This window comes from Salmo salar, chromosome 09 (assembly GCF_965601325.2).
Source record: "Salmo salar chromosome 09, fSalSal1, whole genome shotgun sequence".
Classification (NCBI taxonomy): domain Eukaryota; kingdom Metazoa; phylum Chordata; class Actinopteri; order Salmoniformes; family Salmonidae; genus Salmo; species Salmo salar.
In genome coordinates, this window is record NC_138299.1 from 94648210 (window position 1) to 94936567 (window position 288358).

General features: G+C 44.6%; 5 protein-coding genes, 2 long non-coding RNA genes and 1 pseudogene across 13 annotated transcripts in view; all 8 read left to right on the forward strand.

The window, feature by feature from the left end:
• The window catches only part of LOC145857978 (uncharacterized), a 242235-nt gene extending 166745 nt beyond the window's left edge, over positions 1-75490 (forward strand). Inside the window, exon 4 of the long non-coding RNA XR_014378683.1 lies at positions 75384-75490. This is a non-coding gene — a long non-coding RNA (uncharacterized LOC145857978). The remainder of the gene's footprint in view (positions 1-75383) is intronic.
• A 2437-nt stretch (positions 75491-77927) lies between these two features.
• On the forward strand, positions 77928-113725 carry frmpd3 (FERM and PDZ domain containing 3). The gene is made up of 12 exons (XM_014213170.3): positions 77928-77973; positions 83892-83996; positions 89550-89657; positions 92297-92428; positions 92714-92833; positions 93273-93409; positions 95661-95787; positions 100324-100413; positions 100742-100921; positions 105269-105404; positions 106235-107203; positions 108343-113725. The coding sequence occupies exons 3-12, from the start codon at positions 89553-89555 to the stop codon at positions 111210-111212; spliced, it is 4866 nt and encodes a 1621-aa protein (XP_014068645.2). The 5' UTR covers positions 77928-77973; positions 83892-83996; positions 89550-89552; the 3' UTR covers positions 111213-113725.
• Positions 113726-122434: 8709 nt separating this feature from the next.
• On the forward strand, positions 122435-130255 carry LOC106612209 (ribose-phosphate pyrophosphokinase 1). 4 transcript variants are annotated; one of them, XM_082956079.1, is made up of 7 exons: positions 122435-122766; positions 123344-123533; positions 124498-124596; positions 125125-125249; positions 125602-125775; positions 126047-126239; positions 126683-130255. In XM_082956079.1, exons 1-7 carry the CDS (start codon positions 122645-122647, stop codon positions 126773-126775), a joined length of 996 nt encoding a protein of 331 aa, XP_082812205.1. In that variant the 5' UTR covers positions 122435-122644; the 3' UTR covers positions 126776-130255. The 4 variants fall into 4 exon arrangements, with proteins under 4 accessions (XP_082812205.1, XP_082812206.1, XP_014068650.1 ...); XM_082956080.1 differs by having other exon boundaries at positions 122436-122766; positions 123344-123527; XM_014213175.3 differs by having other exon boundaries at positions 122443-122766; positions 126080-126239.
• A 4893-nt stretch (positions 130256-135148) lies between these two features.
• On the forward strand, positions 135149-136426 carry LOC106612205 (solute carrier family 25 member 53-like; annotated as a pseudogene).
• Positions 136427-137477: 1051 nt separating this feature from the next.
• Positions 137478-143027, forward strand: tmsb1 (thymosin beta 1). Its single transcript, NM_001140583.1, is given in 3 exon segments — positions 137478-137531; positions 139217-139331; positions 142980-143027. Coding segments are annotated over 2 exon segments (144 nt in total). The 5' UTR covers positions 137478-137531; positions 139217-139228; the 3' UTR covers positions 143021-143027.
• Positions 143028-165587: 22560 nt separating this feature from the next.
• On the forward strand, positions 165588-192302 carry LOC106612211 (SLAIN motif-containing protein-like). 3 transcript variants are annotated; one of them, XM_082956085.1, is made up of 9 exons: positions 165588-165860; positions 166578-167257; positions 175786-175925; positions 181485-181610; positions 182788-182928; positions 186170-186499; positions 186894-187034; positions 190287-190551; positions 190862-192302. In XM_082956085.1, the coding sequence occupies exons 2-9, from the start codon at positions 166998-167000 to the stop codon at positions 190926-190928; spliced, it is 1470 nt and encodes a 489-aa protein (XP_082812211.1). In that variant the 5' UTR covers positions 165588-165860; positions 166578-166997; the 3' UTR covers positions 190929-192302. The 3 variants fall into 3 exon arrangements, with proteins under 3 accessions (XP_082812211.1, XP_082812212.1, XP_082812210.1); XM_082956086.1 differs by having other exon boundaries at positions 165605-165860; positions 166575-167257; positions 186897-187034; XM_082956084.1 differs by having other exon boundaries at positions 165606-165860; positions 166575-167257.
• Positions 192303-192502: 200 nt separating this feature from the next.
• LOC106612210 (zinc finger protein 711) lies at positions 192503-214166 on the forward strand. Of its 2 annotated transcripts, XM_082956083.1 has the most exons (10): positions 192503-192763; positions 199784-199863; positions 200086-200173; positions 200428-200732; positions 200835-201048; positions 203094-203243; positions 204939-205076; positions 207275-207412; positions 208657-208823; positions 211354-214166. In XM_082956083.1, the coding sequence occupies exons 3-10, from the start codon at positions 200095-200097 to the stop codon at positions 212494-212496; spliced, it is 2334 nt and encodes a 777-aa protein (XP_082812209.1). In that variant the 5' UTR covers positions 192503-192763; positions 199784-199863; positions 200086-200094; the 3' UTR covers positions 212497-214166. The 2 variants fall into 2 exon arrangements, with proteins under 2 accessions (XP_082812209.1, XP_082812208.1); XM_082956082.1 differs by having other exon boundaries at positions 200428-201048.
• Positions 214167-225359: 11193 nt separating this feature from the next.
• On the forward strand, positions 225360-232366 carry LOC106612213 (BTB/POZ domain-containing protein KCTD12). The gene has a single exon (XR_014378838.1). It is a non-coding gene; the product is annotated as a BTB/POZ domain-containing protein KCTD12 (long non-coding RNA).
• Positions 232367-288358: the final 55992 nt, after the last annotated feature.

Sequence of the window (288358 nt, forward strand, 5' to 3'; positions counted from 1 at the left end):
TTAAAAGGGAAGTTCACCCCAAAAAAGTTCTGGGGCCTTTCTAACACTTGACTGATTGTTTCTCAGTACACCAGACAGTTATGGCCATTGCTTTGACTATTTAGATTAGGTAATAATCAGATTTTACCCGTGCCTTTCACATAGAAACCCCATGTAACGTCAAAGTCCATTATACCGCTCTGGTCTCCCATGACTACAATAATCCTTGTAATGAATTTTTCGGCACAATTTTTCAGCTACCTTATTTTTGTAGGCACATTTTTACTAATGCATTTTGTTATTTTTATATTGAAATCCAGGAAGTAGATTCATGCGCGTCGCGAGTCAGGACATAGGTCGGGACTTCCGAGGTGGGCGTGGTTGAAGGATGTATTTGCTGCCCTCATCAAATTTAATTAGAGTAAAGAATGTCAGAGAACTAAGAGGAAATTGTAGACCTGCCTTATTTTCAGAATGGTACTCTTGTGCCATATCGGTTTGAGACAGATTATACTGAGTTGTTCCATTTGTGGGCTGACCAAAAAGCATGTTGTTTACGAAGCACCTGACAAATACAATTACATTTGATGACAACACTAGGCAGACATTGCAAGTGTACCCGTTACTTGACCGGTCAAATTTCAAGGCTAAGAGGTTCCAATCCTGTTCTATTCATTCTGATTTCTATGCCGATGAGTTTACCGGAATGAATACACCCCTGAGGTAGAGAATGGTGCTTTTCCAGGTGGTCTACATAGCAGTCACACTAAAACACAGACACCAATGATTGCATGGCATGTTATTGTTGGAATTGGCTAGCTAAAGTTAGCTCCTCCTCCTTGGTTGGTTTTTCCACCGGGGTGATGTTGGGAGGTAGATCTGGTGTCCACCAGGGTGATGTTGGGAGGTAGATCTGGTGTTCACCAGGGTGATGTTGGGAGGTAGATCTGGTGTTCACCAGGGTAATGTTGGGAGGTAGATCTGGTGTTCACCGGTGTGATGTTGGGAGGTAGATCTGGTGTCACCAGGGTGATGTTGGGAGGTATATCTGGTGTTCACCAGGGTGATGTTGGGAGGTAGGTCTGGTGTTCACCAGGGTGATGTCGGGAGGTAGATCTGGTGTTCACCAGGGTGATGTTGGGAGGTAGATCTGGTGTTCACCAGGGTGATGTTGGGAGGTAGATCTGTTGTTCACCAGGGTGATGTTGGGAGGTAGATCTGGTGTTCACCAGTGTGATGTTGGGAGGTAGATCTGTTGTTCACCAGGGTGATGTTGGGAGGTAGATCTGGTGTTCACCAGGGTGATGTTGGGAGGTAGATCTGGTGTTCACCAGGGTGATGTTGGGAGGTAGGTCTGGTGTTCACCAGGGTGATGTTGGGAGGTAGGTCTGGTGTTCACCAGGGTGATGTTGGGATGTAGATCTGGTGTCCACCAGGGTGATGTTGGGAGGTAGGTCTGGTGTTCACCAGGGTGATGTTGGGAGGTAGATCTATTGTTCTCCAGGGTGATGTTGGGAGGTAGGTCTGGTGTCCACCAGGGTGATGTTGTGAGGTAGGTCTGGTGTCCACCAGGGTGATGTTGTGAGGTAGGTCTGGTGTCCACCAGGGTGATGTTGGGAGGTAGATCTGGTGTCCACCAGGGTGATGTTGTTAGGTAGATCTAGTGTTCTCCAGGGTGATGTTGGGAGGTAGATCTAGTGTTCTCCAGGGTGATGTTGGGAGGTAGGTCTGGTGTCCACCAGGGTGATGTTGTGAGGTAGGTCTGGTGTCCACCAGGGTGATGTTGGGAGGTAGATCTGGTGTCCACCAGGGTGATGTTGTGAGGTAGGTCTGGTGTCCACCAGGGTGATGTTGTGAGGTAGGTCTGGTGTTCACCAGGGTGATGTTGGGAGGTAGATCTGGTGTCCACCAGGGTGATGTTGGGAGGTAGGTCTGGTGTGTCAACTTTAAAGTCTGGGTCTTTGTATATGACCTGTTTGTCTTCCCACCTCTTGACAGCCTGCTGAACCAATCAGGTTCTAGACAGCCTGCTGGAACAATGGGGTTCTAAATGAGAATGTCTTCTGTTCAGACACTCTTATCTACCCAGTCCTTGACCTGTTTGGAATACTCCACACGGCTTCTTGGATCTCCTGAAAGATGTGTAACAGAATAACAAATTAGTCCTACTTAGTGTTTCCTTGAATCCTACTGAAAAATTACTGGAGGAGGCATGAGTGAAGGAACATGGGGTCCCCTCTTTGAAAAGGCTGTGAAAAGATACACAAAAATTGAACAAAGATAAAAATCCGAGTTCATAGTCATATCGTCATGTCTGTTGCCTCACCCCTCTCATCCTTCCATTCCCTCCCAGGCAGGTAGAAACAGAAAGAATGATTGGTGATGTTGGCTAGTATAAAACAGAGTAAGTCATTACATGTCAATTCAGGGCATGAGCTGATATTCTAAATGTTTTAATGTAAATAATGTAAAGGTTGGACTAGTTGTTGTCATTACAACTCATGCACCAGCTAGAACCAGAGACATATTTCTCTTTATGTTTTGGGGGGAACTTCACCTTTAACACAATCGAGAGACAACATAAATTATCAATCTTTTCAAACGGCCTGGGAAGAACAGAGCATGGGTTCAGGAGGATACATATCACCCTAGACATTACTAAACTGTCTGCCAAAGAGGATACATACCACCCTAGACATTACTAAACTGTCTGCCAAAGAGGATACATACCACCCTAGACAATACTAAACTGACTGCCAAAGAGGATACATACCACCCTAGACATTACTAAACTGTCTGCCAAAGAGGATACATACCACCCTAGACATTACTAAACTGACTGCCAAAGAGGACACATACCACCCTAGACATTACTAAACTGTCTGCCAAAGAGGATACATACCACCCTAGACATTACTAAACTGTCTGCCAAAGAGGATACATACCACCCTAGACATTACTAAACTGTCTGCCAAAGAGGATACATACCACCCTAGACATTACTAAACTGACTGCCAGAGAGGATACATACCACCCTAGACATTACTAAACTGTCTGCCAAAGAAGATACATACCACCCTAGACGTTACTAAACTGACTGCCAAAGAGGATACATACCACCCTAGACATTACTAAACTGTCTGCCAGAGAGGATACATACCACCCTAGACATTACTAAACTGTCTGCCAAAGAGGATTCATACCACCCTAGACATTACTAAACTGTCTGCCAAAGAGGATACATACCACCCTAGACATTACTAAACTGTCTGCCAGAGAGGATACATACCACCCTAGACATTACTAAACTGTCTGCCAAAGAGGATACATACCACCCTAGACATTACTAAACTGTCTGCCAGAGAGGATTCATACCACCCTAGACATTACTAAACTGTCTGCCAAAGAGGATACATACCACCCTAGAAATTACTAAACTGTCTGCCAGAGAGGATACATACCACCCTAGACATTACTAAACTGTCTGCCAGAGAGGATACATACCACCCTAGACATTACTAAACTGTCTGCCAAAGAGGATACATACCACCCTAGACATTACTAAACTGTCTGCCAAAGAGGATACATACCACCCTAGACATTACTAAACTGTCTGCCAGAGAGGATTCATACCACCCTAGACATTACTAAACTGTCTGCCAAAGAGGATACATACCACCCTAGACATTACTAAACTGTCTGCCAAAGAGGATACATACCACCCTAGACGTTACTAAACTGTCTGCCAAAGAGGATACATACCACCCTAGACATTACTAAACCGTCTGCCAAAGAGGATACATACCACCCTAGACATTACTAAACTGTCTGCCAAAGAGGATACATACCACCCTAGACATTACGAAACTGTCTGCCAAAGAGGATACATACCACCCTAGACTTTACTAAACTGTCTGCCAGAGAGGATACATACCACCCTAGACATGATGTACACTCTGTCTGATGATCTTTATATTATCTTTCATTATCATGTGGTTCTCTCTCTCCATACCATGTTATCACTCTGGTTTCTGATGGAGACACACACACACACACACACACACACACACACACACACACACACACACACACACACACACACACACCTCTTAAACTGTATCCTGATTCATCAGCTGTATAGGGTGGTTGTTTGTCAGTTACTTGGCCAGCCACAACCTGCTCCTGGGCATAGACACTTAGAAACGTATGCAAGACGTGATTCATTATTGGGTTGTTATTTTGTATGGGTACTTTGTACACCTGGCGACTGTGTCAGCGTGCACTGTGCCCGGCCCGCCACAGGACTCGCTAGTGCGCAATGGGACAAGGACATCCCTGCTGGCCAAACCCTCCCCTAACCCAGACGACACTGGGCCAATTGTGCGCTGCCAGATGGGTCTCCCGGTCGTGGCCGGCTGCGAAAGAGCCTGGATTCAAACCCAGAATGTCTAGTGGCACAGCTAGCACTGTGATGCAGTGCCTTAGACCACTGAGCCACCCGGGAGGCCGTGACTGGGTATTTCATCTCAATTAACTCCTCAGCATGCATTGTATATGCTTCCTATGTGTCTGGTCAAATGTCAACAAACATTTGTCAAACACTGAATAAATATAACAAACAATTGCAAATAACCAGGCTACCAGCAACAACAAAACCCCCCAACAGCATCTAACACAGGACTCATAGCAACAACAAAACACCCCAACAGCATCTAACACAGGACTCATAGCAACAACAAAACACCCCAACAGGATCCAACACAGGACTCATTGCAACAACAAAACCCCCAACAGCATGAACACAGGACTCATAGCAACAACAAAACCCCCCAACAGCATCTAACACAGGACTCATAGCAACAACAAAACCCCCAACAGCCTCTAACACAGGACTCATAGCAACAACAAAACCCCCAACAGCCTCTAACACAGGACTCATAGCAACAACAAAACCCCCAACAGCCTCTAACACAGGACTCATAGCAACAACAAAACCCCCAACAGCATCTAACACAGGACTCATAGCAACAACAAAACACCCCAACAGCATCCAACACAGGACTCATAGCAACAACAAAACACCCCAACAGCATCTAACACAGGACTCATAGCAACAACAAAACACCCCAACAGGATCCAACACAGGACTCATAGCAACAACAAAACCCCCAACAGCATCCAACACAGGACTCATAGCAACAACAAAACCCCCCAACAGCATCTAACACAGGACTCATAGCAACAACAAAACCCCCAACAGCCTCTAACACAGGACTCATAGCAACAACAAAACCCCCAACAGCCTCTAACACAGGACTCATAGCAACAACAAAACCCCCAACAGCCTCTAACACAGGACTCATAGCAACAACAAAACCACCAACAGCATCTAACACAGGACTCATAGCAACAACAAAACACCCCAACAGCATCCAACACAGGACTCATAGCAACAACAAAACACCCCAACAGCATCTAACACAGGACTCATAGCAACAACAAAACCCCCCAACAGCATCTAACACAGGACTAAAAAGCAACAACAAAACCCCCCAACAGCATCTAACACAGGACTCATAGCAACAACAAAACACCCCAACAGCATCTAACACAGGACTCATAGCAACAACAAAACCCCCAACAGCATCTAACACAGGACTCATAGCAACAACAAAACACCCCAACAGGATCCAACACAGGACTCATAGCAACAACAAAACCCCCAACAGCATCCAACACAGGACTCATAGCAACAACAAAACCCCCCAACAGCATCTAACACAGGACTCATAGCAACAACAAAACCCCCCAACAGCGTCTAACACAGGACTCATAGCAACAACAAAACCCCAACAGCCTCTAACACAGGACTCATAGCAACAACAAAACCCCCAACAGCCTCTAACACAGGACTCATAGCAACAACAAAACACCCCAACAGCATCTAACACAGGACTCATAGCAACAACAAAACCCCCAACAGCCTCTAACACAGGACTCATAGCAACAACAAAACCCCCAACAGCCTCTAACACAGGACTCATAGCAACAACAAAACCCCCCAACAGCATCTAACACAGGACTCATAGCAACAACAAAACACCCCAACAGCATCTAACACAGGACTCATAGCAACAACAAAACACCCCAACAGCCTCTAACACAGGACTCATAGCAACAACAAAACACCCCAACAGCCTCTAACACAGGACTCATAGCAACAACAAAACACCCCAACAGCATCTAACACAGGACTCATAGCAACAACAAAACACCCCAACAGCATCCAACACAGGACTCATAGCAACAACAAAACCCCCAACAGCATCTAACACAGGACTCATAGCAACAACAAAACCCCCAACAGCATCCAACACAGGACTCATAGCAACAACAAAACCCCCAACAGGATTCAACACAGGACTCATAGCAACAACAAAACCCCCAATAGGATCCAACACAGGACTCATAGCAACAACAAAACCCCCAACAGCCTCTAACACAGGACTCATAGCAACAACAAAACCCCCAACAGCCTCTAACACAGGACTCATAGCAACAACAAAACCCCCAACAGCATCTAACTCAGGACTCATAGCAACAACAAAACCCCCAACAGCCTCTAACACAGGACTCATAGCAACAACAAAACCCCCAACAGCCTCTAACACAGGACTCATAGCAACAACAAAACACCCCAACAGCATCTAACACAGGACTCATAGCAACAACAAAACCCCCAACAGCCTCTAACACAGGACTCATAGCAACAACAAAACCCCCAACAGCCTCTAACACAGGACTCATAGCAACAACAAAACCCCCCAACAGCATCTAACACAGGACTCATAGCAACAACAAAACCCCCAACAGCAACTAACACAGGACTCATAGCAACAACAAAACCCCCAACAGCATCTAACACAGGACTCATAGCAACAACAAAACCCCCAACAGCCTCTAACACAGGACTCATAGCAACAACAAAACCCCCAACAGCCTCTAACACAGGACTCATAGCAACAACAAAACCCCCAACAGGATCCAACACAGGACTCATAGCAACAACAAAACCCCCAACAGCATCTAACACAGGACTCATAGCAACAACAAAACCCCCAACAGCCTCTAACACAGGACTCATAGCAACAACAAAACACCCCAACAGCATCTAACACAGGACTCATAGCAACAACAAAACCCCCAACAGCCTCTAACACAGGACTCATAGCAACAACAAAACCCCCAACAGCCTCTAACACAGGACTCATAGCAACAACAAAACCAACCAACAGCATCTAACACAGGACTCATAGCAACAACAAAACCCCCAACAGCCTCTAACACAGGACTCATAGCAACAACAAAACACCCCAACAGCCTCTAACACAGGACTCATAGCAACAACAAAACCCCCCAACAGCCTCTAACACAGGACTCATAGCAACAACAAAACCCCCAACAGGATCCAACACAGGACTCATAGCAACAACAAAACCCCCAACAGCCTCTAACACAGGACTCATAGCAACAACAAAACCCCCAACAGCCTCTAACACAGGACTCATAGCAACAACAAAACACCCCAACAGCATCTAACACAGGACTCATAGCAACAACAAAACCCCCAACAGCCTCTAACACAGGACTCATAGCAACAACAAAACCCCCAACAGCATCTAACACAGGACTCATAGCAACAACAAAACCCCCAACAGCATCTAACACAGGACTCATAGCAACAACAAAACCCCCAACAGCCTCTAACACAGGACTCATAGCAACAACAAAACCCCCAACAGCCTCTAACACAGGACTCATAGCAACAACAAAACACCCCAACAGCCTCTAACACAGGACTCATAGCAACAACAAAACCCCCAACAGCATCTAACACAGGACTCATAGCAACAACAAAACCCCCAACAGCATCCAACACAGGACTCATAGCAACAACAAAACCCCCAACAGCATCTAACACAGGACTCATAGCAACAACAAAACCCCCAACAGCATCTAACACAGGACTCATAGCAACAACAAAACCCACAACAGCATCTAACACAGGACTCATAGCAACAACAAAACCCCCAACAGCATCTAACACAGGACTCATAGCAACAACAAAACCCCCCAACAGCATCTAACACAGGACTCATAGCAACAACAAAACCCCCAACAGCATCTAACACAGGACTCATAGCAACAGCAAAACCCCCAACAGCCTCTAACACAGGACTCATAGCAACAACAAAACACCCCAACAGCATCTAACACAGGACTCATAGCAACAACAAAACCCCCAACAGCATCCAACACAGGACTCATAGCAACAACAAAACCCCCAACAGGATTCAACACAGGACTCATAGCAACAACAAAACACCCCAACAGCATCTAACACAGGACTCATAGCAACAACAAAACCCCCAACAGGATCCAACACAGGACTCATAGCAACAACAAAACCCCCAACAGCCTCTAACACAGGACTCATAGCAACAACAAAACCCCCAACAGCCTCTAACACAGGACTCATAGCAACAACAAAACACCCCAACAGCCTCTAACACAGGACTCATAGCAACAACAAAACCCCCAACAGGATCCAACACAGGACTCATAGCAACAACAAAACACCCCAACAGCCTCTAACACAGGACTCATAGCAACAACAAAACCCCCAACAGCCTCTTACACAGGACTCATAGCAACAACAAAACCCCCAACAGCATCCAACACAGGACTCATAGCAACAACAAAACACCCCAACAGCATCTAACACAGGACTCATAGCAACAACAAAACACCCCAACAGCCTCTAACACAGGACTCATAGCAACAACAAAACCCCCAACAGGATCTAACACAGGACTCATAGCAACAACAAAACCCCCAACAGGATCCAACACAGGACTCATAGCAACAACAAAACCCCCAACAGCATCTAACACAGGACTCATAGCAACAACAAAACCGCCCCAACAGCATCTAACACAGGACTCATAGCAACAACAAAACCCCCAACAGCATCCAACACAGGACTCATAGCAACAACAAAACCCCCAACAGCATCTAACACAGGACTCATAGCAACAACAAAACCCCCAACAGCCTCTAACACAGGACTCATAGCAACAACAAAACCCCCAACAGCATCTAACACAGGACTCATAGCAACAACAAAACCCCCAACAGCATCTAACACAGGACTCATAGCAACAACAAAACCCCCAACAGCCTCTAACACAGGACTCATAGCAACAACAAAACCCCCAACAGCCTCTAACACAGGACTCATAGCAACAACAAAACACCCCAACAGCCTCTAACACAGGACTCATAGCAACAACAAAACCCCCAACAGCATCTAACACAGGACTCATAGCAACAACAAAACCCCCAACAGCATCCAACACAGGACTCATAGCAACAACAAAACCCCCAACAGCATCTAACACAGGACTCATAGCAACAACAAAACCCCCAACAGCATCTAACACAGGACTCATAGCAACAACAAAACCCACAACAGCATCTAACACAGGACTCATAGCAACAACAAAACCCCCAACAGCATCTAACACAGGACTCATAGCAACAACAAAACCCCCCAACAGCATCTAACACAGGACTCATAGCAACAACAAAACACCCCAACAGCCTCTAACACAGGACTCATAGCAACAACAAAACCCCCAACAGGATCCAACACAGGACTCATAGCAACAACAAAACACCCCAACAGCCTCTAACACAGGACTCATAGCAACAACAAAACCCCCAACAGCCTCTTACACAGGACTCATAGCAACAACAAAACCCCCAACAGCATCCAACACAGGACTCATAGCAACAACAAAACACCCCAACAGCATCTAACACAGGACTCATAGCAACAACAAAACACCCCAACAGCATCTAACACAGGACTCATAGCAACAACAAAACCCCCAACAGGATCCAACACAGGACTCATAGCAACAACAAAACCCCCAACAGCATCTAACACAGGACTCATAGCAACAACAAAACCGCCCCAACAGCATCTAACACAGGACTCATAGCAACAACAAAACCCCCAACAGGATTCAACACAGGACTCATAGCAACAACAAACCCCCAACAGCATCTAACACAGGACTCATAGCAACAACAAAACCCCCAACAGCCTCTAACACAGGACTCATAGCAACAACAAAACCCCCAACAGCATCTAACACAGGACTCATAGCAACAACAAAACACCCCAACAGCATCCAACACAGGACTCATAGCAACAACAAAACACCCCAACAGCATCTAACACAGGACTCATAGCAACAACAAAACCCTCCAACAGCATCTAACACAGGACTAATAGCAACAACAAAACCCCCCAACAGCATCTAACACAGGACTCATAGCAACAACAAAACACCCCAACAGCATCTAACACAGGACTCATAGCAACAACAAAACCCCCAACAGCATCTAACACAGGACTCATAGCAACAACAAAACATCCCAACAGGATCCAACACAGGACTCATAGCAACAACAAAACCCCCAACAGCATCCAACACAGGACTCATAGCAACAACAAAAGCCCCCAACAGCATCTAACACAGGACTCATAGCAACAACAAAACCCCAACAGCCTCTAACACAGGACTCATAGCAACAACAAAACACCCCAACAGACTCTAACACAGGACTCATAGCAACAACAAAACCCCCAACAGGATCCAACACAGGACTCATAGCAACAACAAAACCCCCAACAGCCTCTAACACAGGACTCATAGCAACAACAAAACCCCCAACAGCCTCTAACACAGGACTCATAGCAACAACAAAACACCCCAACAGCCTCTAACACAGGACTCATAGCAACAACAAAACCCCCAACAGCATCTAACACAGGACTCATAGCAACAACAAAACCCCCAACAGCCTCTAACACAGGACTCATAGCAACAACAAAACCCCCAACAGCATCTAACACAGGACTCATAGCAACAACAAAACCCCCAACAGGATCCAACACAGGACTCATAGCAACAACAAAACCCCCAACAGCATCTAACACAGGACTCATAGCAACAACAAAACCCCCAACAGCCTCTAACACAGGACTCATAGCAACAACAAAACCCCCCAACAGCATCTAACACAGGACTCATAGAAACAACAAAACACCCCAACAGCATCTAACACAGGACTCATAGCAACAACAAAACACCCCAACAGCCTCTAACACAGGACTCATAGCAACAACAAAACACCCCAACAGCCTCTAACACAGGACTCATAGCAACAACAAAACACCCCAACAGCATCTAACACAGGACTCATAGCAACAACAAAACACCCCAACAGCATCCAACACAGGACTCATAGCAACAACAAAACCCCCAACAGCAACTAACACAGGACTCATAGCAACAACAAAACCCCCCAACAGCCTCTAACACAGGACTCATAGCAACAACAAAACCCCCAACAGCCTCTAACACAGGACTCATAGCAACAACAAAACCCCCAACAGCCTCTAACACAGGACTCATAGCAACAACAAAACACCCCAACAGCATCTAACACAGGACTCATAGCAACAACAAAACCCCCAACAGCCTCTAACACAGGACTCATAGCAACAACAAAACACCCATACAGCATCTAACACTGGACTCATAGCAACAACAAAACCCCCAACAGCCTCTAACACAGGACTCATAGCAACAACAAAACCCCCAACAGCATCTAACACAGGACTCATAGCAACAACAAAACCCCCAACAGCATCTAACACAGGACTCATAGCAACAACAAAACCCCCAACAGCCTCTAACAGAGGACTCATAGCAACAACAAAACCCCAACAGCCTCTAACACAGGACTCATAGCAACAACAAAACACCCCAACAGCCTCTAACACAGGACTCATAGCAACAACAAAACCCCCCAACAGCATCTAACACAGGACTCATAGCAACAACAAAACCCCCAACAGCATCTAACACAGGACTCATAGCAACAACAAAACCCCCAACAGCATCCAACACAGGACTCATAGCAACAACAAAACCCCCAACAGCATCTAACACAGGACTCATAGCAACAACAAAACCCCCAACAGCATCTAACACAGGACTCATAGCAACAACAAAACCCCCAACAGCATCCAACACAGGACTCATAGCAACAACAAAACCCCCAACAGGATTCAACACAGGACTCATAGCAACAACAAAACCCCCAACAGGATCCAACACAGGACTCATAGCAACAACAAAACCCCCAACAGCCTCTAACACAGGACTCATAGCAACAACAAAACCCCCAACAGCCTCTAACACAGGACTCATAGCAACAACAAAACACCCCAACAGCCTCTAACACAGGACTCATAGCAACAACAAAACCCCAACAGCCTCTAACACAGGACTCATAGCAACAACAAAACCCCCAACAGCCTCTAACACAGGACTCATAGCAACAACAAAACCCCCAACAGCCTCTAACACAGGACTCATAGCAACAACAAAACACCCCAACAGCCTCTAACACAGGACTCATAGCAACAACAAAACACCCCAACAGCATCTAACACAGGACTCATAGCAACAACAAAACACCCCAACAGCATCTAACACAGGACTCATAGCAACAACAAAACCCCCAACAGGATCCAACACAGGACTCATAGCAACAACAAAACCCCCAACAGCATCTAACACAGGACTCATAGCAACAACAAAACCGCCCCAACAGCATCTAACACAGGACTCATAGCAACAACAAAACCCCCAACAGGATTCAACACAGGACTCATAGCAACAACAAACCCCCAACAGCATCTAACACAGGACTCATAGCAACAACAAAACCCCCAACAGCCTCTAACACAGGACTCATAGCAACAACAAAACCCCCAACAGCATCTAACACAGGACTCATAGCAACAACAAAACACCCCAACAGCATCCAACACAGGACTCATAGCAACAACAAAACACCCCAACAGCATCTAACACAGGACTCATAGCAACAACAAAACCCCCCAACAGCATCTAACACAGGACTAATAGCAACAACAAAACCCCCCAACAGCATCTAACACAGGACTCATAGCAACAACAAAACACCCCAACAGCATCTAACACAGGACTCATAGCAACAACAAAACACCCCAACAGCATCTAACACAGGACTCATAGCAACAACAAAACACCCCAACAGCCTCTAACACAGGACTCATAGCAACAACAAAACCCCCAACAGCCTCTAACACAGGACTCATAGCAACAACAAAACACCCCAACAGCATCTAACACAGGACTCATAGCAACAACAAAACCCCCAACAGCCTCTAACACAGGACTCATAGCAACAACAAAACCCCCAACAGCATCTAACACAGGACTCATAGCAACAACAAAACCCCCAACAGCATCTAACACAGGACTCATAGCAACAACAAAATCCCCAACAGCCTCTAACACAGGACTCATAGCAACAACAAAACCCCCAACAGCCTCTAACACAGGACTCATAGCAACAACAAAACACCCCAACAGACTCTAACACAGGACTCATAGCAACAACAAAACCCCCAACAGGATCCAACACAGGACTCATAGCAACAACAAAACCCCCAACAGCCTCTAACACAGGACTCATAGCAACAACAAAACCCCCAACAGCCTCTAACACAGGACTCATAGCAACAACAAAACACCCCAACAGCCTCTAACACAGGACTCATAGCAACAACAAAACCCCCAACAGCATCTAACACAGGACTCATAGCAACAACAAAACCCCCAACAGCCTCTAACACAGGACTCATAGCAACAACAAAACCCCCAACAGCATCTAACACAGGACTCATAGCAACAACAAAACCCCCAACAGGATCCAACACAGGACTCATAGCAACAACAAAACCCCCAACAGCATCTAACACAGGACTCATAGCAACAACAAAACCCCCAACAGCCTCTAACACAGGACTCATAGCAACAACAAAACCCCCCAACAGCATCTAACACAGGACTCATAGCAACAACAAAACACCCCAACAGCATCTAACACAGGACTCATAGCAACAACAAAACACCCCAACAGCCTCTAACACAGGACTCATAGCAACAACAAAACACCCCAACAGCCTCTAACACAGGACTCATAGCAACAACAAAACACCCCAACAGCATATAACACAGGACTCATAGCAACAACAAAACACCCCAACAGCATCCAACACAGGACTCATAGCAACAACAAAACCCCCAACAGCAACTAACACAGGACTCATAGCAACAACAAAACCCCCCAACAGCCTCTAACACAGGACTCATAGCAACAACAAAACCCCCAACAGCATCTAACACAGGACTCATAGCAACAACAAAACCCCCAACAGCATCTAACACAGGACTCATAGCAACAACAAAACCCCCAACAGCCTCTAACACAGGACTCATAGCAACAACAAAACCCCCAACAGCCTCTAACACAGGACTCATAGCAACAACAAAACACCCCAACAGCCTCTAACACAGGACTCATAGCAACAACAAAACCCCCCAACAGCATCTAACACAGGACTCATAGCAACAACAAAACCCCCAACAGCATCTAACACAGGACTCATAGCAACAACAAAACCCCCAACAGCATCCAACACAGGACTCATAGCAACAACAAAACCCCCAACAGCATCTAACACAGGACTCATAGCAACAACAAAACCCCCAACAGCATCTAACACAGGACTCATAGCAACAACAAAACCCCCAACAGCATCTAACACAGGACTCATAGCAACAACAAAACCCCCAACAGCATCTAACACAGGACTCATAGCAACAACAAAACCCCCAACAGCATCTAACACAGGACTCATAGCAACAACAAAACCCCCCAACAGCATCTAACACAGGACTCATAGCAACAACAAAACCCCCAACAGGATCCAACACAGGACTCATAGCAACAACAAAACCCCCAACAGCCTCTAACACAGGACTCATAGCAACAACAAAACACCCCAACAGCATCTAACACAGGACTCATAGCAACAACAAAAACCCCAACAGCATCTAACACAGGACTCATAGCAACAACAAAACCCACAACAGCCTCTAACACAGGACTCATAGCAACAACAAAACACCCCAACAGCCTCTAACACAGGACTCATAGCAACAACAAAACCCCCAACAGCCTCTAACACAGGACTCATAGCAACAACAAAACCCCCAACAGCATCTAACACAGGACTCATAGCAACAACAAAACCCCCAACAGCATCTAACACAGGACTCATAGCAACAACAAAACCCCCAACAGCATCTAACACAGGACTCATAGCAACAAAAAAAAAAACAACAGCATCCAACACAGGACTCATAGCAACAACAAAACCCCCAACAGCATCTAACACAGGACTCATAGCAACAACAAAACCCCCAACAGCATCCAACACAGGACTCATAGCAACAACAAAACCCCCAACAGGATCCAACACAGGACTCATAGCAACAACAAAACCCCCAACAGCCTCTAACACAGGACTCATAGCAACAACAAAACCCCCAACAGCCTCTAACACAGGACTCATAGCAACAACAAAACACCCCAACAGCCTCTAACACAGGACTCATAGCAACAACAAAACCCCCAACAGCATCTAACACAGGACTCATAGCAACAACAAAACCCCCAACAGCCTCTAACACAGGACTCATAGCAACAACAAAACCCCCAACAGCATCTAACACAGGACTCATAGCAACAACAAAACCCCCAACAGGATCCAACACAGGACTCATAGCAACAACAAAACCCCCAACAGGATCCAACACAGGACTCATAGCAACAACAAAACACCCCAACAGCCTCTAACACAGGACTCATAGCAACAACAAAACCCCCAACAGCCTCTTACACAGGACTCATAGCAACAACAAAACCCCCAACAGCATCCAACACAGGACTCATAGCAACAACAAAACACCCCAACAGCATCTAACACAGGACTCATAGCAACAACAAAACACCCCAACAGCATCTAACACAGGACTCATAGCAACAACAAAACCCCCAACAGGATCCAACACAGGACTCATAGCAACAACAAAACCCCCAACAGCATCTAACACAGGACTCATAGCAACAACAAAACCGCCCCAACAGCATCTAACACAGGACTCATAGCAACAACAAAACCCCCAACAGCGATCTCAACACAGGACTCATAGCAACAACAAAACCCCCAACAGCATCTAACACAGGACTCATAGCAACAACAAAACCCCCCAACAGCATCTAACACAGGACTACATAGCAACAACAAAACCCCCCAACAGCATCTAACACAGGACTCATAGCAACAACAAAACACCCCAACAGCATCTAACACAGGACTCATAGCAACAACAAAACCCCCAACAGCATCTAACACAGGACTCATAGCAACAACAAAACATCCCAACAGGATCCAACACAGGACTCATAGCAACAACAAAACCCCCAACAGCATCCAACACAGGACTCATAGCAACAACAAAAGCCCCCAACAGCATCTAACACAGGACTCATAGCAACAACAAAACCCCAACAGCCTCTAACACAGGACTCATAGCAACAACAAAACACCCCAACAGACTCTAACACAGGACTCATAGCAACAACAAAACCCCCAACAGGATCCAACACAGGACTCATAGCAACAACAAAACCCCCAACAGCCTCTAACACAGGACTCATAGCAACAACAAAACCCCCAACAGCCTCTAACACAGGACTCATAGCAACAACAAAACACCCCAACAGCCTCTAACACAGGACTCATAGCAACAACAAAACCCCCAACAGCATCTAACACAGGACTCATAGCAACAACAAAACCCCCAACAGCCTCTAACACAGGACTCATAGCAACAACAAAACCCCCAACAGCATCTAACACAGGACTCATAGCAACAACAAAACCCCCAACAGGATCCAACACAGGACTCATAGCAACAACAAAACCCCCAACAGCATCTAACACAGGACTCATAGCAACAACAAAACCCCCAACAGCCTCTAACACAGGACTCATAGCAACAACAAAACCCCCCAACAGCATCTAACACAGGACTCATAGCAACAACAAAACACCCCAACAGCATCTAACACAGGACTCATAGCAACAACAAAACACCCCAACAGCCTCTAACACAGGACTCATAGCAACAACAAAACACCCCAACAGCCTCTAACACAGGACTCATAGCAACAACAAAACACCCCAACAGCATCTAACACAGGACTCATAGCAACAACAAAACACCCCAACAGCATCCAACACAGGACTCATAGCAACAACAAAACCCCCAACAGCAACTAACACAGGACTCATAGCAACAACAAAACCCCCCAACAGCCTCTAACACAGGACTCATAGCAACAACAAAACCCCCAACAGCCTCTAACACAGGACTCATAGCAACAACAAAACCCCCAACAGCCTCTAACACAGGACTCATAGCAACAACAAAACACCCCAACAGCATCTAACACAGGACTCATAGCAACAACAAAACCCCCAACAGCCTCTAACACAGGACTCATAGCAACAACAAAACACCCATACAGCATCTAACACTGGACTCATAGCAACAACAAAACCCCCAACAGCCTCTAACACAGGACTCATAGCAACAACAAAACCCCCAACAGCATCTAACACAGGACTCATAGCAACAACAAAACCCCCAACAGCATCTAACACAGGACTCATAGCAACAACAAAACCCCCAACAGCCTCTAACACAGGACTCATAGCAACAACAAAACCCCCAACAGCCTCTAACACAGGACTCATAGCAACAACAAAACACCCCAACAGCCTCTAACACAGGACTCATAGCAACAACAAAACCCCCCAACAGCATCTAACACAGGACTCATAGCAACAACAAAAACCCCAACAGCATCTAACACAGGACTCATAGCAACAACAAAACCCCCAACAGCATCCAACACAGGACTCATAGCAACAACAAAACCCCCAACAGCATCTAACACAGGACTCATAGCAACAACAAAACCCCCAACAGCATCTAACACAGGACTCATAGCAACAACAAAACCCCCAACAGCATCCAACACAGGACTCATAGCAACAACAAAACCCCCAACAGGATTCAACACAGGACTCATAGCAACAACAAAACCCCCAACAGGATCCAACACAGGACTCATAGCAACAACAAAACCCCCAACAGCCTCTAACACAGGACTCATAGCAACAACAAAACCCCCAACAGCCTCTAACACAGGACTCATAGCAACAACAAAACACCCCAACAGCCTCTAACACAGGACTCATAGCAACAACAAAACCCCAACAGCCTCTAACACAGGACTCATAGCAACAACAAAACCCCCAACAGCCTCTAACACAGGACTCATAGCAACAACAAAACCCCCAACAGCATCTAACACAGGACTCATAGCAACAACAAAACCCCCAACAGCATCTAACACAGGACTCATAGCAACAACAAAACCCCCAACAGCATCTAACACAGGACTCATAGCAACAAAAAAAAAAACAACAGCATCCAACACAGGACTCATAGCAACAACAAAACCCCCAACAGCATCTAACACAGGACTCATAGCAACAACAAAACCCCCAACAGCATCCAACACAGGACTCATAGCAACAACAAAACCCCCAACAGGATCCAACACAGGACTCATAGCAACAACAAAACCCCCAACAGCCTCTAACACAGGACTCATAGCAACAACAAAACCCCCAACAGCATCTAACACAGGACTCATAGCAACAACAAAACACCCCAACAGCCTCTAACACAGGACTCATAGCAACAACAAAACCCCCAACAGCATCTAACACAGGACTCATAGCAACAACAAAACCCCCAACAGCCTCTAACACAGGACTCATAGCAACAACAAAACCCCCAACAGCATCTAACACAGGACTCATAGCAACAACAAAACCCCCAACAGGATCCAACACAGGACTCATAGCAACAACAAAACACCCCAACAGCCTCTAACACAGGACTCATAGCAACAACAAAACCCCCAACAGCCTCTTACACAGGACTCATAGCAACAACAAAACACCCCAACAGCCTCTAACACAGGACTCATAGCAACAACAAAACCCCCAACAGCCTCTTACACAGGACTCATAGCAACAACAAAACCCCCAACAGCATCCAACACAGGACTCATAGCAACAACAAAACACCCCAACAGCATCTAACACAGGACTCATAGCAACAACAAAACACCCCAACAGCATCTAACACAGGACTCATAGCAACAACAAAACCGCCCCAACAGCATCTAACACAGGACTCATAGCAACAACAAAACCCCCAACAGGATTCAACACAGGACTCATAGCAACAACAAACCCCCAACAGCATCTAACACAGGACTCATAGCAACAACAAAACCCCCAACAGCCTCTAACACAGGACTCATAGCAACAACAAAACCCCCAACAGCATCTAACACAGGACTCATAGCAACAACAAAACACCCCAACAGCATCCAACACAGGACTCATAGCAACAACAAAACACCCCAACAGCATCTAACACAGGACTCATAGCAACAACAAAACCCCCCAACAGCATCTAACACAGGACTAATAGCAACAACAAAACCCCCCAACAGCATCTAACACAGGACTCATAGCAACAACAAAACACCCCAACAGCATCTAACACAGGACTCATAGCAACAACAAAACCCCCAACAGCATCTAACACAGGACTCATAGCAACAACAAAACATCCCAACAGGATCCAACACAGGACTCATAGCAACAACAAAACCCCCAACAGCATCCAACACAGGACTCATAGCAACAACAAAAGCCCCCAACAGCATCTAACACAGGACTCATAGCAACAACAAAACCCCAACAGCCTCTAACACAGGACTCATAGCAACAACAAAACACCCCAACAGACTCTAACACAGGACTCATAGCAACAACAAAACCCCCAACAGGATCCAACACAGGACTCATAGCAACAACAAAACCCCCAACAGCCTCTAACACAGGACTCATAGCAACAACAAAACCCCCAACAGCCTCTAACACAGGACTCATAGCAACAACAAAACACCCCAACAGCCTCTAACACAGGACTCATAGCAACAACAAAACCCCCAACAGCATCTAACACAGGACTCATAGCAACAACAAAACCCCCAACAGCCTCTAACACAGGACTCATAGCAACAACAAAACCCCCAACAGCATCTAACACAGGACTCATAGCAACAACAAAACCCCCAACAGGATCCAACACAGGACTCATAGCAACAACAAAACCCCCAACAGCATCTAACACAGGACTCATAGCAACAACAAAACCCCCAACAGCCTCTAACACAGGACTCATAGCAACAACAAAACCCCCCAACAGCATCTAACACAGGACTCATAGCAACAACAAAACACCCCAACAGCATCTAACACAGGACTCATAGCAACAACAAAACACCCCAACAGCCTCTAACACAGGACTCATAGCAACAACAAAACACCCCAACAGCCTCTAACACAGGACTCATAGCAACAACAAAACACCCCAACAGCATCTAACACAGGACTCATAGCAACAACAAAACACCCCAACAGCATCCAACACAGGACTCATAGCAACAACAAAACCCCCAACAGCAACTAACACAGGACTCATAGCAACAACAAAACCCCCCAACAGCCTCTAACACAGGACTCATAGCAACAACAAAACCCCCAACAGCCTCTAACACAGGACTCATAGCAACAACAAAACCCCCAACAGCCTCTAACACAGGACTCATAGCAACAACAAAACACCCCAACAGCATCTAACACAGGACTCATAGCAACAACAAAACCCCCAACAGCCTCTAACACAGGACTCATAGCAACAACAAAACACCCATACAGCATCTAACACTGGACTCATAGCAACAACAAAACCCCCAACAGCCTCTAACACAGGACTCATAGCAACAACAAAACCCCCAACAGCATCTAACACAGGACTCATAGCAACAACAAAACCCCCAACAGCATCTAACACAGGACTCATAGCAACAACAAAACCCCCAACAGCCTCTAACACAGGACTCATAGCAACAACAAAACCCCCAACAGCCTCTAACACAGGACTCATAGCAACAACAAAACACCCCAACAGCCTCTAACACAGGACTCATAGCAACAACAAAACCCCCCAACAGCATCTAACACAGGACTCATAGCAACAACAAAACCCCCAACAGCATCTAACACAGGACTCATAGCAACAACAAAACCCCCAACAGCATCCAACACAGGACTCATAGCAACAACAAAACCCCCAACAGCATCTAACACAGGACTCATAGCAACAACAAAACCCCCAACAGCATCTAACACAGGACTCATAGCAACAACAAAACCCCCAACAGCATCCAACACAGGACTCATAGCAACAACAAAACCCCCAACAGGATTCAACACAGGACTCATAGCAACAACAAAACCCCCAACAGGATCCAACACAGGACTCATAGCAACAACAAAACCCCCAACAGCCTCTAACACAGGACTCATAGCAACAACAAAACCCCCAACAGCCTCTAACACAGGACTCATAGCAACAACAAAACACCCCAACAGCCTCTAACACAGGACTCATAGCAACAACAAAACCCCAACAGCCTCTAACACAGGACTCATAGCAACAACAAAACCCCCAACAGCCTCTAACACAGGACTCATAGCAACAACAAAACCCCCAACAGCCTCTAACACAGGACTCATAGCAACAACAAAACACCCCAACAGCCTCTAACACAGGACTCATAGCAACAACAAAACACCCCAACAGCATCTAACACAGGACTCATAGCAACAACAAAACACCCCAACAGCATCTAACACAGGACTCATAGCAACAACAAAACCCCCAACAGGATCCAACACAGGACTCATAGCAACAACAAAACCCCCAACAGCATCTAACACAGGACTCATAGCAACAACAAAACCGCCCCAACAGCATCTAACACAGGACTCATAGCAACAACAAAACCCCCAACAGGATTCAACACAGGACTCATAGCAACAACAAACCCCCAACAGCATCTAACACAGGACTCATAGCAACAACAAAACCCCCAACAGCCTCTAACACAGGACTCATAGCAACAACAAAACCCCCAACAGCATCTAACACAGGACTCATAGCAACAACAAAACACCCCAACAGCATCCAACACAGGACTCATAGCAACAACAAAACACCCCAACAGCATCTAACACAGGACTCATAGCAACAACAAAACCCCCCAACAGCATCTAACACAGGACTAATAGCAACAACAAAACCCCCCAACAGCATCTAACACAGGACTCATAGCAACAACAAAACACCCCAACAGCATCTAACACAGGACTCATAGCAACAACAAAACACCCCAACAGCATCTAACACAGGACTCATAGCAACAACAAAACACCCCAACAGCCTCTAACACAGGACTCATAGCAACAACAAAACCCCCAACAGCCTCTAACACAGGACTCATAGCAACAACAAAACACCCCAACAGCATCTAACACAGGACTCATAGCAACAACAAAACCCCCAACAGCCTCTAACACAGGACTCATAGCAACAACAAAACCCCCAACAGCATCTAACACAGGACTCATAGCAACAACAAAACCCCCAACAGCATCTAACACAGGACTCATAGCAACAACAAAATCCCCAACAGCCTCTAACACAGGACTCATAGCAACAACAAAACCCCCAACAGCCTCTAACACAGGACTCATAGCAACAACAAAACCCCCAACAGGATCCAACACAGGACTCATAGCAACAACAAAACCCCCAACAGCCTCTAACACAGGACTCATAGCAACAACAAAACCCCCAACAGCCTCTAACACAGGACTCATAGCAACAACAAAACACCCCAACAGCCTCTAACACAGGACTCATAGCAACAACAAAACCCCCAACAGCATCTAACACAGGACTCATAGCAACAACAAAACCCCCAACAGCCTCTAACACAGGACTCATAGCAACAACAAAACCCCCAACAGCATCTAACACAGGACTCATAGCAACAACAAAACCCCCAACAGGATCCAACACAGGACTCATAGCAACAACAAAACCCCCAACAGCATCTAACACAGGACTCATAGCAACAACAAAACCCCCAACAGCCTCTAACACAGGACTCATAGCAACAACAAAACCCCCCAACAGCATCTAACACAGGACTCATAGCAACAACAAAACACCCCAACAGCATCTAACACAGGACTCATAGCAACAACAAAACACCCCAACAGCCTCTAACACAGGACTCATAGCAACAACAAAACACCCCAACAGCCTCTAACACAGGACTCATAGCAACAACAAAACACCCCAACAGCATATAACACAGGACTCATAGCAACAACAAAACACCCCAACAGCATCCAACACAGGACTCATAGCAACAACAAAACCCCCAACAGCAACTAACACAGGACTCATAGCAACAACAAAACCCCCCAACACCCTCTAACACAGGACTCATAGCAACAACAAAACCCCCAACAGCATCTAACACAGGACTCATAGCAACAACAAAACCCCCAACAACATCTAACACAGGACTCATAGCAACAACAAAACCCCCAACAGCCTCTAACACAGGACTCATAGCAACAACAAAACCCCCAACAGCCTCTAACACAGGACTCATAGCAACAACAAAACACCCCAACAGCCTCTAACACAGGACTCATAGCAACAACAAAACCCCCCAACAGCATCTAACACAGGACTCATAGCAACAACAAAACCCCCAACAGCATCTAACACAGGACTCATAGCAACAACAAAACCCCCAACAGCATCCAACACAGGACTCATAGCAACAACAAAACCCCCAACAGCATCTAACACAGGACTCATAGCAACAACAAAACCCCCAACAGCATCTAACACAGGACTCATAGCAACAACAAAACCCCCAACAGCATCTAACACAGGACTCATAGCAACAACAAAACCCCCAACAGCATCTAACACAGGACTCATAGCAACAACAAAACCCCCAACAGCATCTAACACAGGACTCATAGCAACAACAAAACCCCCCAACAGCATCTAACACAGGACTCATAGCAACAACAAAACCCCCAACAGGATCCAACACAGGACTCATAGCAACAACAAAACCCCCAACAGCCTCTAACACAGGACTCATAGCAACAACAAAACACCCCAACAGCATCTAACACAGGACTCATAGCAACAACAAAAACCCCAACAGCATCTAACACAGGACTCATAGCAACAACAAAACCCACAACAGCCTCTAACACAGGACTCATAGCAACAACAAAACACCCCAACAGCCTCTAACACAGGACTCATAGCAACAACAAAACCCCCAACAGCATCTAACACAGGACTCATAGCAACAACAAAACCCCCAACAGCATCTAACACAGGACTCATAGCAACAAAAAAAAAAACAACAGCATCCAACACAGGACTCATAGCAACAACAAAACCCCCAACAGCATCTAACACAGGACTCATAGCAACAACAAAACCCCCAACAGCATCCAACACAGGACTCATAGCAACAACAAAACCCCCAACAGGATCCAACACAGGACTCATAGCAACAACAAAACCCCCAACAGCCTCTAACACAGGACTCATAGCAACAACAAAACCCCCAACAGCCTCTAACACAGGACTCATAGCAACAACAAAACACCCCAACAGCCTCTAACACAGGACTCATAGCAACAACAAAACCCCCAACAGCATCTAACACAGGACTCATAGCAACAACAAAACCCCCAACAGCCTCTAACACAGGACTCATAGCAACAACAAAACCCCCAACAGCATCTAACACAGGACTCATAGCAACAACAAAACCCCCAACAGGATCCAACACAGGACTCATAGCAACAACAAAACCCCCAACAGCATCTAACACAGGACTCATAGCAACAACAAAACCCCCAACAGCCTCTAACACAGGACTCATAGCAACAACAAAACCCCCCAACAGCATCTAACACAGGACTCATAGCAACAACAAAACACCCCAACAGCATCTAACACAGGACTCATAGCAACAACAAAACACCCCAACAGCCTCTAACACAGGACTCATAGCAACAACAAAACACCCCAACAGCCTCTAACACAGGACTCATAGCAACAACAAAACCCCCAACAGCATCTAACACAGGACTCATAGCAACAACAAAACCCCCAACAGCATCTAACACAGGACTCATAGCAACAACAAAACCCCCAACAGCCTCTAACACAGGACTCATAGCAACAACAAAACCCCCAACAGCCTCTAACACAGGACTCATAGCAACAACAAAACACCCCAACAGCCTCTAACACAGGACTCATAGCAACAACAAAACCCCCCAACAGCATCTAACACAGGACTCATAGCAACAACAAAACCCCCAACAGCATCTAACACAGGACTCATAGCAACAACAAAACCCCCAACAGCATCCAACACAGGACTCATAGCAACAACAAAACCCCCAACAGCATCTAACACAGGACTCATAGCAACAACAAAACCCCCAACAGCATCTAACACAGGACTCATAGCAACAACAAAACCCCCAACAGCATCTAACACAGGACTCATAGCAACAACAAAACCCCCAACAGCATCTAACACAGGACTCATAGCAACAACAAAACCCCCAACAGCATCTAACACAGGACTCATAGCAACAACAAAACCCCCCAACAGCATCTAACACAGGACTCATAGCAACAACAAAACCCCCAACAGGATCCAACACAGGACTCATAGCAACAACAAAACCCCCAACAGCCTCTAACACAGGACTCATAGCAACAACAAAACACCCCAACAGCATCTAACACAGGACTCATAGCAACAACAAAAACCCCAACAGCATCTAACACAGGACTCATAGCAACAACAAAACCCACAACAGCCTCTAACACAGGACTCATAGCAACAACAAAACACCCCAACAGCCTCTAACACAGGACTCATAGCAACAACAAAACCCCCAACAGCCTCTAACACAGGACTCATAGCAACAACAAAACCCCCAACAGCATCTAACACAGGACTCATAGCAACAACAAAACCCCCAACAGCATCTAACACAGGACTCATAGCAACAACAAAACCCCCAACAGCATCTAACACAGGACTCATAGCAACAACAAAAAAAACCAACAGCATCCAACACAGGACTCATAGCAACAACAAAACCCCCAACAGCATCTAACACAGGAATCATAGCAACAACAAAACCCCCAACAGCATCCAACACAGGACTCATAGCAACAACAAAACCCCCAACAGGATTCAACACAGGACTCATAGCAACAACAAAACCCCCAACAGGATCCAACACAGGACTCATAGCAACAACAAAACCCCCAACAGCCTCTAACACAAGACTCATAGCAACAACAAAACCCCCAACAGCCTCTAACACAGGACTCATAGCAACAACAAAACACCCCAACAGCCTCTAACACAGGACTCATAGCAACAACAAAACCCCCAACAGCATCCAACACAGGACTCATAGCAACAACAAAACCCCCAACAGGATTCAACACAGGACTCATAGCAACAACAAAACCCCCAACAGGATCCAACACAGGACTCATAGCAACAACAAAACCCCCAACAGCCTCTAACACAAGACTCATAGCAACAACAAAACCCCCAACAGCCTCTAACACAGGACTCATAGCAACAACAAAACACCCCAACAGCCTCTAACACAGGACTCATAGCAACAACAAAACCCCCAACATCATCTAACACAGGACTCATAGCAACAACAAAACACCCCAACAGCATCTAACACAGGACTCATAGCAACAACAAAACCCCCAACAGCATCCAACACAGGACTCATAGCAACAACAAAACCCCCAACAGGATCCAACACAGGACTCATAGCAACAACAAAACCCCCAACAGCATCTAACACAGGACTCATAGCAACAACAAAACCCCCAACAGCCTCTAACACAGGACTCATAGCAACAACAAAACCCCCAACAGCCTCTAACACAGGACTCATAGCAACAACAAAACATTCCAACAGCATCTAACACAGGACTCATAGCAACAACAAAACCCCCAACAGCATCTAACACAGGACTCATAGCAACAACAAAACCCCCAACAGCATCCAACACAGGACTCATAGCAACAACAAAACCCCCAACAGGATCCAACACAGGACTCATAGCAACAACAAAACCCCCAACAGCATCTAACACAGGACTCATAGCAACAACAAAACCCCCAACAGCCTCTAACACAGGACTCATAGCAACAACAAAACACCCCAACAGCCTCTAACACAGGACTCATAGCAACAACAAAACACCCCAACAGCCTCTAACACAGGACTCATAGCAACAACAAAACCCCCAACAGCATCTAACACAGGACTCATAGCAACAACAAAACCCCCAACAGGATCCAACACAGGACTCATAGCAACAACAAAACACCCCAACAGCATCCAACACAGGACTCATAGCAACAACAAAACCCCCAACAGCATCTAACACAGGACTCATAGCAACAACAAAACACCCCAACAGCATCCAACACAGGACTCATAGCAACAACAAAACCCCCAACAGCATCTAACACAGGACTCATAGCAACAACAAAACACCCCAACAGCATCTAACACAGGACTCATAGCAACAACAAAACCCCCAACAGGATCTAACACAGGACTCATAGCAACAACAAAACCCCCAACAGCCTCTAACACAGGACTCATAGCAACAACAAAACCCCCAACAGCCTCTAACACAGGACTCATAGCAACAACAAAACACCCCAACAGCCTCTAACACAGGACTCATAGCAACAACAAAACACCCCAACAGCCTCTAACACAGGACTCATAGCAAAAACAAAACGCCCAACAGCATCTAACACAGGACTCATAGCAACAACAAAACACCCCAACAGGATCTAACACAGGACTCATAGCAACAACAAAACCCCCAACAGCCTCTAACACAGGACTCATAGCAACAACAAAACCCCCAACAGCCTCTAACACAGGACTCATAGCAACAACACAACACCCCAACAGCATCTAACACAGGACTCATAGCAACAACAAAGCCCCCAACAGCATCTAATACAGGACTCATAGCAACAACAAAACCCCCAACAGCATCCAACACAGGACTCATAGCAACAACAAAACACCCCAACAGCATCCAACACAGGACTCATAGCAACAACAAAACACCCCAACAGGATCTAACACAGGACTCATAGCAACAACAAAACAACCCAACAGCCTCTAACACAGGACTCATAGCAACAACACAACACCCCAACAGCATCTAACACAGGACTCATAGCAACAACAAAGCCCCCAACAGCATCTAATACAGGACTCATAGCAACAACAAAACCCCCAACAGCATCCAACACAGGACTCATAGCAACAACAAAACACCCCAACAGCATCCAACACAGGACTCATAGCAACAACAAAACACCCCAACAGGATCTAACACAGGACTCATAGCAACAACAAAACCCCCAACAGCCTCTAACACAGGACTCATAGCAACAACAAAACACCCCAACAGGATCTAACACAGGACTCATAGCAACAACAAAACCCCCAACAGCCTCTAACACAGGACTCATAGCAACAACAAAACCCCCAACAGCCTCTAACACAGGACTCATAGCAACAACAAAACCCCCAACAGCATCTAACACAGGACTCATAGCAACAACAAAACCCCCAACAGCATCTAACACAGGACTCATAGCAACAACAAAACACCCCAACAGCATCTAACACAGGACTCATAGCAACAACAAAACCCCCAACAGCATCTAACACAGGACTCATAGCAACAACAAAACCCCCAACAGGATCCAACACAGGACTCATAGCAACAACAAAACCCCCAACAGCCTCTAACACAGGACTCATAGCAACAACAAAACCCCCAACAGCATCTAACACAGGACTCATAGCAACAACAAAGCCCCCAACAGCATCTAATACAGGACTCATAGCAACAACAAAACACCCCAACAGCCTCCAACACAGGACTCACAGCAACAACAAAACCCCCCAACAGGATCTAACACAGGACTCATAGCAACAACAAAACCCCCAACAGCATCTAACACAGGACTCATAGCAACAACAAAACCCCCAACAGCATCTAACACAGGACTCATAGCAACAACAAAACACCCCAACAGCATCTAACACAGGACTCATAGCAACAACAAAACCCCCAACAGCATCTAACACAGGACTCATAGCAACAACAAAACCCCCAACAGGATCCAACACAGGACTCATAGCAACAACAAAACCCCCAACAGGATCCAACACAGGACTCATAGCAACAACAAAACCCCCAACAGCATCCAACACAGGACTCATAGCAACAACAAAAACCCCAACAGCCTCTAACACAGGACTCATAGCAACAACAAAACCCCCAACAGCATCTAACACAGGACTCATAGCAACAACAAAGCCCCCAACAGCATCTAATACAGGACTCATAGCAACAACAAAACACCCCAACAGCCTCCAACACAGGACTCACAGCAACAACAAAACCCCCCAACAGGATCTAACACAGGACTCATAGCAACAACAAAACACCCCAACAGCATCTAACACAGGACTCATAGCAACAACAAAACCCCCAACAGGATCTAACACAGGACTCATAGCAACAACAAAACCCCCAACAGCCTCTAACACAGGACTCATAGCAACAACAAATCCCCCAACAGCATCTAACACAGGACTCATAGCAACAACAAAACACCCCAACAGCATCCAACACAGGACTCATAGCAACAACAAAACACCCCAACAGCCTCTAACACAGGACTCATAGCAACAACAAAACACCCCAACAGCCTCTAACACAGGACTCATAGCAACAACAAAACACCCCAACAGCCTCTAACACAGGACTCATAGCAACAACAAAACCCCCAACAGCCTCTAACACAGGACTTATAGCAACAACAAAACACCCCAACAGCCTCTAACACAGGACTCATAGCAACAACAAAACACCCCAACAGGATCCAACACAGGACTCATAGCAACAACAAAACCCCCAACAGCATCCAACACAGGACTCATAGCAACAACAAAACACCCCAACAGCATCCAACACAGGACTCATAGCAACAACAAAACACCCCAACAGGATCTAACACAGGACTCATAGCAACAACAAAACCCCCAACAGCCTCTAACACAGGACTCATAGCAACAACAAAACACCCCAACAGGATCTAACACAGGACTCATAGCAACAACAAAACCCCCAACAGCCTCTAACACAGGACTCATAGCAACAACAAAACCCCCAACAGCCTCTAACACAGGACTCATAGCAACAACAAAACCCCCAACAGCATCTAACACAGGACTCATAGCAACAACAAAACCCCCAACAGCATCTAACACAGGACTCATAGCAACAACAAAACACCCCAACAGCATCTAACACAGGACTCATAGCAACAACAAAACCCCCAACAGCATCTAACACAGGACTCATAGCAACAACAAAACCCCCAACAGGATCCAACACAGGACTCATAGCAACAACAAAACCCCCAACAGCCTCTAACACAGGACTCATAGCAACAACAAAACCCCCAACAGCATCTAACACAGGACTCATAGCAACAACAAAACAATCCAGCAGCCTCTAACACAGGACTCATAGCAACAACAAAACACCCCAACAGGATCTAACACAGGACTCATAGCAACAACAAAACCCCCAACAGCCTCTAACACAGGACTCATAGTAACAACAAAACCCCCAACAGCCTCTAACACAGGACTCATAGCAACAACAAAACCCCCAAAAGGATCCAACACAGGACTCATTGCAACAACAAAACACCCCAACAGCCTCTAACACAGGACTCATAGCAACAACACAACACCCCAACAGCATCTAACACAGGACTCATAGCAACAACAAAGCCCCCAACAGCATCTAATACAGGACTCACAGCAACAACAAAACACCCCAACAGCCTCCAACACAGGACTCACAGCAACAACAAAACACCCCAACAGGATCTAACACAGGACTCATAGCAACAACAAAACCCCCAACAGCATCTAACACAGGACTCATAGCAACAACAAAACCCCCAACAGGATCTAACACAGGACTCATAGCAACAACAAAACCCCCAACAGCCTCTAACACAGGACTCATAGCAACAACAAAACCCCCAACAGCATCTAACACAGGACTCATAGCAACAACAAAACACCCCAACAGCATCCAACACAGGACTCATAGCAACAACAAAACACCCCAACAGCCTCTAACACAGGACTCATAGCAACAACAAAACACCCCAACATCCTCTAACACAGGACTCATAGCAACAACAAAACACCCCAACAGCCTCTAACACAGGACTCATAGCAACAACAAAACCCCCAACAGGATCTAACACAGGACTCATAGCAACAACAAAACCCCCAACAGCCTCTAACACAGGACTCATAGCAACAACAAATCCCCCAACAGCATCTAACACAGGACTCATAGCAACAACAAAACACCCCAACAGCATCCAACACAGGACTCATAGCAACAACAAAACACCCCAACAGCCTCTAACACAGGACTCATAGCAACAACAAAACACCCCAACAGCCTCTAACACAGGACTCATAGCAACAACAAAACACCCCAACAGCCTCTAACACAGGACTCATAGCAACAACAAAACCCCCAACAGCCTCTAACACAGGACTTATAGCAACAACAAAACACCCCAACAGCCTCTAACACAGGACTCATAGCAACAACAAAACACCCCAACAGGATCCAACACAGGACTCATAGCAACAACAAAACCCCCAACAGCATCCAACACAGGACTCATAGCAACAACAAAACACCCCAACAGCATCCAACACAGGACTCATAGCAACAACAAAACACCCCAACAGGATCTAACACAGGACTCATAGCAACAACAAAACCCCCAACAGCCTCTAACACAGGACTCATAGCAACAACAAAACACCCCAACAGGATCTAACACAGGACTCATAGCAACAACAAAACCCCCAACAGCCTCTAACACAGGACTCATAGCAACAACAAAACCCCCAACAGCCTCTAACACAGGACTCATAGCAACAACAAAACCCCCAACAGCATCTAACACAGGACTCATAGCAACAACAAAACCCCCAACAGCATCTAACACAGGACTCATAGCAACAACAAAACACCCCAACAGCATCTAACACAGGACTCATAGCAACAACAAAACCCCCAACAGCATCTAACACAGGACTCATAGCAACAACAAAACCCCCAACAGGATCCAACACAGGACTCATAGCAACAACAAAACCCCCAACAGCCTCTAACACAGGACTCATAGCAACAACAAAACCCCCAACAGCATCTAACACAGGACTCATAGCAACAACAAAACAATCCAGCAGCCTCTAACACAGGACTCATAGCAACAACAAAACACCCCAACAGGATCTAACACAGGACTCATAGCAACAACAAAACCCCCAACAGCCTCTAACACAGGACTCATAGCAACAACAAAACCCCCAACAGCCTCTAACACAGGACTCATAGCAACAACAAAACCCCCAAAAGGATCCAACACAGGACTCATAGCAACAACAAAACAATCCAGCAGCCTCTAACACAGGACTCATAGCAACAACAAAACCCCCAACAGCCTCTAACACAGGACTCATAGCAACAACAAAACCCCCAACAGCATCTAACACAGGACTCATAGCAACAACAAAACCCCCAACAGCATCTAACACAGGACTCATAGCAACAACAAAACACCCCAACAGCATCTAACACAGGACTCATAGCAACAACAAAACCCCCAACAGCATCTAACACAGGACTCATAGCAACAACAAAACCCCCAACAGGATCCAACACAGGACTCATAGCAACAACAAAACCCCCAACAGCCTCTAACACAGGACTCATAGCAACAACAAAACCCCCAACAGCATCTAACACAGGACTCATAGCAACAACAAAACAATCCAGCAGCCTCTAACACAGGACTCATAGCAACAACAAAACACCCCAACAGGATCTAACACAGGACTCATAGCAACAACAAAACCCCCAACAGCCTCTAACACAGGACTCATAGCAACAACAAAACCCCCAACAGCCTCTAACACAGGACTCATAGCAACAACAAAACACCCCAACAGCCTCTAACACAGGACTCATAGCAACAACACAACACCCCAACAGCATCTAACACAGGACTCATAGCAACAACAAAGCCCCCAACAGCATCTAATACAGGACTCACAGCAACAACAAAACACCCCAACAGCCTCCAACACAGGACTCACAGCAACAACAAAACACCCCAACAGGATCTAACACAGGACTCATAGCAACAACAAAACCCCCAACAGCATCTAACACAGGACTCATAGCAACAACAAAACCCCCAACAGGATCTAACACAGGACTCATAGCAACAACAAAACCCCCAACAGCCTCTAACACAGGACTCATAGCAACAACAAAACCCCCAACAGCATCTAACACAGGACTCATAGCAACAACAAAACACCCCAACAGCATCCAACACAGGACTCATAGCAACAACAAAACACCCCAACAGCCTCTAACACAGGACTCATAGCAACAACAAAACACCCCAACATCCTCTAACACAGGACTCATAGCAACAACAAAACACCCCAACAGCCTCTAACACAGGACTCATAGCAACAACAAAACCCCCAACAGCCTCTAACATAGGACTCATAGCAACAACAAAACACCCCAACAGCATCTAACACAGGACTCATAGCAACAACAAAACCCCCAACAGCATCTAACACAGGACTCATAGCAACAACAAAACCCCCAACAGCCTCTAACACAGGACTCATAGCAACAACAAAACCCCCAACAGCATCTAACACAGGACTCATAGCAACAACAAAACCCCCAACAGGATCCAACACAGGACTCATAGCAACAACAAAACGCCCAACAGCATCTAACACAGGACTCATAGCAACAACAAAACCCCCAACAGCCTCTAACACAGGACTCATAGCAACAACAAAACACCCCAACAGCCTCTAACACAGGACTCATAGCAACAACAAAACCCCCAACAGCCTCTAACACAGGACTCATAGCAACAACAAAACACCCCAACAGCCTCTAACACAGGACTCATAGCAACAACAAAACACCCCAACAGGATCCAACACAGGACTCATAGCAACAACAAAACCCCCAACAGCCTCTAACACAGGACTCATAGCAACAACAAAACACCCCAACAGGATCCAACACAGGACTCATAGCAACAACAAAACCCCCAACAGCATCCAACACAGGACTCATAGCAACAACAAAACACCCCAACAGCATCCAACACAGGACTCATAGCAACAACACAGGAGTCTACTCATAAATGCTCTATTCAGATAGGAGCACCAGGACTATATATCTCCTCTCCCTTTGCCGAGGATTGCTGCATTAAATGGATTAAAGCGTTGAGGAGGGCAGCCAAGCGTTCATTAATTTCCTCCTGACTGAGGAGAGCAGAGAAATAACTTGTTCGGCAGAGAGTGCTGTAGAATATGTCATCGTCCCAAATGGCACCCTATTCCCTATATTGTGTACAACCTACCTTATGAGCCCTGGTCAACAGTAATAAACTACATAAGGAATACAGTGCGATTTGGAAGGCACACCATGTAATTCACATTGAGCTAGAATGGGGTAGAGCTTGTGTACGTCAGGTGCATTTTGGGACGGTGATTTTGAGGCTGGGCGGTGAGGGCTGTGGATGTTTGCACAGGGTGAGTTCATTTGTGAGCAGAACGGGTGAGTGGAGGTGCAGTACTACAGTGTATTGGTGGAGGTGCAGTACTACAGTGTATTGGTGGAGGTGCAGTACTACAGTGTATTGGTGGAAGTGCAGTACTACAATGCATTGGTGATTAGTTTATTACCTTCATAGTACAGCAGTGTACGTAGCTGTGGTAGAGGAATGGCTAGAGTTAGGGCAGTGGTGGAAAAAGTACCCAATTTTCATTATTCTGCCCTCGCAAGAGTCCCTTCTTAAGCTTAGCAGATAGATAAACTCGGTACAGCTACTGTAGTGCAGAAGAATGATTTACTGCCACTGCTTCGTAGGTACAGTAATAGTGACTGAAATGAGTTAAACTGAACTATAGAAAGAAAATAACAATGAGTATGACTTATTGTATGCTAGCTGAATACTTGGTTTAATTCTCAGTATGAACATGTTCTTGTATACATGTTCATAAACATAGATATATGCCGCAATATGTTACAATTATTTTTACTTTACTTACAGACAATGCTTCTACAAAATGATAGCAAGAAGGATGGAGTTTGATAACATCTGCAGCTCTACAGTGTGACTTTCACCATTCTGGAATGTAAACAATTCTGCTTCTACAGGGTTTAGCATATTAAACGAACAACACACATCAGCACAGGACAGAGGCCCCAAGAGGTCAACAATGGAATTACACAATAGCCTAAAAGAACACAAACCCAACTTCAGGGGCCAGAACATTCATACTTGAGTAAAAGTCTAAAAGTATTTGGTTTTAAATGTACTTAAGCATCAAAAGTATAAATCATTTAAAATGTCTTATATTAAGCAAACCAGACGAAGCGATGTTCTTGTTTAAATTTTACAGACATTCAGGGGCACAGTTCAACACGCAGACATAATTTACAAACGAAGCATTTGTGTTTAGTGAATCCACCAGATCAGAGACAGTTGGGATGACCAGATTTGTTCTCTTGATAAGTGCAGGAATTAGACCATCTTCCTGTCCTGCTAAGCATTCAAAATGTAATGAGTACTTCTGGGTGTCAGGGAAAATGTATGGAGTAGAAAGTACATTATTTTCTTTTGAATGAAGTGGAGTAAAAGTAAAAGTTGTCAACAATATAAATAGTACTACTTTACACCACTGAGTTAGGTTAAGGGGTACAGCGGTGTATACAGCTGTGGTAGAGGAATGGGTAGAGTTAGGGTAAGGGGTACAGCGGTGTATATAGCTGTGGTAGAGGAATGGGTAGAGTTAGGGTAAGGGGTACAGCGGTGTATATAGCTGTGGTAGAGGAATGGGTAGAGTTAGGGTAAGGGGTACAGTGGTGTATATAGCTGTGGTAGAGGAATGGGTAGAGTTAGGGTAAGGGGTACAGCGGTGTATATAGCTGTGGTAGAGGAATGGGTAGAGTTAGGGTAAGGGGTACAGCGGTGTATATAGCTGTGGTAGAGGAATGGGTAGAGTTAGGGTAAGGGGTACAGTGGTGTATATAGCTGTGGTAGAGGAATGGGTAGAGTTAGGGTAAGGGGTACAGTGGTGTATATAGCTGTGGTAGAGGAATGGGTAGAGTTACGGTAAGGGGTACATCACTTTGCATTAGGCTGAGGTTGAGAGGAACATTGGCTCTGCCTCTGGCTTTAATACCTGTGTGTGTGTGTGTGTGTGTGTGTGTGTGTGTGTGTGTGTGTGTGTGTGTGTGTGTGTGTGTGTGTGTGTGTGTGTGTGTGTGTGTGTGTGTGTGTGTGTACATGCCTGTGTGTGTGCACGCTCAGTGTGTGTGTGTAGGGCTGGGCCAGAGTGGCTCAGTCTGCCAGATAATTACACACCCTGGTGGAGGAGGCTACTTGGTATTCTACACACACCCAGATGAGAGAGAGAGAGAAGGGGTGGATAGATTGAGAGAGAAGGGAGAAAGGGAGAGAAGGAATTAAGTGAGAGAGGGAAAGATGGAGGGGAGAGAAATGTAGAGAGAAAGATACAAAGAGAAAGGGATAGCGAGAGAGATGGACAGATTTGAGAGAAAAGGGAGAAAGAGAAAGTTGGGAGAGAGGGCGGGGGAGAGAGAAAGAAGGGAGAGGGGGAAGGGATAAGGGTGAGAGAGGGAAAGAGAGAGAGAACAGAGAAAGGCCATCTATCTCATTTAGTGCTGCAGTAGCAGTAGGTCGTCCCTCCCTCCAGACAGTAGCAGTAGGTCCTCCTTCCCTCCAGACAGTAGCAGTAGGTCGTCCCTCCCTCCAGACAGTAGCAGTAGGTCCTCCTTCCCTCCAGACAGTAGCAGTAGGTCGTCCCTCCCTCCAGACAGTAGCAGTAGGTCGTCCCTCCCTCCAGACAGTAGCAGTAGGTCGTCCGTCCCTCCAGACAGTAGCAGTAGGTCGTCCCTCCCTCCAGACAGTAGCAGTAGGTCCTCCTTCCCTCCAGACAGTAGCAGTAGGTCCTCCTTCCCTCCAGAAAGTAGCAGTAGGTCCTCCTTCCCTCCAGACAGTAGCAGTAGGTCGTCCCTCCCTCCAGACAGTAGCAGTAGGTCCTCCTTCCCTCCAGACAGTAGCAGTAGGTCCTCCTTCCCTCCAGACAGTAGCAGTAGGTCGTCCCTCCCTCCAGACAGTAGCAGTAGGTCCTCCTTCCCTCCAGACAGTAGCAGTAGGTCCTCCTTCCCTCCAGACAGTAGCAGTAGGTCCTCCTTCCCTCCAGAAAGTAGCAGTAGGTCCTCCTTCCCTCCAGACAGTAGCAGTAGGTCCTCCCTCCCTCCAAAAAGTAGCAGTAGGTCCTCCCTCCCTCCAAAAAGTAGCAGTAGGTCCTCCCTCCCTCCAGACAGTAGCAGTAGGTCCTCCTTCCCTCCAGACTTTAGCAGCAGATCCTCCCTCCAGACAGTAGCAGTAGATCCTCCCTCCACAGTAGCAGTAGGTCCTGCCTCCAGAAAGTAGCAGTAGGTCCTCCCTCCAGACAGTAGCAGTAGGTCCTCCCTCCAGACAGTAGCAGTAGGTCCTCCCTCCAGACAGTAGCAGTAGGTCCTCCCTCCAGACAGTAGCAGTAGGTCCTCCCTCCACACAGTAGCAGCAGGTCCTCCCTCCAGACAGCAGCATTAGATCCTCCTTCCCTCCAGACAATAACAGTAGGTCCTCCTTCCCTCCAGACTGTAGCAGTAGGTCCTCCATCCTTCCCTCCAGACAGTAGCAGTAGGTCCTCCTTCCCTCCAGACAATAACAGTAGGTCCTCCTTCCCTCCAGACTGTAGCAGTAGGTCCTCCTTCCCTCCAGACAGTAGCAGTAGGTCCTCCTTCCCTCCAGACAGTAGCAGTAGGTCCTCCTTCCCTCCAGACAGTAGCAGTAGGTCCTCCTTCCCTCCAGACAGTAGCAGTAGGTCCTCCTTCCCTCCAGACAGTAGCAGAAGGTCCTCCTTCCCTCCAGAAAGTAGCAGTAGGTCCTCCTTCCCTCCAGACAGTAGCAGTAGGTCCTCCCTCCCTCCAAAAAGTAGCAGTAGGTCCTCCCTCCCTCCAGACAGTAGCAGTAGGTCCTCCCTCCCTCCAGACAGTAGCAGTAGGTCCTCCTTCCCTCCAGACAGTAGCAGTAGATCCTCCCTCCACAGTAGCAGTAGGTCCTCCCTCCAGAAAGTAGCAGTAGGTCCTCCCTCCAGAAAGTAGCAGTAGGTCCTCCCTCCAGACAGTAGCAGTAGGTCCTCCCTCCAGACAGTAGCAGTAGGTCCTCCCTCCAGACAGTAGCAGTAGGTCCTCCCTCCAGACAGTAGCAGTAGGTCCTCCCTCCAGACAGTAGCAGTAGGTCCTCCCTCCAGACAGCAGCAGTAGATCCTCCCCCCAGACAGTAGTAGTAGGTCCTCCCTCCCTCCAGACAGTAGCAGTAGGTCCTGCTTCCAGAAAGTAGCAGTAGGTCCTCCCTCCAGAAAGTAGCAGTAGGTCCTCCCTCCAGACAGTAGCAGTAGGTCCTCCCTCCAGACAGTAGCAGTAGGTCCTCCCTCCAGACAGTAGCAGTAGGTCCTCCCTCCAGACAGTATAGTAGATCCTCCCTCCCTCCAGACAGTAGCAGTAGGTCCTCCTTCCCTCCAGACAGTAGCAGTAGGTCCTCCTTCCTTCCAGACAGTAGCAGTAGGTCCTCCTTCCCTCCAGACAGTAGCAGTAGGTCCTCCTTCCCTCCAGACAGTAGCAGTAGGTCCTCCTTCCCTCCAGACAGTAGCAGTAGGTCCTCCCTCCCTCCAAAAAGTAGCAGTAGGTCCTCCTTCCCTCCAGACAGTAGCAGTAGGTCCTCCTTCCCTCCAGACAGTAGCAGTAGGTCCTCCTTCCCTCCAGACAGTAGCAGTAGGTCCTCCTTCCCTCCAGACTTTAGCAGTAGATCCTCCCTCCAGACAGTAGCAGTAGATCCTCCCTCCACAGTAGCAGTAGGTCCTCCCTCCAGAAAGTAGCAGTAGGTCCTCCCTCCAGACAGTAGCAGTAGGTCCTCCCTCCAGACAGTAGCAGTAGGTCCTCCCTCCAGACAGTAGCAGTAGGTCCTCCCTCCAGACAGTAGCAGTAGGTCCTCCCTCCAGACAGTAGCAGTAGATCCTCCCTCCCCCAGACAGTAGTAGTAGGTCCTCCCTCCCTCCAGACAGTAGCAGTAGGTCCTGCTTCCAGAAAGTAGCAGTAGGTCCTCCCTCCAGAAAGTAGCAGTAGGTCCTCCCTCCAGACAGTAGCAGTAGGTCCTCCCTCCAGACAGTAGCAGTAGGTCCTCCCTCCAGACAGTAGCAGTAGGTCCTCCCTCCAGACAGTAGCAGTAGGTCCTCTCTCCAGACAGTATAGTAGATCCTCCCTCCCTCCAGACAGTAGCAGTAGGTCCTCCTTCCCTCCAGACAGTAGCAGTAGGTCCTCCTTCCTTCCAGACAGTAGCAGTAGGTCCTCCTTCCCTCCAGACAGTAGCAGTAGGTCCTCCTTCCCTCCAGACCGTAGCAGTAGGTCCTCCTTCCCTCCAGACAGTAGCAGTGGGTCCTCCCTCCCTCCTGACAGTAGCAGTAGGTCCTTCTTCCCTCCAGACAGTAGCAGTAGTTCCTCCCTCCAGACAGTAGCAGTAGGTCCTCCCTCCCTCCAGACAGTAGCAGTAGGTCCTCCCTCCCTCCAGACAGTAGCAGTAGGTCCTCCCTCCCTCCAGACAGTAGCAGTAGATCCTCCCTCCAGAAAGTAGCAGTAGGTCCTCCCTCCAGAAAGTAGCAGTAGGTCCTCCCTCCAGACAGTAGCAGTAGGTCCTCCCTCCAGACAGTAGCAGTAGGTCCTCCCTCCAGACAGTAGCAGTAGGTCCTCCCTCCAGACAGTAGCAGTAGGTCCTCCCTCCAGACAGTAGCAGTAGGTCCTCCCTCCAGACAGTAGCAGTAGGTCCTCCCTCCAGACAGTAGCAGTAGGTCCTCCCTCCAGACAGCAGCAGTAGATCCTCCCTCCCCCAGACAGTAGTAGTAGGTCCTCCCTCCCTCCAGACAGTAGCAGTAGGTCCTCCCTCCCTCCCTCCAGACAGTAGCAGTAGGTCCTCCCTCCCTCCCTCCAGACAGTAGCAGTAGGTCCTCCCTCCCTCCCTCCAGACAGTAGCAGTAGGTCCTCCCTCCCTCCCTCCAGACAGTAGCAGTAGGTCCTCCCTCCAGACAGTAGCAGTAGGTCCTCCCTCCAGACAGTAGCAGTAGGTCCTCCTTCCCTCCAGACAGTAGCAGTAGGTCCTCCTTCCCTCCAGACAGTAGCAGTAGGTCCTCCTTCCCTCCAGACAGTAGCAGTAGGTCCTCCTTCCCTCCAGACAGTAGCAGTAGGTCCTCCCTCCAGACAGTAGCAGTAGGTCCTCCCTCCAGACAGTAGCAGTAGGTCCTCCTTCCCTCCAGACAGTAGCAGTAGTTCCTCCCTCCCTTCAGACAGTAGCAGTAGGTCCTCCCTCCCTTCAGACAGTAGCAGTAGGTCCTCCCTCCAGACAGTAGCAGTAGGTCCTCACTCCCTTCAGACAGTAGCAGTAGGTCCTCCTTCCTTCCAGACAGTAGTAGTAGGTCCTCCCTCCCGCCAGACAGTAGCAGTAGGTCCTCCCTCCAGACAGTAGCAGTAGGTCCTCCCTCCCTTCAGACAGTAGCAGTAGGTCCTCCCTCCCGCCAGACAGTAGCAGTAGGTCCTCCCTCCCTTCAGACAGTAGCAGTAGGTCCTCCTTCCTTCCAGACAGTAGTAGTAGTAGGTCCTCCCTCCCGCCAGACAGTAGCAGTAGGTCCTCCCTCCAGACAGTAGCAGTAGGTCCTCCCTCCAGACAGTAGCAGTAGGTCCTCCCTCCCTTCAGACAGTAGCAGTAGGTCCTCCCTCCCGCCAGACAGTAGCAGTAGGTCCTCCCTCCCGCCAGACAGTAGCAGTAGGTCCTCCCTCCAGCCAGACAGTAGCAGTAGGTCCTCCCTCCCTTCAGACAGTAGCAGTAGGTCCTCCTTCCCTCCAGACAGTAGTAGTAGGTCCTCCCTCCTTCCCTCCAGACAGTAGCAGTAGGTCCTCCCTCCTTCCCTCCAGACAGTAGCAGTAGGTCCTCCCTCCTTCCCTCCAGACAGTAGCAGTAGGTCCTCCATCCTTCCCTCCAGACAGTAGCAGTAGGTCCTCCTTCCCTCCAGACAATAACAGTAGGTCCTCCTTCCCTCCAGACTGTAGCAGTAGGTCCTCCTTCCCTCCAGACAGTAGCAGTAGGTCCTCCTTCCCTCCAGACAGTAGCAGTAGGTCCTCCCTCCCTCCAGACAGTAGCAGTAGGTCCTCCCTCCCTCCAGACAGTAGCAGTAGGTCCTCCTTCCCTCCAGAAAGTAGCAGTAGGTCCTCCCTCCCTCCAGACAGTAGCAGTAGGTCCTCCCTCCCTCCAGACAGTAGCAGTTGGTCCTCCCTCCCTCCAGACAGTAGCAGTACGTCTTACCTCCAGACAGTAGCAGTAGGTCCTCCCTCCAGACAGTAGCAGTAGGTCCTCCCTCCTTCCCTCCAGACAGACAGGCATTACAGCCAGGGCTATAGACTAAGGAGAGGAATCCCTACAGCAGAGAGGTGAAGGAGGATAGGTATGTGTTTGTACAGGAAATTACATACTTCTTAGTTCGACAGATCACCGGTCATATGTCAACATATGCTTTGATTAATAAGGTGGTCTGGCAGTGTATTGACTTACTGTATACCATGTAATAACACAAACACACACGAACACATACAGCATATTGACATGCCTGTATACCATCCATGTAATTAATATTATGAGACATAGGCAGTGTATTGACATGAAGTTCTACCTTGTAATTAATGTATGAACAACATAGGCAGAACTGGTATCCTCGTCAGGTTATAAGTCAAGGTTTTCCCTCTGCTCAGCCCGGTCTGTTTTATGTGGGTCTGTTGAGATAGAAGAAACATTGATGATAGTGAAAGACTGATCGAGAGTAAGGCTTTCTGTGATTTAGGAATGCCTCTCACACATACTGTACATATGAAAGCACATCGGTCTCTGAGAAAATAATAGTGAATTATATGCAAGAACAATTCAGTCAATGCACAAATACACTGTATATACAGCCTTGGTTGAATGACCACTATCTGTCTGCTCAAAAGTGAATTACAGGGTAATTAATACTCACAACGTATTCAAACTGTCACGTTCGTCGTATACATAATGAGCGGACCAAGGCGCAGCGTGAGTTGAGTTCCACAAATTTATTAAAGTGAACCTTCAAAAAACAACAAAGAATAAACTAACGTGAAGTTCGTAGCGCACATAGCACTAAACCAAAACGAAACAATATCCCACAAACGTAGGTGGGAAAAGGACCACACTAAGTATGATCCTCAATTAGAGGCAACGATCATCAGCTGCCTCCAATTGGGAACCATACTCACACCAACATAGAAATACAAGACTAGAACACCCCCTAGTCACGCTCTGACCTATAGCACCATAGAGAACCCCAAGGGCTCTCCATGGTCAGGGCGTGACACAAACATGAATAAAACCATTTCCTACTGCCTTTTTTTCTGTTAAACAGTTCTAAAGCTCTGCTTGGCTAGAATAATTGTAAGACCTGAATCATCGTCTATTCATGTTAAACAGCCTCCCCCCATCACCCTATGTATTTCTTTCTTGGTTATGGCTGTAGCTCTGTCTTGGTTATGGCTGTATCTCTGTCTTGGTTAAGGCTGTATCTCTGTCTTGGTTATGGCTGTATCTCTGTCTTGGTTATGGCTGTAGCTCTGTCTTGGTTATGGCCTATGCAGTTTGCAGAAGGAAGCAAAACACCTTTTTGGTAGTCAGAGCAGGATGTTGAGATAGGGAAGCGGATGGAGAGTGTAGGGAGGTGAGGGAGGGATGACAGGAGGGAGGAGGGTGGCATCTGGGGGGGTGATGGGGAGGAGGAGGAGGAAGGATCAGGAGGGGAGAGGAGCAGGGGGGGGGGGGGGGAGGAGGGGAAGGAGGGATGAAGGAGGGAGAAAGAGGAGGGAGGAGGGAGAAAGAGGAGGGAGGAGGGGACTCTGCAGCATAGCATAGAGATTGAGTGTCACTCTGTCCTCGAACCTCTTTCAGGAGAGGTTTGTGTGTGTGTGTGTGTGTGTGTGTGTGTGTGTGTGTGTGTGTGTGTGTGTGTGTGTGTGTGTGTGTGTGTGTGTGTGTGTGTGTGTGTGTGTGTGTGTGTGTGTGTGTGTGTGTGTGTGGTGTGTGTTTATGTGGTGAGCTTCACTGAGGGGTGACAGCAAAGAGGCAGGATCTGTTCCTGTCAGACTCATTCTCTGTCTCAGTCCCCAACACTGGGATACGAGCTATGAGGCTACAGACTCATTCTCTGTCTCAGTCCCCAACACTGGGATACGAGCTATGAGGCTACAGACTCATTCTCTGTCTCAGTCCCCAACACTGGGATACGAGCTATGAGGCTACAGACTCATTCTCTGTCTCAGTCCCCAACACTGGGATACGAGCTATGAGGCTACATGCTCACTGGCCTGCATGCTAAAAGGCTAACTGTGGTGTATTCACTTTAAATGAGGGCTATGCAAACTAAGGCTAACAGTCTCTTGGTGTCTTTTGGACCAATCAGATTATTTTTAGCCATATAGTTCTCCAAGAAGTTCATGAGAGGAGCAAAGGGTTGATTTGGGTCTCTGGCACAGGAGATTGGTGGCACCTTAAAATTGAGGAGATCGGGCTCATGGTAATGGCTGGAGTGGAATCGGTGGAATGGTATCAAATACATCACACACGTGGTTTCTGTGTGTTTGATAGCATTCCATTCCCTCAGTTGTTATGAACTGTCTTCCCCTCAGCAGCCTCCTGTTGTCTCTGGACATGTGTGTACACTCACATCTAAAGCCAACAGCTAGTAGCTAGAGGCTGTAGGTTAAAGCTAAGCAGGTGTAGTGCATTAAGGCTCTAGTATCAGCTCCAGCCAGATACCTCATCATGTAATCAACTGGAACCGTCTCAGTCCAAAAAATAAAGAAATGGCAGCTCAGGGAGCAGAGGTGCTAGACGGAATCCCCAAAATGGCAGCTCAGGGAGCAGAGGTGCTAGACGGAATCCCCAAAATGGCAGCTCAGAGAGCAGAGGTGCTAGACGGAATCCCCAAAATGGCAGCTCAGAGAGCAGAGGTGCTAGACGGAATCCCCAAAATGGCAGCTCAGGGAGCAGAGGTGCTAGACGGAATCCCCAAAATGGCAGCTCAGAGAGCATAGGTGCTAGACGGAATCCCCAAAATGGCAGCTCAGGGAGCAGAGGTGCTACATGGAATCCCCAAGGTACCTACAGCTAACTGAGAGAGAGAGTGACTCGCAATGTTTTTTTTCCCTACTCCTTTTCCCTTGCTTCCCATTTCTGTTTGGTTTTAGTCTACACTCAACACTTTATTTCCCTCTTCTGCTTACAGGCACTCTTTCTCTCTGGCAGTATCTCTGTGATGTATCTCAGTGCAGTATCTCTGTGATGTGTCTCTTCTGCCATCTCTCTCCTTTCTCATTTCACCCTCAGTTCACCCACACGACTGCAGATATTCTCCTGGACTAAGTGTTCTCTCTCTTTCGCCATCTTCTCTTTCTCTCTTCTGCTCCCTCTCTCTCTTTTTCTCCTTCACACACACACACACACACGCCACACACACACACACACACACACACACACACACACACACACACACACACACACACACACACACACACACACACACACACACACACACACACACACACACACACACACACACACCACACACACACAGATTGTCATGTGCAGCCACAAAACATGTCTTAATTATTTGACTGCATATATGCCATACAGATCATAAGGCAGGAGTATTGTAGAGACGGTGCATTTCATTTGCTGTTTCATCAGTTCAACATGATTCCGCAGCTTGCATTTTCATTACTGCCGAGCCCCACAGAGGAGGCCCTTGGTGCTAGACTAACAAGCAGCATCTGACTTCATCCACCCCCAGAGTAATTGGGTATTAACTTTCTGTGTCTATCTCTCGAATATCTGTAATTTACCCTCACCATGGCACACTTAAACCAATAAGCATACTGCTTGCTGACTGGGTAAAGGATGCATCCCAAATGGCACCCTATTCCCTATATAGTGCACACATTTTTGACCAGAGCCCGGGGGGGCTTAATAAGATTGGATCCTTGGTCTCTCGGGGCTCTCTGCTATGTGATTCGGCAGCTCTCTGCTATGTGATTCGGCAGCTCTCTGCTATGTGATTCAGCAGCTCTCTGCTATGTGATTCGGCAGCTCTCTGCTATGTGATTCAGCAGCTCTCTGCTATGTGATTCGGCAGCTCTCTGCTATGTGATTCGGCAGCTCACTGCTATGTGATTCGGCTGCTCTCTGCTATGTGATTCAGCAGCTCTCTGCTATGTGATTCGGCAGCTCTCTGCTATGTGATTCAGCAGCTCTCTGCTGTGTGTGTGTGTGTGTGTGTGTGTGTGTGTGTGTGTGTGTGTGTGTGTGTGTGTGTGTGTGTGTGTGTGTGTGTGTGTGTGTGTGTGTGTGTGTGTGTGTGTGTGTGTGTGTGTGTGTGAGCGATACTGGAGATGGTTAATGTGATAATGTATGATACTGGAGATGGTTAATGTGATAATGTATGATACTGGAGATGGTTAATGTGATAATGTATGATACTAGAGATGGTTAATGTGATAATGTATGATACTGGAGATGGTTAATGTGATAATGTATGATACTAGAGATGGTTAATGTGATAATGTGTGATACTGGAGATGGTTAATGTGATAATGTATGATACTGGAGATAGTTCATGTGATACTGGAGACGGTTAATGTGATAATGTATGATACTGGAGATGATTAATGTGATAATGTATGATACTGGAGATGGTTAATGTGATAATGTATGATACTGGATATGGTTAATGTGATAATGTATGATACTGGAGATGGTTAATGTGATAATGTATGATACTAGAGATGGTTAATGTGATAATGTGTGATACTGGAGATGGTTAATGTGATAATGTATGATACTGGAGATGGTTAATGTGATATAATAATGTGTGACGCAGCATAATATGCTCCTGGAGCCCCTAGACCTAGACTGTGTCAGGATCAACTGGGATTGGTTCTATGAGAAATGGGCATCGTAACTGAATTTGGGTTAAGAGTGCTGTATTCTGGTAGTCAGTTGGCCACTCTATGTAAGGAGCTATGTGTTACCTTTCAGAATATATGTCATTTCATATCCTTTGAGCTGTCCTTGCCGATAAAATTATGAGACACACAGGCCAAAGGGTTAATTAGAAATTAGTCGAATGTACTTTACAAACTAAAAGATTTGTTCTCTGTAGAACGATAAGATGGTCAGAACAAGGGTATCCAGGGGACGCCATTCAAGCTGATGAGTGCTTACCACTGTATCTGTCTAGTTGCTAGAGGCAATAGAACATGTGACAAATATGGTTACAAAGACCAGTAAAGAAATTCTAACAGGATCCATGGTTCAAAATGTCAATGTTTTTTTCACCCAACTTTTAACCTAAATGTAATCACATGGTGAAATGTTTTGTTGATTTCCCATTGAAGTCACGTTAGTTAACAACTCAACCAAATGGAAATCAAAACTAGACATTGAAATGATGTCTGTGCCCAGTGGGCTTACAGCAGGAAGTGTTGGGGAGAGGAGTCAGGTTATTACATGCAAGAGCAGATCTTCTTAACCTTGTGTCCTGTATCATGTAAGTCCTGCAACGATGCATTGACCTGTTGAGAGATGATGCTGAACATCTGTTTGTCTAGCCACTAAGCTAACCGCTAACTCAAATCATGCTACTTCCATGTATGACAGACAGTATTTGGGTTAGCTAGCTGCTAAATGCTAACCCACGCTATACTTCCATGTATGAAAGATGGGCTCTGGTTTAGTAAGATGCTTATCACTCTCTTGCTCTTATGTTTTTCTCTCTCTCTCTCTCTCTCTCTCTCAGGCAGGACTATGCCATTGATCTCAGTGGAGCTGAGCTTAGCTTAGCGTCGTCATGGCATTGCACCCCACCGCTAGCTCATAACTGACTCTAATTAAAGGAGAATGTCATTATCAGACAGTGTCTGTCTTCCAATATCCAACGTTCCAAACTAGTTCGAACGAAGCGATGTATCAGCCATGCACTGTAAATAGTAGGGTGGATACCGGCATTATGTTGTTGAATTCCCATAAATACATTAGAATGATATCATACATACATTAGAATGGCATCACACATATATTAGAATGACATCACAGATAAAAAACAAAAGGAGGGATGGTTTGCAGATGGAGAGAAAGAGAGAAAGAAAGAGAGCTCATTGGGCACAGACGTCAATTAATTGAAATGACGCGGAAACCACGTTGATTCAACCAGTGTGTGCCCAATGGGAACGATGAGATGAAGACAGAAAAACAAGGGAGTTACAGTAGCTACAGACGGCCAGAAAAACAAGGGAGTTACAGTAGCTACAGACAGACAGAAAAACAAGGGAGTTACAGTAGCTACAGACAGCCAGAAAAACAAGGGAGTTACAGTAGCTACAGACAGACAGAAAAACAAGGGAGTTACAGTAGCTACAGACAGACAGAAAAACAAGGGAGTTACAGTAGCTACAGACAGACAGAAAAACAAGGGAGTTACAGTAGCTACAGAAAGCCAGAAAAACAAGGGAGATACAGTAGCTACAGACAGACAGAAAAACAAGGGAGTTACAGTAGCTACAGACAGACAGAAAAACAAGGGAGTTACAGTAGCTACAGAAAGCCAGAAAAACAAGGGAGATACAGTAGCTACAGACAGACAGAAAAACAAGGGAGTTACAGTAGCTACAGACAGCCAGAAAAACAAGGGAGTTACAGTAGCTACAGACAGACAGAAAAACAAGGGAGATACAGTAGCTACAGACAGACAGAAAAACAAGGGAGTTACAGTAGCTACAGACAGCCAGAAAAACAAGGGAGTTACAGTAGCTACAGACAGCCAGAAAAACAAGGGAGTTACAGTAGCTACAGACAGACAGAAAAACAAGGGAGTTACAGTAGCTACAGCCAGGCAGAAAAACAAGGGAGTTACAGTAGCTACAGACAGACAGAAAAACAAGGGAGTTACAGTAGCTACAGACAGACAGAAAAACAAGGGAGTTACAGTAGCTACAGACAGCCAGAAAAACAAGGGAGTTACAGTAGCTACAGACAGACAGAAAAACAAGGGAGTTACAGTAGCTACAGACAGACAGAAAAACAAGGGAGTTACAGTAGCTACAGACAGCCAGAAAAACAAGGGAGTTACAGTAGCTACAGACAGGCAGAAAAACAAGGGAGTTACAGTAGCTACAGCCAGGCAGAAAAACAAGGGAGTTACAGTAGCTACAGACAGCCAGAAAAACAAGGGAGTTAGAGTAGCTACAGACAGACAGAAAAACAAGGGAGTTACAGTAGCTACAGACAGACAGAAAAACAAGGGAGTTACAGTAGCTACAGACAGCCAGAAAAACAAGGGAGTTACAGTAGCTACAGACAGACAAACAAGGGAGTTATAGTAGGTACAGACAGCCGGAAAAACAAGGAAGTTACAGTAGCTACAGACAGACAGAAAAACAAGGGAGTTACAGTAGCTACAGACAGACAGAAAAACAAGGGAGTTACAGTAGCTACAGACAGACTAGCGGCATTTTACGAGGCACAAGCATTTCAAGCATCTCCAGCACAGAGCAGCAATTTTAACTGCATAGGCCGCAGAGGGATGGTCCGTCACAGAGGACTGTGCTCTCCTCTCAGGGTGGTGTATGGGGTATTATTTCCCATGCACTGGTGAAGGTCACAGCGGGGTGTGATGATGATATTAATAGTGAAAGCGTGAAGGGTCAAGCCAGGCCAGCGAAGATCAGATCAGACCAGCCAAGAGGAAGAAAGTGCCTTTAGTAAGAGGCCCTTGGACTGGTGACCCACAGGCTGTGGGTAGACCCTGAAGAACACATTTCTTCTCCATGAGGGTGAATATGACTTGTAGGGCCAAGCATAGCCCATATGTTTGTAGGTGTAGAATTTTAGAACATGGACTAGAATGTCTGGACCATTATCTGTAGTGTATCTGGACCATTGTTCTGTAGAATGTTGTCGTGACTTGACTTTAACTTTAACATTAATCTGATGACTATTATTTATTTAATTAACTAACTATTTTTAATTGTCACCCGATTAAATGAATCATGTAATAATTAACTCATTAGGATCTGAGGCACCACGAGAGTGGTTGTTTAAAGAGTTACAATCTCCCTAATTAAGCTCTAAAAGGTATTTTCCTATCACATCTACAAACATTCAACTAATTAATCATAATCTCGTATCATATCATCATTCTGAACAGTCGTAACCTTCTTGCATCTGCAAAAATCCCAGCCTTACTTATGATTCAGTACCACACAAATTGGTTTAATAATTTATTTACTAGCTAATTAAATGGTAACACAGGATAAACATAGACACTTAATACATTAAAAACAGTTCCCTAGCGGAATGACACAACATGGCTGCTTGTTACTAAAGAGATGGAGGGGGGTGCAGAAAGGGACAGAGACACTTAACAGTGGAACATTTAGAAACTACTCTCACTTAGAGTAATCATATTGTTACGCGGAGTGGCACAGGGGAACCCAAGAGCAGACTCAGACCAAGAAACAGAGATGAATGAACCAAGGTATTTATTGTAAAACAGGGAGATATAGAGTGCAGATCCGGGGAAGCTTGGATGAGTTGTAGAAAACCAGATGTGTAGGCTGAGGTTGGAGTGTAATAGGTTGGGACAGGGTAAACAGGTCCGGAGGGGAATCCAAGGGAGTGGTGGTGTGGTGAGTCCAGAATAGGGTAGCAGGGTGGTGAGATGTGGAACAGGTAAACAGGAGCCAGAGTCAGGGCGGCAAAATGAGCAGAGATTATGATCTGGCAGAGTGGAAGTGGAAGAACTGAGTATTTGTAGAGGGCTTGATATGGAATGAAATGGCGGGTTTGTCCCACGGTGGACAGGCCTTTTTGTGGCACACTGGTTAGGCTCTGATTGTCCAAAAGGGTTCCAATAAGTCTTCTACTGTTGTTCTCCTCTGCAGTTGTCTGGTATCCAGTGACTTGTCGTGTAGTCCTGAACAGAACTACAGAGTTTATTCTCCTTCCATTCCCTCTGGAAGATGCTTCTTTGAAGATAGGCTTGCCAGCCATGTCAATGGTTCCCAGTGGGGTGATGAGAGTAGAGTAATACGATGGTTTGAGCACAGTAGTAAAATAGTCCCACTTAAATTCACTTTTGAAGATACTTTACTCAGGACAGCTGTACCGGTGATTGTCCGGGAGGTGGGTTTATCATCTCTACCTCATTTTGAGATTCAAAGTTCAGACCACTTTAAGGGTGCAGCTGCAGCTTTACGTCTCTCTGGTCTGACATGTTCATTTCTTTACCCATAATTTATTCAGTTTGTTCGAAAGGGGCGGTTCCGTCAGGCTGACACGCTCTCTGACCTCACTCGGAGGCGTGACTTGTCACTTGCAAAGTTTATGTAAAACAAATATCTCTTATAGCTCCTCAAATCACATCCCTCTCTTAACAAAAACACTTTCATTATTTTTCATATTAAATGTACAACGCATAGGATGGACACTTCATACATGTAGTGGGTATACTTTCCAAGTAAGTTACATTTTTTTTAGAAAGGAAATACTGTATGACATCACAAAATAACAAACAAAATGGCATTAGTGTTCTATAGATTGCCTTTGACCATTCCCCACGTTCGATGTTAGAAATATTGTTCCAGTATTCGCTTTTGAATGTGTTGTAGTTTCGGCGGGCAAAGTCTCTTGAAACAAAGTACATTCCTTTGGTGAATATTGGAGAGGGAGACCTGAATCTTCTCCCCTTGATTTACAACAGGACATGAGTTGTTAATCCCAACCGGTTTCTCCTCTGCAGACGAGAGGGTGTCTGATTGAAGTTATTCACTTCAAACCTGATCTGATCTATTTGGATTCTCATGGACAGTCATGACAATTTAGAATGTCTGGACCAGTGTTTGGTAGGATGTAGAATGTCTGGACCAGTGTTATGTCTGGACTAGTGTTCTGTAAAATGTAGAATGCCTGGACCAGTGTTTGGTAGAATGTAGAATGTCTGGACCAGTGTTATGTCTGGACTAGTGTTCTGTAAAATGTAGAATGCCTGGACCAGTGTTCTGTAGAATGTAGAATGTCTGGACCAGTGTTCTGTATAATGTAGAATGTTTGGACCAGTGTTCTGTAAAATGTAGAATGTCTGGACCAGTGTTCTGTAGAATGTAGAATGTCTGGACCATTGTTCTGTAGAATGTAAGGGCCAGTCTTCTGTAGAATGTCTGGACCATTGTTCTGTAGAATGTATGGACCAGTGTTCTGTAGAATGTCTGGACCATTGTTATGTAGAATGTATAATGTCTGTACCATTGTTCTGTATAATGTCTGGACCTTTGTTCTGTAGAATGTAGAATGTCTGGACCAGTGTTATGTAGAATGTCTGGACCAGTGTTATGTAGAATGTCTGGACCATTGTTCTGTAGAATGTAAAATGTCTGGACAATTGTTCTGTAGAATGTATAATGTCTGGACCGATGTTCTGTAGAATGTAGAATGTCTGGACAATTGTTCTGTAGAATGTAGAATGTCTGGACAATTGTTCTGTAGAATGTAGAATGTCTGGACCAGTGTTCTGTAGAATGTAGAATGTCTGGACAATTGTTCTGTAGAATGTAGAATGTCTGGACCAGTGTTCTCTAGAATGTAGAATGTCTGGACCAGTGTTTTGAAGAATGTAGAATGTGTGGTGGCTAATTTCTGCATTGCCAAATGAGGAGAGTTACAAACTTCACACACCAGTCAGAGTTATACTTAAACTACATCTTTAATAATTAAGAGCTTTGTATTAGCAATGACTTTCAATGAAGCGCTATCTCTAATGAACCATTGAAAAGTGACAACACAAAAGTACAAAGATCTTTTATAGCCAAGATACACCCCTCTCAACGTACATGACGAACCACAGATCTTAGAAACAGTTCACAAAGAAAGACTTTTACTTGAGAGAGGAGTATCCCATAGCCAGATAGCATTCGCTATAAATTATCGTTCAGTGTGGTCCCTAAGACGAGGTTCTAATCTCGTTCCTGGAACGGTATAGAACAGAACCATTAGCTCATGTTCTCTGGAATGCTCTTTAGGTTTTATCACCCAAAGACATCGTAAATCTCCTCTGTCAGTGCTATCTCATAGAGGCCCTCCTCAGTAAAACACACACACAATAGTTAACAGAATACTCTATTCTGTCGAATAAAACAACCATTATAATGCAATACAAGATTATAATATAATCTTGACATTTCCACGACAAATGTCTGGACAAGTGTTCTGTAGAATGTAGAATGTCTGGACAATTGTTCTGTAGAATGTAGAATGTCCGGACCAGTGTTCTGTGGAATGTAGAATGTCTGGACCAGTGTTCTGTAGAATGTAAAATGTCTGGACAATTGTTCTGTAGACTGTAGAATGTCTGGACAAGTGTTCTAAATAATGTAGAATGTCTGGACAATTGTTCTGTAGAATGTAGAACGTCTGGACTAGTGTTCTGTAAAATGTAGAATGTTTGGACCAGTGTTCTGTAAAATGTAGAATGTCTGGACCAGTGTTCTGTAGAATGTAGAATGTCTGGACCATTGTTCTGTAGAATGTAGAATGTCTGGACCAGTGTTCTGTAAAATGTAGAATGTCTGGACCAGTGTTCTGTAGAATGTCTGGACAATTGTTCTGTAGAATGTAGAATGTCTGGACAATTGTTCTGTAGAATGTAGAATGTCTGGACCAGTGTTCTGTAGAATGTAGAATGTCTGGACCAGTGTTCTGTAGAATGTAGAATGTCTGGACAATTTTTCTGTAGAATGTAGAATGTCTGGACAATTTTTCTGTAGAATGTAGAATGTCTGGACCAGTGTTCTCTAGAATGTAGAATGTCTGGACCAGTGTTTTGAAGAATGTAGAATGTGTGGTGGCTAATTTTTGCATTACCAAATGAGGAGAGTTACAAACTTCACACACCAGTCAGAGTTATAATATAATCTTGAAATGTCCATGACAAATGTCTGGACAAGTGTTCTGTAGAATGTAGAATGTCTGGATAATTGTTCTGTAGAATGTAGAATGTCCGGACCAGTGTTCTGTGGAATGTAGAATGTCTGGACCAGTGTTCTGTAGAATGTAGAATGTCTGGACCAATGTTCTGTAGAATGTCTGGACCAATGTTCTGTAGAATGTTGAATTTCTGGACCAGTGTTCTGTAGAATGTAGAATGTCTGGACCATTGTTCTGTAGAATGTAGAATGTCTGGACCAGTGTTCTGTAGAATGTAGAATGTCTGGACCATTGTCCTGTAGAATGTCTGGACCAGTGTTCTGTAGAATGTAGAATGTCTGGACCAGTGTTCTGTAGAATGTAAAATGGCTGGACAATTGTTATGTAGAATGTAGAATGTCTGGACCAGTGTCCTGTAGAATGTAGAATGTCTGGACAATTGTTCTGTAGAATGTAGAATGTCTGGACAAGAGTTCTAAAGAATGTAAAATGTCTGGACAATTGTTCTATAGAATGTAGAATGTCTGGACTAGTGTTCTGTAAAATGTAGAATGTCTGGACCATAGTCCTGTAGAATGTCTGGACCAGTGTTCTGTAGAATGTCTGGACAATTGTTCTGTAGAATGTAGAATATCCGGACCAGTGTTATGTAGAATGTCTGGACCAGTGTTCTGTAGAATGTAGAATGTCTGGACCAGTGTTCTGTAGAATGTAGAATGTCTGGACCATTGTTCTGTAGAATGTAGACTGTCTGGATCATCGATGCAGTAAAGAGGTCAATCGAACTCGACCAAACAATGGAATTGCCATGGAAACACACGGGGAAAGGGCCATGGGGGAAAGATCTCGAGTCTCCTCATTGCCCCCCAGCAAAATGATTCTACATTTAGGCTGTCGTTTATGTGTATTTCACACTACATTGAGGTAAAAATCTGAGTATAATGCTTGTATGGACGTCAACCCCAACACATGTTCATGTCATCGTTACCAATCAACTGCATTACAGCTAAAAAACGACTTTGACTACCACTGCCGATTTCTGTTTGTTAGCTATATTTCTGTATGCTAGCTATGCTACCAGCTTATAAGAATGGGAGTTAGCATTTAGCAGTCACTTTTTCTAAACCTGAGAAGCTACAAGTTCTACATGTTATGCAGCGAAAACAGCCAAATATATCCAAATGGAACTTAAGAAACCACGTTGTGGTCCTGTTACAATACATACAGTAAGTCCTGACGGATTTGAAGATATTCAATTTGCTAGACAAGACTTGGTGAATGTGCACCAATCTGGTCAATGAAACGTCTGCGTTCCATCGACTCCTTAACCGCATGTACTATCTGTAGAGTGTAGAATGTCTGGACCAACGTTCTTTCCAACATGGGGATTTGACATGTAAATGAATCTGTTTATCCTACTCAGATATCCCTGTAGGAAAGGTTGTCCTCTGTCATCTGACTTCATTTATCTCTGTCTAGTGTTAATGAAAATCAGGGGAGGGAGAGAGAGGGGGGGGGGGGCATACCCTATGTGAGAGAGAGAAGGGAATGAAAGAGAGAGAGCGAGACAGAGGGAGGGGGCATACCCTATGTGAGAGAGAGAAGGGAATGAAAGAGAGAGAGGGAGGGAGGGAGGGGGCATACCCTATGTGAGAGAGAGAAGGGAATGAAAGAGAGAGAGACAGAGAGGGATGGGGCATACCGTATGTGAGAGAGATCTGAGATCTTCTTTGTCCCAGGTTTTAGCTGTAGAATATTTATGAACACAGGAGGTTGGTGGCACCTTAATTGAGGAGGACGGGCTCATGGTGATGGCTGGAGCGGAATCAGTGTAATGGTATCAAACACATCACACACGTTGGTTTCCATGTGTTTGATGCCCTTCCATTTACTCTCATCCGGCCATTATTATGAGCCGTCCTCCTCCCAGCAGCCTGCACTGTTGATGAAGTATTAACTGTAATATGTTTGACTCTCAGATCGTTGCGGTCTCTCTCTCTCTCTCTCTCTCTCTCTCTCGACTTGTTTTTGATGTTGGAGGTTTGCTTTTATGCACAGCACTCAATTTGAAGAGGCTGGGATAATGGGGCGATGTATCTCCCTCAATGTTCTGAACTTCATTACAAAGGAGGTCGTGTTCAGCTCGGAATGCAATTCCACAAACCATGTCTTTCTTTTAACATATTCACCCTTAACCCGCCCTGCAATTTGTGAGAAAACAAAACTTCTGGGAGAAATAGGCAGACAGCGAGCCCTCAGTTCATCCCTGTGTCAACAGTCAATACTCAATACCGCTCAGTGTTGAACCCTGGTCATTTGTGGTCAACGTAACCATGGTAACGTAGCGCGCTAAAGCCTGTAGACGTTTTCCCTTCCCAGGAACCTTGCTCTGCTGCCTCCAGGTGTCAGGGAAGGTTACGCCTTACATCGACGTAGTTCACCTGAAGCATCTCTACTAAAAACACATTCACTCCTTCTGGGCCCAGATGGGTGGGGGAAAGACGGTGTGTGTGTGTGTTGGTTTTCTCTGAGCAAAGCAGAACAGCAGAGTGTTGATGTGTGGGGGCATGGGGACAGGGGGGCATGGGGACATGGGGGCATGGGGACAGGGTGTGGACTAGAGCCTGGCATGGTTGGTGATTCTGTATCAGCACACAGGTCACACTGTTGACATCATCAGTACCCTTCTATTCAACCAATCACCATCCATGACACACAGATAGCCACCTCCCAGCCCTCCAGCCTCAGCTAACAACCAGCTGCACACACATACATAGACGTGTAGTCGTTTCGCCACCGTTTCTGGGAACTATATTTTAGTCACTCTGAGAGACAGGATAATGACTTTTTGTCTGATCGTTCCCATAATTGAACTGTAACAGGTGTGTGCACGTCACATCCAGAACTAGCCGGATCTCAGTGGGGTCTAGGCCCGGCTCCCTCGCCATTACTTATCGAGCCATAAGGTAATTAGCACAGCCAACGTGTTTATTCTCAGCAGCTTGAGATTGCACAGAGCAAATGAGGACACAGTGGGTGCATCTGAAATGGAACCCTATACCCTATATAGTACACCACTTCTGACCAGTGCCCTGTGTATTATATAGGGAATAGGGTGCCATTTTGGACACAGACGTGTAATAATTGTTCTGGGAGGCGAAACAGAAGGAAAAGGAAGTGCGAACAAAACGTCTCTGCCACCACCTCTCACTCTCTAAACATTCACTGGCATTTTCCAAACTCAATTTAAAACCAGAAAGGTCTTACTCGTTCACTGCTATATCAATCACACGCTGTGAGCCTGTCGCCTCTGCCCGCTGGCATGATCCATTTTCAGGCCGCCAGTCAGGCTGAGGCAGAGAACAGGTAGAGCAACATGTTCAGAAAGCAAAAGTCAGGAACCACTCAGCGGTACTTCCTGAATGGATGCCATCTGGACCTGGTGGGGGAGCCACTTGTGTGGAGAGAAGAATGAGGTCTAACTGGGTAGAGTAGACCTGGACGGCAGGCAGGCCTGGGATAGAGAAGCTCGAGCAGAAAGAGAGCCAAAGAGAGAGAGAGCCAAAGAGCGAGAGACAGAGAGAGAGAGAGAGAGAGGAGACAGAGAGAGAGGGACAGAGAGAGAGAGAGAGAGAGAGGTCTTTAGTTCTGTGTCTTTACCCCATTAGACAGTATGAACAAATACAGCTCTCTGTGTCTTTACCCCATTAGACAGTATGGACAAATACAGCACTCTGTGTCTTTATCCCATTAGACAATATGGACAAATACACAATATGGACAAATACAGCTCTCTGTGTCTTTACCACATTAGACAATATGGACAAATACAGCACTCTGTGTCTTTATCCCATTAGACAATATGGACAAATACACAATATGGACAAATACAGCTCTCTGTGTCTTTACCACATTAGACAATATGGACAAATACAGCTCTCTGTGTCTTTACCCCATTAGACAGTATGGACAAATACAGCTCTCTGTGTCTTTACCCCATTAGACAGTATGGACAAATACAGCTCTCTGTGTCTTTACCCCATTAGACATTATGGACAAATACAGCACTCTGTGTCTTTATCCCATTAGACAATATGGACAAATACACAATATGGACAAATACAGCTCTCTGTGTCTTTACCACATTAGACAGTATGAACAAATACAGCTCTCTGTGTCTTTACCCCATTAGACAGTATGGACAAATACAGCACTCTGTGTCTTTATCCCATTAGACAATATGGACAAATACACAGTATGGACAAATACAGCTCTCTGTGTCTTTACCACATTAGACAGTATGAACAAATACAGCTCTCTGTGTCTTTACCCCATTAGACAGTATGGACAAATACAGCTCTCTGTGTCTTTACCCCATTAGACAGTATGGACAAATACAGCTCTCTGTGTCTTTACCCCATTAGACAGTATGGACAAATACAGCTCTCTGTGTCTTTACCCCATTAGACAGTATGGACAAATACAGCTCTCTGTGTCTATACCACATTAGACAGTATGGACAAATACAGCTCTCTGTGTCTTTACCACATTAGACAGTATGGACAAATACAGCTCTCTGTGTCTTTACCCCATTAGACAGTATGGACAAATACAGCTCTCTGTGTCTTTACCCCATTAGACAGTATGGACAAATACAGCTCTCTGTGTCTTTACCCCATTAGACAGTATGAACAAATACAGCTCTCTGTGTCTTTACCCCATTAGACAGTATGAACAAATACAGCTCCCTGTGTCTTGACTCCGTTAGACAGTATGAACAAATACAGCTCTCTGTGTCTTTACTCCATTAGACAGTATGAACAAATACAGCTCTCTGTGTATTTACCACATTAGACAGTATGAACAAATACAGCTCTCTGTGTCTTTACCCCATTAGACAGTATGGACAAATACAGCACTCTGTGTCTTTACCCCATTAGACAGTATGGACAAATACAGCTCTCTGTGTCTTTACTCCATTAGACAGTATGAACAAATACAGCTCTCTGTGTATTTACCACATTAGACAGTATGAACAAATACAGCTCTCTGTGTCTTTACCCCATTAGACAGTATGGACAAATACAGCTCTCTGTGTCTTTACTCCATTAGACAGTATGAACAAATACAGCTCTCTGTGTCTTTATCCCATTAGACAATATGGACAAATACAGCTCTCTGTGTCTTTACCACATTAGACAGTATGAACAAATACAGCTCTCTGTGTATTTACCACATTAGACATTATGAACAAATACAGCTCTCTGTGTCTTTACTCCATTAGACATTATGAACAAATACAGCTCTCTGTGTCTTTACTCCATTAGACAGTATGAACAAATACAGCTCTCTGTGTCTTTACCCCATTAGACAATATGGACAAATACACAATATGGACAAACACAGCTCTCTGTCTTTATCCCATTAGACAATATGGACAAATACACAATATGGACAAATACAGCTCTCTGTGTCTTTACCCCATTAGACTGTATGTAAAAAACCCAGCTTTTTTGTGTCTTTACCCCATTAGACAGTATGAACAAATACAGCTCTCTATATCTGTCCATCTTTGTCTTTCTGTCTCTGCCTATATCTCTCTCTTCATCTCGCACTCTCTCTCCACCCAACTCTCTCCTCTTCCCCCCTCTCTCTCTTTTTCTCCCTCTCTCTCTGAGGATGTCAAGTGCGCCTCCCGAGATGGATTCTGAGTCTAGATCGTTAAAGTGCTGTCGATCACAGCTCAAGGAATGGTGGGATAGAGAAAAAGTGTGAGAGAGAGAGAGACTGGTAAAGTGATGGAAATGCAGGCAAAGAGATGGGGAGAGAGGGGTGAAAAAGAGAAAGAGATAAAGAAATGGAAGTCGAGAAGGAAAACGAGAGATTTCATGAATACAGAGTTGGAAAGCCCACTGTCTGAGCAAAGCCAATTCCATTTATAGTGAAATGTTTGCATCAATATTGAACAGATAAGCCCTGGTGGATTAGAAACACACAATATAACATTTATCATCAGTGCCGTTCCAATCGGAATTATATGAATGGTGCTTGAATCCTGCAGGCTTTCAATGGGCCAACCTCAACCAGCCCTTTGGAATAGGCAACAAGTATTAGGTAAGTCAGGCCCCAGTAGATAGGATCACTTGATTCTCTCTCTCTCTAAGTCTATCTATCACAGCAGTTCACAAAGCTCTCTAGCCTTCTCCAGGCAGATAAACAGTATTCATATTTAGTGCACAGTTTATCGTCTCTTACAATTGAAAATAAATGAAGGACAGGAGGTGGCTACAATACACTGCATACTCTGTGTGTGTGTGTGTGTGTGTGTGTGTGTGGTGTGTGTGTGTGTGTGTGTGTGTGTGTGTGTGAGAGAGAGTGGAGTCGGACGTCTGACAGGGGATATCTGTCTGTTTGTCTGGGAAGTCTCATCTCACAGGAGATTACTGGGTCTTCTTTCATGAAGCTAACAGGATTTATGCAGATTTAAGGATTTACTCAGATTGAGGCTAAATGTTGGCAGCCTTTTGACCAGAATCCTGTGGACCATGGTCAAACGTAGTGAACTAAATATGGAATTTGGTGCCATTTGGGACACAGGCATAGCCTTAACTCCATACTTTTGCTGGATTTATCTCTGTTTAGAATGTTACCAAGACACTAGTTGAAATTGAATAAACTCCTATATCACAGATAACCCAATTATAATACATCATCTGTCCTGTACTGGTTAACATTATTAATCAAGCCGTTTATATTTATTTTGTTTATTTTTCATTTATATACTCTATATTGCACTTCCTTACAGCAAAATAGTCAGTCATTCTATATGTGTTATGGACGATGGTACAGCTATACAGATATCGGATCTTAATTTGATCACTCTTTAGTCGCAACATTTTATCCTGTGCATCAGGAAATTAAAATGAGCCTTGTGATTTCGATATGTTCACTGAAAACCTGCAGTTCTCTTTCTCTCCATGCGGGGGCAGTCATGTCATTCGGACCAATAGCTGCTGTAAAAATCCCTCTCTCGCTCGCTCAAATGCTAAAAGCACCAGAATGAATATTAATAACTGCCCTACTGCTACTATAGGTCCTATTACTGCAGTCCTATGTCAGAAGCATACCACCCTGCATCACACTGCTCGCTTGTCACTGAAGCTAAGCAGGGTCGTCCCTGGATGGGGGACCAGATGCTGCTGGAAGTGGTGTTGGAGAACCAGTAGGATGCACTCTTTTCGCTAGTTTTTTAAAAAACATCCCAGGGCAGTGATTGGGGACATTGCCCTGTGTAGGGTGCTGTCTTTTGGATGGGACGTTAAACGGGTGTCCTGACTCTGTGGTCACTAATCGTTAGAGTAGGGGCGTTAACCCCGGTGTCCTGACTCTCTGGGGTCACTAATCGTTAGAGTAGGGGCGTTAACCCCGGTGTCCTGACTCTCTGTGGTCACTAATCGTTAGAGTAGTGGCGTTAACCCCGGTGTCCTGACTCTCTGTGGTCACTAATCGTTAGAGTAGGGGCGTTAACCCCGGTGTCCTTGCTAAATTCCAAATATGACCACCATTCTTTTCTGAAACCTTTATTTTATCAGAGAGTCAAACTGAGACCAAGGTCTCTGACAGATGAGCCCTGAATTACATAAACTACAGAAAATACCCACATCATTATGAATACAAAATACACACATCAATATGAATACAAAATACACTCATCAATATGAATACAAAATACACACATCAATATGAATACAAAATACACACATCAATATGAATACAAAATACTCACATCAATATGAATACAAAATACTCACATCAATATGAATACAAAATACACACATCAATATGAATACAAAATACACACATCAATATGAATACAAAATACACACATCAATATGAATACAAAATACACTCATCAATATGAATACAAAATACACACATCAATATGAATACAAAATACACACATCAATATGAATACAAAATACACACATCAATATGAATACAAAATACACACATCAATATGAATACAAAATACACACATCAATATGAATACAAAATGCAAGCAGATAGAAAAACAGTCATAAAAAACAAACACATTCATCAGTAATGAAGTCCTCTATCAGCTTTCTGAACTGCCATTAAACATCAATTTTAAGAACATTTTGAAGATTCTTCCACAAATAAGGTGGAAGAAAACTAAAAGCTGATTTACCTAATCATCCCCAGCTTCCAATTGGCTCATTCATCCCCCCTCCTCTCCACTGTAACTATTCCCCAGGTCATTGCTATAAATGAGAACGTGTTCTCAGTCAACTTACCTGGTAAAATAAGGGTAAAAATTTACCAATGTACAAGAATGTATTTGAAATGCATCAATACACATCAACAACTGTTGTGTTATATAGCATAATAAGACAAGATAGACATACACTATGGCATGCAAGTATTCAGACCCCTTCCCTTTTTCCACATTTTGTTACATTACAGCCTTATGTTCAAATGGGTTGAATACGTTTTTTAATCACCAATCTACACACAATACCCCATAATGACAAAGTGAAAACAGGTTTATATAAATTTGTGGGAATGTATAAAAAATGTAAAAATGAAATATCACATTTACATAAATATTCAGACCCTATGCTATGAGACTCGAACTTGAGCTCAGGTGCATCCTGTTTCCATTGATCATCCTTGAGATGTTTCTACAACTTGATTGGAGTCCACCTGTGGTAAATTCAATTGATTGGACATGATTTGGAAAGGCACACACCTGTCTAATCTATATAAGGTCCCACAATTGACAGTGCATGTCAGAGCAAAAACCAAGCCATGAGGTTGAAGGAATTGTCTGTAGAGCTCCGAGACAGGATTGCACAGATCTGGGGAAGGGTACCAAAAAAAAAATGCACCATTGAAGGTCCCCAAGAACACAGTGGCCTCCATCATTCTTAAATGGAAGAAGATTAAAATCATCAAGACTCTTCCTAGAGCTGGCCGCCCGGCCAAACTGAGCAATCAGGGGAGAAGGGGCTTGGTCAGGGACGTGACCAAGAACCCGATGGTCACTCTGACAGAGCTCTAGAGTTCCTCTGTGGAGATGGGAGAATCTTCCAGAAGTACAACTATCTCTGCAGCACTCCACCAATCAGGCCTTTATGGTAGAGTGGCCAGACGGAAGCCACTGCTCAGTAAAAGGCACATGACAGCCCGCTTGGAGTTTGCCAAAAGGCACCTAAAGGACACCCAGACCATGAGAAACAAGATTCTCTGGTCTGATGAAACCAAGACTCTATTGCCTGAATGCCAAGCGTCCCGTCTGGAGGAAACCTAACACCATCCCTATGGTGAAGCAGGGTGGTGGCAGCATGATGCTGTGGCAATGTTTTTCAGCGGCAGGGACTGGGAGACTAGTAAGGATCAAGGGAAAGATAAACAGAGCAAAGTACCGAGAGATCCTTGATGAAAACCTGTTCCAGAGCACTCAGGACCTCAGACTGGGGCAGGTTCACCTTCCAACAGGACAACGACCCTAAGCACACAGCCAAGACAATGCAGGAGTGGCTTTGGGATAAGTAAAGGGTCTGAATACTTATGTAAATGTGATTATTTCAGGGGGGGGGGGGTTTTATACATGTGCAAAAAATTCAAAACACCTGTTTTTGCTTTGTCATTATGGGGTATTGTGTGTAGATTGATGAGGGAAACAATTTTTTTATCAATTTCAGACTAAGGCTGTAACGTAACAAATCTGGAAAAAGTCAAGGGGTCTGAATACTTTCCGAATGCACTTTATATACATACAGTACCAGTCAAAAGTTTGGACACACCTTTTCTTTATTTTTACTATTTTCTACATTGTAGAATAATAGTGAAGATATCAAAACTATGAAATAACACACATGGAATCATGTAGTAACCAAAAAAGTGTTAAACAAATCAAAATATATTTTAGATTCTTCAAAGTAGCCACCCTTTGCCTTGATGACAGCTTTGCACACTCTTGGCATTCTCTCAACCAGCTTCTTGTAGAATGCTTTTCCAACAGTCTTGAAGGAGTTCCTACATATCCTGAGAACTTGTTGGTTGCTTTTCCTTCACTCTGCGGTCCAACTCATCCCAAACCATCTCAATTGGGTTGAGGTCGGGTAATTGCGGAGGCCAGATCATCTGATAAAGCGCTCCATCACTCTCCTTTTTGAGTAAATAGCCCTTACACAGCCTGAAGGTGTGTTGGATCATTGTCCTTTTGAAAAATAAATGATAATCCCACTAAGCACACCAGATGGGATGGCGTATCGCTACAGAGTACTGTGGTAGCCATGCTGGTTAGGTATGCCTTGAATTCTAAATAAATCACAGACAGTGTCACCAGCAAAGCCCCCCCACACCATCACACCTCCTCCTCCATGCTTCACGGTGGGAACCACGCATGCGGAAATCATCCGTTCACCTACTCTGCGTCTCACAAAGACACAGCGGTTGGAACCAAAAATCTCAAATTTGGACTCGTCAGATCAAAGGACAGATTTCTACTGGTCTCATGTGCTTTGCTCATGTTTCTTGGCCCAAGCAAGTCTCTTCTTGTTATTGGTGTCCTTTAGTAGTGTTTTCTTTGCAGCAATTTGACCATTAAGGCCTGATTCATGCAGTCTCCTCTGAACAGTTGATGTTGAGATGTGTCTGTTACTTGAACTCAGTGAATCATTTATTTGGGCTGCAATTTCTGAGGCTGGTAACTCTAATGAACTTATCCTCTGCAGCAGAGGTAACTCTGGGTCTTCCTTTCCTGTGGCCGTCCTCATGAGAGCCAGTTTCATCATAGCGCTTGATGGTTTTTGCGACTGCACTTGAACAAATGTACAAAGTTCTTGAAATGTTCCAGATTGACTGACCTTCATGTCTTAAAGTAATGATGGACTGTCATTTCTCTTCTTGCCATAATATGGACTTGGGTCTTTCACCAAATAGGGTTATATTCTGTATTCAACCCCTACCTTATCACAACACAACTGATTGATAGTTTGACAAGACATCAGCTAGAGATAATCTAGTGCCATCGATGGTCGCAATAGGCCCTATGTTATTTCATTATATCCAATAGATTTTGTAGGCTACCTGTCAGCCTATCTATTGTCACGTAATAATAAGGCTGATGGAACAGATCAGAATGTTTAGCTGACAATGTTGATAAACTATTATTTCTTCACATTTTACGCGCAGCAATGGGCACATGGTGGTAGGTCTAACTGCAAATGTTCTCTAATGCAATTTGCTGGAAAACACTTCTAAAACGTGTATTGCACATGCGAGCAGTTTCATGGATACAGATGGAAATATCCGTAAACATTTTTGAAATAGGGGTTGATCTATAAATGCAACAACTATCATAGTGTCTAATATCACTAGGATAATGCCTTTGGCTGCTAGACAATGAAATAAAGTTGAAAGAAAAACGAATAGAACAGGAAAACACACTTGAGGAAGTCTTTATTAAATAATTGCCTCAAAATTTCTATGGTGGGATTTTGGCTATCGGCTACTTTGAATCAAAGTAAGACATGCCTCATAATATGAAGTAAAATGTCCAGTTTCAAACAGTTAAAGGACAGGAGAAATATTGCGATGCTAATGGTAGGCCTAACCATCGTCTGGTAGATGGATGGAAAGGTTTTCCCAAAAACATTCTCAATTAAATGTTAACTAGCTACAAAGTAGCCTGTTTACCTGGCAGAATGATATAATTATTTGCATCAATCCAATGGCCGTTTGTTTTGCGAACTCCATCTCATTTGTTACAGAAACACCACTAAACAAACAAGAGTTATACATGCCTGCACTTGAATTGAAGTATAACTACACTCAAATGTTTTCTCAGACCTCAAAAGTGGTCTCCTGGTGCCCTCCCGAGTGATGTAGCGGTCTAAGCCACTACATCGCAGTGCTGAAGTGTCTCAACCTTCAATAGTAAGCCCACTATTAGCCTACTTGCACAGTACAGCTTGGGCTAATGTGGGATTCATCATTTTAGGTCATGCAGAATTTATGTCACTGTTTTTCACACAGGGAGCTTTTCCTTTGGCAGGCGGGCCGTTTGGTATACCCACTTCTCCAGGCACCACTACACCATAGGCTATCTAAATTAATTGAAAAATTAACGATCTGATGGTGGAACTCCTCCACTCATTCACTGCGTTAATCAAAAGTGAAATGGCAAACTTGGAAAGTATTCAAGGCTTAAAAGTCCTCTGAAGTTTAATTTCCACCTCAAAATGCCAGACCTGAATCTCAGCATATGGAGTTTATTTTCTATTTCTATGTTTGTTTTCTCTTTCAATGGTGAAATCAGTTAGCATAGCATCTATTGTTTCTTTATATATCAGTTAGCATAGCATCTATTGTTCCTTTATGTATCAGTTAGCATGGCATCTAGTGTTGCTTTATATATATCAGTTAGCATAGCATCTATTGTTACTTTATATATCAGTTAGCATAGCATCTATTGTTCCTTTATATACCAGTTAGCATAGCATCTATTGTTCCTTTATATGTCAGTTAGCATAGCATCTATTGTTCCTTTATATATCAGTTAGCATAGCATCTATTGTTCCTTTATATATCAGTTAGCATAGCATCTATTGTTCCTTTATATATCAGTTAGCATAGCATCTATTGTTTTTTTATTTCTCAGTTAGCATTGCATCTATTGACGCTTTACATTTCATTTAGCAAAGCATCTATTGTTGCTTGGTAGGTCTGTGCATGTTCTATGAATCAATTTATCCTACCTTGTATTATTTATAATCACGTTTTATGTTGGGCATGGGGTCACAATGAAAATGTATTTTGTCCAATGATTTATTGAAGGTATTTTTGAAGGAATGGGGCAGTCCCTTTCCTAATTTTTTGGAGCTTTTATTGAAGAGATAGAAGAGGGTTGGAGAGACAGGGGGAGATGGGGGAGACAGGGGGAGATAGGGGGAGATGAGGGAGACTTGGGGACAAGGGGAGATGGGGGAGACAGGGGGAGATGGGGGAGACTTGGGGACAAGGGGAGATGGGGGAGACTTGGGGACAAGGGGAGATGGGGGAGACTTGGGGACAAGGGGAGATGGGGGAGACTTGGGGACAAGGGGAGATGGGGGAGACTTGGGGACAAGGGGTGATGAGGGAGACAGGGGGAGATTGGGGAGACTTGGGAACAAGGGGAGATGAGGGAGACAGGGGGAGATTGGGGAGACTTGGGGACAAGGGGAGATGAGGGAGACTGGGGGAGACTTGGGGACAAGGGGAGATGAGGGAGACGGGGAGATGGGGGAGACTTGGGGACAAGGGGAGATGAGGGAGACAGGGGGAGACTTGGGGGAGACTTGGGGACAAGGGGAGGTGGGGGAGACAGGGGGACAAGGGAGATGGGGGAGACAGGGGGAGATGGGGGAGACTTGGGGACAAGGGGAGATGGGGGAGACAGAGGGAGATGGGGGAGACAGGGGGAGATGGGGGAGACCCTGGGACAAGGGGAGATGGGGGAGACTTGGGGACAAGGGGAGATGGGGGAGACAGGGGGAGATGGGGGAGACAAGGGAGATGGAGGAGACAGGGGGACAAGGGGAGATGGTGGAGATGGAGGAGACAGGGGGACAAGGGGAGATGGGGGAGACAGGGGGACAAGGGGAGATGGGGGAGACAGGAGAACAAGGGGAGATGGGGGGACAAGGGGAGATGGGGGAGATGGAGGAGACAGGGGGACAAGGGGAGATGGGGGAGACAGGGGGACAAGGGGAGATGGGGGAGACAGGAGGACAAGGGGAGATGAGGGAGACAGGGGGAGACTTGGGGGAGACTTGGGGACAAGGGGAGATGGGGGAGACAGAGGGAGATGGGGGAGACTTTGGGACAAGGGGAGATCAGGGAGACTTGGGGACAAGGGGAGATGGGGGAGACAGGGGGAGATGAGGGAGACAGGGGGAGATGGGGGAGACTTGGGGAGATGATGGAGATGGAGGAGACAGGGGGACAAGGGGAGATGGGGGAGACAGGGGGACAAGGGGAGATGGGGGAGATGGAGGAGACAGGGGGACAAGGGGAGACGGGGGAGACAGGGGGACAAGGGGAGATGGGGGAGATGGAGGAGATAGGGGGACAAGGGGAGATGGGGAGACAGGGGGACAAGGCTAGATGGGGGAGACAGGGGGACAAGGGGAGATGGGGAGATGGAGGAGACAGGGGGACAAGGGGAGATGGGGAGATGGAGGAGACAGGGGGACAAGGGGAGATGGGGAGATGGGGGAGACAGGGGGACAAGGGGAGATGGGGGAGACAGGAGGACAAGGGGAGATGAGGGAGACAGGGGGAGACTTGGGGGAGACTTGGGGACAAGGGGAGATGGGGGAGACTTTGGGACAAGGGGAGATCAGGGAGACTTGGGGACAAGGGGAGATGGGGAGACAGGGGGAGACAGGGGGAGATGAGGGAGACAGGGGGAGATGGGGGAGACTTGGGGACAAGGGGAGATGATGGAGATGGAGGAGACAGGGGGACAAGGGGAGATGGGGGAGACAGGGGGACAAGGGGAGATGGGGGAGATGGAGGAGACAGGGGGACAGGGGGAGATGGAGGAGACAGGGGGACAAGGGGAGATGGGGGAGATGGAGGAGACAGGGGGACAAGGGGAGATGGGGAGACAGGGGGACAAGGCTAGATGGGGGAGACAGGGGGACAAGGGGAGATGGGGAGATGGAGGAGACAGGGGGACATGGGGAGATGGAGGAGACAGGGGGACAAGGGGAGATGGGGAGATGGGGGAGGGTGAGTCAAAGGGCAGTGGGTCAGATTCCAACAAATGTGTGCCAGGGTCAACGGCTGTAACTGTTGGACCACACAGGCACAGAGGTCACCAATAATTGATGCCTGTTGCTTGTATATAATACATTTAATAAATAAAAAATGTATTTATAAAAAAAAAGATTTTCCCTTACGAAAATAAATCTACCTTATACAAATATGTCAATTTATTATCATACACATAAGAATTCACACGAGACACGTTGTAGCCTGCACATAGCCTAAATAGGCTACTTGAACTGGCGCCCAGTGGACCTGCAGTCCAAGGTACAATGTAGGTACGGTATTGCATTGTATATAAACATTGCTTCCAGCTGCCCCCTAGTGGCGAATATAAATCTTTCTTCAGCTATTCAAATCCTCCTGCTGCAGGATTTTTTTCCTCCTGTAACAAAACAGGTCAAATTAAGATCCGACATCTGTAGTTGTACCATTGCCAAGTGTACAGATGTTATATTCCAGAGTGTATTAAATGTAAAAGGTCAGAGATGGTCAATTTCTCCTCCATTTCCCAGTCTCCCAGCCTCCCCACAGAAGGGCTAGCCACCCCCTGAAGCACCACCACAGGGCAAAGCCTGCCTGGGTGAGGGGCAGAATGGATTGGTTCGGTCTGTGCCTGGTGCTCGGGAATGTTTGAGCATCTGGCCACACTGGCTGTAGGGGGACTCTCTGTGAAGCAGCCAAGTGAAGCCAGTCGTCTGAAACCTAACCAAGCTGTCGCCTCATCACCATCATCACTCCTTATCACCATCACCATAATCATTGTGGTGCGAGGTATCCGGAGCCGACAAGGTGATAAATCTGTCTTGAGCAATGCACTTAACTCTAATTGCTCCAGGGGTGCTGTACAATGGTGACCCCATTCCCTAGCGGTGTCTCAGAGGAAGTTAGGATATGCAAGAAACACATTTTCATTAGACACTTGTTTAATAGGACAAATATAAGTAGCCCCAAATATTATTATTATTATTATTATTATTAGTGACAATCATCATCATCCCCCACTGTCGTGCTAGCGCTGTGGTAACCATGGAAATGGCCATGCTTGTCGATGCCATTGGCGAGGTGGTTCTTGACAGAATTCCTGGGCCTCCTCGCTCAATAAAGGCCACTGTTACTGGATTGTTGTTTATCTGGAAAGCTTCTGTGTCCTCCAGGCTGCCTGCCTGTCTGCCTCTCTCTTTCACTCTCTCTCCCTCTCTCTGTCTGTCTCTCTCTTTCACTCTCTCTCCCTCTCTCTGTCTGTCTCTCCCCCCTTCTTTGTCTATCTCTCTCTTTCACTCTCTCTCCCTCTCTTTGTCTGTCTCTCTCTTTCACTCTCTCTCCCTCTCTCTCTGTCTCCCCCCCTTTCTTTGTCTGTCTCTCTCTCCCTGTCTTTGTCGGTCTCTCCCTGTCTCGATCTTTGAATCTTTCACTGTCCTCTCCTGTCTTTTCCTCGCAGCAGTAGCCTTGATCCTTTACTCCTAGGATTAAGTCCCATAAGTCAAGTAACAGTGAACACAGTGGTTGTAGCATGAGGTATTGAACACTGAACACAGTGGTTGTAGCATGAGGTATTGAACACTGAACACAGTGGTCGTAGCATGAGGTATTGAACACTGAACACAGTGGTCGTAGCATGAGGTATTGAACACTGAACACAGTGGTCGTAGCATGAGGTTTTGAACACTGAACATAGTGGTTGTAGCATGAGGTATTGAACACTGAACACAGTGGTCGTAGCATGAGGTATTGAACACTGAACACAGTGGTTGTAGCATGAGGTATTGAACACTGAACACAGTGGTTGTAGCATGAGGTATTGAACACTGAACACGGTGGTTGTAGCATGAGGTATTGAACACTGAACACAGTGGTTGTATAATGAGTTATTGAACAGAAAATAACTTAAAACTATTTTTTTACATTCAGTGAACCCTGGGCTGACTCCAGCTCAGTGGCTGCCAGCGGTGACTTGTAACTAATTCATCCATTTGTTAATTAATTTGTCAATCAAACTGGGAAGGGAAAGGATTGGGTTCACTCATTCAGAACACAAAAGTATTGAACTTCAGAAAACTTCTTTAGCTGGCCTGCTAAACACCAGAGATCTTCTTTAGCCGGTCTGCTGAACACCAAAGATCTTCTTTAGCCGGTCTGCTGAACACCAGAGATCTTCTTTAGCCAGTCTGCTGAACACCAGAGATCTTCTTTAGCCAGTCTGCTGAACACCAGAGATCTTCTTTAGCCGGTCTGCTGAACATCAGAGATCTTCTTTAGCTGGCCTGCTGAATACCAGAGATCTTCTTTAGCCGGTCTGCTGAACATCAGAGATCTTCTTTAGCTGGTCTGCTGAATACCAGAGATCTTCTTTAGCCGGTCTGCTGAACACCAGAGATCTTCTTTAGCTGGTCTGCTGAACACCAGAGATCTTCTTTATCTGGTCTGCTGAACACCAGAGATCTTATTTAGCTGGCCTGCTGAACACCAGAGATCTTATTTAGCTGGCCTGCAGAACTCAGAGGTTCTTCAATGTGCGCAGGCTGTCTTATCATTGCAAAATTCTGGTAATTTTCCCAAAAATGTTCAGGTTTTCCAGAAATCCGGGTTGGAGGATTCCCGGGAATCAGAGGGAAATAAGTAGGAAATCCGGAATTGTTCAACCTAAATTGTGCAACCCCTAGAATTATTTTACCGTAAGTTACACCATAGATATGGGACGGACATATTGTCTGTCTGACACTCTCTGGGCTCCTGTTCTATAGGTTCTAGAATAGATTACGGGTTCCAAGATATGGGTTTTTGACTGTGGGGTAATGGCCACTGGATTCCAGGCTCTGGCCCCAGTGAGTAATGTCTGTGTTTGACGAGGTTAAGTGTGGGCTCTCTCTCCTTAGCAGGGATATTTATGCTAACTCCTTGGTCAGTACACATAGCCAGCCCCCTCTCTTGGCATGGATGGGCTGAGGTTGTGGTGCTGAGAAGATATGACATGCATAATGGTATACAGCTGGCACAGACCACTGAGGAATAACCAATCCCTAGGAGGCTCCATGATGGAACAACAGAATGGGTGTCCTTCCCTACCGACGGTGAAAAGTGAGCAGAGAAAAGGGGAGGGAGGGAGAAAGATCGGTGTGAAGTGGCAGGGTGCAGAGAGAGAGAGAAAGAACAATTACATTGTGACAGCTATAGGCTACTTAGTCACAAGTGCATAATCACAAAATATGAGTAGGTTTTGCAACACCTGGTGATGCTTCATACTTAGAATCAAAGAGAGTCTATGCTACAGTTCGGACTTAAATACAGTGGGGGAAAAAAGTATTTGATCCCCTGCTGATTTTGTACGTTTGCCCACTGATAAAGAAAGGATCAGTCTATAATTTTAATGGTAGGTTTATTTGAACAGTGAGAGACAGAATAACAACAAAAATATCCAGAAAAACGCATGTCAAAAATGTTATAAAAGGATTTGCATTTTAATGAGGGAAATAAGTATTTGACCCCTCTGCAAAACACAAAAGAACTGTCAATATCCCTCGGCCTGGGGCTCCATGCAAGATCTCACCTCGTGGAGTTGCAATGATCATGAGAACGGTGAGGAATCAGCCCAGAACTACACGGGAGGATCTTGTCAATGATCTCAAGGCAGCTGGGACCATAGTCACCAAGAAAACAATTGGTAACACACTACACCGTGAAGGACTTAAATCCTGCAGCGCCCGCAAGGTCCCCCTGCTCAAGAATACATATACATGCCCGTCTGAAGTTTGCCAATGAACATCTGAATGATTCAGAGGACAACTGGTGAAAGTGTTGTGGTCAGATGAGCCCAAAATGGTGCTCTTTGGCATCAACTCAACTCGCCGTGTTTGGAGGAGGAGGAATGCTGCCTATGACCCCAACAACACCATCCCCACCGTCAAACATGGAGGTGGAAACATTATGCTTTGGGGGTGTTTTTCTGCTAAGGGGACAGGACAACTTCACCGCATCATTTGACGGGGCCATGTACTGTCAAATCTTGGGTGAGAACCTCCTTCCCTCAGCCAGGGCATTGAAAATGGGTCATGGATGGGTATTCCAGCATGACAATGACCCAAAACACACGGCCAAGGCCACAAAGGAGTGGCTCAAGAAGAAGCACATTAAGGTCCTGGAGTGGCCTAGCCAGTCTCCAGACCTTAATCCCATAGAAAATCTGTGGAGGGAGCTGAAGGTTCGAGTTGCCAAACGTCAGCCTCGAAACCTTAATGACTTGGAGAAGATCTGCAAAGAGGAGTGGGACAAAATCCCTCCTGAGATGTGTGCAAACCTGGTGGCCAACTACAAGAAACGTCTGACCTCTGTGATTGACAACAAGGGTTTTGCCACCAAGCACTAAGTCATGTTTTGCAGAGGGGTCAAATACTTATTTCCCTCATTAAAATGCAAATCCTTTTATAACATTTTTGACATGCGTTTTTCTGGATTTTTTGTTGTTATTCTGTCTCTCACTGTTCAAATAAACCTACCATTAAAATTATAGACTGATCATTTCTTTGTAAGTGGGCAAATGTACAAAATCAGCAGGGGATCAAATACTTTTTTCCCCCACTGTACCATAAACAATACACATTATTCATCAGGAGTTTCACATGTTTCTGAAAACAACATCCCAGCAAACAGTGTCTAGTTACCTACGTCATTCATGGGGGACGACATGCTTACTGTTGTGTTGTTTTAATTTTGGTAATGTTCTAGGAGGAACATTGGGAATGTTCTCAAATTGTTCCAAGAACGTTAAGAAACAACATTCTTCTGTGGGAATTTCAGGACTTGAGCGTAGTAAAAAGTTCTCAGATCCTCCCTGCAACCTAAAAATAAACATTCCCAGAACAAGTGAAATTTTCACTTCTGTTCTCAGAACGTTTAAAAAAACGTTTGGTTTTACCGGTCAGGAAAAGTGTGCTTCATTCCAACAACCAATGTGAAACCAAAAACATACGTTCCCACAACTTACAAGAAACCAAATGTTCTAGCTGGGTTTATATTGTACTATGTCTTCCTCACAAATGCCACCACATTCCATATAAAAGTAGGACACTATAAAGGGAAAAGGGTGTCATTTGGAACACCACCTTTAATCACTTTAGTTAATTCTTAGCAAACTGCTATAATGAGTTTATCCCTTGATGAGAGATCATTGAAACGAATATCAATCGTCAATTGATCGCCTGTCATAGATTAGTCAGGGACCATTAATGCTGTGTTGTGATTGGAGAGGTGACATTTTCTTCCAATGCCGTTTGTCGTTATCAGGAAAAACAAATGTGACAGAACTTAAATATCAACCATTGACCCCTCTGTGCTCATGTTATTGATGGCTTGTCATCCCTGTATTTATCCATGCCTCTCCACAGACCAGACACTGTGTGCATAATGGATCAACAGTATCTGAATAACGATGAGCTTTTCCTTATCTCTCTCTGTCTCTATCTCCCTCTCTTTTATATATTTCTCTCTCTGTGTCCGTCTGATGCAACGTCCCATTCAAATTCTAACCAGTGTCTCATCTTTAGGCAGACACTGTCAGAATATGCAGCTCACTAAATTGAGATAAAACAACACTATACTGCTCTCTTTCTATCTCTCTCCACCTGTGTGCGTCCTCTTTCTATCTCTCTCCACCTGTGTGCGTCCTCTTTCTATCTCTCTCCATCTGTGTGCGTCCTCTTTCTATCTCTCTCCACCTGTGTGCGTCCTCTTTCTATCTCTCTCCACCTGTGTGCGTCCTCTTTCTATCTCTCTCCACCTGTGTGCGTCCTCTTTCTATCTCTCTCCACCTGTGTGCATCCTCTTTCTATCTCTCTCCATCTGTGTGCGTCCTCTTTCTATCTCTCTCCACCTGTGTGTATCCTCTTTCTATCTCTCTCCATCTACGTCTAACTCCCACTCAGGCATCTGGAAATGAGAATGTGTTGTTTGACATGAGCCCAGTCTTTGGCTGCTGTTGTTGACTTCAGCTGCCTCTTCATCACCAGAGCCATCAGATGCAAGGTTCAGTCAGTTGTCCTGCCTTCCACAGATTTGAAGTGTTTTGCTTTCTGACAGAAGATACATTTAATAAGGCCTGCAGTGCATAAACACTCCATCTCTCTGTTCCCCAAATCCTCTTTCACTCTCCTTCTTCTGTTACCACCTGGGTTTTTATATCTGGAGTCAGCAGCTTTGGAAGAAACTACAACACAGTATGTTGAATGTGTTGGAGATGTGTGTTTTGAAGACTGTGACTGAGACTGAGGTTGTCTCAAATTGCACCCTATTCCCAATGTAGTGCACTACTTTTGACCAGAGCCCTATGGGAATAGGGAGCCATTTGGGACGCAGGCAGAGTGTGTGTGTTCTGTGAAATTGCATCTTTCAACATCACAATAGTAATTTTTGCCCCTGTGTAGAAGCCATGCTGCTCTGTGGCCAGACTACAAATTGTGCTTGAAAGAAAATGTATGATGGTTTTATAACAACAAATAGCCTACAGTATACCCCTCAAACTCAACTCTGGACCTCGAAGCCAGTTCCACTGCTTTTTTTCCATTGTTCCCCTCTAATCAGGCACTGATTTAGACCTGGGACACCAGGTGGATGTAATGAATTATCAGGTAGAACAGAAAAGCAGCAGGTTCTGGACCTCGTTGGCTAAGAGTTGAATACCCCTGGCTTATACCAATTGAGTATTTTACTCTGCAGCAAGTAGAGTGCATTAAATATTATAGGCTCTGTTCGAATTTGCTTCAGTGTTCTGATCGCTCTTATTGTCAATCTGTAATGTTATTCCCTCCTCCCTTCCTTCTCCCCCCTTCATCTCGTATATAATGCCCTACCCCCCATCCCTCCTCTCTTCATCCTTCTCTCACCATCCTTCCCTCTCCCTCTCCCTACTCTCCCTCTCCGTCCATCCTCCCTCCTCTCAGGTGAATGATTGAGAATCAGAGCGAGCTCCATGCTGTGAGACCCCACCCCATGCTCCTCCCTCCTCTCAGGGGATGGCCAAGGTCCAGGATGGACACACAAACACATGTGACAGGTACGCTACACTTCCTCCCTATGTAGGGCACACAAACACATTATTTCTCTCTACATGGAGTACTTGACTTACACCCTACATAGGACATTTCCTACCCCATATACACCCTACATTTCCTTCCCCATATACACCCTATATTTCCTACCCCATATACAACCTACATAGGACATTTCCTACTTCATATACACCCTACATAGGACATTTCTTACCCCATATACAACCTACATAGGACATTTCCTACTTCATATACACCCTACGTAGGACATTTCCTACCTCATATACAACCTACGTAGGACATTTCCTACTTCATATACACCCTACATAGGACATTTCCTACTTCCTATACACCCTACATAGGACATGTCCTACTTCATATACACCCTACATAGGACATTTCCTACTTCATATACACCCTACATAGGACATTTCCTACCCCATATACAACCTACGTAGGACATTTCCTACTTCATATACACCCTACGTAGGACATTTCCTACCTCATATACAACCTACGTAGGATATTTCCTACCTCATATACACCCTACATAGGACATTTCCTACTTCATATACACCCTACATAGGACATTTCCTACCCCATATACACCCTACATAGGACATTTCCTACCTCATATACACCCTACATAGGACATTTCCTACCTCATATACACCCTACATAGGATATTTCTTACCTCATATACACCCTACATAGGATATTTCTTACCTCATATACACCCTACATAGGATATTTCCTACCTCATATACACCCTACATAGGATATTTCCTACCTCATATACACCCTACATTGGATATTTCCTACCTCATATACACCCTACATAGGACATTTCCTACCTCATATACACCCTACATAGGATATTTCCTACCTCATATACACCCTACATAGGATATTTCTTACCTCATATACACCCTACATAGGATATTTCCTACCTCATATACACCCTACATAGGGAACATAATGAGTCACAGACACAGACGCATACACACTTATTTATTTTTGTATCTAAACGTGTGTGTGTGTGTGTGTGTGTGTGTGTGTGTGTGTGTGTGTGTGTGTGTGTGTGTGTGTGTGTGTTCCCGGTGCAGCCCTGCGATGTTAGAAGAGAGCCAGGATGGTATGGACAGTGGTAGCCTGACTCCTGGCCCAGCTTCAGCTCGACAGGTCTGCATTCAGCGCCACCCCAGCCAAGGCTTCGGATTCATAGCAGGCAGCCAGAGACCAGTCATCGTACGCTCTGTCTCTGCAGGTAGGCAGGGATCTGTGTGTGTGTGAGCAAGAGCGATAGAGCGAGAGATAGATAGAGAGACGATGTGAGTGTTGTTAGTTTGATGTCTACTACTGTGTGTCCGTCTGTTACGCATAGACTAAGTGTCCTTCTGCGTGTGTGTGTGTGCGATGTGTGTGTGTGTGTGTGTGTGTGTGTGTGTGTGTGTGTGTGTGTGTGTGTGTGTGTGTGTGTGTGTGTGTGTGTGTGTGTGTGTGTGTGTGTCTGTGTGTGTGTGTGTGTGTGTGCTGTCCCAGACGGCCCGTCCATCGGCAAGCTTCTCCCTGGAGACCAGATCCTGGCCATCAATGAAGAGGTTGTGAGCGAGGCTTCCCGGGAGAGAGTCATAGACCTTGTAAGGTAACATCCTTTATATCACCACAGAGGAGAGGGGAGGGAGGTTCGAGGGGTGGGGGAGGCCAAAGGTTGGTGGGGGGAGGATGGGGGAGGTCGAGGGGTGGATGGTTTGGCGAGGATGGTAGAGCGAGGGTTGGGGGGGTAAGGAATGAGTCGAGGAGAAGAATCCAATGCTATGTGTGTCTAGATTGTTGTTCGTCTATAACCTACACCTGATGTGAGTCTATAACCTACACCTGATGTGAGTCTATAACCTACACCTGATGTGAGTCTATAACCTTCACCTGATGTGAGTCTATAACCTACACCTGATGTGAGTCTATAACCTACACCTGATGTGAGTCTATAACCTACACCTGATGTGAGACTATAACCTACACCTGATGTGAGACTATAACCTACACCTGATGTGAGACTATAACCTACACCTGATGTGAGTCTATAACCTACACCTGATGTGAGTCTCGAACAGGACGAAGCTTTGGAGGGAATGTTGTTCTTAGCTTATACAACACATTAAGAGCAGAATATTTGCAGTAAATGCAGCAGCAGCAGTACAGTGGGGATCGTGCTGTGTGTTTGAAGGCTAAAGTCATGGGGAAATAGTCTGTCTCTAAGCCTCATGTGTTCCATGGAAACATAATGAGACAGATGAGTCATTGAATCATAGAGAACAGAGAGGAGGTCCAGCAGGTAAAAACAGTACCGTTTCTTCCAAAGCCACAGCTCTAGTGTTACCTAACCCACTCCACACTCCTCTCTCTTCTCATGTCTGCTGCCTGTCCTCTCTATAGATGCTGCAAAGACTCCATAGTTCTCACTGTGCTGCAGCCTCACCAGGTAACAATACACAGCTCTCGCTCAATGTTTCTCTCACCGTCTCCTTGACATTCTCAAGCTCTATCTGTATCTCTTTATCCCTCCATTTCTCCTGTTCTCTCTGCTCTCCCTCTCGCTCCCTCTCTCTGCTCTCCCTCTTGCTCCCTCTCTCTGCTCTCCCTCTCTCTCTGCTCTCCCTCTCTCTGCTCTCCCTCTCGCTCCCTCTCTCTGCTCTCCCTCTTGCTCCCTCTCTCTGCTCTCCCTCTCTCTCTGCTCTCCCTCTCTCTGCTCTCTCTCTCGCTCCCTCTCTCTGCCTCCCTCTCTCTCTGCCCCCTCTCTCTCTGCCCCCACTCTCTCTGCCCCCACTCTCTCTGCCTCCCTCACTCTCTCTGCCTCCCTCACTCTCTCTGCCTCCCTCAGCCTCCCTCACTCTCTCTGCCTCCCTCACTCTCTCTGCCTCCCTCACTCTCTGTGCCTCCCTCACTCTCTCTGCCTCCCACTCTCTCTCTGCCTTCCACTCTCTCTCTGCCTCCCTCTCATTCTCTCTCTCTCATTCTCTCTCTCTCTCACTCATTCTCTCTCTCTCTCACTCATTCTCTCTCTCCATCATTATCTCTTTCCCACATTATCTCTCTCCTTCATTCTCTCCCTCCCTATTTTTACTGTGTGTCATGTGATTGTCAGTAAGTACTCTTCAAACACACTAAAAACAAATGGTTCTATACAGTGCCAAATAAGGGTTATTTGGCTTGTGACCATAGCTGAACCCTTTTTGGTGCTGTATGAAAAGTTTATTTTTGAGGTTCAATGAAGACCCATGCTCATAAGGTTCTAAATCGAACCTGTATGGTGCTATAAATCAAATCAAATCAAATTTTATTTGTCACATGCGCCGAATACAACAAGTGTAGGTCTTACCATGAAATGCTTACTTACAAGCCCTTAACCAACAGTGCACTTCAGGAAGATTTAAGAAAATATTTTCCAAATAAACTAAAGTAAAAAATTATTTAAAAAAGTGTACACAATAACGAGGCTATATACAGGGGGTACCGGTACCGAGTCACTGTGTGGGGGTACAGGTTAGAGGTCATTTGTACATGTAGGTAGGGGTGAAGTGACTATGCACAGATAATAAGCAGTGAGCAGCAGCAGTGTACCAAACAAATGGAGGCGGGGGTCAATGTAAATAGTCCGGTGGCCATTTAATTAAAGAACCCTTTATAAAGAACCATTAAAAAAGGGTTCCGCTATGGTTACAACCCTTTTGGGGGCGATATAGAACCCTTTTTATGGTTATTTATAGAACCTTTATGGAGAAACGCTCTACACTGAGTGTACAAAACATTAGGAACACCTTCCTAATATTGAGTTGCGCCCCCTTTTGCCCTCAGGGCATGGACTCTACTTCGTCAGGGCATGGACTCTACAAGGATGTCAAAAGTGTTCCACAGGGATGCTGGCCCATGTTGACTCCAATGGTTCCCACAGTTGTGTGAAGTAGGCATGAAAAACCCAGCAGCGTTGCAGTTCTTGACCTGTCTCCTCTCCTTCATCTACACTGATTGAAGTGGATTTAACAAGTGACGTCAATATGGGTTTATAACTTTGACCTGGTCACTCAATGTCATGGAAAGAACCATATGGAGGGCTTTAACGTGGTTTAATAGCCATATTATATTGTTACAATTCCATAGGTTTTATTGTTGTGTTTTATTGACAAGTTGAAGACTGGGATTCCATTAACAATTCTCAGAAAGCCATTTGTAAGTCTTTTGTAAGACACTTTCACTGGCTATAATTTAATATAACATGAATTAACATCACACAACAGACTAGATAAACTGGAATGACTCTCTCACTCACAGTTGAACAAAAAGAGCTATTTACAAACCACGCCCCCAAATATTCAAACGAGCCACTGCTCATACATTCAGTGGTGGAAAAGTACCCAACTGTCATACTTCAGAACTTCAGAACCAACTGTCATACTTCAGAACTTCAGAACCAACTGTCATACTTCAGAACTTCAGAACCAACTGTCATACTTCAGAACTTCAGAACCAACTTCAGAACCAACTGTCATACTTCAGAACTTCAGAACCAACTGTCATACTTCAGAACTTCAGAACCAACTTCAGAACCAACCGTCATACTTCAGAACTTCAGAACCAACTGTCATACTTCAGAACCAACTTCAGAACCAACTGTCATACTTCAGAACTTCAGAACCAACTGTCATACTTCAGAACTTCAGAACCAACTGTCATACTTCAGAACTTCAGAACCAACTGTCATACTTCAGAACTTCAGAACCAACTTCAGAACCAACTGTCATACTTCAGAACTTCAGAACCAACTGTCATACTTCAGAACCAACTTCAGAACCAACTGTCATACTTCAGAACTTCAGAACCAACTGTCATACTTCAGAACTTCAGAACCAACTTCAGAACCAACTGTCATACTTCAGAACTTCAGAACCAACTTCAGAACCAACTGTCATACTTCAGAACTTCAGAACCAACTGTCATACTTCAGAACTTCAGAACCAACTTCAGAACCAACTGTCATACTTCAGAACTTCAGAACCAACTGTCATACTTCAGAACTTCAGAACCAACTTCAGAACCAACTGTCATACTTCAGAACTTCAGAACCAACTGTCATACTTCAGAACTTCAGAACCAACTGTCATACTTCAGAACTTCAGAACCAACTTCAGAACCAACTGTCATACTTCAGAACTTCAGAACCAACTTCAGAACCAACTGTCATACTTCAGAACTTCAGAACCAACTTCAGAACCAACTGTCATACTTCAGAACTTCAGAACCAACTGTCATACTTCAGAACTTCAGAACCAACTTCAGAACCAACTGTCATACTTCAGAACTTCAGAACCAACTGTCATACTTCAGAACTTCAGAACCAACTTCAGAACCAACTGTCATACTTCAGAACTTCAGAACCAACTGTCATACTTCAGAACTTCAGAACCAACTTCAGAACCAACTGTCATACTTCAGAACTTCAGAACCAACTTCAGAACCAACTGTCATACTTCAGAACTTCAGAACCAACTGTCATACTTCAGAACTTCAGAACCAAATTCAGAACCAACTGTCATACTTCAGAACTTCAGAACCAACTTCAGAACCAACTGTCATACTTCAGAACTTCAGAACCAACTTCAGAACCAACTGTCATACTTCATATAATAGAAAATGACTCAAGTAAAAGTGAAAGTCGCCCAGGAAAATACTACTTGAGTAAAAGCATAAAAGTATTTGGTTTTACATATACTTAAGTATCACAAGTAAAAGTATAAATCATTTCAAATGTCTTATATTAAGCAAAACAGATGGCACCATTTTCTTGTTTTTGTTATTTACGGATAGCCAGAGTCACACTCAAACACTCAGACATCATTTACAAACAAAGCATTTGTGTTTAGTGAGTCCACCCGATCAGAGACAGTAGAGATGACTGTGGATGTTCTCTGTTTAGTGAGTCCACCAGATCAGAGGCCGTAGAGATGACTGGGGATGTTCTCTGTTTAGTGAGTCCACCAGATCAGAGGCAGTAGAGATGACTGGGGATGTTCTCTGTTTAGTGAGCCCACCAGATCAGAGGCAGTAGAGATGACTGGGGATGTTCTCTGTTTAGTGAGTCCACCAGATCAGAGGCAGTAGAGATGACTGGGGATGTTCTCTGTTTAGTGAGTCCACCAGATCAGAGGCCGTAGAGATGACTGGGGATGTTCTCTGTTTAGTGAGTCCACCAGATCAGAGGCAGTAGAGATGACTGGGGATGTTCTCTGTTTAGTGAGCCCACCAGATCAGAGGCAGTAGAGATGACTGGGGATGTTCTCTGTTTAGTGAGTCCACCAGATCAGAGGCCGTAGAGATGACTGGGGATGTTGTCTGTTTAGTGAGTCCACCAGATCAGAGGCAGTAGAGATGACTGGGGATGTTCTCTGTTTAGTGAGTCCACCAGATCAGAGGCAGTAGAGATGACTGGGGATGTTCTCTGTTTAGTGAGTCCACCAGATCAGAGGCAGTAGAGATGACTGGGGATGTTCTCTGTTTAGTGAGTCCACCAGATCAGAGGCCGTAGAGATGACTGGGGATGTTCTCTGTTTAGTGAGTCCACCAGATCAGAGGCAGTAGAGATGACTGGGGATGTTCTCTGTTTAGTGAGCCCACCAGATCAGAGGCAGTAGAGATGACTGGGGATGTTCTCTGTTTAGTGAGTCCACCAGATCAGAGGCAGTAGAGATGACTGGGGATGTTCTCTGTTTAGTGAGCCCAGGATGTTCTCTTGATAAGTGTGTGAATTGGACCATGAATTGGACCATTCCTGCTAAGCATTCAAAATGTAATGAGTACTTTTGGTTTTCAGGGAAAATGTATGGAATAAAAATTATATTATTTTCTTTTGGAATGTAGTGAAGTAGAAGTAAAAGTTGTCAAAAATATAAATAGTAAAGTAAAATACAGATACACCCCCCCCCCCCCCCCAAAAAAACAAAACATAGGTAATACTTTAAAGTGTTTTTACTTTTCTCCGCTGCGTACATTTTAATTATCACTAAAAGAGGAACTAACCCTTTTTTGAACTGCAAAGAACCATTGGGCTCAAAGGGTTCTTTTGGTCTGTATGGTTCCACATAGAACCATCACCCTTCCCAAAGAACGCTAATGTTTTTAGTGTGCAGTGCTACTAAACAAAAACACCTTTATAGGCTACATGGCTACTGCTAGAATTTCTTGTGTCAACAGTCTGTTTCAAAAGCACTGTTTTATGCACAAACACGTATCACTTATTTTGTTGCCTTTGTAATTACAGACCCATGCTCAGCCAGGCATGTAATTAAACGTTAATGTAAAACGTCCTAATTATTTAACCATCTAACTACATCACGTTTTTGCCAAACATAACTAAATGGTTTCAAAGCATAAAATCAAATGAAAACTTTTCTAATTTGTTTAATTTTATTATTAATGCAGTGAATAAACCCTAAATGTCTTATAAGCTATGGAGACAGATTGCGATATTGTTTCTCCCTCTTTCCTCTCTTCCAGTCACCTGTTTCTCCTCCTCTTTCCTCTCCTCTCTTCCAGTCACCTGTTTCTCCTCCTCTTTCCTCTCCTCTCTTCCAGTCACCTGTTTCTCCTCCTCTTTCCTCTCCTCTCTTCCAGTCACCTGTTTCTCCTCCTCTTTCCTCTCTTCCAGTCACCTGTTTCTCCTCCTCTTTCCTCTCTTCCAGTCACCTGTTTCTCCTCCTCTTTCCTCTCTTCCAGTCACCTGTTTCTCCTCCTCTTTCCTCTCTTCCAGTCACCTGTTTCTCCTCCTCTTTCCTCTCTTCCAGTCACCTGTTTCTCCTCCTCTTTCCTCTCCTCTCTTCCAGTCACCTGTTTCTCCTCCTCTTTCCTCTCCTCTCTTCCAGTCACCTGTTTCTCCTCCTCTTTCCTCTCCTCTCTTCCAGTCACCTGTTTCTCCTCCTCTTTCCTCTCCTCTCTTCCATTCACCTGTTTCTCCTCCTCTTTCCTCTCCTCTCTTCCATTCACCTGTTTCTCCTCCTCTTTCCTCTCCTCTCTTCCATTCACCTGTTTCTCCTCCTCTTTCCTCTCCTCTCTTCCAGTCACCTGTTTCTCCTCCTCTTTCCTCTCTTCCAGTCACCTGTTTCTCCTCCTCTTTCCTCTCTTCCAGTCACCTGTTTCTCCTCCTCTTTCCTCTCCTCTCTTCCAGTCACCTGTTTCTCCTCCTCTTTCCTCTCCTCTCTTCCAGTCACCTGTTTCTCCTCCACTTTCCTCTCCTCTCTTCCAGTCACCTGTTTCTCCTCCTCTTTCCTCTCTTCCAGTCACCTGTTTCTCCTCCTCTTTCCTTTCTTCCAGTCACCTGTTTCTCCTCCTCTTCCCTCTCCTCTCTTCCAGTCACCTAAGTCAGCCTTTATAAGTGCAGCTAAGAAGGCCCATCTGAGAACTAACCCGCCCAAAGTGCGCTTTTCAGAGCAAGTGTCCTTCAGTGACCCAGACTCAGTAAGTATACTCTTCCTATCTCTCTCTCTCCATTTCTGTCTCCCTCTCAGTCATTCTTGCTTTCTCAGTCTTTAATTATCTCTCACACTCTATTTTTCTCAAACAGAATTTCTCTCACTACTCACTCTTTCTCCACTTCTCTCTAAAATGTTCTCTATTTATTCTCTCTTTACCCTGGGCCTGGGCCTGTCTCCTGGCTGATTAAACATGGTTGAACATCCTCTTCCTCTTTGGGTAGCTGACTACCTGCACCATACAAAACAGCCTTGGGTCCAACACAGTGCAGCTGTGCAGCTTTTGCAGCTTTTTTATTATAAATTGTTCTCCTCCAGATCGATGTCCCCTCTCTCTGGTAGAGCACAGGTTGCACCTCTAAACTGTTTCTAAGATGTTTATTAAACATTGGGCACATTTTGAATTCAGCTGCAGCAGCAGTGTTACAGTGTTAGGCTGGCTGAGAGCTGAGATGTAAAGTCCCTGCTTGGCTGTGAAGGTCCTCTCCCTACTGCTTCGCAGCTCTGAGTAAGTGTCCCAAATGACACTCTATTCCCTACATAGTGCACTACTTCTAACCAGAGGCCTATGGGCCCTGGTCAAAATTAGTGCACTATATAGAGAATAGAGTGCCATTTGGGATGCAGACTGAGTCCTCTTCTCGAACCCCAGAGGGTTTGGCTATACAGGTAAGCCAACGAGTTTACCTCTCACTGTTCCTATTGGCAGCTGTTATGCAATTTATGAATAACAAATTAGGCTTTAGTTGCACAGCCTTTGATACTGTGAAAGGGAAAGATAACTGGGGAGCTAATGGGAGAGATAACTGGGAAGCTAACGGGAGAGATAACCAGGGAGCTAACGGGAGAGTTACCAGGGAGCTAACGGGAGGGATAACTGGGGAGAGTTACTTGGGAGCTAATGGGAGAGATACTGGGGAGAGTTACTTGGGAGCTAACGGGAGAGATAACTGGGGAGAGTTACTTGGGAGCTAACGGGAGAGATAACTGGGGAGAGTTACTTGGGAGCTAACGGGAGAGATACTGGGGAGAGTTACTTGGGAGCTAACGGGAGAGATACTGGGGAGAGTTACTTGGGAGCTAATGGGAGAGATACTGGGGAGAGTTACTTGGGAGCGAACGGGAGAGATACTGGGGAGAGTTACTTGGGAGCTAATGGGAGAGTTACTGGGGAGAGTTACTTGGGTGCTAATAGGAGAGTTACCATATGCTAATGGGAGAGTTACCTGGGAGCTAAGGGGAGAGTTAACAGCTTCTACCCCCAAGCCATAAGACTGCTGAACAATTAATCAAATGGCCACCAGATTATTTACATTGACCCCCCCCCCCCCCCATTTGTTTTGTACACTGCTGCTACCCGCTGTTACTATATATGTACCAAAAAAAATATTTAGTTTATTTGGTAAATATTTTCTTAACTCTTTTTTGAACTGCCCCCTCACGGATCCCGTTATTGGGATCAAAATCGACAACATCCGGTGAGCTGGAGCGTGCCAAATTCAAATTACAAAATTGTAATATTAAACATTCATGAACATACAAGTGTCCTACATCATTTAAAAGCTTAACTTCTTGTTAATCCGGGCCACTTTGTCAGATTTCAAAAAGGCTTTACGGCGAAAGCATACCATGCGATTATCTGACGACAGTGCACCGCATACAAAAGCATTAAAACCATTTTCCAAACCAGCAGAGGCGTCACAAAAGTCAGAAATAGCGATAACATAAATCACTTACCTTTGAAGATCTTCCTCTGTTTGCAATCCCAAGGGTCCTGGCTACACAACAAATGGTTGTTTTGTTCGATTAAGTCCTTCTTTATATCCCAAAAAAGTCAGTTTAGTTGGCGCGTTTGATTCAGTAATCCACCCGTTCCACTAGTTCAACATGCATCCAAAGGAATCCCAAAAGTTACCAATAAACTTCGTCCAAACAAGTCAAACAACGTTTCTAATCAATCCTCAGGTACCCTAATATGTAAATAAACGATCAAATTTAAGACGGAATGTAGTATGTTCAATACCGGAGATAAATAACGAGGTGTGGGCCTCATCCACGCGCGCCACAAGACTACAGTCAAAATGAGAGCCACCTTGAAAAACTACAACTACTGATTAATTTTTCAAAAAACAAGCCTGAAACCCTTTCTAAAGACTGTTGTCATCTAGTGGAAGCCATAGGAACTGCAATCTGGAAGCTATTTATTTGTATATCCCATAGACAAGCGTTGAAATGGACAGTGACCTCAAAAAAAAAATTAGGAATGGATTTTCCTCGGGTTTTCACCTGCAATATCAGTTCTGTTATACTCACAGGCATTATTTTAACAGTTTAAGAAACTTCAGAGTGTTTTCTATCAAATGCTACCATTTTATGCATATCCTAGCTTCTGGGCCTGATAATAGGCAGTTTACTTTGGGCACGTCATTTATCTAAACTTCCGAACACTGCCCCCTAGCCCTAAGAGGTTTTAACCCTTTTGGTTCCAGGTAGAACCCTTTTGGGTTCCATATAAAACCTTTTCCAAAAGGGTTCTACCTGGAACCAAAAAGGGTGTAGTTTAGAATTCCTCCTAGTCCACCGTGGCTTCTCTCTAACACCCGAGGAGGGTGATGGTGGCAGAAATAAAGGTTGAATTTAGCATAACAGGCTGTGCTGTGTGAGCCGAGCATGGAGCAGAGCAGTGCAGGGTCTGCCTCCAAAATGACACCCTATTTCCTACATAGAACCCAATTGGCTCCTGTCAAAAACAGTGAACTATATACGGGCTCTGTTTTGGATGCAGCCATAGAGAAATGGAGCGTTATTAGAGCCACAAGTGCTCTGTCCCAAATGGCACCCTATTTCCTTCATAGTGCTCTATTGGCTCCTGTTCCCTACATAGTTCTCTATTGGCTCCTGTTCCCTACATAGTTCTCTATTGGCTCCTGTTCCCTACATAGTTCTCGATTGGCTCCTGTTCCCTACATAGTTCTCTATTGGCCCCTGTTCCCTACATAGTTTCCTATTGGCTCCTATTCCCTACATAGTTTCCTATTGGCTCCTATTCCCTACATAGTTCTCTTTTGGCTCCTGTTCCCTACATAGTCTTCTATTGGCTCCTATTCCCTACATAGTTCTCTATTGGCCCCTATTCCGTACATAGTATTTGGGACACATCCATAGTAGATGTAGTCCCCTCACCTCCCTCCCCCTGCCTCCACCTCCCCTCACCTCCCTCCCCCTGCCTCTACCTCCCCTCACCTCCCTCCCCCTGCCTCTACCTCCCCTCACCTCCCTCCCCCTGCCTCCAGCTCCCCTCACCTCCCTCCCCCTGCCTCCAGCTCCCCTCACCTCCCTCCCCCTGCCTCCAGCTCCCCTCACCTCCCTCCCCCTGCCTCCAGCTCCCCTCACCTCCCTCCCCTTGCCTCTACCTCCCCTCACCTCCCTCCCCCTGCCTCTACCTCCCCTCACCTCCCTCCCCCTGCCTCTACCTCCCCTCACCTCCCTCCCCCTGCCTCCAGCTCCCCTCACCTCCCTGCCTCCAGCTCCCCTCACCTCCCTCCCCCTGCCTCCAGCTCCCCTCACCTCCCTCCCCCTTCCTCCAGCTCCCCTCACCTCCCTCCCCCTGCCTCCAGCTCCCCTCACCTCCCTCCCCCTGCCTCTACCTCACCTCCCTCCCCCTGCCTCCAGCTCCCCTCACCTCCCTCCCCCTGCCTCCAGCTCCCCTCACCTCCCTCCCCCTGCCTCCAGCTCCCCTCACCTCCCTCCCCCTTCCTCCAGCTCCCCTCACCTCCCTCCCCCTGCCTCCAGCTCCCCTCACCTCCCTCCCCCTGCCTCTACCTCCCCTCACCTCCCTCCCCCTGCCTCCAGCTCCCCTCACCTCCCTCCCCCTGCCTCCAGCTCCCCTCACCTCCCTCCCCCTGCCTCCAGCTCCCCTCACCTCCCTCCTTTGCTGTAACAACGCTGCCTCTCAGTGTCATTCAAATGTACTTTTTGTTTTGTTTTATTTTTACATTTTTTTCCCTTTTCTCTTTGACAGTCATTCTATCCCCGCCTAGCAACTCCACTCCCACTTGTCTCCAATTCCACATCCCAACCCTCAACTTCCCTCAGCCCCTCCCAACCCTCAACTTCCCTCAGCCCCTCCCACCTATCTCTGCTGGCCACCCTCTTCGGATTTCTACGCACCTTATATCTTTGATATACCATATGATCAACTGAACTTAATTCAAGCAGAAAGAGAGAGAGAAAGGGGGGTGGTCAGAGACAGATTGAGAGGTAGAGACTGGGGAAGAGAAAAGGTTCACCGCTGTCATTACACAACTGAGCAAGAGGACAAGTACATTATAGTGTCTAGTTTGAGAATCAGATGCCTCACAAGTCCTCAACTGGCAGCTTCATTAAATTGTACCCACAAAACACCAGTCTCAACGTCAACAGTGAAGAGGCGACTCCGGGATGCTGGCCTTCTAGGCAGAGTTCCTCTGTCCTGTGTCTGTGTTCTTTTGCCCATCTTGATCTTGGCCAGTCTGAGATATGGCTTTTTCTTTGCAACTCTGCCTAGAAGGCCAGCATTCCGTGCCATTGGAACACAGGAGTGATGGTTGCTGATAATGGGCCTCTTTTCGCCTATGCAGATATCACATTAAAAATCAGCCGTTTCCAGCTACAATAGTCATTTACAACATTAACAATGTCTACACTGTATTCCTGATCAATTTGATGTTATTTTAATGGACAAAAAAATAATATATCTTTCAAAACAAAGACATTTCTAAGTGACCCCAAACTTTTGAACGGTAGTGAATAACGAGGGCTTTGAGTGACCAACTCTCTCTACTTCCCTCATTTACCCTCCTGATGACACCACCTCTGGAGAGAGTGAATATCTGTCACGCCCTGACCCCCTACCTGAACTGAAATCAACTCCGGCAGAGGAAACCTTTTCTGATGAGTGGCTGATAAAAGCAGAATAACCTTGAGTCATCAGGCCTCCTGCAGCAGTCATCCTCAGGCCTCCTGCAGCTCTCCCTGGCCTACGCAACCATCACACTTTATAGTCTATTCAGCCAGCTAGCGTCCAATTGTACTTGCAGCACTGGCACATGCATATTAAATTGATGCATTGAGGAAATGTAATGAGCTGTTCTTTAATCACAGCACAATATATCCAGGCAGGAGTCCTAAAGCTGAGTTGTGTCCCTATTCAGGCTGCTCCGGTTCAATGAAGGTTTTGCTCCTCCATGGAACTCTGAAAGCTCCAGCCTGTTCCCTTCTGAACTGCTTTTAGATGGAATGTACTTCTCTCTGCACATTCCACAGTTCCGGAGTTCCGACTTCATTTAATTATAGCCCTGATCCCCTACTCTGGGGTTGATTAGATGTACTGTACCATGTTGATGTAGGATATTAACCATTTAAGTACTTTCTCAGATACCTCATCTTACCTCTGTCTAACTGCTAGAAGAGGCACTAAGGTTTTATATTTGCTCTCTTTTTTTCTCCACCCTCTTTCTCTCCCACCCTCTATCTCTGCATCTCTCCCTCTCTCTCACAGACAATGCTAAAGGACGACTCTTTGCTACTCATACCAAATGTGCTGAAGGTGTTCCTGGAGAATGGTCAGATCAAGTCCTTTACGTTTGACAGCCGCACCACTGTCAGGGTACGTATACAGTGTATGATCCAATTTGTAAACATTACCAACAGAGTGAATGTGATGATTGATTTAAAATAGTCGCCCTCTGCTGGTGATTTGCAGGATGTGCAATGATACAAGTAAAGGGAGGGCTGTGATTGGTTACATTGCCTACTGTGCCCATTTATCTGTATTAAATAGGCCAACAATACATTGTAAAATACTACTTATATTGCAGAGCAAGCGGTAAAGCTTCATATAACACCAAATGTTGCTTTGTAGCACCGACAGATGAAACATAAACATGAGAAACTGATTGGATTTTGCAAAAAGTCATCCACGTAATGGGAATCCAACTTGTTTTTTAAATTATTCAAGTTGGTTGACAACTCAACCAAATGTAAATCAAAACTAGACGTTGTACTGACGTCTGTGCCCAGTTGGTATAACCATCGTAAAAATATTGAATGACGCCACTGATGGTAAGACTCCCCGCACAGTGCTTCACGAACAGGCCTAATTATGAGAAGCCCACTTCCTTCAATTACCAGTATTTTATAATGACTGTGCTTGCGTCTGAACTTGCACCCTATTCCCTATATAGTGCACTACTTTGACCCAAGCCCTATGGGTTCTGGTCAAAATGAGCGTGCTAAAAAGGGAATAGGGTGGCATTTGAGGCGCATACTGTAATATTGTAATGGCATACAGCAGTCAGTCAGGAGGCAGATAGTAATGACTTCTATCTACTGTCAGGCTCTGCCATCTCTTACCAGGCTCTGACATCTCTTACCAGGCTCTGCCATCTCTTACCAGGCTCTGCCATCTCTTACCAGGCTCTGCCATCTCTTACCAGGCTCTGCCATCTCTTACCAGGCTCTGCCATCTCTTACCAGACTCATTAAGGCACATTATTAGATTTCAGAAATCCCTTTTCCTGCTCATTCAGGGAGTGGGATTAAGAAATGGATGGAGGGAGGGAGCGAGAGAGAAAGGGAGGGAGGAAATAAAATGAAGGGTTTTCTCTATCCACAGTTTGTTTATGTATCAGATTTGTGTCATTGTAATCCTTGGTTAATATTGCCAATACAGCTTATCCTTGTTTTGTTTTAGCAGACAGTCAGTTTTTGTCCGCACCACTGTGATTCAAGGTGAATGTATCTCCGTCTCTGTTGCTAGGATATTCAGCCACCTTCTACCCTTCCATTTAGGAGATTACAGTACACAAACTACCAATTATGATAGATCGCTGGCTCCACACACACACACACACACACACACACTATCCGAGGACTGTATTTGTCTGAGTTGAAACATGTTATGAAATCTTCCCCTTATGAAGCCACAACGCAAGAAGCAGAGAGAAGAACACTCAGTGCTGAGTCCCAAATGGTACCCTGTTACCTATATAGTGCACTACTTTTGATCAGGAGAGAGAGAGAGAGAGAGACACACAGAGAGAGACACAGAGAGAGACACAGAGAGAGACACAGAGAGAGAGAGAAAATTATAATTCTTTTAAAACACGACAGCTGTGACGGGAACAGGAAGTTTCGGTACAATTGTACAAATGTAGACAGATCATTTGTTCGTTCGACATGGTGGGATAGTTTTGTGTAAGTAAAATTGATTATGTGAGAAATTGTGATGGAAACGGATTCATGCATAAATATTTATATAATAACCATCATATCGATGTAAACTTGGAGTCACACGATGATATGGTGTGTAGTCCTTCCACTACAGATGAAATCATTTATGAACTTCACAGGGTGATTTTGATGCTCATTTCCAATAAATATCGAGGGTCGTATTCTGGTTTCATGATCGATGCTTAACTGCCGTTTGAAAATTTTTAATATTCTTGCTCATATCCATAATAATCTCATTGTAGACTAGGCTACCAGCACTGTATCTGTGAGCTGTTGGCTAGAGCGCAGGTACCAAAACCAGAGTAGACGCATTTGCTATTTAACGCAACTGTTTTTGTGACAAAACTATTGGTAGATTTGAAAAAGCTGATGGAAACACATTAAACTTTTGATTTGTATTCAGTACATGAAAACGTAAGCGGAAAAGTAGATTGTGTATGTGCACTACGTCATCACATACTGACTTTTATCCTACACAAGTCCGTTTGGTGGAAACACCACTGGTGGGAAAATGCACATATTTTCTTTGTGGATTTTAGAATATTCGCATGAAAATCTGTCACCATGGAAACCTAGCTAGTAGTACAGAACACTGATCCCAATGCAACACTGTGAGAGAGCAAATAGAGCTCTCGCCTGTATTTACTCTGACCATTATGGATACATGGGATGCGTCCGAAATAATACACTATTCCCTTTCCCTACATAGTGCACTACTTTTGACAATACGTGCACTATTATAGGGAATAGGGTGCCATTGTGGACCCGTAGAAAGCCATATCTTATTTTCCTCTGGCAGGTCATCATAATGCAGATAAGGAATGACCTCTGAACCCTGAGTGGAGAAGATAACAGGATAGTTTGGTCTATTTGTGCCACAAGCAGAAAAATCAACATCACACAGTTAAAAATCACAACACAGGAGGACATTAAATATTGAATAAACATTGCAAGAGATAGACACTACCCATAAACTCCAAAGAAATCTCTCCCCGTTTCTTTCTCTCTCTCTAGGATGTGATCTCGTCCCTGCAGGACCGCCTGTCCCTGCGTTACATCGAGCACTTTGCCCTGGTGCTGGAGTCAGGTGGGCTAGACCAGAACCAGAGACTGCACCTGCTGCAGGAGAACCAGCCGCTCTCACATGTAAGGGAGCCGACAGTTACTGTATTCCTCCTGATCACCGTGTTATAGTCATTCTAAGAGCAGTGTGGGTGTAATATAGCCTGGTTAAACCAGACTGAATCACTACCAAGGACAAATCCCTTTACACCATGGCAGTTTGGCCATAGAAATAGAATCTATAGATTACATTACACTCGATATGGCATGGTATCAACTTCCAATGACTAGCTGTGTTTTTCTACTATGTTGGGAAGGAAGCTGTTATGATATAGGTGTTATTCATGCCGTCTCCCTCTTTCTCCTCAGGTGGTGCACAGGACGTATTTCCAGGGGATGAAGTGTCTCTTTCGCATCTGTTTCTTCCCCAAGGACCCAGCAGACCTGCTCAGGAGGGACCCTGCAGCCTTCGAGTACCTCTACATACAGGTAGGGATACAGCCTTCAGGTACCTCTACAGGTGGGGATACCATGGATACAAACCTCATGATTCTGTTTGGATTGTCAAGGGGTTCTTTCTGCAGTGGAGCCCCTCAGCTGAGCCAACTGAAGGATTAGAACCTCTGGCATACATGAGTAGTTCCATATGTATGTCCTTCCCCATCTCATTCTAGAATGGAGTTACAGTACATTTCACACCCTAGAGATTCTGCCATACCAAGATGGTATATAGACGTAGCAAAACCAGTTTCACGTCTCGTCCAACACAAATCAATGAAGCAATCAGTGCAACTTCAATATTTCTCTGTCTCCCCCATATAAAGAAGATTGATGGAAGAAGTTCCTGACAAGGAAATCCATCTATGTTATAGCTGTACCTAAAACTGTATAACCTGAATAACATGACATTACCCCCACTCCACCACAGAGTCGCAATGACGTCATCAAAGAGCGCTTCGGCATGGACTGGAAGTCTGACGTCACACTGCAGCTGGCAGCGCTTCATATCTACATCACAGTGTCATCGGCCAGACCCAATCAGAAGATCTCGCTCAAGAATGTGGAGTAAGTGTGTGTGTGTGTGTGTCTGACGACAAAATGGATCGCTCAGCTGCATGACTCATTACTCAGACACTTCACAGAACGAAATGTATGTCTCCGTATTCCATTATGTTTCATAAAAAATGTCTTAGCTCTAATATGCTGAAGTGTGGTATCCAGCTGAGTTCTAAAAGTATATCAGAATGATCCATAATTAATCCATCTAATATTAAAAGCAGAAACCACTCAAACCACGAGCTCAAGTCACTCTGACACCAATAAATTCCTTTTAGAATTAAAATTCCCTTATATCCCCAACTTACCAGTTAACTAGATCACTCTGACAGACAGACATTCCCAGATAACTATACTGTACAAAAATATAAATTCAACATGTAAAGTGTTGGTCCAATGTTTCATGAACTGAAATAAAAGATCCCAGAAATGTTTCTCTCAAATTGTGCACAAACTTGTTTACATCCCTGTTAGTGAGCATTTCTCCTTTGCCAAGATAATCCATCCCCCTGACAAGTGTGGCATATCAAGAAGCTGATTAAACAGCATGATCATTACACATGTATAAAATTAAAGGCCACTCTAAAATGTGCAGTTTTGACACACAACACAATGCCACAGATGTCTCAAGTTGAGGGAGCGTGCAATTAGCATGCTGACTGCAGGAATGTCAACCAGAGCTGTTGCCAGATAATTTAATGTTAATTTCTCTACCATAAGCCGCCTTCACATCCGGCTTCTTCACCTGCAGGATCGTCTGAGACTAGCCACCCGGACAGCTCATGAAATTGTGGGTTTCACAACCGAAGAATTTCTTCACAAACTGTCAGAAACCGTCTCAGGGAAGCTCATCTTCATGCTCGTCATCCTCACCAGGGTCTTGACCTGACTGCAATTTCGCGCCGTAACCGACTTCAGTGGGCAAATGCCCACCTTTGATGGCCACTGGCACGCTGGAGAAATGTGCTCTTCACGGACGAATCCCAGTTTCAACTGTTCCTGGCAAATGGCAGACAGCGTACGGCGACGTGTTGGCGAGCGGTTTGCTGATGTCAACATTGTGAACAGAGTGCCCCATGGTGGTGGGGTTATGGTATGGGCAGGCATAAGTTACGGAAAACAAACAGTTGCATTTTATCAATGTCAATTTGAATGCACAGAGATACCGTGACGAGATCCTGAGGCCCATTGTTGTGCCATTCATCCACCACCATCACCTCATGTTTCAACATGATAATGCACGGCCTTATGTCACAAGAATCTGTACACAATTCCTAGAAGCTGAACACTTCCCAGTTTTTCCATGGCCTGAAAATGTTTGGGATGCTCTGGATCGACGTGTACAACAGTGCATATTCCAGTTCCCACGAATATCCAGCAACTTCACACAGCCATTGAAGGGGAGTGGGACAACATTTCACAGCCCACCATCAACAGCCTGATCAACTCTATGTGAAGGAGATGTTTCACTCTGCATGAGGCAAATGGTGGTCACACCAGATACTGACTGGTTTACTGATCAATGCCCCTACAAGTGACCAACAGATGCATAGCTGTATTCCCAGTCATGTGAAATCCATAGAATAGGGACCAATTCATTTATTTCAATTGAATGATTTCCTTACATGAACTGTAACTTAGTAAAATCTTTGAAATTGTTGCATGTGTTTATATTTTTGTGTAGTGTAGATCACTCTGAGAGACAGACATTATACCAGATAACTAACTCACTCTGACAGACAGACAGACATTCATTCATTTTACTAATTTAGCAGATACTCTTATCCAGAGTGACATACAATCAGTGCATTCAACTAGAAGAAAACAACTACATAGTATGTGAGGGAATACAATGAAATGACATTCATCGCAAGTCATTGCATTTTATTGCATTCAGTTACACAGACAGAGTAGAGCCAGTGTTCTGCCTCCTGTCTGAGTCTGACTCTGAGGGGGGCCTTGTCAACCCTGTCAGTGTGACAGAAAATAGGAGCAGTAGCTCCTTGAGTCTTTGACTGCGTCCCAACTGGCACCCTATTCCCTATATAGTGCACTACCTTTGACCAGGGCCCACAGGACTATAAAGGGAATAGGGTGCCATTTGGGACGTGGCCCTCGAGTTTTTCCCTGGGGGTCTCTCCCTGAGAGATAAACATGGTCCCACAGCTGTCAGCATCTGACTCATTATACCATCTCCCTCCCTCTCTCTTTCTCTCTCCCTTTGCTCTCCTCATCTCTCTTTCTTTCTCTCCATTCCCAGGAAGGAGTGGGGTCTGGAACCTTTCCTCCCCCTCACTCTACTTCCCACCATCAAGGAGAAGAATGTGTGTAAGACCCTGTCACAGCTGCTCAAGACCTATCAGCATCTGCCTCCCTCAGGCAACAAGGTGATCTCTCCTCTGTCACACAATGACCTTCCGATCAGTAAATATTCTCTACATACAGCAGAGCTATAACACTAAGTATTTCAGATTCATTGTACCTTTCATCTTGCACTCGCAGTTAATCTTCTGACTGGCTGTGGCGTTTCAAACGTGGTTAAACAGTGTGCTGGTGCTCCTTTACATGGCGAAACAGTGCCACCAACAGGACATGTACAGTATTGCAGGCGAGAATCCACTGGTCATCCTTGGGTGAATCTCAATAGCAGGAGCTAGCGACCGTGTCCGTCTTGTCATCCTTGGGTGAATCTAAACCGTATTAAGTGGCTTCTCCTTCTCGTCTCCTCTCCTTCATCACTGATCTGAAATCACAAGATAAGTGAAAGCAATATGGAGGATGCCAACTTGACTCCTGGACTCGCATTTCAAGGCTGCGTTGAAACAATGACTGGTAAATGATCCAAGACCAGCTCAGTTAATCCCTACCGTTGTTACAATGAGTCGTCATAATGCTGCATTAAATGTACATGATCTTAGGGCATTGGCAAACAATGCAAGTAATTTAATTTATGTACCCCTAATTGCACCGAATACATCTGTTTATTCTACAGCTATTGTAAGCAGTAATCATAAGCCTATAAACCAGAGTTACACTGTTAGCACTGAGGTGGTGTGCAATAGTAGGAAGACCACTTCAGCTCCAAAGTAAATAACATGAGTAAGTCTATCTCTGATAGGCTTCCCAGTAAAGCATTAAAAACAATCAATCAACCCAGAAAAGTGCTAAAAATAGCCCATATTAACATATGTAGCCTAAGAAACAAGGTCCATGAATTCAATAACTTGCTTGTAACAGATTACATTTATATTCTGACTATCTCTGAAACTCACTTAGATAAAACCTTTGATGATACAGTGGTAGCAATACATGGTTCTAACGTCTACCGAAAAGACAGAAATGCCAACGGAGGCGGTGTTTCGGTCTATATTCAGAACCACATTCCTGTGAAGCTTAGAGACGATCTAATGTTAAATACCGTTGAGGTAATATGGCTACAGGTTCATCTGCCTCACCTAAAGCCCATTCTTGTGGGAAGCTGCTATAGACCACCAAGTGCTAACAGTCAGTATCTGGATGATATGTGTGAAATGCTTGATAATGTATGTGATCTCAACAGAAAAGTATATTTTCTGGGTGATTTAAATATTAACTGGCTATCATCAAGCTGCCCACTCAGGAAAAAACTTCTAACTGTAACCAGTGTCTGCAACCTGGATCAGGTTGTCAGTCAACCTACCAGGGTAGTTACAAACAGCACAGGAATTAAATCATCAACATGTATTAATCATATCTTTACTAATGCTGCAGATATTTGCTTTAAAGCAGTATCCAAATCCATAGGATGTAGTGATCACAATATAATAGCCATATTTAGGAAAACCAAAGTTCCAAAGGCTGGGCCTAATATAGTGTATAAGAGGTCATACAATAAGTTTTGTAATGATTCATATGTTGATGATGTAAATAATATTTGCTGGTCCATGGTGTGTAATGAGGAGCAACCAAACGCTGCACTTGACGCATTTATGAAACTACTTCTTCCAGTTACTAATAAGCACACGCCCATTAAGAAAATTACTGTAACAACTGTTAAATCCCCTTGGATTGATGAGGAATTGAAAAATTGTGGGGTTGAGAGGGATGAGGCAAAATGTATGGCAATTAAGTCTGGCAGATTGGCAAACGTACTGCAAATTAAGAAATCATGTGACTAAACTAAATAAAAAGAAACTACACTATGAAACAAAGAAATTATATAAAAAATGATAGTAAAAAGCTTTGGGGCACGTTAAATGAAATTCTTGGTGAAAAAAACAACATTGAATGAGCCATCTGATTCATCAAAGCCCACTGATATTGCAAACTACAAATTACTTTTTCATTGCAAGAAAAGCAAACTTAGGGATGACATGCCAGCAACAAACGCTGACACTACACATCCAAGTATATCGGACCAAATTTTGAAAGACAAGAATTGTACTTTTGAATTCTATAAAAGTCAGCGTGGAAGAGGTGAAAAAAGTATTGTTGTGTATCAACAACGACAAGCCACCGGGGTTGGACCATCTGGATGGAAAATGACTGAGGATAATAGCTGTCAGATGCTCCCTAGGAGAGGTGGGTGTGAAGTCAGGCGCAGGAAAGTAAATATATAGAGAAGGCTTTTATTAAAGAGTCCATCCAGAGAACAGGCACAGGACCACAACAGCAGCCCACTAAATAATCCGGAACACAATCCAGAAAATACACCTGTCTAACAGAATAAAATAAAACGCAACCCAAACCAACGACAGGTACACAAACAATCCCGCACGAAACCAAACTGGTAGGGCGAGATTAAATACCTCACTAATTAACCTAAACTAGACACAGGTGAAACAAGACAGACAAAACCAAATTAAAAGGAATCGGTGGCAGCTAGCAGACCTGCGACGACGACCGCCGAGCGCCGCTTGAACAGGGAGAGGAGCCACCTTCGGTGGAAGTCATGACAATAGCAGACGATATTGCCACTCCTATTTACCACATCTTCAATTTAAGCCTACTAGAAAGTGTTTGCCCTCAGGCCTGGAAGGAAGATAAAGTAATTCCGCTACCTAAGAATAGTAAAGCCCCCTTTACAGGCTCAAATAGCTGACCAATCAACCTGTTACCAACCCTTAGTAAACTTCTGAATCAGGAATTCCCCAGGGTAGCTGTTTAGGCCCTTGCTTTTTTACATTTTTACTAATGACATGCGACTGACTTTGATTAAAGCCAGAGTGTCTATGTATGTTGTTAAGCGGAGCGACACCAGGGAACCCAAGAGCAGACTCAGATGAGGAAACGGGGATGAATGAACCAAAATATTTGTTACACAGAGAGATATGGAGTGCAGATCCGGGGTAGCTTGGATAAGTTGCAGAAAAAACAGATGTGGAGACTGAGGTTGGAGTTGGCTGAGTAGAACAGGGGAAACAGGTCCTGAGGAGAATCCAAGGTAGTGGTAGTGAGTAAAATCCAGAGCAAGGTAGTTGGGTGGTGAGATGTGAAACAGGAGCCAGAGACAGAGCGGTAATGAGCAGAGATTACAATCTGGCAGAGTGGAAGTGGCAGGACTGAGTATTTGTAGAGGTCTTGATATGGAACGAGTTGCAGCTGGTAGGGATCTGCTCTGACTCCAGCACACCTGTCTCCAACCACACAATCACACAGAGAGGGAGAGGGAGAGGGAGAGAGAGAGAGTACAGGGGGAGTAACTGCAGGTCAAGAAGACACCGGATGAACACCAGAGGGCGTAGCAGGAGCAGATGTGACATATGCAGATGACTCAACACGTCAGCTACTACAGCGACTGAAATGACTGCAACACTCAACAAAGAGCTGCAGTTAGTTTCAGAGTGGGTGGCAAGGAATAAGTTAGCCCTAAATATTTCTAAAACTAAAAGCATTGTATTTGGAACAAAACATTCACTAAACCCTCAACCTCAACTAAATCTTATAATAAATAATGTGGAAATTGAGCACGTTGAGATTACTAAACTGCTTGGAGTAACCCTAGATTGTAAACTGTCATGGTCAAAACATTGATGCAGTAGTAGCTAAGATGGGGAGAAGTATGTCTATAATAAAGCGATGCTCTGCCTTCTTAACAACACTATCAACAAGGCAGGTCCTACAGGCCCTAGTTTTGTCCCACCTGGACTACTGTTCAGTCGTGTGGTCAGGTGCCACAAAAAAGGACTTAGGAAAATTGCAATTGGCTCAGAACAGGGCAGCACGTCTGGCCCTTGGATGTACACAGAGCTAATATTAATAATATGCATGTCTCTCCTGGCTGAAAGTGGAGGAGAGATTGACTTCATCACTAATTGTATTTATGAGAGGTATTGACAAGTTGAATGTACCGAGCTATCTGAACTACTGGCGCACAGCTCGGACACCCATGCATACCCCACAAGAGGTCTCTACATAGTCCCCAAGTCCGGAACAGACTATGGGAGGCGCACAGTACTACATAGAGCCATGACTACATGGAACTCTATTCCACATCAAGTAACTGACGCAAGAAGTAAAATTAGATTTTTTTAAAAAAGATAAAAAAACACCTTATGGAAGAGCGGGGACTGTGAAGCAACACAAACATTGGCACAGACACATGCATACACACAAACACACACATGATAACATATGCACTATACATACACATGGATTTAGTACTGTAGATATGTGGTAGTGGTGGAGTAGGGGCCTGAGGGCACACAATGTGTTGTGAAATCTGTGAATGTATTGTACTGTTTTTAAAATTGTATAAACTGCCTTAAATTTGCTGGACCCCAGGAAGAGTGGTGGGGATCCATAATAAAAACAAATACAAATACAACAACGTTTTTAATTTCACCTGTGATGTTAGTGCAGATCAAGGAGATGAGACGAGTAGAGGAAGCCACTAGAGACTGTTGAGACTGGGCCCTTGAGTGTTGTGTTGTGTCTACTGACAGGTCCCTCCTCTCCAGGGAAAGCTGCAGTACATGCGTGTGCTCAACGATCTTCCGCCCTTTGGAGGCTTGCTGTTCCACACCGTCGGACTAGTAATGGCAACATTCTCTTATAAACATGCCCATATCGTATTCCCACATTATATGAGTCCCACACTGAATTTCTCTTATGTCAAGATACAGCTCATGTTTATGTTTTCCTGTAGCCTTGTAGCATCCCAGGCCAGACATCCAAACTGATATAACAAGTATAGTCAACTCCAAACTGAATCTACATACATGTGTATATATATACTACAGTACATATAATTTTGAAGAATGCATGTTTCTGAGTTAAGTTCTATGCTGTTGTTCCATGAATTCAGAGCTCTCTCTGTGTTGATAGAATGTTTGATTGATTGATTGACTAATTGATCCACAGGATGAGAAGCAGTCGGCCACTACACTGCTGGTGGGTCCGCGGCACGGCATCAGTCATGTGATCGACCTCAAAAACAACCTGACCACGGTTCTGACAGAGTTCAGTCGTGTTGCTAAGATACAGCTGCACAGGGAGAACCAGGGCGTTGCCCGTGTAGAGGTGGCCATACAGGAGGCCAAGGTATGTGACAGATTGAACACATGTACAACTATAGATTTAGAAAGACATTATGAAGCTCAGGGTGGAACTCATTGCACCATACTAGTAGGCCATGGTACCAAACATAGATTTTCGCTGCACAGAAGAATTCCTTTCAAATTCAATTAAATCAAACCTGTGAGATAAACCAAGTTGAAGTACCGGTATGGTCATTATATTAAATATACAGTAAAATGCTTTGTTGAAGCCTCCAAACTCATTTCCATCCCTGCTCCAACCTCTGTGTATGAAGATGTGTGTGTTTCGGAGGGGGTGAGATAAAGCCAATACATAGTGCATTTGGGAAGTATTCAGACCTCTTGACTTTTTCCACATTTTGTTACGTTACAGCCTTATTCTAAAATGGACTAAATTGTTTTTTCCCCCCCTCATCAATCTACACACAATACCCTATAATGACAAAGCAAAAACAGTTTTTTATCAATTTTAGCAAATTGCTACAAATAAAAAACCGGAAATATCACATTTACATAAGTATTCAGACACTTTACTCAGTACTAAAGCAGCTGCTGTCATCCCCCTCTTCAAAGGAGGTGACACTCTTGACCCTAATTGCTACAGACCTATATCCATCCTACCCTGCCTTTCTAAGGTCTTCGAAAGCCAAGTCAACAAACAGATTACCGACCATTTCGAATCCCACCGCACCCTCTCCGCTATGCAATCTGGTTTCAGAGCTGGTCATGGGTGCACCTCAGCCACGCTCAAGGTCCTAAACGACATCGTAACCGCCATCGATAAGAAACAATACTGTGCTGCCGTATTCATTGACCTGGCCAAAGCTTTTGACTCTGTTAATCACCACATCCTCATCGGCAGACTCAGTAGCCTTGGTTTCTCAAACGATTGCGTCGCCTGGTTCACCAACTACTTCTCTGACAGAGTTCAGTGTGTCAAATCGGAGGGCCTACTGTCTGGACCTCTGGCAGTCTCTATGGGGGTACCACAGGGTTCAATTCTTGGGCCAACTCTTTTCTCTGTATACATAAATGATGTCGCTCTTGCTGCTGGTGAATCTCTGATCCACCACTACGCAGACGACACCATTCTGTACACTTCTGGCCCTTCTTTGGACACTGTGTTAACAACCCTCCAGACGAGCTTCAATGCCATTCAACTCTCCTTCCGTGGTCTCCAACTGCTCCTAAACACAAGTAAAACTAAATGCATGCTCTTCAACCGATCGCTGCCTGCACCTGCCCGCCTGTCCAGCATCACTTCTCTGGACGGTTCTAACTTAGAATTTGTGGACAACTCCAAATACCTAGGTGTCTGGTTAGACTGTAAACTCTCCTTCCAGACTCACATCAATCATCTCCAATCCAAAGTGAAATCTCGAATTGGCTTCCTATTTCGCAACAAAGCATCCTTCACTCATGCTGCCAAACATACCCTCGTAAAACTGACCATCCTACCAATCCTCGACTTCGGCGATGTCATTTACAAAATAGCTTGCAATACCCTACTCAACAAGCTGGATGCAGTCTATCACAGTGCCATCCGTTTTGTCACCAAAGCCCCATATACTACCCACCACTGCGACCTGTACGCTCTCGTTGGCTGGCCTTCGCTTCATAATCGTCGCCAAACACATTGGCTCCAGGTCATCTACAAGACTCTGCTAGGTAAAGTCCCCCCTTATCTCCGCTCACTGGTCACCATAGCAGCACCCACCTGTAGCACGCGCTCCAGCAGGTATATCTCTCTGGTCACCCCTAAAGCCAACTCCTCCTTTGGTCGTCTCTCCTTCCAGTTCTCTGCTGCCAATGACTGGAACGAACTACAAAAATCTCTGAAACTGGAAACACTTATCTCCCTCACTAGCTTTAAGCTCCAGCTGTCAGAGCAGCTCACAGATCACTGCACCTGTACATAGCCCATCTATAATTTAGCCCAAACTACTACCTCTTCCCCTACTGTATTTATTTATTTTATTAATTTTGCTCCTTTGCACCATATTATTTATATTTTATCTTTGAACTTTCTTCAAACTACAAATCTACCATTCCAGTGTTTTTCTTGCTATACTTTATTTACTTTGCCACCATGGCATTTTTTTGCCTTTACCTCCCTTATCTCACATCATTTGCTCACATTGTATATAGTCTTATTTATTTTTTTCTTCTACTGCATCATTGATTGTATGTTGTTTTACTCCATGTGTAACTCTGTGTTTTTGTATGTTGTCGAACTGCTTTGCTTTATCTTGGCCAGGTCGCAATTGTAAATGAGAACTTGTTCTCAACTTGCCTACCTGGTTAAATAAAGGTGAAATAAATAAAATAAATAAAAAACTTTGTTGATGCACCTTTTGCAGCGATTACAGCCTTGAGTCTTCTTGGGTATGACGCTACAAGCTTGGCACACCTGTATTTGGGGAGTTTCTCCCATTCTTCTCTGCAGATCCTCTCAAGCTCTGTCAGATTAGATGGGGAGCGTCGCTGCACAGCTATTTTCAGATCTCTCCAGAGATGTTTGATCAGGTTCAAGTCCAGGCTCTGGCTGGGCCACTCAAGGACATTCAGAGACTTGTGTCGTGGAAATTCAGTACTGAAAGAGATTATTTGAAGAAATGACAATTATCTTTATTTAATATCAATTAATTATTGCAATAATGAGGCTGGTCGACCCTCCCACCCTTGAGTGTTGGACCGAGTACCCTAACCTTTACACAAATGCAGAGTCCTATATATAGCTGACACTAACAATGCTCAGTCATGGTTGGTTCAACCCCCCTCATGCAGACCAAGGAGCATCATAAGCCACTCTGGGTTCATCCTGTTGTTATCTGCACGTGGGTTGTTGTCTTAACCCCTTCTGGTTTAGTTTCCCAGATGCAAGGATGATTTTGAGCAATGAGGAATTGTTCTAAACTCCTCCTGGCTATCTCTATCTCGGTTACACCCAACACATCTTGTCTACGTAATGCAGTCGTTAACTAATTTGTCAGCTCAAGTCATCTCTGGTGACCATACGTCCAAATTAGCTGCAGGGAACTAGAGTGGAGCCCATGAAAACACAGAATTAAACAAAACAGAAATATCCTATTTGTTAACTATTATTGCTAACTATTAATATCAAGCAAACCAGGTAAATATGTCATTTTTCTATCACAGCCACTCCTGCGTTGTCTTGGCTGTGTGCTCAGGGTCATTGACCTGTTGGAAGGTGAACCTTCGCCCAAGTCTGAAATCCTGAGCCCTCTGGAGCAGGTTTTCATCAAGGATCTCTCTGTACTTTGCTCTGTTCATCTTTTCCTCGATCCTGACTAGTCTCCTAATTCCTGCCACTGAAACACATCTGCACAGCATCATGCTGCCACCACCCTGCTTCACCATAGGGATGTTGCCAGGTTTCCTCCAGATGAGACGCTTGGCATTCAGACCAACGAGTTCAATCTTGGTTTCATCAGACCAGAGAATCTTGTTTCTCATGTTTTGAGAGTCCGTTAAGGGCCTTTTGGTGAACTCCAAGTGGGCTGTCATGTCTGGCCACTCTACCATAAAGGCCTGATTGGTGGAGTGCTGCAGAGATGGTTGTCCTTCTGGAAGGTTCTCCCATCTCCACAGAGGAACTCTGGAGCTCTGTCAGAGTGACCATCGGGTTCTTGATCACCGCGCTGACCAAGCCCCTTCTCCCCTGATTGCTCAGTTTGGCCATGTGGCCAGCTCTAGGAAGAGTCTTGGTGGTTCTAAACTTCTTCCATTTAAGAATGATGGAGGCCACTGTGTTCTTGGGGACCTTCAATGCTGCAGAAATGTTTGGTACCCTTCCCCAGGTCTGTGCCCCGACACAATCCTGTCTCGAAGCTCTAGGGACAGTTCCTTCGACCTCATGGCATGGTTTTTGCTCTGACATGCACTGTCAAATGTGGGACCGTATGTCCAATCAATTGAATTTACCACAGGTGGAATCAAATCAAGTTGTAGAAACATCTCAAGGATGATAAATGGAAACAGGATGCACCTGAGCTCATTGTTGAGTCTCATAGCAAAGGGTCTGAATACTTGTGTAAATAAGATATTTCTGTTTATATTTTTTATACATTTTCAACAATTTCTAAAAACCTGTTTTCACTTTATGTGGTATTGTGTGTAGGTTGATGAGGAATTAAAATAATGTAATAATTTTTAGAATAAGGCTGTAGCATAACAAAATATGGAAAAAGTCAAGGGGGTCTGAATACTTTCCTAATGCACTGTACATCATTGGATAAAGCAGAAGACACATTTCCGTTGGGCCTTGTGTACAATTGGACAATAAAGGAATCTACATCTAAATCTTAATTATCCACTCTGCTCCCTGCAGCCTCTGGTCCTGTTGATGGAGTGGCCTGATGCCAGTAACTTCGCCTGTCTCATCTCCGGCTACTACAAGCTGTTTGTGGATCCCAAACGAACCATCTACTACCGGACACCTGGTCAGTCTTATATGATCAAGGCAGGTATGTTAGTAGTCACCTCCTTGATTTATACTGCTAGTTAGGACTTGCAATGAAACTATATATTTACAATATCTGTTGATGTTTAAGAAATGGATCTGTAAGTCTAGTGTTTCGGGAGGTTGTTATAGAGATTCCATTATTATTAGCTTTAGATAAAACTGAAAATGTTTTTCATTTACGGTTAAAATCCTTTCCATACTCTTTGCTTTGGCTACATTTTCTATCAATAAAACTCAACATCCAAACTCAGTATCCAAACTCAGTATCCAAAGCCACGTTAACTGAATATCAGTTTCAATCTCAAGGATTCCATTTACAGGTTTTAGTGTGTGTCTGCAAGTATGAGGCATTGCATGTAAACCATTATACTGCAACCAACTCTACTCAATCCAACTGAACTGAGACCTGCTTCTCCATAATGAATATGTGCATCTGGACCTAAACCATATCAACAGCTACCAATCACCTCTGCTGTCGCTCCTCCCATCTCCATCCTGAGATCTCATCTTCATCGGACTATTCTCTCCCTTTTCCTTGCGTAGGGTAACATTTTGTGGTTTTACCTTGCTTTTTTTCTGTGAAATATACATGTAATATTCAAACATGCACAGCTCTGTTTCCATCTGCTGTGCTGGTGTGCCTGCATGAGAGGAAGGCCGCTACGTCCCATAACATCCCACCAGACTTACCTCCAACTCCAGTATCCAGCATCTATCACTGAAAAAAATCCACCAGCCTTCGCCTCTATTTTCCCATAAGGACCCACTCCATCCTCCCATGCGTTTCCTCACCTCTCAGCCTCTCAACTGCTCTGAAAATTCTGTCCGCAGATTACAGAGGTTCCCACCACGCCCACCCGCGCTCCGGCACCACAGTGGCGTCCAGTGGGGACCGACGAGGGGACGAGAGGGAAAGACCCCATACGAGGGACCCAGGGTCCCAGTCTCAGAAGACAGCTGCCGCCCCACTGCACGCAGAGTCCCAACACCTGGGTCTATGCCACATCCATCTCCGGGAGCAACAACAGCTGCAGGAGCTCCAAATGCAGGCAGAACCCGAGCTCGACGTCAACGAGAACTTAATTTCCCAAGAGGCACCAGGGCGGCCCCGTACCAAGTCTGACCCGACGCTGCAGAAAACAGAGACGATCGCCGGGAGGCCAGAAAGCCCCGTCCAGGAGAGCTCAGTGACCTTCAGGAGCAGAGCCCAAACCATGGGGCAGTCCCAGCGAACTACACGGTTCTTCTGTGACTCCTGCAAGGCCAGGTTAAGGGCAGAGGGAGTGGCTGTGGCTGTGGCCTTGAACGGTGGACACAGCGGCGCCTCGTCAAAGCACTGCTCCAGCGCCTGTGCCTCCCGCGATGGAGGTGCAGTAGACCTGATGGCCCTGCCTCCCCCGGGGAATGAAGAGGAGGAGGAAGAAGAGGTGGAGGACGTAGGAAGAAAGCTGCAGCTGCCCCATCCGGCCATTGCTGCTCCTCCACCTGGGTTCAGGGACAACAGCTCGGATGAAGATGAGGCCAAGAGAGGAAAGAATTCTCGACCCAACCCCGTCACCCGTCCAAGCCCTGCAACTGGGGCTGCAGTCAGCAAGAGCTCTGCCAAGGCTTCTTCCAAGGAAGTGGTACCAGCTCCAGAGGATGTCCCAGTGACGTTGATAGACAACGTGGCCACCAGGACAGTACGGGACCATGCCCAGGAGCTGGATGATGCTCTGGTGTCCACTCTGCAGGCCCTGGAGGCCCTAGCTGCATCAGAGGACTTCCCCCATCACCCCCAACAGCCAGCTCAGACCACAGGTCAACATGCCGTTTCATGCTATATGGACTTCTTCTCATATAGAGAGTCTAATCTAACCACCAAGGGCTCCTTTCAGTGCTAATGGTTCATTTTAGGGCACAGTGACTACTAAGTCGCACTTTGAAATATTTTTATACACTGAGTGTACAAAACAGTAGTATTGAGTTGCACCCTCTTTTGCCCTCTACAGTTCATCAGGGCATGGAAGTGTTGAAAGCTTTCCCTTAGGGATGCTGGCCCATGTTGACTCCAATGCTTCCCACAGTTGTACACACTGGAAACTGTTGAGCGTGAAAAACCCTGAAGCATTGCAGTTCTTGACACACTCAAACCAGTGCGCCTGGCACCTACTACTATACCCCGTTCTGAGGCACTTAAATATTTTGTCTTGCCCATTCACCCTCTGAATGACACACATACAATGATTAAAGTGGATTGAACAAGTGACTTCAATAAGGGATCATATCTGTCACCTGGTCAGTCTGTCATAGAAAGAGCAGGTGTTCCTAATGTTTTGTACACTTCCGTGTAGATGAAGGGGAGGAGACAGGTTAAAGAATTATTTTTAAGCCTTGAGACATGGATTGTGTATGTGTGTCATTCAGAGGGTGAATGGGCACGACAAAAGATTTAAGTGCCTTAGAACGGGGTATAATAGTAGGTGCCAGGCGCACTGGTTTGAGTGTGTCAAGAACTGCAATGCTTCATGGTTTTTCATGCTCAACAGTTTCCCGTGTGTACAACTGTGGGAAGCATTGGAGTCAACATGGGCCACTATCCCTGTGGAACACTTTAGACATCTTGTGAGTTCATGCCCTGATGAATTAGGGCTGGCTTGACAGCACACTGCTTGACACTGAACATAGTCTCTTGTGTTGTATCTTTTGATAGCGAGAGAAAAACAAGAGTTTACTCAGTATTGATTAAAATTCAGTTTGATGCAAAACAAGGTTTTGCTCAGAGACGGTTAGCAGAGCTTTAAAAGAAACATCAAGAGATTTTTACAAGTGTAAGTACTTAGAAACAGTGTATTTGATGTGCCATCTTTCAGAAATCAATGACTGTTTTCCATCTGTCTGTGATATTGTCTGACGTCCGTGTGACCCTTATAGTGTCTTGTGTTTCTTTCTTTCCATAGGGTTGATTGTGTTGGCGGCCATTACGCCTGAGTCATCGCTAGACTCAGGGCACGAGACCAACTCCTCTGAGCTGACAGACGTCTCAGAGATGGTGTCGGCCATGAAGCAGCACCAGAACCAGGCCTACCTGCTGGCCCACCATATCAACAAGGAGCGTATCTTCAGTCGCAGAGACTTCCCCTTGGCCATACCAGGCTGCACCACCCAGACTATTGGAGGCGGTGCGTTCTCCATGGGTCAGATCCGCGGCGGCTTCCCCTCGAAACCAGCTATCCTCAGTAAGACTGTTCCCCTAAAGCTTAGCCCTGGTCAGGAGACTGCCAGTCCAGCTCTCAGCACAGTGGAGCAGAGGAGTGACGTTACCCAAGACCCAACGCAGAGTGAGCCGAGTGAAGGCAAGAAGGCAAAACCAGAGCCCACCAAAGCGTGCACCCCAGACCGCCCTGCGAAGTCACCTGAGGAGCTGAAAGTCTCCGATCCAGGGCAGGCACCTAAGGTCGGCAAGGATCAAAGGTCGCCCGGTACTGCTGTGGGCAAACTAAGCCCGAATTTCTCTGCGGGGGTCAAGGGGAAGAAGTCTGAGCAGCTGAGCCCGGACACTACCAACAAAGCCTTACCCATTCTCTTGCCTGTGGACAGAACTGCCTCCGCCAAGGTTTGCCCCACAAACATGTGCCAAGATGCCGAGACTGCCTCTAGCAAGACCATCAAGCCTTCAAGCTCTAAAGACCTCTTTCCAATTGATGACCTGTTCTGCACGTGCCCAGTTAGAGAACCCGGGCCACAGCTAAGACTGAAGGATCCACATACCCAGAAGGTGGTGGTGTTCCACTCCTCTTCCCCTACAGATGATGAGCGTCTTTGTGCCAAAGGCCTCCAACTGGCCAGCAGCAAAGAGAGCGCAGCGAGAGCAGCAGGAGGAGCAGGAGCAGACCCCGTCTTGGCCAAGACAAGACCCCAAGTTCCAACCAAGTACTCCCAGTCCCCACACATTCCTGTGAAAGCTGAGAGGAAGGAAGCAGCAGAGGCCAAGGCAGAGAGGTCTCAGGGTAAAGCTCAAGCTGAGCCACATAAATGCCCCCCGAAGACATTACCTCTCCTGGGAGACCCCACACACCCTACCTGCTCTGTGGACAAGGTCTCCACTCTCCCATCTGCCGACAGCAAGTACCAGGGTGGCGGTAAAGGGAAGGCCCAGCGTAGCGCTCCCTTCCTAAGTATCAAGAACCTTCTGTCGGCCACGTTCCCAGCTCGGATTCGGCGGGAGACTGATGAGCGCCGAGCCCAGCTCCAGAAGGTCCGGCAGTACGAGTTAGAGTTTCTGGAAGAACTTCTGAAGCCCAAGTCGTCTGGGGGCGAGTACCTACCCCAGGGATCCTCGCCAGTCCCCTCATGCACCCCATGTGCTTGCCAGCTCCTTACAAGTCCTGTGCTAAAAGCCCCTGGAATCTCCAGAGAACAACGCCGCAGCTGCGACTGCAAGAGGATGTGCAGAGGCATCCGGCTGCCTGATACGCCGGTCGGCTCAACTGCAGAGACACAGCAGCATAGAGGTAGAGAGAGACCCCGCTCCAAGAGCCCTCCAGCGACCTCCAAAACCCCTCACCTCCAGGGAGGTCAGAGGAGACCTGAGACCTTAGAGATCAAGACCACCCGAATCCGCTCGACCAGTCTGGAGTCACGGGAACCAAGGGGGGAGCAGGCTTCCTGCTTGCCCACCTGCACGTCTCGCACACCAGACTGCATGGGCGCCCCGCAGTACAAGAAGCTCCAGAGGCGGTATAGCATCGGAGAGGTGGACAACGCTGAAGGCACCCAGCTGTACACCGAGGTCAAACCCAAAGCCAAGAACCTGGAGAAGGAGATGGAGCGAGTGAGGGCCGCAGGGCTGAGGCTTCCAACAACCGTGGAGCCCGTTCACAATCAAACTCAAACTCACACGACTGCTGCAGAGGCAAAGGGGAAGAAAGGAGTGTTCTTCATCCAGGGAGAAGAGCTGCTGAGGGAGAGCAGAGAGGGGGCGCCGACGGAGATGCTGCTGGGGCTGCCTAGCGAGGACAGTGACGACAAGGAGAAGTGCTGCTCCTTCTGTTTCTGCTACAGGAAGTGTGAGGCGGCAGATGAGAGCAGCGAGAAAGAAGAGCTCTCCTACTCCACCACCCTCCAGGTCCTGCCCGGGATGCAACTGGGCTCTCAGACCTTGCCCATTGTCAGCAAAACGCTCCAGGTTCTCCATGCTGAGGGCTGCAGCGGGGAGGAGGAGGAGGAAGTAGAGGAAGAAGAAGAAGAGGAGCCGCAGACACAGGAGATCGACCTCCGGGCCTGTGGGACTCTGGAGGGGAGCCTGGCGAGGGTCGAATCCCTGCAAGGGAAGACGTTCAGCCTGCCGGACGGTTTTCTCAATGCTCAGCTGGATGCTAATGAGCTGCTAGCAATCCTGCGACAGTGCGCTAACATTCCCCAGGTGGATAACGAATCACGCCTACAGCCGTCCCGGATCGCCGAGTACAAGCAGGAGCTGGCAGTGCGCTTCAAGGAGTTCAGGGCGGCGTGCAGGCGGGTGGCGAGCGTCGAGAAGAGCCCCACTCGCATGCTGAGCGTTGTTACGGCCAGCTTCCTGGTCCTCTGCGAACTGACTCAGACATTCATCAAGCTGGTTAGAGGGGTGCGTTCAGAGGCCCAAAGGCTGCAGCTGCTGCGGAAGGTTGAAGAGGTTGCTATCAATTACACTTTGCTGTTGCGTGCAGCCGAGGAGGCGATGGGCCACTCCAGTAGTCTGCCTAACAAGAGTGTGAGTCCCCAAGTTACTACAATCACCACTAACATGGGCTCCCTCTCTCGCCCAATCAAAACCCTGCCTACCCAGTAGAGACAAAGAAGGGGTAAGTTAGTAAATAATCATATATGACAGTTGGGAGTGTGGGTGGCTGAGTCCACACTCTTAATGCCCAGTAGTTATTTATTGTTTACAGGACATGCAATGATCCATCCTCAGCAAAAACCGCAATGCAACTGCTCCATTATGCGTTTACAGGGGCTGTGGCAGTTGCAGCCTAGAGTGGCCCTGTGGTGTTCTAGCATAAGAGACAGACGCCTGGGCACCGCTATACAAAAGGTGCAAGGACCTACACCTCTGAAATGCTGGGTGAAAACAGGGCTAACCACTCCTCCATGCCAACTCTCACATTACAGAGGTCCTTCTCATTCTTTTCTATGTATATTTGAGTTGTATCTTTTTAGCAAAGTATACCATTTTGTGGAGAATAAAAATAATGAAAATAATATATAAAATGATATTGAGTATAACAAATATAAAGAGTAATACATCTACAATAAATCTAAAGACATTTTAATGTGCTCTGGGCAAAAATACCGCAGAGAAAACGTCAAAGTAGCGAATTCTGTGAATTAGGTAGTCCAAAGCCTGGGTTAGTAGTTGACGTGTTTGTTTGTTACATTTTCTAACTGTTGTGACACAATAAGTTCTGTTGGTCATCCGGACAATGCCATGACCTGCACCTCAACAATATCACATTCACAATGTTGGAAATTGTACCTCCTGTAAGATTGGAAAATCCACACATTTGAATTGGGTTGATATAAAACAGACATGGGGCCCAATTACTCACCGGTAGAATAAAACCACAGGTATGTAACACCTAGTGTGAGCAGATATAACAGAAACGCTAACTCACTAGTGGCTAACCAATCAGCTGGGTAGGATCAATGTTCTTCATGAAGGAAATGAAGGCAGCCCCACTCTGCAGTATTTAGTGTAGTCAACCTCACATTGCTGTCTTGGTTAGAGACACACACACAGTACTCACACACGACAATCACAATCCACACTAAACCGGCACATCAACACTTGTAAATGAGAGATCTACTTTAGCAAGCTTAGCCTTCGACTTTTGCACAACCTTCAGCATTTGCTCCCGCTCACACATGCTCTAAGTTCATGTTTTGTTTACATTCAGTCAACTGAACACTGCTCTAGAAAACAAACTCCTCATACACCTTCCATTTTATAAACTATTTCATCTTACAAAAGATTCAAGTTGCTATATTCTTCTCTACAATTATTTTACAGGATTCTGTGTCACAAACAATTCAATGGGGTTATACTTTTTGCTCTCTATATGTGCTGTTATCCCTTGTGCAATACAGGAGATATATATAAATCACTAACACACAAAGTAGTTTTCTATGTATTTTAATAAAACTGACACCTGTGTTTTCTGTCTGAAAACGTCTTTCTGTCTCATCCTGTTGTCAAACCACAGAGATCGAAGCAGCCTACAGCTAACCTCAACAGAAACTATTCAGACTCTGTCCATAACTGTTATACTCTGACAGGATACTATTCATACCAGGCCACGTGAATTCTTTCACTGCACTACTGTCTTGCATGTTTCCCCAATTCTACCTTTGTTCTTGGAGTTACAAGAAGCAGAAACGGTCAAGTTACAAGTGGTGTTGGCAGGTACAGTGTTACTACTAGTTTTATGAAGTGAGAAAGAAAGAATATACACCCACAAAAATATGAGGAGGCTACTTATGCCAATAATGTTTTGCAATGGAAATTCTTTATGCGGAGTTGTGTTATTCTACACTCAAGATGTAAATATTGTAAAACAGTTGGAATATTTGTGAACCTGGAAAACACTTTTAAATTACTAACTGACGTGTGAAGATTGGTTCCGAATTCTTCACCGTTTTGTAAAAAAAGACAAAACATGTCTGTACCGTATCATTTATAGTAGTTATGTTCCATAGAAAACTAATAGCGAAAACGTATATTTTAAGAGTATATAATGAGTATAAAGCATGGGACATGTTTATTTTTATAAAAACAAAATATTTACTGTATCAAGCAACATTCTCTCACCAAGACCACCTGGAAATGTTTTCAAACATTTCGTTTTTGACGTAATGATAATATACAAATATATTGTGTGGTTGTCATTGTTGAGTTGCGTTGTTGCCATATTCGTGAATGTGTCTCTATGTTCCATAACGTAATGGACCTATGTTCCATAACGTAATGGACCTTTGTTCCATAACGTAATGGACCTTTGTTCCATAACGTAATGGACCTATGTTCCATAACGTAATGGACCTTTGTTCCATAACGTAATGGACCTATGTTCCATAACGTAATGGACCTATGTTCCATAACGTAATGGACCTTTGTTCCATAACGTAATGGACCTATGTTCCATAACATAATGAACCTATGTTTCATGGCCTATTCCACTGTGTTTGTTTGCACTTATTTATTTACTTAGTATTTATTTGTCAATAATCTTGTCTTCACTGTGTTCTTCTGTCTGTATAACCTGTCTCATGTTTAAAGAGCAATAAAGTGTTTTGAAGTTATAATCTTCAGTTTGGAAACGTCACATTTACATTAGGTGTAGATTGAAATGTGTGTTTGATACATTCAAGTTATTTGGGCCTCATCTGACATTCACTTCCAAATTAATATGAAATAGATTTACTTGAGATTTCCTTTTCCTTACCGAGCATTGGGCAGAAGTAGCCACGTAGCTACGAATCCATGTTGTCCTTCTCGAAAATTCTGGCCTAGATTACTGTGGCCTCTATTGTCGGGCTACATTCAGAGAACATGTTGCTCAGTCACTAAGCATATCACTCCAAAAGCTTGAAGGCTATTTTATGTCAACCCAAACTTCACTCGTTGCCAACACATTACTGCAGAGAACATGGCATAATATTAGCAATGTAGACATAACCTCCGCAGCAGAGCTAAACCTCTGCAGCAGAGCTAAACCTCTTCATAGGCTGCTCTTTAGCCCTACTCAGGATATTTTCCACTAACCTTTACTTGGCCATACTTTCTTCATTCTTGTCATTAAACATTTGTGTGCAATTGCAGGCAGTACTCCAAAACACCTGAGAATATTCAGAAAATATGAAATCCTCCGTTCCAGCCATTATTATGAGCCGTCCTCCCCTCAGCATTCTCCACTGCTGTACACTGTTTTAAACGTCTTCATCACAGTTGCAGCCAACAGTATTTTTCAGTGTAACAGCACCTTTCTGGCGGCCTTCTTCCATTACACACAGGTATTCGTAGTATGCTTGAAAGCTAATTAGCACATGTGATCCCTCTGTCTTCCGCAAACACTCTCTGTAACATGGAGATATGGCCGTTTGGGAACGCTAACCCTATCAAGGTGTATCAATTGAACCTTTTGAAAATTATTTCTCGCTGATATGAAAGATAAGGTCCTTATGCTTCCAAAACTGTACGGTAAGCGATACGTGTTAATTTCTTAAAAGTCTAAACCGTGAGAGGGGTTCAGAGCTGACATATGGATTTTTTTCCCAGAAGAACATACCATGGATCATTTAGCTATTTGATTTGGAATTTTAGGACGCATTTAGGTATCCCCCCCCCCAAAAAAATGAAAACAAATATTTGATAAAATATTGAATTTGGCCTTTTGAAACGCATTGAATAACATAAGTGTCTGTCCTATTTCTGGAAGTTATAAGAAAGCTCAGATAATATCTAAATATATATTTATTAACATATTTAACCCCTTATTTTTGTTGGCAAAAAACTACCTCCATTCTTCCATTCATTTGTATGGGTTACCTTTAGACCCGTCCTGTGAGACTTGTAGGGAGAACGCCATCATGTTCGTGAGCGTCTCCCCTTTCTACAGTGGGGTCATATTAGTTTGTAGCCCAAATGTTTCGGACACTACAGACAAAAGTTGGCACATCAGCTTTACCAACTTCCGACGAGTCTTGTGGGGATTGTGTGGGTCGTAGATCGAAATGGAGAACACCTTTGTGTTTGTGAGAGTCTCCCCTTTCTATAGAGTGCCCATGATACAGATGTTTTTGTGAGAAGACCGACTTTCGGGATGTCTCCTGGTTTGACAAACAAAGCTGTAGCTCTGCCATTTTCCATCACAGATGCGGAAGGGCGACAAGGCGATTGTGTTGGATTGAGACAAATCTAAATCAAATCAAATTTTATTTGTCACATACACATGCTTAGTAGATGTTAATGTGAGTGTAGCGAAATGCTTGTGCTTCTAGTTCCGACCATGCAGTAATATCTAACAAGTAATCTAACAATTTCACAACAACTACCTTATACACACAAGTGTAAAGGAATGAATACGAATATGTACATATAAATATATATGGATGAGTGATGGCCGAACGGCATAGGCAAGATGCAGTAGATGGTATACAGTACAGTATCTACATTTAAGATGAGTAGTGTAGGGTATGTAAACATTATATAAAGTGGCATAGTTTAACGTGACTAGTGATACATTTATTACATCCAATTTTTTATTATTAAAGTGGCTAGAGATTGAGTCAGTATGTTGGCAGCAGCCACTCAATGTTAGTGATGGCTGTTTAACAGTCTGATGGCCTTGAGATAAAAGCTGTTTTTCAGTCTCTCGGTCCCCGCTTTGATGCACCTGTACTGACCTCGCCTTCTGGATGATAGCGGGGTGAACAGGCAGTGGCTCAGGTGGTTGTTGTCCTTCATGATCTTTTTTGCCTTTCTGTGATATCGGGTGGTGTAGGTGTCCTGGAGAGCAGGTAGTTTGCCCCCAGTGATGCGTTGTGCAGACCTCACTACCCTCTGGAGGGCCTTACGGTTGTGGGCAGAGCAGTTGCCGTACCAGACAGTGATACAGCCCGACAGGATGCTCTCGATTGTGCATCTGTAAAAGTTTGTGAGTATTTTTGGTGACAAGCCACATTTCTTCAGCCTCCTGAGGTTGAAGAGGCGCTGTTGCGCCTTCTTCACCATGCTGTCTGTGTGGGTGGACCATTTCAGTTTGTCCGTGATGTGTACGCCGAGGAACTTAAAACTTTCCACCTTCTCCACTACTATCCTGTCGATGTGGATAGGGGGGTGCACCCTCTGCTGTTTCCTGAAGTCCACGATCATCTCCTTTATTTTGTTGACGTTGAGTGTGAGGTTATTTTCCTGACATCACACTCCGAGGGCCCTCACCTCCTCCCGGTAGGCCGTCTCGTCGTTATTGGTAATCAAGCCTACCACTGTAGTGTCGTCTGCTAACTTGATGATTGAGTTGGAGGCGTGCATGGCCACGCAGTCATGGGTGAACAGGGAGTACAGGAGAGGGCTGAGGACGCACCCTTGTGAGGCCCCAGTGTTGAGGATCAGCGGGGTGGAGATGTTGTTTCCTACCCCCACCACCTGGGGGCGGCCCGTCAGGAAGTCCAGGACCAAGTTGCACAGGGCGGGGTCGAGACCCCGGGTCTCGAGCTTATTGACGAGTTTGGAGGGTACTATGGTGTTAAATGCTGAGCTGTAGTCGATGAACAGCATTCTTACATAGGTATTCCTCTTGTCCAGGTGAGTTAGGGCAGTGTGCAGTGTGATTGCGATTGCGTCGTCTGTGGACCTATTGGGGCGGTAAGCAAATTGGAGTGGGTCTAGGGTGTCAGGTAGGGTGGAAGTGATATGATCCTTTACTAGTCTCCCAAAGCACTTCATGATGACGGAGGTGAGTGCTACGGGGCGATAGTCATTTAGCTCAGTTACCTTAGCTTTCTTGGGAACTGGAACAATGGTGGCCCTCTTGAAGCATGTGGGAACAGCAGACTGGGATAAGGATTGATTGAATATGTCGTAAACACACCAGCCAGCTGGTCTGCGCATGCTCTGAGGACGCGGCTAGGGATGTCGTCTGGGCCGGCAGCCTTGCGAGGGTTAACACGTTTAAATGCTTTACTCACGTTGGCTGCGGTGAAGGAGAGCCCACAGGTTTTGGTAGCGGGCCGTGTCATTGGCACTGTATTGACCTCAAAGCGAGCAAAGAAGTTGTTTAGTTTGTCTGAGAGCAGGACATCGTGGTCCGCGACGGGGCTGGTTTTCTTTTTGTAGTCCGTGATTGACTGTAGACCCTGCCACATTCCTCTCGTGTCTGAGCCGTTGAATTGTGAGTCTACTTTGTCTCTATAGTGACGCTTAGCTTGTTTGATTGCCTTGTGGAGGGAATAGCTACACTGTTTGTATTCGGTCATGTTACCGGTCGCCTTGCCCTGATTAAAAGCAGTGGTTCGCGCTTTCAGTTTTGCACGAATGCTGCCATCAATCCACAGTTTCTAGTTGGGGAAGGTTTTAATAGTTGCTGTGGGTACAACATCACTGATGCACTTGCTAATAAACTCGCTCATCGAATCAGCTTATTCATCAATGTTGTTGTCCGACGCTATGCGGAACATATCCCAGTCCACGTGATCAAAGCAATCTTGAAGTGTGGAATCAGATTGGTTGGACCAGCGTTGAACAGACCTGAGCAAGGGCGTTTCCTGTCTTAGTTTCTGTCTATAGGCTGGGAGCAACAAAATGGAGTCGTGGTCAGATTTTCCAAAAGGAGGGAGGAGCAGGGCTTTGTATGCATCGCGGAAGTTAGAGTAACAATGGTCCAGGATTTTTTCCGCCCGGGTAGCGCATTCGATGTGCTGATAAAATTTAGGGAGTCTTGTTTTCAGATTAGCCTTGTTAAAATCCCCAGCTACAATGAATGCAGCCTCAGGATATGTGGTTTCCAGTTTACATAGAGTCCAATGAAGTTCTTTCAGGGCCATCGATGTGTCTGCTTGGGGGGGATATATACGGCTGTGATTATAATCAAAGAGAATTCTCTTGGTAGATAATGCGGTCGACATTTGATTGTAAGGAATTCTAGGTCAGGTGAGGAAAAGGACTTGAGTTCCTGTATGTTGTTATGATCACACCACGTCTCGTTAATCATAAGGCATACCCCCCCCCCCCCCCCCCCGCACTTCTTCTTACCAGAGAGATGTTTGTTTCTGTCGGCGCGATGCGTGAAGAAACCAGGTGGCTGTACCGACTCAGTCTTGAGTGATCCATGTTTCTGTGAAACAAAGAGCGTTACAACCTCTGATGTCTCTCTGGAAGGCAACCCTTGCTCGGATTTCGTCTACCTTGTTGTCAAAAGACTGGACGTTGGCGAGTAGTAAACTCAGGAGCGGTGCGCGACGTGCCTGTCTACGGAGCCTGACCAGAAGACCGCTTCTTCTGCCCCTCCTGCGGTGCTGTTGTTTTGGGTCGCTGGCTGGGATCCGATCCATTGTCCTGGGTGGTGGTCCAAACAGAGGATCAGCTTCGGGAAGTCGTATTCCTGGTCGTAATGTTGGTAAGTTGACGTTGCTCTTATATCCAATAGTTCCTCCCAGCTGAATGTGATAAAACTTAAGATTTCCCGGGGTAACAATGTAAGAAATAATACATAAAAAAACAAAACATTGCATAGTTTCCTGAGAACGCGAAGCGAGGCGGCCATCTCTGTCGGCGCCGGAGCCCATGAAAAAAATAAAAAAATATATTTCTAGTTTAAACTGACAGATCTTTATGGGGATTTTTGTATTATGTTACTTAGATTGACGCACTGGTGTGGTTTTTAATGTTCAGACCGATCGTCACGGCTCTTAATAAAACTCCCCCTACAGAAGACATCTTCGTCCAATGACTCTTACAGTATGTTTCGACAAGAAGCGGTGTCTCCTGTATTATTAGTTAGTTAGCTAGCAGGCCACTGTATGTTGGCTGCTTGTTAGACAGCTAGCTAGTCAACTTTACGTACTATAGGACAGGTTGTTGGATGACATTATGAAAATATTCTCCAGTTCTAGTCCCTAGAGAGGAAAACTATGCAGACAGACAGAGAGATAATATTCAGGGCTGTCAAATTGTAGTAAGATGAAGCCTGTTTCTTTGTGATGTCTGTCCTCAGATATGGAGAACTGCAAAAGCCTGTCTGCAGATGAAGAGGTCCCAGTGAATGCCCCAAGAGATTGCTGGCACATTATTGTATACCAAGGGTTGTATGTGTACTGATGTTATCACATGTTGTATATAACAATACAGTTAAAAGTCACATATAATGTAGGCTACAAACTTAATACAACTGTAGTAAGCCAATCCTCCTAGAGGTCTGCTGGGTGTGCAGGCTTATGTTCCAGCCCAGCACTAAGACACCTGATTCAATTTATCAAACCGAATAAGTTGATAATAATGTGTATTATTGCAGGACTGGAATAGATGTCTGCTCACCCATTTAGATCAGGGAGTGGAGCAAGGTTGGACTTTTATGTTCACCAGAAATTATGCTTTAGTAATAATAGCCTACATACTAAGATGTCTATCATTTACAAACAAGTTAGATTCTCTCTATATTGTGAAATTATATTTTGATTCATTCAAGTGAAGTGTTTAACTTGTTTTGATTCATTGAAGTGAAGTGTTTAACTTGTTTTAATTCTTAACTGAAACATTATTCAAGATAAACTAGTGTCAATGTTCATTCATCACAGATCACAATTCTGCAATAAAAAGGTGTAAAAATGGATCTGTCTCTAATTTGTCTGTTTCTGTGTTGCTTTAACTTTTTGTCCAGTTGTGAGCTTTCCAATCGGTTTAATGTGATTGTCATGAAATTTCCTTAAAATTGTTTAGTGCGACTCCAACCCTTGTATTATAGGTAAAGCACTGTACATGAAAATAAGCAGCTGGCAATGGGTAGGCTAATAAAAAATATAAAATAAAAAAAGAATGTGGTGTGGGGAGCATTGTAATTCTACCTTGTTTATTTTCTGAGAATAATTCTAGAATACAGAGACAAAATCAGAAGGTCAACGGCCTGGAGGAGGATTGCAGAGATGTTGGTGTTGATGGTGGGTAAAGATAGATTTGCACAACAATGTTTGCAAGTCAAAGCCACAATTTCCTTTACCCAAAGTAATCATTCATTGCAGGTAGGCCTATGTATTTACAGGAAGTGACCTATAATCATCAGTGTCATGACACCAGTATAATGAAAGAGCCATAAACTACAATATATAGTAGAATGATGTTACGATACCGTAATCCAATTGGTAGCATATTACATTGGAAATTCATGCTTAGTGTATCATGTACAATGTTATGTGTGTTACAGGTGATTTCTACCCTTTGGTGGGAAAATTTCACAATTTCATTTACTCAACACATTCACAAAAGGTGGCTTTGATCACAGTTTTGAGTTTTAGGTTGCTTGATGTTCATAGCTAGCTAGCAGCACAAGCAAACACTGTTGTGCAAATCTCCCTTCACCCACCACCAGCACCAACAATCTCTGCAATCCACCTCCATGCCATTGACCTTATGATTTTGTATCTGTATTCTAGCAAACGCAGAATTGGAAAACCAGACACGGCCATGAATGGCTTTCCTCCATCTTTTTTTGTTTGCGCTTACCCGGAACTAATTACGAGCAGAACAATGTTTCATGACGGGAAAAATTTCACGCAAACATCTGCTCCTCACCTGATTGGTTACCGGCAGCGGTGTCCACGTGCAATGTGCATAAAGCAGAGCAGAGCTGAACTTTTTCTATTGCTCTGCGCCGCTCTCCTTCCCACAATCCCCTGCGCATTGCAACCGTTGAAAATGAATGGGGGTGGAACTTCGTCTGGTGAATTCGGAAGTGGTGGAAACTCTACGTTATGACTAATGTAATGGAACTGAGAGTCATGATCAAGGGCTAGCAACACTAGTCGCATTAGCGTGTCACGTTACAATGCATAATATGCAACCTACCAACCTATGCTGGGTAATTGTAAACCTAAATTCTCGTTGTAGTTATAAACGTATCAATGTGTCAACAACAAATGCATGACCTTCAATCAATAGATAGTCATGTAAGGATAATCAAGTATCCGCAGATAAATCATCATCCTCAGTGCAAGAGCAATATAGTGAGGAGAGAGACTCATTCTAGTCCACACTCGTTTTTTCAGTGCATATCTATTTTTGATTTTTTTTGCAGGCCATCTAATAATTTGTTCTGGTAAAAATTTATTTGAACTCACATTTCACTATCTGACAATGGTAGGCAACGTTTTAGGCTTTAAATTAGAGATGTACTATTTGTTCATGTGTTTTCCCATTTCTACGCCTTACTGAATAAAGAGCCGTTTAGGAGTCAAATGAACAGCTCATTTATTTGAATGGAGCCAAATGACCTGGCTCACAAAAAAGATTCGGAATGCCCATCACTTGTGCCGCGTTCAAGATAACTGGGAACTCTGAAAAATACCAGGTCAAGTCAGTGATCTTCAGGTCGGAAAGTCGGAGCTCTAGAGGCCCGAGTTGGAGTGCCGAGTTGGATAACCGTTCAAATCGATTTCTCCAAGTCGGAGCTTGTTTTTTTCCGAGTTCACAGTTGTTTTAAATGCACTGAAGTCGGAAGTCAGAGGATTTCCGAGTTCCCAATTCCCAGATGTTTTGAATGAAGCATTGTAGACTTAAGCAATAAGGAGGTTTGGGGTATATGGGCAATATACCATGGCCAAGGGCTGTTTTTATGCACGACACGGAGTGCCTGGACAAAGCACTTAGCTGTGGTATATTGGCCATATACCGCAAACCCCAGGGGCGCCTTATTGCTATAAACTGGTTACCAACGTAATTAGCGCAGTAAAAATAAATAGTTTGCTGCACTGATGGTAGATTGTCTGATATACCATGGCTGTCAACCAATAAGCATTCATTTTCACAGGATTCATGCATTCAACCAGAGAAAGAGTGGCCAATTTCGGTAGAAAATCTGTCCTCTTCCACAGGTGGCGTTTTCCGTTGTTTCGCCCACCAAGCGAAGAGTTTTTGTGAGGTCAATGAGTTGTGAATTTGGTCAACAACAAAAACGTATGGCTTATTTGCTACGTGAGGTTTATTCTATCGTAATGCATAAGTTATGAGTACACTGCTATAAGTAGGACACGTGACATCCCAGCAACGTTGAGAGAAAAAAAACACTTTATATCGGAATTGTCTCGAGATGGCTATGCATATGCATATTCGTAACACTCGTCGAATATTCAAAATAGGATTAAAACAATGCGATCCACCAATCTAAAGAAATTATAAAAGGGAGCTAGACTGCCCGCCGTGCTGCTTTGTGGACAACGACTCCCGCGGAGAGATATGTAGTATCTTGTCAGTATATCTATTATCTTTGATTGAACAAAATAACGTGAAGTGGGCGGTGCGCGCCATCAGGAAGAAGGACCGGCGCACGCGTGAAGAAGGGAATGATGATGATGATGATGATGATGGTGGATAGGTAGGCAACGCATCACGCTTGATGATAGCTGTCGATTTCGAACAGTTCACTAGAGCTAATAGGTCGTACATCACTCAAAGGTACTTGCTGTTACTAGCACTATAGCTAGTTCCCGTTGAACGACATCCTGGAACATAAAAAAATGCCGAACATTAAGATATTTAGCGGTAGCTCGCATCGGGAACTGTCTCACAAAATCGCCGACCGTCTTGGGATGGAACTCGGGAAGGTTGTGACCAAGAAATTCAGCAATCAAGAAACATGGTAAGTGTAAACTTTTAATGTATAAAAAGCTAATCTGTTTAAATCTTATGTTACAGAAAGATGAGTGAGCAACGTTACGTTAGCGTGCTGCTTCTGACGCTGCCTCGCAAAGGTGCTTGGAACTTGTAGTTTGTCACGCATCTCTTGAGGTTAATTTTGGCGCTCAGTTTGTTGTCTTTAGGGCCAACTACACTTCCCCATACATTTCAACAAATTTCTGGATATTGTGAGAGCTGACAACCCATACAGGTTATAACCATGATTGAGTGACACGTTTTGTTAAAAACACACGTGAAACAATTGTTACTTGTAACATTGATGCAACAAGCTGTACACTTCTCATTTTGTGCTGTTCAGTACTTTGCTCATGCCATAGTTGTATTGTCACTGAACATAGCCTACTCACTCAACTTTTCTCTTGTCACTGCACTTCTAAGGCCCCTAACCCTAAACACCTGTAGGCTGTGTTTTCTCTGTCTCATGATTATCCATCATCACTAGTGTCATGCTGTGTTAGCAGAGAGTGTTGTTTACCCTGTCCTCCACTTCACTTTTCCTCTCCACTGGGCCCTAACAGTGTTGAGATCGGAGAGAGTGTCCGTGGAGAGGATGTCTACATCGTACAGAGCGGCTGTGGGGAGATCAATGATAATCTGATGGAGCTGCTGATTATGATCAATGCGTGTAAGATCGCCTCGGCCTCCCGGGTCACAGCCGTCATCCCCTGCTTCCCCTACGCACGGCAGGACAAGAAGGACAAGGTGGGGGTGAGGGACAGACGCCTAGTTACTTTACTGTTACACCACCAACCATTATACCACACCACCATTTCAATTCAGAAAGTAAGCCAAATTCCAAATGTTCTAATTGGAATTTCAGTGTACTTCCTGAATTGAAATGGAATTGACCCCAACCCTCCCATTATACCACGTCACTGCCTAGTGACCCAACCACCCATGTTGTTGCCACTGACTGCATGGATGGACTCCAGCAGGCAGCTACAGCAGATGGATGGGACTGGGAGCATGCCTGGGTTTAGATTCGATTTTATTTCTCACTGTTTTAGTTTTTGCCATCTCCACTGATTTTAAGTTCAACCTCTGTGTGAACTCTGAACCGAGTGAGCAGTCATTGTGGGATCCGTTTGTCACCTGCCTGCCTCCATTCCTCTGATTATTTATATTAGTGCATGTTCTTGTCCTCCCAATATAATGTATTGCATGTTCTATGTATCTGCCAAAAATATACTGTACAAAGTGAACAGTATCACTTTTCTGTAGCAGAGTAGTTTGAAGTTGTTTTTCATTGACTTGAAGTTGTACGTGTGACTGTAGTTTAGAATAGCCTGTCTGTTGATTGTAGTTTAGAATAAATAGCCTGTCTGTTGATTGTAGTTTAGAATAAATAGCCTGTCTGTTGATTGTAGTTTAGAATAAATAGCCTGTCTGTTGACTGTAGTTTAGAATAGCCTGTCTGTTGACTGTAGTTTAGAATAGCCTGTCTGTTGACCGTAGTTTAGAATAGCCTGTCTGTTGACTGTAGTTTAGAATAGCCTGTCTGTTGACTGTAGTTTAGAATAGCCTGTCTGTTGACTGTAGTTTAGAATAGCCTGTCTGCTGCCCCTTGTGGCTTAGGAAGGAAATGTAGTATGGACCAACTTTTAAGATGGAAGACTCAGCTCATTTCATGTGATGTGAGCACAGCAAATGAGATGTGTGTGTTCGCTTGCAGAGTCGGGCGCCCATCTCAGCCAAGCTCGTGGCTAACATGCTGTCTGTGTCTGGGGCTGACCACATCATCACTATGGACCTGCATGCCTCACAGATCCAGGTAAGGAGGGCACTGGGGTCTGGCAGTAGAGGTCAGGAGTAAGGAGGGCACTGGGGTCTGGCAGTAGAGGTCCGTCCCTCTCTTCGCCCCAACCCGGGCTCGAACCAGGGACCCTTGCACACATCAACAACTGACACCCCACGAAGCATCGTTACCCATCGCGCCACAAAAGCCTTGCAACGCAAGGGGAAACCCTACTTCAAGTCTCAGAGCAAGTGACGTCACTGATTGAAATGCTATTAGCGCGTACCACCGCTAACTAACTAGCCATTTCACATCGGTTACACAGGGAGGACACTGGGGTCTGGCAGGCTATAGAGATACACTGAGTCCGTCAGAAGTAAATTCTTCTTTTGCGCCCCCCCCTAATCCAACAGACAACACAATCAGCAAACACACACCACACATGGAGTTCTATAGGGGTTAAGTGACTGGCTCAAGGGCACAATGACTAGAGATGGTTCCTGGGATGTGAAACGGCTAGATGGCAGCCTCTGACTCCTGTCTGTGTGTGTCTGGTATCTCCAGGGTTTCTTCGACATCCCGGTGGATAACCTGTATGCTGAGCCTGCTGTACTGAAGTGGATCAAGGAGAACATCGCAGAGTGGAAGACCTGCACTATCGTCTCTCCAGACGCAGGGGGTGCCAAGAGGTGAGACAGGACAGAGTAGTCAAAAAGCTTTTGGTCAAAATGTGATGCATCAGAGAGAGGGGGAGGAGACAGAGGGGGAAAGAAAGAGAGAGGAGTACTGTCCACGCTAGACAACCTCTTTAAGGACTTCAACTTTCTCTCTTTTTTTACCTCAGGTGGTTTTACCCTTGAACCATGCCTTTCTTTAACTCTGCCTTATCTGTGGTGAAATGGACTTTACATTCACACGTTTGTGTGTCTAACTGCTCCTTCACACTAACAAATCTTTAAGCGATAACAATGAACCGACTTGGTGACTGTTGTGCCTCTGACTTGGCTTCCTCTTAACACTGTATTGTGTTCTGTCCGACAGAGTGACGTCCATAGCAGACAGGCTCAACGTGGACTTTGCTCTGATTCACAAAGAGAGAAAGAGGGCCAACGAGGTGGATCGCATGGTGCTGGTCGGGGACGTCACGGACCGGGTAGCCATCTTGGTGGATGACATGGCAGACACCTGTGGTACTATCTGCCACGCGGCCGACAAGTAAGTAAAGTCTCACCTTATGACCTTGACATATGTATCTATGCCCAAGTGTCTGGGCTGAATCTTAACCACACAAAAACAAACATTGATTATGATCCTATACATTAAACTGAATCACTGATTTGATGTCAAGACATTCGTATTACAGAGCTGTGGAAATACCCACTACTATTTCGCGTTTCACTTCTCTTTCATCCAAATGAGAGTCCTTGCAGCAAAAATCAGTCTATCCATACAGGTAAATGTGGAGGTTCTATATTCCCCCACACAGTTTTTTAAGGAGATACTGTCCCTTCACCATCAGGCTGATCTCAGCTGGTGCTACCAAGGTGTATGCCATCCTGACCCACGGTATCTTCTCTGGCCCGGCCATCTCCCGCATCAACAACGCCTGCTTCGAGGCCGTGGTCGTCACCAACACTATCCCTCAGGAGGAGAAGATGAAGACCTGTCCTAAGATACAGGTCAGGGGTCACAGCACTGTCCTTGGATACAGGTCAGGGGTCACAGCACTGTCCTTGGATACAGGTCAGGGGTCACAGCACTGTCCTTGGATATAGGTTAGGGGTCAAAGGTTGTATTAATGTCCTAAGTTACAGGTCAGAGGTTATAACAGGGTCATTCACCTTAACATAAGTAGACTGTCATACTGTCCGATAATGTAATGGTAGTTTAAGCTGAAATTCTGTTGTTGCTACTCTGATGATGTTTAACATCTAAGACAACGGCAAGTAGTTTGAATAATCGTATCACCTAAACAGTTTGAATGCTATAATCATTTAAAAAAAGTTCACTCTATAAATGAGAGAAAAACACATGTTTCTGTTTTTAACGGTGAATAGTCTGGCATGTATCTGGAGGTTACCTGAACATAGTTTGTGTTATTAACCATCTGTTTCTCCTCTAGGTGATTGACATCTCTATGATCCTGGCGGAGGCCATCCGCAGGACCCACAACGGGGAATCTGTCTCCTACCTCTTCAGCCACGTCCCCTTGTAACGCCACACACACCGCCTCAAACACACACACACACACACTGAGTCACCTGGGGCACTGTTCAGGAGGACACAACACCACAGAACTTTCAGATAGAACAGACATGGCCATCTCTCATGCAGAATAGGGAATTTGGGGAATAGATATAATCGTCTTTTAGGTAGAATAAGGAATGCAGAGTCGGATCTTCATTCCATTTCTATGCCCAGTATTCTGGAATGTTTTTCATCACTGAATAGAATCCAGCCCTAGTGTTCTGTTATGCCAAACAGAGGAACAGAGGGAATGTCCTATACAAACACCAGGGTTGGGCTCGATTCTATTTCAATACCAGTCAATTCAAGAAGTACACTGACATTCCAATTCTCTTCAATGATTTTGAATTAGGAAAATGTGGAATTGGATTTGGGTTTACTTTCTGAATTGACTGAGATTGAAATGGAATTGTCACCAACCGGGGGAATCACAATAGAGGTCGACCGATTATGATTTTTCAACGCCGATACCGTTTATTGGAGGACCAAAAAAGCCGATTATTTTATTATAATTTTTTTTACAACAATACTGAATGAACACTTATTTTAACTTAATATAATACATCAATAAAATCAATTTAGACTCAAATAAATAATGAAACATGTTCAATTTGGTTTAAATAATGCAAAAACAAAGTGTTGGAGAAGAAAGTCAAAGTGCAATATGTGCCATGTAAGAAAGCTAATGTTTAAGTGCCTTGCTCAGAACATGGGAACATATGAAAGCTGGTGGTTCCTTTTAACATGAGTCTTCAATATTCCCAGGTAAGAAGTTTTAGGTTGTAGTTATTATAGGAATATTTCTCTATACGATTTGTATTTCATATACCTTTGACTATTGGATGTTCTTATAGGCACTTTAGTATTGCCAGTGTAACAGTATAGCTTCCGTCCCTCTCCTTGCTCCTACCTGGGCTCGAACCAGGAACACATCGACAAAAGCCACCCTCGAAGCAGCGTTACCCATGCAGAGCAAGGGGAACAACTACTCCAAGTCTCAGAGCGAGTGATGTTTGAAACGCTATTAGCGCGCACCCACTAACTAGCTAGCCATTTCACATCGGTTACACCAGCCTAATCTTGGGAGTAGACAGGCTTGAAGTCATAAACAGCGCAATGCATTGCGAAGAGCTGCTGGCAAAACGCACAAAAGTGCTGTTTGAATGAATGCTTACGAGCCTGCTGCTGCCTACCACCGCTCAGTCAGACTGCTCTATCAAATCATAGACTTAATTATAATATAATAAACACACAGATATACGAGCCTAAGGTCATTAATATGGTCGAATCCGGAAACTATCATCTCGAAAACAAAACGTTTTTTTCTTTCAGTGAAATACGGAACCGGTCCGTATTTTATCTAACGGGTGGCATCCCTAAGTCTAAATATTCCTGTTACATTGCACAACCTTCAATGGTATGTCATAATTACGTAAAATTCTGGCAAATTAGTTCGCAACGAGCCAGGCAATGAACGCAAGAGCAGTGACACAATTTCATGTTAGCAGGCAATATTAACTAAATATGCAGGTTTAAAAATATATACTTGTGTATTGATTTTAAAGAAAGGCATTGATGTTTATGGTTAGGTACATTGGTGCAACGACAGAGCTTTTTTTTCGCAAATGCGCTTGTTAAATCATCACCTGTTTGTCGAAGTAGGCTGTGATTCGATGAGAAATTAACAGGCACCTCATCGATTATATGCAACGCAGGACACGTTAGATAAACTAGTAATATCATCAACCATGTGTAGTTATGTTAAGATTGATAGTTTTTTATAAGATAAGTTTAATGCTAGCTAGCAACTTACCTTGGCTTCTTGCTGCCCTCGTGTAACAGGTAGTCAGCCTGCCATGCAGGCTCCTCGTGGAGTGCAATGTAAGGCAGGTGGTTAGAGCGTTGGACTAGTAACCAGAAGGTTGCAAAAACGAATCCCCCCTGAACAAGGCAGTTAATCCCCGTTTCTAGGCCGTCATTGAAAATAAGAATGTGTTCTTAATCTGACTTGCCTAGTTAAATAAAGGTGTACAATTTTTTTGAAAATCGTCAAATCGGTGGCCAAAAATACAGATTACCGATTTGTTATGAAAACTTGAAATCGGCCCTAATTAATCGGTCGACCTCTAAAACACAACCATTTATATTAGCGACACTCTGCTGCTAATGCTAACAAACCATGTAATAATTACAATTAGTAGGATCAATGATTATTAATAACACGTTCATTTTGAGTCTCTCTCTCTCTCCCCTAAACAGTGGTAGCATCCCAAATGGCACCCTTTTCCTACATATTGTACTTATTTTGACAAGTGCCATACGGGCCCTGGTCAAAAGTAGTGCACTGTATTGGGAGTAGGGTGCAATGTCTATCAGGGGGGTAAAAAGGTAAGCTTTGATTATTTATTTTAAGTGGGTATACATACATACATACATACATACATACATACATACACGTCTTTACCTAATGTGAACATTCTCCTCCTCTTCATAATAATGCTGTTACAGTACTTCTGCTATGCTACAAAAAGAGGGTGAGATAGATGATTGGATATTGACTGACTTCAGGTCAGTGGAGGCTGCTGATGGGAGAACGCCTCATAATAATGGCCGGAACGGAACAAATGGAATGGCATCAAACACCTGGAAAACATGTTGGATCTATTTGATACCATTCCACCAATTCCACTCCAGTCATTACCACGAGCCCATCCTCCCCAATTAAGGTGCCACCAACCTCCTGTGCTTCAGGTATTTTATTATTTTGGTCATTTAATTTGATCAGTTTGAAAGATGAGGTCATAGTACGTTAAGTGAATCAGAATGAGCTATAGTTTACAGTGCCACTGATGTTCCTCTGGGTGATTCAACATAGTCTGTAGAGACATAAGTATTTTAAAGGGGCAATCCAGGATTCATACTTCTATTTTTGGTCTTCTACATTAATTATATATAGCCACTGATTCTTGAAGAATATAACGTATAAATGCCTCTTACATGACCTGCATCCCTAGCTCTGTCTAGGAATTTGAGTGGGTAGAGTCATTCAACCCCATCCCTCAGCTGTTAACCTAAACCTTAACCTAAATCGCGGATTGCCTCTCTTAAGACTATTGGGAATCATTCTCTCAGTGTGGGTGCAGAGGAGGCAGGTTTTGCTCTTCGAGGTTGTCGTTTTGAAGTTGTCTAGAAGCTGTTGGTTTTTAGCTGGAGGTTTTAGCTCTGCAGGATGGAGCTTCCTAGAAAACACAAGTCTATCTGCTATTTTACCTTTTATTTACTTCATTTTTTTTCAATAACATTTGTATAATAAACTCTCAAAAAAGTGGTATCTGTCTGACTTTAAAGTTTTATGTATGTGCTTATATTCTGTTTAGCATAAGATGAATCAGTGCACCAAATATCTGATGGCTGAATGTGATCTTATTAAAGAGATGGTGAAAACGAATGAAGCCTGGATTCTGGTTTGTTTATTAGGCGTCTGCTGCTGGTAACATTCCAGTGACTATACAGGCTACAGTTGCATAGTAGGCTATGTGATTCATAACATTTATAACAGTATAGACTAATTCATAATGACAAGTTATCAATACTGTACACACTTCAGTTGTGGGTGTAGTCTCATACCACAGCTTATTGCTGGTACAGGAGCTCCAGTGGCATATTTAACCAATACGAGTCTAAGGGGGGGGGGGGCTTATAAACTACTGTATACGGAATTGTTTAAAGGTCATACCAAGTATAATTTTTCATTTTAAGACCCCTTGAAGTATACAACAATTTGGCCTTACTGCTAATCTAAAGGAAGTTTGTTCTGAAGTCTGTCCTGGAAGTTTGTTCTGAAGTCTGTCCTGTATCTGAGAGATAAAGATTGGGACACATTATTGTTTTTTAAACATGTATTTTTGGTGCTAAACAGTCTCCATATATAGTATACTTCCATTAGTTTTTTTTAGAACTGGTACCGGGACCTTCAGATGAGTCTTAAAGCAAAACATGTAGGTGTTCGTGAGAGTCTCATCTTTCCATAGAGTGGTCATATTAGTGTGTTGCCCAAATTGTTCGGACACAACAGACGATTTTGTGAGAAGACCTTTTTTCTGGATGTCTCATGGTCTGACACACACCTCCATTGCTCTGTTCACCTTTCACCGCAGATGTGAAAGTGCGACATAGGCGGATGCGGTGGATTTTTTAAATTTATTTCATTTCACCTTTATTTAACCAGGTAGGCCAGTTGAGAACAAGTTCTCATTTACAACTGCGACCTGGCCAAGATAAAGCAAAGCAGTGCGACACAAACAACAACACAGAGTTACACATGGAATAAACAAACACACAGTCAGTAACACAATAGAAAAAGTCTATATACAGTGTGTGCAAATGGCGTGAGGAGGTAAGGCAATAAATAGGCCATAGTAGCGAAGTAATTACAATTTAGCAAATTAACACTGGAGTGATAGATGTGCAGATGATGATGTGCAAGTAGAAATACTGGTGTGCAAAAAAGTAAAAAACAATATTGGAATGAGGTAGGTAGATTGGGTGGGCTATTTACATATGGGCTATGTACAGCTGCAGCGATCAGTAAGCTGCTCAGATAGCTGATGCTTAAAGTTAGTGAGGGAGATATGTCTCCAACTTCAGCGATTTTTGCAATTCGTTCCAGTCATTGGCGCAGAGAACTGGAAGGAAAGGCGGCCAAAGAAGGTGTTGGCATTGGGGATGACCAGTGAGATATACCTGCTGGAGCACGTGCTACGGGTGGGTGTTGCTATGGTGACCAGTGAGCTGAGATAAGGTGGAGCTTTACCTAGCAAAGACTTATAGATGACCTGGAGCCAGTGGGTTTGGCGATGAATATGTAGCGAGGGCCAGCCGACGAGAGCGTACAGGTCGCAGTGGTGGGTGGTATATGGGCTTTGGTGACAAAACGGATGGCACTGTGATAGACTGCATCCAGTTTGCTGAGTAGAGGGTTGGAGGCTATTTTGTAAATGACATCGCTGAAGTCGAGGATCTGTAGGATAGTCAGTTTTACGAGGGTATGTTTGGCAGCGTGAGTGAAGGAGGCTTTGTTGCGAAATAGGAAGCCGATTCTAGATTTCATTTTGGATTGGAGATGTTTAATATGAGTCTGGAAGGAGAGTTTACAGTCTAGCCAGACACTTAGGTATTTGTAGTTGTCCACATATTCTAAGTCAGAACCGTCCAAAGTAGTGATGCTAGTCGTGCGGGCAGCGATCGGTTGAAAAGCATGCATTTAGTTTTACTAGCATTTAGGAGCAGTTGGAGGCCACCGAAGGAGTGTTGTATGGCATTGAAGCTTGTTTGGAGGTTTGTTAAGACAGTGTCCAAAGTAGGACCAGATGTATACAGAATGATGTCGTCTGCGTAGAGGTGGATCAGAGAATCACCCGCAGAAAGAGTGACATCGTTGATATATGCAGAGAAAGTCGGCCCAAGAATTGAACCCTGTGGTACCCCCATAGAGACTGCCAGAGGTCTGGAAAACAGGCCCTCCGATTTGACACACTGAACTCTATCTGAGAAGTAGTTGTTGAACCAGGCGAGGCAGTCATTTGAGAAACCAAGGCTGTTGAGTCTGTCGATAAGAATACGGTGATTGACAGAGTCCAAAGCCTTGGCCAGGTCGATGAAGACGGCTGCACAGTACCATCTTTTATCAATGGCGGTTATGATATCGTTTAGTACCTTGAGCGTGGCTGAAGTGCACCCCTGACCAGCTTTGGAAACCGGATTGCACAGTGGAGAAGGTACGGTGGGATTCGAAATGGTCAGTGATCTGTTTGTTAACTTGGCTTTCGAAGACTTTAGAAAGGCAGGGCGGGATGGATATGGGAGCTTTCTAATCTTCAGGGATCTCGGACCATACGAATTGACGATTGACACACATTCGATGCAAAAACCAAGATATATCTAGTCTAATGGATTTTTATGATGATTTTTGTATTATGCTAATTAGATTTCCGAAGGGAGCGGGCATTGACCTTATTAAGAGATCAGCCAACAATCCGGTTTTCTGTGATAAACGCTCCCTGCCGGACATTGATTGATATGTGATGCTCTCCAATCGACGGAGACCGGTCGAAGAAATTCATTCAATGGTAATTCTAGAAAGGGCGTGAACCCCTCAACCCCGTAATGACAACAGCAGTGCTCCCTACACCGTTATTTCCTGTCGGTGTTGTAATGAATTATTCTTAACCCTATACAACACATATTGTAATTAGTATATAATTTCCATTCATTATCTTAGGCGTAGTCGAGTCGGTTTATACTTGCGTATACCCTCCACTACACCACTGTGTTTTACAAGAAGTGCACTCCTACATGAGTGCGCTGGTATTACGGTTGCTGTCCTTTCAGGATCATGAACTTGGCTGTCACACTCTGAAAGACTATAAATTCGCCACTGAGCAGACATGTCTATAATAAATATAAAGGCTGTTAAGATATTAATGTTTCAAGAAAGGAGTGTATATATTTATCCTGGTGAATCGGTTTGATGCGCTGACTGAATGGAAACTGATCATGTAGAGTTTTTCGAGTCAAGACCGAGACCTTAAGTAAAAATACATTTTCGGGGTATCTGTACATTACTTTGACAATTTTCACTTTTACTTCACTACATTTATAAAGAAAATTATGTACTTTTTACTCCAGAAATTTTCCCTTACTTCCAGAATTACTCGTTACATTTTGAATGCTTAGTAGGACATGAAAATGGTCTAATTCACACACTTATCAACCCTGGTCATCACTACTGTCTCTGATCTGGCGAACTCACTAAACGCATGCTTCGTTTGTAAATTATGTCTGAGTGTTGGAGTGTGCCCCTGGCTATCCGTAAATAAAATAAAACCTAGAATATGGTGCTGTCTAGTTTGCTTAATATATGGAATTTGAAACGATTTATACTTTTACTTTTGATACTGAAGTATATTTAAAACCAAGTCGTTTTAGACTTTTACTCAAGTGGGATTGTACTGGGCAACTTTCACTTTTACTTGAGTCGTTTCCTATTATGGTATCTTTACTTTTGCTCTAGAATGACAATTGGATCCTTTTTCCACCACTGGGGGATTTCTTGTAAGTGCTTGTGACGGATTTGCACAGCCTGGTCTCATAGACTAGACATAACATAGTAAATATAAATACGGAAATTCTAATTAGTGTGATGCAGTATGTTACCTTTGGTATGGTTACATAAGACATGGTTACTTAAGGCCAGAACAAAAGTAGGATGGTTGGTCAGTGTGAATGGGTGGGCGCATAAAGCAAATGTTTAGAAACCCAAAGGTTGCGAATTCGAATCTTATCATGCGCAACTTTAGCATTTTAGCTAATTAGCAAATTTAACTACTTACTACTTTTTAGTCATACATTTAACTTGAACACTTTAACCTAATTCCTTAACTTAACCCTAACCCCTAGCCTAGCTAACATTAGCCAGCTAGCTAACATTAGCCACCTAGACACTTAGCTAGAATTCGTAACATATCATACATTTTGAAAATTCGTAACAGAGTATGTATTGCAAATTCGTAACATATTGTAAGTTTCGAAAATTTGTAACATATTGTAATGTAACAGCAGGGAGCAGGTCTCGAACCCTCTGCCTTCTAGCCCGAAGTCCAGAACGCTATCGACTGTGCCCCATAAGCATGCTCAAGAGGCAGAGTCGATATCCGCGCTTATAAACCCCGGGTTGTTACAATATAATACAAATTGTAATTCGTAACATAACATACAGAATGGGTGGTGGAAATCCACAAATGAATACATACCTTATGAAATGTAACATATCATACTAAATGTAATTTCTTGGATATATGTGTACATAATAATACGAAATGCTCTGTGACCAGATTGCACATATCTAACTAGGGCTAGGCTACAAAATGAGATAATCATCTGTAGGCTAATTAAATCCTTTTCGGTGTTCTGGTAAGTAGGTTAAAATGTATTCTTTAAACTGTTTCTCAATGCATGTTTTAATTCTCTTAGGTGTAATTCATCATAGAAGTGATTCATTAGGGCATATAGCTGATGAGCAAGTTGAAAGATTGTCCCACAAGCTATTATTATTGTAAAGGGATTGTTGAATTGTGCAGTGTTATCAAGAGTTTATTAATGTGTTTATTATTCATATATTAAAATAGAATATTATTATAAGCTATATTTTTATGATTGTATTGTCCATTTAACTAGTCTGCATCCAGCTGTCTCTCTATAATATGGTGCTTCTCTCATCTGTCAGAGTGATAGGGCGGGATCCTGGAGATAACCAAGACAACCAAGACAACAGGGAGGACAGAATGGTTTGGCCCCTCAGCTTTCTGCATGGTGGGACTTCCAACCTGGTGTCCACTCTCGACATATTCCCTGTCAACAAGACTGTGTTCCGCCAGCAGTTTCACAGCACCGTAGTCAGTCAGGCTATAGGCCAACTCAGGAAGGAGGGTTTCCTGAAGCTCTACAGGTGGTGGTGCCCATTCTACTGATGAGAACCCTGAACGGGACACTGATATCTGGGCTATATTGCACTTTCCTTCACCCTCTCTCCTTCTCCACCAACCCCTGCAGTGTCATCCCTCTCTCCGCGTTACCAGCTGTGGCTGGGCTCGGCACGGGCGTGGTGGAGGCCTTGGTGTTCACGCCGTTTGAGCGTGTGCAGAATGTGTTGCAGAACGGGGGCAACGACTGCAGCCTGCCCACCCTGAGGAGTGTGCTGGCCCGTCTGGGAGCAGAGAGGCTGGGGATGGGGTACTACAGAGCCTTCATCCCCATACTGGCCCGTAACCCCCTGGGAAGCTGCATCTACTTTGGCTACTTCGGCCTGAAGGACCCCGTCAGTGCTGCTCTGAGGGAGAAGCTTCCTCCTACAGTCTCATCCTTCCTGACAGGAATTGTGATTAGTGTGGTGATCAGCCTGCCCCTGCATCCTCTGTCTATGCTGGTGTTAAACATGCAGGCTGGGCTGGGGGGTGAGGTAGCGGGGGTGAGGCAGAGCTGGAAGGCACTGTGGGAAGGTGGGCTGAAGAGGAGCGTCCATCTGCTGTACCACGGGGGTTCCCTGGTTATCCTCAGGAGCTGTATCAACTGGGGAATCAACACAGCCATCTACGACAAGCTGCAGAGACGCTCCGCAAACTGAAACACCACACCTCATTGCTCCAGTCATGAAAGGGATCACTGCGTCCCAAATGTCACTCTATTCCCTTTGTAGTGCACTACCTTTTAGGGCCTTGAATGCTGATGTCTTCTGGATCTGTTCTGTTCAGGGATGCAGCATGTTCTCAGGGATGCAGCATGTTCTCAGGGATGCAGCATGTTCTCAGGGATGCAGCATGTTCTCAGGGATGGTGCCGTTGTGCACCACTATTAGTCAGACCATACACATTTTATTAAATGTTTAAAAAAGTGAAAAGTACAACTTGACATTTTTATTTTACAGATATGAATTGTATTTTTGAGAAAAGTGAAGAGGGACAGCCATTAAACATTTACTAACATTTGTACTGTATCTCTGATATCAGGTTTTTATGAGTCAAAAGATGACTGTTCAATGATGTTAATGGTTCTATTTCTTTCAGGTGCCTCACTGTTTCCTATTTTTTTTAAAGTCAGGAATGTATCGGAGCCTAGGAGATCCATTTATGTTCACGGTGCTCTGTCAAGGTTCGTCAACAGGTCCTTGATAATATTTCAACCAACAACTGCATATCAATCAAATACGATATGTATCACTCAGTAAAGGTCTACCCTTCTATTGTCTTATACTTCATTGGATACCATTACCAATGTCCGTTTCTCACAAAATGGACTATAAAGTATATCTATTCTATTCTAATTTATTCTATTCTACTCTGAGAGGAATACTTGAATGATAATATTTTGACATCAGAGAACATATACTGTAAGTACCAGACTGTACTACTACTATACAGTGTTGATCCACAAGGCTGCATTATGACATGACATGCCTGAGCATTAATACATGTTTTATCAAACCACACTTGAGTTTCACTTTGCAGGTTATTCTGAATATGTGTATGCACTTTATACTTAAGCAATAAGTTACGAGGGGGTGTGGTATATGGCGAATATACCACGGCTAAGGACTGTTCTTACGCAAGACGCATTGCAGAGTGCCTGGATACAGCCATTAGCCGTGGTATATTGGCAATATACCACAAACCCCAGAGGTGCCTTATTGCTATTATAAAGTGGTTACTAAAGTAATTAGAGCAGTAAAAATACATGTTTTGTCATACCCATGGTATACGGTCTCATATACCACAGCGGTCAGCCAATCAGCATTCAGGACTGGAACCACCCAGTTTATAATGAACTTTATATGATGAAGATTCTTGCATTGCCCTCCACTCAACTCTGGACCTGTGGGCTGTGCTCTATGTATCCACAAGGTGGCGTTGTGGTATCACTGTCGGATTTATCAAATCAATGCTGCACAACATTGTCCCCCTCAACATCTCAACTCATGGATTTAACCTGGCCAATGTTATCCCTCCTCTGGATGGATTGGGCCAATGGCGTAGCTCAGATTGGTGTCTAGTTGGTGTAAAAAAAAGGGTGCGCTTTCCCTATTTAAACCGTTTGTCCTACACATATGCACACTACATACACCCTGACGTAGTACCTGTAACGGACATTCTCACCGCACATCATCGCACCAGGTAAATATTGGTAGATTTAGTATATAAATGAATTAAATTCCATATCGCTGTCTCCCTCTATGTGTTCGTTAGTTTATGGATGCCACCTTATGTTGCCATCATAGCCTAAAAACGTTATTCTGATGGGCGGTCGTGTTATTATGCAATTGTAAAAAATAGAAGACGGAAGGAAGGGACGGTTGTATTTGATTGTCAGTAAAGAGTAGACTATATATTATTTGTTATTATTAGGCGATATGATTTAGTGTTAGGCTTTTTAAGGATTGTTTGTTGTTGCTGTGTTGACAGTTCTACAATGCATGCATTTAACGCACCTGCACCCCCTACAGCATTCCTTTGCCAACTAGGCTATTTAACGTGTCTGTGTTTCATTGTTGTATGGTTAGGTTAGACGAATTGTCATCATGGCTCTATCTATATCATAGTTACAGGCCTTGGTGTGATGACATTCCGAGTACATTTCTTGTTTTCAGTTGTCGCACTGTTACCTAAAGCCCAATCAATGCATGTGATGCTGACGGTTGACATGCTTCCAGCCTACAGTCAGCCTTTTGGTTTGGCGGTTCATTGGGGTGCCGTTTATGATTAGAAACATATTCTAACAGTGAGCTCAACATGACAGATCCGTCAAATTAGCGAATTTTACTGCAGATGACGTTGACGCCTATGAATGAATCTGCGGTTGACAAAAAAAAAAACAACGTCACACCCAGCTCTTGCACTCACGGGAACCTAGATAAGGTCTGCCTGCAAGCAGATCATGAGACCGTTTTTGAGTTCTGCGTTTGTGGAAGTATAAATTAAATATTTGTTCAAATAAAGCACCAGTGTGTGGAGGTGGAACATGATACACCATTGGCCCTTGCATGTGAAATCACACTGCAATGTACTGCCCTACCAAGCAAAAAGTCAGTAACTGCTCATAGCGTGGAACTGAGAAAAAGGGCTTTTATTTACCTTGGTTTCGCAGTAACTTTGTGCAGTTACTGCTAACATGACCCCCATTTTCTCCAAAACACAATACAATAGAGGCAGGATACTTGTCCACATGATTAAGCATGTATTTAATGTAGCAAAAATGACATGAACTAATTTTGGACCAAATGAGCAGTTACTGCCTTTTTGCTTGGAAGGGCAGTGTATACTTTATATTAGTATGCTAAGAATTGTATTTGTGTTTCAATGAGTAGACTACAGGTCTAGACAGATCTAAAAGACTGGGAAGTAGCACCTTAACATCCTAATGCATGTAGGTTCATTCATTCACATCCTTTCATAGATTTTGAGAATGCCATTCTTCCATCCCAATATGCTCTTTGTGCAGCCTCTCTCTCTGAACCAGAAAGTACAGTTATGAGTTCCTGTATACTAGAACCAGTGCATTGCAGCAGACCTGAGTGCTTGGGTAACATAACGCCATAAGAACAGCTCTCTCCTGGCTATTTGTTCTCCTTTGTTAGATGGTAAAGTCGTGGGAGTGTGTGTTGATTCAAGTAACTGAATTACGTAACTAGCTAGAGAGTCTGGATTATACGTGTGTGTGTGTATGAGTGTGAGGTAAGGTGGATGTGGCTGGATTCACCTGCATCCACTCACCTGTATTCTAGATTACATATTTGTCTAAGGACTCTCTCTATCTCTCTCTCTCTCTCTTGACATTTACATTCTGACTCTTTCTCCCTCAGACATCATCTAAGATGGGCGACAACAACCCAGTGAAGCAGGGAGTGGAGACCTTTGACAAGAAGTGTCTAAAGAAGACCAATACAGCTGAGAAGAACACCCTGCCAACCAAGGAGGGTATGTCTCTCCTACCCTCCTACCTATCTCATTTTCTGTCTCCTACCCAATCTCCCTTCCTGTCCTGTCTCCTAACCTGTCTCCTCCCCTTATTGCTCATACTCCTACGTCTGCCCCACCCTGTAACTGTTAGTAGTGTGTTTGTGCCCTTCTACTGTAGTGTTAGCAGTGTGTTAGTGCCCTTCAACTGCAGTGTGTTAGTGCCCTTCTACTGTAGTGTTAGCAGTGTGTTAGTGCCCTTCAACTATAGTGTGTTAGTGCCCTTCTACTGTAGTGTTAGTGCCCTTCAACTATAGTGTTAGTAATGTGTAGTTTCTCTTTATTTGACTGTATGTAAAGTAGAGGGTAAATCTTCACCATCCAGCAATAGTACAACACTGTTAAGAACACTTACCGTAGGTTACATTTTTACAGTTACGCCCAGTGCATTCCAGTTATCAAGTACACACTTGTCTGACTGCTATCCAGCTGCGTTGCAGAACCATGATGATATTTTAGTGGCTCTGAGGCCTGGCAGCCACCAGTTATTTCTTTGGTATTAATAACATTATGCAGAGTAGTCATATTAAGCTGGGCTTTCGGGGCCTGTGCATTGAGCATTGCAGTCAAGCTGCATTGGAGACGCAGTCTTAGTGCAGTTAGGAGGAGAGGCTGCCTTCTGGTGCAGAAAGGGAGTGTACTAGTGATGGGTTTAGTGCAAACCTAAAGAGGTCTTAGTTCAGACAGGGTGGACTAGGCTGAAAGCCATAGGTCAGACAGGGTGGACTAGGCTGAAAGCCATAGGTCAGACAGGGTGGACTAGGCTGAAAGCCATAGGTCAGACAGGGTGGACTAGGCTGAAAGCCATAGGTCAGACAGGGTGGACTAGGCTGAAAGCCATAGGTCAGACAGGGAGTGACGTGACAGAGAAGCAGGAAGCGAGGAGTTGAGCGGTCACCATGTCAGCAGCCTCATCAACACAAACGGATTCTTATCACTCCCCTCCATCAGATACTCCCTGATTCCTCCTTTCTCTGGTTGCGTCCCAAATGGAACCCTTATCCCTACATAGTGAGTGCCCAGTTCTGGTCAAAAGTACAGCATTTTAAAGGGAATATGGTGGCATGTGGCCTCTCTGTCCTGATCCAATCCTAACCTGAGATACTGCATGCCCACATCTCAAACTTCATACATTTTGTTTTTTTAATTTTACCTTTATTTAACTAGACAAGTCAGTTAAGAACAAATGATTATTTTCGATGACGGCCTAGGAACGGTGCCTTGTTCAGAGGCAGAACGACATTTTTACCTTGTCAGCTCGGGGATGCAACCTTTTGTAACCTTTCGGTTACTAGTCCAACGCTCTAACCACTAGGCTACCTTCCTCCTCTAACCACTAGGCTACCTGCCTCCTCTAACCACTAGGCTACCTGCCTCCTCTAACCACTAGGCTACCTGCCTCCTCTAACCACTAGGCTACCTGCCCTCCTCTAACCACTAGGCTACCTGCCCTCCTCTAACCACTAGGCTACCTGCCCTCCTCTAACCACTAGGCTACCTGCCCTCCTCTAACCACTAGGCTACCTGCCCTCCTCTAACCACTAGGCTACCTGCCCTCCTCTAACCACTAGGCTACCTGCCCTCCTCTAACCACTAGGCTACCTGCCCTCCTCTAACCACTAGGCTACCTGCCCTCCTCTAACCACTAGGCTACCTGCCCTCCTCTAACCACTAGGCTACCTGCCCTCCTCTAACCACTAGGCTACCTGCCCTCCTCTAACCACTAGGCTACCTGCCCTCCTCTAACCACTAGGCTACCTGCCCTCCTCTAACCACTAGGCTACCTGCCCTCCTCTAACCACTAGGCTACCTGCCCTCCTCTAACCACTAGGCTACCTGCCCTCCTCTAACCACTAGGCTACCTGCCCTCCTCTAACCACTAGGCTACCTGCCCTCCTCTAACCACTAGGCTACCTGCCCTCCTCTAACCACTAGGCTACCTGCCCTCCTCTAACCACTAGGCTACCTGCCCTCCTCTAACCACTAGGCTACCTGCCCTCCTCTAACCACTAGGCTACCTGCCCTCCTCTAACCACTAGGCTTCCTGCCGCGCCTCCTCTAACCACTAGGCTTCCTGCCTCCTCTCCTCTAACCACTAGGCTACCTGCCACCACATATCATTGAAGTCAGTGGGAGGAAGATGTTTTGGGTGGATTCTGAAAAGGTCCAACGCAGCCGTTTTATCTCAATATCATTTTTTTTCTTCTGGGCAACCATTAAGTACCTTATTGTGATTGTTTTCAGTTAAAATGGTCAAAAATAGCTTCTTAGCAAAGAGCAATTTCTCAAGCCAGAATTTTGCACGTTTTGAGTGGGGAGCGCAAAACAGAACATTAGCTGTTATTGGCAGAGGGGTTTGGAACTCTCTTTCTTATTGGTCTATTAACTGCATGGTGATGTCACCATGGCAGGCCAAAACTCACTCCCACCAAAACAGGCTTACATTTCAGGTGGTCTTTTCAAACAGCTCTTACACTGAAATGGCATCATCATTTTCACAGTATTATTCCAAACTCAGAGTGTGGAAATGTATATAAATGTTTGTAAGTAGCAGTGTGGTAGGAGGTGTGATTTGGGTGGATATTCAAGTTGTTCTCTGTCAGTAGCAGTGTGATTTGGGTGGATATTCAAGTTGTTCTCTGTCAGTAGCAGTGTGATTTGGGTGGATATTCAAGTTGTTCTCTGTCAGTAGCAGTGTGGTAAGAGGTGTGATTGGGAGTGCAGTAGTAAGCATCATGCATGTTCACTGCTCTAGAAATATCTGCTGCAATAACCCCCACCCCAGGACAGAGAATACTGCAATGCAGGGAGGAACCTCTAGTAAAGAAATCTTGACCCCCAATTGAAGTTGGTTGGTTAGGGTGTCTTTTCACTTCTCTATTTACCAGGTATTTACATCAGTATTATATGGTCATAATATTAAAATGACAGTTACTCTGTTACCATGTTCTATTGTGTAGTCTTCCATTTTATTTCTTAAAGCACAATTTCCATAAACCCTGGCAAGTACCAACTTAGACAGGGCTGTACAGTATTACCAGCAGACATACCATATAGCTTCACTCAGACAGCTTCACACACACACCTCTTGAAGATTTACAGTAGAAACCTGACGAGAGGGTTGTTGATAGCAGGATTTACAGTAGAAACCTGACAAGAGGGTTGTTGATAGCACGGTTTATAGTAGAAACCTGACGAGAGGGTTGTTGATAGCAGGGTTTACAGTAGAAACCTGACGACTGACGAGAGGGTTGTTGATAGCACGATAAAAGATGCTTGACTGGTGGTTTTGCCAGCCAGGCTGATAACGAGCCAATGACAGAAGAGGAACCATCTGTCTCAGAAGCAGCCTCTCAGCCAGCCCCCCTCTTTATGAGAGTGGATTCATCCTGTGTTCTATTGCCCAGTGATAGCTCATGATTTTAACGTTCTGTATGATGTACTGCCATTTTCTGATAGTGTCTTCTATTTTGGATGGGTTGCGATGTCCTGTTTTGAAATAGATAAGGTGATTCAAAAATATATATGATAGTTTGATTACTCAATATGCCATGTATCCATCACAACAGTGTTCAAGACATAGACTAAGTCTCTCTCTCGCTCTCACAGATATCGAGCAGGAGAAGAAAGCTGAAGAGGGCTCCAAATGAAACGCCATGATTCCTCTCCTCCAGTCATCCCTCTCTCTTCTCCTTCACTTAAGAAATATGTCTATCGCTTCTGCTTCTTTGCGTATCACCATGTTAGTTAATCACAATGGCATTGACTCTGATGCTGTGGGGTTAGGGGTGCATGATTAGTAAAGGGAAGGCCAATACGATTTTAACTGTGAAATGTTTTGACTTGTGCTTTTTTTTTATGCAGTCTTGGTTGGAAAGGGGTGAACTAAGAAAGATGGATGAGCCAGGGTTGAACAGAAGGAAGAAATGAACATGTGTTTGTGTCAATGAGATATAATAGTCACCGTCTGTTCCACTGTCAACTATGCCCAATGTTCTGCCTATACACAGTGCCATTCTGGATAAGTTCTGGAACAATAACATGAGAGAAGATATTTTTGTTTTAATAAAATTTGTGTTGTACAACTGAATTTGGGTCTTAATTGTTTTGACTTCGGTCAATAAGTGTAATCTTGTGATGTTTTTATCATAATATTGAGTATACAATCCTACTAAGATTCATTAAAATATGTACAGTACATTTGGAAAGTATTCAGACCCCTTGACATTTTCCACATTTTTGTTACGTTACAGCCTTTATTTTAAAATGGCTTCATTTTTTTCCCTTCATCAATCGACACACTATACCCAATAATGACAAAGCAAAACAGGATTTTAGAAATTTAAGAAAATGTATTAAAAATAAAGAACGGAAATATCACATTTACTTAAGTATTCAGACTCAGTAGTTTGAAGCACCATTGGCAGCAATTACAGCCTTGAGTCTTCTTGGGCATGATGCTACAAGCTTGCTACACCTGTATTTAGGGAGTTTCTCCCATTTCTCTGCAGGTTCTGTCAGGTTGGATGGGGAGCGTCGCTGCACAGCTATTTTCAGGTCTCTCCAGGGATGTTTGATTGGGTTCAATTCCGGGCTCTGGCTGGGCCACTCAAGGACGTTCAGAGAATTGTCCCGAAGCCACTCCTGCATTGTCTTGGCTGTGTGATAGGGTTGTAGTCCTGTTGGAAGGTGAACCTTCACCCCAGTCTGAGATCATGAGCTCTGTGGAGCAGGTTTTCATCAAGGATCTCTCTGTACTTTTCTCAGTTTATCTTTCCCTCGAACCTGACAAGTCTCCCAGTCCCTGCCACTGAAAAAAATATCCCCACAGCATGATGCTGCCACCACCACCATGCTTCACTGTAGGGATGGTGCCAGGTTTCCTCCAGATGTGACTATCACGTTTCAGGTAAGACACAGATGCAGACAACGTCGAAGGAACAACAGTTTTGTTTAGGCAAAAAGCAGGTCAAGGCAGGCAGAGGGTGGTAATCCAGATAGGTGGGGCAAAGGTACAGGACGGCAGGCAGGGTCAGGGCAGGCAGAATGGTCAACACTGGGAAAACTAGGAAAACGGGAACAATCGAGGAAACAGGAGACAAAGGGCTGTGAGACATTGGTTTAACTCTGGACACATGAATGGTACGGGGCAACAGCAGAGGGGCTAATGACTTTGGAGATGGGAAATGGCCGATAAACCGGAGGGAGAGTTTGCGGGATTCAACCCGGAGGGGCAGATCCCGGGTGGACAGCAATACCTTCTGTCCTAGCCGATAGTGGGGAGCCGGGGTCCGGTGGCGAACTGCTTGTCGTCGATACCTGGAGGTGGTCTTGAGGAGGGCCGACCGGGCTCTCCTCCAGGTACGACGACAGCGGCGGACAAACATCTGGGCAGAAGGTATGCAGACCTCTTCTTCCTGCTTAGGGAAGAGCGGGGGCTGATACCCCAGGGAACACTCAAAAGGTGATAGAGCAGGGAAGGGTGTTGTGGGCATATTCAACCCACACAAGCTGCTGGCTCCAGGTGGTGGGGTTGGCGGAGACCAGGCAGAGTAGTCTGGTTGGCTTGCTCCGACTGGCCGTTGGACTGGGGGTGGAACCCGGAGGACAGGATGGCCGACGACCCAATGAGGGTGCAGAACGCCTTCCAGTACTGGGAGGAGAACTGAGGACCCCAGTCGGAGACCATGTCTACTGGTAGACCATGGATCTGGAAGACGTGCTGCACCATGAGCTGGGCCATCTCTTTGGCAGAGGGTAGTTTTGGGAGAGGAATAAATTGGGCGGCTTTGGAAAACCGATTCACCACGTTCAAGAGGGCGGAGGAAGACCCGTGACAAAGTCCAGGGAGATGTGAGACCAGGTACGGTGAGGGAAAGGCAGAGGTTGGAGGAGACCAGCCAGAGCTTGCCGAGGAGTGTTGGACTGTGCACAAACCGTGCAAGTGGCGACAAATGCGGACACGTCAGGGAACATGGTAGGACACCAAAAGCGTTGTCGCACAAAAGCCAGGGTCTGACGGGAGCCCGAGTGGCAGGCAAGCCTGGAGGAATGGGCCAACTCCAGTACCACGAGGGGACAGCGTCAGGAATGAACATCCGATTATCAGGGCCCCCCCAGGGTTCAGCTGGGAACGCTGCGCCTCACGGACCTGCTTCCCTATTCCCCAGCTGAGTGCCGTCGCCAGGCGCGAAGTGGGAAGGATGGTCTCGGGTTCCCGGGGTAGTAGTCGTGGAACTATAGCAGTGTGACAGCGCATCCGGCTTGACGTTCTTGGATCCCAGCCGATACGCAAGGGAGAAGTTGAACCGTGTGAACAGCAGGGCCCACCTAGCTTGCCTGGAATTGAGGCACTTGGCGGTGCGGAGATACTCCAGGTACTTGTGGTCAGTCCACACGATGAACGGATGTTCCGCCCCCTCTAGCTAGTGCCCCCATTCCTCCAACGCCATCTTTACCGCGAGAAGCTCACGATTCCCCACATCGTAGTTGTTCTCCATGGCGTTGAGGCAATGGGAGAAGAAGGCGCAGGGATGTAGCTTGAGGTCCAAGGCAGAACGCTGGGACAGGACAGCCCTCTCTGACACCCGAAGCATTGGCATCCACCACGAACTGACGGGATGGGTCAGGATGAATCAAGATGGGAGCTGTGGTGAAGCGATGTTTGAGGTCCCGGAATGCCTGGTCAGCAGCTGGAGACCATGTGAACGGAACCTTGGGCGAGGTGAGTGCAGACAGGGGGGAACCCAGGGTGCTGTAATCCCGGATAAAGCGGCAATAGAAGTTGGCAAACCCCAGGAAACATTGCAGCTGCACCCTGGAATCCACCCTGATCCACTACCGCTCTCACCTTCCTGGGATCCATTGGTACACTCCCTGCAGCGATGATGTAACCCAGAAAATGGATGGTGGAGCGATGGAACTTGCACTTCTCTGCTTTTACAAACAGCTAGTTCTGTCAGATGTGAAGCATGTCATCGAGGTAGACAAAGACGAACCAGTTCAACATGTCGCTGAGAAGATCATTAACCAGAACCTGGAACACAGCAGGGGCGTTGGTAGACATGGTAGCCCCTGGAGCGGCTCGAAGGCCGAGGAGATGAGGGGTAGCGGGTAGAGGTTCTTCACCGTTATGTCGTTGAGAGCCCGGTAGATGATGCATGGTCGCAGGGTCTTGTCCTTCTTCTTCACAAATAAGAACCCTGTGCCGGCGGGAGAGGAAGGACGGATGAATCCTGCAGCTTGGGAGTCCCCAATGTAGGTCTCCATCGCCTTGGTCTCTGGTCCCGATGGAGAGTACAGTCATCCCCGGGGCGCAGTCATATTGTCTGTGCGGCGGAAGCAAAGTGGCCCGGGACTTGTTGAACACCTCCCGGAGGTCCAGGTACTCCGCGGGAATGGCGGAGAGGTCGGGGGCAACTGCCGAGCCCCCAGGTAGACGTCTCGGGGCAGGTTGTGTTGACTTCAGGCAATTGGTGTGGTAGAATGGGCTCAAGCCCATGATGGCACCAGTAGACCAGTTAATGAGAGGATTGTGTCGCTGGAGCCAGGAGAATCCCAATGCCAGGCTCGCCAATATCCAATGGTAGCGCCTGGCGCGAAATACGAAAAACCTTAAAAATGCTATAATTTCAATTTCTCAAACATATGACTATTTTACACCATTTGAAAGATAAGACTCTCCTTTATCTAACCACATTGTCCGATTTCAAAAAGGCTTTACAGCGAAAGCAAAACATTAGATTATGTCAGGAGAGTACCCAGCCAGAAATAATCACACACCCATTTTTCAAGCTAGCATATATGTCACAAAAACCAAAACCACAGCTAAATGCAGCACTAACCTTTGATGATCTTCATCAGATGACACTCCTAGGACATTATGTTATACAATACATGCATGTTTTGTTCAATCAAGTTCATATTTATATCAAAAACAAGCTTTTTACATTAGCATGTTTTGTTCAGAACTAGCATACCCACCGAAAACTTCCGGTGAATTTACTAAATTACTCACGATAAACGTTGACAAAAAACATAACAATTATTTTAAGAATTATAGATACAGAACTCCTTTATGCAATCGCGGTGTCCGATTTTAAAATAGCTTTTCGGTGAAAGCACATTTTGCAATATTCTGAGTACATAGCCCGGCCATCACGGCTAGCTATTTTGACACCCACCAAGTTTGGCCCTCACCAAACTCAGATTTACTATAAGAAAAATTGGATTACCTTTGCTGTTCTTTGTCAGAATGCACTCCCACGACTTCTACTTCAACAACCAATGTTGTTTTAGTTCGAAATAATCCATAGTTATATCCAAATAGCTCCGTTTTGTTCATGCGTTCAAGTCACTATCCGAAGGGTGACGCGCCGGCGCGTTTCGTGACAAAAAAATTCAAAATATTCCCTTACCGTACATCGAAGCATGTCATACGCTGTTTAAAATAAATTTTTATGCGATTTTTCTCATAAAATAGCGATAATATTCCAACCAGGAGACGTTGTATCCGTTCAAACACTGAAAGAAAAACATGGAGACGTCACATGCACGAGCGCTCCAGTGTCATTTTTCTCAGAAGGACCACTCTCCAAAACCCCTGCTGTTTTTCGCCCAGAGACTGCAGAGCTATCATTCCACGTTCTGGCGCCTTCCTAGAGCCAATGAAAGCCTCAGAAAATGTCACGTTACAGCAGAGATCCTGTATTTTTCATAGAGAGGCTACAGAAGGCCAAGAAATGGTCCGACAGGGCACTTCCCATATAGAATCTTCTCAGGTTTTGGCCTGCCATATGAGTTCTGTTATACTCACAGACACCATTCAAACAGTTTTAGAAACTTTAGGGTGTTTTCTATCCAAATCTACTAATTATATGCATATTCTAGTTTCTGGGCAGGAGTAATAACCAGATTAAATCGGGTACGTTTTTTATCCGGCTGTGAAAATACTTCCCCCTATCCCAAACAGGTTAATGAGCAGGAACTGGATAGCCTCGCTGTGGTTCCCTGACACACGTAGGTTGATAGGAGTGGTGTTGTGGGTGACCTGGCCTTTAGAGCACCCGTCCAGCACTCTAACGTCCATGGGAATGGAGAGGGGCTGAGTGGGGATGCCCAGCTCGGAAGCCAGGGAAGAGTCCAAAAAGCTCTCATCGGCCACAGAGTCGGAGAGATTTCGACTGGTTTCCCAACAATGACATGAAATGGAGTGTGAGTAAGGGAAGCAGAAAAGTTCTCCATATGGCCCACCAGAGTACTCGCTCCTACCGGTGAGCCTGGTATTTTAACTGACAAGAGGACACAAAATGACCACGAGTCTTGCAATACAGGCAACTCTTAGTATTGAGATTGTAAAGCCATTCCGCTGGAGACAACCCAGCTCTGCCTAGTTGCATAGGCTCAGGAAATGGTGTCTTGGACGTCTTCGGCGACTCTCAGGGAACCTCGGGTAGCCTCGGGTTCTCTCGGCAATGGGGCCATAGGGGACTTCCGGGATGCCTCGGAGGCGAAGTGGAATCCTTGGACGGGCGAGCGAAATCCAATCTCCTCTCCCTCCTTCGTTCCCGTAGTTGCCCATCGATCCTGATGGCCAAGGCGATGAGGGAATCGAGATCCATCGGTAATTTCCAGGTTGCAAGCTCGTCCTTGACCTCCTTCGAGACATGTTGAATAGTGCTTCCTGGTTCCAGGCACTCTCAGCTGCCAACGTGCATAGTCTGCCACACTGCAGGAGTCCTGCCGAAGCTGGAGTAGCTTCCGGGCAGCCTCTCTCTCGGAGAATGGGGCATCAAATACCTTCTTGAACTCTCCCATGAACTCCTCCAGACTGAAGCATATGGCTATTGCTCCCATACAATTGTAGCACAGGCGAGCACCTGCCCGGACATCAGCGTGATAAGGTACGCTATCTTAGAGCGGTCCGAGGGAAAGGAGGAGGGCTGAAGCTCGAAGATGACGGCACACTGAGCTAGAAACGACTGACTGTTGCCCGGCTCTCCATTGAAGCGTTCCGGGGAAGGTAAGCGGGGCTCCTGGGTAGGCGGAGTGACCGGTGAGGCGGCGCTGCTAACAGCCAAGTTACTGAGGGGCTGTCAGTTTACTGTCGTAGTAGGCTGCCTCCCAGCCAACCCGCGGAATTGGTCCAGCAAAATGTCCAATGCCCGGTCATGGCAGTCGGCCAAGGTGTGGACCCCCTCCATAAGGCCACGAAGCAATTCCTTGTGCCTACCAATGGTGGCTCCTTGGGAGGAGATGGTGTTGCGCAGCTGGTCTGAGTCTGCTGAGTCAGTCATGGCCAGTTCGTACTATCACGTTTCAGGTAAGACCCAGATGCAGACAACGTCGACGTAACAACAGTTTATTAATCAAACAGGGGCAGGCAAAAAGCAGGTCAAGGCAGGCAGAGGGGGGTAATCCAGATAGGTGGGGCAAGGGTACAGAATGGCAGGCAGGGTCAGGGCAGACAGAATGGTCAACACCAGGAAAACTAGGAAAACAGGAACAATCGAGAGACAGGAGCAGAGGGGAAACGCTGGTAGGCTTGATGAAACAAAACGAACTGGCAACAGACAAAAAGAGAACACAGATATAAATAAACAGGGGATAATGGGGAAGATGGGCGACACCTGGAGGGGGTGGAGACAATCACAAAGAAAGGTGAAACAGATCAGGGTGTGACAGTGACGCTTGTGTAACGGTCTTCGTTGTCCTCAGATGAAGGGGAGGAGAAATCAGACCAAAATGCAGCGTGGTAAGTGTTCGTCATTTTTAATGATAAAACTGAACACTAAATCCGACAAGCAAAACAAAAGAACAACCGAACAGTTCCGTCAGGTGCAAAACACTAAACAGAAATTATCTACCCACAAAAACCAAAGGAAAACAGGCTGCCTAAGTATGACACCCAATCAGCAACAACGATATACAGCTGTCCCTGATTGAGAGCCATACCCGGCCGAAACAAAGAAATACCAAACATAGAAAAAAGGACATAGAATGCCCACCCTAACTCATGCCCTGACCAACCCAAATAGAGATATAAAAGGATCTCTAAGGTCAGGGCGTGACAGCTTGGCATTCAGGCCAGAGTTCAATCTTGGTTTCATCAGAGCAGAGAATCTTGTTTCTCATGGTCAGAGTCCTTTAGGTGCCTTTTTGAAAACTCCAAGCAGGCTGTGATGTGCCTTTTACTGAGGAGTGGCTTCTGTCTGGCCACTCTACCATAAAGGCCTGATTGGTGGAGTGCTGCAGAGATGGATGTCCTTCTGGAAGGTTCTCCCATCTCCACAGAGGAACTCTGGAGCTCTGTCAGAGTGACCATCGGGTTCTTGGTCACCTCCCTGACCAAGGCCCTTCTCCCCCGATTGCTCAGATTGGCCGGGCGGCCTGCTCTAGGAAGAGTCTTGGTGGTTCCAAACTTCTTCCATTTAAGAATGATGGGTTAGGGTTAGGGTTAGGGCCACTATGTTCTTGGAGACCTTCAATGCTGCAGACATTTTTTCGTACCCTTCCCCAGATCTGTGTCTCGACACAATCATGTCTCGGAGCTCTACAGACAATTCCTTCGACCTCATGGCTTGGTTTTTGCTCTGACATGCACTGTCAACTGTGTGCCTTTCCAAACCATGTCCAATCAATTGAATTTGCCACAGGTGGACTCCAGTGAAGTTGTAGAAACATCTCAAGGATGATTAATGGAAACAGGATGTACCTGAGCTCAATTTCAAGTCACATAGCAAAGGATCTGAATACTTGTGTAAATAAGGTATTTCATTTTTTGTTGTTGTCTAGAAACCTGTTTTCACTTTGTAATTATGGGGTATTGTGTGTAGATTGATGAGGAGAAAAAAATAGTTAATCCATTTTAGAAAAAGGCTGTAACGTAACAAGATGTGGAAAAAGGGAAGGAGCCTGAATACTTTCTGAATGCACTGTATATGAATGGACAAAGCCATCGATCATGTGACACCATTCATTCCTATGTGAAGACTCAATAGCGCATTGAAGCCAAATGAAGTCCGTTAAGATGGCGTCTCATGGAGACATAAGATGCGCAGTTTGAGCTACTCCAGGAAGTGACGTTGATGAAGGCCGCCCAGGGTACTGCAGATGCCATTAGTAACAAAATTATCATAACTTCTTCTGTGTGTGATTTTAAAATAATCAGTTCAAGGACATACATCTGGTGTATTACAATAAAGTATTTGTACCATGATTGTCTTCAAAACATAATTTTATTTACATGAAGATTGATTATGAAGATTACAATTTTTCCATTCACTATAATGGGAGACCCTGTTTTCTGCAAACAACAGCATGGAGTATCGCGGTCAGCCTTGAACTTCCGTGGCTTCAATGAGAGGGGGCAGTCGTTCTCCCCTGATACGGTGCTCTTGTCGGCCCTAAAATGAAAATATTTACATGTCATTGTGTGCTACACAGGTATTGCAATACTATTTAGTCTCAGCCAAGTGTAACATAGCCTGTACCTAGTCAGCCGTTCAACTGATACCCCCAACTCTAACTACAAACTCAAGCAAAGCTGAGGATCCTCCAGTCAAACGTGAAACACCCTTCACTATGATAAAACTATTACAGTGATGCGCCTTCAAACAAAAGTTAAGAGATGTTTTTCATAGGAACAGCATTGCAGCACAACACAGCCCTATTGTATAATCAGAGCTGTACATTTAGTTGGGTGCTTCCTTGAATATTGAAATGCAGGCTCTACCAAGGTTTCTCCCCACACGTTCTGCATTGCTTGTGTAGTGTTTCACTTTTAGGGTTTTACAATATCCAGCCTGGTGTAGTGCCAGTCTCTGTCCCAAATGGTACATTATTCCCTATATAGTGCATTACTTTTGACCAGGGCACTATGGGCCTGGTCAAAAGTAGTGCACTACAAAATGAATAGCCATTTGGGACACGACTGTATCTCTCTCCTCCCTCTGCCTCTGCAGCAGGCCTCAGAATGCCCCTCTCCTACCTCTGCAGCTGGCCCCAGCATGCCCCTTACCTCCCTCTACCTCTGCAGCAGACCCCAGCATGCTCCTCTCCTCAATCTGCCTCAGCAGTGGACCAACAGAGAGTTATGAGTTATGGGTGCTGTATTAGCTGATATATATTGCATTATGTGGGGTCTTCTTCTGCACAATTACCCAACACTTTGTACAATTTATGGCACTGCAAAAAAAGGGGAAGTCAAGATCATCGGACAAAACAGAGATGCTTGTTCTAGGTCCCAAGAAACAAAGAGATCTTCTGTTGAATCTGACAATTAATCTGGATGGTTGTACAGTCGTCTCAAATAAAACTGTGAAGGACCTCGGCGTTACTCTGGACCCTGATCTCTCTTTTGAAGAACATATCAAGACTGTTTCAAGGACAGCTTTTTTCCATCTACGTAACATTGCAAAAATCAGAAACTTTCTGTCCAAAAATGACGCAGAAAAATGTATCCATGCTTTTGTTACTTCTAGGCTGGACTACTGCAATGCTCTACTTTCCGGCTACCCGGATAAAGCACTAAACAAACTTCAGTTAGTGCTAAATACGGCTGCTAGAATCCTGACTAGAACCAAAAAAATTGATCATATTACTCCAGTGCTAGCCTCCCTACACTGGCTTCCTGTTAAGGCAAGGGCTGATTTCAAGGTTTTACTGCTAACCTACAAAGCATTACATGGGCTTGCTCCTACCTATCTTTCCGATTTGGTCCTGCCGTACATACCTACACGTACGCTACGGTCACAAGACGCAGGCCTCCTAATTGTCCCTAGAATTTCTAAGCAAACGGCTGGTGGTAGGGCTTTCTCCTATAGAGCTCCATTTTTATGGAATGGTCTGCCTACCAATGTGAGAGACGCAGACTCAGTCTCAACCTTTAAGTCTTTACTGAAGACTTATCTCTTCAGTAGGTCCTATGATTAAGTATAGTCTGGCCCAGGAGTGTGAAGGTGAACGGAAAGGCTGGAGCAACGAACCGCCCTTGCTGTCTCTGCCTTGCCGGTTCCCCTCTTTCCACTGGGATTCTCTGCCTCCAACCCTATTACAGGGACTGAGTCACTGGCTTACTGGTGTTCTTCCATGCCATCCATGGGAGGGGTGCGTCACTTGAATGGGTTGAGTCACTGACGTGGTCTTCCTGTCTGGGTTGGCGCCCCCCCCCCCCCCCCCCCTTGGGTTGTGCCATAGCGGAGATCGTTGTGGGCTATACTCGGCCTTGTCTTAGGACGGTAAGTTGGTGGTTGGAGACATCCCTCTAGTGGTGTGGGGGCTGTGCTTTGGCAAAGTGGGTGGGGTTATATCCTGCCTGTTTGGCCCTGTCCGGGGGTATCATCGGATGGGGCCACAGTGTCTTCTGATCCCTCCTGTCTCAGCCTCCAGTATTTATGCTGCAGTAGTTTATGTGTCGGGGGGCTAGGGTCAGTCTGTTACATCTGGAGTATTTCTCTTGTCTTATCCGGTGTCCTGTGTGAATTTAAATATGCTCTCTCTAATTCTCTCTTTCTCTCTTTCTGTCTTTCTCTCTGAGGACCTGAGCCCTAGGACCATGCCTCAGGACTACCTGGCATGATGACTCCTTGCTGTCCCCAGTCCACCTGGCCGTGCTGCTGCTCCAGTTTCAACTGTTCTGCCTGCGGCTATGGAACCCTGACCTGTTCACCGGACGTGCTTGTTGCACCCTCGACAACTACTATGATTATTATTATCTGACCATGCTGGTCATTTATGAACATTTTAACATCTTGACCATGTTCTGTTATAATATCCACCCTGCACAGCCAGAAGAGGACTGGCCACCCCTCATAGCCTGGTTCCTCTAGGTTTCTTCCTAGGTTTTTGGCCTTTCTAGGGAGTTTTTCCTAGGGAGTTTTTCCTAGCCACCGTGCTTCTTTCACATGCATTGCTTGCTGTTTGGGGTTTTAGGCTGGGTTTCTGTACAGCACTTTGAGATATCAGCTGATGTACGAAGGGCTATATAAATGCATTTGATTTGATTTGATCATGTTACTAACAGGTCTGTCTGTTCTTATAATTGAGAAAGAGAGGAATCATGTCAATGAATTTAGCAGAGGAGATTTAAAACAACTGGGTGCCAAGAAGGATGTATGTGTTTTAAACCTCCGGTTTTCTATCACACGCTTCCTTTGGATCCTGCTTCCACTCGTGGAATAGACTTGCAAAATATCACAGACACACACCCCACAGTGTGTTTTACCCCACAGTGTGTTTTACCCCACAGTGTGTTTTACCCCACAGCGTGTTTGACACCACAGTGTGTTTGACTCCACAGTGTGTTTTACCCCACAGCGTGTTTGACACCACAGCGTGTTTGACTCCACAGTGTGTTTTACCCCACAGCGTGTTTGACTCCACAGTGTGTTTTACCCCACAGTGTGTTTTACCCCACAGTGTGTTTTACCCCACAGCGTGTTTGACTCCACAGTGTGTTTTACCCCACAGTGTGTTTTACCCCACAGCGTGTTTGACACCACAGTGTGTTTGACTCCACAGTGTGTTTTACCCCACAGTGTGTTTTACCCCACAGCGTGTTTTACACCACAGCGTGTTTGACACCACAGTGTATTTGACTCCACAGTGTGTTTTACCCCACAGCGTGTTTGACTCCACAGTGTGTTTTACCCCACAGTGTGTTTTACCCCACAGTGTGTTTTACCCCACAGCGTGTTTTACCCCACAGTGTGTTTTACCCCACAGCGTGTTTGACTCCACAGTGTGTTTTACCCCACAGTGTGTTTTACCCCACAGTGTGTTTTACACCACAGTGTGTTTGACTCCACAGTGTGTTTTACACCACAGTGTGTTTGACTCCACAGTGTGTTTTACCCCACAGTGTGTTTTACACCACAGTGTGTTTGACTCCACAGTGTGTTTTACACCACAGTGTGTTTGACTCCACAGTGTGTTTTACACCACAGTGTGTTTTACCCCACAGTGTGTTTTACCCCACAGTGTGTTTCTGACATATTACTGTAAGTAAGAGGGAGTTACAATCATAGGACATCATTCATAGATAAACGTCCCAGTATAAACGTCCCATAGATAAACAACCCAGTGACTAGTATAAGGCTGTATTTAACCAATTATCATTTATTTTTATTTCATTTAATTATAATTATCCCATTGTTGTTTTTGTGAGTGGACCACCTTAGCTACAGCCTTTATTCTCGTCACTGGGAGGACGTGTATCTCAGCTATGGGTTAATTGGTTAAATATGGTCTCAAATAGAGAAGGAATCTGCCCTGACAGAGTTCCACATGCCCCCTCCTCACTATCTCTATGGTATCATAAGGATGAACACGTCTCTAGTAGTCTAGTCTAATGCATGACACACGTCATAGAGACCGGTAGTATCTAGGAGGACAAAGACCATACAGTGAGAGAGATCATCAGACTACCAGTATCTCACAACCCATCACCAACCAACTAAGAGTAGGCCTAGGGCCGTGTTCCAAATGGCACCCTATTCCCAATATAGTGCACTACTTTTGACCAGGGCCTTATATGGTAGTGAACTATACAGGGAATATGGAGCCATTTGGGACATAAACTAAGGCACCACACATCCTAAGCCCTCCCTAGCTGTATTGTCATTACGTCTGCAGATCTAATACGATTGTTGTCGCACTTGGATAGTAATCTGTTTAATAGGATTGTAGGTCTTCAGTTTCCTCAATATCTTAAGCCCACAGTGGTGTTATCCTCAGTGATGTGCGTCCTACTGCTGAACGTGCACATACCGTGCCTTCAGAAAGTATTCACACCCCTTTACTTTTTCCACATGTTATTTTATTACAGCCTGAACTTAATTCATTCATTGATTAATTTGAGATGTTGTGTCACTGGCTTACACACAATACCCCATAATGTCAAAGTGGAATTACATTTTAACAAATTAATTAAAAATTAAAAGCTGAAATGTCAAGAGTCAATAAGTATTCAACCCCTTTGTTATAGCAAGCCTAAATAAGTTCAGGATTAAAAATGTGCTTAACAAGTCACATAATAAGTTGTATGGGCTCTGTGTGCCATAATAGTGTTTAACATGAGTTTTGAATGACTACCATCTCTGTACCCGACACATACAGATAATTGTAAGGTCCCTCGGGTCGAGCAGTGAATGTCAAATTCAACCACAAAGACCTGGGAGGGTTTCCAATGCCTCGCAAAGAAGGACACCTATTAAAGCAGACATTGAATATCCATTTGAGTATTGTGAAGTTAATGACACTTTGGATGTTATATCAATACACACAGTCACTACAAAGATACAGGCGTCCTTCCTAACTCAGTTGCCGGAGAGGAATGAAACCGCTCAGGGATTTCACCATGAGGCCAATGGTAACTTTAAAACAGTTACAGAGTTTAAAATCTTTGACTGGAGAAAACTGATGATGGATCAACAACTGTAATTACTCCACAATACAAACCTAATTGACAGAGTGAAAAGAAGGAAGCCTGTAGAGAAAAAAACATATTCCAAAACATGCAATAAGGTTAAACTGCACTAAAGTTAAGCCCTGGTCGGGCTCGACATCCAGCGAAAAATCCTATCGCCATTGGCATAACAAAATGTAATATATATTTTTTTCAAATATAGGACTATGTTATATCGTTTTATAGATACACCTCTCCTGAATCGAACCACGTTGTCCGATTTTGAAAAAGGCTTTACAGCAAAAGCAAAACATTAGATTATGTTAGAGGAGTATATCGTAAAAGTAGCCACATAGCCATTTTCCGACCAACCACATGCATCACAAATAACCAAAAAACAGCTAAATGCAGCGCTAACCTTTGACAATCTTCATCAGATGACACTCCTAGGACATCATGTTACACAATAAATGCATTCTTTTGTTCGATAAAGTTCATATTTATATATAAAAACAGCATTTTACATCGGTGCGTGACGTTGACTAACTATTTTCCCTCAAATGCATCCGGTGAAACAGCGCTACAATTTACTAAATTACTATTTGAAAACATTTTTAAAATGTAATATTGTCATTCTAAGATTTATAGATGAATATCTCTTGAAAGCACCTGTAATGCCAGATTTAAAAATAACTTTACTGGGTAATCACACTTTGCGATAAAAGGGGATGCGATACTCAGAAAAATAGGCTACCGTTACAGGTCAGCGCCATCTTGGAACAATCGCATATCAAATCTACTCTTGTATACTATTGTCAATAATCCCTTACCTTTGATTATCTTCATCAGAAAGCACTTCCTGGAATCCCAGGTCCACAACAAATGTATTTTCGTTCGAAAAAGTTAATCCTTTATGTTCCAATAGCTTGTTCTTGTTAGCACGTTCTGAAGGCTGCTCCAAAAGCTCCGTCTTGCGCAGGACTCCTCTTTCAACAAAATGCATTTTTTTTTATTTAGGTTCGTTCAAACATGTCAAACGTTGTATAACATAAATCTTTAGGGCCTTTTTCAACCAGAGCTCCAATAACATTCAAGGGGGACGATTGCATTGTCTTTCAAAACGTTTCGAAAGGGGAGGGTAGCCAGGGGCGCCGGCGTCATAATGGTGATGGCCCTCCTCATGTGACCACTTTCCACAGCGTCTCATTCAGTCAGTTTTCACAGTAGGAGACTCAAACCACTTTGTAAAGACTGGGGACATCTAGTGGAAGCAATAGGAAGTGCTCAATGAACCATTGCTCACGGTGTGATTTATAGGCAAAGTGATGAAGTTGAGTCCGCAATTCAGAATTCCACTTCCTGTTACGATCTGTCTCGGGGTTTTGACTGCCATATGAGTTCTGTTATACTCACAGACACCATTCAAACAGTTTTAGAAACTTGAGGGTGTTTTCTAACCACAAGTATTAATTCTATGCATATCCTAGCTTCTGAGTTTGAGTAGGAGGCCGTTTAAAATGGGCACTAATTTTTTTCAAAAATCGCTGTAGCACCCCCTATCCTAGGCGACCGTCAAGAGGTTAAACTGCAAAGTTAAACTGCAAAGAAATGTGGCAAAGAAAGTAACTTTATGTCCTGAATACAAAGCATTATGTTAGGGGCAAATCCAACACAATACATCACTGAGTACAACTTTTCATATTGTTTAAGCATGGTGGTTGCTGCATCATGTTATGGGTATGCTTGTCATCGGCAAGGACTAGGTTGTTTTTTAGGATAAAAATAAATGGAATTGACCTATGCTCAGGCAAAATCCTTGAGGAAAACCTGGTTAAGTCTGCTTTCCAACAGACACTGGGAAACAAATTCACCTTTCAGCAGGACAATAACCTAAAACACAAGGCAAAATATACACTGGAGTTGCTTACCAAGACGACATTGAATGTTCCCGAGTGGCCGAGTTACAGTTTTGACTTAAAATCGGCTTTAAATCTATGGCAAGACTTGAAAATGGCTGTCTAGCAATGATCAATAACCAACTTGACAGAGCTTGGAGAATTAAAACATTTTTTTTGCTAAAATTGTAAAATCCAGGTGTGCAAAGCTCTTAGAGACTTACCCAGAAAGAATCACAGCTGTAATCACTGCCAAAGGTGATTCTAACATGTACTGACTCAGGGGTATGAATACTTATCTCATTTACATTTCTGTATTTCCTTATCAATACATTTGCTAAGATTTTGCTAAGCAGATTTTCACTTTGTCATTATGGGGTATTGTGTGTAGATGGATTAGATTTAAAAAAAAATCTATTTAATCCATTTTGAATTCAGGCTGTAACACAACAAAATGTAGAATAATTCAAAGGGTATATATACTTGCTGACTTTTTGTCACATACAGGGTGTTTACAATCACTACAGTAACAAGATCATCCACATGTATCGATCACCTTTTTACTAATACTGTAGAACTTTGTTAATCTATGAACATTTGAACATCTTGGCCATGTTCTGTTATAATCTCCACCCGGCACAGCCAGAAGAGGACTGGCCACCACTCATAGCCTGGTTCCTCTCTAGGTTTCTTCCTAGGTTTTTGCCTTTCTAGGGAGTTTTTCCTAGCCACTGTGCTTCTACACCTGCATTGCTTGCTGTTTGGGGTTTTAGGCTGGGTTTCTGTACAGCACTTTGTGACATCAGCTGATGTAAGAAGGGCTTTATAAATACATTTGATTGATTGATTGATTCTAAAGCTGTATCCATACCCATTGGATGCAGTGATCACAATACAGTGGCTATAACCAGGAAAGCCAAAGTTCCAACAGCTGGGCCTAAAATAGTGTACTGTATAAGAGATCATACAAAAGATTTTGCTGTGACTGTTCTGTGGATGATGTTAAAAATATTTGATTAATGAGGAGCATCCAGACGCTGCACTTGATGAATTTATGAAATTGCTTCTTCCAATTATTGATAAACATGCACCTGTTAAGAAACTGACTGTTAGAACTGTTAAGGCTCCATGTATTGATGAGGAATTGAAAAACTGTATGGTTGAAAGAGATGGGGCAAAAGGAGTGGCTAATAAGTCTGTCTGGACATCTGACTGGCTGACTTACTGCAAATTGAGTAATTATGTGACTAAACTCACCAAAAAGAAGAAGAAACTGTATTATGAAGCCAAGATAAATTATATAAAGAATGATGGAAAAATACTTTGGAGTACTTTAAATTAAATTATGGGCAGAAAGACAAATTCAACTCCATCTTTCATCGAATTAGATGGCTTATTCATCACAAAACCATTTAATGTTGGAAATTATTTTATTAATGATTACTTCATTGGTAAAGTTGGCAAACTTAGGCAGGAAATGCCAACAACGAACAGTGAGCAATTGTATTCATGCATAACAATAAAAAAGTATGAATGAAAAGCATTGTAAGTTTTAATTTTGTAAAGTTAGTGTGGGAGAGGTGGAAAAATTATTGTTATCGATCAATAATGACAAACCTCCTGGAATTGACAACTTAGATGGAAAGCTACTGAGGATGGTAGCTGACTCTATAGCCACCCCTATCTATCATATCTTTAATCTGAGCCTAGAGGAAAGTCTTTGTCCTCAGGCCTGGAGGGAAGCCAAAGTCATTCCGCTACCCAAGAGTGGTAAAGCGACCTTTACTGGTAAAGCAGACCTATAAGCTTGCTGCCAGCTCTTAGCAAACTGAAAAAAATGTGTTTGACCAAATACAATGCTATTTCTCTGTAAACAAATTAACAACAGACTTTCAGCATGCTTATAGAGAAAGTCACTCAACATGTGCTGCACTGACACAAAGGACTGATTATTGGTTGAAAGAAATTGATAATAAGAAGATTGTGGGAGCGATACTGTTAGATTTCAGTGCAGCCTTTGATATTATTGACCATAACCTGTTGTTGAAAAAACTTGTGTTATGGCTTTTCAACCTCTGACATATGATAGATTCAGAGCTATCTATCTAATAGAACTCAAAGGGTTTTCTTTAATGGAAGCTTCTCTAATGTCAAACATGTAAAGTGTGGTGTACCGCAGGGCAGCTCTCTAGGCCCTCTGCTCTTTTCCATTTTTAGCAATGACCTGCCACTGGCATTAAACAAAGCATGTGTGTCCATGTATGGTGATGATTCAACCATATACGCATAAGCAACCACAACTAATGAAGTCACTGAAACCCTTAACAAAGAGTTGCAGTCTGTTTTGGAATGGGTATCCATTAATAAACTGGTCCTGAACATCTCTAAAACTAAGAACATTGTATTTTGTACAAATCATTCCTTAAAACCTGTTGGGGCTAGGGGGCAGTATTTTCACGGCTGGATAAAAAATGTACCCGATTTAAACTGGTTACTACTCTTACCCAGAAACGATAATATGCATATAATTAGTAGATTTGGATAGAAAAAACTCTAAAGTTTCTAAAACTGTTTGAATGGTGTCTGTGAGTATAACAGAACTCATATGGCAGGCCAAAACCTGAGAAGATTCCATGCAGGAAGTGCCCTGTCTGACAATTTGTTGTCCTTCTAGGGCATCTCTATCAAATATACAGCATCTCTGCTGTAACGTGACATTTTCTAAGGCTTCCATTGGCTCTCAGAAGGCGCCAGAAAGTGGAATGAGAGCTCTGCAGTCTCTGGGCGAAAAACAGCAGGAGTTTTTGTGAGTGGTCAGGCAGGGAACACTGACACTGGAGCGCGCATGCACGAGAGGAATCCATGTTTTTCTTTCTCTCTTTGAACGAATACAACGTCGCCCGGTTGGAATATTATCGCTATTTTACGAGAAAAATCGCATAAAAATTGATTTTAAACAGCGTTTGACATGCTTCGAAGTACGGTAATGGAATATTTTTAAATTTTTTGTCACGAAATGCGCCCGCGCGTCACCCTTCGGATAGGGACCTCAACGCACGAACAAAACGGAGCTATTTCAATATAACTATGGATTATTTCGAACCAAAACAACATTGGTTGTTGAAGTAGAAGTCCTGGGAGTGCATTCTGACGAAGAACAGCAAAGGTAATCCAATTTTTCTTATAGTAAATCTGAGTTTGGTGAGGGCCAAACTTGGTGGGTGTCAAATTAGCTAGCCGTGATGGCCGGGCTATCTACTCAGATTATTGCAAAATGTGCTTTCGCCGAAAAGCTATTTTAAAATCTGACACCGCGATTGCATAAAGGAGTTCTGTATCAATAATTCTTAAAATAATTGTTATGTATTTTGTCAACGTTAATCGTGAGTAATTAAGTAAATTCACCGGAAGTTTGAGGTGGGTATGCTAGTTCTGAACATCACATGCTAATGTAAAAAGCTGTTTTTTGATATAAATATGAACTTGATTGAACAAAACATGCATGTATTGTATAACATAATGTCCTAGGAGTGTCATCTGATGAAGATCATCAAAGGTTAGTGCTGCATTTAGCTGTGGTTTTGGTTTTTGTGACATATATGCATGCTTTGAAAATGGCTGTGTGATTATTTTTGGCAGGGTACTCTCCTGACATAATCTAAAGTTTTGCTTTCGCTGTAAAGCCTTTTTGAAATCGGACAGTGTGGTTAGATTAACGAGAGTCGTGTCTTTAAAATGGTGTAAAATAGTCATATGTTTGAGAAATTGAAGTTATAGCATTTATGAGGTATTTGTATTTCGCGCCACACAATTCCACTGGCTGTTGACTAGGTGGGACGTTTGCCCAGGGAGGTTAAGTTCTAGACCTCAGCTGAATCTGGAAATGAATGGTGTGGCTTTTGAACAAGTTGAGGAGACTAAATTACTTGCCGTTACCTATCATGGTCAAAATATATAGATTCAATGGTTGTAAAGATGGGGAGAGGTCTGTCCGTAATAAAGAGATGCTCTGCTTTTTTGACATCACACTCCAAAAAGCAAGTTCTGCAGGCTCTAGTTTTGTCTAATCTTGATTAGTGTCCAGTCATGTGGTCCAGTGCTGCAAGGAAAGACCTAGTTAAGCTGCAGCTGGCCCAGAACAGAGCAGCACGTTTTGCTCTTCATTGTAATCAGAGGGCTGATATAAATACTATGCATGCCAGTCTCTCTTGGCTAAGAGTTGAGGAGAGACTGACTGCATCACTTCTTCTTTTTATAAGAAACAATGTGTTGAAAATCCCAAATTGTTTGCACACAACTTACACACAGCTCTGACACACACACTTACCCCACCAGACATGCCACCAGGGGTCTTTTCACAGTCCCCAAATCAAGAACAAATTCAAGAAAGTGTACAGTATTATAGAACTTCCTCCCATCTCATATTGCTCAAATTAACAGCAAACCTGTTTTCAAAAAACAGATAAAGCAAAACCTCATGGCACAACGCCTCTCCCCCAATGTGTAGTGATGGCAGCAGAATAGGTCAGGCAGGAAGTGTTGTACTTCCTTGTATTTGTTGGAGTAGATGAGTGTTTGTGGTGATGAGACAGATAAGGCATAGGTAATCTTTGATCAAACGGGGAAAAATATACCAGGGAGATATTTCACATATTGTAAACTGACTGTAAGTTGCTCTGAATAAAAATGAGAGATGTAAAATGTAATGTAAATGTTTTCTCTGTGCAGTATTCATAGAGGACATATGATCTTATAAGCAGAAGACAGATGACACACAGAATTGACGATGCACAGAGTAACACATGAACAACAGGGAGCAAATGTAAGTAAGTACTGTAAGTAAATGTAACAAACAAACTCCATGATGATCCTATATTTACTGTGGTTATCTAGCCACAATAAGACTTTTGACTTTACTTTTGAACAGCCCCCACCCGTCTTTACTTTGAATCCAGACCATAACCATAACACAATAACATGTCATGGGGTGCGTGCGCAGTCCCCTCCTGTACTGCCTGTTCACCCACGACTGCATGACCAGGCACGACTCCAACACCATCATTAAGTTTGCAGACGACACAACAGTGGTAGGCCTGATCACTGACAACAACGAGATATCCTATAGGGAGGAGGTCCTGGCCTGGCCGGGTGGTGCCAGAATAACAACCTCTCCCTCAACATGATCAAGACAAAGGAGATGATAGTGGACTACAGGAAAAGGAGGACTGAGCACGCTCCCATTCTCATCGACGGGGTGTAGTGGAGCAGGTTGAGAGCTTCAAGTTCCTTGGTGTCCACATCACCAACAAACTAGAATGGTCCAAACACACTAAGACAGTAGTGAAGAGGGCACGACAAAGCCTATTCCCCTCAGGAAACTAAAAAGATTTGTCATGCAACATCGAGAGCATCCTGACTGGTTGCATCACTGCCTGCTACGGCAACTGCTCGGTCTCCGACCGCAAGGCACTACAGAGGGTACTGCGTACAGCCCAGTACATCACTGGGGCTAAGCTGCCTGCTATCCAGTACCTCTACACCAGGCGGTGTCAGAGGAAGGCACTAAAAATGGTTAAAAAAATTACCCCAGACACCCTAGTCATAGACTGTTCTCTCTACTACGGCATGGCAAGCAGTACCGGAGCGCCAAGTCTAGGACCAAAAGGCTTCTCAACAGCTTCTACCCCAAAGCCATAAGACTCCTGAACAGGCAAACAAATGGCTACCCGGACTATTTGCATCGTGTCCCACCACCCCCCACCCCCTTTTTTTCGCTGCTGTTACTCTCTGTTTATCATATATGCATAGTCACTTTAACTATACCTACATGTACATACTACCTCAATCAGCCCGACTAACCAGTGCCTGAACATAGCCTCGCTACTGTATATAGCCTCGCTACTGTTATTTTCACTGTCTTTTAACTGTTGTTTTTATTTCTTTACTTATCTATTGTTCACCTCATACCTATTTTTTACTTTAAAAATGCACTGTTGGTTAGGGCCTGTAAGTAAGCATTTCACTGTAAGGTCTACACCTGTTGTATTCGGCGCACGTGACAAATAAACTTTGATTTGATATAGTGAAGAATATGGTGGTGTACACACACAGTAACATGTGCATAAGCCTACTTGTTAGTACATGTTCCCGAACCAGCAGAGTTACTATCAAACTGACACTCTCACAGGTTCCACCCTCTCTCTGCCTTCACTTTGGGAACCCAACCCAGTATTCTTCCACTAGGTCAACATCAGATCTAGTCCCTGCCCTGAACTTGTTTCTGGTCGTAGGCTACTACTTACTCATAGCTCTATTATCTACGGATACAATTCAATAAGTGAAGCATGTTTATTGCTGTGAGAATCACCTTTGCAACAGAAGTAAGAGTTCTGCAAAACTTGACCAATGATGTTATGTCTTGGTGTGTTATCTTGGCACAGATAAAGAGAGGTGTGGCATCACAATACTACAGAGGAGTTCTTTTCCTCAGTTAGTTTGTTTTCTTCCCCTTTCACAGCTCATGCAGTTTTGTTATGTTGAAGACAGGTTATTTGGATAATTATAGGTATTGTGGTAGATTACATAACTAGTACAACACCAAACATTCCAATACATCTAATTTACTCTCATGTCGACTGAAATGTTTGTGGCTGTAACTCAAATGCTGTTGAAGAACGGTGCTCAGCATTTTGGGGAAATGTGTCGTTAAGTACAAATAGTTACGCAACGAAGCAAACGTTGAAGCGAACTGAATGCACCCCAAGTGTGCCATTGCGTTGCATGTGTCTTTTTGCGTTCTCCTTGTATTCGGCGACCTCTAGCGCATGAGAAGAGAACGGCATGCAACACCTGAAGTATCCTGCAGGTGGCACCAAATATCGCGGTAATGTCAAGTACGGGGCGGGAGCAATGCCCTGATTGGGTCAACTCGAGTCCCTCAAAAGCTGGCAAAACATAGCCGCTAGTTAGCTAGCTAGCCAATTACAGGCTAACGGGAAAAATGGCTTAGCGTGGTCCCCCCACATTACATCGACAATCATATAGCTGTATTTTTTGTTGTTGATACATATGATTTACGTTTTTAGTATTCCTTGTAAACGTACTTGATTCATGCTAACTCTCGTTCGTTGGATTTAGCAGGCTCATTCGACCATCTTTTGATATCAACACGGCTCAGCTCAACCGGTACAGGTACAGTAGGTTTGTTATGTTTAGCTAACTAACCCAACGGCTCTTTTGAAAATGCATCGATATAACAAAAATTATCTATTGGCTTGCATGAAAAATTATATAAATGCATGTGTGTCTTTTAGAGTCATATTATATAAATGCATGTGTGTGTTAAAGTTATACTTTGATAATTAGCTAATAACAAATGGCAACAAGAAGCTGGACTTATATTGAACTGTAAATGTTGGCGGCATTCGATGAATCTGAACGAGTGTGGGGCTGTTTGTGCGGCTGTTGCTAGCCTGTCATTTGTCAGCCTTTGAGGCTTCGGCCGTTATTTTAGGACGTTTCTTTATTCATCGTGGCGGTATTATTGGTGCTAATCATGGGAGCTTGCTAGTTAATTGACCTAGGCAGAAAATATATTTAACCCCCGTCTATATGGCCTTGGCTTTATTGGCAAGCAAACGTTGCTATGATTAAATTGATTAGCTATCCCCCCACGATTAGCTCGTAGTTTGGTTGTTCGGATGATTTGATTACAAGCTCATCGACTGCTACTCTCACAGCAGTAGTCCAGATCATAATGAGCCATTTTACGCAACGCTGTGACAAAACACCCCCCCCCCCACTGTTTTCAACCATGATCTGTACCTCACTGAGTGTCTGTACCCAATATCTGATGGTTTGTTGTTCCTTGGGCGAGCTGCTGATCGAAACATTTTCTTCCCCTAGCAGACCGGTAGCAACATGGTAGTTCCGGGCAGCGCCAGTGCCGAGCAACCAGCAGACAATGACTGTGCGGAGGGTCTTGTGAAGCCCTCCCAGCCGAGCTACGAGGAGGAGCAGGAGTTAGCAGGGGTGGAGTTGGAGGAGGTACGTAAGCTCCAGGAACTCATTTGAAGACTTGAGGTCCAGAATCAAACACACCGCAACAGGGGAGGCAGTAAGAATCTACATCTCAGAGGAGCGACCACCACAAACAACAGTATCCTCACAACCAGTACCAACATCAATGAGATAATCTCCTGTGAAGGAGTGATCAACACCAACTCCCTTCTCAGGTTGGGGAGCAGTGGAAGTTGTGGAACGGAACTAGGTGGCAGCAGTAGTGACTTGGAGCTGTCCCCTCCTCAGAACAGTAGTAGCAGTGAGGATATGTCCCAGCTCCCTGTACTTAACCGGGAAGAGGAGGATGGTGGACTGTCTGCATGCTTTCTGACCCTGCCATGCTGGAATGAACCAGGACCGGCGCAGACCCAGGGGCTAAGCACAACCCCAGAGAGTCCCTCTCTGGACAGCTATGAGTCTGAGACCCTGGCGGAGAGCGACTCTGGATTGGACCAGTTGGCCCTGGATGAGGTGGATGTTCTGGACCTATGGGAGGACCTTGCAGAGGTGGATGATGAGGACAGATGGTAGGTACCATGGTGAGAGAGAGAGAGAACGGCTGCCTGTGAAATTGCACCCCATTTCCTGTATAGCTAATGCTGTGCTTTTGACCGGGGCCTTCATAGGTCTCTCATCCAGTAGTGCACTGTGTAGCGAATAGAGTGCCATTTCAGATTCAGCCTGGGTCCTCTGCACACTGTCTGGAAGGTCCCTTATCTTTTTATTCGCTATGCTTGGATCATAAAGGTTCTTAGTCCGCCTTAGGCGCGCACCATGTGTGCATGTCAGTGTTTTAGTCTCCTGTCCCTTCCTTTCTGCTGCTATACCTGCAGATACTGCACTCTGTGCTCTGTCGTGAAACAACTGTTCAGATGAAACGTATTCCTAGTAGACAACAGACATTCTGATCACTGCAGATGACAGAGGAACTCGTGTAGACTAACATTCACTAGTCTGTACCCCACATGTTGGAGTGGCGACATCTGTTTACCACTGTCTCCAGAGGTCAGCGTGATGTCATACTGTGTTCACACTCAGGATGATGGAAGGCCCTATAGCCAGATGACTCATTATGGTTCTGTTCTGTTGAACCTTTCACTCCTAGAAGTAGAGAGACTATGACCGCAACCTTTTAGTCATACAAAAATGTACATTTGACCTGGCTTACGACGTCCCAAATGTCATCCTATTCCCTGTAGTGCACTACTTTTGACCAGAGCCCTATGGGCCCTAGTGAACTAGGTAGGGAATAAGGTACTGTTTGGGACGTAGACCTAGGTTGGAGGTGGGTCTCTGCAGTGGCAGTTGGCCTGGTTTCAGTGATACGTAACAACCAGAGGAAACCGTGCAGAAAATAGGCAGATTTTATGCAGCAGAGCTAGTAGGCTACAGCAGCCTTTAGATGGAAATATCGAAGTGCTGCTTCTGCCTTGGAAATGCTCAGCTTTGTGGGCTGTATAAAATGGGCTGTGACAGGCAGTACCTCTGATCACTGAATCTATGTGATTTGGAGAGCGAGAAAAGAGGGGGTAGTGTGGAGAGAGAGGATGGATAGTGACTGAGAGGGAGACCGAAATGGAAAGAGAGAGGGAGCACCGTGCTCTAGAGGGAGAGGGGCACAGGGAGAGAGGCCACTGTTGCTGCTGGGTTAGGGGCAGCCAGCCAATGTGATTTACTCAGTGCAGTCTGTGTGTGTGAGCTCAGCAGCAGTAGTGTTGTCCTTCTCTGATGTGAATACCCAGAGAGGGAAGGAAGCTGGAGGCTTGAGCTCAGAGCCAGAACTAGCGCAGCACAGCTTGGCCTCTCAATGGTCAAGGACACATGGGTCCTATTCAAGAGGCACCAAACCAAATAAAATGGACAAACAGAGAGGGACTACCTGAACTTGTCCAATAAGAAAGGCTTGTGTTAGTTTTTTTTTTTTTTAAGCATTTTGCTACTGTGGGCCCTAATACATACAGCCATAGGCCCTAATACATACAGCCATAGGCCCTAATACATACAGCCATAGGCCCTAATACATACAGCCATAGGCCCTAATACATACAGCCATAGGCCCTAATACATACAGCCATAGGCCCTAAAACATACAGCCATAGATACTCCAATGGCATGACTTAACTTATTGCTTCTTGGCAAAGTTCAAAAGGACACACGCAGTTACTTATGTGCCCCTGTTAAACTGTGATGATCCAAGGCTGCAGTCAATACAGCATTTTCCACAGCCAGAGAAGTGGAAACTAGGGATGCGCGATATATCGGTGAACATATTGGAATCGGCCGATATTAGCTAAAAATGCCAACATCGGTATTGGCCGATGTCTAGTTTAACGCCCCAATGTGCAAAACCGATGTCAAAGCTGACATGCATAGCTATATAACGTAGGTACATGACATAATGACTCCACGTAAAATGTTGCTCTATATGTGCAACACAGCATTCCTAAACTAGCCCACAATGTCTGCTTGTGTGGATCGAGCAGTCATTTGAAAGAGTAATACAATTTCAGCGAGACAACTCAAAAGTGAAATCCATTAAAGCCAAGATAATGGAATTTATAGCCCTTGACAATCAACCGTTCTCTGTCGTGGGTGATGTTGGCTTTCGCCGACTGGTCAAGCACCGGTACAAACTACCAGGTGTGCTATTTTTCAGATGTTACCTTACACAGTAACAGCATCACTGCTATTAGTGTCACGACATGCATACTATGGAACGCCGTTTGGGTCTTTGCCTGTTGAAAAAGATAGAGTAGCTCTGTCAAAGCTGTACAAAAAAGTCTGCAAACACCGGCCACGAACTATCTGTTTACAATACCGCGTTGATGATAATAAAGCATCATTTGTTTGACTGCAACTTCTGGGGTAGATGGCTTTAGCTTGGTACCTAGTTGGCACCAAAACAACCAGCCTGAAAACAATGACCAGTAGAACCTGCAGTCATTTTCATTATTCTTTCAATGATTTAGGAATCCTTGTGGATAAGTGTTAGTTAGGTTGCCACTTGTTGTTGTTCGCCTATTGAAATTGAACTTCAGTTCATGAAAATAAATAGCTAGCCAGCTACTTAACCCTGTTGCCCAAAGCTAACGTTATAAGCAGCCAGCTAGCTTCATCGGGCTAGTGAGGCTCGACTGCACCAGGTTGTGTTGTGATGCTAGCCACACTAAGGATTAGGCACAATTTTGGAATTTGCGGTTTGCCTTCAAAATAAAAGTATGTAATTGACAGTAATGCAAATGAATACAAATAGTAGTATTATGCCATTATTTTATTTTGAAGGCTAACAGCAAAGGCCACTTGTGGCTAATCCTTATTGTGGCTAGCTTCACATTGATCGGTCTGACCACAATTAACCAAATAAGAGCCCGTGTGGCTCAGTTGGTAGAGCATGGTGTTTGCAAAGCCAGGGTTGTGGGTTCAATTCCCACAGGGGACCAGTACGGAGAAATGCTAAATGACTCAAATGTAAATGTAAAATGTTATAAATTACGGTTATTTTTAGATGACACCTAGCTATATATGAAACAGATGTGTTATTTGACACATCTTTTTTGACACACAAAGACCCAAACGGGGTTCCATAGCAATCCTGGTTGAGAATGAAACGACTGAACAATGAAACAGCACAGCAAGTAAGTGAAAGAAATAGGTTTTGATTATGTTTTACTGGTAATGGGGACATACATAAATGCCAACAAAATAACTTTTGTGTGTGTGTGTGTAACCTTTATTTAACTAGTCAAGTCGGTTAAGAACAAATTCTTATTTACAATGACAGCCCTGACGACACTGGGCCAATTGTGCGCCGTACTATAGGACTCCCAATCACAACCGGATGTGATACAGCCTGGATTCAAACCAGACTGTAGTGACGCCTTCTGCACTGAGGTGTGTGTGTGTGTGTGTAAACTATTGAACTGTACTGGATTGCTTAAAAAGCCACTAAAATTGTAAATATCGGATATTGGTATTGGCCAAAAATGTCATATTGGTGCATCACTAGTGGAAACAAGGCGTTAGTTGTCCTCTGTTTATCCCACATGCAGAGCTCCTAGTTCAGTCACTACTCCGGGCTTCTACTGCTGGCAAAGTCCTGGAAGTCAGTACCATATTTTGCATCATTCAAATTAATGTCAGCCCTGTACTGTTGTTACTGTGTGTCTGTGTCTAGTCTGGGTTCTTCTGTTGTGGAGAAGCTTGGCTTGTTTACCAGAATTTAATTAACACGATTGGATTACCTCAACGTTTGTAATGGCAGATTGCTAATTCCCAAATAATCCATTTTAATTTAATTTTCCCTCTGTACACCACAAGGTTCATCTAGGCCTGTGGGTTGTGTGTGTTTGCCAAGTCCAAGGTGTTTTTTTAAAACCCATTATGTGTTTGTTTATCTGTCCCATTTTGTACAGTATTGTACGACGCAAACAAATGGGTAGCTACTTTAGCAGCTGATCTGGGGATTAACAATCCAAAGCAGCAAGGCCTTGTTCTCTCTACCACATCATTAACCAGTCTGTATGAGGCCTTGTTCTCTCTACCACATCATTAACCAGTCTGTATGAGGCCTTGTTCTCACTACCACATCATTAACCAGTCTGTATGAGGCCTTGTTCTCTCTACCACATCATTAACCAGTCTGTATGAGGCCTTGTTCTCACTACCACATCATTAACCAGTCTGTATGAGGCCTTGTTCTCACTACCACATCATTAACCAGTCTGTATGAGGCCTTGTTCTCTCTACCACATCATTAACCAGTCTGTATGAGGCCTTGTTCTCACTACCACATCATTAACCAGTCTGTATGAGGCCTTGTTCTCTCTACCACATCATTAACCAGTCTGTATGAGGCCTTGTTCTCACTACCACATCATTAACCAGTCTGTATGAGGCCTTGTTCTCTCTACCACATCATTAACCAGTCTGTATGAGGCCTTGTTCTCTCTACCACATCATTAACCAGTCTGTATGAGGCCTTGTTCTCTCTACCACATCATTAACCAGTCTGTATGAGTCCCAGGAGGTTCTCACTACCACATCATTAACCAGTCTGTATGAGTCCTTGTTCTCTCTACCACATCATTAACCAGTCTGTATGAGGCCTTGTTCTCACTACCACATCATTAACCAGTCTGTATGAGGCCTTGTTCTCTCTACCACATCATTAACCAGTCTGTATGAGGCCTTGTTCTCACTACCACATCATTAACCAGTCTGTATGAGTCCCAGGAGGTTCTCTCTACCACATCATTAACCAGTCTGTATGAGTCCTTGTTCTCTCTACCACATCATTAACCAGTCTGTATGAGGCCTTGTTCTCACTACCACATCATTAACCAGTCTGTATGAGGCCTTGTTCTCACTACCACATCATTAACCAGTCTGTATGAGGCCTTGTTCTCTCTACCACATCATTAACCAGTCTGTATGAGGCCTTGTTCTCACTACCACATCATTAACCAGTCTGTATGAGGCCTTGTTCTCACTACCACATCATTAACCAGTCTGTATGAGGCCTTGTTCTCTCTACCACATCATTAACCAGTCTGTATGAGGCCTTGTTCTCACTACCACATCATTAACCAGTCTGTATGAGGCCTTGTTCTCACTACCACATCATTAACCAGTCTGTATGAGGCCTTGTTCTCTCTACCACATCATTAACCAGTCTGTATGAGGCCTTGTTCTCACTACCACATCATTAACCAGTCTGTATGAGGCCTTGTTCTCTCTACCACATCATTAACCAGTCTGTATGAGGCCTTGTTCTCACTACCACATCATTAACCAGTCTGTATGAGGCCTTGTTCTCTCTACCACATCATTAACCAGTCTGTATGAGTCCCAGGAGGTTCTCTCTACCACATCATTAACCAGTCTGTATGAGGCCTTGTTCTCTCTACCACATCATTAACCAGTCTGTATGAGGCCTTGTTCTCTCTACCACATCATTAACCAGTCTGTATGAGGCCTTGTTCTCTCTACCACATCATTAACCAGTCTGTATGAGTCCCAGGAGGTTCTCTCTACCACATCATTAACCAGTCTGTATGAGTCCCATGAGGTTCTCACTACCACATCATTAACCAGTCTGTATGAGTCCTTGTTCTCTCTACCACATCATTAACCAGTCTGTATGAGGCCTTGTTCTCTCTACCACATCATTAACCAGTCTGTATGAGGCCTTGTTCTCTCTACCACATCATTAACCAGTCTGTATGAGGCCTTGTTCTCTCTACCACATCATTAACCAGTCTGTATGAGGCCTTGTTCTCTCTACCACATCATTAACCAGTCTGTATGAGGCCTTGTTCTCACTACCACATCATTAACCAGTCTGTATGAGGCCTTGTTCTCTCTACCACATCATTAACCAGTCTGTATGAGTCCCAGGAGGTTCTCTCTACCACATCATTAACCAGTCTGTATGAGTCCCAGGAGGTTCTCTCTACCACATCATTAACCAGTCTGTATGAGTCCCAGGAGGTTCTCACTACCACAACATTCAATAAATAATCTTCCCAGGTATGGACCCCCAAGCTGCTTTGGGCTGGAGGCTAGGGCTCAGGGTTACATCCCAAATGTACTATATAGGGTACCATTTGGGCTGGGGGCCGGGTGGATGCTGCTGGGGGCCGGGTGGATGCTGCTGGGGGCTAAACTGCTTTGGGGGACTTAGGCAGCATGTGATCCATCATAGACCTTCTGCTACTTAAAACATTTACTGGGAAGTTTGGAGAAATCCTAGTAATCTGAGGCTTGAAGTAACCCCGCTGTGCAAGGAACCTGCCAAGAAACGGCACACCAGCTAAGGAGCAAAAAAGTGTGCAGGTGATGGCGCGAGAGCTTTGTTGTGTGCGGGTGTGGCCGGGCGGGTGCGGTGATGGCGCGAGAGCTTTGTTTTGTGTGCGGGTGATGGCGCGAGAGCTTTGTTTTGTGTGCGGGTGATGGCGCGAGAGCTTTGTTTTGTGTGCGGGTGATGGCGCGAGAGCTTTGTTTTGTGTGCGGGTGATGGCGCGAGAGCTTTGTTTTGTGTGCGGGTGATGGCGCGAGAGCTTTGTTTTGTGTGCGGGTGATGGCGCGAGAGCTTTGTTTTGTGTGCGGGTGATGGCGCGAGAGCTTTGTTTTGTTTGCGGGTGATGGTGTACCTACTGGTATTTCTATCTCTATGTAAAATCCCAAATGGTCCATTTACCAAATGATCTGCCCTTAGTGCCTCTACACTTCAACTGTAGCTCTGAGTATCAAATGATCTGACTGTTAAACAACTGGCCTAGCTAACTAGGCCTACTCCTTAGCATCAGCCAGTGCTGGTCAGCTCTTCCAATAGCTGGTAAATGGTTCCAGGATCAAGTTGTCTGACTTTAGAGCCCTGACTGACTACTCTAACAGCTGTCCTGTATGTGAGAGTGACATGGATCATTCTTTCTGTGTTGTTGCTGGTCCCAGTGGAATAGAGGGGTTGTGTTTGTCCAATGGGAAGATGAGCCCAAGTTGATTACTCAAAAACCAGTTAGCGTGTGTGTGTGTGTGTGTGTGTGTGTGTGTGGTGGCTCAACGCATTCCCCATGTGACCCGGATCAAACGTCCTAACGGACTTGGCAGTCCCTCAACTCAAACACTCACCGCCACTTAGCTAGACTTCACATGTACTCTAGAAACGGTCAAAGCAATGCAAGACTATCAGGCCGATCACTGATGTTAAATATAGATGTGAGGTGGTTGTGTAGTAGACTAGGCATATTGTCTACAGTAGGCAAGACGTGGTGTCGGCAGACAACTCAGGCAGTAGAAGGTAATGCATAGTGATGGCTGGGAGAGGACAGTACAGTAGAAGGTAATGCATAGTGGTGGCTGGGAGAGGACAGTACAGTAGAAGGTAATGCATAGTGATGGCTGGGAGAGGACAGTACAGTAGAAGGTAATGCATAGTGGTGGCTGGGAGAGGACAGTACAGTAGAAGGTAATGCATAGTGGTGGCTGGGAGAGGACAGTACAGTAGAAGGTAATGCATAGTGGTGGCTGGGAGAGGACAGTACAGTAGAGCCCTCATTGGGAGATGGGGCCATGCACAGGCTACTGTGGAGGGAAGAAGTCAGGGATGGTCTGAGAACACACAGCACTACAACTACTGTGGAATGTGGATATTGCCTGGGAAAATAGGATGGGCTAGAATGGGCAGAACTAAATGGGTCGGGAGGGGGGGTGGTGTGTGTGTGTGTGTGTGTGTGTGTGTGTGTGTGGTTACTGTCTAGGTTTGAATAATTGGATGGGTTTTGGTCAAATGACTGGCCTGACTGTACTTCAAGTATACTGGAGCCTTGTCCTCCTGCTGCGCTGTAGCCTTGTCCTCCTGCTGCGCTGTGGCTTATGTATACAACCAAGACATGCTGCTGTATTTTTTTTAAGAATAAACTCCCTGTAAACGGTAATGTTCAGCCACATACCTCTTTACCTCCACCTACAGCCACATGCCTCTTTACCTCCACCTACAGCCACATGCCTCTTTACCTCCACCTACAGCCACATGCCTCTTTACCTCCACCTACAGCCACATGCCTCTTTACCTCCACCTACAGCCACATGCCTCTTTACCTCCACAGGGAGTTGAGTGTAGCACGGTGTTGTTCCCTCCTCCAAGAGGTGTATGTAACAGCTAGCCTATTTCTAGTAGTAGATGATTAGTGTTATGAAGGATACTGAGTTTGTGCCTCTGTGTGTGGTTGTGTTCCACCATGCGTAAAAGACGAAGGCATGCCTCTTGCAGACATTCCCACATACTAAAGGTTATTAAATGCATACCTCACAGGCCAGCGAACCATTTAATACTGTGTTCTTATCCCACTGTTCTGCTGTTTGCTTGGCTGCAGGCAGGCTGGATAAACAGGCTTTGAGGCTTTGCAAAATGTAAATTGCCTCTCCCTCTCTCCATCCACCTCACTTTCTCATCCTCTTCCTTTCATCACTCCCTGCCTCTTTATCTACCACATCGCTCTCCTCTGTTTTCCATCCCCATCTGCCTGCCTCATCTCTTCTCTCTCTGTCTCTGCAGGTTGTATGTCCCCCCTATGAAGCAGGTAGTTGCTGAGCCCAGACCTGAGTCTCCTCTGAAGTGGTGTCGGAAGGTTCTGGACCACCCCAGCCCAGAGACGGAGATGGCCTGTCGCACCCTACTCAACCGTCTCGACCAGAGTACGCACCGACCTCGTAACCTTTATTAATTACCTTACGATGACCTTACTAACAACCCTAAAGTAACTATACTATAGTAACCTTACACTAACCATGTACAATAACCTTATAGTAATCCTATAACTTAATAATAATCATACAACATTTTGATAACCTTACAATAACATAACTGTTTAGGAATCGTTCCATACAGCAACCTTATAAAACCACCAACCTGTCCTACACCCAATAACCTCATAACAAGCAATAAACTAATACAAAAAATGTAGTTTGTCACTGACCACCAGTGAATGCAGTCATAACGCAGTATCTGGAAATAGCCAGTATAGCCTCCTATCCAATAACTGTTATGACTAGATCTATTGTTCCCTGAAGGAGGGAAACTAAGTACACCATACTATGGGGAGTCGCACTCTCACGACTTCAGTCGAAGGATTTACAATCACTCCTGACATGGTCAATGAAGTCTGCACCTCGCTGGAAGCCCCGCGTTCCACAAGTGATAAGCGTGGGGCTCGGATTCATTCCTTCAATTTCATAACGCTCTTCACCGAGCCCAGGAACAGGCGGTGTAGGGCCAACGTTGTTTCCTGTCCTTCAGGGAACAGTAGTTAGTCATAACGTTAGGGCCAACGTCGTTTCCTGTCCTTCAGGGAACAGTAGTTAGTCATAACGTTAGGCCAATGTTGTTTCCCGTCCTTCAGGGAACAGTAGTTAGTCATAACGTTAGGGCCAACGTTGTTTCCCGTCCTTCAGGGAACAGTAGTTAGCCATAACGTTAGGGCCAACGTTGTTTCCCGTCCTTCAGGGAACAGTAGTTAGCCATAACGTTAGGGCCAACGTTGTTTCCCGTCCTTCAGGGAACAGTAGTTAGTCATAACGTTAGGGCCAACGTTGTTTCCCGTCCTTCAGGGAACAGTAGTTAGTCATAACGTTAGGGCCAACGTTGTTTCCCGTCCTTCAGGGAACAGTAGTTAGTCATAACGTTAGGGCCAACGTTGTTTCCCGTCCTTCAGGGAACAGTAGTTAGTCATAACGTTAGGGCCAACGTTGTTTCCTGTCCTTCAGGGAACAGTAGTTAGTCATAACGTTAGGGCCAACGTCGTTTCCCGTCCTTCAGGGAACAGTAGTTAGTCATAACGTTACGTTCCCTTTGTCAGTCAACCACATTACATTTACATTTAAGTCATTTAGCAGACGCTCTTATCCAGAGCGACTTACAAATTGGGGAAGTATAATCATGCCCCAAGTCGACCCCAATGGATCCTGAGTTAAATGGCCCATGGCAGACCACCCAGACCTGACCGCATTAGATGCTGCAGTCTGGGTATTGCATGCTAGCTGTTGACTTTCCCCTGTCCCAGCAGTCAGCACCCTGTGGGCTACACCGGGAGCCGTAACAAGCTATAAAACCTCACAAAAAGTGTGTGGTGATGCCCAACTCACCACGGCAGAAATATCTCCTATTGTCAACCCGTGAAAATACGCTACCAAACCCCTGGTAGAGTGGGCACTAGGTAACCCTTGCTGCTATATGCCAGGGAGATGCAATCCAGTGGGAGAGACACTGCCGCGATCTGGATTAGCCGACACAGACAAAAAGCTGGGCACATAACCGGATATCCCGGGTCCATTCTATGTATGTGCATAAAGCTTACACCAGACACAGGGCATGCAGAAGCAAAAGGAGGAGGTGAAAAGGGAAATGGCTCAAAGTCCTTTCTTGGCACCAGTGCTCAAACGCTTGCCACTTACACGCATAGACTGAATGGTAGCGATGACATTCGGAGGTAAACCCCTAGCCATCAGATTGGCCCTCTCGGGCCATAGGAACCAAATCTCTGGCCTCTTGTACCAAACCTGTCCTTGCGCTTGGGACGATCGGTCCCTGCGCAACTGGAGTTGCCACGGGTCCCTGCCTAAAAGGTGAATGATCTCTGCGAACCAAAGCTGCCTGGGACAACTGGGATACACACAAATGTATGATTAGCCCTCCCAGCGCATCCTCTCTAACGTGGGTGGAATCAGAACCACTGGCGGCAACGCGTAAAGGAGGTTCCAAGGCCACTGGTGCGCCAGAGCGTCCCTGGGGAAGAGGTTCCCCCTGGATAGCAGATCCTCAACCGAATTGAGGCAACCGGGAACATGCACCGCCTGATGTGTGAGCAAATATGCACTGCTCCACAGTAACAGGGAGCAAGGTGAGGAGGGGTACCCCCACAGTCTGATGTATTCCACCATCATGTCAGCACATGCCGGCCCAACAAACGTGGGAGGAGGAGCCTGAGCGCTAAGTACAGTTAGAATTTCCAGGTAATTGATATGCTGGGTTTACTGTGACACCGCCCATAGTCCCCGAATTGAGTAATCCTCACACAGGGGACACGTCTGTTGTGACAACACAACATGAGAACACCCGGCCCATGAGAACCCCTTGCGACAGCAGCCAGGGTCCCTCCACTGGCTAGTGCCCAAAGGCATGTAGGGGACACTTGACCGGTTTAGGTGGCCAGATGCAGCCAAGCGTGTGGCTATCACCCAGCAGTGGAACGGCCGCATCAATAATAGTGACAGGAGAATGACCACTATCATAGAAGACATTATCCCCATACTGTGCGCCCCAATCAACATTTGGCCAAGCAGAGCTGGACCCCATTTCCAGGGATAAGCGTGCCTGTAACTCGAGCCCCAGGAATGGAATGTGCTGCTATGGGGTTAGACAGCTCTTTTTCTGATTTACAATAAAACGTAGACCTGAACATGAGACACCGGCCTGGATGGATGTATGTAACCGCTTGTTACCGTGACTCCTCTGCTATCAGCCAATCGTCCAGATAGGCCAATACCCTCAGCCCCTGGCCCCTTATGGTTGCCAGAGCTGCCTCCACCACCTTTTGAAAAGACGAGTTGAGAGGGACAAGCCGAATGGGAGTACCAACAACTCATAGGCTATTGCCTCGTAATGGATTCTCAGGAACTTTCTGTGACTAGCGTACATGGGCACATGAAAGTATGCATCCTTTAGGATGATGGTGGCGAACCAGTCGCCGAGACGCACGGATCGTAACAGCCGTTGCTTTGTGAGCATATTGAATTTGCAAACTCTGAGATGTTTGCTCAGGTCACGCATGTCTAGAATGGGGCGTCCCTTTTCGGAACCAGGAAATACCAGCCGTCCTGGCTTCCGACAGAGGAACCACTCATGTTGCGTGTTTCTGGAGCATGGAGGATAATTCCTCTCTTTAATACTGGTGCTGAGGCCAGGGGACCAGTCGACGTGATGGCATTGCGAAAAGGTTGGGGGCCTACAACAAATTGTAGCCTGTACCCGACGTCACTGTTTGCATTACCCAGAGCGACACTGTCTCCCATTAAGGGGGCATGACGCCACCTCGTGGAGTGGGAGAAATAGTTTATTTTATCTCCACCACTCTTGACAACCTTGTCAGAATGTGGAGGAGGGAATAGGGTGCTATTTGGGACACAGACAATGACAATTGCTAAGTCAACACCTTTGCCATGGTCAATTTCAGTGGAACTTTCCTACGGTTTATCCATCTTCCCCAACCCTCTGTAGTCTTGTTTACTGCTCGTTTTGTGTGTAGGGCTCTAAAATGCGCCAAAGTATTTTGCTACGCGACCAGGAGTTTTATTTTGTACGGAAGGAAGTCTAGAGAGGACATTATAATACTTTTTTTTTTTTTAAATAGCAATCATAAGATAATTTTCTGGTGATCAAGACATAACAAAAGTTGTTTTGGCGATCACGAGAAATTCTATAAAAAAGGAGTGGGTGTATTGAGGATAGATTGACAGCAGCTGGAGCTTTGATAAGAAGACCCAGGTCTACGCAGCAGCACATGGCTACTTATGGCATATGTGGTCTAATCAAAGGTCTTTGATCTTTGTAGAGTCTGACTGCTTCTGGTGCACTATGACACTGCTGTCAACTTGTCCTCAAATACATCCACCCCTAATGTAGACAGTGTCCTCAAATACATCCACCCCTAATGTAGACAGTGTCCTCAAATACATCCACCCCTAATGTAGACAGTGTCCTCAAATACATCCACCCCTAATGTAGACAGTGTCCTCAAATACATCCACCCCTAATGTAGACAGTGTCCTCAAATACATCCACCCCTAATGTAGACAGTGTCCTCAAATACATCCACCCCTAATGTAGACAGTGTCCTCAAATACATCCACCCCTAATGTAGACAGTGTCCTCAAATACATCCACCCCTAATGTAGACAGTGTCCTCAAATACATCCACCCCTAATGTAGACAGTGTCCTCAAATACATCCACCCCTAATGTAGACAGTGTCCTCAAATACATCCACCCCTAATGTAGACAGTGTCCTCAAATACATCCACCCCTAATGTAGACAGTGTCCTCAAATACATCCACCCCTAATGTAGACAGTTTATCTCGTAATCTTGACAAAACAATTTTATGATGGATTACCTTGCCCTGGGTCAGTCTTATAGCACCAGAACACAGCTGTCTGTTAGGGCATGAAACTACCCACTTTAGAAGGGAAACGTTGACATGCACACCACCGTGCTACTTTCATGTGTGGTACAGGAGACTACAGCTCCAGAGTTTACTCCTACATTCACTGCATTACATCACCTACCCACTGGCAGCGGGAAAATATAGAAAGTCATTCACTAGGCTATAACCTACCCCATAGTTATGAGTCATGTTATAGCAGTATGATATTGGACAGTTTCACCCTGCTAAACTTGTGTTGTTGTGGCCCATTGGCTCAATGACTGACCGAGCCAATGGCAGACAGTGAATAGCAAACAATACTGCTTCCTGGATGAAATAAAACATAAGAACCAGTGCCTTAGGAATAATGACCTGCCATAGCCTCATTGCTACCTCTCATAGCCTATAAGGGTGATCTAGATCAGTTACACCCCTCCCAAACTTGTGTTGTGGCCCATTTGGCACCTGCAATGAGTCTGAATGGAGGTAGTAGCTGACAATGATGCTGTGTGAAGTCAGTAAAAATATAGACACCAATGGAGCTGAATAGAATGACGGTAGTGTCAAACAGTGTATATCAGCAAACAATGACACTTGATGAAGTAAGAGAACATTTATATAGAACCCATTGCCCTAGGAATGAATGCCCTGTCATAGGCTCCATTGTTAGCTCTTATGTAAGTATTGATATAGGACAGTAAGTTCTAAAAGCTGTTGGAAAACCAATGACTCTTGTCTCACAGCTCAAAATGAACCAGCCACGGCCATTTAGAAACTCAAAGTTGTACTTTCTCTCTGATCAGGAATTACTTTTTAAAGTTCTTGTTCACTTTAGACTCGGTATCTAAAGGAATCCTGAACACATACTCACTCCCACCCCAAGGTTTTTTTGGTTTTTTTTGCCTACAAGGCACGGATGTTGGCCAAAAAAGTCCTAACATGCTCTAGTGAAGTAGACACTCTTTTGGCACGATACAGGCTGCCTTAAACTGTGCCTTGACTCTGTTTTATGTAACTGTACGAGTCCTCTCCTGTCTGTTCTCCTGTGTGCCTTTTTAGCGTCTCGCTGGAGGAACATCTACAGCAGCTCTGGTCAGACGGAGGAGGCTGGCTCCTCTGGCCTCCTCTCTCCTGGGTACCACAACAAATCCACTAACAAAACCCTACTAGCCAGTGGTGGCTCAGGTATGCATGGTATTAATACACCACATGCTTTATATTCATCTCATCTGTGTTTTTTATGTTGGTGGAACTCAAGATAAAGTAGTATCAGATTTAAAAAAAAAAACTTGAATTCTTAAAGATGCGCTCCATCTATTTTCAAACTTTTCCTGTTGGAAAAACAATACCCCATGTATAAATACAGTAATCTGGACACCTGGACCACCTAATGGGATGGGCGTTTTAAATACAACAGGTGATGAATGAGCTGAAAGGGAGACTGGAGTAGGACTTTGAAAGTAAGAAGTTTGTAAGGAGTTTTTAATATTTGAAATGTTTGCTGTTATCTGCAACGTTTCTTCAAAGGGTTGTTCTCAACTCAACGACGTAAAGGGTCAAAGGTTGGATCTATTGTGTATATTGGCCTACTACAGCCAAGATGCTGAATGGTATCTTGTATTATGCATTGATCATTATTTTACGAAAACAAATGCAATTTACAGGCTTGCTTTGCAGAGTGGTGTGGATATCAAATACTTTGACCCTTAGCGATACTGGGAAAACAAACATTTTAACTTCTCAATGTGAGGGGTGGCGCTATATAAACCAACACAATGCTTATGTTGTTATTATAAACACAGACTGTAAATAACACTCCTTTGCATGAAGTATGTGAATGTTTTGCTTGCTGGTGACCCCTCCTAATCCCACATCTGTTATATAACCAAACACCCTGGATGCTGCTGTTGCCTCTGTGTGTCAGTTTGAATGAAGGATGTGTGTGTTCCAGTTTGGGGGGGGGGGGGGGGGGGGGGGTGTCAGATGATGGCCCTGCTGATGCCTAGTAGACACCTCATGCTTCCAGCTATCCTCAGCACTGTGTCTAGACTAATCCAGTAGGACAGACAGGGAAGTCAGGACTTCTAAATATCTCCTCTCATAATGCAGGCCTGATCCAGAAACATTGTTACTGGACCAGCCCTCAGTCTATGATTGGAGACTAATACAGATGGACTACTGTATAGCTGTGTATGGATAATGTATAGTTGCATGTCCTTGGTTTTAAGGTTGTATTATTGTCCTTATTTTTATCTCTCAAGGGGCAGGTGTGTGTGTGTGTGTGTGTGTGTGTTAACTGTGGTGGATTCTGAAGTAGTGTGTGTGTGTGATCTAAATCATGGTTGTGTTATTGTAATTTCAGGCTACGTGAGTGTGCACTCTGCTCTGAGTTCCCAGTCTTCTGTAGACAGTGAGCTGAGTACCTCAGACGACTCCATCACCATGGGTTACAAGCTACAGGACCTCACTGACGTCCAGATCATGGCCCGCCTACAGGAAGAGAGTGAGTGGTGTTGCCTAGAATAATGACTACTGTGATCATGCGTTTCAGGAAGACGGAGTGGCGTTGTCTAGAATACTGTGTTACCAAAGTCTAAAGGGTTACACCATTGTTATTGTCAATATGCTGAAAATATAGAAGACTGAGCATATGCTGACTCTTTGTGGTAGTGCGTGCTTAGGGCAGGACTGTGTTTGTAATGTGTGGGTGGGTGTGTCCATGTCTTTCAGGATTATTGTCCATGTAGATACTAGATATACACTTAAGTGATAATGCCTGAGAAGCCAGTGTTACCCGTGCCAATATATCCTCCAAACACTGGCTTCGAGAGCATTATCGCTTTTTATACAAGTTACCAACACATTCAAATAATGATTGACATATTTTTGTTAAACTTTAAAAGTGAGGAATTTATTCATACAATTTCATCCTTCCACGAGATATAGTCCTGACACAAATCTAGGGTTGCTAGCTAGCCATCTACAGCTAATTTACAGTCACATCAAACAGTGCAGCCAGAATAACAACAAAGTAGCTGCATTTAGCTAATGATGTTAGCTAATGATGCGCAAATTCACTTGGTATAGAGAAATGTGCTCTCTCGTCAGGACACTGTTGTATGAGAGCTAGCCAACAACACAGCTAACACAATAACTTCAAACTGAAGCTGGAAAGACTGCAAACTAGCTGCACTTTGTTTCATTTGACCCGTTTTCTATTAATAGTTCTTTGTATACAGTGCCTTCGGAAAGTATTCAGACCCACTGACTTTTTCCACATTTTGTTATGTTACAGCCTTATTCTAAAATGGATTAAAGAAAAAAAATCCTAAACAATCTACACACACTACCCCATAATGACAAAGCAAAAACGGGTTTTTAGAAATACCTTATTTACATAAATATTCAGACCCTTTGCTATGAGAATCGAAAGTGAGCTCCGGTGCATCCTGTTTCCATTGATCATCCTTGAAGTTTCTACAACTTGATTGGAGTCCACCTGTGGTAAATTCAATTGCTTGGACATGATTTGGAAAGGCTGTCTCTATAAGGTCCCACAGTTGACAGTGCATGTCAGAGCAAAAGCCAAGCCATGAGGTTGAATGAATTGCCCGTAGAGCTCCGACACAGAATTTTGTTGAAACACAGATCTGGGGAAGGATACCGAAAAATGTCTGCAGCATTGAAGGTCCCCAAGAACACTGGTCTGCATCAATAAGAGCACCTCCTCCCAGCTGCTCACTGCACTGAGGATAGGAAACACTGTCACCACCGATAATCTACCATAATCGGTTTGGCCATGCTTTCCTCCTGGCTACCCCCCCCCCCCCCCCCCTCCTTCACCCAAATCCAAACAGCTGATGTTCTGAAAGAGCTACACAATCTGGGTCCCTACAAATCAGCTGGACTAGACAATCTGGACCCTCTCGTTCTAAAATGATCCGCCGAAATTGTTGCAACCCCTATTACTAGCCTAATCAACCTCTTATTGTCTGAGATCCCCAAAGATTGGAAATCAGCTGCAATCATCCCCCTCTTCAAAGGGGGAGACACCTTAGACCCAAACTGTTATAGATCTATATCCATCCTGTCCTGCCTTTCTAAAATCTTTGAAAGCCAAGTTAACAAACAGATCACCGACCATTTCGAATCCCACCGTACCTTCTCCACTATGCAATCTGGTTTCCGAGCTGGTCATGGGTGCACTTCAGCCACGCTCAAAGTTCTAAACGATATCATAACCGCCATCGATAAAAGACAGTACTGTGCAGCCGTCTTCATCGACCTGGCCAAGGCTTTGGACTCTGTCAATCACCGTATTCTTATCGACAGACTCAACAGACTTGGTTTCTCAAATGACTGCCTCGCCTGGTTCACCAACTACTTCTCAGAGTTCAGTGTGTCAAATCGGAGGGCCTGTTGTCCGGACCTCTGGCAGTCTCTATGGGGTGCCACAGGGTTCAATTCTCGGGCCGACTCTCTTCTCTGTATATATCAATGATGTCGCTCTTGCTGCGGGTGATTCTTTGATCCACCGCTATGCAGACGACACCATTCTGTATACATCTGGGCCTTCTTTGGACACTGTTAGCAAACCTCAAAACGAGCTTCAACGCCATACAACACTCCTTCCGTGGCCTCCAACTGCTTTTAAATGCTAGTAAAACTAAGTGCATGCTATTCAACCGATTGCTGCCCGCATCCTCCTACCCGACTAGCATCACTACTCTGGACGGTTCTGACCTAGAATATGTGGACAACTACAAATACCTAGGTGTCTGGCTAGACTGTAAACTCTCCTTCCAGATTCACATTAAGCATCTCCAATCCAAAATTAAATCTAGAATCGGCTTCCTATTTCGCAACAAAGCCTCCTTCACGCATGCCGCCAAACATACCCTCGTAAAACTGACTATCCTACCGATCCTTGACTTTGGCGATGTCATTTACAAAATAGCCCCCAACACTCTACTCAGCAAACTGGATGTAGTCTATCATAGTGCCACTCCAGCAGGTATATTTCACTGGTCATCCCCAAAGCCAACACTTCCTTTGGCCGCCTTCCAGTTCTCTGCTGCCAATGACTGGAACGAATTGCAAAAATCACTGAAGCTGGAAACTCATATCTCCCTCTAACTTCAAGCATCAGCTGTCAGAGCAGCTTACTGATCACTGTACCTGTACACAGCCAATCTGTAAATAGCCCACCCAACTACCTCATCCCCATATTATTACTTACCCACTTGCTCTTTTGCACCCCAGTATCTCTACTTGCACATCATCTGCACATCTATTACTCCAGTATTAATGTTAAATTGTAATTATTTTCGCCTCTAGGGCCTATTTATTGCCTACCTCCCTACTCTTCTACATTTGCACACACTGTACATAGATCTTTCTATTTTTCTATTGTGTTATTGACTGTACGTTTGTTTATCCCATGTGTAACTCTGTTGTTTTTGTCGCATTGCTATGCTTTATCTTGGCCAGGTTGCAGTTGTAAATGAGAACTTATTCTCAACTGGCCTGCCTGGTTAAATAAAGGTAAAATAAAATTCTTAAATGGAAGAAGTTTGGAACCACCAAGACTCTTCCTAGAGCAGGCCACCCAGCCAAACTGAGCAATAGGGGGAGAAGGGCCTTGGTCAAGGAGGTGATAAAATACAGTAGACCCTTGTTCTTTCATGTGTATGTCCTCACCTGAGGGAGTGTCCAGGGCCTGTAACTCTCGCCCTCTCTCTCAGGTCTGAGACAGGACTATGCCTCCAGCTCTGCCTCAGTGTCTCGTCGTAGTTCCTCTGCCTCCCTCCAGTCTCTACGTCGGGGTGGGACCTACAGCGACCAGGAGTTTGATACCTACAGCCTGGAGGATGAGGAGGATGAGTGTTGCTCTCTGCCCCAGCGACGTCTCCGCTACTCCCCCTCTCCCCTGAGCTCGCCCCGCTGCCTCTCCCCCTCCACGGGTTCCCAGGGCCAAGCAGAGTACAGCAGGCTGGGGCCCCCCCGACAACGTGTTCCACGGCGATCGCTACAGGGGCCCGGGCCCGAGCTGCTAAAGTTCGCCAAGACCGAGGGTAGGAGACTGGAGAGGAGTGTTCCTGTATCACACATAGCAGTGTCTGTACACAGTCAGAACTACAGGGAATTCAGTTAGATGTACTCTGTATTGTTTGAAGACATGACTTATAAATGGATTAAATGTAAAAAATGATTAGTGCAATAGAACAGTGCTTCCCAAACTCAGTCCTTGGGCCCCCCCCCCAGGTTTTTGTCCTAGACCTACACAGCTATTTCAAGTAACCAACTCATCACTAAGCTTTGATTATTTGAATTAGCTGTGTAGTGCTAGGGCAAAACCCAAAATATGCACCCAGGGAGGGCCCCAGGACCAACTTTGGGAGATCCTGCTATAGAATGCAGTTTCAGTTTGGTCTTTCTCCAACTTTAGCCTTTTGTGTGTGGTTCTAGAAGAGGTGAGGCACAGCATGCCTAACCTGGCCCCCCGCACCAGCCTGCGTTCCCTGGAGGCGGTCAGGAATAGCCGCAGCATGGAGGCTAACCTCCAGAGCTCTGGTAACCGCATAGCCCACCTACCCTACTCCTCCTCAGGTAACCCTTACCTACACCTCCCCCCTCCTCGGGTAACCCTTACCTACACCTCCCCCCCCCCTCCTCGGGTAACCCTTACCTACACCTCCCCCCCCCTCCTCGGGTAACCCTTACCTACACCTCCCACCTCCTAGGGTAACCCTTACCTACACCTCAGTTCCACTAATATTATTCTGGTTACAGGCATCTGGCCTACAACTCCTCCCTCAGTACTGTCCCTCCCTCCCTGGTTATTCACGTTAGTTTATTTTTTATTTCACCTTTATTTAACCAGGTAGGCTCGTTGAGAGCAAGTTCTCATTTACAACTGCGACCTGGCCAGGATAAAGCATAGCAGTTAGACGCATACAACACAGAGTTACACATGGAATAAACAAAACATAGTCAATAATACAGAAGAAAAAAAAGAAAACAAAGTCTATATACAGTGAGTGCAAATTAGGTAAAATAAGGGAATTAAGGCAATAAATAGGCCATGGTGGCAAAGTAATTACAGTATGGCAATTAAACACTGGAATGGTAGATGTGCAAGTAGAGATACTGGGGTGCAAATGGAGCGGAATGAATGAATGAATAAATAAAAACAGTATGGGGATGAGGTAGATAGATGGGCTATGTACAGGTGGTGATCTGTGAGCTGCTCTGACAGCTGGTGCTTAAAGCTAGTGAGGGAGATATGAGTCTCCAGCTTCCGAGATTTTTGCAGTTCATTCCAGTCATTGGCAGCAGAGAACTGGAAGGAAAGGCGACCAAAGGAGGAATTGGCTTTGGGGGTGACCAGTGAGATATACCTGCTGGAGCGCGTGCTACGAGTGGGTGCTGCTATGGTGACCAGCGAGCTAAGGTGGGGCTTTACCTAGCAGAGACTTGTAGATAACCTGTAGCCAGTGGGTTTGGCGACGAGTATGAAGCGAGGGCAAACCAACGAGAGCGTACAGGTCGCAGTGGTGGGTAGTGTATGGGGCTTTGGTGACAAAACGGATGGCACTGTGATAGACTGCATCCAGTTTGTTGAGTAGAGTGTTGGAGGCTATTTTATAGATGACATCGCCGAAGTCGAGGATCGGTAGGATGGTCAGTTTTACCAGGGTATGTTTGGCAGCATGAGTGAAGGATGCTTTGTTGCGAAATAGGAAGCCGATTATAGATTTAATTTTGGATTGGAGATGCTTAATATGAGTCTGGAAGGAGAGTTTACAGTCTAGCCAGACACCCAGGTATTTGTAGTTATCCACGTATTCTAAGTCAGAGCCGTCCAGAGTAGTGATGCTGGATGGTCGGGCAGGTGCGGGCAATGATCGGTTGAATAGCATGCATTTAGTTTTATTTGCGTTTAAGAGCAGTTGGAGGCCACGGAAGGAGAGTTGTATGGCATTGAAGCTCGTCTGAAGGTTAGTCAACACAGTGTCCAAAGGGCCAGAAGTATACAGAATGGCGTCGTCTGCGTAGAGGTGGATCAGAGAATCACCAGCAGCAAGAGCGACATCATTGATGTATACAGAGAAGAGAGTCGGCCCGAGAATTGAACCCTGTGGCACCCCCATAGAGACTGCCAGAGGTCCGGACAACAGGCCCTCCGATTTGACACACTGAACTCTATCAGAGAAGTAGTTGGTGAACCAGGCGAGACAATCATTTGAGAAACCAAGGCTGTTGAGTCTGCCAATAAGAATGTGGTGATTGACAGAGTCGAAAGCCTTGGCCAGGTCGATGAATACAGCTGCACAGTAATGTCTCTTATCGATAGCGGTTATGATATCGTTAAGGACCTTGATCGTGGCTGAGGTGCACCCATGACCGGCTCTGAAACCAGATTGCATAGCGGAGAAGGTACGGTGTGATTCAAAATGGTCGGTTATCTGTTTGTTAACTTGGCTTTCGAAGACCTTCGAGATGCAGGGTAGGATAGATATAGGTCTGTAGCAGTTTGGGTCTAGAGTGTCTCCCCCTTTTGAAGAGGGGGATGACCGCAGCAGCTTTCCAATCTTTGGGAATCTCAGACGATACGAAAGAGGTTGAACAGGCTAGTAATAGGGGTTGCAACAATTTCGGCAGATAATTTTAGAAAGAGAGGGTCCAGATTGTCTAGCCCAGCTGATTTGTAGGGGTCCAGATTTTGCTGCTCTTTCAGAACATCAGCTAACTGGATATGGGTGAAGGAGAAATGGTGGGGGCTTGGGCGGGTTGCTGTGGAGGGTGCCGGGCAGTTGACCAGCGTAGGGGTAGCCAGGTGGATTGCATGGCCAGCCGTAGAGAAATGCTCATTGAAATTCTCAATTATAGTGGATTTATCGGGTGTAACAGTGTTTCCTAACCTCAGAGCAGTGGGTAGCTGGGAGGAGGTGCTCTTATTCTCCATGGACTTTAGTGTCCCAGAACTTTTTTGAGTTTGTACTGCAGGATGCAAATTTCTGTTTAAAAAAGCTATCCTTAGCTTTCCTGACTGCCAGTGTATATTGGTTCCTAACTGCCTGTGTATATTGGTTCCTAACTTCCCTGAAAAGTTGCATATCACGGGGCTATTCGATGCTAATGCAGAATGCCACAGGATGTTTTTGTGCTGGTCAAGGGCAGACAGGTCTGGAGTGAACCAAGGTCTATATCTATTCCTGGTTCTACATTTTTTGAATGGGGCATGCTTATTTAAGATGGTGAGGAAGGCACTTTTAAAGAACAACCATGCATCCTCTACTGTCAGGATGAGGTCAATATCCTTCCAGGATACCCCGGCCAGGTCGATTAGAAAGGCCTGCTCGCAGAAGTGTTTTAGGGAGCGTTTGACAGTGATGAGGGGTGGTTGTTTGATCGCAGACCCATTACGGATGCAGGCAGTGATCGCTGAGATCTTGGTTGAAAACAGCAGAGGTGTATTTGGAGGGCGAGTTAGTTAGGATGATATCTATGAGGGTGCCCATGTTTACGGATTTGGGGTTATATCTGGTAGGTTCATTGATAAGTTGTGTGAGGTTGAGGGCATCAAGCTTCGATTGTAGGATGGCCGGGGTGTTAAGCATGTCCCAATATTCCTGTAGGTACATGCATCTAGTCTACAACTTTTTGCTGCCACAATTCCTGATGTCAAGTATACAGAGAATGTGCTCTTCTCTCATGTATTGTACTGTCATCAGAGCATTGGCATATGAACATGAAATAAGTGAAAGACTGCATGTAAACTTTTTGTGTACTACTTTGCAGTGTGTGAGTGTGGATAGTGCTCTCCTAAACCCATCTCATCATGCCCATCACCCCCAGGTATGTCATCCAGTCGGATGCGAGGCAGTGGTCAGTCCCATCTGTCCATGCGGGTCCCTGTCAAAGCCATGGGCTCCATGCCAGGGGCCCGCCAGCCCTCCAGGGGCCTGCCTGTAGTCCAGAGTGGACCCAATGGAGGGGTACGGAGGGTCCAGTCCCCAGGGCCTGCCAATGTGGGAGCCTACACAGCCGGGAGAGCCTCTACTGGGGGTGGGAGGCAAGCAGCAGCCCCATCCTCAAGGAGTAGACTGGCCCATCCACATAGGTGATTATTTGCTTGATTGATTGATCATTTACAAATACACATTTAGCATTATGACTTGGGATTATTACTCAGTGAGTTGATACGTGTGACTTTCAATACAGTCATTCCGTTGGTTAAAGGTGACAGAAAAAAATAAAATGTATGAAATGTATGCATTCACTACTGTAAGTCGCTCTGGATAAGAGCGTCTGCTAAATGACTAAAATGTAAAAAAAAATGTGATTACTCCTTATCAGTGGAGGGCACAAACCGTTTGAATGGCATTCTTACAAGTATCAAAACGTATGTCATTGTTGTCTTTGTTTGTTAGGTCTATGGGGATGACTAGAACGAATGGCCCAATCTCAAATGAGTCGTGGCGAGACGGCTGCTACTGAGGCAACAAGGAAACTTCCTCCACCTCTCTCCTATACCTCACGTTTATGTATAAACACCAACTTAATTGCCTCTGAACGTACCCCTGTAGGCAACACCAACTTGTCTCTGACCATACCGCAGGCCTATGAACATACCTCTGTACGCTGGACCACTGTAGATGAACAGAGCTTCCCTGGCATGGAGAACCCTCTCACCCCACGGATACACTGGAGACACAGGACCTAGACGGAGCTTCCCTGGCATGGAGAACCCTCTCACCCCACGGATACACTGGAGACACAGGACCTAGACAGAGCTTCCCTGGCATGGAGAACCCTCTCACCCCACGGATACACTGGAGACACAGGACCTAGACAGAGCTTCCCTGGCATGGAGAACCCTCTCACCCCACGGATACACTGGAGACAGGACCTAGACAGAGCTTCCAGAGTACAGAAGATGTTGTTTATAACATGTCGATTCAAATTCCAGTCTATATTTTATGATAGTTGAGAGAAGACAAAGGGTTGTTATTTGTTTACGTTCTGTAGATTTACAAATTATTGAAGACTTTGGATGGGCTGTTTGTTCTAATGTGTGAAGTTGAACTCTGATTTGAAGGTGATCACATCTGTTACTTGGGTGTTGCATGATGTTTTTGTTTAGTTTTCTTTTCTCGGAGGACAAAGAAATGTTTGTTATATAATAGCCTTAGAAATAATAAGTTTGTTCTTCCAAGGAACAACCCTCATCTTGATGCGTGTGGGAAGGTTTTTTGAATGTTTGTGAGGGATTAGTTGTGATTCCTGTATAATTGTGTTTTGCTGACTAACGCAACAGCTCTAGACCACACTGCCCTTCCATCAACACCCCCCTTAAGAACTTAATTTTTTATTATTATTTAAAAAAAATGTTATTGTTGGGATAAATTCTTTGTGGCAAGGTGCATATGTTGCTGCAGCATTGTTTCTAAAAATCCAATGAACTACTACTTGTATGTATACATTGATTTACCACAGTTGTTTTTACTGCATATCGGTTGGTGAATCTGAGTGTTGGTTTTTTAATACTACTGTACTAATAAAACAAACTGTTGACGCACGAAGTAAAGGCCTTATGCTCTTTCTAAGAGACAACCAGCTATGCACCCTCATGCGGAGTGCCTCTGAAAATCAGGAACTGTAATGAAAATGAAGAAGAAAACCTACCCAGAACTTGAATATTTACTTTGCTGCTCATGTAGATGCTCTACCTCTGCATGCACCAGATATTGATGTGCTGTAGGCTGGAACAAATTCTGGTGAATAAAAATCTGTTCTGTTTTTGAAACTCAATCTAAGAATAATCCTACTGTTATGTCTTATTGAACCAGTCAATAAATGTCTATTCCAAAACGTGTAGTGTCATTGTAGTAAGGGAGAACTTTTTATTAGGAACTATGAATGTCTATGCATATGATAACTTCAATGCACTGCTGTCCTCTATTCAATGTTGAACCTTGCTTGATAATCACACACATAAAAAGTATGTTTTTATTTAATCAACTGCTGTAACAATCCTGATCAATAGGTAAATAGTCCGTTGTCTATCAACTTGACAACATGGATTTGGACTCGAAGCTCTCCCCTGCGTGACGCAAATAGACAGGGATCAGCGCTAAACGAGGCCACGCATTGTCTGCCCTCCCTTGGTTGCAAGCGAGCAACGTGATTGGCCCAGGCCTCGGAAAGAGTGCCCGGGGATCCAAATGTATAGGCCGCATTTAGCTTAGTGTCGAAAAATATACCCAAACAATAACAGACAAAACCGAGAAAGAAGAAATAACGACGATATATTTGAAGGAGTCCATAATCAGGTAAAAGCATTCGAAACGATTGAAATTGCATATCGTATATGAGACTAGGGCCCAGTCGGCTGTTGCGGGCCTTCAGTCCCTCGGAAAAGAACATGGTTGATTATGCCGCATGCGCCAGCTAACATGCTAGGCTAGCTAGCTAAGGTCCCTTCGCAATTAAAAATCCATCGATAAATGTTGTGAATAGACACGTCGCTTGTGTTTACATTGTATCGATTGCGTGTCAAGTTGTTCATTTAGCACCAATCGTTGATTTGTGGAGGTTTCTGGAGTTTTAAAAACACTAACAAGCTATCTAACCAAAATGGCGGAATCGAAATTGGCTAACGTTGTGGGCGCAACGTTTCAGAAATATACCGTAAAGAACAGCCATTAAGCACCACACACACAGTTCAACGACATATGACTGTTCTATATACATCTCCTTTCTTTGCAGTATTGCACAACGTTGCGTTTGTGGAATTTCCCCCCAGATGTCGGCATCCGCAGCAAAACGTCTGCACAGCGCCAAACAACCTTGTTTAGCTAGGTAGCTTATCTAGTTATTAGCTAGCTGACTAGCCCGTTACATATATCCCACCCAATGAATGTGGATTGACTAACATGTTTGCAAGTGTTACCACGGACATTTGGCATTCAGGTGGATGTAGTAACACTAGCTAGTTGGTTATCTTGATTTCTTTTAAATAGCGAGTGCTTGCTAGCCTGCCCTGCTTCAGACGCATAATCCAGGCAACCATGAAATTGGGCAATGAACGGTGGGCGTGTGTGGGACAGCGCAAATCATTACAATTAAGAAGCAGGAAAAACAACATATCCGTTCTATGTCCTTTTCGACATTTTAAAACTGGAACGGTCTCATAATAGAAATATATGGCACAATATCATTATTCATTTATATTAGTTATGAGCTAGGACTGACTCAAATGCCATCAACAAGTGTTAACTTATCAACACTTTCCACTGCAGCACCAGTTGAGTATGTGGTCATATTTTTTCCAGACATTAATTATGGAAAGACAGACACCAGCAGCTAGAATACTGCAGTTTCAACATCCTTATCATCATAAAATAGCTTACACAGAGGATATCTTGTCAAAGACTCCAGCCACACTAGTCATAGACTGTTCTCTCTGCTACTGCATGGCAAGCGATACTGAAGCACCATGTCTAGGTCCAAAAGGCTTCTTAATGTTGAGGACAGGTGGAACGCCTAGCCAACATCCAATGGAACAGCAGGGTGCGAAATACAAAACATCAAAAATCTAATAATTTCAATTTCTCAAACATACAACTATTTTACACCATTTTAAAGATACACTTCTCCTTAATGTAACCACATTGTCCGATTTCAAAAAGGATTTACAGCGTGATGTTCAGAAAATGTATTCCCACCAAAACTTCAGGTGAATGAGCACATCATTTTACAAAAATACTCATCATAAACGTTGACAAAATACATAACAATTATTTAAAGAATTATAGATACACTACTTGATGCAACCGCTGTGTCAGATTTTAAAATAGTTTTACTGAGAAAGTACATTTTTCAATATTCTGAGTACATAGCTCGCCATCAAAGCAAGCTATACAGACACCCGCCAAGTCCTGGGGTCAACTAAACTCAGAATTAGTATTATAAATATTATCTTACCTTTGCTGATCTTCGTCAGAATGCACTCCCAGGACTGCTACTTCCACAAGAAATGTTATTTTTGTTCGAAATAATCCATATTTATGTCCAAATACCTCCGTTTTGTTTGTGCGTTCAGATCACTATCCAAAGGCATAATGCGCGAGCGCAGTACCAGAGACGAAAAGTCAAATAGTTCCATTACCGTTCGTAGAAACATGTCAAATGTTGTTTACTATCAATCTTTAGGGTATTTTTAACCTGTTAGGGACAGATGTTCCGCTAGCGGAACGCCTCACCAATATCCAATGGTATAGAGTGGCGCGAATTACAAATACCTAAAAAATGCAAAAACTTCAATTTTTCAAACATATGACTATTTTACACCATTTTAAAGACGAGACTCTCCTTTATCTAACCACATTGTCCGATTTCAAAAAGGCTTTACAACGAAAGCAAAACATTAGATTATGTCAGGAGAATACCCAGCCAGAAATAATCACACACCCATTTTTCAAGCTAGCATATATGTCACAAAAACCAAAACCACAGCTAAATGCAGCACTAACCTTTGATGATCTTCATCAGATGACACTCCTAGGACATTATGTTATACAATACATGCATGTTTTGTTCAATCAAGTTCATATTTGTATCAAAAACCAGCTTTTTACATTAGCATGTGATGTTCAGAACTAGCATACCCACCGAAAACTTCCGGTGAATTTACTAAATAACTCACGATAAACGTTGACAAAAAAAACATAACAATTCTTTTAAGAATTATAGATACAGAACTCCTTTATGCAATCGCGGTGTCCGATTTTAAAATAGCTTTTCGGTGAAAGCACATTTTGCAATGTTCTGAGTAGATAGCCCGGCCATCATGGCTAGCTATTTTGACACCCACCAAGTTTGGCACTCACCAAACTCAGATTTACTATAAGAAAAATTGGATTACCTTTGCTGTTCTTCGTCAGAATGCACTCCCAGGACTTCTACTTCAACACCCAATGTTGTTTTGGTTCCAAATAATCCATAGTTATATCCAAATAGTTGCGTTTTGTTCGTGCGTTCAAATCACTATCCGAAGGGTGACACGCCGGCGCGTTTCGTGACAAAACATTTCTAAATATTCCATTACCGTACTTCAAAGCATGTCAAACGTTGTTTAAAATCAATTTTTATGCGATTTTTCTCAAAAAATAGCGATAATATTCCAACCGGGAGACGTTGTATCCGTTCAAACACTGAAAAAAGAAAAATGGAGTCGTCACATGCACGCGCACACCAGTGTCATTGTTCTCAGAAGTACCACTCTCAAACCCCTACTGTTTTTCGCCCAGAGACTGCAGAGTTATCATTCAACGTTCTGGCGCCTTCTGAGAGCCAATGAAAGCCTTAGAAAATGTCACGTTACAGCAGAGATCCTGTATTTTCGATAAAGAGGCTACAGAAGGCCAAGAAATGGTCAGACAGGGCACTTCCCATATAGAATCTTCTCAGGTTTTGGCCTGCCATATGAGTTCTGTTATACTCATAGACACCATTCAAACAGTTTTAGAAACTTTAGGGTGTTTTCTATCCAAATCTACTAATTATATGCATATTCTAGTTTCTTGGCAGGAGTAATAACCAGATTAAATCGGGTACGTTTTTTTACCCGGCCGTGAAAATACTGCCCCCTATCCCAAACAGGTTAACGTAAAAATGCGATAATATTCCAACCGGACAATAGCGTATTCATTCCAGGAGAAAAAGAAGGAACGGCGTGCTCGCGGGCTCGCGCATCACCAAGCCCTTTGTCCTCAGGCAGTCCACTCATTGACTGAGCTACTATTTTCTGCCCAGTAACTGGAGAAGGATGAAAAAACTTTCTGAAGGCTGTTGACAGCCAATGGAAGCCTTAGGAAGTGCAACGTGACCCCACAGACACTGTAGTTTCGATAGGGATTCAAAAGAAGAACTACAATTCTCAGATTTCCCACTTCCTGGTTGGATTTTTCTTAGGTTTTTGCCTGAGTTTTTCTCAGGTTTTTTTTTTTTTACCTGAGAAAAATCCAAGTGGGAAATCTGAGAATTGTAGTTCTTCTTTTGAATCCCTATCGAAACTACAGTGTCTGTGGGGTCACGATGCACTTCCTAAGGCTTCCATTGGCTGTCAACCGCCTTCAGAAAGTTTTTTTCATCCTTCTTTTTGCACTATTTTCACGGCCGGATGAAAAACGTACCCAAATTAAACTGCCTCCTACTCACACTCAGAAGGTAGGATATGCATATTATTAGTATATTTGGATAGAAAACGCTCTGAAGTTTCTAAAACTGTTTGAATGATGTCTGTGAGTATAACAGAACTCATATGGCAGGCAAAAACCTGAGAAAAATCCAACCAGGAAGTTTGACCTCACATGGTTGTAGTCATTTCAAATGATGTTCTATCTAAACTACAGTGTCTGTGATGTCATATTGCACTTCCTAAGGGCTTCCACTAGATGTCATTAGAACCTTTGTTTGAGGCTTCTACAATGCAATTTGATTGAATAATACCCGGAATAGTAAGTGGTCGACCTGGTTTCATTGACTTACCTCGTGCGCACTCCCGCAGGGCTAGCCATTTTTATTTTTCTTCTGTAATGAATCTGCTATTGTCCGGTTGGAATATTATCGAAATTCTACGTTAAAAACACCCTAAAGATTGATTGTGAACATGGTTTGACATGTTTCTACAAACGCTGAGGGAACTTTATAACTTTTCGTCGACGGTGGATAGATGCATTTTGGAATGGTGATCTGGACGCGCCATCAAAATGGATTTATTTTGACATAAATTATGGACTTTATCGAACAAATGAACATTTCTTGTGGAAGTGGGAGACCTTCTGAGTGCATTCAGCTGAAGATCAGCAAAGGTAAGATAATGTTTTGTGGATACCGTGGCTGGACGGCTAACTGAATAGCTTGGGGCTCGGTACTCAGAATATTGAACAATGTGCTTTCTCCGTGAAGTTATTTTAAAATCTGACAAAGCGTTTGCATAAAGGAATAGTTCATCTATACGTCTTTAATTAATACACTGCTCAAAAAAATAAAGGGAACACTTAAACAACACAATGTAACTCCAAGTCAATCACACTTCTGTGAAATCAAACTGTCCACTTAGGAAGCAACACTGATTGACAATACATTTCACATGCTGTTGTGCAAATGGAATAGACAACAGGTGGAAATTATAGGCAATTAGCAAGACACCCCCAATAAAGGAGTGGTTCTGCAGGTGGGGACCACAGACCACTTCTCAGTTCCTATGCTTCCTGGCTGATGTTTTGGTCACTTTTGAATGCTGGCGGTGCTTTCACTCTAATGGTAGCATGAGACGGAGTCTACAACCCACAAAAGTGGCTCAGGTAGTGCAGCTCATCCAGGATGGCACATCAATGCGAGCTGTGGCAAGAAGGTTTGCTGTGTCTGTCAGCGTAGTGTCCAGAGCATGGAGGTGCTACCAGGAGACAGGCCAGTACATCAGGAGACGTGGAGGAGGCCGTAGGAGGGCAACAACCCAGCAGCAGGACCGCTACCTCCGCCTTTGTGCAAGGAGGAACAGGAGAAGCACTGCCAGAGCCCTGCAAAATGACCTCCAGCAGGCCACAAATGTGCATGTGTCTGCTCAAACGGTCAGAAACAGACTCCATGAGGGTGGTATGAGGGCCCGACGTCCACAGGTGGGGGTTGTGCTTACAGCCCAACGCTGTGCAGGACTTTTGGCATTTGCCAGAGAACACCAAGATTGGCAAATTCGCCACTGGCGCCCTGTGCTCTTCACAGATGAAAGGTTCACACTGAGCACGTGACAGACGTGACAGAGTCTGGAGAAGCCGTGGAGATCGTTCTGCTGCCTGCAACATCCTCCAGCATGACCGGTTTGGCGGTGGGTCAGTCATGGTGTGGGGTGGCATTTCTTTGGGGGGCCGCACAGCCCTCCATGTGCTCGCCAGAGGTAGCCTGACTGCCATTAGGTACCGAGATGAGATCCTCAGACCCCTTGTGAGACCATATGCTGGTGCGGTTGGCCCTGGGTTCCTCCTAATGCAAGACAATGCTAGACCTCATGTGACTGGAGTGTGTCAGCAGTTCCTGCAAGAGGAAGGCATTGATGCTATGGACTGGCCCACCCGTTCCCCAGACCTGAATCCAATTGAGCACATCTGGGACATCATGTTTCGCTCCATCCACCAACGCCACATTGCACCACAGACTGTCCAGGAGTTGGCGGATGCTTTAGTCCAGGTCTAGGAGGAGATCCCTCAGGAGACCATCCGCCACCTCATCAGGAGCATACCCAGGCGTTGTAGGGAGGTCATACAGGCACGTGGAGGCCACACACACTACTGAGCCTCATTTTGACTTGTTTTAAGGACATTACATCAAAGTTGGATCAGCCTGTAGTGTGGTTTTCCACTTTAATTTTGAGTGTGACTCCAAATCCAGACCTCCATGGGTTGATAAATTGGATTTCCATTGATTATTTTTGTGTGATTTTGTTGTCAGCACATTCAACTATGTAAAGAAAAAAGTATTTAATAAGATTATTTCTTTCATTCAGATCTAGGATGTGTTGTTTAAGTGTATTTTTTTTTTTTACCAGTATATATTTTGTCAACGTTTATGATGAGCATTTCTGTAAATTATGGTGTACATTCACCGGAAATTTTGGGGTGAATACATTTTCTGAACGTCACGCGCCAATGTAAAATGGGTTTTTTGGATATAAATATGAACTTGATGGAACAAAAAATGCATGTATTGTCTAACATAATGTCCTAGGAGTGTCATCTGATGAAGATCGTCAAAGGTTAGTGCATAATTTTAGCTGGTTTTGTGCTTTTGGACGGCTACCCTTGCTTGGAAAATGGCTGTCCTTGCTAGGAAAATGGCTGTGTTGTTTTTTTGCTGCGTTGGTATCCTAACATAATCTAAAGTTTTGCTTTCACTGTAAAGCCTTTTTGAAATCGGACAACGTGGTTGGATTCAGGAGAGGTGTATCTTTAAAATGGTGTAAAATAGTTGTATGTTTGAGAAATTTGAATTGTGGTATTTGAGTTTTTTGGTATTTCGCGCCATGCGATCCCATTGGCTGTTGGCTAGGGGTTCCGCTAGCGGAACGCCTAGATGTAAGAAGTTAACTGCATTGTTGGTTAGGGGCTCGTAAGTAAGCATTTCACTGTAAGGTCTACACTTGTATTCTGCACGTGACAAATAACATTTGATTTGATCTACCAGGTATGTGATGTCATCAGCCTTTCCCACATTTCCTCTCATGGTACATGGATGAAAGATCAATGTTTTCAGTGGCATCTTTCTCACAGCTTATGTTGTCCCTTCCTTTGTAGGGTTCTCTCCCCCGATGGAAGGAAGAAACACCAGCAACACACTGTTCTTATTTTAGAGAGCATTGGCATCAAATGTGAAGGTAATACACACTGACACTAATCAATATCCAGGGCCTGTATCCACAAAGTGTCTCCCGAGTAGGAGTGCTGGTCTAGGACCTGTCCATGTAATATTATTCATTATGATCTAAAGGCCAAACTGATCCTAGTTCAGCACTCTGAGATGCTTTGTGTAACGAATATAGAACCTCTGAAATGATGTGTAGGCCTAACATGAATCATTTTATTTATGCCTTTTTCAGATCAAAGAGATGGACCACGGCGGAGGGATCCTGGAGCTACACTCACAGGAGTTAAAGATGCCTCACACCATGATCATGCAAGACTTTGGTAGGTCAATTTGGCCTTTTGATAATGTGTATGTTGTTTTCATTAGTCTTCACTTGAGAGCCCAATGCCTCATGCAAAGTTAGATGCTGACCACACTACAGCAATGTCTTGTGTAGCTGTATCTTATGTCTTACAGTCCTTTTTTGGGTGTTTTTCCACTAAGAGGAAAGCCTGGAAAAGCCTCTGTCCAAACCAGGGCTGCAGTGGAAACTTTCCTGTAATAATATTCCCCCTCTTACTGTTTCCCTGTACAGTGGCAGGAATGAGGGGCCTGGCCCACATCGAAGGGGATCACATTGTGGTGTCCATGCCAGAGGGCATGCTCTTGTCTGACGTCATGACGGACGAAGGCATTCTGCTGGAGCACGGCCTGGAGGTGGAGGGCCTCGAGACGGAGGTGGAGGGCCTCGAGACGGAGGTGGAGGGCCTCGAGACGGAGGTGGAGGGCCTCGAGACGGAGGTGGAAGGCTTTGGAGAGGAGGTGGTGGAGCTGGAGACACAGATGGTCGAGGTCCTCGAGGCGGAGGTCGAGGGCCTCGAGGAAGACCTAGAGACGGAGGTGATTGAAGGCCCTGACATCGGCCACGAGCACTTGCTGGGCACCGAAGTGGCTATGGACTCTCACCACCTTCACCATGTTCTAACCTCAGACCTCATTCAGGGCTCAGTCCACCACCACATGCCAGACCAGCTCTTTGTGGAGCACCAGGAGGAGGACGGGGTGGAGAGCTTGGACCAGGAGGTGCTGGTTGGGGAGGAGGTGGGGCAGGAGGAGACAGTGATCCAGGCCCACGAGGGGCTGGAGGTGGAGGCTATCTCTCTGCAGACTGACGAGGATGAGAAGAGCACCTCGGAGGACTACCTCATGATCTCCTGTGAGTCAACTAACCAACTAGCCCTACAACCTACACTGAACAAAAATGTAAAAGCAACATGTAAAGAGTTGGTCCCGTGTTTCATGAGCTGAAAAAAAAGATCCCAGAAATGTTCCATAAGCACAAAAAGCTTATTTCTCTCAAGTTTTGTGCACACATTTATTTACGTCCCTGTTAGTGAGCGTTTCTGCTTTGCAAAGATAATCCATCCACCTGACAGGTGTGGCATATCAAGAAGCTGGTTAAACAGCATGATCATTACACAGGTGCACCTTGCGCTGGGGACAAAAGGCCACTCTAAAATGTGCAATTTTGTCACAGCACAATGCCACAGATGTCTCAAGTTTTGAGGGAGTGTGCAATTGGATTGCTGACTGCAGGAATGTCCACCAGAGCTGTTGCCAGGGAATTGAATGTTCATTTCTCTACCATAAGCCACCTCTAATGTCATTTTAGAGAATTAGGCAGTATGTCCAACCGGCCTCACAACCGCAGACCATGTGTATGGCGTCGTGTAGACGAGCGGTTTGCTGTTGTGAACGGAGTGCCCCATGGTGGTAATCGTATGGGCAGGCATAAGCTACAGACAACAAACACAATTGCATTTTATTGATGGCAATTTGAATGCACAGAGATACTACGACGAGCTCCTGACGCCCATTGTCGTGCCATTCATCCACCCGCCATCACCTCATGTTTCAGTATGTTAATGCACGGACCCATGTCACAAGGATCTGTACACAATTACTGGAAGCTGATGATGTCCCTGTTCTTCCATGACCTTCATGGCGCAGCGGTCTAAGGCACTGCATCTCAGTGCTAGAGACGTCACTACAAATGCCCTGGTTCAAATCCAGGCTGTATCACAACCGGCCGTGTTTGAAGTCCCATAGGGCGGCGCACAATTGGCCCAGCGTCGTCCGGGTTTGGCCGGTGTAGGCCGTCATTGTAAATAAGAATTTGTTCTTAAATGACTTGCCTGGTTAAATAAAATAAAAAACATGTTTGGGATGCTCTGGATCGACCTGTATGACTGCGTGTTCCAGTTCCCGCCAATATCCAGCAACTTCGCACAGCCATTGAAGAGGAGTTGGACAACATTCCACAGGCCACAATCAACCGCCTGATCAACTCTCAACTCGTGCTGCATGAAGCAAATGGTGGTCACACAAGCTACTGACTGGTTTTCTGATCCACGCCCCCACCTTTTTTTGATAAGTTGTCTGTGACCAGCAGATGTATATCTCTATTCCCAGCCATGTGCAATCCATAGATTAGGACCTAATGAATTTATTTAAATTGACTGATTTCTGTATATGAACTGTAACTCAGTAATATCTTTGAAGTTGTTGCATATTGCGTTTATTTTTGTTCAGCGTATAAAAAGGCTTGATTTCATTGAATGATTTGCTATGATTAGTGCTCTATGGTGTGGGGTTATTGTGTATTTTTAATCATTGTTTACAACTACTGCAAATGAATAGGCTAGAATACATCTGAAGGATTGTTTGGAGAGAATTTCATGAGTTAGGCTAGAATACATCTGAAGGACTGTTTGGAGAGCATTTCATGAGTTAGGCTAGAATACATCTGAAGGATTGTTTGGAGAGCATTTCATGAGTTAGGCTAGAATACATCTGAAGGACTGTTTGGAGAGCATTTCATGAGTTAGGCTAGAATACATCTGAAGGATTGTTTGGAGAGCATTTCATGAGTTAGGCTAGAATACATCTGAAGGATTGTTTGGAGAGCATTTCATGAGTTAGGCTAGAATACATCTGAAGGACTGTTTGGAGAGCATTTCATGAGTTAGTCCTTCAGATGTATTCTAGCCTAACTCATGAAATGCTCTCCAAACAGTCCTTCAGATGTATTCTAGCCTGTTTGGAGAGCATTTCATGAGTTAGGCTAGAATACATCTGAAGGATTGTTTGGAGAGCATTTCATGAGTTCTTCTGGACATTTTTGCCTCCCAAGTCCTTGTTGTTGTCCTACCCTGCGGTGCGGTAAAAGCTAACTGTGATGTGTTTGTTGTGTCCATCCAGTGGATGACGTTGGTGAGAAACTGGACATAGGAGACACTCCTCTAGAGATCACGACTGAGGTGATGCAGGACGACAGCTCCAACAAGGAGGGGTCAGAGGTCATCAAAGTCTACATTTTCAAAGCAGAGGCCGATGACGATGTGGAGATAGGTGAGTGGTACTTCTGTCACGTTCAAAACAACTGGGAACTCGGAAATCTCAGACTTCAGTGCGTTCAAGACGACTGGGAACGCAGAAAAAAACTACCTCCGACTGGGTAAAATCGTTTTGAACGGTCGTCCACCTTGGAATCCCTACTCGGAAACGCTGACATCTTTCTTGAGTGTTCATGTAGTGAATAAAAATCTCAAGGTCAATGTGTTTCCATTTGTAACTCTACCTATAGTTTTGTCACAAACTGTTGCGTTAAATGTCAGATGTGCCTACACTGGTCTTGACACAACAGCTCACGTAAACGGTAAGGATAGACTAGTCTACACGTTGAGATTATTATGGATAAAAGCCTGAATATTTTTATTTGTCAAACGGAAGTCAAGCATCGATCATCATGTCACCAGAATAAGACCATCGATATTTATTGGAAAGGAGCAACAAGATCACCATTACCCTTTCACCACCTTGTGAAGTTTATCTGGGGGCGGCAGGGTAGCCTAGTGGTTAGAGCAACCGAAAGGTTGCAAGTTCGAATCCCTGAGCTGACAAGGTACAAATCTGTCGTTCTGCCCCTGAACAAGGCCGTTAACCCACTGTTCCTAGGCCGTCATTGTAAATAAGAATTTGTTCTTAACTGACTTGCCTCGTTAAATAAAGGTAAAGATTTAACTTTCCATCTGTAGTCTAATAAACTGCTTTCCTGATTCATAGTGAGAGGACCACACACACCATGTCACGTGACTCGTAAGTTTACTTCCATATGATGCTTATTATATTAATATTTGCGTATAAAGACCGCCATTTCTCGCATAATTAACTTTACTGACACAAAGATCCCACCATGTCGAATGAACACATTATCTGTCGACATTTATCAAATTTTACCGAAATTTCCATCACAGCTGTTGTGATTTAAAAATAAATGTATTTACAGTATGACTTTACTCACATAAAAACTGTATGGGAGAATGGTTACTGTCTGTATCTGTAGGTGGGACAGAGGTGGTGTCTGAGAATGACTTCCATAACGGCCACCATGCTGTACGGGAGTCTGGGGGAGGAGCCAGACATGGCCGGGGGGAGTCTGGGGGAGGGGCCAGACATGGCCGGGGGGAGTCTGGGGGACGGGCCAGACATGGCCGGGGGGAGTCTGGGGGAGGAGCCAGACATGGCCGGGGGGAGTCTGGGGGAGGGGCCAGACATGGCCGGGGGGAGGAGCCAGACATGGCCGGGGGGAGTCTGGGGGAGGAGCCAGACATGGCCGGGGGGAGTCTGGGGGAGGAGCCAGACATGGCCGGGGGGAGTCTGGGGGAGGAGCCAGACATGGCCGGGGGGAGTCTGGGGGAGGGGCCAGACATGGCCGGGGGGAGTCTGGGGGAGGAGCACGTCCAGTCAGGAAGATATCACTGAGTAAACACTCTTCTTTAAAGAAATAACTCCTCTCACATGACTACAGCTGTGAAGGTTTTTTAGTGGAACCCTTCATTTCACCTGTCCAATCATGTGATCAAACGCGACTGGATAGGTTAACAACAACAAAAAGGTTCCAACAAATAGCTTTCACAGGTGCACTTCAAAAGGATTTGAACAGGGCTACATGTCCTGTAACTGACTGTCTCTGTTTTCCAGACCGGGCTGACATGGCTGAGCAGGTGTAGGTTACTGAATCTGTCTGTCTCTGTGTGTTTACAGATGTGTCAGACATGGCAGAGCAGGTGTACATGGAGGTGATTGTAGGAGAGGAGGAGACCTCAGCAGTCCAGGAGAACCAGCTAGATGACTCTCCAAACAGCAAGATGTTTGTCCCGGTCTCCTGGGCTGCTGCCTACGGTGAGGAATAAGGATTCACAACTGATTTTATATTCAGTAATAACAGCTTCAGCTGGATATAACACACAACTATGGGCTCTATTAAAACCAACCTAATGAAATGGTAAATCCACGCGCTGGCGGTACCACTATCGGTTCAGGGGCGTGTCAGAAATATCTTTGCTATTTTCACAACCCCAAATGATCATCACAGTGCTGGCGGTGGCACAAAGGGCCGGGTTTTGATGAATAAACAAATTGTGGGTGTGTTAAGGCCTCTCACTGGCCAATCACAACATGCTCCATGACTAAATATGTGGTTGCTTCAAGTTGTGTGTTTACGGTATTTTATGTATTGTCTTGAAATCAACTCCAATTCCAATGTTAGTCCATGTTTAGTTCATTAAACATCTTACACTAACAAAATGCAGACCTATCCCATCTTTGCTAAGTATGTTAACTTGAACCTGTTTGCAGTCCACACTGTTCTACACTGAACAAAAAATATAAACACAACAGGTAAAGTGTGTTTCATGAGCTGAATAAAAGTTCCCTAGACATTTTCCATACACACAAAGTTTATCTCTCAAATGTTGTGCACAAATTTGTTTACATCCCTGTTAGTGAACGTTTCTCCTTTGCCAAGATAATCCATCCACCTGACAGGTGTGGCATATCAAGAAGCTGATTAAACAGCATGATCATTTTGTATTTATTTAACCTTTATTTAACTAGGCAAGTCAGTTAAGAACAAATTATAATTTTCAATGACGGCCTAGGAACAGTGGGTTAACTGCCTTGTTCAGGGGCAGAACGACAGATTTGTACCTTGTCAGCTCGGGGATTCGAACTTGCAACCTTTCGGTTACTAGTCCAACGCTCTAACCACTAGGCTACTCTGTTGCCCCATCATTACACAGGTGCACCTTGTGCTGGGAACAATAAAAAGCCACTCGCAAATGTGCAGTTTTGTTGTCACACAACACAATGCCAGAGATGATTTGGAAAGGCACACACCTGTCTATATAAGGTCCCACAGTTGATAGCGCATGTCAGAGCAAAAACCAAGCCATGAGGTTGAATCAGTCATCCATAGAGCTCAGAGACAGGATTGTATTGGGGCACAGCTCTGGGGAAGGGTATCAAAACATTTCTGCAGCATTGAATGTGCCCAAGAACACAGTGGCTTCCATGATTCTTAAATAGAAGAACTTTGGAACCACCAAGACTCTTCCTAGAGCTGGCCACCTGGCCAAACTGAGCAATCGGGGGTGAAGGGCCTTGGTTAGAGAGGTGACCAAGAACCTGATTGTTCCTCTGTGGAGATGGGAGAACCTTCCAAAAGGACAATCATCTCTGCAGCACACCACCAATCGGGCCTTTATGGTAGAGTGGCCAGACGGAAGCCACTCCTCAGTAAAAGACACATGACAGCCCACTTGGAGTTTGCCAAAAGGCACCTAAAGGACTCTCAAAACATGAGAAACAAGAAACTGGTCTGATGAAACCAAGATTGAACTCTTTGGCCTGAATGCCAAGCATCACTTCTGGAGGAAACCTGGCACCATCCCTACGGTGAAGCATGGTGGTGGCAGCATCATGGGAGACTAGTCAGGATCGAGGGAAAGATGAACAGGGCAAAGTACAGAGAGATCCTTTATGAAATCTGCTCCAGAGTGCTCAGCACCTCACACTGGAGGGAAGTTCACCATACAACAGGACAATGACCCTAAGCTCACAGCCAAACGCAGGAGTGGCTTCGGGACAAGTCTCTATGTCCTTGAGTGGCCCAGCCAGAGCCCAGACTTGAACCCGATCGAACATCTCTGGAGAGAGCTGAAAATAGCTGCAGCAACGTTCCCCATCCAACCTGACAGAGCTTGAGAGGACCTGCAGAGAATAATGGGAGAAACTCCCAAAAGTACTGGTGTGCCAAGCTTGTAGCGTCATACCCAAGAAGACTGTAATCACTGCCAAAGGTGCTTCAACAAAGTACTGATTAAAGGGTCTGAATACTTATGTAAATGTGATATTTGTTTTATTTTTTATACATTTTCTAAAAATCCGTTTTTTTGCTTTGTCATTATGGGGTATTGTGTGTAGATTGAGGAAAACAACTATTGAATCCATTTTAGAATAAGGCTGTAACTAAATGTGGAACAAGCCAGTGTTTGAATACTTTCTGAAGTAGGTTTCTCCCCCCTGCTGTTTATATGTAGATAACAGTGTGGACACAGTGAAGAATGGAGGGACCAGGCCATACCTTCAGATCAGAGACAGTCAGGGCACCAACAGAGCCCTCAAACAGAAGATCAAGAAGAAGAAGAGGAAGGGAGAGACACGGCAGTGCCAGACCGGTACAGACATTACATTAACACGGCAGTGCCAGACCGGTACAGACATTACATTAACACGGCAGTGCCAGACCGGTACAGACATTACATTAACACGGCAGTGCCAGACCGGTACAGACATTACATTAACACGGCAGTGCCAGACCGGTACAGACAGACATTACATTAACACGGCAGTGCCAGACCGGTACAGACAGACATTACATTAACACGGCAGTGCCAGACCGGTACAGACAGACATTACATTATCACGGCAGTGCCAGACCGGTACAGACAGACATTACATTAACACGGCAGTGCCAGACCGGTACAGACAGACATTACATTATCACGGCAGTGCCAGACCGGTACAGACAGACATTACATTAACACGGCAGTGCCAGACCGGTACAGACAGACATTACATTATCACGGCAGTGCCAGACCGGTACAGACAGACATTACATTAACACGGCAGTGCCAGACCGGTACAGACAGACATTACATTATCACGGCAGTGCCAGACCGGTACAGACAGACATTACATTAACACGGCAGTGCCAGACCGGTACAGACAGACATTACATTATCACGGCAGTGCCAGACCGGTACAGACAGACATTACATTAACACGGCAGTGCCAGACCGGTACAGACAGACATTACATTATCACGGCAGTGCCAGACCGGTACAGACAGACATTACATTATCACGGCAGTGCCAGACCGGTACAGACAGACATTACATTATCACGGCAGTGCCAGACCGGTACAGACAGACATTACATTATCACGGCAGTGCCAGACCGGTACAGACAGACATTACATTATCACGGCAGTGCCAGACCGGTACAGACAGACATTACATTAACACGGCAGTGCCAGACCGGTACAGACAGACATTACATTAACACGGCAGTGCCAGACCGGTACAGACAGACATTACATTATCACGGCAGTGCCAGACCGGTACAGACAGACATTACATTATCACGGCAGTGCCAGACCGGTACAGACAGACATTACATTAACACGGCAGTGCCAGACCGGTACAGACAGACATTACATTATCCCTTCGGCTGACATGAGCCCAAAGAACATACATTCAGGAGATATAACTAGTATCAAATTATCAGAGGGGTGAAAACATAGCAGCAATTCCCTTTTGCTTTCTCTTTGTGGCTTGAAATTCAGCTTATTGGTAGATCTTGTAGTGAGTTTTTTGATCTAGTCCTCAGTAATATACAGTATCTCTCTGTCTCATCCCAGCTGTGATCATCGGTCCAGACGGCATGCCCCTGACCGTCTACCCCTGTCACATCTGTGGTAAGAAGTTCAGGTCACAAGGCTTCCTCAAGTGCCACATGAAGAACCATCCTGACCACCACGTTAAGAAGTACCAGTGTACCGACTGTGACTTCACCACCAACAAGAAGGTCTCTGTCGTCTCTCATATCTCTGATGTTCCCGTCATTGGACCTTTTGTTACTCCTCTTTTTTTCTCCCCTTCACACTCTCTATTATTTTATGTTATTTAAGCAATAATGCCTGAGAACCCGGGAATTATCATATGACAACTTCTGACAAGGTCTGTTCTGAGGCCCAAGGTGAAGCCAAGGGCCGGGATACAGCCCCTGGAGGGAGTTGTACCACTATAATTCCCAGGTTCGAGGGCATTATTGCTTTAATGAAACGGTTGCCAACATATTTATAAAAAATATGACTTACATTTTATAATTATAAAATGTTTTTTTTAATGAGTACATTTGTTTTTGCGTTCTGAAGTTTCTACCCAAGCAGGCTGGTCGTTAGTTATTTTCTCATGTTTTGACCCAGTCGTTCATTCAAATTATTCTATTCATTTGACTTTGCAATGCTATACAAATCATTTGCATGTATAGTTGAAGTCGGAAGTTTACATACACCTTAGCGAAATGCATTTAAACTCAGTTTTTCACAATTCCTGACATTTAATCCTAGTAACAATTCCCTGTCTTAGGTCAGTTAGGATCACCACTTTATTATAAGAATGTGAAATGTCAGAATAATAGTAGAGAGAATTATTCATTTCAGCTTTTATTTCTTTCATCACATTCCCAGTGGGTCAGACGTTTACATACACTCAATTAGTATTTAGTAGCATTGCCTTTAAATTGTTTAACTTGGCTCTAACATTTCGGGTAGCCTTACACAAGCTTCCCACAATAACTTGGGTGAATTTTGGCCCATTCCTCCTGACAGAGCTGGTGTAACTGAGTCAAGTTTGTAAGCCTCCTTGCTCACACACACTTTTTCAGTTCTACCCAGAATTTTTCTATGGGATTGAGGTCAGGGCTTTGTCATGGCCACTCCAATACCTTGACTTTGTTGTGCTTAAGCCATTTTGCCACAACTTTGGAAGTATGCTTGGGGTCATTGTCCATTTGGAAGACCCATTTGCAACCAAGCTTTAACTTCCTAACTGATGTCTTGAGATGTTGCTTCAATATATCCACATAGTGCACCAGTCCCTCCTGCAGCAAAGCACCCCCACAAAATGATGCTGTCACCCCCATGCTTCACGGTTGGGATGGTGTTCTTCGACTTGCAAACCTCCCCCTTTTTCCTCCCCTTTTTCCTCCTTTATGGCGGTTTTGGAGCAGTGGCTTCTTCCTTGCTGAGCGGCCTTTCAGGTTATGTCGATATAGGACTCGTTTTACTGTGGATATAGATACTTTTGTACCTGTTTCCTCCAGCATCTTCACATGGTCCTTTGCTGTTGTTCTGGGATTGGTTTGCACTTTTCGTACCAAAGTACATTCATCTCTAGGAGACAGAACGCGTCTTCTTCCTGAGCGGTATGCCGACTGCGTGGTCCCATGGTGGTTATACTTGCGTACTATTGTACAGATGAACATGGTACTTTCAGGCATTTGGAAATTGCTCCCAAGGATGAACCAGACTTGTGGAGGTCTACAATTTATTTTCTGAGGTCTTGGCTGATTTCTTTTGATTTTCCCATGATGTCAAGCAAAGAGGCACTGAGTTTGAAGGTAGGCCTTGAAATACATCCACAGGTACACCTCCAATTGACTCAAACGATGTCAATTAGCATATCAGAATGTTCTAAAGCCATGACATAATTTTCTGGAATATTCCATGCTTTTTAAAGGCCCAGTCAACTTAGTGTATGTAAACTTCTGACCCACTGGAATTGTGATACAGTGAATTATAAGTGAAATAATCTGTCTGTAAACAATTGTTGTTAAAATTACTTGTGTCATGCACAAAGTAGATGTCCTAACTGACTTGCCAAAACTATAGTTTGCTATCAAGAAATTTGTGGAGTGGTTGAAAAACAAGTTTTAATGACTCCAAACTAAGTGTATGTAAACTTCCGACTTCAACTCTAGCTAGCTAGCAGAGATTAAATGATGACGAGAGACAAAATATTTTTATAAGTAATTATTTGAATACATATCCACATAGGCCACACTGCACTGGTGAATGAATGAATGGAATTCTGAGTGTTTACTGTTTCCATGGTGAATAATTAGTTTCACGTTCACTCTTGGGCTAGCTAGCCTATTGGCACAGGAGAGATCGCATTTGTAAAAGGTCGTAGGTCGCACAGGTCGTAGAGGCATACAGGTAAGCTTATTCAACTCCCAAATGTTGCAAACCAAGTGGTAGCATTGAAATAATTATGTGTAGATGCTTTTTTCCCTTGGGAGATAAAGTTTATGAATTCCCTGCCTGGGCTGAGGGACAGTGGAATAATGAGATGAATACTTCATGGTATTTTGCAGGAGTTGTTGTCCCACAACTCCCATATATCAACCAATCAGCCTCCAGGATCGAAACAACCTGTTTTACATTATTACGTTGTTGTGATTGTTTCCCTTCCTACTTTGCCCTGTTAAGTGTGTTGCTCTTGTGACATGTCTGTGAAACGCTCTATAAATAAATTCTGTTTTGTTTTTCAAGGTCAACTTCCACAACCACCTGGAGTCCCACAAGCTACTGGTCCATCGCAGTGACAGAGACAGAACCTCTTCCCCAGAGTACCCAGAATACAACAGGACCACCCCAGAGTACCCAGAATACAACAGGACCACCCCAGAGTACCCAGAATACAACAGGACCTACACAGAATACACCCGGCGTTACCACGAAGACAGCCAGCTTGGATCTAACAAGCTGATCCTGAGGGACAAGGAGTCCAAACTGCACCACTGTAAGTACTGTGACTATGAGACTGCAGAGCAGGGGCTCCTCAACCGCCACCTATTGGCTGTTCACAGTAGGAACTTCGCCCACGTGTGCGTGGAGTGCGCTAAAGGCTTCCGTCACCCGTCAGAGCTCAAGAAGCACATGCGGACCCACACGGGCGAGAAGCCGTACTGCTGCCCGCACTGTGACTTTCGCTGTGCAGACCAGTCCAACCTAAAGACTCACATCAAGAGCAAGCACGGTGCCGACCTTCCTTTTAAGTGTGGCCACTGCCCCCAGGCCTACGCAGACGAGGGGGAGCTGCAGCGGCACACAGAGATGGTGCAGGGCCACAAGACCCACCAGTGTCCCCACTGTGAACACAAGAGCACCAACTCCTCTGATCTAAAACGACACATTATATCTGTTCACACTAAAGACTTCCCTCACCAGTGTGACGTGTGTGAGAAGGGCTTCCACCGGCCCTCTGAGCTGAAGAAACACTCAGAGATGCACAAGGGCAACAAGGTGCACCAGTGCAGGCACTGTAACTTCACGACCTCTGAACCTTTCACCCTCAGCAGACACATCCTGTCCGTTCACACCAAGGACCTCCCCTTTAAGTGTAAACGCTGCCGGCGAGGGTTCCGCCAGTCCACGGAGCTGAAGAAACACATGAAGACCCACAGCGGGAGGAAGGTGTACCAGTGTCAGTACTGCGAGTACAACAGCCCGGACGCTTCAGGATTCAAACGCCACGTGATCTCCATCCACACCAAGGAATACCCCCACTGCTGTGACTACTGTTGTAAAGGCTTCAGAAGGCCCTCGGAGAAGAGCCAGCACATAGCCAGGCATCACAAAGATATGCTGACGGAACGATGTGAATACAGTGACGACACAATGTTACCTGGATAGAAACGGATAGAAACAGATTGCACACACACTCCTCAGTCTATGTAGACCTGTTTCACATGACAAAGGGGGAACGCGTTTAGGCAGTTGATAAGGATGGAATGGTACATTTAGACTGCTAGCGACGATAACATTCTGACTGACTGCTTCTCTTTTTCTACTGGTTGTATAGAGTAGGAATAGATCTCACCAGAAGCCCTCTCCTCCAGGTGTAATCAAACTAAGCATATTGTGGAAGTTGGGAGAAGTTTAAATCCAGGAATGTAGTCTTTATGTATGTATTTATCTGCAGAGAGAGGATTCACCATATGATGAACATTTATTCAGGGTCTCAAATTAAGTCTATTTTTATACATGTTGAAACTCTGAGGTGGGAAAAAAGACGGTTATTTGAGAACATTCAGGCCTGTTCTTCTCTCTCTCACCAGACTGTATCAAACTAGTGCTCTCCACTCTACCAACTAGTATCTCCAAACCTGGGTTCAAATCGTTTAGCAATTATTTCTTATGTTTTAGCGTTTGCTTTGTCCTGCCTACAGTTCAAGGGGTTTGGACTTTTGCAAATCTGTTGGTTCCATTGTGCCAGGCAAGCACAGCTAAAGTATGTATTTGAAATAGTTTTTGAACCCAGGTCTCAGTATCCTACAATAACCTGCTTTTTACCATAGTACCGTTGGTTTTAAAGGCAATCTGAATCACAATCATGTAATTATTATGAATCTGAGTAACATGAGTGGCCCGTTTGGGTGGTCCACCTGTGACGTCAGAGTGGAACAATGTTTACACAAGCACCTTAACCGATGAGCTACGAAACCAACTCATTTTTTTAAAAACAAACAACTTTTGTTTCGTTTCTTAACAGTGCCGACTATTATTAATTAAACTTGTTGAATGTTTTGATGTCATGTTAGGTGGACAGATGGTTCCGTTCTGTGTTTGGTAAAAACTCACTTTTTTGGACCTTGTTGTGAATGCCACTGTAAGATTTGTATATGATGTGTACGTGTCATCACATAGAACACAGATGGGGTCAGACAAGCCAAACATCCGATGGTCACGTCTTATGTTCTGTTTCTCCTCATGCACTGAGCTCTGCTAAAACAGAAATCTGAAAAGTAAAGTGATTTTAAGTCTCAAACGTACCACGTAAAGTACCATTCTCTAAGAGATTATGTGTGTCTGTTTTGAGTCGGTAGAAAGCACTTTATTATTTTGTTAATTTTACATGTATGCAAAGGGTGTATATTTTATATTCCCAGAATATAAGAGACAATATGAGTGGTGGAGAGAGAGTTTGGGGTATTTCAGGACCTTGTATAGGTGGGACGGTAGCGACCGGTATTCATATAAAGACAGCTGCGCTGTTCTGTATTGATAGCTCATAGGTAATTGGTTGGTCTTTCTGGTAAGAGTTCTGCTCACTGGTATCCAGCAACCCCACAGTGACTGGGCTATACCTTGAATACAATGGTTGAGAGATTGGCATTGGATTCTTAAAGTATGCACATAATATGCTGTCCATGGAATTAATTGTGGTTAAAAATTGTATGCATTTTCTTGTACTTTTGTTGTCAAATTTTCTTGTCTGATTGTTCAGAAACTACTGTTGAGGACGAACCGAAATTAACAGAACTACTGTTGAGGACGAACCGAAATAAACAGTTCACTTTTTAGTTTCTGCTGCCTTTTTGGGGGGGATAACTGAATCCCAAATGGCACCCTATTCCCTAAAGGCCTTTAATTCTCTGGTGAAAAGTAGTGCACGACTAGGGAATAGGATTTATCTTTACTTGCTCAGTAATCACCACAAGATGGTGGTCTAACTCCATGGAAATGTAGAAAAATGAATGACTAGTATGACAACATAAATTACCAGATGAGATAAAATACCTAGTCATTAACTTGTCTAGAGTGGGTTATCATTTTGAAAATGGGGAAGGACTTCTTTGCTATGTGTCCAAAATGGTACCCTATTTCCTATAAAGCTACGGGTGATTAGTCCTGTAGTTCAACCCAGATGGAGAGGGTGGACACTGGGGGGATTTGTCCTGTAGTTGAACCCAGATGGAGAGGGTGGACACTGGGGGGGATTTGTCCTGTAGTTGAACCCAGATGGAGAGGGTGGACACTGGGGGGGATTTGTCCTGTAGTTGAACCCAGATGGAGAGGGTGGACACTGGGGGGGATTTGTCCTGTAGTTGAACCCAGATGGAAAGGGTGGACACTGGGGGGATTTGTCCTGTAGTTGAACCCAGATGGAGAGGGTGGACACTGGGGGGGATTTGTCCTGTAGTTGAACCCAGATGGAGAGGGTGGACACTGGGGGGATTTGTCCTGTAGTTGAACCCAGATGGAGAGGGTGGACACTGGGGGGGATTTGTCCTGTAGTTGAACCCAGATGGAGAGGGTGGACACAAGGGGGGATTTGTCCTGTAGTTGAACCCAGATGGAGAGGGTGGACACTGGGGGGATTTGTCCTGTAGTTGAACCCAGATGGAGAGGGTGGACACTGGGGGGGATTTGTCCTGTAGTTGAACCCAGATGGAAAGGGTGGACACTGGGGGGATTAAAATCAAATGGTAATAGTCACATGCGCCGAATACAACAGGTGTTGACCTTTACAGTGAAATGCTTACTTACGAGCCCCTAACCAACAATGCAGTTTAAAAAAATATGAATAAGAAATAAAAGTAACAAGTAATTAAAGAGCAGCAGTGAAATAACAATAGTGAGACTATACAGGGGGGTACCAGTTAGTTGAGGTAATATCTACATGTAGGTAGAGTTATTAAAGTGACTATGCATAGATGATAACAGCAGAGAGTAGCAGCAATGTAAAAGGGTGGTGGTGATGCAAATAGTCTGGGTAACCATTTGATTAGGTGTTCAGGAGTCTTATGGATTGGGGGTAGAAGCTGTTCAGAAGCCTCTTGGACCTACACTCGGCGCTCCGGTACCGCTTGCCATGTGGTAGCAGAGAGAACAGTCTATGACTTGGGTGCCTGGAGTCGGACAATTTTCAGGGCCTTCCTCTGACACCGCCTGGTATAGAGGTCCTGGATGGCAGGAAGCTTGACCCAAGTGATGTACCCTCTCTAGTGCCTTGCGGTCGGAGGCCGAGCAGTTGCCATACCAGGCAGTGACGCAACCAGTCAGGATGCTCTCGATGGTGCAGCTGTAGAACCTTTTTAGGGTCTGAGAACCCATCCCAAATCTTTTCAGTCTCCTAAGGGGGAATAGGTTTTGTTGTGCCTTCTTCACGGCTGTCTTGGTGTGCTTGGACCATATTAGTTTGTTGGTGATGTGGAAACCAAGGAACTTGAAGCTCTCAGACCTGCTCCACTGCAGCCCCGTCGAAGAGAATGGGAGTGGGTCTAGGGTTTCTGGGATAATGGTGTTGGTCATGGCTCACATCAGTCTTTCAAAACACTTCATGGCTACAGATGTGAGTGCTATGGGTCAGTAGTCATTTAGGCAGGTTACCTTAGTGTTCTTGGGCACAGGCACTATGGTGATCTGATTAGAACATGTTGGTATTACAGACTCGGACAGGGAGAGGTTGAAAATGTCAGTGAAGACACTTGCCAGTTGGTCAGCGCATGCTCGCAGTACAAGTCCTGGTAATCCGTCTGGCCCTGCAGCCTTGTGAATGTTGACCTGTTTAAAGGTCTTACTCACATTGGCTGCGGAGAGAGTGAACACAGTCTTCCGGAACAGCTGGTGCTCTCATGCATGTTTCAGTGTTATTTGCCTCAAAGTGAGCATAGAAGTAGTTTAGCTCGTGTCACTGGGCAGCTCTCGGCTGTGCTTCCCTTTTGTAGTCTGTAATGGTCTGCAAGCCCTGCCACATCTGACAAGCGTCAGAGCCGATGTAGTACGATTCGATCTCAGTCCTGTATTGACGCTTTGCCTGTTTGATGGTTCGTCAGAGGGCATAGCGGGGTTTCTTATAAGCTTCCGGGTTAGAGTCCCGGTCCTTGAAAGTGGCAGCTCTAGCCTTTAGTTCAGTGAGGATGTTGCCTGTAATCCATGGCTTCTGGTTGGGGTATGTACGTACGGCCACTGTGGGGACGACGTCATTGATGCACTTATTGATGAAGCCAATGATTGATGTGGTGTACTCCTCAATGCCATCAGCGGAATCCCAGAACATATTCCAGTGTGTGCTAGCAAAACAGTACTGTAGCTTAGCATCTGCTTCATCTGACCACTTTTTTATTGATCTAGACACTGGTGCTTCCTGCTTGAATATTTGCTTGTAAGCAGGAATCAGGAGGATAGGATTATGGTCAGATTTGCCAAATGGAGGGTGAGGGAGAACTTCGTATGCGTCTCTGTGTGATGAGTAAAGGTGGTCCATAGTTTTCTTTCCTTTGGTGGCACATTTAACATGCTGACATGGTAAAATGGATTTAAGTTTCCCTGCATTAAAGTCCCCGGCTACTAGGAGCGCCGCCTCTGGGTGAGCGTTTTCGTGTTTGCTTATGGCGATATACAGCTCAGTGAGCGGTTTTAGTGCTGTCATCGGTCTGTGGTGGTATGTAGACAGCTTTGAAATATACAGATGAAAACTCTCTAGGTAGATAGTGTTGTCTACAGCTTATCATGAGATACTCTACCTCAGGCGAGCATTAGCTCGAGACTTCCTTGCACCAGCTGCTATTTACAAAAATACATTGTCCGCCACCCTTTAGTTGAGAAAATGCTGCCTGTGCTGCATCAAGTAGGCCAGCCTACATAATATTCTGTAGAAGGGATTTTTATTTAATCACATAAGAACAAATTTGTTTACAGTGACGGCCTACCTCGGCCATACCCTAACCCGGACGACGCTGTGCCAATTGTGCGCCGCCCAATGGGACTCCCAATCATAGCTGGTTGTGATATAGCCTGGAATCGAACCAGGGTCTGTAGTGACGCCTCTAGCATTGAGATGTACTGCCTTAGACTGCTGTGCCACGCAAGAGCCCGAAAGGGATGCATCAAGTAGTCCAGCCAAATTCATATTCAGTAAAAGGTATGCATGAAGTATTCCAGCCTAATTTATATTCAGTAGAAGTGATGCTCTGAGCTGCATCAAGTAGACCAGACTTAATTAATATTCAGTAGAAGGGATGGTAAAATGTTAAAAATAATTTCCCGACAATTTGTGAATTAGGCCTTTGTTATTCCTGTATGAGCAGAGAAAAATACTCAGCGGTAGTTTAAATCAACATATTGTAGACCAGCAGTAGACTAAATCAACATAATGTAGACCAGCAGTAGACTAAATCAACATAATGTAGACCCAACAGTAGACTAAATCTACATAATGTAGACCAGCAGTAGGTTAAATCAACATAATGTAGACCCAACAGTAGACTAAATCAACATATTGTAGACTAAATCAACATAATGTAGACTAAATCAACATAATGTAGACCAGCAGTAGACTAAATCAACATAATGTAGACCTGCAGTAGATTAAATCAACATAATGTAGACCCAACAGTAGACTAAATCAACATAATGTAGACCAGCAATAGACTAAATCAATGTAATGTAGACCAGCTGTAGACTAAATCAACATATTGTAGACTAAATCAACATACTGTAGACTAAATCAACATACTGTAGAATAAATCAACATAATGTAGACCAGCAGTAGACTAAATCAACATAATGTAGACCAACAGTAGACTAAATCAACATAATGTAGACCAGCAGGAGACTAAATCAACAATGTAGATTTAGCAGTAGACTAAATCAACATACTGTAGACCAGCAGTAGACTAAATCAACATAATGTAGACCAGCAGTAGACTAAATCAACATAATGTAGACCAACAGTAGACTAAATCAACATAATGTAGACCAGCAGGAGACTAAATCAACAATGTAGATTTAGCAGTAGACTAAATCAACATACTGTAGACCAGCAGTAGACTAAATCAACATAATGTAGACCAGCAGTAGACTAAATCAACATAATGTAGACCAGCAGTAGACTAAATCAACATACTGTAGACCAGCAGTAGACTAAATCAACATAATGTAGACTAAATCAACATAATGTAGACTAAATCAACATAATGTAGACCCCAGCAGTAGATTAAATCAACATATTGTAGGCCAGCTGTAGACTAAATCAACATAATGTAGACTAAATCGACATAATGTAGACTAAATCAACATAATGTAGAACCAGCAGTAGACTAAATCAACATAATGTAGACTAAATCAACATACTGTAGACTAAATCAACATACTGTAGAATAAATCAACATAATGTAGACCAGCAGTAGACTAAATCAACATAATGTAGACCAACAGTAGACTAAATCAACATAATGTAGGCCAGCTGTAGACTAAATCAACATAATGTAGAACCAGCAGTAGACTAAATCAACATAATGTAGACTAAATCAACATAATGAAGACCAGCAGTAGACTAAATCAACATAATGTAGACCAGCAGTAGACTAAATCAACATAATGTAGACCAACAGTAGACTAAATCAACATAATGTAGGCCAGCTGTAGACTAAATCAACATAATGTAGACCAGCAGTAGACTAAATCAACATAATGTAGACCCAACAGTAGACTAAATCAACATAATGTAGACTAAATCAACATAATGAAGACCAGCAGTAGACTAAATCAACATAATGTAGACCAGCAGTAGACTAAATCAACATAATGTAGACCCAACAGTAGACTAAATCAACATACTGTAGACCAACAGTAGACTAAATCAACATAATGTAGACCAGCAGTAGACTAAATCAACATACTGTAGACCAGCAGTAGACTAAATCAACATATTGTAGACTAAATCAGCATATTGTAGACTAAATCAACATAATGTAGACTAGCAGTAGACTAAATCAACATATTGTAGACTAAATCAACATAATGTAGACCCCAGCAGTAGATTAAATCAACGTATTGTAGGCCAGCTGTAGACTAAATAAACATAATGTAGACTAAATCAACATAATGTAGACCAGCAGTAGACTAAATCAACATAATGTAGACTAAATCAACATAATGTAGACCAGCAGTAGACTAAATCAACATAATGTAGACTAGCAGTAGACTAAATCAACATATTGTAGACTGAATCAACATAATGTAGACACCAGCAGTAGATTAAATCAACATAATGTCGACCAGCAGTAGACTAAATCAACATACTGTAGACCAGCAGTAGACTAAATCAACATAATGTAGACCAACAGTAGACTAAATCAACATAATGTCGACCAGCAGTAGACTAAATCAACATACTGTAGACCAGCAGTAGACTAAATCAACATAATGTAGACCAACAGTAGACTAAATCAACATATTGTAGACCAGCAGTAGACTAAATCAACATGTTGTAGACCAACAGTAGACTAAATCAACATGTTGTAGACCAGCAGTAGACTAAATCAACATAATGTAGACCAGCAGTAGACTAAATTAACATAATGTAGACCAGCAAGATTAAATCAACATATTGTAGACCAGCAGTAGACTAAATCAACATATTGTAGACTAGCAGTAGCTTAAATCAACATAATGTAGACCCAACAGTAGACTAAATCAACATACTGTAGACCAGCAGTAGACTAAATCAACATACTGTAGACCAGCAGTAGACTAAATCAACATATTGTAGACCAGCAGTAGACTAAATCAACATATTGTAGACCAGCAGTAGACTAAATCAACATATTGTAGACCAGCAGTAGACTAAATCAACATACTGAATCAACAAAAGAGCTCTTCCCCTGCTTTTTGTAACCTCTCTCTGGAGACACTGCTGATGGATGATGCATCTCACAGGAGGGACATGGAATGAAACAGGTGGGTTCACATGGTTGCTATGGGCACGGGGAGTGGAAGAGGAATCCATCATGTTCCCATGGATGATGCACTGAATATGTCACATCACTCACTAAATATCTGGTAAAACTGCTGACAACAGTGAGATCAATAAGAAAAGGCCTTAAATGACTCTTACTGCAGTAGTCAATAGAAATGACTCCTCCCTCTTACTGCAGTAGTCAATAGAAATGACTCCTCCCTCTTACTGCAGTAGTCAATAGAAATGACTCCTCTCTCTTACTGCAGTAGTCAATAGAAATGACTCATCCCTCTTACTGCAGTAGTCAATAGAAATGACTCCTCTCTTCTCTCACTGCAGTAGTCAATGGACATGACTATATCTCTCTCTTACTGCAGTAGTCAATTGACATGACATGACCTCACTCTTACTGCAGTAGTCAATAGACATGATTCCTCTCTTCTCTTACTATAATAGTCAATAGACATGACTCTCTCTCTCTCTTACTGCAGTAGTCAATATACATGACTCCTCACTCTTACTGCAGTAGTCAATAGACATGAATCCACTCTCTCTCTTACTGCAGTAGTCAATAGACATGACTCCTCTCTCACTGCAGTAGTCAATAGACATGACTCCTCTCTCACTGCAGTAGTCAATGGACATGACTCCTCTCTCACTGCAGTAGTCAATAGACATGACTCCTCTCTTACTGCAGTAGTCAATAGACATTACTCCTCTCTCACTGCAGTAGTCAATAGACATTACTCCTCTCTCACTGCAGTAGTCAATGGACATGACTCCTCTCTCACTGCAGTAGTCAATAGACATGACTCCTCTCTCACTGCAGTAGTCAATAGACATGACTCCTCTCACTGCAGTAGTCAATGGACATTACTCCTCTCACTGCAGTAATCAATGGACATTACTCCTCTCTCACTGCAGTAGTCAATGGACATTACTCCTCTCTCACTGCAGTAGTCAATGGACATGACATGACTTCTAACTCACTGCAGTAGTCAATAGACATGACTCCTCTCTTACTGCAGTAGTCAATGGACATGACATGACTTCTAATTCTTACTGCAGTAGTCAATTGACATGACTCCTCTCTGTCTCTCAGTTGTCAATATACATGACTCCTCTCTCTCTTCTCTTACTGCAGTAGTCAATTGACATGACTCCTCTGTCTCTCAGTTGTCAATATACATGACTCCTCTCTCTCTTCTCTTACTGCAGTAGTCAATTGACATGACTCCTCTCTGTCTCTCAGTTGTCAATATACATGACTCCTCTCTCTCTTCTCTTACTGCAGTAGTCAATTGACATGACTCCTCTGTCTCTCAGTTGTCAATATACATGACTCCTCTCTCTCTTTTCTTACTGCAGTAGTCAATAGACATGACTCTTCTCTTTCTGCAGTAGTCAATAGACATGACTCCTCTCTCTCTCAGTAGTCAATAGACATGACTCTTCTCTTTCTGCAGTAGTCAATAGACATGACTCCTCTCTCTCACTGCAGTAGTCAATGGGCATTACTCCTCTCTCACTGCAGTAGTCAATGGACATTACTCCTCTCTCACTGCAGTAGTCAATGGACATGACATGACTTCTAACTCACTGCAGTAGTCAATAGACATGACTCCTCACTCTTACTGCAGTAGTCAATAGACATGAATCCACTCTCTCTCTTACTGCAGTAGTCAATATACATGACTCCTCACTCTTACTGCAGTAGTCAATAGACATGAATCCACTCTCTCTCTTACTGCAGTAGTCAATAGACATGACTCCTCTCTCTCACTGCAGTAGTCAATAGACATGACTCCTCTCTCTCACTGCAGTAGTCAATAGACATGACTCTTCTCTTTCTGCAGTAGTCAATAGACATGACTCCTCTCTCACTGCAGTAGTCAATAGACATGACTCCTCTCTCACTGCAGTAGTCAATGGACATTACTCCTCTCACTGCAGTAGTCAATGGACATTACTCCTCTCTCACTGCAGTAGTCAATGGACATTACTCCTCTCTCACTGCAGTAGTCAATGGACATGACATGACTTCTAACTCACTGCAGTAGTCAATAGACATGACTCCTCTCTTACTGCAGTAGTCAATGGACATGACATGACTTCTAATTCTTACTGCAGTAGTCAATTGACATGACTCCTCTCTGTCTCTCAGTTGTCAATATACATGACTCCTCTCTCTCTTCTCTTACTGCAGTAGTCAATTGACATGACTCCTCTGTCTCTCAGTTGTCAATATACATGACTCCTCTCTCTCTTCTCTTACTGCAGTAGTCAATAGACATGACTCTTCTCTTTCTGCAGTAGTCAATAGACATGACTCCTCTCTCTCTCAGTAGTCAATAGACATGACTCCTCTCTCTCAGTAGTCAATAGACATGACTCTTCTCTTTCTGCAGTAGTCAATAGACATGACTCCTCTCTTTCTGCAGTAGTCAATAGACATGACTTCTCTCTCACTGCAGTAGTCAATAGACATGACTCCTCTCTCTCTCAGTAGTCAATAGACATGACTCCTCTCTCTCTCAGTAGTCAATAGACATGACTCCTCTCTCTCTCAGTAGTCAATAGACATGACTCCTCTCTCTCTCAGTAGTCAATAGACATGACTCCTCTCTCTCTCAGTAGTCAATAGACATGACTCCTCTCTCTCTCTCAGTAGTCAATAGACATGACTCCTCTCTCACTGCAGTAGTCAATAGACATGACTCCTCTCTCTCTCAGTAGTCAATAGACATGACTCCTCTCTCTCTCAGTAGTCAATAGACATGACTCTTCTCTTACTGCAGTAGTCAATAGACATGACTCCTCTCTCTCTCAGTAGTCAATAGACATGACTCCTCTCTCTCTCAGTAGTCAATAGACATGACTCCTCTCTCTCTCAGTAGTCAATAGACATGACTCTTTTCTCTCTTTCTGCAGTGTCAACCGTCACTTCTGGAGGAAACTTGGCACCATCCCTACGGTGAAGTATGTTGGTGGCATCATCATGCTGTGGAGATGTTTTTCAGCGGCAGGGACTGGGAGACTAGTCAGGATCGAGGAAAAGATGAACGGAGCGAGAGATCCTTGATGAAAACCTGCTCCAGGGCGCTCAGGACCTCAGAATGTGGCGAAGGTTCACCTTCCAACAGGACAACGCCCCTAAGCACACAGCCAAGACGACGCAGGAGTGGCTTGGGGACAAGTCTCTGAATGTCCTTGAGTGGCCCAGCCAGAGCCCGGACTTGAACCCAATCCAACATCTCTGGAGTTAATACATTTGCCAAAATTTCCCCAACTCTTTTTTTTGTGTGTGTGTGTAGATCGTTAAGGGAAAAAAACTATTAAATCCATTTTAAAATAAGGCTGTAACGTCACAAAATGTGAGTAAAGTCAAGGGGTCTGAATACTTTCTGAATGCACTGTACATACACACTGTTTCATTGAACAATGGGCAGATCTAGGTGTTGTGGGGCAGGGTGCGTATTGGATCCAATGAGAGAGGTCCTCAGGAAAATCAGGGAACTGATTGGTGAGAGAAAGAACTAATGATTCAGATGGACTGTGTGTGCATGTGTGAGAGACAGCGCGAGAGAGGGGATTCAACTGTCCACTTCCACTACCCTCCTGACACATTTTCTCCCCCCTGGAACACTGGTGTGTCAGGAGTACTCCTGTAGGAGCTGGAACACTGGTGTGTCAGGAGGGACTCCTGTAGGAGCTGGAACACTGGTGTGTCAGGAGGGACTCCTGTAGAAGCTGGAACACTGGTGTGTCAGGAGGGACTCCTGTAGGAGCTGGAACACTGGTGTGTCAGGAGGGACTCCTGTAGGAGCTGGAACACTGGTGTGTCAGGAGGGACTCCTGTAGGAGCTGGAACACTGGTGTGTCAGGAGGGACTCCTGTAGGAGCTGGAACACTGGTGTGTCAGGAGGGACTCCTGTAGGAGCTGGAACACTGGTGTGTCAGGAGGGACTCTTGTAGAAGTGATTGGAATACTCCCTGTTCTAATAGGGTGCCTTAATCATCAACCAGGCAACATCTTATTGACCAGCAGTTTATTCTAAGGTGCAATTGCAAATCAAATATCTTATAAACAAGGCACGTGAATGTGGCTCAAATCTTGTGTTGTTCTAACCGCTAGGCTAGCTGCCAGGTAGGCAGGTAACCTAGTGGTTGGAAAGGCGAGCGCATGTAGCCTAGTGGTAAGAGAGGCGAGCCAGCAGCAGGAGGGTTACCTGTTCTAATCCCGGATCAGACAGGAAAATTCTGTCGGGAAGTGAGCAGGCTACCAAACAAAGGGTTGCTGGTATCAAATCCTAGATACCATTGCTTGCTTTTGTGCCCTTGAACAAGGCACTTAACCCCCCACTACAAAAACTCCCTGGGCACCCAGTCTGGCAGCCCCCGCACCTCTCCCCCAAAAACGGTATATGTGTGTGTGTCTTTCAGAGGGGTTGGGTTAATAGCGTAAGTAAAATGTTGGTTGGACCTTGTGTGCAATCGACCAATAAAGTGATCTTAATTACAATGCAATTTAGAAATTATTCTTTTTTATTTGGAATTCAAATTATATCTAACGTTTTTACGGAGTGCTAAATGTTTTGTATTTAGTCTTGGGTATTTGCCATTGTTGTAGTTATATCCGATAGGTGTCGCTGCCGTCCTCTGTTTTATTATAGGGATCTGAGTTTTATTATAAGGACTGTTAATGACAATTCTAAGGACCCCTAGTTGGTCATTTACACCCCTGTTTACTATACTATTCACAGTTGATGTTCAAAAAAGGACAAATTCATTGAAATTGACATTGCAAATCAAATTGGCATCTCAATTGCTTTGCTATATGGCTCATGACAGCAATGATATGACACCAAATGATGAAGCATCTCCACAATTCCATTTGATGAATCATCTAAACAATCATAGATCTGCCTTTGTGTTTATAGCTGTAAGTGAAACTGTTAGTTTTGCATAATATAAACACTGACCGGGCCGGGGCAAAGCTAGAGCGCGTCACCGGCAGGTAGGTGGGGTTTAACGGGGCTGATTATTTACGGTACTTTTTGCAGCAGCAGAGCTCTCCGGGATGGCATAAGAGAGTGGCTATTGCTACGGGAGGAGAAAACCTACAGAACGAAAGACAGATAGCGTCGTCCCCTCGGCGATGGCACGGCTAGAGGTGTTTTTGTTCACGGCTCTAGCTCGCATTTCGTCTGAGAATTCTGCTTCCTTTATTAGCTATTCCTGATCCGTACTCAAACCGACACCCCCAATTATGGATTGTACTGAAGTTCCACCTTCTGTATTTTTGAGTCAAGACAATCGAGCGAAATAAGAGGAAACGATCAAGGACGGCTGTGGGCTATTATCCATTCCGGACTGTTCTCCATATATAGACAAGAGTCGTTGAGATGCATGCGTGAAAGATTTTGGTAGGCTATTTTGTTTCAATCCTCGGGTGCAATATTCAGGATATTCCATTGGTTTACGCGTAAAGAACATGGACACAAGGTGTTTTAGCTACCAGAAACTATCCCTGTAGTTAGAATAGATTTCTTCGTGTTGTCAAATTTTGCTATTAACGGCCTGAGATGATATAACTGCAGTTTAGATGATTGCTTTGCTCTGTTAGGAATAATGCGCTGCTGTAGATAAGCCCTTTTTTAACAGCTGATCACCTTTTAGGGTTTCAGAAATACCCTTTTGTTAATTTTGACAACAGAAAACTATTTTTTAATTTTATTCAAATGTATTTCATATGAACGCAAGTAACCTATTCTGAGCTGCTGTGTACAGTTGTAGGCTATAACTTGGAAACAAATCTCCCCACCTCACTAGCAAGGTGACAGTAGGAGTAGGGTTGCAGAGTTCTCTGTAACAGAACGACAGAACGACAATAGTCATGGCTCTGCCAGATAACACCCCCAGCATTCCATTAGGGGAAGAAGTAATCTTCCCTGAGATAGTAGAGCTGAATGTGGGTGGCCAGGTGTACATCACTCGCTACTCAACCCTTATCAGCGTACCAGACTCTCTCCTGTGGGAGATGTTTAACAGGAAATCCACCAAAGGTCTGGCGAGGGACACCAAGGGCCGTTTCTTTGTGGACCGGGATGGTTTCTTGTTCCGGTATATTCTGGACTACATGAGAGATCAGCAGCTGGTGCTCCCAGACCACTTCCCAGAGCGGGGTCGCCTGCAGCGGGAGGCTGAGTTCTTCATCCTACCTGAGCTCGTAAAGATTCTGGCGCCCAAATTCAGCAAGCAGAACTCGCTAGGCGACGAGGGGTGTCAGAGCGACCCGGAGGACTCCTCGCCGGGCATTGAAACCGGGCGCAACCTGGCCTCGCTGGGCACTGCCGCCTGCGCCAGTCTGGTCCCCAGTGGAGACGGTAAACGCTCGGGATTCATCACCATCGGTTATCGCGGCTCTTATACATTGGGGCGCGACAGCCAGACCGATGCCAAGTTCAGACGTGTTGCTCGCATTATGGTCTGTGGCAAGACGTCGCTGGCTAAAGAGGTGTTTGGGGAGACGCTGAACGAGAGCCGGGACCCAGACCGACCCCCAGAGCGCTACACGTCACGATACTACCTCAAATTCACCTTCCTGGAGCAGGCCTTTGACAGGCTGGCGGACGCCGGGTTTCACATGGTGGCCTGTAACTCCACGGGGACCTGCGCCTTCGCTCACGAGCAGACGGACGACAAGATCTGGACCAGCTACACTGAATACGTGTTCTACCGTGAGTGAGACCATCATCATCATCCCTGGTCCCCGGTCCCGCTAGTGGTCCCCAGCATCCAGCCTCCTCTACCCTTGTCTCCCTGGATCCAGCCCTGGGTCCCCTTGCCTCCCTGGATCCAGCCCTGGGTCCCCTTGCCTCCCTGTATCCAGTCCTGGGCCCCCTTGCATCCCTGGATCCATCAATTATTCCCTTGCCTCCTGGACCCCAGCCTCCAGCCCCTGCCCCCCAGCACCTGCCCCCTGGCTTGTTGGCCCCCTTAGTGCTCCCTAGCCTCCAGCCCTTGCCCCCCCCCCCCCCCCCCCCCCCGCCACCAGCCCTGGATTCCTGCTTCGAGCAGGAATCCAGAACCATCCTGAACCATCGCCCCCGCACCAAGCCTCAGAGACCCAACCACAGCCCCCCTAACCATCCTACAGAGACTGCCCCCCCACCCTCCATGTACTGTCCTTCCTCCTGTATATAGTATTTGCCTTGGTGAAGGACAATGCTGTGTGTAAAAGAGCTTGTTTAGTCCAGTTCAGGCCCTGCCTGGTCTGTGTATAACTAACTTTAGCAGGCTGGAGGGGCCAATCGGAAAAGGGCCTAGATTGAAGTACTATTTTGTTCTGAACCTCTGCTGCTGCTTACTCCAACAGACCCTCCTACTCCTCTGAACTAAAATGGCCAAATAATGTGACATCTAAGCAGCCTAGAGGAATGAGAGAGAGAGTGGCCAGCCCGGCACAAACAAGAGCAAAGTGTCACACAATACGAAAGTCTTTCATTTCCTCCTTCCCCTCTTCTTATTTTCCTTATGATATGTCTGAGACCAAACTGTTGGGAAAGGGGCCATTCTCTTTTACTAGTCAAATGGGGCGGCAGGTAGCCTAGTGGTTAGAGCGTCGGACTAGCAACCGAAAGGTTGCAAGATCGAATCCCCAAGGTCGAATCCCCGAGCTGACAAGGTAAATATCTGTCGTTCTGCCCCTGAACAAGGCAGTTAACCCACTGTACCTAGGCCGTCAATGAAAATAAGAACTTGTTCTTAACTGACTTTCCTAGTTAAATAAAGGTAAAATAAAAAAATGAATTATCATCTTTTTCTTGTAAAGATAACGTCTCACCTTTTTGTTAAGTCTCTGCTTGTAAAGACAACCAGCTAACATGATTGCCATCTTGTCTCAGAAAAAAAGCACAGTGAACTCCTTATAAGGGAAAAGAGGACCTATATGGACCAACAATATCCTCTCGAGCTGTTCACGTATGTCTTCTTTAGGACAACCCAGGTATTTGCATTCTAGAGGGGATTCTTAATGTTAGAAAAACAACGCTGGGTCTTGTCCGAGAGTCAAAGCTAACAAACAAGGGAGGAAAAATGCGAGAAAAGATTGTATTTGACTGCAAGAAAGAGAAATAAGTGGTTTTAGTACAGAGTGGTTGTAGTACAGGTTGAGGGTTTGTCGGAAATGGCACCCTATCCTCTATGTAGTGCACTACTTTTGACCAAAGCCCTATGCAGGTCCTGGTCAAAACTAGTGCACTACATGGGGAATAGGGTGCTTGAAGTGTGTTATTTGATTGTTCGATGGAGTGTTGAGAATTCTAATTGCCCATGGCCCATGCCTGGAAGACCAGAGGAGATGTGAAGTGTTACATCACAATGTCCACAAAACCTCTCCTTCTACTCATCCTCATACTCTTCCTCCTCCTCTCATCTTGGTTTAAATACCAACTCTCTGTTTTTTACTTTCTTCAAACAGTAACATTTTTACAGGGATACGTTTGTTAATGAATGCCCACAGTGTTTTGGCTCTTAGCCCTCTTCTGAAACTGTGGTTTACATTTATGAAGGACAATCATTTTTCTCATTGGAGTGTGTTTTTACTCTATCTATCCCAAGCTCTTCTATTCAGTTCAGTATTACAGTTTTAAGCTCTTTGATATTTGGTAGCTTTCATTGACTGTAATGTGTATACCCATGAGAAGGAGATAGGTTTATGCCATTACCAGCCAAAGAATGACATTCTCTCAAAAATCTAGCAGCTAAACAACAGGACAGGACTTTGGATAGGACATGGATATTGTGCATATTTTTGGGGAATGTTGTAGTACAGTTGATTCCTGATAAGTACACCTCTTATAAGTGCTAAATCACTGGTTAAGTGCACGTCGTCAGTACAGTCACACCAGTTGTATTTTAGAATTTGACTGTAGTTGGACTGAACAGTAATTGTTCCCACAGCAACTATAACCACAGTAACAGGAGAAAGTGTGAATGGTTAAAGGTTAAGCGGAGTTAAGTGGTAGGGGTCATTTTCAGGTATAGCCTCAGGACAAGTCTGCTTATCAACAACAACTTCACAACTTGAACCTACAGTACCTCAGTAGGTAAAATAAAGCTTAGAATCCTCTCCAAATACCAAGGAACACTAATTATCTGAAAAGGCAAGACTTGTACCAGTAATAATCAATGGATCATCTAGTAATATGACTTGTAAAGTACAGAATATTCACCCTGATAAAGAGAAACTCTTGTTGAAGAAACTGCCTTGACGGTTCGGTAGACAGTGATTTTAATTTGAGTGAAGGTGTGAACAAGACATTCTGAATGGCTGACAGAAGATAAATGTTTTATTGGATATCGCTAGAGTATGATAGTACAGTGTTGACAGCAGCATTGAGTCAACAGTGTCAGCTTCAGTGTCGATGTCACAAGTCAAACATAGACCAAACAGCAATGGGGGAAAAAAAACATGTTTGTCATACAGTAGGTATACAATACACCCTGTAAAATGTTGGTTGCTATACCTACTAAATGTTTAGGAACATAATTAGTGTGTGACTTTCTTTTCATAGCTTACTCTCCGTTAATCAGAACCTCTACGAAACAGTTTTTGGGTGTGCGTCAGCTTATTCCTTTTGTTATACAGCAGGCAAAAGGAAAATGTAATCTGTCAATTCAAATGTGTTATTTATCTTCTATTACACTTGCATTGTACATCCTTTTATGACTTGTTTAGTAACTAAGCTGGTAAAGTAGGGTGACATATTTCAGTAGAGTTGTGTACGCTCTCATTGATATTATTAGTGTTGTAACTGAAAAGTGTTAAAAGAATATAAAATATTTCACAAGTAAATCCTTTCAAATGTTTTTACTGAAGGGACCACAGGCCTATAAATGTAATTGTATACTTCCAAGACGTTGCACCTCTTTCTGTCTCTATCTCTCTTTCTTAATTAGACATGAATATACTGTAGTAGCCTAGTATGTCAGTCACCATACATTACTACTGTAGTAACCTAGTATCAGTCAGTCACCAGACATTACTACTGTAGTAACCTAGTATCAGTCACCAGACATTACTACTGTAGTAACCTAGTATCAGTCAGTCACCAGACATTACTACTGTAGTAACCTAGTATCAGTCAGTCACCAGACATTACTACTGTAGTAACCTAGTATCAGTCAGTCACCAGACATTACTACTGTAGTAACCTAGTATCAGTCACCAGACATTACTACTGTAGTAACCTAGTATCAGTCAGTCACCAGACATTACTACTGTAGTAACCTAGTATCAGTCAGTCACCAGACATTACTACTGTAGTAACCTAGTATCAGTCAGTCACCAGACATTACTACTGTAGTAACCTAGTATCAGTCAGTCACCAGACATTACTACTGTAGTAACCTAGTATCAGTCACCAGACATTACTACTGTAGTAACCTAGTATCAGTCAGTCACCAGACATTACTAAACATAGTTGTTGTTGAGCAATAGCCAGGTCAGGTAGATTGCAAACAGGGATCACTGGTTTCCATCGAAACAGAGAAAACAAAGTCTCTGTTTTAAGCCAAAGGAGTATTTTTCTCCCATTGCCCTCTCTGGTGCTCAAACAGTAAGACGTACCATTTGTGGGCGATGGTGCAGACAGGTCGTTCTTCATTGGCGTCAAAATTGGACAACAATCCATGTCCTGAGTACGTTGGGAAATGACTTCAAAACCAGCCACTAGGGACAAAGTGAGTGCTATTATCATCAAGTAGGCTTGGGTAATCCCTTGACTCTGGATCAGAAGGTTGGGTGTTTGATTCCAGTTGTGGACACTGGTTTTTATTTCTGGTTTCAACCCTTTCCCAAACCTTAACCATTTGGAATGAGTGCCTAAACTTAACCTTTAACTTTGAAAGTTGACGTTTGGAAAAATGGAACGATACAGAGCAGCAGGAGAACGTGGCTGAACATCTAATTTTGCTGTGAGACTGAGACCTTGTTGGATGGTGTTGACTTGTGTGTGATGTGTAAAAAATATATAGATATTTTTTGAACAATTAAGTATGAATCCACTCAACACATCATGTCCTTGTTATGTAAAGTGAGGTGAGTGAGTCTATTAAGTATGAATCAAGTCAATGAATCATAACCTTATATAAAGTGAGGTGAGTGAGTCTATTAAGTATGAATCAAGTCAATGAATCATAACCTTATATAAAGTGAGTAAGTCATAAATGTTTAAATGGCTTAGACGTCGGAAGCTCTCAAAATATTCTCAGTCTGGCACTCGCACGCACGCACACACACACACACACGTTAAAATCGTTATGTGCTGCGTCTTTCTCTTCTAGATCTGTCTATTTTGGGATGATGGCAGTGGAATCCTCTATAGTGTGTTGTCACAGTGCCTGGAATGTTTTTCCGACCAATCCAAACTGAGTCTGGAGTTAATGAGGTGGTGGTATGAGTGTGGGTTTTGTCTCGTCAGTGAGTGACTGCACATCCACATCGTAGTGTAAAACGCCATAGCAAGCCATTAGCTGCGAGGTGTAGAAGCACATTGAGGGAATTTCAGAAGGTAGTGTCCATGCTACAGGTCTATACCTCTGTGGTTAACTATGAGGCTCAGCATTCAACAGTAATTACTTTGCCACCATTGGCCTATTTATTGCCTTACCTCCTTACTCCATTTCCACACACTGTATATTTTTCTATAGTGTTATTGACTGTACGTTTGTTTATCCCATGTGTAACTCTGTGTTGTTGTTTTTGTCGCACTGCTTTGCTTTATCTTGGCCAGGTCGCAGTTGTAAATGACAACTTGTTCTCAACTGGCCTACCTGGTTACATAAAGGTGAAATTAAAATAAGAAAAAAACACTGATGTAAGAGTATCACGTAGATACGCTGAAGCTATCCCGGATGGTCATCTAAACCTGGTTTGAAAAGTCTAGCATGTTTGGTTGTGAGCCATATAGCGAGCAGGTGTAAACCAGAATACCATGTTGTGATCGTACAATAAAGACATTTTATCATGAATGGTTCTTATCTACCTTTTTTAATATGCTGTCCAGAGTCTTGTACGGCAAGACAGTTCCACTAAGCATGCATTCATAACACTGTGTCATCTACAGTACCTCCTCTTTCTGTTATCATATTTGTCACCCTCTGGGTCTTCACATGTCCTTCAGAACACAACATGTGAGAGAGGGAGTATTGTGGAGTGTTCTGGAATCTACTGGAATGTAGCTATAGAGTGCTCCGGAGTGTTCTAGAATCTAGAGTGTTGCTACTAGAGCCCTCTAGCACCAGGCAAATTAGGACTGGTGCTCTATGTGTGGACTGGAGAGTGGAGTAGAGAGAGCCAGGGACACAGTAGGCCTTATACTGTAGCTTAGCCTTGAAAGTCCCTGAGCCAGAGAGAGATAAGGCCCCGTGCATCTTCAGGACAACATGCCTTCAGCAGTCAGCTTCAATCTCTCAGTGTTTGCGTAACAAATTACACCCTGTTCCCTATGTCGTTCCCATATAGTTCTGGTCAAAGGTAGTGCACTAAATATGGAATAGGGTGCCATTTGGCATACAGGCAGTGGGATCCTCCTCATTTCCCCTGCCAGATAAGCCACTGTTAGGAGCGAAAGAGAGAGAAGGAAAGAGGGAATACACAGAAATAGGTATACACAGAGGGAATAGATATACACATAGAGGGAATAGATATACACAGAGAGGGAATAGATATACACAGAGAGGGAATAGATATACACATAGAGGGAATAGATATACACAGAGAGGGAATAGATATACACATAGAGGGAATAGATATACACAGAGAGGGAATAGATATACACAGAGAGGGAATAGATATACACACAGAGGGAATAGATATACAGTGGGGAGAACAAGTATTTGATACACTGCCGATTTTGCAGGTTTTCCTACTTACAAAGCATGTAGAGGTCTGTAATTTTTATCATAGTTACACTTCAACTGTGAGAGACGGAATCTAAAACAAAGATCCAGAAAATCACATTGTATGATTTTTAAGTAATTAATTTGCATTTTATTGCATGACATAAGTATTTGATCACCTCCCAACCAGTAACAATTCCGGCTCTCACAGACCTGTTAGTTTTTCTTTAAGAAGCCCTCCTGTTCTCCACTCATTACCTATATTAACTGCACCTGTTTGAACTCGTTACCTGTATAAAAGACACCTGTCCACACACTCAATCAAACAGACTCCAACCTCTCCACAATGGCCAAGACCAGAGAGCTGTGTAAGGACATCAGGGAAAAAATTGTAGACCTGCACAAGGCTGGGATGGGTTACAGGACAATAGGCAAACAGCTTGGTGAGAAGGCAACAACTGTTGGCTCAATTATTAGAAAATGGAAGAAGTTCAAGATGACGGTCAGTCACCCTCGGTCTGGGGCTCCATGCAAGATCTCACCTCGTGGGGCATCAATGATCATGAGGAAGGTGAGGGATCATTAGTAACACACTACGCCGTCATGGATTAAAATCCTGCAGCGCACACAAGGTCCCCCTGCTCAAGCCAGCGCATGTCCAGGCCCGTCTGAAGTTTGCCAATGACCATCTGGATGATCCAGAGGAGGAATGGGAGAAGGTCATGTGGTCTGATGAGACAAAAATAGAGCTTTTTGGTCTAAACTCCACTCGCCGTGTTTGGAGGAAGAAGAAGGATGAGTACAACCCCAAGAACACCATCCCAACCGTGAAGCATGGAGGTGGAAACATTCTTTGGGGATGCTTTTCTGCAAAGGGGACAGGACGACTGCACCGTATTAAGGGGAGGATGGATGGGGCCATGTATCGCGAGATCTTGGCCAACAACCTCCTTCCCTCAGTAAGAGCATTGAAGATGGGTCGTGACTGGGTCTTCCAGCATGACAACGACCCTAAACACACAGCGAGGGCAACTAAGGAGTGGCTCCGTAAGAAGCATCTCAAGGTCCTGGAGTGGCCTAGCCAGTCTCCAGACCTGAACCCAATAGAACATGTTTGGAGGGAGCTGAAAGTCCGTATTTCCCAGCGACAGCCCCGAAACCTGAAGGATCTGGAGAAGGTCTGTATGGAGGAGTGGGCCAAAATCCCTGCTGCAGTGTATGCAAACCTGGTCAAGAACTACAGGAAACGTATGATCTCTGTAATTGCAAACAAAGGTTTCTGTACCAAATATTAAGTTCTGCTTTTCTGATGTATCAAATACTTATGTCATGCAATAAAATGCAAATGAATTACTTAAAAATCATACAATGTGATTTTGGGGATTTTTGTTTTAGATTCCGTCTCTCACAGTTGAAGTGTACTATGATAAAAATTACAGACCTCTACATGCTTTGTAAGTAGGAAAACCTGAAAAATCGGCACAGAGGGAGAACGAGAGGCAGGGAAATACAGAGAGAGGGACAGAGGGAGGGACAGAGGGAAATACAGAGAGAGGAACAGAGGGAAATACAGAGAGAGGGACAGAGAGAGGGACAGAGGGAGGCACAGAGAGAAGGACAGAGGGAAATACAGAGGGAGGCACAGAGAGAGGGACAGAGGGAAAGGACAGAGGGAAATACAGAGGGAGGGACAGAGGGAAATACAGAGGAAAGGACAGAGGGAAATACAGAGAGAGACAGAGAGAGAAAAATACAGAGAGCGAGAGAGAGACAGAGAGAGGAGAGGGAATATCAACAACACTGTTTCGGTTTCTAATCTAATCTAATCTTCCTCTGAGCCTCTTGGATGAATCCTTTCAGTGGCCACTTATTAAGATTCTGCTGTATTCTGCTGGCAAACAGTTATAGTAGCTCTGTGCTGTGTAGCTCTGTGTAGCTCTGTGCTGTGTAGTTCTGTGTAGCACTGTGCTGTGTAGCTCTGTGCTGTGTAGTTCTGTGTAGCACTGTGCTGTGTAGCTCCGTATAGCTTTCTGTCCCAGTCAACACACACAAAGAGATTCCAGCTCAGCATTTAACACCATAGTACCCTCCAAACTCGTCAATAAGCTTGAGACCCTGGGTCTCGACCCCGCCCTGTGCAACTGGGTCCTGGACTTTCTGACGGGACGCCCCCAGGTGGAGCCCTATGTAGTGCACTACTATAGACCAGAGCCCTATATATTGCACTACTTTAGACCAGAGCGTTTTCTTCTGTCAGACCACATAGGGTAGATGTTTATTAAAAAAGACAAATAGCTACACTCTATCCCCTTCCAGGGTAATATTATATCTACTCTCTATCCCCTTCCAGGGTAATATTATATCTACTCTCTCATTCTCCTACCAGGGTAATATTATATCTACTCTCTATCCCCTTCCAGGGTAATATTATATCTCCTACCAGGGTAATATTATATCTACTCTCTATCCCCTTCCAGGGTAATATTATGGCTACTCTCTATCTCCTTCCAGGGTAATATTATATCTACTCTCTATCCCCTTCCAGGGTAATATTATATCTACTCTCTATCCCCTTCCAGGGTAATATTATGTCTACTCTCTATCCCCTTCCAGGGTAATATTATATCTACTCTCTATCCCCTTCCAGGGTAATATTATAGCTACTCTCTATCCCCTTCCAGGGTAATATTATAGCTACTCTCCATCTCCTTCCAGGGTAATATTATAGCTACTCTCTATCCCCTTCCAGGGTAATATTATATCTCCTTCCAGGGTAATATTATGTCTACTCTCTATCTCCTTCCAGGGTAATATTATAGCTACTCTCTATCCCCTTCCAGGGTAATATTATAGCTACTCTCTATCCCCTTCCAGGGTAATATTATAGCTACTCTCCATCTCCTTCCAGGGTAATGTTATAGCTACTCTCTATCCCCTTCCAGGGTAATATTATATCTCCTTCCAGGGTAATATTATGTCTACTCTCTATCTCCTTCCAGGGTAATATTATAGCTACTCTCTATCTCCTACCAGGGTAATATTATATCTACTCTCTCTATCTCCTACCAGGGTAATATTATATCTACTCTCTATCCCCTTCCAGGGTAATATTATATCTCCTACCAGGGTAATATTATATCTACTCTCTATCCTCTTCCAGGGTAATATTATAGCTACTCTTTATCCCCTTCCAGGGTAATATTATATCTCCTACCAGGGTAATATTATATCTACTCTCTATCCTCTTCCAGGGTAATATTATAGCTACTCTTTATCCCCTTCCAGGGTAATATTAAATGGAGTTGTTGTTGTCCATTTGAAGTCAGCCAGGCCATAGACTGGAGAGGCATGGCTGTGTGTGATACTGATTCTTGATAATCATGTCAATGAGGTCGCTCAGTCAGTGTTTGGTTCTAGGCTGATATTACTGCCACAGAGTAGCCTACTGCAGACCTGCACAGCACACACACACACACACACACACACACACACACACACACACACACACACACACACACACACACACACACCACACACACACACACACACACACACACACACACACACACACACACACACCTCTCAGTCAACATACGTACACTAGTAGTGGTCAGGAATAGCCTCAGTGGATAAAGACTGAAGACTGCATGTGGGGTTAACGAAGCTTCAAGATCTAAGGCTAATCTCATCTAATTGGTCACTTATTTTCTCTCTCTCTTTCTTCTCTCCTCTCTCTCTTTCTTCTCGTCTTTTATCTTTTAAGGCCAGACCACTTAGAAATGCATTAGCAAACAAACAAACAATCTATTTGACTCCTCCCTCACTTCCTCTCTCTCTCTCACTTCTCTCTCTCACACAGACTGACACTCCTCTAGTGGCAGGGTGGAGGTTTCTGAGCTGTCACAGAACATATTGGTCTTATAACACACTGGGGACACTGACATGCAAGGTCAGGGGTTTTAGAGAGAGAGAGAGAGGCTGCTCATTAAACATCACTGACTGATAAATCAGTTTGTGTTTGCGGTCCAGTAACACCAGATGTTAGAATGCTGAATGTCATTCTGGTGACAGCTTTCCCTCTCTCTGATTTTATCTTTCCATCTCCCCTCTGTCTCTCCTTCCCTCCATCTCTCACTTTTTCTCTCTCCCCACTCTCTCTTAGATACGGTAGTTGTGGCCAGGAGTGCGACCCATCATGGATTTGTGCCAGTACAAAGCGTAGAGACATAATTAAAGAGCATCCATAAGTGCTGTGATTACACCTCTGAAACCTAACAGATACATCACACAGACATGGATGGAGAGAGAGAAATGAAGAGATACTGTGAGGGCAAGGGTACTGTGAGGGCAGGATACTGTGAGGGCAGCATACTGTGAGGACAGGGTACTGTGAGGACAGGGTACTGTGAGGACAGAATACTGTGAAAGCATGGTACTGTGAGGGCAGGGTACTGTGAGGGCAGGATACTGTGAGGGCGGGATAATGTGAGGGCAGGATACTGTGTACTAAATGTCTTCCATATTATACTATAATAGAGCGTTAGTGTTCAAATCTAGGAGGAGAGTAGTGGGGTTGGATACTGAACTGTATTAGTAGAACAGTAGGCTTGGGCAGAAGTTAGCTGAGCTCCTGAGAGAGACATAGGATCCACTGTAGGAGTAGAACAACGGCCTCATATAAAATAAAATGTTATTAGTCACATGGGCCGAATACAAAAGGTGTAGACCTTACAGTGAAATGCTTACTTATGAGCCCCTAACCAACAATGCAGTTTAAAAAAATACAGATAAGAATAAGATATAAAAGTAACAAGTAATTAAAGAGCAGCAGTGAAATAACAACGGCAAGACTATATACAGGAGGGTACCGGTACAGAGTCAATGTGCGGGGGCACTGGTTATTTGAGGTAGTATGTACATGTAGGTAGAGTTATTAAAGTGACTATGCATAGATGATAACAACAGAGAATAGCAGTGGTGTAAAGAGGGGGTGAGGGGCATTGCAAATAATCTGGGTAGCCATTTGACTAGATGATCAGGAGTCTTAAGGCTTGGGGGTAGAAGCTGTTTAGATGCCTCTTGGACCTAGACTTGGCGCTCTGGTACCGCTTGCCATGCGGTAGCAGAGAGATCAATCTATGACTAGGGTGGCTGGAGTCTGACGATTTTTAGGGCCTCCCTCTGACACCGCCTGGTATAGAGGTCCTGGATGGCAGGAAGCTTGGCCTCAGTGATGTACTGGGCTGTTCGCATTACCCTCTGTAGTGCCTTGCGGTCGGAGGCCGAGCAGTTGCCATACCCGGCAGTGATGCAACCAGTCAGGATGCTCTCGATGGTGCAGCTGTAGAACCTTTTGAGGATCTGAGGACCTGAGATTGTTGTCCTGGCACCACACGGCCAGGTCTCTGACCTCCTCCCTATAGGCTGTCTCGTCGTTGTCGGTGATCAGTGACTGTTGTGTCATCGGCAAACTTAATGATGGTGTTGGAGTCGTGCCTGGACGTGCAGTCATGAGTGAACAGGGAGTACAGGCAGGGACTGAGCAAGCACGCCTGAAGTGCCCCTGTGTTGAGGATCAGCGAATGTGTTGTTACCTACCCTTACCACCTGGGGGCGGCCCGTGAGGAAGTCCAGGATCCAGTTGCGAAGGAAGGTGTTTAGTCCCAGGGTCCTTAGCTTATTGATGAGCTTTAAGGGCACTATGGTGTTGAATACTGAGCTGTAGTCAATGAATAGCATTATCACATAGGTGTTCCTTTTGTCCAGGTGGGAAAGGGCAGTGTGGAGTGCAATGGAGATTGCATCATCTGTGGATCTGTTGGGGCGGTATGAAAATTGGAGTGGGTCTAGGGTTTCTGGGAGGATGGTGTTGATGTGAGCCATGACCAGCCTTTCAAGGCACTTCATGGCTAGAGACGTGAGTGCTACAGGTCAGTAGTCATTTAGGCAGGTTACCTTAGTGTTCGTTGGCACAGGGACTATGGTGGTCTGCTAAAAACATGTTGGTATTACAGACTCGGACAGAGAGAGGTTGAAAATGTCAGTGAAGATGCCAGTTGGTCAGCGCATGCTCGCTGTACACATCCTGGTAATCCGTCTGGCCCAGCGGCCTTGTGAATGTTAACCTGTTTAAAGGTCTTAGTTATATCGGCTGCGGAGAGCGTGATCACACAGTCTTCCGGAACAGCTGGAGCTCTCATGCATGTTTCAGTGTTATTTGCCTCGAAGCAAGCATAGAAGTCGGTTAGCTCGTCTGGTAGGCTTGTGTCACTGGGCAGCTCTCAGCTGTGATTCCCCTTGTAGTCTGTAATGGTTTGCAAGCCCTGCCACATCTGACGAGCGTCAGAGCCGGTGTAGTACGATTCGATCTTAGTCCTGTATTGACGCTTTGCCTGTTTGATGGTTCATTGGAGGGCACAGCGGGAGTTCTTATAAGCTTCCTGGTTAGAGTCCTGCTCCTTGAAAGCGGCAGCTCTAGCCTTTAGCTCAGTGAGGATGTTGCCTGTAATCCATAGCTTCTGGTTGGGGTATGTACGTACGGCCACTGTGGGGACGACGTCGTTGATGCACTTATTGATGAAGCCAATGATTGATGTGGTGTACTCCTCAATGCCATTGGAGGAATCCCAGAACATATCCCAGTCTGTGCTAGCAAAACAGTCCTGTAGCTTAGCATCTGCTTCATTTGACCACTTTTTTATTGATCTAGTCACTGGTGCTTCCTGCTTTAATTTTTGCTTGTAAGCAGGAATCAGGAGGATAGAATTATGGTCATATTTTCCAAATGGAGGGCGAGGGAGAACTTTGTATGCGTCTCTGTGTGATGAGTAAAAGTGGTCCAGAGTTATTTTTCCTCTGGTTGCACATTTAACATGCTGATAGAAATTTGGTGAAACTGATTTAAGTTTCCCTGCATTTAAAGTCCCCGGCTACTAGAAGCGCCGCCTCTGGCTGAGAGTTTTCTTGTTTGCTTATGGCGGACTACAGCTCATTCAATGCTGTCTTAGTGCCAGCCTCTGACTGTGGTGGCATGTAAACAGCTACAAAGAATACAGATGAGATACAGAAGAAAACTCTCTAGGTAGGTAGTGCTGTCTACAACTTATCATGATAAACTCTACCTCAGGTGAGCAATTGCGCGAGACTTCCTTAGATATCGTGCACCAGCTGTTGTTTACAAAAATGTATAGACCACCACCCTTTGTCTTACCAGACGGCTCTGCCGGTACATCTCATAACCAGCCAGCTAGATGTTGTCGTCGTTCAGCCACGACTCCGTGAATCATAAGATGTTACAGTTTTTAATGTCCCGTTGGCAGTTTAATCTTCAGTGTAACTCGTCGATTTTATTGTCCAAACATTGCATGTTTGCTAGCAGAATGGAGGGAAGTGGGGGTTTATTCAATCGCCTGCGAATTCTCACAAGGCAGCCGGACCTTCGGCCCCTCTTTCGTATCCTCCTCTTCACGCAGATCCCGGGGATCAGGGCCTGTTCCCGAGGAAGCTGCATATCCTCAGCATCGGGCTTGTCAGAGTCGTGAAAGGACAAAGGGATTCTGCTAGTCCGTGGTGAGTAATCGCAGTCCTGATGTCTAGAAGTTATTTTTGGTCATAAGAGATGATAAAGGCAACATTATGTACAAAATAAGTAAAACAATAATTTACAAACAACTGCAAATAAGCGAACAAAAAACCCAAATCGGCTGGGGGCACGTAAAACGTCTGCCATCTTCTCCTGCGCCATTTTATATACTCTCTCTCTCTCGTTAACATTGCCAAAGCAAGTGAAGTAGATAAACAAAAGTGAAATAAACAATAAAAATTAACAGTAAACATTACTCACAGAAGTTCCAAAATAATAGACATTACAAATGTCATATTATGTATATATACAGTGTTGTAACGATGTGCAAATGGTTAAAGTACAAAAGGGAAAATAAATTAACATAAATATGGGTTGTATTTACAAATCTTGCTGCTGTGATGGCACACTGTGGTATTTCACCCAGTAGATATGGGAGTTTATCAAAATCAGGTTTGTTTTCAAATTCTTGGTGGATCTGTGTAATCTGAGGGAAATATGTGTAGGCAGGAGGATAGGAGGTTAGCCTGTCTTCTCCTGAGAGCCAGGTCTGCCTACGGCGGCCTTTCTCAATAGCAAGGCTATGCTCACTGAGTCTGTACATAGTCAAAGCTTAATTTTGGTTCAGTCACAGTGGTCAGGTATTCTGCCACTGTGTACTCTCCGTTTAGGGCCAAATAGCATTCAAGTTGTCTAGTAATTATCTTTTTGTTTTCTCATGATTTGGTTGGGTCTAAATGTGTTGCTGTCCTGGGGTTCTGTGGGGTCTGTTTGTGTTTGTGAACAGAGCCCCAGGACCAGCTTGCTGAGGGGACTCTTCTCCAGGTTAATCTCTGTAGGTGATGGATTTTTGTTATGGAAGATTGGGAATCACTTATTTTTAGGTGGTTGTAGAATTTAACGGCTCTATTCTGGATTTTGATAATTAGCGGGTATCGGCCTAATTCTGCTCTGCATGCATTATTTGGTGTTTTTTATCGTACACTGCAGACATTTTTACAGAATTCTGCATTGTCAATTTGTGGTTGGTGAGCGGACCCCAGACCTCACAACCACAGAGGGCAATGGGTTCTATAGCTGATTCAAATATTTGGTATTGGTATGTGGAATTTTAAGTTCCTTATGATGGTATAGAAGGCCCTTGGGGCTTAAGCTGCAGGGTAAATAGAGGACAAATATACTGTTTAGGTTTTCTACTGCCAAGTTTACACCTTCCCTATTACAGTGAAACCTTTTGTCCAGGAAATAGTCTGGAAGGGATTCAATTTGTTGTTGCCTAATTGTTTTTTGGTAGATTTCCATGCTATTTTCCTTCCATCTATAGCATGTCTAAATATTACTTAGTTCCTTTGGTTTTAATGCCTCATGATTGAGCATAGCTCTGTTCAAGTAGAGTTTTCTGTGATCTGATAGGGGTGTCAGTGGACTGACTGTGAACGCTCTGAGAGACTCTGGGTTGAGGTCAGTGATAAAGTAGTCTACAGTACTACTGCCAAGAGATGAGCTATAGGTGTACCTATCATAGGAGTCCCCTCGAAGCCTACCAATGACTATGTACATACCCAGCGTGCGACAGAGCTGCAGGAGTTGTGACCCGTTTTTGTTGGTTATGTTGTCATAGTTGTGCCTAGGGGGGCATATGGGGGAGGGAATGCTGTCACCTCCAGGTAGGTGTTTGTCCCCCTGTGTATTGAGGGTCAGGTTCTTGTCCATTCTGGCATTTAGGTCACCACAGACTAGTACATGTCCCTGAGCCTGGAAATTGTTGATCTCCACAGAAGCTGTCATCGTTAAAGTATGGGGATTATATTGGGGGGATATAGGTAGCACACATGAGGACATTTTTCTCTGTTGAGATAATTTACTTATTAATTTCTAGCCAGGTGTAAAATGTTCCTGTGTTGACTAATTTAATAGAGTGAGTTAGGTCTGCTCTTTACCAAATTAGCATACCCCCTGAGTCTCTTCCCTGTGTCACATCTGGTAGTTTGGTGGATGGGACTACCAGCTCTCTGTAACCTAGAGGGCAACCAGTGGGTCTGTCTCCTTTATACCATGTTTCTTGTAGGATGACAATATCTGTATTTCCAATTTCTTAGATTAAATCTGGGTTCCTGCTCTTTAGGCCAAAGGCAGATGACCTCAGACCTTGTATATTTCAGGATGAGATAGTAAAAGCTTGTCTAGTGTTGTCTTTGTGTGGTTTAAGCCCGAACCATCACAGTAGGTGTGAGCAGAGCATGTTGAGCATCTGATACATACCTCTTAGGTTGCAGGATGGGGCTTGGGTGGGTGTAATAGTGGGGGTTGGGCCTGTTGCTCTGCTCACAGCCTGGGCATATGTCCCTCTGTCATGTTGAGGTCCTTGCTGCAGGGGCAGTGGGCAGGAGGCATGGGGTTGGCAGAAGGGGCATAGGTCTGATATGGTGGGGCCTATATAGAGTGTGGCCAGGGTTTGCTTGGGGTGGTTTTATCTGGTTGGGGTGTGGTTGGTGATGCTGTGGTCTGGGTGTAGGTCCTCTTGGCGTGGGTTCTCTCAGTGCAGGTCCTTCAGGAGGGGGTCTTACAGGTCTGGGAGGGTGTCTCGCTGGTCTGGGTGGGGGGTCCGTTACTCTGTTGCTCCTGTGTGACGTGCTGGGGTTGTGGTTGAGGGTGGCGTCCTTCAGGGTCCTGGCAAAAGTTGGGATTGCTGCCTTGTAGAGGTGGACCTGGTCGTAAAGGCTGTTCAAGTCCAGAGTGGAGTGGTGGGCCAGGTAGACATTAGGTTTTGAGGCATAGTCTTGTGAAATGCTTGCATTCACCCGCTGTATGGTGGCAGGGTGAAAGTATGTTCGTGGTAGCAGGGTGGAGAAAGTTGGGGAAAGTGGAAGATGCTTTTTCAATCATTTCCTGCTGGGCCCTCAGGTCGTTTGGCCCGTGTGAATTATGATGTGGCTGGGGGACCCTAGTCTGTCCTCTGACAACAGCTCCAGGACATCCCTAGTGTTTGTCCTCTGACAACAGCTCCAGGACATGCCTAGGGTTTGGGCAACAGAGTTTAGCCACTTTGTGTTTGGGAAAAAGTTTATCCTCTTGAATGTATTTGCCATTTGAGTTAACGAGGAGCACAGTCTCTGGCTTTTGTTTGTCCTCAGTGGATGTCGGGGGGTTGTCAGGAGGGCTGTTAGGAGGGGTGGGGTCTGTTGGGTTGGTGGGTCTTGTGTTGTCTGTCCCATTGTGGTGTTGAGGTTAGATGGATGGTAGGACTGGATGGATGGAAGGACTGGATGGGTGGATGGACTGATGGTAGGACTGGATGGATGGACTGATGGTAGGACTGGATGGATGGACGAACGGTAGGACTGGATGGATGAATGAACGGTAGGACTGGATGGATGAATGGACGGTAGGACTGGATGGATGAATGGACGAATGGACGAATGGACTGGATGGACGAATGGACGGTAGGACTGGATGGACGGAGAGATGGTAGGACTGGATGGATGGATGGACTGGACGGTAGGACTGGATGGATGGACTGATGGTAGGACTGGATGGATGGACTGATGGTAGGACTGGATGAATGGACGGTAGGACTGGATGGACGGATGGTAGGACTGGATGGACGGATGGTAGGACTGGATGGACGGATGGTAGAACTGGATGGACGGATGGTAGAACTGGATGGACGGATGGTAGGACTAGATCGATGGATGGATGGTAGGACTTTATGGATGGATGGAAGGACTGGATGAATGGATGGATGGATGGATGGGGATGGATGGATAGACCGGACAGATGGCATGGATGGATGGAGGACGGACTGGATGGATGGATGAGTGGGGATGGATGGATAGACCGGACGGACGGCATGGATGGATGGAGGACGGACTGGATGGATGGATGAGTGGGGATGGATGGATAGACCGGACGGACGGCATGTATGGATGGATAGGCATGATGGATGAATGAATGGATGGATGGAGCAAATTCTATTGGTCATGATAGCTTAGCTAGTTAACAGTTCATTTCACATGAAAGATGCTTCATATCTGAACTGAATTATGGGTAATTAGATTAAAAACTGTGCTGTTGTGGAAGCTATGTAGCATGTACTAGCGTGTAGCGTGATCTCCCTTTTGAATGTGCAGGATGTGACCATTATGCACCAATACACCCCCAGGAGAAAAAAACACTACTCAATCCAAAGAGCCATTAGTTACTATGAAACGTCTTTCCCCATATCACAGCGTTACCATGGATACAAAATACTCCCTGTGTTTTGGTGTAGTTCTTCATTCTTGGGGTCAGTTCATCAGTACAGAATGACAGCAGATCAGACAACCTCAAATTCACCAATATCTGAATATATTCATTTAATACATTAACCATACTCAGGATCTATAGATCTAGGGACTGTGTAGACTGTTAGCAATGTAATGCATTCTTTCTATATATTACTGTTCTGTAGCTAAAGAAATGTTATGTACAGTTGGAGTAGAAGAGGAGAGATGATGGTGGATTAATATGAACTATGTGCTGGGTGCAGTAGAAATTAGTTGACATGAGGTGCTAAGCCCTGGCAATGGTGACACATTAGAGCTGCTAATGGCTCTGATGGTGGAAACACAGAGAGGTGTCACAACGAGCAGATTGGTGAGAGAGTGGGAGAGAAAAGGAGAGAGAGGGAGAGGGAGAAAGAGATACAAACAGAGAAATATACTGTATTTACACAGCAGTATGTGGACACCCCTTCAAATTTGTGGATTCAGCTATTTCAGCCACACCCACTGCTAACAGGTGTAAAAAAATGGAGCACATTGCCATGCAATCTCCATAGACAAACATTGGAAGCAGAATGGCCTTACTGAAGAACTCAGTGACTTTGATCGTGGCACTGTCATAGGATGCCTCCTTTCCAACAAGTCAGTTCGTCAAATTTCTGCACTGCTAGAGCTGCCCCTGTCAACTGTAAATACTGTTATTGTGAAGTGGAAACGTCTAGGAGCAACGACGGCTCAGCTGAGAAGTGGTAGGCCACACAAGCTCACAGAACGAGACAGCTGTCTGTCCTCAGTTGCAACACTCTCTACCGAGTTCCAAACTGCATCTGGAAGCAATGTTAGCACAATAAAAGGTTCATGAAATGGATTTCCATGGCTGAGCAGCTGCACACAAGCCTAAGATCACCATGCGCAATGCCAAGCGTTGGCTGGAGTGGTGTAAAGCTCGCCAGCACAGGACTCTGGAGCAGTGGAAATGCGTTCTCTGGAGTGATGAATCACGCGTTACCATCTGGTAGGTGCCAGGAGAACGCTATCTGCCCCAATGCATATAGTGTCAACTAAAGTTTGGTGGAGGAGGAATAATGGTTTGGGGATGTTTTTCATGGTTCAGGCTACGTTCCTGTGTTCCAGTGAAAGGAAATCTTAACGCTGCAGCATACAATGACATTCTAGACTATTCTGTGCTTCCAACTTTGTGGCAACAGCACTTTCCTGTATCAGCATGATAATGCTCCCATAAACAAAGCGAGGTCCAAACAGAAATGGTTTGTCGAGATTGGTGTGGAAGAACTTGACTGGCCTGCACAGAGCCCTGACCTCATCCCCATCTAACACCTTTGGGATAAATTGGAACGCCGATTGCGAGCCAGGCCTAATTGCCCAACATCAGTGCCCAACCTCACTAATGCTCTTGTGGCTGAGTGGCAGCAAGTCCCCATAGCAAATTTCCCACATCTAGTGGGAAAGCTAGCATAGCATCCCTCTCTGTTGAGCTGGATGTTTGAGTAACGTCACAAAGCCCTGACCTCAATCCTATAGAAAATGTGTGGGCAGAGCTGAAAAAGCGTGTACGAGCAAGGAGGCCTACAAACCTGACTCAGTTACACCAGCTCTGTCAGGAGGAATGGGCCAAAATTCACCCAACTTATTGTGGGAAGCGTGTGGAAGGCTACCCGAAACGTTTGACCCAATGTCACGTCCTGACCAGTAAAAGAGGTTGTTTGTTATTGTAGTTTGGTCAGGGCGTGGCAGGGGGTGTTTGTTTTGTGTTTCGGGGGTTTTGGATTATGTTCTATGTTAGTATATTTCTATGTCCGTGTCTAGTTTTTCTATTTCTATGTTTAGGGTTTTTGTTTGAACTTCAATTGGAGGCAAATGTTTCTTGTTGCCTCAGATTGGAGGTCCTATTTAGTAGAGGTTTTTCAGCTTGTGTTTGTGGGTGGTTGTTTTCAGTCTAGTGTTTTGTACCTGACGGAACTGTTCAGCTGTCGTTCGTTTCTTGTTTTGTTTTCGTGTTCAATAAAAGTTAAAAATGAGCACTCAACCCGCTGCGCCTTGGTCTACTCCCTTCGAAGGCTGTTACACCCAAGTTAAACAATTTAAAGGCAATGCTACCAAATACTAATTGAGTGTATGTAAACATCTGACCCACTTGGAATGTGATGAAAGAAATAAAAGCTGAAATGAATAATTCTCTCTACTATTCTCTCTGACATTTCACATTCTTAAAATAAAGTGGTGATCCTAACTGACCTAAGAACAGGAATTTTTACTCTGAATAAACGTCAGGAATTGCAAAAAAATGAATTTAAATGTATTTAGCTAAGCTGTATGTAAACTTCCGACTTCAACTGTATGTTCAGATATATTGCATAGAAACAGACACATTACATAGATACAGAAACATTACATAGATACATCACACAGACACAGACACATTACATACTTACAGACACAGACACATTACATACTTACATTACATAGATACATATACAGTTGAAGTCGGAAGTTTACATACACAGGTTGGAGTCATTAAAACTCATTTTTCAACCACTCCACAAATTTCTTCTTAACAAACTATAGTTTTGACAATTCGGTTAGGACATCTACTTTGTGCATGACAAAATACATTTTTCCAACAATTGTTTACAGACAGATTATTTCACTTTTAATTCACTGTATCACAATTCCAGTGGGTCAGAAGTTTACATACACTAAGTGGCTGTGCCTTTAAACAGCTTGGAAAATTCCAGAAAATGTCATGGCTTTAGAAGCTTCTGATAGGCTAATTGACATCATTTGAGTCAATTGAGGTGTACCTGTGGATGTATTTCAAGGCCTATATTCAAACTCAGTGCCTCTTTGCTTGACATCATGAGCAAATCAAAAGAAATCAGCCATGACCTCCATCTTTGGGGAGCGATTTCCAAACGCCTGAAGGTACCACGTTCATCTGTACAAACAATAGTACGCAAGTATAAACACCATGGGACCACGCAGCCATCATACCGCTCAGGAAGGAGACACGTTCTGTCTCCTAGAGATGAACTTACTTTGGTGCGAAAAGTGCAAATCAATCCCAGAACAATCGCAAAGGACCTTGTGAAGATGCTAGAGGAAACAGGTACAAAAGTATTGTCGTGTCTTTGGGGGTACCATTAAACTGAAGATATGTTTATCAATTAGCTCCCTGTAATTATTATCACGCGATTAAACTGATTAATCGTTTAATTGTAATTAACTAGGAGATAGGGGCACCAAGGAGAATATTCAGATTACAAAGCTATAATTTTCCTAATATAACTTTCCTGTACTATAATATTATATTCTATTATAGTATAGGCCGATTATCTTCTGGTTTAAATGGTGTATTTTACCTCGAGTCCAGTCTCATTCCAAACGTCGTAAATTGTTGTATCTGCACGAACCCAGTCTTTACTAAAATCATCCATACATCAATTGTCTTAAAATCATTTATTTACTACACTAAGTAATTAACAAAAAACATACAAACAGTAATTATCGTCACAAAGGATTGGTAGAGGAATGTGCCCTTGTGGGCTAAACAGGCAGGTCGGCCTGTTGAACAATGGATCATAAAAGGTCAGCTGTGGCACACAGAGTTCATTAATATTAACAATTGAAGGCTCGCTCATTCGGGAACAATTGCAATCAATATATATTTACGCTCATGTGTCGTCGAGATCCTTGTTCGAGCGTCGTTCTGATGGAGAGTCTCTCTCTCGGTTAGAATGGATCTTTCAAAGCGACATTCATTAATGTCGTTATAGAATGGTTGTTTCGTTGGTCTTCGCGTTCGATGATATAATTTACTTAGCTGCAGACTAATAATTAATATCAAAGACTTGTTCTTATTCTGTCGGTATCAATAGTCTAAAAGTTAACCACGTGGTATGGTTCACTTTCAGTAGAGGAATTGGATGGTAAAACCTATTGGCCATCGAGTGGAGGCCTGGTCTGAAGAAATGTAAATCAGGGGGTGTTTTATAGTGACCTTGAACAGGCTTGTCAAATGACGCCTGGTCCTGTATGGGTCCCTGGGGGCGTGCCCATGACTGAGCTAGACTTGGTTACAGAAATACAATTCTATCACATTACATCAGTACAACAGCATCTCAATGTCTTACAAAAGCTTTATCCTTATTAATACATTCTATACAACCATTATGATGCAAGTCTCAAGCTGATGCTATTATATAAACCGTTTTATGGTAATATGGCTATATTGTCTCTTCTGAGTATCACAAAATTGTACCAAGCGGATCAGTTCGTAGCTGGATTCTTCACCAATCTTCCATACCTTCTCCAGCACACACATGTCGCTCGGTTCTCCAATTCTATGAGTTGGAAGAATTTCCTTTGTCTCTCTATGGGCCATGTGGCCAGAGACTCTCCTGGAATTTTAGAGTTTTTACAACCCTTTACACACAGGGCCTGGGTTGGGGGTGGTAGGTTGGGTGGTGGTGCAAAAGGGAGTGGGTCAACTGTCCTCCCTGTACCAAAAGAGGCCAACGTCATGACACTATCTATATCCACAGTAAAACGAGTCCTATATCGACATAACCTGAAAGCCCGCTCAGCAAGGAAGAAGCCACTGCTCCAAAACCGCCATAAAAAGCCAGACTACGGTTTGCAACTGCACATGGGGACAAAGGTCGTACTTTTTGGAGAAATGTCCTCTGGTCTGATGAAACAAAAATAGAACTGTTTGGCCATAATGACCATCGTTATGTTTGGAGGAAAAAGGGGGAGGCTTGCAAGTTGAAGAACGCCATCCCAACCATGAAGCATGGGGGTGGCAGCATCATGTTGTGGGGGTGCTTTGCTGCAGGAGGGACTGGTGCACTTCACAAAATAGATGGCATCATGAGGAAGGGAAATTATGTAGATATATTGAAGCAACATCTCAAGACATCAGTCAGGAAGTTAAAGCTTGGTCGCAAATCGGTCTTCCAAATGGACAATGACCCCAAGCATTCTTCCAAAGTTGTGGCAAAATGGCTCAAGGACAACAAAGTCAAGGTATTGGAGTGGCCATCACAAAGCCCTAACCTCAATCCTATAGAAAATTTGTGGGCAGAACTGAAAAACCGTGTACGAGCAAGGAGGCTTACAAACCTGACTCAGTTACACCAGCTCTGTCAGGAGGAATGGGCCAAAATTCACCCAACGTATTGTGGGAAACTTGTGGAAGGCTACCCAACACGTTTGACCCTGTCATAAGCGGCGTTGTAGGGAGCGGACCAAACTGCAGCAGGTATAGTGAACATCTTCTTTTTATTAGAAGGAAAAACCAAAATACACTTACGCAAAACAAACGACGGAAACCGGTCCCGTAAGGTGCTCAGACTATACAAGGAAACAACCACCCACAAACACAAGAGAAAATTAACCCACTTAAATATGGCCTCCAATTAGAGGCAACGACAACCAGCTGCCTCTAATTGGAGGTCGTTACAAAACCCCAACATAGAAATAGAAAACCCAGATAAACACATAGAAATAGAAAATATAGAACATACACCAAAACCCCGAAACACACAAAACAAACACCCTCTGCCACGCCCTGACCACACTATAATAACAAACAACCCCTTTTACTGGTCAGGACGTGACAGACCCAAGTTAAACCATTTAAAGGCAGTGCTACCAAATACTAATTGAGTGTATGTAAACTTCTGACCCACTGGGAATGTGATGAAAGAAATAAAAGCTGAAATAAATCACTCTCAACTATTATTATGACATTTCACATTCTTAAAATAAAGTGGTGATCCTAACTGACCTAAGAGAGGGAATTTTTACTCTGAGTAAATGTCAGGAATTGTGAAAAACTGAGTTTAAATGTATTTGGCTAAGGTGTATGTAAACTTCCGACTTCAACTGTACATTACATAGATACAGATACATTACATAGATACAGACACATTATATAGATACAGACACATTACATAGAAACAGACAAAACAAAGGTTATACTGTTCACACATTAGCCAGCTTTTGACATTCTTTTAAAAGTGGTTATGGTTGGTAGGGCCACTCAACAGTGCAAGAATATGAAAATGTATTCTTACCAGATAGACTCTTGAAACAGTGAATATTAGAGTCTCTGGCTATGGTTTTATGATGGTGGATATCTCTATCAAATGAAACATATTTGGATAGGTACCTGGGGGCTGAGTCCGTGATAATTCTGTGGACCAGACCAAGTTGAATTAATACTACTATTTGTTCCACAGGTAGCAAATCAAGCTGCTTAAAATGCTCAAGGGGGAAGTTGAAGAACAGTTCTTCCCAGCTTGTTTTGGCTGTTCTGTAGCTTATTCTTTAGATGTTTGGGGACGCTGATGAACCATGATGTACAGGCATAACCAAAGTAACACTGGATGAGCTCACTTGCCACAGTCTTTAAGGTGTCTATAGCTAGGTTCCCATCCAATTGGTGACAGATTTTCATGTGACTATTCTAAAATCTGTAGGAAAACAATGTGAATTTTCCCATCAGAGTTGTGTTACGATCAAACCGACTTGTTGCTGGTAAAATATACGTAAATACATCATAAAAATAACTTTTGCGGTTAAATTCCCACACAAGTTAAATGGGTTTCCATCACATTTTCAACACTAGGTGTACTGATGGTTTTGTCACTGAAGATGTTGCGTGGGTATAGCGAATGCCTGTGCCCATGTGCCCACTCTGGTATTGGCACATGCCCTCGGGTAGTCTACATGAGATTATTATGGACAAAAAAGTGCAAGATTATTTTTGTGTGTCAAGCGGAAGCCAAGCATCGATCATCATGTCTCCAGAATAAGACCCTCAATATTTATTGAAAGCTCTTCACTGTGCACTTCTTTCACCACCCTGTTAAGTTCATCACAACATTATAACTATCGTCTAGCCTAATGAACTTCATGCTTTTTCATGACGTCTTGACCTTTTTTATCCCACATATACTTTACTCGCATAAAAAGTTTGGATGGAAACCTGGTAAATGTCAAGCCATTTTGAGGATGATGGAAAATTTTGGACGAATGTGCGCATGCCTACATGAGACTTTTGAAGTAGCCTAATTAAATTAAGACATTGTGACTGGTTGTATTTATCCCACATATAAAAAAGGTTAAATGGCAAATATTTAGGATATATTGATGCGTTAGGTTCAAGGTGCGCAAGGAATAGTAGCTCAGAATGAAGAGGAGGCAGTGCGCGAGCTTTCCTGAATAACTGGGCCTGCTTATCAAAGACTCCAGCCACCTTAGTCATAGACTGTTCTCTCTGCCACCGCACGGCAAGCGGTACCGGAGTGTCAAGTCTAGGTCCAAGAGGCTTCTACCCCCAATCCATAAAACTCCTGAACACCTAATCAAATGGCTACCCAGACTATTTGCATTGCCCCCCTCCCCCCTCTTTTACATTGCTGCTACTCTCTGTTGTTATCATCTATGCATAGTCACTTCAATAACTCTACCTTCATGTACATATTACCTCAACTAACCGGTGCCCCTGCACATTGACTCTGTACTGGTACCCCCCTGTATATAGTCTCGCTATTGTTATTTTACTGCTGCTCTTTAATTACTTGTTACTTTTATTTCTTATTTCTTATCCATATTTTTTTTAACTGCATTGTTGGTTAGGGGCTCGTAAGTAAGCATTTCACTGTAAGTACCTGTTGTATTCGGTGCATGTGACTAATAAAATGTGATATGTGGCCACGTTATTAAAGGAGGACTTCAGAGAATGATGATCTGTAACAGACAGCAGCATCTCAGTATCAGAAGAAAAAAATACATCAAACTGGTCTGCTATGGTGCCTTTCTAGACCTTATAAACTGTCCAGAGTAGACCCACAACTGATCCAAATGGAATGAAACATTTCAATCACGGGCTTTTATTCAAATGACAGCCTAGAATAGAATGTTGTATTCACTTGAAAACAATATTGCATTGCGGTGTTGTAGTCTAGGCAGGATCATTGTATTGTCCCTAGACAAGATCAATAGGAGAGCTTTTTACGAGCAAAAATTAAAGCAGGAAGCAAACTCCCAATGGGTCATTAAAAACTGTAACATCTTATGCTACGTGGCTGAACATCAACAACATACAGCTGGCTGGTTATACGATGTACCAGCTGCATAGAACAGCGGCGTCTGGTAAGACAAAGGGCGGCGGTCTATGTATTTTTGTAAACAACAGCTGGTGCACGACATCTAAGGAAGTCTCGAGCTATTGCTCGCCTGAAGTAGAGTTTCTTATGATAAGCTGTAGACCACACTACCTAACGAGAGAGTTTTCATCTGTATTCTTTGTAGCTGTTTACATACCACCACAATCAGAGTCTGGCACTAAGACAGCATTGAATGAGCTGCATTCTGCCATAAGCAAACAAGAAAACGCTCACCCAGGGGAGGCGCTCCTAGTAGCCGGGGACTTTAATGCAGGGAAACTTAAATCAGTTTTACCAAATTTCAATCAGCATGTTAAATGTTCAACCAGAGAGAAAACAACTCAGGACCAGCTATACTCCTCACACAGAGACGCGTACAAAGCTCTCCCTTGCCCTCCATTTGTCAAATCTAACCATAATTCCATCCTCCTTATTCCTGCTTACAAGCAAAAATTAAAGCAGGAAGCACCAGTGACTAGATCAATAAAAAAGTGGTCAAATGAAGCAGATGCTAAGCTACAGGACTGTTTTTCTAGCACACACTGGAATATGTTCCGGGATTCCTCCAATGGCATTGAGGAGTACACCACATCTGTCATTGGCTTCATCAATAAGTGCACCGATGACGTCATCCCCACAGTTACCGTCCGTACATACCCCAACCAGAAGCCATGGATTACAGGCAGCATCTACACTGAGCTAAAGGCTAGTGCTGCCGCTTCCAAGGAATGGGACTCTAACCCGGAAGCTTATAAGAAACCCTGCTATGTCCTCCGACGAACCATCAAACAGGCAAAGCATCAATACAGGACTAAGATCGTCGGATGTGGCAGGGCCTGCAAACCATTACAGACTACAAAGGGAAACACAGGCGAGAGCTGTCCAGTGACACGAGCCTACCAGACAAGCTGAACTACTTCTATGCTCGCTTCGAGGCAAATAACACTAAAACATGCATGAGAGCTCCAGCTGTACCGGAAGACTGTGTGATCACGCTCTCCGCAGCCGATGTGAGTAAGACCTTTAGACAGGTCAACATTCACAAGGACTCAGGAAGGGATGGATTACCAGGACGTGTACTGTGAGCATGCGCTCACCAACTAGCAAGTGTCTTCACTGACATTTTCAACCTCTCCCTGTCCGAGTCTGTAATACCAACATGTTTTAAGCAGACCACCATAGTGATTGTGCCCAAGAACACTAAGGTTACCTGCCTAAATGACTACCGACCCATAGCACTCACGTCTGTAGCCACGAAGTGCTTCGAAAGGACGGTTCATGGCTCACATCAACACCATCATCCCAGAAACCCTAGACCCACTCCAATTTTCATACCGCCACAACAGATCCACAGGTGATGCAGTCTCCATTGCACTCCACACTGCCCTTTCCCACCTGGACAAAAGGAACATCTATGTGATAATGCTATTCATTGATTACAGCTCAGCGTTCAACACCATAGTGCCCTTAAAGCTCATCAAGAAGCTATGGACCCTGGGACTAAACACCTCCCGTCGCAACTGGATCCTGGACTTCCTGACGGGCTGCCCCCAAGTGGTAAGGGTAGGTAACAACACATCCGCCACTCTGATCCTCAACACAGGGGCCCCTCACGGGTGGGTGCTCAGTCCCCGCCTGTACTCCCTGTTCACTCATAACTGCACATCCAGGCACGACTCCAACACCATCATTAAATTTACAGATGACACAACAGTGGTAGGCCTGATCACCGACAACGAGACAGCCTATAGGAAGGAGGTCAGAGACCTGGCCGGGTGGTGCAAGGACAACAACCTCTCCCTCAACGTGATCAAGACAAAGGAGGTGATTGTGGACTACAAGAAAAAGAGGACCGAGCATGCCCCCATTCACATCGAATGGGCTGGTTCGACAGTGGAGCAGGTTGAGAGCTTCAAGTTCCTTGGTGTCCACATCACCAACAAACTAACATGATCCAAGCACACCATGACCGTCGTGAAGCAAGCATGACAATACCTATTCCCCCTCAGGAGACTGAAAAGATTTGGCATGGGTCCTCAGATCCTCAAAAGGTTCTACAGCTGCACCATCAAGAGCACCATGACTGGTTGCATCACTGCCTGGTATGGCAACTACTCGGCCTCTGACCGCAAGGCACTACAGAGGGTAGTGCGAACGGCCCAGTAGTGCGAACGGCCCGGCTCATGTGATACAATTTGATTGGATTTGATTTGAGGAGCATTCAGGCAGATGAGGCTAGGATGGAAGACATTAGATAGTAAAACCTGCAAATGAGTGCAAGTAAACCAGGGAAAAAACCCACTACTCCCCTGTGCCCAATAAAAACCCACTACCCTACCCTGTGCCCAACAAAAACCCACTACCCTCCCCTGTGCCCAATAAAAACCCACTACCCTCCCCTGTGCCCAATAAAAAAAACACTACCCTCCCCTGTGCCCAATAAAAACCGACTACCCTCCCGTGTCCAATAAAAACCCACTAACCTCCCCTGTGCCCAATAAAAACCCACTACCCTCCCCTGTGCCCAATAAAAACCCACTACCCTCCCCTGTGCCCAATAAAAACCCACTACCCACCCCTGTGCCCAATAAAGACCCACTACCCACCCCTGTGCCCAATAAAAACCCACTACCCTCCCCTGTGACCAATAAAAACCATACTACCCTCCCCTGTGCCCAATAAACACCCACTACCCTCTCCTGTGACCAATAAAAACCCACTACCCTCCCCTGTGCCCAATAAAAAACCACTACCCTCCCCTGTGACCAATCAAAACCCACTACCCTCCCCTGTGCCCAATAAAAACCCACTACCCTCCCCTGTGCCCAATAAAAAACCACTACCCACCCCTGTGCCCAATAAAAACCCACTACCCTCCCCTGTGCCCAATAAAAAAACCACTACCCACCCCTGTGCCCAATAAAAACCATACTACCCTCCCATGTGACCAATAAAAACCATACTACCCTCCCCTGTGACCAATAAAAACCCACTACCCTCCCCTGTGACCAATAAAAACCATACTACCCTCCCATGTGACCAATAAAAACCATACTACCCTCCCCTGTACCCAATAAAAAAAACACCCAACCCTCCATAAAGCAACCCCGCCAGGGAGGGAAAATTTTCCCTAATTTCCTCCCTAAGCCTCTATGATGGAGAGAGAGAGAGAGACGCTGCCCGTCCCCCAGTGGATTATTCCTCTAACACTCATAAACCCACATCTAAACCCACACACACACACTCCTAAACCCACCCACACATTCCTAAACCCACACATACACAAATTCCTAAACCCACACACACACACACACACACACACACACACACACACACACACACACACACACACACATTCCTAAACCCACACACACATTCCTAAACCCACACACACGCACACATTCCTAAACCCACACACACACACACACACATTCCTAACCCCCCCCCCCACACACATTCCTAAACCCCCCCACACGAGCACACACACACACACACACACACACACACATTCCTAAATACACACACACACACACATTCCTAAACCCACACACACACACACACATTCCTAAACCCCCCCCCACACACACACATAAATTCCTAAACACACACACACACACACACACACACACACACACTCCTAAACCCCCCGGCCCCCCCCACACACACACACATTCCTAAACCCACACACACACACACACACACATACACATTCCTAACCCCCCCCCCCCCACACACACACACACACACACACACATTCCTAAACCCACACACACAAATTCCTAAACCCACACACACATTCCTAAACCACCAATTGTGCAAGTTCTACCACTTAAAAAGATGAGAGAGGCCTGTAATTTTCATCATAGGTACATGTCAACTATGACAGAAAAAATGAGAGAGAAAAAAATCCAGAAAATCACATTGTAGGATTTTTAATGAATATATTTGCAAATTATGGTGGAAAATAAGTATTGTTCTGTGAGCTCACAATGACTCGTCAAGCCACGGAGCAGGAGGGGAGGACCGAGCCGGCCGGGAGGATAGCATCAAAGAATGCAGAAAGGGAGGAGAGGAGGATTGAGGAGGCAGAATCAGGAGATTGGTTGGAGAAGGATTGAGCAGAGGGAAGAGATGATAGGGTAGAAGAGGAGAGAGTAGCAGGAGAGAGAGAGCGAAGGTTGCGACGGCGCAATACCATCTGAGTAGGGGCAGAGTGAGTAGTGTTGGAGGAGAGCGAGAGGGAAAAGGATACAAGGTAGTGGTCGGAAACTTGGAGGGGAGTTGCAGTGAGATTAGTAGAAGAAAAGCATCTAGTAAAGATGAGGTCAAGCCTACTGCAATAACATGGAAGGTTAGCATTTGGGGGGGGGGGGAGTATGATATATGTGTGTCTAATTTTCTCACTCATTAATATTCACGATTCATTCAGGACTATCTGTAATCATGGTAGCATCCACATTAATACAGAAGTGTTTAGAAATACACACACATATATACATATACACACACATATATATATATATATATATATACACTGCTCAAAAAAATAAAGGGAACACTAAAATAACACATCCTAGATCTGAATGAATGAAATAATCTTATTAAATTCTTTTTTCTTTACATAGTTGAATGTGCTGACAACAAAATCACACAAAAATAATCAATGGAAATCCAATTTATCAACCCATGGAGCTCTGGATTTGGAGTCACACTCAAAATTAAAGTGGAAAACAGGCTGATCCAATTTTGATGTAATGTCCTTAAAACAAGTCAAAATGAGGCTCAGTAGTGTGTGTGGCCTCCACGTGCCTGTATGACCTCCCTACAACGCCTGGGCATGCTCCTGATGAGGTGGCGAATGGTCTCCTGAGGGATCTCCTCACAGACCTGGACTAAAGCATCCGCCAACTCCTAGACAGTCTGTGGTGCAACGTGGCGTTGGTGGATGGAGCGAGACATGATGTCCCAGATGTGCTCAATTGGTTTCATGTCTGGGGAACGGGCGGGCCAGTCCATAGCATCAATGCTTCCTCTTGCAGGAACTGCTGACACACTCCAGCCACATGAGGTCTAGCATTGTCTTGCATTAGGAGGAACCCAGGGCCAACCGCACCAGCATATGGTCTCACAAGGGGTCTGAGGATCTCATCTCGGTACCTAATGGCAGTCAGGCTACCTCTGGCGAGCACATGGAGGGCTGTGCGGCCCCCCAAAGAAATGCCACCCCACACCATGACTGACCCACCGCCAAACCGGTCATGCTGGAGGATGTTGCAGGCAGCAGAATGTTCTCCACGGCGTCTCCAGACTCTGTCACGTCTGTCACGTGCTCAGTGTGAACCTTCTTTCATCTGTGAAGAGCACAGGGCGCCAGTGGCGAATTTGCCAATCTTGGTGTTCTCTGGCAAATGCCAAACGTCCTGCACGGTGTTGGGCTGTAAGCACAACCCCCACCTGTGGACGTCGGGCCCTCATACCACCCTCATGGAGTCTGTTTCTGACCGTTTGAGCAGACACATGCACATTTGTGGCCTGCTGGAGGTCATTTTGCAGGGCTCTGGCAGTGCTCCTCCTTGCACAAAGGCGGAGGTAGCGGTCCTGCTGCTGTGTTGTTGCCCTCCTACAGCCTCCTCCACGTCTCCTGATGTACTGGCCTGACTCCTGGTAGCACCTCCATGCTCTGGACACTACGCTGACAGACACAGCAAACCTTCTTGCTACAGCTCGCATTGATGTGCCATCCTGGATGAGCTGCACTACCTGAGCCACTTGTGTGGGTTGTAGACTCCGTCTCATGCTACCACTAGAGTGAAAGCAACGCCAGCATTCAAAAGTGACCAAAACATCAGCCAGGAAGCATAAGAACTGAGAAGTGGTCTGTGGTTAACACCTGCAGAACCACTCCTTTATTGGGGGTGTCTTGCTAATTGCCTATAATTTCCACCTGTTGTCTATTCCATTTGCACAACAGCATGTGAAATTTATTGTCAATCAGTGTTGCTTCCTAAGTGGACAGTTTGATTTCACAGAAGTGTGATTGACTTGGAGTTACATTGTGTTGTTTAAGTGTTCCCTTTATTCTTTTGAGCAGTATATATATATATATATATATATATATATATATATATATATATATATATATATATATATATATATATATATTAGTGTGAGTTAAATTGCGCGGAAGAGTGTTGTTGCTCAGAGTAAATGCAGCGTTTTCATGTTTAAATTTGGAATCCTCTTTTTTTTCATCGCACTATTATATTGGAAGGTAGCCCACAATCTTGAACATCCTCTGCTTTTTCAGTCTTTTTTTCTAGATATATATTTTTTCTAGATATATATAGATATACACACACACTACTTGACCAACAGTATGTGGACACCTTCTCGTCGAACATCTCATTCCAAAATCATGGGCGTTAATATGGAGTTGGTCCACCCCTTTGCTGCTATAACAGCAAAGGGTAAAGCTTTCCACTAGATGTTGGAACATTTATGCTTCTATTCAGCCACAAGAGCATTAGTGTGGTCGGGCACTGATGTTGAGCGATTACTAGGCCTGTGCTCACAGTCGGCGTTCCAATTCATCCCAAAGGTGTTCGATGGGGTTGAGGTCAGGGTTCTGTGAAGGTCAGTCAAGTTCTTCCACACTGATCTCGACAAACCATTTCTGTATGGACCTCGCTTTGTGCACAGGGGCATTGTCATGCTGATACAGGAAAGGGCCTTCCTCAAACTGTTGCTACAAAGTTTGTTGCACAGAATCATCTAGAATGTCATTGTATGCTGTAGTGTTAAGATTTTCCTTCACTGGAACTAAGGGGCCTAGTCTGAACCATGAAAAACAGCCCCAGACGATTATTCCTCCTCTACCAAACCTTGCAGTTGGAACTGTGCATTCCGGCAGGTAGCGTTCTCCTGTCATCCCCCAAACCCAGATTTGTCCGTCTGCCTGCCAGATGGTGAAGCGTGATTCATCACTCCAGGGAACGTGTTTCCACTGCTCTGGAGTCCAATGGCGGCGAGCTTTACACCACTCCAGCCGACGCTTGGCATTGCGCATGGTGATCTTAGAGTTGTGTGTGGCTGATCGGCCATGGAAACCTATTTCATGAAGCTTCCGACGAAACAGTTCTTGTGCTGATGTTGCTTCCAGAGGCAGTTTGGAACTCGGTAGTGAGTGATGCAACAGAGGACAGATGATTTTTACTCTCTACGCACTAGCGTTCCTGTTCTGTGAGCTTGTGTGGCCTACCACTTCGCGGCTGAGCCGTTGTTGCTCCTAGACGTTTCCACTTCACATGACAGCACTTACAGTTGACCAGGGCAGCTCTAGCAGGGCAAAACATTTGATGAACTGACTTGATGGAAAGGTGGCATCTTATGACGGTGCCACGTTCAAAGTCACTGAGCTCTACAGTAAGGACATTCTACTGCCAATGTTTGTCTATGGAGATTGTATGGCTGCGTGCTCGATTATATGTGGCTGAAATAAATGAATCCACTAATTTGAAGGGGTGTACACATACTTTTGTATATATAGTGTATTATATTTGAGATTCTTCAAAGTACCCACCCTTTGACATGATGACAGCTTTTGCACACTCTTGGCATACTCTCAACCAGCTTCACCTGGAATGTTTTTCCAACAGCCTTGAAGGAGTTCCCACATATGCTGAGCACTTGTTGGCTGATTTTCCTTCACTCTGCAGTCCAATTCATCCAAAACCATCTCAACTGGGTTGAGGTTGGGTGATTGTGGAGGCCAGGTCATCTGATACAGCACTTCATCACTCTCCTTCTTGGTCAAATAGCCCTTGCACAGCTTTGACATGTGTTGGGTCATTGTCCTGTTGAAAACAAATGATAGTTCCACTAAGTGCAAACCAGATGGGATGGCGTATCGCTGCAGAATGCTGTGGTAGACATGCTGGTTAAGTGTGCCTTGAATTATAAATAAATCACAGACAGTGTCACCAGCCAAGCACCCCCACACCATCACACCTCCTCCTCCATGCTTCACGGTGGGAACCACACATGCGGAGATCATCCGTTCACCTACTCTGCGTCTCACAAAGACACGGCGGTTGGAACCAAACATCTCAAATTTGGACTCATCAGACCAAAGGACAGATTTCCGCCGGTCTAATGTCCATTGCTATGGTTTCTTGGCCCAAGCAAGTCTCTTATTATTGTTGGTGTCCTTTAGTAGTGGGTTCTTTGAAGCAATTTGACCATGAAAACCTGATTCCTCTGAACAGTTGATGTTGATGTGTCTGTTACTTGAACTCTGAAGAACTTATTTGGGCTGCAATTTCTGAGGCTGGTAACTCTAATGAACTTATCCTTTGCAGCAGCGATAACTCTGGGTTTTCCTTTCCTGTGGTGGTCCTCATGAGCCAGTTTCATCATAGCTGTAGTATGATCTAAAATAAGGACGCGCGACAACGAGGTTCTAGCTCCAGCCTGTTTATTAACCTAACCCTCGCATGTCATACATAGGTATGGATACCCCCAAGGGACATCCTACTACATCTTCCCCTGTCCCATGAACAATAACTCAACATGCATAACCACTGAAGCATAACTGAAATGCAATTTGGAAACCAGTATTATTCTCTAACATGCTACTTCACATCCTGAAACAGTACGAAAGCATTAAATTACACAGTATGAACATTAGCTTAGGTACAGTCTCTTTTTGCTGGGTATGGTCCCCAAAAGTATGTTTTCTCTTCACGTAACATAGTCTTTCAGCCACTCTGGTGGCTTCACATCCCTTTTTGGGCGCTTGTGGCTCTGTGAACATTCTCTCTCTCCTTCACCCTCTTTTAGTGCATTTTCTGTGGTCTCAGTCTGTGTGGCTGGTAGATCTGGAAGAGCTCTGAGGTGTGTTTTGTTCCTTCATACCTCTTCTGAGCCTGTGTCCACCACATAGGAGCGTGGGGCATCCGCTTTCCTCAGCACTATTGTTGGTGTGTTTGAGTTTGTAATCCACACACGTTGACCTTCGGTCAGCTCTGGCCTCTCCTTAGCACGGTGTCTCCGATTAAAGTCTCCAGTTTGCATTTATTTCAGCCGTTTGTCCCTCTCAGCGAAGGCCTTCCTGTTAGGCCATCGGGGTTTAAGCTGAGCCGGCGAAACAGGCAATGGGGAAAGCAACCTCCTGCCCATCAGGAGCTCGGCAGGCGACGGCGCATGTTGCAGTGGTGTAACTTTGTAAGCTAACAGAGCCCTGTATGGATCCTTGTTCTTTTTCAGCAGTCCCTTGACTGTTTTCACAGCTCTCTCTGCCTCACCATTACTCTGTGCATGGTAGGGGCTACTGGTCACATGTGTGAAGCCATATTCTGCGGCAAAAGCAGAAAAGGAGCTTGCAGTGAACTGGGGAGCGTTATCTGTAACCAGGACCTCAGCGACCCCATGCCTGGAAAAAAATTGACTTTAATCCATTGATAACACCAGCTGATGTGGTTATGGGTGTCTTTGCTATTTCAATGTATCTTGAATAGTAATCTACCACTAGCAGATAAGTGTCATTTTTCCAATAGAACATATCTTCCCCTAACTTTTGCCATGGCTGTTTTGGCAGCTCTGTTGCCATCATTGGCTCCGGATGACATTTTGTACAGACCTCACACTGGGCCACCTGCTTGGCAATCTGAGTACTCAGACCAAGCCACCACACTGACTGTTGAGCCCTCAGTCTGCATTTGGTTATCCCCATGTGTCCATCATGCACTCTGTCTAGCATTTCTGGTTGTAGAGTCTCTGGGATAACTATCCGTTGTCCTTTCATGAGAAGGTCTCCATTACAGTGGAAGTCACTTTGGTGCACCCAATAGGGCTTCAGCAGCTGAGGCAGTTCCTCCTGCCTGGTCCATCCCCTTTTGCACTGCTGCACTATCTGTCCGCAGATGTGGTCACGTTGTTGTGCCTCTGCAAGCTGCTGCAGTTTGGTCTGAGATGCAGGTAGGCTGTCCCTTATTGCATTAATGGACACCTGTACCTCACCCTCTAGACATTGCTCCTCCTCTGATAATGGATGTTTAATTGGGGCCCTGGAGAGTGCATCTGCTGTGATCAGTGCCTTCCCTGGCACATACACCATCTTGTAGGTGAACCTCAGTAATCTGAGGTGGAAGCGCAGAACTCTGGGAGGCTAGTCGTCCAGTGCTTTTGTCCCTAACAGAGCTAACAGTGGTTTGTGGTCAGTCTCTGCTGTAAACTGCAGAACAATAAGGTATTGGCTGAGCCTTTCACATGCCCATGTGATAGCCAACGCCTCCTTCTCCCCTTGAGCATACATTTGCTCTGTGTCGGATAAGCTTTGGGAGATGTATGCTATTGGACGCCACTCCATGTTGTCCTGCATCTGTGGGAGGACCGCCCCTAGCCCAAAGGACGATGCATCTGCTGATACTTTTGTCTTAGCGTGGGGACGGTACTGGGCCAGCAATCTCTGTGAGGCCAGGTCTCCTTTGATTTTGTCAAATGCTACCTGTTGCATGTGACCCCATGACCAGTCATTCTCTTTGGCTAGTAAGTCTCTCAGAGGTTTGGTTGTATCTGAGAACTGTGGGAGGAACTTACCCACATATGTGGCCATGCCTAAGAAGGTCCTGACTTCAGCCACATTCTGGGGTCTGGGTATATCTGTGATGGCGCTGATCTTCTCCAGGTCCAGCTCTATTCCAGCTGCACTGATTTTGTGTCCCAAGAACAAGACCTCTGACTGTGCAAAAGTGCATTTTTCATTGAGTGTCAGGCCAGTCTCCTGGAGTCGGGTCAGAACTGCTGTGAGCCTTACATCATGTTCTGCTCTGTCCCTTCCGCACACGAGCACATCGTCCGCGTGGACTCTGACGCCACTCAGCCCGTCCAACAGCTGGGACATCCGTCTTTGGAAATGCTCAGGACCGGAAGCGATTCCAAATGGCAAAACATTAAAACAGTAACGGCCAAACGGTGTTATAAACTTTGTGAGCGCCCTACTCTCTGATGACAGCGGTATCTGCCAGAAACCTGAGCGGGCATCCAGCTTTGTGAAGACTTGTGAGCCATCCAACTGAGCCAGTGACTGCTCCACTGATGGTAAGATGTGTCTCTCTCTGCAGAGTGCCTCATTCAAGTTAGTCATGTCCACACAGATCCTTATGTCCCCATTGGCTTTTGGGACCACTACCATCCATGCACACCAGTCTGTGGGACTCTCTATTTTAGACACCGCCCCAATTTCTTCCATCCTCCCCAACTCTTCCTTTACTCTGGCCAATAAAGGGATAGGCACATGGGGGTGGTAAGGGCATAAGGGACACCATCCTCTTTCAGGCGGATTTTGTAGTCACCTTCTATCCTTCCTAGACCAGAAAACACTTTTGGGTATTTCTTTTTGAAAACCTCACCTGGGTCCTCCAGTTTGCTCACTCTCTCAATGAGTTGCAATGCTTCATTTGCTGGCACTCCTAGCAACGGTCTGGCTAGAGAGTCAATGACAAAGACAGGGTGGATGGCACTTTTCTCTTTACTCTCCAGTTTAATCACAAAGTGCCCTACCACTGGTAAAATCTTATTACTGGGCCCGTACAGTTTTTTGTTTGTAGAGAGCCTTGGGCCATCTCCGCTATAGCTATACAGCCTAGTTGGGATAGCTGTCACTGCTGCCCCAGTGTCTAGTTTAATTGACACAACCTCCCCATTGAGTTTAATGTCTGAATGCCAGCCAGCATTGTTTTCCTTTACTTCTCCCAGAAAGATGCTGTCCTGCTGTACCTCCTCTGAGACCTCCTGCATTTGCTTTAATCGACAGACAGCTGAAAAGTGTCCTCTCCTGTGACATCTCCTGCATTCCGCATCCTTTGCTGGGCAATCTTTCCATCTGTGGAAAGGGGATTTCCCACATTTGCGACAAACACTTGAACTAGCTACTGGTGCTGTCTGTTTTCTCCACGTCTGCCTCTGTTCTGTGTTCCCCTCCGTTTTGTTAGCGCACTATGAAAATGCATTTATTTCCTCACTCTCTTCGCTCTGCAAGGAGCTGCTGTAGCGCAGTATTGTCTGCTGTCTTTTTACTGTCTCACTCTGCCTAACCTGGTTTACAGCTTTGGACAAGGTAAGCTGGGAATCCAACTGTAACTTTTCAGGAAGTGATATATTTCTTATTCCCACTACAATCTGATCTCGCATCAGCTCTTCCCTGAGCGCGCCAAACTCACAATGTTCTGCTAGTTTGTGAACAGCTGTGATAAAACTGTCGGTGGTTTCACCCTGCTCTTGTTTGTGCATATTAAACCTAGCTCTCTCAAATATAATGTTGTGTCTCCCTACAAAATGCGTTTCAAAACAGTCTTTAACAGCACTGTAGTTAAGTTTCTCTTCCTCAGTCAACGTTGAAGCATTTAATATATCCTCAGCTTCATCACCCATAGAGTAGATCAGTGTATTAACTTGAAATGCCTCATTTTTCACGTTTAAGCCTGATGCTACCCTGTACCTTTCAAAGCGCCTGATCCATTTCGGCCAGTTTTGAATGTCCACACAAACAAAATTCTCCAGGGGACTAATGCGAAATCCGTCAGCACTAGCCACTGGCCTGTCCGTGTTTGCGCCAGAGCCCGTTGAACTTGGAGTCTCAAACCCTGAAATCACGCCAGCTTCTTCCTCTTGCAACATGTTGCTTAGCAGTAACTTATTCCTTGCTCGTTAGCTAGCAAAATAATGATATGTGCTGTTTTATCTCCAACACTGCCCTCCCTGCTTTGAAACAGCCTGAATGTATGATGTACTTGGTACGTCCTTCACGTTTATGTGAATTTTAAAACCCCTTCTGACACCATGTAGTATGATCTAAAATAAGGACACGCGATAACGAGGTTCTAGCTCCAGCCTGTTTATTAACCTAACCCGCGCATGTCATACATAGGTACAGATACCCCCAAGGGACATCCTACTGCAATAGCACTTGATGGTTTTTGCGACTGCACTACAGAAATGTTCTGTATTGACTGACCTTCATGTCTTAAAGTAGTGATGGATTGTCATTTCTCTTTGCTTTTTGAGCTGTTCTTGCCATACATAATATGGACTTGGTCTTTTACCAAATTAGCTTATCTACTGTATACCCCCTACCTTGTCACAACACAATTGAAGGTAGCTACTTTGAAGAATCTCACATATAAAATATATTTTGATTTGTTTAACCCTTTTTTGGTTACTACATGATTCAATGTGTGTTATTTCATAGTGTTGATATCGTCACTATTATTCTACAATGTATAAAATAGTAAAAATAAAAAATAAACCTGGAATGAGTAGGTTTGTCCAAACTTTTGGCTGGTACAGTATATTACAGTACAGTTTAATACAGTACAGTATAATACAGTACATCACAGTACATTACAGTACAGTTTACTACAGTACAGTATATCATAGTACAGTATAATACAGTACAGTATATTACAGTACAGTATATTACAGTACAGTAGTTTTTTTTTATCTAACCTACATTCCTTATTCTTTATCTCTCTATTTCACTAGCTCCGTAGCTCTCTATATATAGGCCTCTCTGTTTCACACATACGCACATGAACACACACACACACAAGCTCTCTCTCTCCCTTTGTCTGCTCTAAAGTTGTTACATAAGCTGGGTTACCCTGACGATCAGGCCTGCTGGGAGATCCAGGACAGAGGCGCTGTGCCTGTGTATTTGTGTCTGTGTACATACGTGCGTGCGTGTGTAATATGATGTGCAATTCTTTCAAAACAATTGATTGGTCTATATGATGGTGAGTGGAAATGTTGTGTATCTCTGTGTGTATAGGAACTTTGCGTGCGTCAGTGTGTGTGTAACCTGTGTGTCTGTATGGTGGTACTGTAGGAATGCATCACCTAACACCCCCTAGACCTCACACCACTTAACACCACCTACACCTCACACCACCTATACCTCACACCACCTCACACCACCTAACCACTCACACCACCTATACCTCACACCACCTAACACCACCTAACACCTCACACCACCTACACCTCACACCACCGACCACCACCTAACACCACCTACACCTCACACCATCTACCACCTACACCTCACCTCACACCACCTACACCTCACACCACCTCACACCACCTAACACCACCTACACCTCACACCACCTACACCTCACACCACCTACACCTCACACTACCTAACACCACCTCACACCACCTAACACCTACACCTCACACCACCTCACACCACCTAACACCACCTACACCTCACACCACCTACACCTAACACCACCTACACCTCACACCACCTAACACCACACCACCTACACCTCACACCACCTAACACCACCTACACCTCACACCACCTAACACCACCTAACACCTTGGTTCCCATGGCAACATAATCTCATATCTAATCCGGTTTGAGAGGTTTTCTCTGCCTACCAGGTGGCTGGGATATGGTGCTGACACACTGATCAAAGGCATGATGTATTGTTGTCTCTACCTTCTTGCCCTTTGTGCTGTTGTCTGTGCCCAATAATGTTTGTACCATGTTGTTGTCATGTTGTGTTGCTACCATGCTGTGGTGTCATGTGTTGCTGCCTTGCTATGTTGTTGTCTTAGGTCTCTCTTTATCAAATCAAATCAAATTTATTTTTATATAGCCCTTCGTACATCAGCTGATATTCTCAAAGTGCTGTACAGAAACCCAGCCTAAAACCCCAAACAGCAAGCAAAGCATGTGAAAGAAGCACGGTGGCTAGGAAAAACTCCCTAGGAAAAACTCCCTAGAAAGGCCAAAAACCTAGGAAGAAACCTAGAGAGGAACCAGGCTATGAGGGGTGGCCAGTCCTCTTCTGGCTGTGCAGGGTGGATATTAAAACAGAACATGGTCAAAATGTTAAAATGTTCATAAATGACCAGCATGGTCAAATAATAATAATCATAGTAGTTGTCGAGGGTGCAACAAGCACGTCCGGTGAACAGGTCAGGGTTCCATAGCCGCAGGCAGAACAGTTGAAACTGGAGCAGCAGTGTTGTTTCTCTTGTCGTGATTCTCCAAACTATACTTGCTTGTTTTATTACATAAACTGAAAGTAGGCAAACTATTAGAATTTTAGCAACCAGGAAATGGCGGAGTTATTTCTGCATAGTGCACCTTTAAAGTCCTATTCTCTCGCTCTCTCCCCCTTTCTCTTTTTTGCTCTCTCACTCTGCTACAGGTGGGCGATCAACCTTTCCCAAGCCTGTGCCCTCCGACTTCCCAGACACCAGTCGTCACGCCGACCAGCCCGTCGACGACCCCTCCCCCCCCAGCACTGCCGTCAGCCAACCAGAAACAAGCACCACTCTGGACCTGCGAAACGGCCTGCCTGTCAAATCTCCTCCTCCTGCTAATCTCCCCCCTCTCCCTCCCCCTCCTCCAGCCTCAGTCCCAGCCCCGGTCAGCCCCGACCTTCTTCCCCCTTCTCCCCCCTCTCCGCCCCTGCCTGACATGAGCCCCCAGCGGCCCACCACCCTCGCCCTGAAGACCCTGCCGCGTCCCAGCACCGTCAAGGAGAATGGGGGACTCCCACAAGGCGTCAATGAGGAAGAGGAGGAGAGGAAGGTGATGGAGGAAGATCTAAAAAAGTGTATTGAGGATTTTAGGAAGATCAAAGTTCCTAAAGTCTTCCCTGACAAGAAGAGGCACTGGCAGAGCGACCTACTGAAGAAATACGACGCCTAGGGGCATTGACGTTACCACGGCAACCTAACAGACCCAACACAATAAGATAGTGTTCCTGTGCATATCGGATTACAGTAATAAGCAGTGTGTATCAACGCTTGGCTTGAATAGGACTTGCATTAAATTGGCATTGGACTTTAGAAATCAGGCATGCATGAAACTGTATTAGACTACATTGATTCCAGTGGTTTTATTATCACATAAAAGGCTATTATCACATAATGCTTTCTGGTTCATGGTTCCATGTACTCATATACTCACCTTTACTTGAAGCAAAAACTATGAGGACAATACAATTAAGTGTCAGCAACACATGGAACGAATACGTTTACAGGCCAGCGCTGCTGATGAAGATATCTACTTTACATATCATCAGCAAATGGATACTATGTCTGATATTAGACTGGACAACTATAATATCATATACAGACTCCTATAACTGATATTAGACTGGACAACTATAATATCATATACAGAGGACTCCTATAACTGATATTAGACTGGACAACTATAATATCATATACAGAGGACTCCTATAACTGATATTAGACTGGATCTATATACTGTATAATATACAGAGGACTATGAACTAAAATGGGAATGATATACTTGCCAATGAGAAAAAGATCTTTATAGAGAATGTTAGTGCAATGTCTTTTACCCACACAGAGGAACGTTTGGAAACAGAGTTTTCAGTTCTGTGATTCCACTTTCACCCTTGACGAGATCAATATATTAGTATGTTCTGGAAAAAAATCTATATGTTGGCCCTGTTCTCTAGTAAGAATCAGGCTAAAACAAAATAGTGTTATTTTAGTTCTGAGGAGCTTCACCTCACTGATGCAAAATAAAATGAAAGGAAATCCCTGTCATTCCTGGGTCTATTAATGTCAAGTGTTTCAACTTATTCATATTAACACAAGCTTCAAAGCCTAGTCCACCTAACCTACACACAAACCCACACACATACAGCCAGAAAAAAGCTTTTCCAGATTGGTTTTATTATGATGCCGTTATCCAAGCCCAAGACAGAATAATAGTGAATGTGATTGAATTCTAATTGTGGTATTGTGATTAGCTAAGATGGGAACAGTTGAATAACAACTTCATGACCAAGACAATCACATACTTATTATTCCCATCTGTGCTGTGGCATAGACATCATCACTCAGCCTGGCCTAATGAATCACTGCATGGCCTCTCTCTCTCTCGTGAAGAGCAGAACATTAATTACAGTAAATAGGTTATTTTAAAGGCTGTCCTCCTGAGGAAAGCGTTTTAATTGTCACAGTGGTGGTCTGTGTGTGTTTGTGTGTTTTCATTGTCACAGTGGTGGTCTGTGTGTGTGTGTGTGTGTATGTGTGTGTGTGTTTGTGTTTTTGAATTGTCACAGTGGTGGTCTGTTTGTGTGTGTGTTTGTGTTTTTTAATTGTCACAGTGGTGGTCTGTGTGTGTGTGTGTGTGTGTGTGTGTGTGTGTGTGTGTGTGTGTGTGTGTGTGTGTGTGTTTGTGTTTTTGAATTGTCACAGTGGTGGTCTGTTTGTGTGTGTGTTTGTGTTTTTTAATTGTCACAGTGGTGGTCTGTGTGTGTTTTTAATTGTACAAGCACAGCGGTGGTCTGTGTGTGTGTGTGTGTTTTTAATTGTACAAGCACAGCGGTACACTGCCAGACCTGGTCTCCTCTACCGTGATTATTATTTTTAACATTCACCCAAGGTGTCACTGTGCTCTGTGTATCCTTACTCACGACCAGTCATGATGCTCTGTGTATCCTTACTCACGACCAGTCATGATGCTCTGTGTATCCTTACTCACGACCAGTCATGATGCTCTGTGTATCCTTACTCACGACCAGTCATGATGCTCTGTGTATCCTTACTCACGACCAGTCATGATGCTCTGTGTATCCTTACTCCCGACCAGTCATGATGCTCTGTGTATCCTTACTCACGAACAGTCATGATGCTCTGTGTATCCTTACTCACGAACAGTCATGATGCTCTGTGTATCCTTACTCACGAACAGTCATGATGCTCTGTGGAACTGGAATTCTCTTTCACGCTCTTAGTCTAACCTGGCTTCTCTCGCTCTCTCTCGCCCTCTTTCTCTCTCTCTCTCTCTCTCCGTCCTTACTACCCATCCTCTCTTTGACCTGGCTCTATACCTATAGCAGTACAACCTCTCGGTCTTTAACTGTTGTCTGTCTGTCGGTCTCAGGTCTCAGACAAACACACAGCCCTGCAGTGTCTTTCACAAGTTTTACAATCTCTGGGGAAACTGTCATTTTTCCTGAAGTTTCAGCTACCCAGACCTGGGTTGAAAAACACTCAAGACAGGCTTAAGCAAAGAGAGATTTCAAATAGTATTTGAACACAGATCTGACTGATACAGGTTCAGGTATTCTTAATCGTTGTAGAAATGATTGTTATGAAATGGGGTTTAGGTACTGATCTTAGATCAGTTCTTCTTTAGACGTCTCAGACAGATGACATCTGTAGTCTCCCTTTGACATCAAGTCAGTCCTTCTTTAGAAGAATGCGAAACTAAGTGAATATTTGACTTAAGTGGAAATTTGAATTCAGCCCAGTGTTTATTATCGGGAGTCCTAAGTCACGGTATTTATCAAGGCGCATTAGAGAGAATACAAACATCCTCTTTGCTCCAAGTGGAGGGATTAACTCCAGATTAAAGCTTTGTCACGATCCTGAAGGAAATGGCTGAGTTTCAAATGGCACCCTATTCCCTATATAGTGTATTACTTCTGACCAGGGCCCATCGAGAACAGGTCAAAGCTCTCACCAGCGCTCTATAGCTCTGATCCCTGTTGCCTCTGCATTTTGTCAGGCAGTATGAGATCAAATCAAACTTGTATTTGTCACACACGCCTAATACAACAGGTGTAGACCTTACCGTGAAATGCTTACTTACTTACTTTTTGGGCCTTCCTCTGACACCACTTAGTATGTACAGTGCATTCGGAAAGTATTCAGACCTCTTGACTTTTTCCACATTTTGTTAAGTTACAGCCTTATTCTAAATCTACACACAATACCCCATAATGACAAACCGAAGACAGGTTTTTAGAAATTCTTGCAAATGTATTAAAAATAAAAACAGAAAAAGCTTATTTACATAACGATTCAGACTATGAGACTCGAAATTTAGCTCAGGTGCATCCTGTTTCCATTGATCATCCTTGAGACGTTTCTACAACTGGATTGATTGGACATGATTTGGAAAGGCACACATCTGTCTATATAAAAGGTGCCAGAGTTGACAATGCATGTCAGAGCAAAAAACAAGCCATGAGGTTGAAGGAATTGTCCATAGAGCTCCGAGACAAGATTGTGTCGAGGTAAAGGTCTAGGGAAGGGTACTATGGGTCTCCCGGTTGCAGCCGGCTGTGACATAGCCCGGGATCGAACCCGGATCTGTGGTGACGCCTCAAGCACTGCAGTACCTTAGACCACTGCGCCACTCGGGAGGCACCACCAAAAAATGTCTGCAGCATTGAAGGTCCCCAAGAACACAGTGACCTCCATCATTTTTAAATGGAAGAAGTTTGGAACCACCAAGACTCTTCCTAGAGCTGGCCGTCCGGCCAAACTGAGCAATCGGGGGAGAAGGGCCTTGGTCAGAGAGGTGACCAAGAACCCGATGGTCACTCTGAAAGAGCTCCAATGCTCCTCTATGGAGATGGGAGAACATTCCAGAAGGACAACCATGTCTGCAGCACTCCACCAATCAGGCCGTTATGGTAGAGTGGCCAGAGGGATGACACTCCTCAGTAAAAGGCACATGACAGCCCACTTGGAGTAGGTCAAAAGGCACCTAAAGGACTCCGACAATGAGAAACAAGATTCTCTGGTCTGATGAAACCAAGATTGAACTCTTTGGACTGAATGGCAAGTGTCAAATCTGGAGAAAACCTGGAACCATCTCTACAGTGAAGCATGGTGGTGGCAGCATCATGTTGTGTGGATGTTTTTCAGCGGCAGGGACTGGGAGACTAGTCGGGATTGAGCAAAAGACGGAGCAAAGTACAGAGATCTCTGATGAAAACCTGCTCTAAAAGGCTCATGACCTCAGACTGGGTAGAAAGTTCACCTTCCAAGAGGGCAACGACCCTAAGCACACAGCCAAGAAAACGCAGGAGTAGCTATGGGACATGTATCTGAATGTCCTTGAGTGGGCCAGCCAGAGCCCGGACTTGAACCTGATCAAACATCTCTGGAGAGACCTGAAAATACTGTGCAGTGACACTCCCCATCCAACCTGACAGAGCTTGAAAGGATCTGCAGAGAAGAATGGAAGAAACTCCCCAAATACAGGTGTGCCAAGCTTGTAGTGTCATACCCAAGAAGACTCAAGGCTGTAATAGCTGCCAAAGGTATTTCAACAAAGTACTGAGTAAAGGGTCTGAATACTTATGTAAATGTGATATTTCCGTTTTTGCTTTGTCATAGTATTGGAGGGATTAATGATCCTAAAAACCCGTTTTTGCTTTGTCATAGTATTGTGTGTTTTTTTTTCATTTTAGAATAAGGCTGTAACATAACACAATGTGGAAAAAGTCAAGGGGTCTGAATACTTTCTGAATGCACTGTAGGTCCTGGATAGCAGGAAGCTTGGCCCCAGTGATGTAATGGGCTGTACGCACTACCCTCTGTAGTAACTTACGGTTGGATGTCGAGCAGTTGCAATACCAGGCAGTGATGCAACCGGTCAGGATGCTCTTGGTGGTGCATCTGTAGAATTTTTTAAGGATCTGGGGACACATGCCAAATCTTTTCAGTCTCCTGAGGGGGAAAAGCCATTGTCGTGCCCTCTTCACGACTTTCTTGGTCTGTTTGGACCATGATAATTTGTTGGTGATGTGGACACCAAGGAACTTGAAACTCTTGACCTGCTCCACTACAATGGAGGAATGTTCAGCCCTCCTTTTCCTGTAGTCCACGATCATCTCCTTTGTCTTGCTCATGTTGAGGGAGAGGTTGTTGTCCTGTCACCACACTGCCAGGTCTCTGATCTCCTTCCTATAGGCTGTCTCATCGTTGTTGGGGATCAGGCCTACAACCGTTGTGACATCAGCAAACGTAATGATAGTGTTGGAGTCGTGCTTGGCCATGTAGTCATGGGTAAACAGGGAGTACAGGAAGGGACTAAGCACTAACCCTTAGGGGATCCCGTGTTGAGGATCAGCGTAGCAGATGTGTTGTTGCCCACCCTTACCACCTGGGGGGGCGGCCTGTCAGGAAGTCCAGGATCTAGTTGCAGAGGGAGGTGTTTAGTCCCAGGGTCCTTAGCTTAGTGATGAGCTTCGTGGGCACTATGGTGTTGAACGCTGAACTGTAGTCAATGAACAGCATTCTCACATAGGTGTTCCTTTTGTCCCGGTGGGAAAGGGCAATGTGGAGTGTGATTAAGATTGCGTCATCTGTACATCTGTTGGGGCCGTATGCAAATTGGAGTGGGTTTGGGTTTCTGGGATTATGGTGTTGATGCGAGCCATGACCAGCCTTTCAAAGCACTTCATGGCTACTGACGTGAGTGCTACGGGACGGTAGTCTTTTAGGCAGGTTACCTTCGCTTTCTTGGGCACAGGGACTATGGTGGTCTGTTTGAAACATGTAAGTCTTAAAGACTACAGATTGAAAATGTCAGTGAAGACACTTGCCAGTTGGTCCGTACATGCTCTGAGTACACGTCCTGGAAATCGGTTAGGCCCCTCAGCCTTGTAAATGTTGACCTGTTTAAAGGTCTTGCTCACATTGACTATGGAGTGCGTAATCACACAGTCATCCGGAACAGCTGGTGCTCTCATGCATGCTTCAGGGTTGCTTGCCTCAAAGCGAGCATAGAAGTCATTTAGCCTGTATTGGCGCTTTACCTGTTTAATGGTTCGTCTGAGGGCATAGTAGGATTTGTTATAAGCGTCCGGATTAGTGTCCCACTCCTTGAAGTGGCTGTTCTAGCCTTTAGCTCGTGCGGATGTTGCCTGCAATCCATGGCTTCTGGTTGGGATATGTACGTATGGTCACTGTGGGGACGACGGTGTCGATGCATTTATTGATGAAGCTGGTGACTGAGGTGCTATACTCCTCAATGCCATTGGATGATTCCCGGAACATATTCCAGTCAGTGCTAGCAGAACAGTCCTGTAGCTTAGCATCCATTTCATCTGGCCACTTCCATATTGAGCGATTCACTGGTATATCCTGCTTTAGTTTTTGCTTGTAAGCAGGAATCAGGAGGATAGAATTATGGTCAGATTTGCCAAATGGAGGGCGAGGGAGAGCTTTGTATGTGTCTCTGTGTGTGGAGTAAAGGTGGTCTAGAGTTTTTTTTCTTCTGGTTGCACATGTGGCATGCTGGTAGAAATGAGGTAAAACGGATTTAATTTTACCTGCATTAACGTTCTCGGCCACTAGGAGCATCGCATCTGGATGAGCATTTTCTTGTTTGCTTATGGCCTTATACAGTTCGTTGAGTGTGGTCTTAGTGCCAGCATTGGTTTGTGAGAGGGTATTCTTAGAGGGCTACGAAAAATATGGATGAAAACTCTCTTGGTAGATAGTGTGGTCTACTGCTTATCATGAGGCCAGCCGTGCTGCTCTGTTCTGAGACAATTGCACTTTTCCTAAGTCCCTTTTTGTGGCACCTGACCACACAACTGAACAGTAGTCCTGGTGCGACAAAACTAGGGCTTGTAGGACCTGCCTTGTTGATAGTGCTGTTAAGAAGGTAGAGCAATGCTTTATTATGGACAGACTTCTCCCCATTTTAGCTACTATTGTATCTATATGTTTTGACCATGACAGTTTCCGATCCAGGGTTACTCCAAGCAGTTTAGTCAACTCAACTTGCTCAATTTCCACATTATTTATTACACGATTTAGTTGAGGTTTAGGGTTTAGTGAATGATTTGTCCCAAATACAATGCTTTCAGTTTTAGAAATATTTAGGACAACATTCCTTTACCTCCCACTCTGAAACTAACTGCAGCTCTTTGTTAAGTGTGGCAGTCATTTCAGTCGCTGTAGTAGCTGACATTTATAGTTTTGAGTCATCCGCATACGTAGACACTCTGGCTTTACTCAAAGCCAGTGGCATGTCATTAACCTGTTAGGGCTAGGGGGCAGTATTTGCACGGCTGGATAAAAAAATGTACCCGATTTAATCTGGTTACTAATCCTACCCAGTAACTAGAATATGCATATACTTATTATATATGGATAGAAAACACCCTAAAGTTTCTAAAACTGTTTGAATGGTGTCTGTGAGTATAACAGAACTCATTTGGCAGGCAAAACCCTGAGACATTTTCTGACAGGAAGTGGATACCTGATGTGTTGTATTACCTTTAAACCTATGCCATTGAAAAACACAGGGGCTGAGGAATATTTTGGCACTTCCTATTGCTTCCACTAGATGTCACCAGCCTTTACAAAGTGTTTTGAGTCTTCTGGAGGGAGATCTGACCGAACAAGAGCCATGGAACGATGATGGCCCATTAGACACCTGGCGCGCGAGTTCATGTTGGGTACCCTCGTTCCAATACGTTATAAAAGAGAATGCATTCGTCCACCTTGAATATTATTCATGTTCTGGTTAAAAAAGGCCCTAATGATTTATGCTATACAACGTTTGACATGTTTGAACGAACGTAAATATATTTTTTCCCCTCGTTCATGAAGTGAAGTCCGGCGGGCTTAGATCATGTGCTAACAAGACGGAGATTTTTGGACATAAATGATGAGCTTTTTTGAACAAAACTACATTCGTTATGGACCTGTGATACCTGGAAGTGACATCTGATGAAGAGAATCAAAGGTAATGGATTATTTACATAGTATTTTCGATTTTAGATCTCCCCAACATGACGTCTAGTCTGTATCGCAACGCGTATTTTTCTGGGCGCAGTGCTCAGATTATTGCAAAGTGTGATTTCCCAGTAAGGTTATTTTTAAATCTGGCAAGTTGATTGCGTTCAAGAGATGTAAATCTATAATTCTTTAAATGACAATATAATATTTTACCAATGTTTTCTAATTTTAATTATTTAATTTGTGGTGCTGACTTGACTGCCGGTTATTGGAGGGAAACGATTTCCTCAACATCAATGCCATAGTAAAACGCTGTTTTTGGATATAAATATGAACTTGATAGAACTAAAAATGCATGCATTGTCTAACATAATGTCCTAGGAGTGTCATCTGATGGAGATTGTAAAAGGTTAGTGCATCATTTTAGCTGGTTTTATGGTTTTGGTGACACTGTCTTTGAATTGACAAAACATTACACACAACTCTTGTAAATGTACTGTCCTAACATACTCTAAATTTATGCTTTCGCCGTAAAACCTTTTTGAAATCGTAAAACGTGGTTAGATTAAGGAGATGTTTATCTTTCAAAGGGTGTAAAATAGTTGTATGTTTGAAAAATTTGAATTTTGACATTTATTTGGATTCAAATTTGCCGCTCTTGAAATGCACCTGCTGTTGATGGAGTGCACCACGGGTGGGACGCTTGCGTCCCACCTAGCCCATAGAGGTTAACAAAGATTGAAAAAGTAATGGGCCTAGACAGCTGCCCTGGGGAATTCCTGATTCTACCTGGATTATGTTGGAGAGGCTTCCATTAAAGAATACCCTCTGTGTTCTGTTAGACAGATAACTCTTTATCCACAATATAGCAAGGGGTGTAAAGCCATAACACATACTTTTTTCCAGCAACAGACTGTGGTCGATAATGTCAAAAGCCGCACTGAAGTCTAACAAAACAGCCCCCACAATCTTTTTATCATACATTTATCTCAGCCAATCATCAGTCATTTGTGTAAGTGCTGTGCTTGTTGAATGTCATTCCCTATAAGCATGCTGAAAGTTTGTTGTCAATTTGTTTACTGTAAAATAGCATTGTATCTGGTCAAACACAATGTTTTTCCAAAAGTTAAGGGTTAGTAACAGGCTGATTGGTCAGCTATTTGAGCCAGTAAAGGGGGCTTTACGATTGTTAGGTAGCATAATGACTTTTGCTTCCCTCCAAGCCTGGGGGCACACACTTTCTAGTTGGCTTAAATTTAAATAATGGCAAATAGGAGTGGCAATATAGTCCTCAATTATCCTCAGTAATTTTTCATCCAAGTTGTCAGACCATGGTGGCTTGTCATTGTTGATAGACAACAATAATGTTTTTCCCTCTTCCACACTCACTTTACGGAATTCAAAATGATAACGGATGTCTTTCATAATTTGGTCAAATATATTTGGATGTGTAGTGTCAGCATTTGTTACTGGCATGTCATGTCTAAGTTTGAAATCTTGCCAATGAAAAAATCATTAAAGTCATTGGCAATATCAGTTGGTTTTGTGATGAATGATTCAATGAATGATGGAGCTGAGTTTGCCTTTTTCTCAGATTTTCATTTAATAAGGTGCTCCAAAGCTTTTTACTATCATTCTTTATGTCATTTATCTTTGTTTCATAGTGTAGTTTATTATTTTTTATTCAGTTTAGTCACATGATTTCTCAATTTGCAATATGTTTGCCAATCAGTTGTGCAGCCAGACTTATTTTCCATTAATTTTGCCTCATCCGTCTCAAACATACCATTTTTCAATTCCTCATCAATCCATGGGGATTTAACAGTTTTTAATGGGTGCATGCTTATTAGTAACTGGAATAAGTAGTTTCATAAATGTGTCAAGTGCAGTGTCTGTTTGCTCCTCATTACATCCCACAGACCAACAAATATTATTTACATCAACAACATAGGAATCACTACAAAACCTATTGTATGACCACTTATACACTATATTAGGCCCAGCCTTTGGAACTTTGGTGTTCCTAGACATGGCTACTATATTGTGATCACTACATCCTATGGATCTGGATACTGCTTTCAATCAAATTTCTGCAGCATTAGTAAGATGTGATCACTACATGTTGATGATTTAATTCATGTGCTGTTTGTAACTACCCTGGTAGGTTGACTGATAACCTGAATCAGGTTGCAGGCATTGGTTACAGTTTGAAGCATTTTCTTGAGTGGGCAGCTTGAAAGCCAGACAATATTTCAAATCAGCCAGAAAATATACCTCTGTTGATATCACATATATTATCTAGCATTTCACACATGTTATCCAGATAGTGACTGTTAGCACTTCGCGGTCTATAGTAGCTTCCCACCAGAATCGGCTTTAGGTGAGGCAGATGAACCTGTAGCCATATTACTTCAACAGTATTTAACATTAGATCCTCTCTAATATTTACAGGAATGTGGTTCTGAATATAAACAGCAACACCTCCACCATTGGCATTTCTATATTTTCTGTAAATGTTATAACCTTGTATTGCTACCACTGTATCATCAAATGTATTATCTAAGTGAGTTTCAGTCAGAATATGAATGACATCTGTTACTAGCAAATTATTGATTTCATGAACCTTGTTTCTTAAGCTATTTGTGTTAACGTGGGCTATTTTGGGCACTTTTCTTCTACGATGCTTAATTGTTTTCATTGCTTAACTGGGAAGCTTAGCAGAAGTAGATATGTTCATGTTATTTATGTTAGTGCAGATTGAGCTGCACACAGTGGACTTCCTATTAGGGCATGCCGCCTCAGTGCCAACGGTATAAATCTGGTTTATATGCACATGATTACTGCATACAATAGCTGTAGGATCAGCAGAGGCATTCAGGGCAGTTAGAGGGACATACATTAGGCTACTTACATTGTGTCTGCCCTGGTGTAATGTACATTTGCTGAAGCATTATGACAACTTTGCGTCACAATATTAGGGATTAGCTGAGCTGGGCTTGGGTCATTGATAAGTCATTGTCTCAACGCAGCCTTATAATGCTGTGAAAGGATCCAGGAACACAAATGATTTGGATGGATCCCACCGTCCTTATAAAACGTGTTTTGTTTCCAAAAGGTATCGAAATTGTCAACAAAAGTTACACCTATTGACCTGCCAGTTGTGAAGAGAAAGAATCCTGCTAAAGCGTTCAATGCCACGATTTAGAGAGGGCACAGGTCCAGATATGATGGGTATTTTGTTAGTGTCTAGCAGAGAGTCAATCAGCTCTTCAATCCAGTTTCAACTGTTTAGAGCTGCTCTTCATGTCTTTAGAGCTGCTCTTCAATGTCATTAAAACCAACATGGACTACAATAGAATTGATTTCCATGTCCTGACGTAGTACATTCGGGAACAGCTTAGTAATGTAATTTACTCAAGCTCCGGGAGAGGACATTGTTTTTGCACCAGGAACGGTCACATTTCTTACCATGGAGCTGTCCAAAATCACGGCTGGGGGACGAGGAAATCTGCCCACTCCCACGCGTCACAGGATTCGGAGAACCCTTTATGGACGGGCGAGAGGCAGGATAACTTGAGCCCATTGCGCCCAGCGCCTGGTGCAGGCCTCTGACAGATTGAGAAGCCCCGCTCAATCCAGAGCAGGGACAGAAGGTTTCCGACGTCAACTTCGAAATCATAGTAGTAGGCACTGCACCGCAGACACAGGCACCCCCAGGGATGAAGATGCAGGAAGATCAGGCTCCAGACACAGGCACCCCCAGGGATGAAGGTGCAGGAAGATCAGGCTCCAGACACAGGCACCCCCAGGGATGAAGGTGCAGAAAGATCAGGCTCCAGACACAGGCACACCCAGCAACGAAGGTGCAGGAAGATCAGGCTCCAGGACAGTGAGACTATTTGTTATTTGTATTCGCTCCGGGCCTCTCAATGGGAGTGTAGACTGCTTTGCGGGAGGCCGCTGTCTTTGGCTTCCACGGCTCGTGACACATCGACCATCATTGATTGCCTTGCTCCTCTTGCTGTGCTCCTTCGACTCCGCTATCAGATGGGGGAGTTCCGGGCAACACCGGCCAGTTGGATAACAGCAAACGACAAGGCGGAGATGCATCCAACAAGCTCAAACGCCGTCCAGCCACCAGCATAGAAAATGTAAACATTCCACTCTGCGTTTTCCCCAGTTTCTTACGTAGGCTGGCGACCTGTGTGATCAAGGAAGCCACCTCAAGTCTATAATCCGTGGCAAGCAAACAATTGCCGCATTGGAACTCTGAGTGATCCGGTTTGTCCAGAAACAAAGCGTAGTAGATACAGCTCCTACAGTGCTGGAACCATTCATTTACTTCTCCAGACAAAAGGCTCCATAGCAAAATGAATCTTGTACCAACTTCGTTAGCTTGATGGCTAGCAGCTTAGCGTCTCTGTCAAGCAGGCTTCAACCTGTCTGTTAAGCGGGATTCCGGGACAAGAAATAGTGGTCCTTGCTGTTAAAAGCTAACTGCGTCTCAGAATCCACGCAAAAACAAGTTCGTTATTCATATTTAAGGAATAGCGGTTTTGTTTTTAATCAAAAATAACAAACCGAGTGTTTCCAGCATACAATGTTCCACTGCGCACTGTGATGACGTATGTGTCTCTCGACGACCTGGCTGACTGTTGTCCCTACGAGACATGTCTGACTGTTTTCCCACAAGACTTGGCTGACTGTTGTCCCTCCAAGACCTGTCTGACTGTTGTCCATCCAAGCCCTGGCTGACTGCTGTCCCTGCAAGACCTTGCAGACTGTTAATCCCTCCAAGACCTCAAGACCTGGCTGACTGTTGTCCCTCCAAGACCTGGCTAACCTACCAACAGACAGCAGAGGATGCTCCATCTCCTACTGGCAGGCTGAATTGGAGAATGTGTGTGTGTGTGTGTGTGTGTGTGTGTGTGTGTGTGTGTGTGTGTGTGTGTGTGTGTGTGTGTGTGTGTGTGTGTGTGTGTGTGTGTGTGTGTGGTGTGTGTGTGTGTGTGTGTGTGTGTGTGTGTGTGTGTGTGTGTGTGTGTGTGTTTGAAATCCACTCAACTGGGTTCCAAATTGCAACTCATCAGTGTCTTCTGTCTTATCAGCTAATTTTCCTCATAATTGGCGCTCGGCCCTGGTTTGTTATTAGTGAAACACACACATGCAGACTGGCTTGTATTAGTCTGTATGCTGAGTCAATCTGTTCAAAAATTGAAAATGAAAGCCTCAGATTCTCAGGATTTCATGACATTGGTGATTTATTCTCCTGCCTCTCTCATTCAGGTCTTGTGATCTTTCTACCAGAGGGAGAGTGCTTCCTTTCAACAAAGACAATACCTACCCTTTGAGAGAGAGTGTGAATCTATCTTTCTATTACAGAGGAGAGGAGGAGGAGAGAGGGATGGGATAGAGGAGTGACAGTTGATTCATGTCCTACGCAGCAGACGTGTCGGGGTTGATGTTAAAGGGGAACTCCACCCAAAGACTATCTTGTGGTATTTGTTTCATTAGTCCATTGTTGGTACAGTCCCACAATGATTAGCATGTCAGCAGCCAATCCTTCAAAATGCATAATACAGGGACGATTTCTGTATTTTCAAAGTTTATCTGGAAAACTTGATTGCTGACAGGCAAAACAATTTGGGAATATGTCAACAATGGACTACTGAAACAAATACCAAAAGATTGTTAAAGGAAAATTCCACCCAAAAACTAAGTTAACAGATATCAAACACCAGGCTTTTCACAAATGGAACCCTATTCCCTATATACAGCAGTATTTTTTAACAGAGCTCTATGGGCCCTGGTTAAACTAGTGCACTACAGTATATAGGGAGTAGGGTGCTATTCGGGACATACTACCGGATGTATCAGAAAAGACTGGATAGTTGGTATTGTCAGTGATGGTACTGTTTGTGCCCATATAAGCCTTGAGTTGACAGTGATCCCATGGTTACAATATTGCAGCAGGGTATAAACTTCAATATTTACTACAATACACTGTTGCTTTTCAACTGAGGTCATGGTAACATTTTACCAGGGAGCAAAACATACAAATGAAAAAGAATAGAGTCTGTCACCAGCTTGAAGTCCAAAAAAGATCAGATAGTTATGTAAATATGATTCAACCACTTGAGTGACAATGGAATTGTCAAAAACCAAGGCAACCATCTAGCTTTCATCTGGATAGTATCTTTCACCTAGCTTTTCATTTGATAATAACGACCCAAGGCCTCATCCAGGATCCTGTCTCGTCAAAAAAAATCTTTAAACAGGGTTGTCCTGCTGACACGGTGGCATCAGGACATTACCATGAGAAAGACACTGGAACATTGAGTTAAACCAGTCTGACATATATTAGCATCTCATTTCTCTAGGAGGGAGTGAGTCATTCTTTCACCTTTAGTACCCCACCCTGGCTGAGTGGCTGTGCAGTCTATCCCTAGACAATTACTGTGTCCCATATTGCACCCAATTCCCTATATAGTGCACTTGATTTAACATGACCCCATGTGGGCTTTGGTTAAAGGGGAATTTCACCCTGGCTCTGCTAAGGCATATAGCCATTACTATATTAACAACATTACAGTCATAGCAAAAGCTGATACCGCCGTACCCACAAAATTGAATAATGGTGTTGTTAACTTCGAACGACCGACACACAGTAATCTCAGAACTTCTCAAGGCAAGATCATTTTGAAAACGTTTGTTTTTCACTAATGTTTGTCATCATGCCCATGTAGTGTAGTGTTCCTGGCTTTGCTAATTACAAACAAGCGCAAAAAAAATTGTTACCTTTCACCATTCTACCTACCAGAGATTCACCCGATCCTGCCAGTGGCTTGCGGCTATCAAGAATGCAGTGACCAAAGATTATCACAGGGATTTTCAGGCTGAACTGATGGGGAATCCATTTCGACGACAGCTGAGAAGTGATGGGATACCATCTATTTTTTTTCTTCCTTTCACAACAAAATGTTAGATTCTCAATTATAGGTAACCTAACGTTAGCTAGCTTGCTAGCCTAGCTGGGTAAGTTAGCTAGCTAATGTTACAGTCCTGTATGGAACTCAGAAAGCCATCAGCTAAATCAAATATTAGCTATCTTTTGGTATACACACTGTCAATCAATTTTGTTTATGCCATGGTAGTCACTGCTAGACTGGTAGCTACCTTCAGCAGAGTAAACATGTTTGTTCGTTCTATCTTGACATTAGCTAACGTAAGCTAGGAAATGTTACTCTTATTTAGTATCTTGTCTGGGTGGAATAGATGCAACTCCGTTACTAAAAATAGAGTTGTCAATATAGCTAACTCACTCTCTGTTTGTGTGTTGGTAGCAATGATGAATGTGTATGAATTGTACATGATTGGTTCTCTGCCAGTCTCAGCTGGCTAGCAATCTTGCTGCCAATTTAGTTAGCTAACAGCAAGCTGACAAAATTGAAATGTCCATGTTAGGTATGCTTAGCTAGCCAGCCTAATAGAGATGAATACAATTAGTGGGTTGGTTAAATTGTGTATTGTTGTTTTGTTTTTTGTATTTTGTTGTAGGTGGTACAGAATCTGATTCCACCAACATGTGCTTCCAACCCCTAGCTCTGCACAAGGTAAATTGGCCAAAATATTTACAAGCTGACAACTAAGATATTACAAGGACAAAAGTATGTGGACACCTGCTTGTCGAACATCTCATTCCAAAATCATGGACTTGGTCCCCCCTTTGCTGCTATAACAGCCTCCACTCTTCTGGGGAGATGTTGGAACATTACTGTGGGAACTTGCTTCCATGCAGTCACAAGAGCATCAGTGAGGACATAGCTTTTGGGCAATTAGGCCTGGCTCGCAGTCGGCGGTCTATTCATCCCATAGGTGTTCGATGGGGTTGAGGTCAGGGCTCTGTGCAGGCCAGTCAAGTTCTTCTACACCGATCTCGACAAACCATTTCTGTTTGGACCTCGCTTTGTGCACAGGGGCATTGTCATGCTGAAACAGGAAAGGGCCTTCCCCAAACTGTTGAAACAAAATTGGAAGCGCAGAATCGCTTAGAACGTCATTGTATGCTGTAGCGTTAAGATTTCCCTTCAGTGGAACTAAGGGGCCAAGCGCGAACCACGAAAAACAGCCCCAGACCATTATTCCTCCACCACCAAACTTTACAGTTGGCACTATGCATTCGGGCAGGTAGCGTTCTCTTGGCATCCGCTAAATCCAGATTCGTCCGTCGGACTACCAGATGGTGGTGTGATTCATCACTCCAGACAACGTGTTTCCACTGCTCCAGAGTCCAATGGCAGTGAGCTTCACACCACTCCAGCCGACATTTGGCATTGCACATGGTGATCTTAGGCTTGTGTGTGGCTGCTCGGCCATGGAAACCCATTTCATGAAGCTCCAACTAACAGTTATTGTGCTGACGTTGCTATCAGAGGCAGTTTGGAACTCGGTAGTGAGTGTTGCAACCGAGGACAGACAATTCTTACGAGCTTCAGCACTCGGTGGTCCTGTTCTGTGAGCTTGTGTGGCCTACCACTTTTCGGCTGAGCTGTTGTTGCTCCTAAACGTTTATTTTTCACAATAACAGCACTTACAGTTGACTTACAACTCTAGCAGGGCAGAAATGTGATGTACTGACTTGTTGGAAAGGTGGCATCCTATGACAGCGCCATGTTAAAAGTCACTGAGCTCTTCAGTAAGGCCATTCTACTGCCAATGTTTGCCCATGGAGATTGGATGGCGGTGTGCTCAATTCTATACACCTGTCAGCAACTGGTGTGGCTGAATAGCCGATTACACTAAGGGGTGTCCACATAATGCTCAATTTACAGTAAGCATGGTATAAACATGAATTTGGTATTGTTTGTATGGTTTGTGTTTGTGTTATGGGATTACTGATGGTTAGAGGTAGCCTGAGGACCACAGAGTACCTTTCAGACCATGTAATCAACCCTTCTTCTCTTTTAAAATGTTCTCTTTGTAAAACTCAGGTTTTCTGGAGTCATTCCACAGTGACCCGCTGAAAATACCCCAAAGCGGGGTCATGTTGGGTACACAAGCTTAAGGGAGCGGACATACCTTGGGGTTATGGAGCACAACAAGATGGTGGGCAAGAAACCAGCCAGGGACATGGAAAGGTATAAAATCAAGACCACAGCAGTAATGACACAACCATCTCATTCTTCCCTCTACAGATTCTCAAAACACAATACAAAGACGTCTGCAATATTCCGCTGCAAAGGGCTACTATTGAAAATAATGATCTGTCAAAGTCAATGGGCTGGGGGAGGTTTACAGACAGCACTGTGAGATGAGGAATGGGTATTTTGGTTGTGCTTAGACAGTAATTGCATTGTTGTGTATGAGATCGATTGAGGTGTCATTTCTCCTCAATCTCCCATACACAACAATTCGTATTGTGTAAGAACTGCCTCCCTAAGACTTTTCACACCTTCTTTAGCCCCGCAGCCCATTCACTTTGTTGACTGATCTTTCCTCTCAAAAGCAGTTTACCAATGTCCCCTCATTGTCCCTAAACAATAAGCTAGCCGGTTGATACCTTTACCACCAAAAGCATGTTGCCTTTATGTCCCTTCCACTAAAAGTATAAAATGCTAACACCACAACCATGTCTTTTCAGGAGAAGTTCAGTACTAGCACATCTTCTGCAAGAGACCAAACAGTTGGTGGTTAAGAAGCCCTACACCACTTTCAGCAGAGTCTTATCCAGCTGGCTGTTCACTGCAGACAGGACGAGCCCATCGCCATAAGCACAGAGTCTCAGCTTTCCCATGCCGAACCCAATTACCAGTGTACCGATGCCGGATAAATGACTATGGCTGCGTTTATACAGGCAGCCCAACGCTGATATTTTTTACCAATTAGATTAGTTCTGAAAAAGTTCTGATTAAGACCAATTAGTGGGAAAAATATCAGAATTGGGCTGCCTGTGTAAACGCAGCCAGTGTGGCTCAGCATAAGACCATGTAGAACAGGGGTTAAAACCTACAGGAGGGTAGCTCTCCAGAAACAGGGTTGGAGTTAAAACCTACAGGAGGGTAGCTCTCCAGGAACAGGGTTGGAGTTAAAACCTACAGGATGGTAGCTCTCCAGAAACAGGGTTGGAGTTAAAACCTACAGGATGGTAGCTCTCCGGGAACAGAGTTGGAGAGCCCTGATTTCGAAACCACCATAAAATAAATATGAATATTTTCTAGCAATCTTAGAAAAAATTCTGCCCTTATCGATTCACAAAATATATTTATATAAGCTGTTCATTAGCTCTGTAGCATTAAACAGATGCAAACAATTCAGATATCAAGAGAACGTTTGTTTATTTGTAAAATTTTAATATACAGGGGAGTGTACACTATTTAACGCTAACTCAAGAGAACTGGTTATTCAACAAAAGTGTTATATGGTAGAAGTAACATACACAAAAAATTGTATGAACAGTGTAGTACAGTTCAGTGTGTCCGAGTGTGTCTCAGGTGTAGAGAACTGAAGCTACATATTGTTAAAACAGGTCATGTGATTTACCCAAAGATTTTTGCTGACATCTTGTCTATTTCATGTCTTCTCTCATTGATCGGGACAGGTGGGTGTCCACCCCAAAGGGCTGTATGTCATGATAACAGACAGGTGGGTGTCCACCCCAAAGGGCTGTATGTCATGATAACAGACAGGTGGGTGTCCACCCCAAAGGGCTGTATGTCATGATGACAGAGACAGGTGGGTGTTCACCCCAAAGGGCTGTATGTCATGATAACAGAGACAGGTGGGTGTTCACCCCAAAGGGCTGTATGTCATGATAACAGAGACAGGTGGGTGTCCACCCCAAAGTGAGGCATGTCATGATGACAGAGACAGGTGGGTGTCCACCCCAAAGGGCTGTATGTCATGATAACAGAGACAGGTGGGTGTCCACCCCAAAGGGCTGTATGTCATGATAACAGAGACAGGTGGGTGTCCACCCCAAAGGGCTGTATGTCATGATAACAGAGACAGGTGGGTGTCCACCCCAAAGTGGGGCATGTCATGATAACAGAGACAGGTGGGTGTCCACCCCAAAGTGCTGCATGTCATGATAACAGAGACAGGTGGGTGTCAACCCCAAAGTGCTGCATGTCATGATAACAGAGACAGGTGGGTGTCCACCCCAAAGTGCTGCATGTCATGATAACAGAGACAGGTGGGTGTCCATCCCAAAGTGCTGCATGTCATGATAACAGAGACAGGTGGGTGTCCACCCCAAAGTGCTGCATGTCATGATAACAGAGACAGGTGGGTGTCCACCCCAAAGTGCTGCATGTCATGATAACAGAGACAGGTGGGTGTCCACCCCAAAGTGCTGCATGTCATGATAACAGAGACAGGTGGGTGTCCATCCCAAAGTGCTGCATGTCATGATAACAGAGACCTGTCTCGTCAATGAGTGAGAAGACTTGAAATAGACACGATGGCGGCGAACATATTGTTGGATTACTTTAAGGAGCAAAACATTTTTTTATTTGAATAACAGAACATTTTC

Excerpts from the sequence above, each read along its gene's own strand:
- frmpd3 (XM_014213170.3), top strand. The coding sequence starts at position 89,553 with ATGCTAAAGGACGACTCTTTGCTACTCATACCAAATGTGCTGAAGGTG. Across the intron at positions 92,834-93,272 it reads TCGAGTACCTCTACATACAG|AGTCGCAATGACGTCATCAA; the intron begins GTAGGGATACAG and ends ACTCCACCACAG. Across the intron at positions 107,204-108,342 it reads ACAGCCAGCTCAGACCACAG|GGTTGATTGTGTTGGCGGCC; the intron begins GTCAACATGCCG and ends TTCTTTCCATAG.
- LOC106612209 (XM_082956079.1), top strand. The coding sequence starts at position 122,645 with ATGCCGAACATTAAGATATTTAGCGGTAGCTCGCATCGGGAACTGTCT. Across the intron at positions 123,534-124,497 it reads ACAAGAAGGACAAGGTGGGG|AGTCGGGCGCCCATCTCAGC; the intron begins GTGAGGGACAGA and ends GTTCGCTTGCAG. Across the intron at positions 124,597-125,124 it reads TGCATGCCTCACAGATCCAG|GGTTTCTTCGACATCCCGGT; the intron begins GTAAGGAGGGCA and ends TGGTATCTCCAG.
- LOC106612211 (XM_082956085.1), top strand. The coding sequence starts at position 166,998 with ATGTCCCAGCTCCCTGTACTTAACCGGGAAGAGGAGGATGGTGGACTG. Across the intron at positions 167,258-175,785 it reads GTGGATGATGAGGACAGATG|GTTGTATGTCCCCCCTATGA; the intron begins GTAGGTACCATG and ends CTGTCTCTGCAG. Across the intron at positions 186,500-186,893 it reads AAAGTTCGCCAAGACCGAGG|AAGAGGTGAGGCACAGCATG; the intron begins GTAGGAGACTGG and ends GTGTGGTTCTAG.
- LOC106612210 (XM_082956082.1), top strand. The coding sequence starts at position 200,095 with ATGGACCACGGCGGAGGGATCCTGGAGCTACACTCACAGGAGTTAAAG. Across the intron at positions 200,174-200,427 it reads CATGATCATGCAAGACTTTG|TGGCAGGAATGAGGGGCCTG; the intron begins GTAGGTCAATTT and ends TTCCCTGTACAG. Across the intron at positions 203,244-204,938 it reads CGATGACGATGTGGAGATAG|ATGTGTCAGACATGGCAGAG; the intron begins GTGAGTGGTACT and ends GTGTGTTTACAG.